The 230,924-nt window shown below is 41.8% G+C and overlaps 5 protein-coding genes across 17 annotated transcripts in view; 1 reads left to right on the top strand and 4 right to left on the bottom strand.

Moving 5' to 3' along the window:
* The first annotated feature begins 7,711 nt into the window (after positions 1–7,711).
* frem2b (FRAS1 related extracellular matrix 2b) lies at positions 7,712–105,580 on the top strand. Its single transcript, XM_086080436.1, has 24 exons — positions 7,712–12,870; positions 17,013–17,102; positions 48,425–48,571; positions 56,808–57,038; positions 62,366–62,491; positions 64,327–64,578; positions 80,184–80,333; positions 81,534–81,743; positions 81,837–82,034; positions 82,934–83,098; positions 83,269–83,451; positions 83,541–83,671; positions 84,769–84,924; positions 87,196–87,499; positions 88,912–89,043; positions 90,180–90,511; positions 97,730–97,922; positions 98,024–98,128; positions 98,401–98,528; positions 98,619–98,753; positions 99,551–99,677; positions 99,742–99,929; positions 100,937–101,083; positions 102,308–105,580. Exons 1-24 carry the CDS (start codon positions 7,833–7,835, stop codon positions 102,761–102,763), a joined length of 9,324 nt encoding a protein of 3,107 aa, XP_085936562.1. The 5' UTR covers positions 7,712–7,832; the 3' UTR covers positions 102,764–105,580.
* A 244-nt stretch (positions 105,581–105,824) lies between these two features.
* On the bottom strand, positions 105,825–130,870 carry LOC147171659 (tripartite motif-containing protein 3-like). Of its 3 annotated transcripts, none has more exons than XM_086080819.1 (13): positions 130,662–130,870; positions 119,747–119,909; positions 118,539–118,779; positions 117,517–117,668; positions 116,037–116,217; positions 113,319–114,048; positions 112,066–112,169; positions 111,689–111,856; positions 111,299–111,467; positions 110,388–110,447; positions 110,200–110,270; positions 109,993–110,133; positions 105,825–108,711 (listed from the first exon to the last, which is right to left on the bottom strand). In XM_086080819.1, the coding sequence occupies exons 2-13, from the start codon at positions 119,890–119,892 to the stop codon at positions 108,559–108,561; spliced, it is 2,316 nt and encodes a 771-aa protein (XP_085936945.1). In that variant the 5' UTR covers positions 119,893–119,909; positions 130,662–130,870; the 3' UTR covers positions 105,825–108,558. The 3 variants fall into 3 exon arrangements, with proteins under 3 accessions (XP_085936945.1, XP_085936946.1, XP_085936947.1); XM_086080820.1 differs by lacking the exon at positions 130,662–130,870 and adding an exon at positions 130,464–130,609; XM_086080821.1 differs by lacking the exon at positions 130,662–130,870 and adding an exon at positions 130,136–130,189.
* A 1,897-nt stretch (positions 130,871–132,767) lies between these two features.
* Positions 132,768–145,148, bottom strand: LOC147171658 (uncharacterized). The gene is given in 12 exon segments (XM_086080410.1): positions 132,768–137,264; positions 138,076–138,240; positions 138,323–138,440; positions 139,084–139,175; positions 139,178–139,342; positions 139,420–139,490; positions 139,588–139,688; positions 139,790–139,875; positions 140,896–140,998; positions 142,267–142,328; positions 143,732–144,258; positions 145,024–145,148. Coding segments are annotated over 11 exon segments (2,466 nt in total). The 5' UTR covers positions 144,080–144,258; positions 145,024–145,148; the 3' UTR covers positions 132,768–136,109.
* Positions 145,149–145,310: 162 nt separating this feature from the next.
* LOC147171657 (arfaptin-2-like) lies at positions 145,311–155,702 on the bottom strand. 9 transcript variants are annotated; one of them, XM_086080413.1, is made up of 11 exons: positions 155,272–155,702; positions 155,091–155,199; positions 154,591–154,717; positions 154,336–154,398; positions 153,056–153,148; positions 152,811–152,914; positions 151,124–151,345; positions 149,784–149,941; positions 149,526–149,700; positions 147,883–148,041; positions 145,311–145,328 (listed from the first exon to the last, which is right to left on the bottom strand). In XM_086080413.1, exons 2-10 carry the CDS (start codon positions 155,187–155,189, stop codon positions 147,886–147,888), a joined length of 1,197 nt encoding a protein of 398 aa, XP_085936539.1. In that variant the 5' UTR covers positions 155,190–155,199; positions 155,272–155,702; the 3' UTR covers positions 145,311–145,328; positions 147,883–147,885. The 9 variants fall into 9 exon arrangements, with proteins under 9 accessions (XP_085936539.1, XP_085936540.1, XP_085936538.1 ...); XM_086080414.1 differs by lacking the exon at positions 145,311–145,328 and adding an exon at positions 146,194–146,875; XM_086080412.1 differs by lacking the exon at positions 145,311–145,328 and having other exon boundaries at positions 147,596–148,041; positions 155,272–155,701.
* A 24,342-nt stretch (positions 155,703–180,044) lies between these two features.
* LOC147171656 (protocadherin-16-like) overlaps positions 180,045–230,924 on the bottom strand; it is a 123,094-nt gene continuing 72,214 nt past the window's right edge. For all 3 annotated transcript variants that reach the window (XM_086081269.1, XM_086081268.1, XM_086081270.1), the window contains 19 exons: positions 206,958–207,146; positions 205,551–205,782; positions 205,222–205,458; positions 203,636–204,664; positions 201,762–201,949; positions 201,573–201,669; positions 200,084–200,241; positions 197,422–198,268; positions 192,953–193,192; positions 190,647–190,772; positions 188,952–189,161; positions 187,229–188,095; positions 186,239–186,352; positions 185,940–186,151; positions 185,451–185,602; positions 185,200–185,330; positions 184,133–184,419; positions 183,911–184,052; positions 180,045–183,824 (listed from right to left, as the gene is read on the bottom strand). In XM_086081269.1, the coding sequence (XP_085937395.1) occupies positions 181,225–183,824; positions 183,911–184,052; positions 184,133–184,419; positions 185,200–185,330; positions 185,451–185,602; positions 185,940–186,151; positions 186,239–186,352; positions 187,229–188,095; positions 188,952–189,161; positions 190,647–190,772; positions 192,953–193,192; positions 197,422–198,268; positions 200,084–200,241; positions 201,573–201,669; positions 201,762–201,949; positions 203,636–204,664; positions 205,222–205,458; positions 205,551–205,782; positions 206,958–207,146 (8,058 nt within the window). In that variant the 3' untranslated portion in view covers positions 180,045–181,224. The remainder of the gene's footprint in view (positions 183,825–183,910; positions 184,053–184,132; positions 184,420–185,199; positions 185,331–185,450; positions 185,603–185,939; positions 186,152–186,238; positions 186,353–187,228; positions 188,096–188,951; positions 189,162–190,646; positions 190,773–192,952; positions 193,193–197,421; positions 198,269–200,083; positions 200,242–201,572; positions 201,670–201,761; positions 201,950–203,635; positions 204,665–205,221; positions 205,459–205,550; positions 205,783–206,957; positions 207,147–230,924) is intronic.

The raw sequence follows: 230,924 nt of genomic DNA, 5'->3' as shown, positions 1-230,924 counted from the left end.
TTTCGCGCTCGAAGCGGCGGAAAGGAATTGTACCTGACAGAAAGTTGATGAACTGAAATTGCCTCCGCGATGACGTCAGGCGGCGCCGTCGAGGGAATGACCACCGAGGACCTATCTGGCATTGCCAGCAAGAAGTGAGTAAGGAAAAGTCTCGGTCTGCTCTTTTTGTCCTGCCATTAACGTTGATGGGATTTTTGGGAAAACAAATGTTATTGTAAAATGTTATTCATGTTATTTTCACAACAGCCAGAATCCACGTTTGTACTCAGATTGTCGCTAAACTGGAACGGATTCTTCCTTGCACCATGCCACGCCCCTTTAAAACATGTTTTGCAAATGAGGATTTGATACAGTTGTACTCATAAGTTTCCATACCTTCGGGTATGGACATTTATGAGTGCACTATATGGTGACTTAATGGCCATGAAATCTGGAATAGTTTTTTTTCTTTTCTTTCTGAGAACTCAGTATTATTCATTCGGCAGCTTTCCCGAGTCAACATGTCATGTTTTTTTTTTTTGCGTGCGTGCAAATTTGTGCCCTTTAATTCATCTGAAACCTGTTTTAAAACCTAGACCCTTCACCTGAACCGGATACTTCAGAGTCCCGCCGGAGTCGTGAAGTTGTCAGGCGACCAGATGAAGGATCAAAGGAAAGCAAGATGAAACAAAGTGAAATCCAACAGCAACCACCCACAAAGTGACAAATCCAGAATCTTTCACCAATCCCAGACGCATCTAAAGTCCAACAGATTAGGGAGACTTCAAGAGACCAGAGGAAAGACTAAAGGAAGGAAGGCTGTGTGGCAAATGTTTTGATATTTAAGGTTGAAGTTAACATGTGCATTTTGGTGACGATTCATAACACTTTTGTGTCATTAAGCCACGTTTAGCACAACTTTAAGTTGAACAAAAAATGACAACCCACTTCCATGCCTCAACACTCGACAAAACTCGCTGGTGGAACCCAGAATTCGAAGTAAACATGGTGAAGCTGCATTCATCTGTTATGCTGCACACAAGTGGAATAAGCCACAAGTGTAAATGATTTTAAATCCAGGTTAAAAACTTTGCTTTTTTTCACATACCTTTGATTAAGCTCCTTTAAAAAAAATAAATAAATCATGTTTTAAAAGTTTGCTGTCTAATGTTTTAACATTGTCAATTGTATGTTGGTAAATTTTGTAACCTACTTTTGTTTTCTCCTCTTTGCTTGCGAATGTTGTGTTTGTTTATGTTTATAGTTATTGTCTTTCCTTGTGTATGAAATAAACTTGCCCTTTCTTGGACAACATGTTGAATCCTCCAACTGATCATCAAACCTTCGACGTTGCCCATCTGTCTTGGATATATTTTTTTTAAATAAATTGCCATTTCTGGTTATGGCGAGACATTTCCTGATATCTTCTATCCGCCACACACGTATCAGTAGAATGCAGAATCTGCACGTCTGCCTGCGTTTCGATCCGATCCACCAAGATCACCTTGCGCCACAACTTAGACCTAAGGTCCACTTTCTGTCACCAAATTGTCAAGTGCGCCAGGGACATGGAATCGAGAACTCCCTCGGCCCACTGATCGATCTTCCAAATTCCCAAAGACTAGACGGGAATGAAGACGCGCCCGTATTCTTTCAGGTAATTCCGAAGATGCTGACAGGGATGAAAGCGGCAATGATGGCGGGAAATTCCGCGGAATTCATTACAGCCATAAACAATTTGAAAAAAATCGAGTTACCCCACTCTCGATTGTGCCGGCGTCGTTCCTCCATCAGTGCACTTTTGTGACCGCGGACGCTCCCCGCAGAAGCACATCATTATCCCGGAGCGCCTTATGTCACAGGCATCTCTGTTAACACCCTCGTAATAACAGCGGCGCCACTGGCAGAAGACAACGGCGGCACGTTGGCGTGCGGCCGCCAGAAATTGCGAAGGAAACTGTGTCACCAAGAAAATAGGATGCTTGTCAATTATGCATGCATGTGTAAAAAAAAAAAAAAGGGCTTTGTTCTGAGTGTGCCAGTTTGCAACGCAGGTAGCAGCTTATCTGCTGCCACAGCAGACTAGATAGGTCTGCTTTCGTTTTGTCATTTGTTTGTAGTTGCCAAGTCTTGTGAAGTCAACGTCATCGTGTCCTCTCACTTTGGTACCTTTCAAAGTTCAAGTGCTATTGTTATCTTCAAATGATAAAACTACAGCTACCCGTTTAGGTAGCAATGCACTTGCGATTAAATAAACGGTGCTTTCTGCTGGTAACCGATTCGATTTTTTTTCCGATTCAATTCGATTCACTTAGTTCAATCCTATATCGGTTAATTATGGAATTTCAATTCTTATTAAATAACAAAGGCACGATTAAAACAAACTCCACAAACATAAAATTCCAAATTAAATTTGGCAGAGGCAGTAACTGGTTAAATTATTGATTTATTCATGAAAATAAAATGGTTTCATAATTCTATTAATTCAATAATCCTAAATATAAAAAAAGATTCTGAATTGTCATAAAGTGCAATATGTCAGGTTTTTCATAAATGTAAGAAAATACTTTTTTTTTTTTTTCTTTGGGACACATTATTACAACAGGTTTAATCACTTTTAAATGCATGTAAACATTAAATTTCAAGAAAACAGGAAGAAAAAAAAAGGCCTTTAAAATTCTTTGTTGTTGGAAAAAAAGAGATATTAAAATAATCGATTCATGGCTTTATGAATCGGTCACGCTTGAAAAGGAAAATCGATTCAAAATTGATTATTCGATTTTTTTTAAAACCCAGCCCTGCTCTTTTTAAAACGTCCCTCTAACTACTGTATCTCCAGCTGCCCGTTTAGGCAGCAATCTACCTGGGATCGGAATAACTGAGCCTTCTGTGGGTAAGAAGATGTTTTATGATAACTGTTTTTTTCTTCCTGTTTGAAGTTGGCCGTCGTACTGCCCATTTCGGCACCTCCTTTTTTTTTTTTTTTTAACGTTAATTGCGCCTTCTTGTGTTAGCTGATAATTATCATGAATTTTCAAAGAGGTTTTTGGTCAACTTCCCTCGCTTCTTGCTCAACTCTTGTTCCTGCTGCATTCCAAGCTGATCATGCCTTTTGCTATGGCGGCTGTGAGTATGGAAACATTCGCCACTTTCCCTTGAAAGTATGCTTTGTTGTTGTTGTTTTGCTTTTTTTTGTATTATGGATGTTTTGTATTTTTTGTATTATGGATGTTTTGTTGTCCTCAGTATGCACCCAAGGTAACATCTTATCTGGCTGTCGGCGCAGTCGTTGCAGAGGCAAAAACAAACCGGCGGCAGAGGATCGTGGCGCCCTGCAGCAAAAGGTTTGCCGTTTTGTTTTGTTGTTGGATTTCAAGCAGGAGGAAACTCGGCGCGAATGTGACTGCAGCGCAAGTGCGATTTTTAATACCCGCGCTTGTGAATCCGAGCCAATAAATCACGCGAGCGCTCTCTCCGGCACCTTTTGACAAGCTGACACAGTGACACGGTGCTCCGGATCGACAATTTACACTAAATTGGAATCTAAATCCGATATGAGGGGATATCATAAAACTGGGCTCGGCCTCAAACCCAAAGCTTGAAGGTTCGGGATATGATCCAATTCCCTCTCGGCGGAGGTTGCTGTCAGACGGTTTTATTCGACCGCTTTTTCGCTTCTATCTGGAAGCTGTCAAAGCCTGAGGGGCTTTCCCTCGCAATTTACTGGGCTATGCTTATAATTGGACTCTGTCAACAATGTCCAGTGCACATTTCACATGACAAACTTTGACATGCTTTTTCTCGGGGCAGTCCAGGGACATTTCTTCATAACAATCAATCTGCTTTCAATTGTTTGTGTTTATAAATTCGGGGTATCGATGGCAACCAATTTTGCCGTAATGAAATTCTTTTAGGCCTCCTTATTTAACTCATTCACTGCCAATGACGGCTATAGACGTCAAAAATTCATTTGAACTATTTCTATTAGTTTACATTTTTTTCCACTTTTGTTAACCAGAGTATGAAAACCTAGAAAAAAATGGTACATTTAGAACAGATATAAAATTTGTGATTAATCATGAGTTAACTAGTGAAGTCATGTGATTACTTACGAAAAAATGTAATCGCCTGATGCCAATAATTTTTAACAATCTTTTCTTCGTAAAAGTAATTTTAATTATTTTTTTTAAACATTTTTAATAATCTTTTCATTTTTTCTTTGAAAAAAAGAAAAGATTATTAAAAATTAGGGGCATCAGGCGATTAAAATCTTTAATCATAATTAATCGCAAGACTTCATTAGTTAACTCACAATTAATCACAAATTTTATATCTGTTCTAAATGTGCAATATTTTTTTTCTAGATTTTCATACTTTTGTTAACAAAAGCGGGGAAAAAAGTTAAACTAATAGAAATAGTTCAAATGAATTTTTGACGCCTATAGCCGTCAATGGCAGTGAATGAGTTAATCATGATCAATGATTAATTAATTCTAAAACGTGATTAATCTGATTAAAAGATTTAATCGTTTGACAGCTCTAATATATATATAGAATTCTGAGCTTTTTTTTAATTTTTTATATTGCCAACACCACCACAATATCGTGATAATTATTGTATCCTGAGGTTCATATCGTGATAGTATCGTATTGTGACATTTGGATATCGTTACATCCCTATTAAAAATTACAGTAACATAGTTGATTGAGTAGTCATGAAAAAAAGAGATTGTTTCCCCCCCTAAAAAGTACATTTGATTATTGAAAGCCACTGAAAGATAAAAAGCTATTGAACTTAAAGGTTAAATACAGCTGAAGCCAGTGTTTTTTTTTAACCTACCACTAGAGGGAGCCCTTTGAGACTCACTACTACTGTATATGACACTGCGACATTGACTTTTAGTTTGTCTCTTCGCCTGCATAACGAACCTAAAAGAGGCATTTTTCTATTTTTAAACGTCCCCCCCCTCATCCCGCTCAGTAACGCGGATGGTACTTCAAACCCGTTTTTCACTTTGACCTGCGCTGCTGCTCGGCGTGGGTGTCCTCTCGCTTGTTCGTCATCACTGCTGCGGACTGGCGGCGGATGCTCGTTGTGCGTCAGGAGAATGTTCAGCTGACGTCTTAAGGCCTCGCCTGATGAGAGCAAAAGTCACACTGCAAAAAAACTCACACCCAAACAACATGAACTCATTGGCTGCCATTGACGGCTATAGACGTCAAAAATTCATTTGAACTATTTCTATTAAATTAACATTTTTTTTCCACTTTTGTTAACAAGAGTATGAAACCTAGATTTTTTTTATTGTACATTTAGAACAGATATAAAATGTTTAATTAATCAAGAGTTAACTAGTGAAGTCATGCGATTAATTACAATTAAAAAATTTAATCGAAATTTTTTAAATCTTTTTTTTTTAATCGCGTCAGGCGGTTAAATTTTTTAATTGTAATTAATTGCATGACTTCAATAGTTAACTCACGATTAATCACAAATTTGATATCTGTTCTAAATTTGATATCTGCTCTAAACTAAAAGTTAAACTTCTAGAAATAGTTTAAATTAATTTTTGACGTCTATCGCCGTCAATGGCAGTGAATGAGTTAAATATGTCAAATCAAGTCAAAATGTGCTCGCCGTTTGTCTGCCAAGATATGTATATGCTTTTCGTGAATTTAAAATCTTCATAAGGTGCACAAACCTATTTGTGGGTTTTGAGTCAGTTAACTTACTTGCACTAGTTTTAAGAAATTGGTTCTGTGGGTTTTTGAGTTGTGCTCCGATTACATGTTTATACTCGACTGTATTTATAAATGCATCTCTTAAATTAAAAAAATCTTGGCAAGGCAGCCGTGACCATGATCAGGATAAGTGCTATTTAAAAAAAAAAGAAGAAAAAAAGAAGAAGAATGAATCAATAAGTCATGTACTGTATTCATCATTAGAAATGGCCGAGGATCAACTGTCTTGTTGCCATTTTGCGCACAGGAACTAATTAAAAATATAGAAAATCGCCATCAATTTCATGTTTTTTTAAGGAAAAAAATGCTATATTGGGGTATACGTTTCTTTTTAGTAAATTATTTCTTATTACAGTATTACCAGGGCTGGACCGGCCATCTGGCGTACAGGGCAGATGCCCGATGGGCCAGCCTCTTTTGGGGCCGATGCGGTGCTTTTTCATTATTATTTCCCTCAATTTTACCCCAAGAGACTCGCCCACAATTCAGAGGGACCAGTCTGTTAATCCAGTTCGATTATAAATAGCAACTGAAACATCAGTGGCAGAACTCCATGTTAGGCAGGATTCCGGCTGAGCCTAAGTTAAAATGCCAGGGCCGATTTTTTGGTGTGTGTGTGTGTGTGTGTGCGCCAGTCCAGCCGCACTCATACTGGTACCGGTCTGACAGGAAAGTGGTCTCAAGCGTCCCTATTCATCATTTGACCTGCAACATAACAAGCAAGTTACCAGGTTAGCTATATTTGCATATTTAGGGTCAAAGAAAAATAACTCTCTGTGTCATGCAGGGTGAACGACACCATAAACATATTGTTAAAATAATACTTCTCGGAGAGTGTTAATTTACATAAATGCAAATTAATTTTTTGTGTTCAATTGGCAGGTATAGTCTTCATTTCATTACGTTGTCTTGTATTTATTTTTTAAAAAATTGTTTTTATGTATTATGTTTATGTGCAGGGATGGACAAGTACCGAGGTGTTGCTTGTTCTGAAACCCGTACGTGAAAGCACTCGAGAGGGGGTACGTGAGATTTTAAAAAAAATATTTAAAATCTAAATGATCCCAAAATTTAAGAATAAATTGAATTTCTTAAATTGAACATTAGATTCAGCTTCATTGTCCTTAAAAAAAAAAAAAAAAACGCAGTCTCCCCAAAACAGAATGAATGAATGAAAACATGTGAATCATTTCAAAACTTTATTTAAAATTAAGTTTGCGATTTCTTTTTTGGCAACATATCTTTATCCAAAAAGAGGTGCACATTTTTGTGCGCACAAATCTTGACTTATTTCTTATTGTTAGTTATATCTTTTATTTCCAAATAGTTCAAGACAGACCACTAAACAAATGAAGTTTAGTAATAATCAGATTTATGTTTTTCAACCCAAAATTGCTTTTGCGCTAAATTGGGGCGGGGTGCTTCTAAAAATACTTCACACGGGGGAACATTATTGAAAAAGGTTGAGAACCCCTGTTCTAGTGAAGGGCATATGAAGTTAAGAGTACAGATCCTATATGGTCTATTAATCTACCCCCCCCCCCCCCCCTTATATGTCTGACTCGTTTTGCACAGTCCATTATAGGGCAAAGCAAATGTGCATTTATAAAGCGCAGTCGTGACCAACTCTCACCAAAAGAGGGCGACACAGCTTTCGATTTGCGCACCATTTATTTATTTATTTTTCTACACTCGTCTTTGCCTTGCATTGACAGCAAATGCATGTTTGGATGGGGAAATACATGAAGAGACAAAAAAAGGAAAATGTTGCCGGATGTTATCAAACTGACGCATCAGGCGAAGTGATGAGTTTTAATCTCCCCCCTCTCTGTGCAATCAGATTCCTTCCGTGACGGCGACCAATCGGCTGCCAGGGGGGCGTGGCCGCGCTTTACTCCCTTTCAAGAGCAGCGAGCATTAAAGTTTGGCTCGCCAGTGCACAAGACGCTGCGGGAGAAATGGTGCACCTTGGCGGCGGGGGGCTGCGCGACGCCGTGTGACTCTTCAACTTAGTGGTGTGCGTGCTCGTGTGTGCGTGCGTCCCCGCGTGTGTGTGTGTGTGTGTGCGCGCGCGCGTAAAGTTAAACCGCGTCTCCTCTGCGCAGCTCCAAATGGCCGGAATCTCTCCCCGGCGCGCGCACGCGTCTGCCGCCGCCGCCGCCGCCGCTTTTCTCACGCTGGCGCTCGTGCTCACTACGAGCGACGCGCAGTTTTGGGACCACCGCGGACTGTCCTACGCGCTGAGGTCCGAGCTGTCCGAGGACACAGTGCTGGTGGCCAACAACGGCATCCGCGTGCCTTTAGGGAGGTCAGCCTTTGTGGATCCTATCAACGACCTGGTGATTCAAGTTCAGCCCGGGGACAGGTGCAGCATCACCGTCCTGGACAATGACCCTTTGTCCCAGAGGCCTGGGACCCTAACCCCCAAAAAGTTCCCATGTGAATTTGGCCCCAACGATGTCAAGTATTCCCACTTTGGCTCCCGCAGTCCGGCCAGAGACCGGGTGAGACTGCAGCTCAGGTACGACACGCAGACCGACACCGTCGTGATCCCTTTCATGATGGAGGTGGAGGTGGTCTTCACGCAGCTGGAGGTGCTCACCAAAAACATGCCGCTCACCGTGGACAAGCTCCTGGGCACCAGCAACCCCATCGACGGGCGCGTTTTGGAATTTACATTCGACAGAAAGGCGCAGCGGTGCAGGATTACGCCGCTGTCCGGCGGCGGCGGCGGCGGCGGCGTCTTGCCCAGGTACGGCGTCCTGGCGGACGACAGCAGCCTGCCTGCGGGAACGACCGACTGTGACGAATTCATGAAGATGAACCTCCGCTACCGGCACACGTTTGCCTCGAAGTCGCCGAGCAGGGATTACGTGCCCATGGTGGCGGAGCTGCACGACAAGGAGGGCAACCTGCTCAAGCAGGAGTTCTTCCAAATTCTGGTCCGGATCAAAGAGGGCGAGGAGAACACGCCGCCCAAGCCCAGCTTCGTTGCCATGATGATGATGGAAGTGGACCAGTTTGTCATGACGGCCCTCACCGGCGACATGCTGGCCGCCGAGGACGCCGAGTCGGACCCCGATGAGTTAATTTTCAACATCACGTCGCCGCTGTCCTACGAGGAGGGCTACATCGTCAGCACGGACGACCGGAATCTGCCCATAACCTCCTTTTACCAGGGCGACCTCAAAGACTTCAAGATCGCATACAAGCCCCCCGCGGTCGACTCGGACAGCGAGCGGATCTTCCAGCTGGAGTTCGAGGTGGTGGACACGGAGGGCGCCGCGTCGGACCCTTTTGCGTTCATGATCGTCGTCAAGCCCATGAACACTTTGGCCCCCGTGGTGACCAAGAACACCGGCCAGTTGCTGTACGAGGGGCAGTCCAGGCCGCTCTCCAGCTCGCAGAATCTGGAGATCAGCGACGAAGACAACCTGGACAAGGTCAAAATCGCCGCGATCGGCGGCCTGAAACACGGCCGCTTGACCGTCCTGGGCGCCGGCGGGACGTTTTTCACGCCGGCCCACCTCAACGCCGGCCAAGTCATTTATCAGCACGACGGCAGCGACACCTACAGCGATAACATCGTTTTCCGGATGACGGACGGCTCGCACCGGGTGGAGTTCCTGTTCCCCATCGCCGTCGTGCCCACCGACGACGAGCCGCCGATCGTCAGCGCCAACACCGGTTTGGTTCTCTTCAAGAACCAAACGGCTCCCATTTCCTCGCTCATGCTCAGCGCGGCGGACATCGACTCGGAGGACTCCACCGTCAAGTTCGAGATCCGCCGCCCCTTCTCCGCCGTCGGGCGGGTCCTGCTGCGCCAGGCCGAGGCGCCGCGGGACCCGTCGACGTGGAAGTTCAACACCGGGGAGGAAATGTACGAGAAGCCGGTGAGCGAATTTCTGCAGCAGGACGTGACCGACGGCAAAGTGTTCTACAGGCACGTCGGGCCGCACAGCGCCAGCGCGCTGGTGGACCGGTTCAAGTTCCGCGTCCAAGACGACAACGACCCCCCCAACCGGTCGGAGGAGAGCTGGTTCACCATCAAGATCCTCCCCGTGGACGACCTCCCGCCCGAGTTGCACCCCGACGCCGCGCTGCAAATGACCGTGCGCGAGTACCAGCTCACGCCTTTGCGGAAGAAGTTCCTGCGCTACTCGGACCTCGACTCGGAGGATCGCGACCTCAGGTACGTCGTCGTCCAGCCGCCGACGGACACGGACGAGAACAGACCCGTGGCCCTGGGGGCTCTGGTTCTGACCGAAAGCCCCGAGGTCGGCGTGACCGCGTTCACCCAGGCCCAAATCAACCATCACAAAATCGCTTACAAGCCGCCCGACCTTGAGCTCGGAATCACCGCTCGCGTTTTGCAGTTCAGGTACGCGGTGGAGGACGCTTCGGGAAACAGCGCCGGCGGCGTTTTCACCGTCTTCCTCGAACCCGTGGACAACAAGCCGCCGCAGATCACCAACTCTGGATTCACGGTGCTGGAGCGAGGCGCGCACACGATTACCGGCGCGGAGCTTTACACCTCCGACTCCGACACGGACGGCAAACTGATCTCCTTCACGGTTTCTCGGCCCCCCCAGCACGGACACGTCCGGTTGGCGTTCGCAGACATGGCGAGGGGGGACGCTTTTAGCCTCGAGGACATCGACGACGGTCGAGTTTCTTACGTGCACAACGGGTACGAATCCACTTCGGACTCGGTACAAATAGACGTCAGCGACGGGGTCCACGTTGTCTCGATTAGCGTAAAGATCAACGTGAAGCCGATCGATGACGAGACGCCGTCCGTCGCGCTGCCGGAAGGTACGATCGGCTCCTCCATTGATGTCCCGGAGAACGGCGCCACGGAGATCACCGGCCGTGTTATTCAGGGGAGGGACGAGGACACGGACGACCTCCGTTTGACCTTCATAGTGGAGGACCCGCCATCGCTCGGGGAAATTCTGGTCCGAGGGGTCCCGTCGGCCGTGTTCACGCAGGCCGACGTCATCAACGGCCACGTGATGTACGCCCACACCGGCGGCGAATTGGGTTTCACCACCGGAGAGGACATTTTCAATTTAACCTTGACGGACATGTCCGATGAATGGACGGTGGGAGGCAACAAGATCACCGGCGTGAGAGTGCGCGTGACGATTCTGCCGCTGGACAGCCAGGCGCCGCGGGTCTTTGTGGGAGAACTCTTTTCCGTCCCGGAGGGTGCGAAGAACGCCATCCGGACTCACCACATCAGCGCGGAGGACGTGGACACGCTCGTGGACGACCTCCTGTGCACCATCGTCGTGCAGCCGACTTCGGGATACGTCGAAAACATCTCCCCGGCGCCCGGCTCGGAAAAATCCAGGTCCGGCGTGGCCGTCAGCGCTTTCACCATCAAGGACATTCAGCAGCGCCACATTTTCTACGTTCAAAGCATCCACGGCGGAACCGAGCCGGTGGAGGACCGGTTTACATTCAGGTGCTCCGACGGAATCAATTTCTCCCAAAGGCACTTCTTCCCCATTTCCATCATCCCGGCTAATGACGAAGAGCCCGAGATTTACATGAGGGAGTTCGTCGTCATGGAAGGCACGACCATCGTGATCGACACGCCCATCCTGAACGCCGCCGACGCCGACGTCCCCCCCGACCGGCTCACGTTCGTCATCACCAGACCCCCCGCGCACGGAGTTCTCCTCAATCAGCTCGCCGCCGCCGGCGCGGCGCCCGTGTCCAACTTCACCCTGGAGCAGATCAGCGAATCGTCCGGCGTCGTGTACGAGCACGACGGCTCGGAGACCACGCGGGACAGCTTCGACCTGCTCCTGACCGACGGGAAGTTCAGCGTGGCGAAAACGGTCGTCGTCATGATCATCCCCGTGGACGACGAGACGCCCAGGATGGCCATCAACGGCGGCCTCGACGTGGAAGCGGGCGAGGTCAGAGTCATCAACGGCGACGTCTTAAGCGCCACCGACCTGGACTCGGAGGACAGCGCGCTGACGTACGTCATCCGCCGCGCGCCCGGGCAGGGTTACCTGCAGAGAACGACGCCGGGCGGCGGGCGGCAAAACATCAGCGCCGGGATGAATCTCACCCAGGACGAGCTGGACCGCGGTTCGATCATTTATGCGCACAGCGGCCAAGAGGGCGTCCGCGACCTCGTCAAGTTCGACGTGACGGACGGCTTCAACCCGTTGATCGACAGATACTTTTACATCACGGTGGGCGGCATCGACGCCGTTTTCCCGTACGTGGTCAGCAAAGGCGTGACCCTGAAAGAGGGCGGCAGGGTCACGCTGACGACGGATCTGCTCAGCACCAGCGACCACAACAGCCCGGACGAGCACTTGATTTTCACGATCACCCGAGCGCCGGTGCGAGGCCACCTGGAGTGCACCGACGCGCCGGGGACGCCCGTCTCGTCCTTCGCGCAGCTTCAGCTGGCGGGCAACAAAATCTACTACATCCACACCGCCGACGACGAGGTGAAAATGGACAGCTTCGAGTTCGAGGTGACCGACGGCTACAACCCCGTGTTCCGCACCTTCCGCATATCCATCGCCGACGTGGACAACAAAAAGCCGGTGGTGACGGTGCACGGCCTGACGGTGACGGAGGGCGAGAACAAGCTCATCACGCCTTTCGAGCTGACGGCGGAGGACGGGGACACCGCCGACCGGCTCCTGAGGTTCACCGTCACGCAGGTCCCCGTTCACGGCCGCCTGCTCTTCAACGCCAGCCGGCCCGTCGGCGCCTTCACCAAGCAGGACCTGAACGACAACCGGATCAGCTACGGGCACGACGGGTCCGAGAGCGCGGAGGACAGCTTCTCCTTCACGGTCACGGACGGCACCCACACCGACTTCTACGTCTTCCCCGACACCGTCTTCGGCACCCGCGAGCCGCAGGTCATGAAGATTAGCATCCTGCCGCTGGACGACGGCGTGCCGCAGGTGGTGGTCAACAAGGGCGCCCCGACGCTGCGGGTCGTCGACGGCGGCCGCCCGGGCTTCGTCATCACCAGCAAGTTCCTGAAAGCGGAGGACCGAGACAGCGCGCAGGGTTCTGTGCTCTTTCGGATCACTGGCGCGCCGCAGCACGGCTACCTGATCGACGCCGGCAAAGGAAATTCCACCATCGGCACTTTCACGCAAGGTAAATTTAAATTTTAAACTCTTTACCGCTGTCTTTATAATGTCTTTGACATGCTTTTGTCAAAATGCTGCAACAATCAAGGATTTTAGCACACTTTACTGTATGTACCTTATTTGTAATTCCCTGGCCTTTGTTTATTAGCAAATGGTACTTGCACGCACGCACGCACGCACGCACGCACGCACGCACATACACATACTCACCCACACCCACACACACACACAAAAAAAAAAATATATATATATATATATATATATATATATATATTATATATATATATAAAAAAAAATAATAATAAAAAAAAAAGAGCAATGATGATGACATTTCCGAATGAACAATACTGAGCTCTTAGAAAAAAAAAAATAATAATAATAAAAAAAAATAATAATAAAAAAAAAAAACCAAATGGTACTTGGAGTACAAAAAAAAAGCTCACTTTTGATCTATTTGTCTTTTTTTTTTATTAGTGATAGACTGATGTGTTTGCACCCCCCCCCCCCCCCCCCCCCGGAGCCGATACCGATTATTTGTCGATGACCGATATTTGGAGCCTATATTCCTTAGCAGTTAAAGCGGAAATATTAGCGTCAAAATTAAACAAACTTAATTCTGTTGAAATGCCATTAACTCATTCATTGCCACTGACGACTATACACGTCAGAAATCCATTTGAACTGGACGCAGTGAATGAGTCAAATATGTTTGTTAAAACAACTTTTCACATTTTCAACATGTCAAAGTTTTTTCTTGTAAATTAAACATGCAGAAAATAGAGAGCCAAAAAAGTGACTAGCTCCCTAAAGGTTTTAAGTAGTAAGTAAGTTCTCCAAAATTTTAATATAACTCAAATGTTAAACTTTCACTTATTTTAGTTTTAATTTTGAAACAAAAAAAAAAGTTGGAAGCATCACTTATAAAGTTCAATAAATAAATAAATAAAAACCTCAATGAACATAGCAACTTTTGGGTTTTGATCAGGGTTTGTATAAAAGGTTGCAAAAATGCTTGCAAACAGTGAAATATTGTCTGAACATGTTCAAAGTTTCAAAGTAAAAACAGTCTGTGAACATCTTTGCAACCTTTTGCAACATTTTATGAAGCCTGACGAAAACACCAAAATTCACTAAGTTAGCAAAAATTCGGCGTTCAGCTTTATCGGACTTAAGGTTTGTAAAAAACAAACAAATAAAAAAAGGCAGTTGCCGATATTCACCAAATTTCAAATATCTGCACTGTTAATCGGCCTCAGCCGATTAATGGCCTATCCCTAATTTTTATTTATTTATTTTTGTTAATTATTTATGACAACGGCGCAAAGTTACAGCGGGCTTAATGATGGCATTCACTACACTTAACATTTGTTAATTAGTGCGTGTGGCTAGTCAGGATCGAAACCCAAACTTCTGGCTTGAAAATGGCAGATCTTTGTCCAGCCGAGCTGCCAAGTCACGTGTAGAAACTCAGCGTGAAAGCATTTACCTTCTTTTTGTTCACTAACTGCATTGCGATATCACAATTGGTCAAAATTCTGAAATATTTTCTGTGTTGTGAAATTTCCCACTTGATTGGCGGGCAGGAACTCCAGAGACCAATCTTGTAGACAACTAATTAACTCATTTTCTCCCCAAAACGTATAAAAAAAACATTCTATTTTAAATGCTTTGATGCAGCCTTTGACCTGAAGAGGTCGCTTAAAGCAATGGTATTTATTACAAAAGACGGCCATCGGGTGGCAGCAGAGTATAAGAGATCAACCAGGGCCATGTTGTCTTTTCCACAGTGTTTTCAACAGGTTTGTAAATAATGATGAAACTTAGATATATTCTAATGCTATTTGCTGTTTCCTGATGAAAGAAGAGACTCTAATCTTTCTTTTGGTAGGTTCCGTGTTTTTATAGCAATAGAACAGAATATTCTGTGGGCCTTGCGAAATCAGTCCAAATCCAGCAAAACAGCCGGGAGCAAAGGGGGTTGCTTCAGTGAAAATGGCTGCGAGTGAATGAGTGAGTTAAGGAGTATAATTTTTTTTGCCCAGTTAAAAAAATAAAATCAATCCGACAGTCCGCAGATTTAATTTCCACAAGTATTTCACTGTTTCTCATTTGGTGGCCCCAAAAATGCAAAATCAGTCCAAATCCAGCAAAACAGCCGGGAGCAAAGGGGGTTGCTTCAGTGAAAATGGCTGCGAGTGAATGAGTGAGTTAAGGAGTATAATTTTTTTTGCCCAGTTAAAAAAATAAAATCAATCCGACAGTCCGCAGATTTAATTTCCACAAGTATTTCACTGTTTCTCATCATCATATCAGGATTTTTATTTTTTTGTGTCTCGAGAGACTGACTAATATTAAGAGCGCTGAAATATGCCGGCGCCTCGGGCGGCCGTGGATCTCACCGGAGAATTCCAAAGAGAGCCTCTAATGGATGACACTTTAGGGAAAGTACTGAAAGGTGATTTGTACAGTGCCGGAGACATATTTTGTGCGAGCAGACAGGAGGATTGCCGGCGTGGCAATAAATAACCGGCAAAATACGTCAAAGGGAGAGCAGAGGTCACGGCGCAATCGGTGAATTTTTGCAAAGCGCAAGCAGCTTTTTTTACGCCAAGCCGGCCGCGTGCAGCCGCTCGCTGGCTTTTATTCACCGAGCCGCCGCCTTCCCCGAGAGGCCTGTTCAATATTTCACGAGTAAACAGACAGTAAATAAAGACGGCGTCTCCTGGGCTTTTTGAAATACGCAGAGAAGCTCTTCTACGCATCGATCTCTTTGAAGGGAAAACGCTTGGCCATCAAATATTGAAGATGGCGACGTCAACCGTTGACTGTCGAGCAAAAAAACGCAAGCCGAGGACGAGATGATCTATTTTTGATTTCAGTAAAAAAAAAATGCCATTACAGGCTCAAGTGCATGTATAGCACATTTCCTGTCACTCTTTGCAATGCAAGTGCTGAAAGGACACTTCAGTGGGCAAAATGGGGCGGAGCCAGGGCGTTGCGACGAGGTGAGCGGGCTCCCACTTGCGAATGCAGATAAAAAAAAAGGAAATTTTCACTCGTGGAGGCAGCACTTGATGCAGTTGTCAGTGTGGTGCCGTTTTTCCTAGACTTAATTTTAGCACATACACTGGACATAAAAAGTCTACACACCCCGGTTGAAATGCCCGTTTTTCAAGAGAAATCACGTAATAACTTATCCACCATTAATGTGACGTATGGGGGTGGGAATCTTGGAATGGCTCACGATTCGATTCAATTTCGATTTTTGGGTCTGCGATTCGATTCAAAATGATTTTCAATTCAAAATGATTTGATTGGCAATGATTTCTGCTACAATCTATGGATGTGCAAAGAATCGTCATGATCTACTTCACTCTGCTTTGCAAGACATAATGACAAATGTTAAAACAAAGATAAGGTCTTTTTAATTTTTTTAATTTTTTTACATTTATTAAGTATTGAATTGTAAGGAAAGTGCATTTTTCCACGAAAACAGCGTGTAGACCACAACTGCTACTCTATAAAGCTAACTATAATTGTTTTTTTTTTACAGCTTTTATAATAAAATAAAATAGAGTTTGGGACATTTTATATCGATTCTAAATCCGAGTAAATAAGAATCGCAATTCTTATGTGAATCGATTTTTTTTTTTTTTCTTTTGGGGCACATTTGTAGTGACCTATAATGTGTACACCATAAGACATGTTTGGGATATTTTGTTATAGTCCAATGAAGCTGAAGTTAATGTATTTGGCCATAATTCAAAAAGATATGTTTAGCTAGCTAGCATCAACGGCTAAAGCCAAACTGTGGCAGGGTTTCTACTCTCTGGACCCGGATTTGCCACCTCTGCGCACAAGTAAAAAAAAATTAAAACTAATACTAAAACTAAACTAAAACGAACAATTTTTTCAATAACTAAAACTAATAAAAAACTGACAGAACCACCCTGAAAACGAATTAAAACGGACTTAAATAAAAAAACAAGAAATGAATAAATGAAATATAAATTTCGGAAGTTGAACGTGTAACACTGACTTGCAAGTACGGTACTTTTCCTGTTACGTTTTCTCTTCCTGATGCTTTTCACTGAGCACGTTTCAAGGTCAAAAGCAAAATAACAAATATTCTCTGATTTCTTCATTTAGCGGACATCAATGACATGCGCATCTGCTATATCTTGAGGAAGGGCGACGACGCCACCAGCGACATCTTCCACTTCTCCATCGAAGACAGCGGTGAGTCGCCGTTTTCCCGATTCCGCTATAAGTCAACTCGTAGGTCAATATAATATTGACTGGATCAAACATTTGCGAGTGCAAGTATTTTGGGTTTCATTCATTAATTTATGGTTGGACATTTTCTTTTTATTTTCTTTTTATTTTATTTTTTCTCTACTTTTTTCTTTTATTTTTCTTTTATTTTTTCTTTTCTTTTTCTTTTCTTTTTTCTCTACTTTTTTCTTTTCTTTTTCTTTTCTTTTTCTTTTCTTTTTCTTTTCTATTTCTTTTCTTTTTCTTTTCTTTTTCTTTTCTTTTTCTTTTCTTTTTCTTTTCTTTTTCTTTTCTTTTTCTTTTCTTTTTCTTTTCTTTTTCTTTTCTTTTTCTTTTCTTTTTCTTTTCTTTTTCTTTTCTTTTTCTTTTCTTTTTCTTTTCTTTTTTCTTTTCTCTTTTCTTTTTTCTTTTCTTTTTTCTTTTCTTTTTTCTATTCTTTTTTCTTTTCTTTTTTCTTTTCTTTTTTCTTTTAGGTCGCTCTTAATATGAAAAGAAAAAGCACCAATGTCTTACAAATGGCATTATGCCATCTAGTGGCAGAAAAATGACCTCAACGCAAATCAATATCACACAATACAGTACACCAAATTTTCAACAACTCAAAGATGCAGCCATATTTCTATTGGTTAAGCAATTTTTCCCACTTTTATGTTAACAAGAGTATGAAAACGTTATTAATTTATGAAGTTATTATTAATGCATTAAAAACTTATCGTACGTTTTATTGTATATTAAAACAGATATAAAATTTGAGAGTCATGCGATTAATTGCGATTAAAAAAATGTAATGGCCTGACACCAATAATTTATATAAAACAATCAACAAAAGAATTGATTATGGCGGTGAGCGTTTCTGTTTGTGCTGCGTGACAATGAATTCATCCTTACAAAGCGTACCACTTGCAACCTCGAATTGTTGGTCCCGCGTACTTTCCTCTGCATCAAGGTTGAAACGCAGAATGTTCATTTCTACTGTGCAGGTGCAAAGCCGCGCTTCATCATGTTTTTTAATGAAGCGTAAACACTGGCTGCGCAGACGAGAGATTTACGTTGACTTCCTTCAGCTCAGTACGGCCGCGTGGGGAAATAAGTTCGCCGCGAATCCCGGAACATGCATTTTTAATAAGCTGGCTTTGCCGTCGAACCGTCCGCGCTCTGTACGTTGACGCCGCAGGACAATGAAGCAGAGGAAAGCGCGGCGCTGCTAGCGATTAGCGCCCGACGGCGCGTCCGCTGACCGCACAAAGGACGAGCTCTCGCGGGGCCCCCGGATTCCCACGCGCGCCCCCGGCGGGGCCCCCTCGCCCCCCCGTCCGTGACCGACAGCTCGACAAACGTGCCGAAATAGAAATGCAGTCACTTCAGATTGATTTCGCTTGTCACGTTTTCAGGTTTGCTCGGCGGCGTATCTTAATTATACGCCGCCGAGCAAACCTGAAATCGGATATTCGCTTTTTTACAAGTCATTTGTTTCCCTTTCGACACCGGAGAGCATTTTAAACTGTCACACAAGTGTAAAAATATTCAGGAGTATGTATATATATATATATATATTAGGGGTGTGAATTGCCTAGTACCTGGCGATTCGATTCGTATCACGATTCAATTCGATACCGATTAATCCGATTATTGCGATTTTCTTTTCTTTTTTACTCAAATTTAGAAAATACTAATCAGTAAACATGTAGACTAATATCTGTATGAAAATGTATTTATTGATCTGAAAATTCAGGCTTGTAACTGAGCCCGCTGCATTTAACAAACAATCTGTTGCAATCTGTTTCATGTCTGAACATCATTGAAATCAAATATTAAGGCTTAATGCTCCATTAATATAACATTCTTCAATGCTTAATGTGTGAATCCTAACCCTAAGTAAGACGTTTTGTTGAATATTCCCATCAAAAAAAATGTATGTTAAAAAATCGATTCGAGAACTGCGCGCTGTAATATCGCGATATATTGCCGAATCGATTTTTTCCTCACACCCCTAATATTAGGGGTCCAAAAAAGCTCAAGCAAAAGCTGAAAAAACAAAAAAGAGTTGGTGAGACTGCTGTTGTTTTTCCAGGCCTATTTGTCAAGGTCAAATTCTACATTTGCTGAGTTTGACTTTCAAGGTTTCTACTGTGTTACTTTTTTTTTTTTCTGGGCGTGTGAAAACACATTTTCTACGAGTGCTGGCGACAGAAAAGAAAAAATGGACAGCGGCTCTTGAAGCAGTGGCACGTTGAAGTTCTGCGACGTGACCCGCCCACTGACTCCACCGCAGCTTACGAAGCCGCGAAGGAACTTTTTTTTCTTCTTCCTTCCTAATAAGATTTACTTGTGCCGGGCGGCTGGTTGTCAATTTGAGCTGAGAGAAAGCACATATCACAGCGAAAGGACGTTTGACGTCACGCGTGTTCAGCATGACGGCTGTAACGAAGCGCGGCGGTGAGCAGCGCCGTCGGGGACGCTCGCCGTCAGACCGTAATTGCTTTGCATGCGCCGTTGGAGTTTAATTAATGCATGTTTTTGCTGTGACGCCATCAACGGGCAGCTTGCGTTTCTGATGACATCATGATGAAAAAAAAAGAGTAATTAATAAAAAAAAATTTTTTATATATATATATATATATTGGAGGTGTCAGGCAGTTCAATGTTTTTATCATAATTAATCAATGAGGAACTACAAATTAGAAATTAAAAGAAGAGAAATGTCATTTCATGCAATTTTATTGAATTTTTTTTTGATATTATTGGGATTTAAAGGTCTTTCTTAAAAAAATATCTGTCATTGTTTGTTTGTTTTCTTTTTTCATTTTTTTACGTTTCTAAAGTACTAGTGGTATCGGAGTGGTATCGAGCATCTAAACAATTTTGTACAAAAATAAATCACACATTTAAATTAATTTGTTAAAATGTATATTTACCAGAATTATTATTTTTATTTATTTTTATTTTTTTGCATTGACCATGTTAGTGGTGTCAGGCGGTAAAAATATTTGTAATCGTAATTAATCACATGACTAATAGTTAACTCACGATTATTATTTTTTTTTTTAATCTGTTATAAATGTACAATAAAATGTACAATGAAATATTTGTTTTAGTTTTCACATTCTTGCTAACATAAAAGTGGACAAAAATTTTAATATATATATATATATATATATATATTTTTTTTTGCTGCCGTCAGATATTTGAGCGAGTCGCCGCGGACAGGAATTACACGCGCTCTAATAACTTCCAGCGGGGAGCTTTTTTTTTTTTTCACCTGCGACTGTGCTGATCTTTTCTTGAATTCCTCCGGTTGGCGGGTGCGTGGGTGTGTTGGCGTGATGAAGGGGGAGGGGCCGGCGGGACGGAGGGGGAGGGGGTTGCACTGTTTTGAGTAAAAACATCGCAGCTGGATGCAGAAGTGATGAAAGGCTGCTTAGTGGCTTTAAACGTATCCAGATTAAGGGAAAAGGACTTGTGGTTTCTTGCTGCTTCTGTGCAACTCGTCAAGAGGTTGCGTAAGTGCAGAACGCCGTTATTTGGCTTTCGGGTGAGCTTACCTGAACACACACACACACACGCACACACACACATGACATCCTCATCTGCTCTCATGCCGTCAGTCAGCATCCAAGATTTGATTCCTGGCAGATGTGCTTTTTATTTAGCTTTCTTTAGTCTTTCCTCTGGTCTCTGGAGGTCTCCCTAATCTGTTTGTGTTGTGGTTTTGGAACTCTGTGGGTGGTGTCTGGTTAGCGCTGGATTTCACTTTTCACAAGGAATCGGCGGCAAAAAAAAATTGAGCAGCCCGAGTGAGTATGTCTGCCTCGCATTCAAAGTTCTGGGTTTGAATCTCTGCTCAGCTACGAATAATAGTAATAATAATATTTTTTTTACCGTGAATGTGAAAAAAGCTAAAATGGCTCGTGTAATGTATACAAATTATATTTATTTTACAAAAATATTTTGAAAAAAATAAAATAAAAAATAATAATATAGTTTGGCCATTTTTATATTTTATGTTTGAATGAACATTTTGTGTTTAATATTATTTGCATTATCCAAATAAGTGTTTGTTTTTCCCAAAAAGTATCTAAGAAAAGTCAAATTGGATCTTTTCTTTTTTTTCTATTATCAGCAATGATTTAAATATATTTTAAAGAAATAGCTTTCAAATGCAAAAAATAAAATAAAATGGAAAATAAAATGCATTATTTGAAGAAGGCAGAAAATCGAATATCTATTGTTTTATAGATAAATTTTTGTCCAAAAAAATTTAGATACTCGATACCACTCCGATACCACAAGTACTTTAGGTACATAAAAAAACACACACACAAAAAAACAAAAACAATGACAGATAATTTTTAAAGAAAGATCTTTATGTCCCAATATAAAAAAAATCAATAAAATTGCATGAAATGACATTTCTCTTCTTCTAATTTCTAATTTGTAGTTCCTGATCGTAACACGGCCACAAGACGTCGTGAGTACCGATACCTTCAAATCAGGCCCGGTGTGGTCCTGACAATGACGTCTGCTATCGGTACTCGCGCATCCCCAACTCAAAATAACTGAAAAAAATATCAAAGCATATCAAATTATGTTCTTTTCTACGATGTGACTTTTATGATTTCGATATTTGATAAAAGTCAAACAAATGGACACATTTGATTATTTTCTATATTTAGCTACAGAAGCTAATTATAACTGTGATATTATTATAGATTTTTCTTTTATCCTCAAAACGTCAGCTAAACATGCAGCGGGTGACATTTCTCTTTTTGTTGACCCAAAGAAATCAACTTGACGGTGTACCTAATGAAGTGTCCGCATTTGGGCTGCGTAAATGCTTGTGACACCTTGCGGCACACTTAAATCCCCCCTCCTCCTCCTCCTCCTGTCGACCCCCCCCCCCCCCCCCCAGCCCCCAGGTTAGAGGGGATTATCTGCCTCGCCTTAGCGTGCTGGAGCAAGGCAGCATTCTGGGTGGGCAGGAATTCACATGCGTTTCTGTAGACTTTGTGCGCGTGTTGTTGTCTCAGCATCGCATTGTCAGTCGGTGATGATTCTGCATTTTCTTTGTGCTTTTCTCCGCCGTTATTAATGAAATTGTCCTCCCTCGTTCTTATCTGGCAGCGTGTGGCATTCGTCCGTCCGTCCGTCCGTCCGTCCTTAGCAACAATGATAGGAATTATACGCGTGGAAAGAAAAAAACGACACGGCCGCTTGACCTTTTTCCGTGTTTTGCGTATAAAACATCTGGGGCATGATTACAGAGCTTTTCCTCGTGTGACAGCTGCTTTACTTTTTAGAGGAAGAAAGCATCACAAGCTCGTTAGTTTTGTAGGACAGACGACGCACTCCAGGCGCCGTGTTGCTAAATTGGACTTTTATACTTTGCTGACTTTTCTACGGTGTAGCGACCCTTTTTTTTTTTTAGGGTTATGCAATTTCAATTAATACACTCAACAATTACAAAAATTGGCACAATCGTTAACAGAAGTAAAACTAATTTTGAGTTGTTTATATTTATGTATTTGCAAATTTTCTATTTTAAATCTTTTTTGGTCCAAAAGGAACTTACATAATTGTAGTGCTTCAGCTAATTTAGTTTGTCTTAATATTTTTTAAATGTTTAAATATTTTCTTGTTTCGTAGCAAAATATAATTGATTGAATAATCGGGATTTCAATTGCTGCCGAAATAATCGTAATTATTATTTTTTTTATTGTTTTTTAAATTTTAAATTTTTATTTCAAATGATATTATTTTAGCAGCAGTTTTCAATCATTTAGGAAAGGAGCATAAGATCAAATAAATATGATCACGCGATAAAAGTAATGCTTCTGCTTAAGAATGAAAATGCAAGAGGCTTGAATTTCATTTATTTACAAGGTCATTTTGTACGTGACAAAAAGGAATAGTGTTCAAGAGTTTTAGTCGTTTGAAATGATTGAATCATTGTTTGAATAATCGTGATTTCGATCTCAATCAAAAATAATTGTGACGATTTTTTTCCCCCATAATCGTCCATCCCTAAAACCAAGAACACATTCTGTGCTTGTTGACATTGACTCCAGAGACCCCAACTATTTGTGAAGCAGCAATTAAAAAGTCAATTGTTCCAAATGTGTCCCTTTTAAATGACTTGTTTAAACAAATGAGGGCAGCAAAAGCATTTTGCAACCAAACGTCCTCCTCGTATTCAAACAGTCAAGTCAACATTTGCAAAATCAACATTGAGTAGCCTGTTGATTCTTGTTGAGAAAAAAGTGACAGCAGCAACATCCGCTGCTCGGCGAACTAATGAACACACTTGATCTTTAACTTATTCATTTAAACTATTTCTATTTGTTTAACTTTCTTTTTTTTTCATTTTTGTTAACAAGAGTATGAAAACCTAGTTTTTAATTTTTTTTAATTTTGAACAGATATAACATTTTTGATTAATCGTGAGTTAACTGGTGAAATCATGCGATTAATTACGATTACAAATTTTAATCGCCTGATGCCCCTAATTTTGAATATTTTTTTCTTTTAAACAAAAAAAAACTATTTATTTTAATAATCTTTTTCGTTTTAAAGAAAAGATTATTAAAAATTAGGGGCGCTAGGCGATTCAATTTTTTAATCGTAATTAATCGCATGACTTCACTCGTTAACTCACGATGAATCACAAATCTTATATCTGCTCTAAATGTACAATAAAAGAAATTCTAGATTTTCATACTCTTGTTAACAAAACTGGGGAAAAATGTTCAACTAATAGAAATAGTTAAATTATTGAATACATTTTTGACAATGGCAGTGAATGAGTTAAATACTAGAAATATAATTACAATCCTTTTTTTAAAAACTTTTATTGTTTGATTTTTAAGGCAGCCTGTTTACGCAGCTAACTCGTTGCTGCTCGTCTGCTGTTTTAAGCCATTGTAACATTATGCACAACATTTAATTCAGTAAATCTTTCACCTGCCACTAGAGGGAGCCTGAGTTCCACTTGTCGCACTTGGAGGTTTATTGCTCAATTATGAATTAAGTGTTATCGGACCGGCCGCGACATTGAATGAGCGCAATGATTCTGAGCCGTTCATTTAACGATACGTTTTGTTTTGTTTTTGTTTTGTAATATTATTGCAGCGGGGTTCAACTTCGCTGTATCACGCCGACAGGTGTTTTTCCCAAGTGGACTTCTACGCCGCTGCGAACGGAAAGCCACAATAATAAAAGTGACTTATTGTTTTGAAAAAAGCCATTTCTGTGTATACAACAGAAGCTATAAAAGTCGAACGCCCAAATTTGGTACTGAGCCAGTATTTTCCCGGACAATTATGCCTCTGAAGTTCAAAGTGCCGGCTTCACACGAGCTTCCATGCAGTCTCCATAATTAACACATTTTCCCAATGCTGTTGACTTTTCTTCCCCAAAGTGACTAGTGACAAATTTACCACTTTTTTTTTTTTTTTTTGACATCACATTTAAAAAAAAAAATTTTTTTTTTTTTTTTTTATTATTATTTTTTTTAAAGTTCAATTAAAATATCTAATATTTTTTTTCTTCAAAAAGAGCTCAGTATTGTTCATTCGGTAATGTCATCATCATTGCTCTTTTTTTCTTTTATTTATTATTATTATTTTTTTTGTATGTAGGTGAGTATGTATATGTGCGTGCGTGCGTGCGTGCGTGCGTGCGTGCGTGCGAGTGTACATCACATTTTATGTTATGCGATCATTATTCCTGTAAAGCAGTGCTTCTCAATTATTTCCTCTTACCCTCCACATCTTTTTTTGTACGGAGCCCATAAGGTGACATGGGAGGGGCAAAAAAATGATTTGCGTTCCCTAAATAAATAAATAAATAAATAAATGCGAGAAAACGCAAATTTATTTTATTTATTTATTTTTTTTTGCGCGTGGATGTACGTCCGGGCCAGTTTGGATCCTCTAGCCTCGAATGCGCGGGTAAGAGGCGGCGGCACCTTTTAGCGTAAATATCTAGCTTTTCAAAATAAAATTCGATGAAGCTTTCCCATCGCTGTAAACGCTCCATCCTTGTTGTTTTTGGTTCACACAGAAGTTGACCCGGAAGTACATCAACTGGTTTAAAAATAATAATAATTGCGTCCCCTCGTTAACTCGCAATTTTTGCGAGGGAACGCAAATGATTTTATTCCCCCCCCTACCGTGTCACCTGAGGGGCTCCGGAATTTTGTTTTGTTTGTGACGCAGAGAGAAATTATATATAAAAAAGAAAAGAAAAGAAAAAGTAAATAAATAAATAAATAAAAAAATCCGAGGTTGGCAGGCGTGTCGTAATTGTAGCTTGTTGTGTTCCGGTGTCGGTCCGATTGTGACTTTCTGCTACCAACTTGAGCCCGTGCGTAAAAGATTCTCCGAGCCTTTTGAAGCCAAATGCGCTCCGTTTCACCGGCGGGGGAAATCCGGCCGGCCTCCGTCTTGAACTTGCCAAAGTCAGTAAGTCGCGGCTTGAGTTCTCCAGGCCTGGGCTTGTTCCCTGGATGACGATGACGATGATGATGATGATGATGATGATGATGATGATGATGATGATGATGATGATGATGATGATGATGATGATGATGATGATGATGCGTGTCGTCATCCAGCCTTAGGATCCTTTTCTCGGTCTCTCCTTCGGTCTCTTGAGGCCTCCCTGATTTTATGTTTTTTGGATTTGTTGGGGTCTGGATGTTTCTTGGGTTGGGGAGGAGTTCTGGTGGGTGGCCCGGTGGGTGGTGTCTGGTCGGTGCTGGATTTCACCTTCCTTGGTTTTCTTTGGTCCTTCCCGGGTCTCCTGAAGGCGGTGTTCGGTTTAGGTGAACGGTATGAGATTTTTTCTAATAGGTTTTTTTGGTGAGCTAACAAATACACGCACGCACGCACATACACAAAAAAAAGAAAAAAGAAAGGAAAAAAAAAAAAAGAGCAATGATGATGACATTTCCGAATGAACAATACTGAGCTCTTAAAAAAAAAAAAAAAAAAAAATTCAGCCTTAGGATATCGCTCGAGCAGAACTGAGGTTCCTCAAGCGCCGATTTTGGAAGAAAATTCCTCTTCTTGGGAAAAAAAGCTCACAAGAAGGGGGAGGGAAGGGGCGGCGGTGGTGGGTGGGGGGGTTTCGCTCGGGGTGGGTTTTTTTTTTCTTCTTCAAGGACAGCCGGGAGTCTTCTTTCTTTTCGTCTGTCTGTCTTTCTCCCATGGCAACAGGATGCAACCACTTCAAACGTGTTCAGGCAAACCGGAATGTTACGAACAATGGAAGCATTATGCGAAGCCAAAGCGCGAGATTTGTCGTTTCGTGACATTTTCACAGATTTCGCAAGACTTTATTGGACGACGGCACAAAGGCCACGAAGGAGCTCGTTAAAGGTGCAAATGCAGGAATGGATTTTCATCCCCCTTCACGTTGCTCTTTTTCCAAAATGGCGTAACGGATGAGCTGGCTATTATTCGCTCGGGACTTTATGACGGAAATCGGCAAAACATTACACTGCAAAAGTGGGCGTCTTCGACTCGGACTTTATTTATTGTCATTCTGATAGACAAAGTATAAGGAATGAAATTTCGTTCCGTCATGCGGTTGCAAAGTTCGCTGAGGCAAACGTATCGGTGTGTAATCTACACACATGTGGAGGACCAAAACTGCCAAAATTCAAAATAAATAAAGTGACAATAAAAACGATTACAAACAATATAATTCAAAAATAAATACAAAAAAAGTTAATATAAAGGAAAATAAAAACAACAAAATATACTATATGTATATATATATATATATATATATATATATATATATATATATATATATATATACATATATATATATATATATATATATATAATTTATATATATATATATATATATATATATATATATATATATATCCATAATAAATACAAGTAAAAATAAAATACAAAAATAAATATAAAAATAAAATACAAAAATAAATATAAAAATAAATGTCGAAATAAATACAAAACTAAGTATATAAATAGAAGTAAATATCAATAAAATGTCACCATTGATTCGTGCACGTTCCTCCTCGTGAGACGCGGTCTTCTGCTCTATTTGTAGTTTTTAACGTTCCCGATTGTCAAACCAACCCCAAAAAAATCTTAAAAGGAACCCCGACTGTCATGACAAGTTTGCTCTGTATTATTTATTTGGTTACTACTTACATAACATCATTTCTAGATTAACACATTTTGTTGAAACTTTATTTGGACGTACGCCGCCATTGTTATTTGCCGGCTCTCTGCCGAGCAATGTGAAACGCCTTCCGAGAAAGCAAAGGTAAGCCTCGTAGCGTTCCTAAAGAAACAGCATGCGATCGAGAGAGTCATTCACCAGATGCCTTCAAGAATTTTGATCGTCCCTTTAGGAACGCTACGTCACAAATAACAACGGCGGCGTACGTCCAAATAAAGTTTCTACAAAATGAAAAAAAATGAATCTCATACTTGTGTTAGTAACAAACCAAATAAATAATATAGAGCAAACTTTGTCATGATAGTCAAGGTTTCCTTTTAACACCACATGATAACCATTTACAATAATTAAAAAAAAAAGAACCGTTTCTGACTTCTTGTGGATTTGGCCTGATTACTATCCGTGCGCGAGTACCCTCGCTTTGGATGCTGTGGGTGCAAATGGCTGCCCCGACGCCAATGGAAGCGTCCAAACCCAAACCCGAATCATAATGGCCGTCCTGTTGCTTCACATTTCCGCGCAGTTGCAGCTCGTCTGTAGAAATCGTTCCAGCTCTTTCTTGTCTTTGACAAAAAATTCACACCTCTTGCGGGAACATTAATTAGTGTCTTGAGAAATGAGATACTCCCCAGAAAAAAACAGCGGGGGGGGGGGAATCGGAGTGCGAGTTGATTCCAGCTGCCTTTGTTAAGACGCCTCTCTTGTCGTCATCTGTCTTTTTTGTTCCTTGCCTACTTGATGAAACTCTGACAACTGTGCTGACACGACCCCCCCCCCCCCAGCACCCCCCCCCCCCATCACCCCCCCCCCCCCCAAGGGAGATTTGATTGTTTGATCACATCTCGAAGATGTTGTCTTTGAAAGAAGCTAACTTACATGCTACATGCTACACTTCTCATTTCATAGCTGCACGGCGGGTTCGAGTTTACAGTTCTGAGATCGGATCTTCAGTTTTGGCCTCGGGCCTCCCCCCGTGTGGATTTTGCATGACGTATCCTGCGGTTGCTGTGATTTTCGTCAGGAATTTCGGCCTCCTCCCGCATTCCACAAATGCTTCGTAATATCGGGCTAATTGAAGACCCTAAATTGTCCCTATGGTATTGATTTGACCCGTATAGCACTTTTTCACCTGCGTGGGCAGTACTTCACATTGACTTCCCCCACTTACCTTGCTGATGGTTCAGCAGCAAGAGCAACGGGGGGGATTCGGTTTCTCGCTCAAGGACAATCTTGGGAAAATGGTCACAATGGCCAGGGTTCGAACCCACAACCTCGAGTTTGGGGGACACCCGCTCACGCTGCCTCACTAAGTGAGAATATGTGCCCTGCGACTGGCAACCAATTCTAGGGTAACTCCGCCTCTCACAAGACAACTAGGGTAGGCTCCATCTTGTGATCTCAATGACAATAAGCGGTAAACAAAATGGATGCATGGTATGTGGACCTCATGCGTTCTTCTTGTATCCCAAAAATTGGGGCGGCGGCGGCGGTGAGGCGGGGATTGTTGTTTGGTATAAACGACTGGCCTCGTTTACAAAAATGAAAATATTTGCACAAACCTCGAAAGAAATGTGTTTGTACGAGTTAGACTGAGACTTGACAAAATTAAAAAGCGCTAAAATTTTGGCCACACATGAATAGATAATAATAATAATAATTTTTTGGGATATCGCTGTCATCGGGCCGAAACCTTGTACCTCCAAAATAGCTACTTTTCAGGGGACCCAAAAAATGGCACGTTTGTTTAACTATTAACATTATATCTTTTAAAGAAAGTAAGACATTTTCAACACAAAAAAAAATTAAATAATAATAATAATAATAACCCCCACACGTGTGAAATAATAAATAAATACCGGATTTTTTTTTTTTTTTAAATTTAAAAAAAGAAAAAAGGAAAAAAATAAATAAATACCGGATATCGGCATGACGTCGCAACGGAGCATTTGGACCAGCGGTGTAAATCCAGTCTAAGGCAGCAGAGATCGTCTCCATCTTCCCTCTAACCCTGAACCCGACCCGGACAAGCCGTATGGAATATGAATACATGACGTGACATGAATAATACATTTGAAAACATGCAGTGTGTTGAGGCCAGCTGCCCTAATCCGTAAGCGGTGAGGATGCTCGCACCGCTCCCCCCCCCCCCCCCCCCCCCCCGCCGTCTCCCCGAACTCTAATTGAAAACGCCTCTGATTTCACGCCGCGCTCTCCTTTGATTAGAGACGCCATGACGTAAGGCAGAAAAAGGCACGCCATCGAAACGTGTGGGAGTTTCGGTAAGCCGAGAAAATGTAGTTCAGCAAAGGGGGGGGGGGGTGAGGGGGGGGGGGGCGCGGATGTTGCTCAGCGGGAAGCAAAGTGTTCGCACAGGGCCCGAAAGCGGTCGGAATCCGGAGCGCCCTCACGGTAGGGAGCTGCTCTTATCTCATAAAAAGGTGTTGATGAAAACCCTTTGAGGGATCCTGCGTGCGGACAACCCCCCCCCCCCCCCCTCCATCAGCGTAGCGGCGTAGGAAATAGTCTCCCTCGCCGAGACGTGGGAGGTGAAGGCAGTCAGAGGAGATGAAAGATAGACGCGCTCCGTTGCTCGTGGGTTTGGAGCCTCTTCCTGTCACCTGCCGGGGACGGCTTCAACGTGCTGATGGAGGATCAGGCGGGTCGCGGGGGGGGCCTGCGGGGATCCTCATGCTCATCCGGATGCGTTTGATGGCTCGCATGCATCGCTTTCATTACCTGTGCATGAGTAAAAAAAAAAAAAAAAAAAAAAAACGGCGGGCTTGTTCGTGCGTCCCACTTCTCGGCACGTCTAAAAATATGCGACAGCCTCAAAACCGCGCGGATATTCGAGGCGCCGAACAGAATCGTTAACGTGGGGCGAAGATAAAAAAAAAAAAAAAAACAGCTCTCGTCTGATGACGAGCAGTGCAAGTGAAAAGGGAGTCTTGTGTTGTGTTGAAATGCAGACGCGGTGCCGTGCAAATGGTATCTTGCTTTTTTTAAAGAACAGACGGCAGCAAAGGTCTCAATAAAATTCTCCCTTTTAACCTGCGTGGCGTGCTCGGCTTCCCAATTACCGAACGTTTGTGCGAGGCCATTGAACGCATCGCATCCACTCGGACGGCCTTGACAGTCCAAAGAGCTTTGAAACACATTACAGCAAAACTTCCGTCAGTAGAGTGCAGAATTCCAACAAGGTTGAACTGTTAACAGCAGTGGGGGGCGGGGGGCAAAAACATCTTACCTGGGGGGGGGGGGGGGGGGGGGGGGGGCAAAAACATCTTACCATACCTGAGGTTGTTTTGTGTCATCTTTTTGTTACTGTCAACAGAAGCATAAACATTTTTGACTGGCGAGTATCGCATTATCGCATTCATGAAAAATGTGAGCTAGCGAAGCTAGCTAGCAGGTTAGCTCGCCCGCACCACGAGCGGACACGTTTCGCCTCCCGTCACAAATCACCCACAGTTTTACGAGTTAAGCTGCTAAATTTGGAAGCGGGAATAAGAAAGATTGTTTTGGAATTTGGTATCGTCAACATGGCATCTTAACCGCGGGGGGGGGGGGGGGGGCGGAAAGGAAGGAGTGGTGTGCGTGTTTGTGTTGCGGGCGTTAGCGGGCTGCTAAAGTTGCCTTCAAGAGCTTCATTTGTCACTTGTTATAACGCACATTGTGTCATGTGAAGACGTTTTGGAAATGCTGTTTTCAAGTTAGGCAGTTGAAGTGGTTTTGGATTCACGTTTTGTTTAATGGAATGATTTATTTGTGTTCTTGTTGAAACCTCCTCAAGACCGCTTTGTCAACTTTTAGATGCAATTTCACTTTGTTATTCAAATCTCATTTAATGTTAGCTCACAGCCATATTTTTTAGTTGAACAATGTAAATCAGATTAAGGACAAGTCGGTGTTCCATGTTCGGGATATGAACGTTAAAATGAAAATCTGAATTCACTTCAAGCTTTCAGAACGATGTTAATAAAAAAACAAGTTGAAAGAGGTGAGAATGGAGAGTCCAGAGTCCATCCGGCCCCCCTTCCCACCCCCTCCCCCCAGAGAAGAATGTCTGGCAGCAGTGAAATCAACTCAACCATGTCTGGGCTTATCCAACTTCTCAGAGTGAAGAGTTAAAAATTAGCCCTCTAAAGTAAGGAAATGAGGAACATATTGCTTGATTTGATCAAAAAAAAATTCAAGGAAAATTTGACTCGACTCGCATATAAAAAATCCTCAATGTTGTCCTCAACAAATACACGCACGCACGCACATACACATACTCACCCATACACAAAAAAAAATAAAAATAAAAATAAAAAATAAAGAGCAATGATGATGACATTTCCGAATGAACAATACTGAGCTCTTAAAAAAAAAATAAAAAATCCTCAATGTTTTAAAACAAGTGTATTTCTACTCCCAACTGCAATAGAATTATAGGACTGTGTTTTATTTCGCAACGAGCTGATTTTCTCTGCTTTTTGGTCTGAAAGCGGTGTTTTTGGTGAAACCAACACAAATGATCCTGCTGATTACTAAAAGGCAGAAAAAAATGGAGCCCAACTCTTTTTTTCTTTTTTTCTTTTTGCTGGTGAATCTATTTGGTCTTTATATTCCTGTAGAAGGCTGGCAGTGAATGAGTAAATCTTGGCTGATTTGCAGTGCGGGAAGCAAACCAAAAAAAATAAAAAAAGGTGTGCAGCAGGGCAGGTCTGTGTCAACAAGGCACTTGCGTTTTGCCTCCTTAACTCTCCGAGTCGTCACCTGAAGCCGTTTTAATGAGAGCGTAATTGTTTGCGGCGTACTAACGAGGTTATCAGTGGCCAATGAGCCGCGGGCGAGAAGGTTCTGTCAGAGTTCCGCTCGCCCAAGTTACCCTCCAGGGGGGTTGGCGGGGGCGGGGGAGGGAGGGGCGCACATTTAATTTGCACTTATACCTTCAAAGAGGCGCAATTTGACAGATAACGCTGCAAAACGTCTGCACGCCTCTCACGTTGGGCCGCCGCTTTCCACGCCGCAGGACCGCCTTTCCGATGGATGTCAGCAAACGAGGTCAACGGGCTGTCCGTCCTGTTGCCAGCCAGGAAGGGGGGGGGGGGGGGGAAGCAAACATTAAATTTGGAAGGAGCTGTATCAATAATTGGGCTTTTATAAAGATAGGATGTCGGTTGGGTTAGGGATTTCCCAACCTGGAGTTTGTTTCCGCTGCACACTCTAATCTAGTCTCAATCACAGGGTTATCTTTAGGGTTAGATTTAGATTTATGGATTAAAGGCTCGACCTCGAAGAGGTTAGAGTAGGCACAGGCACCATTTTTAAGACATCTTTTCATATGCTGTATTGTTTTAATCATTGAAAGGACTTCCCGCTGTAAAAAAATATATATATATTTGGGGGGGGGAAAGGGAGGGGGGAAAAAGAGGAAACAAAAAAACAACCCCCCCCCCAAAAAAACCATACAATTTTGTTTTTCCTTTTCTTTTTTCAAAAAAGACAATTTGTTTTTTAAATCTTTTTTTCTTTGTTTGTTTATTTATTTATTTGCCCGTATTTATTTTCGTTTTAAGAATCCAAAATTCTGTTTAATCACTTGGCCACATCCTAACCACCAGTCTAGTTTAAATTGAATGTCTGTCAAAAAGTAAAAAAAAAAGAAAAGAAAAATATATATTTTTTTAATTTTAAAGCCCAAATTGCCCCCCTCTTTACAACCCGCCTTGTTTTAAAGTAAAGAAGAAAAAAAAACATATATGTAACTGAAAAAAATATATGTGGAAAGTGAGAATTAATATATGGTAAATTTCAGATTTTTAAATTAGGTTTACGACTATAATCTTGTACATGTAAAGAAAAATTGCAGTTTTGGGGGCAGAATTTAGGGTTAACGTTGGAGTTGGGGGTCATGTACTATTTTATCATAAAAGCAAACCACAGCATGTTGGGAATGGGAATCCCGGGTCACGGATCAGCAGTAGAACACATGCTGACCAAACTGGTTGGGGTTGGGATTAGGATTTGGGTCGGGTTAGAATTAGGGTTAGGAACTCTTATCATCTGAGCATAGGAAAGGGCAAAAGCTCTGGGTTGGGTTTCGGGTAGGTTTTTGGGTTAGGAACTAATCCGTCGACCAACCTGAAGTTTTCTATGCCGCACACGCTAATCTCCAATCACATATGACAACAAGCTGACAAAAACGGCCCCTAAATCCTTTGGAGATGTTCCGTCCCTCTCATTTTAATGAACGCCAGGCGGGCGAGCTTATCTTGGCCAGGCAGCTTTGTGTTCCAATCGAAGGCCTCCTTTCAGCGTCGGCAAACAAAGAAGCGAAGTGGGGGAGTCGTTAAACGCCGCTTTACCTTTTCGGGCAGCAATTGTCACCGGTTGGGCCACAATTTGTAAGTCGCGACGGCGAAATGTAAGCCGACGTTCAACATTGAAAGTCTGCATCGGAAAACCAACATCGCTCGCATTAGTTTGGAGCTCGGGAGGCGCTTTTAATATGCAGCGGCTTCACATCGGCGCTTTCAGCAAACAAGTCCGCCATTATTTGCTCTGACAAGAGAGCAAATACGGCGCGTTCGGGGGGGGTCAAGCAAAAGCCCCCAACCCCCCCCCCCCCCCCCCCCCACGAGCTGCCTACTCGTGCTGCTTTGTTTTCTCACACAACCTCTTGTACTTTCTTGTCATTGCTTTTCTATTCACTCACCAGCGCTATAGAGTGGAAGTCCATTCACACGTCGCAATGAAATCAGCATATTTTTTTTTTTTTATCTCCATGAGCTTTTTATGTGAGTCAGGAAGTGACTTCTTTTGTGTTTTTAGAATAAGAACAAAATTAATACTTCTGTGTTTTTATATTCCAGGGGATATTGATTTAGACCATAGCAAAAAATAGGGATTAATTCCCTCACCAGCTAGCCCCCCAATAGTCTCTATCAATACACACTATTATTATTATTATTAAAAAAATAAAAAATAAATTAAAAAAAAAATAAATAAATAAATAAAAATAAAAAAATACACACTATTATCCCAAAACAATTGAAAACGTATGCAGCAAGACTCTCCGTAACTTTTACGAACAATATGGCTAACCTTGGAGAAAGAACAAAAGAAATGTCTTCAAACAAATGAGTTGTATTAATTCAACGTCCTCTTTTGGCTCCAATTACTACTTTCCAAAAAGACTCTCCAGAACCGAAATTTAGCTTCTCCCCATCGTCGTCGTCTCTCTCAGTGAGTTCACATACATTCTTGAATCCAATGACTACTTTCCTTTTCGATATTAGTTTAGCACCATCTTGTGGCATTTTAGGGAATTTCAAATGCAAATTTGTCAGTTCAAACGGGGAAAGATTCAAGAGAAAGGAATGCAAATAAGCGCCATTAGTTACGTTGACTGAGCAAGTTTGCATGGCGCCATTTTTTTTTTTTTACAACCTCACAATCCAACCCTAACCCTTCGGCAGATCCGTTCGGGAAAGGTGGGACTTGCTGTACGATACTTAGAGCTGATTGGACGATGTGGCATCTTTGCACGTTTGTTTTGACCAATCAAGGCAACGGATGAAAATGTCGTCTTTGGTCTCGTCTTGGGGAGGTTGGGTTTGGCGGGGGGGGGGGGGGGGTGGGATGGGGGGGGGGGGGTGGGATGGGGGGGGATGGGGGGTCACGAACACCTTTACCAGATAAATGCACAAAGCACCTCTCGCTGTTAAAAATTCTCAAGGAAATGGTGAGTAAATATGCGAGAACAAAATTAATTGCAGCGTCCATTCGTCTGTTAGGTTTGTTTGTTTGTCCCCCCCCCCTTCCCCCCCCCCCCCCCCCCCACCGCCATCGGCGCTTCTTGGTCGCCTGATTGGTCCCACCTAAAAAAAAGGTCGGCCGCAAACGTACCAGCGGGAGCGAGCGGTCCAAAATGTTTTCTCCGGAGTTTGTGAACTCACAAATACTGCGAGAATTCCGTTTGCTGGCAAGGTCACGTTTTGATTCAGACGCTTGAATCGATGCCAGCATGACTCAACTGTGAAATTCATTTCTCCTTGAAATTTAATGCACTGCTTTTCGACAAAGTTGAATTGAGCTAGCTGGTGCTCGTAAAGCGGTGCGAGAGCCAGTTTGCTCCATTATTTGAGAAAGTTTAGTACTGGTCCATTTGAATTCTAAGATTGTGAGGAGGAAGTTTTATTACGTATTACATATTTTGTTGCGTACCTCATTTGTCTGCCGTTGGAATCCCTGCTTGCTGCGATCCTTTTTTGCGGATTTTTACAGTACACTTGCTTGCCGTAATGCCCTCACACGTGGGAAAGGAGAGCCATTTTGCAGCCATTTATTGAATGCCGGCAGAACAGTACAGCGCATAAACGCAATGAGCACACTCACTCTATATCGCACATTTTGACCATTAGTGAGTTGTTGTGGAACGTAACCCTGTTCATTGTATTACTGCCACCTACAGGACCGGAGTGGAACAATATGAGCAGGAATTTCTCTCTCTCTCTGTCTCTCCAAGATTGTACGTCTTGTTGAAGGTCCAATCGATTTTGTGTTATTGTTCTCTGACGCTCTTAAATGATATCTGTTCACCCGTCGCAATCTTGAACCTCCCCCCCCCCAAAAAACTTCCAAGCTGAAACTCAGCTAAGTGATCCATGCGTTCACTTTCCCAGCGACACAGGAGATAAGGACGCGTTTTAATTTCTCGCTTATTATCCCGCCCAAACACGAGTTCCTGCAGCCGAGACGCGGGGGGGGAATGCAAATGATTCAAACGCGCCGTAAGAAAGTCACGTTGATCTTTGCGCTCCGTGAACGGAGATTCGTCTGCTTCCGCGTCTTTCCGCTAACCTAAAAGCAGGATATTACTTTGGAATAAGTCCGCCCCGATCTGAACTTAATGGACGCTAATGATGTGCTTAGAGAGAGGAACACGTTGTGCTCCTCCTGGCTGCAAATCGGAAACCCACAAGACGAGGCGTCGCACTCATCCCAGAGGTGCCGTGAATTATTCCTCACAACAATCGCTCGCAGGCGGCGCCAGCGGGATCAAGCGTGAAAATGCCGGCACGCTTGCGTCAAGTCGCGAGTACAGAATACATCTGTGCGCTGTTTTCATTTCTGTCGCAACAGTTGGCTACCTGAACCGTTTCCTCAATGACTTGACACAAACCGCCTAAGAACTTTCCTGAGTTTTATTTTGCGCGGGTTCTTTGAGAAGACAAATGAGGCCATTCTTTTTTTTTTTTTTTTTTTTTTTTTTTTTTAAGAGCTCAGTATTGTTCATTCGGAAATGTCATCATCATTGCTCTTTATTTTTTAATTTTTTATTTTTTTTGTGTGTGTGGGTGAGTATGTGTATGTGCGTGCGTGCGTGCGTGCGTGCGTGCGTGCGTGTATTTGTTAGCTCACCAAAAACCTATTGGAAAAAATCTCATACCGTTCACCTAAACCGAACACCGCCGTCAGGAGACCCGAGGAAGGACCAAAGAAAACCAAGGAAGGTGAAATCCAGCACCGACCAGACACCACCCACCGGGCCACCCACCAGAACTCCTCCCCAACCCAAGAAACATCCAGACCCCAACAAATCCAAAAAACATAAAATCAAATGAGGCCATTTTTTTTCTTTTTTCTTTTCTTTTTTTAAGAGCTCAGCATTGTTCATTCGGAAATGTCATCATCATTGCTCTTTATTTTTTTATTTTTTTATTTTTTATTTTTTTTGTGTGTGCGGGTGAGTATGTGTATGTGCGTGCGTGCGTGTGTGTATTTGTTAGCTCACCAAAAACCTATTAGAAAAAATCCCATACCGTTCACCTAAACCGAACACCAGGAGACCCGAGGGGACCAAAGAAAACCAAGGAAGGTGAAATCCAGCACCGACCAGACACCCCCCCACCAGAACTCCTCCCCAACCCAAGAAACATCCAGACCCCAACGAATCCAAAAAACATCAAATCAAATGAGGCCATTCTGAGGCAGAGCCAGGACGGCTCGACCTTTTCCTTACAATCGCCCTCATACGCGATTTCCTTTGCCTTTAAAGTCTCCTGGGATGCGCATAAAAGGAGGCCCGTTTGAAATAAGAGCCTTGGGAATTTTCTCAAGACTGCTGTGCTCAGTCAAGGGCTTCGACTTTGTGGTCCTGAAAAAAAAGAAGAAGAAGAATTGGCACTACCAGAATTTTGTATTTATTTTTGTACGATGGCTACCATTGCAAAAATTAATATACAAATAATCTATAAATAAAAAAAACATTATTTAACTTAGCAGTGATTTCCCCCTTAGCGGATATGTTTCAAACCCACAACTCAAAAGAGCCACTTCATTTTGTTTTTTGCACGTGTCTGCAAAAATCTCCAAACTTAGTCTAGCCTGCCCCTGCGCAGATTTAGACCGCGCCTCGTGGCGGACCGGGCACCAAAATAGAGTCCCCCTTTTTTGTGCTCCTTATGATCCTTCTCATGTATGAAGGGGCCAAAGCACCTCCGCGTTCATCTCAAAGAACTTTCCCTGCTGAGAGCAAAGCCCGACTCGCTCTAAGCCTCGCACGCCTCCCTGACCCCGCCCTTTTTTTGTTGCGAGGCGCCTTTGGCCTTCCTCGCAAGGCACCTCCAGGGCCGCCTCGGAATGAGCAGACAGGTCGCGGCCCCCCGTTGCGCTCTCCCCGCAAGGGGGCTGCAATTTACGGCACGCCGCGCTGGATGCTGGAAAAGCGGGTTTTAGGGGTGTGTGTGTGTGAAATGATCGCGGTTGTAAATCTTTTCCACTCCCCTCTCATTAGCGCTGATACAAGGCTCAGGGTGATTAGACCATATAGCTCGCTCTCGCGCTTTCCTTCCTTCGACAGGATTATCTTATCCCCCCCTCCACCTTAATTGGACTGCTGAAAGGCACGCGCGCGCGCTCTGGTGCTTTATTGAATGAAAACATTCCATCAAAATATAGCCCGGGCCGGGATTAGCGGCGGTTAGTATGGATTTTATTTAAATGGGGATTTAGACTTACTATTATTACTTCATAAAGTCTCCTGACAGCCATACATGATTATTTAGTAGGGAATAAAAAATAATTTTTTAAAAAAGTACTGCACCTGTGTGAGCTCTGTGCACTTACTTGTCCTGCTGTGGTATTTTTTTTTTAATCACATTTATTAAGTCATAAAGCGAAGCAATCCTAATTAAAGCTGCCGGCAGCGATGAATGTCCCGAACCTCCTTTTAATGGTCGAGCCGCGCAATGATCATGAAACTTTGCTCCTCCCACATGAAATCATGAAATGAGACTTCACGATTTACAGTAAGATTTGGTCTCATTTCAATTAATTTGAGTTAAAGTTGGACACATTCTTTCGAAGTTTGGTGATCCACTCGCCCTGGAATTCAGCCCAGCTTTAAAACAAAATGGCCGACGTCCTGTTCAATTTCTGGGGTTAGGGTTAGGGTTAGCCCCAGCTAGCCTAGCTAACCCTATTTTCAATTTGTACGCCCTGTTATGATAGTCATGTCCAAAAAAAATTTGTGTGTGAATTGTAGAAACTGGTGGTGTGAGCTATTTTCTTAAATAGATAAATAAATAAATAAATAATTTCATCCAAATGATAAGCAAACTCTGACACATTATGAATGACGTTGGCTAAAATGCTTTGCAACTTTGCGTCGCCCATTTGTTGAGAATCGCTGCCTCCCATTCGGGCTTATTTGGAAGTCACGCAAAATGGCTGCTTGAAACCAATGTGGACTACTTCCTGTTTTGGTGCGTGCGGTTACGATAGACGTGGTGTCGATCGGTGAAATTGGTGGCGAGAGGTGATTTTTTTTTTTTTTTTACCAACTTTCCATGGGGTTGCCAGAGTCAAGTCAATTCTATCGTCTTTTTCCTCTTGATTTTTCTTTTCTTTCTTTGATTATTGTCACTTAGTCGCGTATTGAAAAAATGTTGAATATTTGAAATAATCAATCATTCAAAAAAAAGTATTTACAAAAATTGTACCGCTTACTTGCTGCGGACTGAAAATGACATCACAGTGTCCAAGGGTTTGGCTTGCGAAGGTCACATGACCAAACACAGAAAACAGGTGAGCTGTGACGGTCGTTACCTGAACCCGCCTGGCAAAAAATGGAAAATGCTGTTTTTCTGCTTAATTCATATTCCACAAATATAATATGGTCAGAATATTGTGGTTAGGCTCGTTGTACATACAACATATTATTATAAAGAAACATTTGTACTTGACTTCACTTTTACTTCCTGAAACTTGCGGAGAGGCTTGCCAATGATTCGAACCCAAAAGTACAAACATTTTTGCCAGTCTCTTGCAAAAATTAATGAGTTTTGGGACACGTTAAGGCCCGCCAAATATCAATTAATTTGTTGGATGAATAATGATAAACGAAACCTTTCCAAAAGGAAATTTTTGTAAGTTCAATTTTAATTAATAATTATATAATACAAGAATCAAAGAACAAAAGCAGGCCGGCAGAATAAGTTTGATCTCAAAAATGTAACTTCTCCTATAAGATATATATATATTTTTTTATACAGAACTTGCAGCATTTGAGGGTTCAAGGTTATAAAGCAGACAAAATTAAATAGTTTAATCAGCAGTAAGAATACTCAAGAAGTCATTATTTGATATTTTATGCCCTAGAAGTGATTTTCTTACTTTTATTTACCGTAATGTTGCGTCGCATAGCGAAAGACTTAAACTGAGGACAAAATTAGTTATGCGGGAACCGGCTGCCGTCAGAATTTGAATGAACTGATAAAGAGTCACGTGACTCCACTTCCATGGCAATCGCAACGCTGCCGGTTTTGGCATGGAGGCGGTCACAACACCAACATCCTTTTGTCAGCCGGCAATTACGACCCATTTGCTCGGGTCCGAACCTCCGCGTCGACTAAACATCCCCCCCCCTCCGCCGCCAGTATGTTTACACTCATCCATCAGCGCCGCGCTCGGCTATTTAGCGCCTGTCACGGGAAACTTTTAAGCATGCAAACGCCATTCGAACGTGACGTATTTTTAGTATTGCGTCTGTTTGGCCGGCGTCCCAATTTATCCGGGCCTAAACGGCGCGCCGCCGTGTCTGCCCGGCTCGACCCGCAAATGAAAGGTCCACTGGGGATGCTCGACGATGACCAAATAAGGACCGTCTACAAAGAGAGGGAAGGGACGGTACGAGGGGGGGGGGGGGGGGGGGGGGTCACCGAGCTGGCACGGCCCAGGACCCCGCATTCCTTGGCCCGCTCTCTAAAGGATTCTGTCGCTCGTCATACGCCCACCGTGTTAGTGCACCAAGTTCACACTCTGCATTTTTTGTACTGGGGGGGTTTTTAGCAACAAGGCAGATTAAGGTTAAGGTGCATGAGGCATTTGTTCTTTTGATCCTCCTGTGTTATGTTGCAGGTCAAATTGACCTTCTTTTTTTTTTTAATTAGTTTAAAGTAGTTATTTGGTAGGAAACTACGACGGCGTATTAGGGCCACGTATAAAAATATATATATTTTTTTTTTTGAGGGCGGGGGCAATATTCCAAATTTGCCACTCCATAAAGTCGCAAATTTGCCACTTTACAAAGTGAAAAATTTTGAAAAAAATTTGTGAGAAATACACGTAGCGTCCTGCTCGCCAATACTTTTCGGTCGGTTTATGAATAAGAAGATAGTAATGTCTTTGACCGCATTCGCTCTTTCGAAGCGTTGACAGCGACAACGATGCCTCACTTTGCGAAGGAGGTTCAAGCATTTAAGTTCATTTGGTAAAAGAAATATTGACTTGTACATTTATGTTTCCCGAATTATTATTAACACATTCATACATTTTGGCATTTTTTTCTTTGTGCAAAGTAGCTAAGTTGATGTGTAAAAATCTGCTGCTCTCCGTCATTCGCTTGCATTTGCCTAAAATATGCTAGCTTGTGATCGGTTAGCGTTCGCCGGCTCTCATTGCTATTTACATTGTAGATTCTCACTGAAGGCATCCAAACTAAGAATGAACGCGTGGAGTTATGTACTTAACAAAAAAAAAAAAAACATGTTTTAGATTCTAGTTTCTTCAAAATAGCCATGCTTTGACTTGATTATTGCTTTGCACACTCTTGGAACCGTTTCAGGTGACTTCTTTTGAAACTCATCGAGGGAATGCCAAAACTGTGCAAAAAATAATAATAATCATCAGAGCAAAGAGTGACTATTTTGAAAAAAAAATAGAATATAAAACAGCTTTTCAATTATTTCACCCTTTTTTTTTTTAAATACATAATTCCACATGTTTTCATTCATAGTTTTGATGCCTTCAGTGAGAATCTACAATTTAAATAGTCGTGAAAATAAAGAAAATGCATTGCATGAGAAGGTGTGTCCAAACTTTTGGCTTGTATTACGAGTAAAGTTAAAATTAAGAAAGAATTTGTCTCCATCCTGCCTTTTCATTTTATATATATATATATATATATATATATATATATATATATATATATATATATATATATATATATATATATATATATATATATATATATATATATATATATATAATGTAATAGTTTTTTTCTCGCAAATCTACCACTTCATAAACTCGCAAATTTGCGATTTTTTTTTTCCCTCCGAATATTGCCCCCACCCAAAAAATATATATTTACACGTGGCCCTAATACGCCGTCATAAACTGACTGTAATCAGCATCCATCAATTTTCCATTGCTGGAGTTTATTCCAGCGGAACTTTGGGTAAGAGGCGGAGTCCATCCTCGACCAGTCGCCAGCCAATCACAGGCCCATGATGAGAAACAAGCGTTAACGCTCTCATTCACGTGGATGGACCATCGAAAGTTTAAAATGCACGTTTTAAGGCCGCCATGTTTTTTTGGGCTGAGCGCACCGTTACGAAGAACCCCGTGACTCAAAATGGCGTCTTATCCAAATGAATGTGCCCGGCGTGAGATGTGAAAGATTTGCAACAACGGCAGGTTGGGGGGTCATGTGGGTTCTGCCGCAGCCGGCGCTGGAAATGCAAATATTGTTCACAAAGCGCCGGTGAAAGATTAACGCTCAGCGAGATGGGGCGGCCCCGTTTCAAGCGCACTCGACTGCTCGTCTAAAATGGAGAGAATTCCGGAGGAGTGAAGCGTTTCTGTGGAAACCGGAACCGTGTGCTCCCCACTCACCGACCAATAATTCACCATCCAAAGGCGGCCTCTGCAACCCAAACCCAAACTCAAAGTTAATGTTTGCTCATGTCAACTTTTAACATCAATTATTTGCTATAAGAAGCAAAAAAATAAATAAATGAACTGCTTGTGGATTAGATGGGAATTGAGTCATGTGTCATGTAGTACAATAGCTGTTGTTGTTGTTTTTTTACAGTGTAGTAACAGGAAGGCCGTGTGAATTTCTATTTTCAAATATTAGCAACTGGCGTTGCTGTCACTTTTTGTTTTAAAGTTCAGTGTGGGGCAAATAAAAGATGTTGAAGTGGATTTTACTTACAAGATTTGGCAAGAACCTTTAATAGAAAAAAAAAAGTGTCAAAAATGCGAAGACACGTCAAATAACAAATAACACTTCAATCTTTTCAGTAGAATATCACACCCTCCTTTTTTTTCGTATTAAAAATAACTAGTAATCAGTGATTTGAGTTGTGAGTGTTGTCATGGAATAGATTCAACTCAAAAGTCAAGGTTCTACATTTTCGGGGGGTTTACCCGAAAGCGACCTTGTAATTCATGGACTTTATTGGCTTAGCGAGCTGTTTGCGACGTGCTCACATTATTGTTAATGTGAGCTCTTATATTTGATCAAAGTGGCCTTAAAAAGGGTCGTAAAATGTCTTCCTCGACTTCTTTAAGCCGCCTGCACTCATCCTTGCGTGTGAAGTCCTGCAAAGTGTGTGAATTTGGACTTCTCAATTTTTTTTCCATTACCGCTGCTCGCTTCCTTTCACGACTCAGCGATCAAATCTGTCGCGTTTTACCGCCGGCCTGTGCAGCTAACGTTAATCCGCATGGGGGGGGAGGGGGGTGGTTGGGGGATATGGGGTGATCCTGTCATACTCGGGTCACCTGTTTTTCAGGGTTGCGGAACACACAGGGAGCCCCCGCAAGCCACCACTGAGTTGAAGCCTGCACGGCAAGGTTCGACTTTGTTCATGTCAAAAATTTTAATGGTAATTAATCGCATGACTTCAATAATTAACTCACAATTAATTGACTTTTTTTTTTAATCTGTTCTAAATGTACAATAAAATGTACGATATAATTTTTTCCTGAGTTTTCATACATTTGTTAGCATAAAAGTGAAAAAAAATTGTTACAATTAATAGAAATATGGCTGCATCATTGATACAGTAATTTCATAATAATTCATAAAATTGAGTTGAAATTAAAAAGATGTACTGTACTGTAAAAAAAAAACGAGTGTGATATTGATTTGTGTTGAGGTCATTTTTCTGCCACTAGATGGCATCAATGCATTTGTCAGACATTGGTGACAGCTCAGTGCATTTTTCTTTTCATATTAAGAGCTGTTGCAGGGGAGGGGGGGCATTAATTGTGCGTTAATTAGTGGCGTAAGAGGAACATTAAATTAACTCAAAATGAACACACTCATTTTGACACCCCTTAAAAAAAGGTGAGTGGAGCGTTTAAAAAAACAAGCATAGGCATGAATTTAGATGCATTGTTGTTGTTGTTGTTTTAAAGGAGAAGGTGATGGGCAGAATAGACAAATAGACCCTCGTGCGAGAGTCGAGGAGCGGAATCGGTGCGAGCGATTGGACGCCGATGAATTTGCACCCGATGAACCGGACTCTTCATAATGGCTGTCATTTGATGGCTGAGCGCACGTGGAAAATAGCTATTAAGACCCAGAATCAAGAAAAGGGGGAGCTCTTTACAATATAATTATTCTTCGATCGCTCCGTGACTCAAGTTTGAGTCCGTTCGCAGCTTTTGACGTGATAATTTGCTCATCACAAAAGATGATGTCAGGAACTTTCCCTGCTTAGAGAGAATCATGCCTTTCGCGGAAAAGTGAAACCGCGCAGAGATAATTCATCGTCTTTGGTTGACAGAAGAGATGATTGTAAATTGTTGAAAGGAAGAAAAAAATAATAATGCTTCATGGCCTCTGTAGCCTTTTTGGCCTAATTAGAGCTTCGTGTCTTCTTTATTTGCCCGATGAAGGCCATTAGCGCTTGCACGAAGGTGAGTAGGGGGGGGGGGGGGGGGTGGATTGTGTTCCTTGAGCATCCAACCGGGTCCTTTGCTTTCTTTTATATATCGGGGACAAGATATCCACTGATTAAGCAAGCGTTCATCGTGCCAGCGATTGCTACGTTTGCCCATTTGTCAAAAGATTCACAGTCGAACAAACCGTGCAACTCGCTTGGGACGCTTGCAATGATTTTTTATTTTTTTTTATTAGACCTTTTTTATTCTTCCAAAATAATAAGCTCTTAAGATCCGAGGTTGCGGGAAGTGAGAAAATATTGATGAGAAAATATCTCAAGTGAGAGAATATGATTCATGATTTTTGATTGGGCCCTTTAGGAATCACTGTGTTTATTTTTCTTTCAAAGAATGAATCATGTTTTTTTTTTTTTTTTTAGAAATCTCACCAAATTCTGGTGATTGTGTACGGATTTGAAATATGCCTTCTAATATGGTGGTACACGGTGACTAAGGATTTCCAGGATTGGCCCTAAAAAAAAGGGGATGTCAGGTTCCGTTCATTACTTCTTGCTACTTTAATTGTATTTGAATGCCATTCGATTTTTTGAGGCTCGGTGATTGCAGCTGCCCTCAAGGGAGGTGTTGAAACGATTTACAAACACGTCCGCAGTAGCTTTTGCCCTTTTTTTCTAATATTTTCTTGGACTGCCTGAGGAGGCACGCAGGTCAAAAGGAAAGAAATGGGAGAAGGCGCACACTCCTATAAACACGCTTGAGAAGCTAATAGAGCGCTCCATGTCAGCATCTTGAATGTGCGCACGCCGGGGAGGAAATGGAAACAGTTGCGAGGTGGCTGATTTACTGACCGGAACGTCCAGGTCGGGGTTGGGATGAGGCGAGAGAACCTCAGTCATGCTGAACACAAACAGCGGCAATCCAATGAACCTTGCAACACTTTTTTTGCCTTGGCGCTCTTTTCCAAGCTGCCAGATGTCTGACGGTGCACGCGTACCCGGGTCCTCATCTTTCCCTCAGCCGTCGCTGCCTTTTTTGCTGTGTGTGTGTGTCGACTTTAAGGAAGCAGTTATTTATTTAGGCTGCTTGCCGGAGCTTGACGCATCACTTCCAGTAAAGTAGAGTAAAAACCCTGCCCCAGTTTGGCTTTAGCCATTGATGCTAGCTAGCTAGCTAGCTCCCTAGCAGGTAAACGAGCACCATGGGAGCTAGCCAGGGAGTTAGCTAGCTAGCTCCCTAGCAGGTAAACGAGTACCATGGGAGCTAGCCAGGGAGTTAGCTAGCTAGCTCCCTGGCAGGTAAACGAGTACCATGGGAGCTAGCCAGGGAGTTAGCTAGCTAGCTCCCTAGCAGGTAAACGAGCACCATGGGAGCTAGCCAGGGAGTTAGCTAGCTAGCTCCCTAGCAGGTAAACGAGCACCATGGGAGCTAGCCAGGGAGTTAGCTAGCTAGCTCCCTAGCAGGTAAACGAGTACCATATGGGAGCTAGCCAGGGAGTTAGCTAGCTAGCTCCCTAGCAGGTAAACGAGTACCATGGGAGCTAGCCAGGGAGTTAGCTAGCTAGCTAGCTAGCTAGCACATGGGGTTATAGCCAAACTGTGACAGGGTTTTTACTTTATGGATCTGGATTTGCCACATATGCTTGTACGGACAGAAATTAGTTTAAAAAAAAAAAGCTTTTGTGTACTCGGCACTATTAGCCTCGAATCTTCTGCAAAATGACTTAAAGCTCAAAGAACTGGTGTCCTTTTTAAATCTAAATTGAAAGACATGGAAACAGCTTCCATACAGTGTCGATGTTTTTAGCTTGGCTGTTTGAACAATTTTATTGATCATTTAATCCAAAGTGTTGTACTTTTTTCTTTTTTTTTCTTTTTCACTCTGTATTGTATGTCTTGACCAGGTCTTTCTTGAAAAAGGGGTTTTTAATCTCAATGGGACCAACCTGGTTAAATAAATGTTAAATGAAAATAAAATGAATGAAAAAGTCAGTTGTCGTAACGCATTTTTTGAGTTTAACAACTTAAAAATGTGTCCTTTTGACAACAAGTAAGCAGTACTTGAAAATATTTTACTGAAGAGGAAAAGCTATTTCATCCAACGTAATATTGTTTGCTGGTTCAACACCATTCAAATAAATTGTCACAACTTAGAAAGAGTAATGGAACCTGTTGCGTTGATTTTTTTTGTTGTTGAGGCTAAATATAAAGTATAAAACATATTGGATGAAGATAAAAAATCTTCCTCACTATTTTTCTATCAACTTCTGCTCCATTGATGTAACATTTCACCTGGTTGGAGAACTGTAGGATGCGTCTTTGAAAGCCGCTTCAAAAGGCCAGGATGAAGGGAAGCAGTTCAGACGGGAAACCCACACCTTTTTTTTTTTATCTTAATTAGAAGTGAAGCAGTCGGATCCTCCGAACCTTGGCCGCCCTTCATCCCTCCCACAGGCACTCAAAGGCTCACAAAGTAGTGCTCTTCAAAAGCGCTTTATCGCGCGGGAGGTTTCCTCCGACCTCCCAAAAACGTGCATTCAATGGCGACTCGGAATTCTCCATGAGCGGGAATGCTTTGCGTGTCGATACGTGCCTTGTAATTGTCACCCGAAGCGCGCAAATGGCGTCAAACTGTGCATTGATAGTGTTTGTGTTGCGTTCTTTTGGCTTTGCAGGCGGCAACAAATTAAGGAACCAGCAGTTCCGTCTCAAAAGCTGTTACAGCTCGAAAGTGGGGGAACATTTTTCATTTCAGATCCTTCGTCCATGTGTGCAAGCTAATATAGAGCGTATGCTACAAACTGTTTTGCACAATATCCATTAAAAGTAATAATATGCTTGACAACATATTAAGTGGAGTTCCTCAGAGAAATGCTGTGGGTCCACTACTTTTCTCTGCAAGTTTGAACTCTCCCCGTCGTCGTGCTGGAATCGATCGCCGTGTGTCCCAATACTTTTGACAAGATTGTGTTTATCACCATCCAAGTTGATCAGTAATCATTCGGACACAACTTTGTGTGGATTTCCTCAGAGAAACGCTTTAGGTCAAATTATTTATTTTGTTTACTTTATTTTATTTATTTTTTAATTGTAATTAACTGCATGATTTCAATAGTTAACTCACAATTAATCACACATTTTATATCTGTTCTAAATGTACAATAAAAAGTTTTTTCTAAGTTTCATACTCTTGTTAACATAAAAGTGGGGAAAAAAGTCAAATTTATAGAAATATGGCTTTAGGTGAAATTATTTATTTTGTTTACTTTATTTTATTTATTTTTTAATTGTAATTAACTGCATGATTTCAATAGTTAACTCACAATTAATCGCACATTTTATATCTGTTCCAAATGTACAATAAAATGTTTTTTCTAAGTTTCATACTCTTGTTAACATAAAAGTGGGGAAAAAAGTAACATTTATAGAAATATGGCTGCATCATTTTGTCATCGATACAATATTTTCATAATTATTCATAAAATTGAGTTAAAATTAAAATGATGTACTGCACTGTAAAAAAAAAAGAGTGTGATATTTATCTGTGTTGAGGTCATATTTCTGCCACTAGATGGCCTAATTGCATTTGCAAGACATTAGTAGTCAGGTTTCCATCCAATTGTTTCAATTTTTTTATGCAAATTCACTGAAAATGCGCAAAACGGACATGCGACTTATGCCCGTTTCCGTCTTTGTTCTTCTTTTGCGAATATTGAGAGGGGACTCCGCCCCTGCAGGTGGCGCTATACACCATAAAGATGTGATCTACCGGTAATTTAAAAGAAGAAGACTAGGAAGCGCCGTGCGATGGCGTCAAAATGAATGCGCTAATTTTCACACCCCAATATTTTCATAATTATTCATAAAATTCTTTTGGCTTTGCAGGCGGCAACAAACTAAGGAACCAGCAGTTCCGTCTCAACTGGGCTTGGATCTCACTGGAGCGGAGCCGCTACGTGGTGGACGAGGAGCTCAAGTTCCTGGAGGTGGCGCTGAAGCGGCGAGGGTACCTGGGGGAGACCTCCTTCGTTAGTAAGTCACCAGCCAGATCGTTGGCGTTTCTCAAACTGTGATTGAGCCATGGCGCGTTTTAGACGTAAAAATCTCAAGGCACAAATCCGTTCTGCGCCGAAGCATTTTAAGCTATCAAGTATCAACAAAGCGGGCTTACTTAAAATAATGATGTTTACTAATTAGTGTCTAAAATAACTTACCTCTAAAACCTATGCCAAAAATCTGAAATTTAACAATATTGTAATGCCAAGAAATAATTGAGATATATATAGAAACATAATTCCGTTTATTATCATAAATCTTCAATATATGTTTTTTTTTTTCAAATCAACAAACAACCGTGTATATTTATTTACCTTCAACACTGAAGCGCATTTGTAATAACCTCGGGGAAATCGAGTGGTAATTATTCGTCGCCCATTCCGTTTACAAAGCCGTGGAAATTTTCAACATCCCTCATCGTCTGCAAACATTATTTCTTAGCCGCATGTCACCGTCGTCGTCTCCTGTCGCACCGCTTCGAATTCCTCCCGCGCCGTCGTCAATCGCGTCATTTATGTCGTAACTCCCGCCAATCCAGCTCGGCTGTAAATGCTCAAATAAAATTCCAGGACGCGCTCACGAGGCCCGCGTCGCCCTCTCGCGTTATATTCGGATGCATTTCATCAGCTAAGAGACCGAAGGAACGAAACAAAATGACGTATCAGCTCTCCCGGGCTCTAACGGTAAAAGCGCGGTCGTGACGTGGGAAAACCCACGGGGTCAAATTTGGCCCCTATAAATTCTGCTACTCAAATAACAAAGACCTATTTTTTTTTTTTTTTTTTTACAAATTTAACTTCAAAAGTCCAGAGTGCCACTTCTGACCCCTGCATGGGGTCATCTAGTGGATGAATATTGCACTTACATGAGCCAGAGTGGTGACAAGATGGCTGGCAACAAGATGGCGGCAACAAGATGGCGGCAACATGCCAATTTTGTTGAGCTGGAAATCAATCCAAACAAAAACATCTTCTCAGCAAACCATCACAGATGGTAAAATTGTGTTGTTTTTTTTTGTTAATCTATTTCATATCATGTTGCAGAATGCCTAGGAGTATGTTTTATATATATATATTTTGATAAATTAGCAACTCTGAGCTAGTTAAAAAAAAAGGGTCAAAATTGAAAAAAACATATATTTTGGTGTTCAGTGAACTTATAGCAGTCCATCCATCCATCCATCCATTTTCTGTACCGCTTGTCCTCACAAGGGTCGCGGGGGTTGCTGGAGCCTATCCCAGCTGGCTTCGGGCAGTAGGCGGGGTACACCCTGAACTGGTTGCCAGCCAATCGCAGGGCACACAGAGACGAACAACCATACTCACAATCGCACCTATGGACAATTTGGAGTGTCCAATTCACCTGCCATGCATGTTTTTGGAATGTGGGAGGAAACCGGAGTACCCGGAGAAAACCCACGCAGGCACAGGGAGAACATGCAAACTCCACCCAGGAAGGCCGAAGCCCGGACTTGATCTCACAACCTTTGCACTGGGAGGCGGACGCGCTAACCAGTCAGCCACCGTGCCGCCCTTATAGCAGTCATTTAATGAATAATTCATAATTTTCCAAAGAAGAAAAGGGTTCTTGGGTTCTCCAGGGTTATTAATGGGTTAATAAAAAAAAATAATAATTTTGGTGCCACAATGCACATTAGATTCTGCGCGAGTAATCTGCTTGCGCTTTCTATGAGCCCGCAAATATTGTCCCAACTCCAACACATACGCAACCTTTGACCCCTCTCTACGGGGCCACCATTTACTCCGCGGTTGCACAATAGCGCTCGGTGGACGTCCCTGCGAGAGGTCACCTGCGAGAGGTCACCTGCAATTGGCGGCATCGTTCTAAACCGCGCACCCACCGAGCAATTTAGCGGCTGGAACGGAAACAAACAAAAAGGCCAAAGACAATTTGGAGTCGCTTTCATTGACTCTGTTAACAAGCGGGTGTTTACCAGGCATTCACTGCTTGTTTTTTTTTTTTCCTTTTCGGCGTCACCATTAAGCGTCTATGAAGCGGCGCTATCGTTTAAATGACTTCATGTAAAAGGTCAGATCCCGTGGCGTCATTAGCAGCTTCCCTCAAGGCCTCGCGCCGATGCAACTCTGGAGGCGATAATGCAAATTTCTCATCCCCGCAATTCAGTCGCCGTTTGAAATGAAAAGCAACTTAAAAAAAAAAAAAGAAAAAAAAATTTAATTAAAAGCAACCGTCTCTGCGTGGATCATTAAAAAAAAAATGCGTCGGGAGATTGCGGCTGACAAGACAGTAAGGTGCGAATGCGGAGTGTGAAATTGAAAAAAAAGCTCATTTCTAATTACTTGTGAGGGAAAAAAATGGAAATGAATGTTTCAAGTGAAAAGACTGCGTGATGATCCCCCGCGTGTGAAAGGCTCACAAATGAAAGCTAAACAAGGATGTGCAAATAAAGAACGTGGGCGGAAAATCAAATTGTTATGATTATCTGGAGCACGGCTTTGCTGTTTTATTAATGCCTGCGTTATAAATGAAATAAAGTCCACTTTGAACTCGCCGCACATTCTGTATTCAAAACACAGTCAGGCTGCTGCACGCATTCAAATTTGCTAAATTGACTCAAATATTGAAACGTTCCTTCTAATCATCCAATTGATCAGTCAAGAGGTTGCACTAAACAACTTGAGTTGCCCTTGAATCGCAATTAATTCATCCTCTCCATTTATAGACAGTTTGGACCATTTTAATTTGGTCCGCGGGGGGGCACGCTTCGATGATTTTGGTGTGGAAGAACAAGCTCATCAAACACTTTTTTGAGATGTGAGAGACGATTACCTTGGACACACAACAACATCGTGTTGCGAGTTTTCCCGTTGGAGTAAAAGCTGTTACAGCTCGAAAGTGGGGGAACATTTTTTCATTTCAGATCCTTCGTCCGTGTGTACAAGCTAATATAGAGCGTATGCTACAAACTGTTTTGCACAATTTCCATTAAAAGTAATAATATTCTTGACAAAATATTAAGTGGAGTTCCTCAGAGAAATGCTGTGGGTCCACTACTTTTCTCTCCCCGTCGTCGTGCTGGAATCGATCGCCGTGTGTCCCAATACTTTTGACAAGATTTTGTTTATCACCATCCAAGTTGATCAGTAATCAGTCGGACACAACTTTGTGTGGATTTCCTCAGAGAAACGCTTTAGGTCAAATTATTTATTTTTATTTTATTTATTTTTTAATTGTAATTAACTGCATGATTTCAATAGTTAACTCACAATTAATCGCACATTTTATATCTGTTCCAAATGTACAATAATATGTTTTTTCTAAGTTTCATATTCTTGTTAACATAAAAGTGGGGAAAAAAGTTAAATTTATAGAAATATTTGTGCGTCATTTTGTCATAGATACAATATTTTCATAATTATTCATAAAATTGAGTTAAAATTAAAATGATGTACTGCACTGTAAAAAAAAAAAAACAAGTGTGATATTTATCTGTGTTGAGGTCATATTTCTGCCACTAGATGGCCTAATTGCATTTGCAAGACATTAGTAGTCAGGTTTCCATCCAATTGTTTCAAATTTTTTATGCAAATTCACTGAAAATGCGCAAAACGGACATGCGACTTATGCCCGTTTCCGTCTTTGTTCTTCTTTTGCGAATATTGAGAGGGGACTCCGCCCCTGCAGGTGGCGCTATACACCATAAAGATGTGATCTACCGGTAATTTAAAAGAAGAAGACTAGGAAGCGCCGTGCGATGGCGTCAAAATGAATGCGCACATTTTCACACCCTTATTTTCAACATGTAAACAAAATAAATAGTAAGAAAGAAAAGAAATACAAAAAATGTCATCCATGTGGCAAGAACATCAAAATTGGCTCTGGTCTTGCAACAGACTTCACAAATGACCCCAAATGGAAAGTTGTCCCAAAAAGCACGAAAGCTGTTATAGCGGCAAAAAGAGCCAAGCCTTTTTTTTTCGTCTTTCATTTTCACATCCCTGCCGGCGAACGGCGTCTTAATACTTTTCTTGTCCATATGGCATACGAGCCCTTTGCGGTCCCGCCGCCCTCGTCAGATCAATGAAGAGCGAACGAGAACAAGCGAGAACAATAAACCTGCCGTCCGGTGATGGAAAGATCACAAACGTTGAAATGGGATAAGTCGGAACAATTTTGTCCTTACAAGCCCCTCAACAGCCGTACAACCTTTTATGTTGCGCATCGCTCACTCGATTGAGCGCGGCCTTTGCATTACCCCAGAGTGTGATTCGCCGTAAAGAAAATAACACATATTTTTCAAACAAAAAGGTCAAAACATCTGCAGACCCGACGAAAATGATCAAACATTATTTTTTTGTAGTTTGAACTCGATTTTACCGCTTGTACAAACACGCAATAATTTACGCTCATCGTTCCATGTGAAGAACGACCGCCGACTCGGCTAATTAGCCGCCTCGCTGAAATGAAGTGTCGCCCCCGCGGTGTGATTTTTTTGAAACGGGTCCGGGTTGCCATTCGAGAGTCGCCGCTGCCAATGCAGCAAGTGTGCTGAAGTTTCATGTGAATCCGTTCCCCCCCCCACCCCCCCCCTCGAGGGGGGGGGATGCTAAGATGGACCGTCTTATCTCCGTTTGGCTGCGCGGGAGCCGCTTTCTTTCCTCTCTCTGCTTACATATCAAAGTCCTCGCTTTCATTTCAAAGAGCAGGTGAATAAATCAGTTATAGTCTCCCGAAAAGTCAAACAAAGTATGCATTTCCTGTGTACAGCCTGAGCATCTTTCTTCTACAAGTGGAATTATTTAACGTTTTCTTTTCTTTCGGCTGGAGCACGATTGGCAATTTTGATTTTTTTTTTTAAATATTATTAACATTGTTCTTAGGTCAATGAAATTGCCCTTTTGGGCCTTTGAACATGATCCAAATGGCACCAAATTTGGTCGGACGCAAACAGGCAGAATTTGGTCTTTCAAGTCTTTCAGGAGAATGACCCAATCGGTACCAGCTTCGAATTGGGTGATTGTACAATTTTTTCAGTTTTGGTCGATACATTTAAGCACAGTCAAGTTATGTCAACTCCTTGTCATTTGGATATGTTGGAAAAACGTTTACATGTGTAGTTCCTGAACATGACAAGCCCCCCCCCCCCCCCCCCCCCCGAAATTTGGGCACTGGTGCCACCCATGAGGAAAAAAATAAAATTAAATAAATAGCCATTTGAGTCCAGGGAAGGATAACCATGCTTTGAAACGTATGGAATTACACCATCGCTTTCACAAGCACAAAATTTGGTTGGAAACTGTTCGAACCATGTTTTCATCGGGAGAGGCAATTTCTTGAATCGACTTCTATGACAATGTTGTGTTAAGCACAAGATGACGCTTAATCGTAACATGTTTGAGTTTTTGTCAATAAATGTAAGTAGCGGAAGTTGTCTAATCTTTTTTTAAAGAATAAGAAGAAGAAGAAAAGATTATTTAAAAAATTTGGGCCGCCAGGCGATTAATTTTTTTTCGTAATTAATCACATGACTTCGCTAGTTAACTCACGATTAATCACAAATTTTATATCTGCTCTAATTGTACAATATTTTTTTTCTAGGTTTTCATACTCTTGTTAACAACAGTGGAAAACAATTTAAACTGATAGAAATAGTTTTTATTATTTTATTCGCATGACCTTATTCCAAAAGTCAAAAATTCCATCTTTTGTATCCTGCGAAAGTTTGCATCCACTCCCTTCCTAAATCACTCGGGTTTGATATCAATAGATGGATATGAGGCATTTCAGTTTGGTTGTTTGCCCGTAAAGGCTACATTTATGCTTGTGTGATCAACAGGTATGCCGGAGTTGTCAATGTGTTCAAACTTCTTTCGGGCAAACCAGTTTCTCCTCCAAAGGGCCGATACTGATTATTAGTAGTCAAGGACGCCGATAACCGATATTTGGAGCCGATATTTATTTTCACTAAAAGCCAAAATATTGGCATAAAAAAAATACAAACTCCAGCTCTTTCTTTTATTTTTGTTTATTAAGCAACTTTTAGGGTTTGTAAAATATTGGGAGTTAAAAAAAAAATCTTAGTCAATAGACGTCTTTGTTTTATAAAAACATACAAAAAGTTCCGGAATCCAGGGGCAGTAGCATGTTTTCAAAAGTTAAATAAAAACGTAAACAATTGTTTTCTACAGTAAATAACATATTCTAAAATTTCAATTCCATTTTTACTTATCTTTGTTTTAATTTCAAACAAGAACAGAAGGTGCAGAGTTCCCAGGGTCAGCAGCATCTCTGAAAATAAAAAAATATACATTTGAATTATTTCCCTTAAGTTAACACTTTAAAAAAAAAAATGGATCTGTCATCGGCCATATGATTCTTCAAAATGGCTGAATATCGGTGCCGATAATCGGTCCATCCCTACTCTCATTTATTTATATTGTATCTACATTCTTCTGTGGACGGGTGTTGTCCTTCATGCTAAAACAAATAAATGAATAATAAATAATAATAAAAAAAATAATGTGCACTGAAATTGGGTCACCAGCACCGCATCTGAATTTAGAAACGAACACGTTTTATCACATTGAGTAGACGACCACGTGCCCAAAAAGCAACAGCAAGTCGGCCAGTAAAGTTCAAGCTTTAGTTTATTCATTGGTTTGCTTGTTTTTGTGCATTTGTGGCAGCCGGAATAATTGCCCTGCGGTGAGCCGCCATGTTTACTGCCAAAGCCCCGCTACGTGTTGTGTGCTCACTCAGAAGAGACAACGAAATCGGCGTGTGACATTTTACTGGCCTCGGCGCTCCCGCCGCCGGCGTCACGGCGACAGTCAAACGGCCTCGCACGCTGAAGGTCAAACACGGGCTCCAGACTGAGAAGACGGATAATTGGCTTCAGCTCGACCATAACCATCTGAGACGCGCCGCCTGGGACTGAAGATGGGCAGATATCGGACCAACTTTTGACCAATGGAGGCGCCGGGACCTTCGCCCGGTCTTATTGATGACTTTGTTTTACGGCTCGGTCAGCTGTTGAGAAGCCGCTGGTGTTTTTATCTGACAAATGTTGTCGGGGTAATCAAGCACTTTACTTTCAGTTCTGACAGCAGTGCGGGGAACAACACAGACGGCGGGAGCTGTTATCAGAATCTTGTAGGGTTGTAACTAAGGGTGTGGCCCAAAAAAATCGATTCTCATTTAGTACGATTCAGAATCGATTTTCAATGTCCCGAAATCGATTTCATTTCAATTATTTTATACTGCCTTCCCTTTGTTTGTGTGTGCCTTTATTGGGAGCGCTGTTCATGTTGTACCCAAATTGGCCACTCGGGGGCAGTGTGGTTCCACGCGGTCTAATACACTGTTAAGTTGTAGCCACATTCGAGAGTAGAAGGAAAAAGTCACCATCAAGTTATTCCAATGTTTTTTTGCAGTGTGGAGCCGTTCCTTTGAATGATAAAAGTGCCGCGAGTAGCGCGCTAATTAGCATTAGCGAGTCAGACTGGAGTAGATCATTACAATTCCTTGCACATCTATAGATTGAAGCAAAAATCATTGTCAATAAAATCATTTTGAAGCAAAAATCGCTCTCAATCGAAAATTGATGTAGAATAAAATCATTTTGACCCAAAAATCGGAATTGAATCGTGAGACATTCAAAGATTCCCTAAAGTCACAGTTCGGAACATGCGCTGGTTTTAAGGCAGGGGTGTACAAACTTTCCCCTTTTTGAACACGGTTCGAGTCACTAAAATCTGACTTTAATGATATCAAAATAAAACATAAATGGAACTTAAATCTTAAATCCTCCAATAAATGGTGCTTTCTTAAATAATGACAAAGATTCTACAATAAATACGTTTTCAAATTCAAAAACATAGTGTTAGCCCAGGGGTGGGCAAACTCGGTCCTGGAGGGCCGCAGTCCTGCAGTTTTTGGATGTTTCCCTTCTCCAACACAGCTGATATATGATCAGCTCATCAGCAAGGTCTACATAAGCCTGATCACGATCCCGTTGATTGGAATCAGCTTGCGCTGGAAGAGGGAAATCTCCAAAAAGCTGCAGGACTCCGGCCCTCGAGGACCCCCTGCGTTAGCCAAATAGCATGAGTGCCAAAGTCATTCATCAAAAATCGACTTTACCCCCCCCCTCTTATCTGAAAATGATCAAATGCAATTTGATCAACTATTAGGCTAAGGTAACCGCTCTTTGTTTGCATCCTCTGCAAAGGCATCGGCACCAAGGACGGAACGGCGCACAAGGACAAAGATTTCCGCGGCAAAGCTCAGAAGCAGGTGCAGTTCAACCCGGGTCAGACCGCCGCCACCTGGAAGGTCCGCATCCTGCCAGATAGCGAGTACGAGGTGTCCGAGACCTTCCAGATTGTCCTCTCCGAGCCCGTGATGGCCGTCCTCGAATTCCCGGACGCCGCCAGCGTGGACATCGTGGACCCCGATGACGGTCGGTCGCTGGATTTTACCCTCTTATATACGCTGTGAACACTTGCGTAATATCTGTTGTATTGCTGTTGGAGTATTTACGAGTACCTTGGCGTTGGTGCGAATGGTGAGCACAATGAACTCGTTTTTAGAGTTGCGGACGAATAAGGCGCACTTACTTACTCATTTCCTTTTGATGATCTTCTACTTAAAGACCCAGTTTGTAGTCCTTAGCGCCATCTAGTGGTCAATGAATAGCATTAGAAGCGCGCAGGAGAGACCACATTTCGCAAGCCTACCACCAAATCATATTTATTTATTATTCTCGCCGAGCAATGGCAGCCGAAAGACCAAGTGAGCCGGAATTAGCCACAGCAGCTAACAAGAGCGGCTAGCGGGAGTTCGTCGGAGCCATAGGTTGGAGTGGCTAACAAGAGTGGCTAGCGGGAGGAGCTAGTTAGAAAAAATAGCTAGTAAAAGCTTTGCGAGAGCATCTCGGCCGGCGACGACTTGGCAGCCATTGTGAAGCCTGGCGAGCGACGCCGGAAGACCGTGCGAGCCGGAATTAGCCACAGCAGCTAACAAGAGCGGCTAGCGGGAGTTCGTCGGAGCCATAGGTTGGAGTGGCTAACAAGAGTGGCTAGCGGGAGTTTGTCGGAGCCATAGGCTGGAGTGGCTAACAAGAGTGGCTAGCGGGAGGAGCTAGTTAGAAAAAATAGCTAGTAAAAGCTTTGCGAGAGCATCTCGGCCGGCGACAGCGACTTGGCAGCCATTGTGAAGCCTGGCGAGCGACGCCAAAAGACCGTGCGAGCCGGAATTAGCCACAGCAGCTAACAAGAGCGGCTAGCGGGAGTTAGTCGGAGCCATAAGCTGGAGTGGCTAACAAGAGTGGCTAGCGGGAGGAGCTAGTAAGAAAAAAAAGCTACTAAAAGCTTTGCGAGGGCAAAGCAGAACTTGACAAAGGACGGGCCCGAATCACGGGAGTTCGTGACGACCACCTGCGGGCTCCAACTGCGGAAGGTAAGCTGCGGTTGACCAGAGGTGGCAAATCCAGGTCCAGAAAATAAAAACCCTGCTACAGTTTGGCTTTAGCCTCAGGTGCTAGCTAACTAGCTCCCATGATGCTCGTTTAGCTGCTAGGGAGCTAGCTAGCTAGCACCAGGGGCTAAAGCCAAACTGTAGCAGGGTTTTTACTTTCTGGACTTGGAATTTCCACCTCAGTCGACCCACTGGATGCAACATAATCTTTTGCATACTACTGACCTAAACAGTCGTTTTTTTTAAAAATGAATGAATTATTAGTTCACCACTAGATGGCGCTAGGGATCACTGAATGTCCCTTTAAAACCTAAGGTTGTTTTTCATACCATTATTTTCTCTGTTTATGTCTACTGCTACTTTTTAGCGCAGGCAAGAAACCGAAGACCTCTTGTAAGCAGATTGCGTCGCGGTAGCTAATGAAGTGGCAACATTTAGCAACGCAATCCACGATATTCATCCTGAAGTGGAGCCTGATTTTCAACCACTTACCGTTGAAGTGTATTCGGGTCAAATGCACGGTGCGCAGGTAGGATGACCTCGCCACTTGCAATCATAGCATATGCGCCGTCGTCTGTAGAACGCAGCGCGGCCATGAACAAACGACTTGGGAGCGAGTGGCAATTACACACTAGAGTGCGTGTGGCCTCTCGGGGGGAGGCGGCTTTGTGCGGCAAAATGACTAAAGCCAAAGAAATAACAAGAGGGTTTTATGAAAAGTATGGGATAGAGACGAAGTCGAAAGTTGCCAAAGTGGGCGACAACTTAAGGAGCAAGCTGACTTTGGCCCAAGGGCTTTCGCTTCAGTTTCCGAAAGAGTAGGATTAACTTGAGAACTCGTTCGTATAGCGAGCTGAGGTCATGTGACATCTCATTAACTCATTCACGGCCATTGACGGCTATAGACGTCAAAAATTAATTTGAACTATTTCTATTAGTTTCACATTTTTTTTCCCCACTTTTGTTAACAAGAGTATGAAAACCTAGTATTTTTTTTATTGTACATTAAGAACAAATATAAAATGTGTGATTACTCTTTTTTAAATTAATTACAATGAACAATTTTAATCGCCTGATGCCCCTAATTAAAAAAAAATATATATATATTATTTTAAAAATTAGCGGCGTCAAACAATAATTTTTTTTAATTGTAATTAATCGCATGACTTCAATAGTTAACTCACGATTAATCACAAATTTTATATCTGTTCTTAATGTACAATTTTTTTTCTAGGTTTTCATACTCTTGTTAACAAAAGTGGGAAAAAAATGTGAAACTAACAGCAATAGTTCAAATGAATTTTTGACGTCTATAGCCGTCAATGGCAGTTAATGAGTTAAAAGTATCCGAGTAGATCATTAAACGGGGTATTTGTCCAAATTTTAGCATGTTCCCTCTATTGCAAAAGATGATCAGATAATATTGTAAAATAAAGGCCACAATGCCTTTGAAAAAAATAATATATATATATATATATATAATATATATATATATATATATATATATATTAGGGAAGTGGATTGCCTAGTACCTGCCGATTCGATTTGTATCGCGATTCATAGGTCACGATTCGATTCGATACCGATTAATCCCGATACGAATCTATAAATTTACTATTGCGATTTATTTATTTTTTTAACTCAAATTTGGAAAATACTAATCAGTAAACTTGTACATGTACGATTTGTATGAAAATGTATTTATCTGAAAATTCAGATTGCAGTCTGTTTCATGTTTGAACAGCACTGAAATCAAATATTAAGGCTTAATGTTCCGTTAATAGAACATTCTTCCATGCTTAATGTGTGAATCCTAACCCTAAGTAAGACGTTTTGTTGAATATTCCCATGAAAAAATTATGTTTAAAAATCGATTTGGCCGCATATCGAATCGATTCGAGAATTGCGCGCTGTAATATCGGCATATATTGCCGAATCGATTTTTTCTAACACCCCTAATATATATATATATATATATAGTAAAAATGCAACCTGAAAAGAAACTTCCTCGGGCCATTCGGTGTATTTGTATTTGTGCCTCCTTCCATGATGGTTTACATTTATTTGTATGTCTCATTCTTATCGGAGTGCTCCTGCTGTGTCTTTTCTACCAAGGACTTGCCAGATGTTAAAAATCCCGACGTGTTTACCGCGCTCTAAACCGCGCAAACATCAAACCTCCGGGGAAGAACTCGCAATCTGGAGGATATAAATCTGGCGGCCACATTAGGGTCAAGCTTTCGTGCTGAAGGATATTCATCGGGGCCACGGCCGCGAGGGAAGCGCAGATAAGCGGCGGCGCTTTTTTTGCGTGTGGAACGGTCACGGAATAAATATGGGGGTGGGGGAGATGTGCAACAACAACAACAAGTGAACAAGGGCGTCTGTAAACCCTTTCCGCTGTCGCCGAACATACACGAGTGCTGAGATGAGGAACAGCGCAGCGTATAAATATGGAGATGCAAGTCTCAGGGGACTTTGCCGGCTGGGGGAAGGCGGGATTGGCTGTCAACTATTTATGCAAATGAGCATGTTTAGTTGCTCGTTTGTCCCGCGCAACATCGGGCCCCTGGTGGACAATCGTCATGCGACGTTTCAACAACATGGGTTCCTCGTCTTTTTTTTTTTTTTTCGATGCGTTTTTGGCAGCTCAGGGAATCGACAAAGAAAACACTTTGTTTGTTTTACTGCGCCGGGAGCTGTTGTGTGTTGTCAAGGTCCCGTTCGCGTGCATAACGACTGATGCCCACGCAAAAAGGGAAACAAAAGCTGCAATAGAGAAGTCTTGCGTTGTGATTGACAGGCCTAATGAAGAGAAATTATGCATTTTTTTTTTTTTTTTTTTTTTTAACAGGTTTCTAATTAACTTCTGTGACAAGCTTTTGTCAAACTACCCCTCGGATAAAGAAATGACAACACAACAGGGCACTTTTGCACATCATTATGCAAGACTTGCAGAACTCAGCCCCGTTTTGAAGGGGCGGTGCTGTCTCATGAAAACCGCTTTTGTTGCCACGGCGACCAAGGAGCGGCAGGAGGTGGTGCATGTGGCATTTACTTATGGGAGACCCCAAAAAATGTCAGCAGCTTTTTCAATCAGAAATGCAAGTAAAAAAATGTAAATGGATTTTTTTGCACTGATTTCGAATCCCTACATTTTTCTCAAGTGTTCATTAGGATGATAATGATATGAATTAAAGGCTCAGGAACAGATGGAATTATTTTCTGAAACGTCATAGCTATCAAATAAATTACAACGCATGGTAAAAATCCGCATTGCTTGGATAAGTCAAAAAAAAAAAAAAATTCTCTAAAACTTGATGGTCTACAAAAAAATAACAAAGAAATAAGGACACTTATTAAATCAACGTCAAAAATAAATTTAGGGACACATAAAGCCAATTCTAGTTAAAAACGGACTAATTTATTCATATAATAATGTATACAGTATACGTTTTCATCCTCTCACTCACTTTCAGGCCAGGTTTGTCGGAAATTAGTTTTGGTTGTCCACTGCCTGAAATAAACGAATGCATGAAATGAAATTAAAATATATAGCATTATTATAAATAATATATAAAATAATCAAACTTGTAAAATGCTGATGTAAAATTATTTTGGGGATTACATTTAATCAAAATTAACAAATTAAATGATATATGCCCTATAACTTTTATTTTATATAATTTTCATTTTGAAGAACTTTGCTCCGTCCACGTAATGCGAAAATCCAAGAATAATCGACACCCACTGATTGTATTGGAATAAACAATCCCCCAAAACTTTAATAACTGGGTATATACCACCAAAAAAGGGTTTTCCACAAAATGGCGTTTGCCTAAAAAACTATAAATAGCTTCTTCTTTTTTTTTTATCAAAATATAGAGAATTTATATATTTATATTATCATGTGATATTAAAATGTACATGTATAAAAAGTATTACAATACCACCTTAAAAAAAAAAAAAAAGTGTGTGAATCTTGTTGTGTGCTCTTTCGACATTTGATTGCCCGAGCAATGTGCTGCTACGTTCAAAAGTGAACGTTCATAACTACACCGAAATGGAATCAAAGTCGTGTATTTCCTCTCATGCTGGGAGTGCATATCGGAGTCAATGTTCTGTGGACAGAACATCCAACGGCGTGCGAAGTGCACGTTTTGCATTTAAACGATTTTTTGGCTCCCCCTCTAATAGCTCATTGCGCTTCTCGTTCACTTCATCACGCTCAGGCGAAAAATATATATCCAGGGACGCGAGGACCAGTTTTGAGTTTCCTAACGCTCGATTTTGCGCCCCCCCCCCGTTCAGAGTCGTCCGTGTTCATTCCGGCGGCGGCGTACAACATCGAGGAGGACGTCGGCGAGCTGATGGTGCCGGTGAGGCGCAGCGGTGACGTCAGCCAGGAGCTCATGGTGGTTTGCTTCACCCAGCAAGGTAAAACCAAATTGTCAGCTGGAGGTCGTTTCTCTCAAATGCAAATTACTTTTATTATTATTATTATTATTATTATCTTTTGTTACAAGGGCATTGAATGATTTTTTTTTTCTCTCTCTAACGTTCTCAAGTGAATTTTTAAGGGCTACAAAAAAAGATGATTAAAGTACGCCTCAGCGCAAAAGCTGATCATTTGTCCCGATTGTTCTGAAACAATGGACGTCGGCATATTGTCTCAAATCGACACCGGCACTCCAACTTCCAAGCGTAATCATGTCTTGCAAAAGTTTTAGCACATAAAACCGGCAAAGTCGGCCTGGTGACAACGTTATGGGACACACGAGGAACATGAAAAAAAACAAAAAGCCGTATAGAGGCAGACACACCAGAACATAAAATGAATAAAAACAGAAGAACAAGGTTGTTTAACACTCCTCTTATGCTCATTCCTCGGAAACACCACGGGTCAATTTGACCCATTATTAACGACACTACTTAGCATTTGATTTAAATATGTGAAATAATAAACCATAAGAAGATGAAATACAGTTGCGTCTCTAAGGTCTGTCTGTGAATTTAGCACTAACGTTCCTGGGTCAATTTGACCCGAGATGTGACTGATTATCTCTCTTGACCATGCCATGCAGAAGAAGTTCATACTTAAAATTTTAACATGGGTCAATTTGACCCGCAACACAAAAGCATAGTTAAACTTGAAAACTTGAAAAAAAGTAATTATTTTGGAGATGAAGAGAAATTCAATAAAACCTCCAAAGCCTAACTATGAATTTAGCATATTCCTGGGTCAATTTGACCCGAGATGTGTTTGATTATTGAGAAGTGCCAGAAACGAGGGGGGTAATTAATTGTGTATGTTGATCACGCCCAGCAGAAAAACGTCATACTTGAACTTCTACTTTTAATATGGGTCAATTTGACCCGCAACACAACAGCAGAGTTAAAGTTGAAAAATGGGAGAAGATGAAGACAAATTCAATGAAACCTCTCAAGCTTAGTAAAGTGAATATGAATAATGGGTCAATTTGACCCATTATTAACGACACTACTAAGCATTTGATTTAAATATGTGAAATAATAAACCATAAGAAGATGAAATACAGTTGCGTCTCTCAGGTCTGTCTGTGAATTGAGCACTAACGTTCCTGGGTCAATTTGACCCGAGATGTGACTGATTATCTCTCTTGACCATGCCATGCAGAAGAAGTTCATACTTAAAATTTTAACATGGGTCAATTTGACCCGCAACACAAAAGCAGAGTTAAACTTGAAAACTTGAAATGTAAATAGGCAAAAAAAGTAATTATTTTGGAGATGAAGAGAAATTCAATAAAACCTCCAAAGCCTAACTATGAATTTAGCATATTCCTGGGTCAATTTGACCCGAGATGTGTTTGATTATTGAGAAGTGCCAGAAACGAGGGGGGTGATTAATTGTGTATGTTGATCACGCCTAGCAGAAAAACGTCATACTTGAACTTCTACTTTTAATATGGGTCAATTTGACCCGCAACACAACAGCAGAGTTAAAGTTGAAAAATGGGAGAAGATGAAGACAAATTCAATGAAACCTCTAAAGCTTAGTAAAGTGAATATGAATAATGGGTCAATTTGACCTGAGGGCATGTTAAATAATCCAAAAGAACCAGACCAAAAAAAAAAAAAAAAAATCCAATTAAACCCAAGGCTTACCATTTCATTGCAAATATGTGAAATGATGCGTCCGGGCAAAACGAAAATGGAATCCATTGACTCCTTCCAAGTTGTAAGTGTGAACTCTGCCAATCATTCATTTCCATTTTTGTCAATGGCCCTAGCGTCAGCCGCTGGCACGGTGCCCACCACCGTGCTGTCCTACTCGGACTACATCTCGCGGCCGGAGGACCACCACAGCGTGTTGCGCTTCGACAAGGGCGAGGCGGAGAAGCCGTGCCGCGTGGTGGTCATCGACGACTCGCTCTACGAGACGGAGGAGAGCTTCAACCTCACCCTCAGCATGCCCATGGGGGGCCGCCTGGGCGCCCGCTTCCCCAGCGCCAGGATCACCATCGTGCCCGACATGGAAGACGGTAAGACCTCAAATAATAATAATAATAATAATAATGATAATGATAGGAAAGAGCAAGCGGCGTGTCTGTTTGATGGTGTCTTAGATTTGGATGTTAAAAGTCGTTGCGTCAGCATTGCCTTCTTCAGCCATATTAGCATTTGTCTTTGATGTGTTGCACTCTCATCGTTTATATTTACATAAACTAATGTCGTGCTTTTTTTCTTGTATTTTAATTTGGACTACAATGAAAGGGATAAAATTGTGGATTTGGTGGGGAGAAAATATTGTCCGTTATTTGCTGTTTATTCACTTATTTGCAGAAACCAAAGCTGTGTCTTATAAAAAAAATATTGTTATGGCGCCATCTGGTGGCATCTTGTTGCCGAGACCCTACGTCGAATTGAGGGGAGGAGCTTCTCCTTAGTCAGGCCATAGCTTTGTCTAATACAGAAAAGTGCTTTGCCGCCATGTGTAGGTGACAATTGGTGTGGACCTCTGCATTTTTTTGGTGCGAGATTTTTTACGGAAAAATCCAGGAAGTGAAGACAAAGATGAGGAAAACCGTACCTGTCCATTTTATTTTCATGGCAAAATACTAATTAAAGTAAGTTTGTAAGAATTTCAAAAGCCTCTTAATATCTGCTATATTTGTGGTTTAAATGATGAACGTCGACACTGGTAATGGTTTTTGGGGCGAACCTCGCTCGGGTTCGGTCGTGTTCTTCCATGAAGAGCGACGGTTGACTGTACTTGCAAGTTTTCCTAATTTGCATCAGGACTCGGTTCCGATCCCCCCCCCCGGGAACATTGATTTCACTTTACCACCTTTCAAATGTACATTTTCATGTTTGTCCAGCGGGTTGCTCAAATTTCTCCCGTTTCAAGCAATGCAGCAAAACACTCGCCGATGTTTTTTTTTTTTCTTTCGCTACTCTACGATGCTGCCTTGCTTCTGAAGCGATTGATGTTGGTTGATAGCGCGCATGTAAAAAGGAATGTGTAAATGAGAGAAGGAGACGCGTGGGTTTTTGATGTTGCAAATGCTAATAGTTTTGATGGTAAAACTGATTGCATCAGCGTTGCCTTTTTAGCCCATATTAGCATTTGGACTTGACATTTGGCGAGGTGTCGTCATTTTGGCGTCATTAGCCACCCGCAGCTACTGTGGCTGTTAGCGTAATACACCGAGCTCAGGGACATTTTGTACCATTTAATCCCACCCCCCCCCCCAAAGACATGAATGTACAGCAGGTCAAGTTTGCTAGGAGATATTCACTTTTCAAAAATATACTACCGTTCAAAAGTTTGGGTTCACCAAGAAATGTGCTGATGTTTGAAAGAAAAGCACTGTTTTTTCAGTGAAGATAACTTTAAACTCATCAGAAATACACTACGCGTTGTTAATGTTGTAAATGACAATTCGAGCTGCAAACGTGTTATTTTTTTGGCGCAATATCTACACAGTAAATTATGTAGCGTCAATTTGACTATTTAGAGTGGGACCAAATAGACTCAGTTTTAGAGTAATATTTACACTTGGAAGAGAGTAAAGTAAAGAAATGGGAAGAAAAAAAAAATACAAATAAAAGTCACTCAAGGGTTGAGGAAGGAACTCACGACCTTCAGCTTGGGAGACAGCCGATCTACTCCCCGAGCCACGCAGCTCCTGCTGTGTGTTAGTATATCGCTCATGTCAGCTGAAATCTCCTTAACTCCAAGAGGTAGTAGGAGGAGGAGGAGGAGGAGGAGGGGGAGGGGCATAGCTCAGATGGTCTCCCAAGCTGAAAGTCGTAAGTTCATTCCTCAAACCTTGCGTGATTTTTTTTTTTTCCGATTCTTTATTTTACTCTCTTCCAAATGTAAATATTAGCCTACCCTAAAACCGAGTCTATTTGGTCCCACTCTAAATAGAGTCAAATTTACTCTACAGAATTTACTGTGTCGAGGCCAATTTCCAAGAAGGCTAATGGATATTAGAAAGTAATAATGAAAGTGCAATCATGTTAGAACAGGAGAGAAAGAAATTGCCAAAAAACACAGAATTGTCTGGGTGACTCCAAACTTTCGACCGGTAGTGCATGTTCCGTAAATTAGCCTCAAATAGCAGAGCTACACGAGAACCGACAAGAAATAAAAAATGTCCTGAAATGATAACTGTTAAAATCTTTCTTTTTTTTTTTGTATTGATTATTCATTTAAAAATATTCCTATACTCTATAACATTTTTACAGTCATTTTTTTGGGAAACAACAACCCCCCCCCCCCACCCCAATATTGAACAACAATATGGCTGCCAATCATTGAGCAATCTCAGTGTGAGGGCGGTGCTGGCAATTTTGCTCGCTCGGGACACGCGTCCAATTTTTTGATTTCGACGTACATTTCAAAGAAAACACAAAAAAGTAGCAAAGTCGAGCTTGACAGTTTGTTCCCGTCGATTGCAATTCAACGGGTCCCGATTGCAATCAGATGCAAACGCCCTCGAACCGAAAGCCAGTTTTTTTAATGACGCAAAGTCAAAGCTGGCGCCGCATCGCCGCCGTCGAAGATGGCCAGAAAAGCTTTGCCGGATCGTGCTCACCTGCGGCACGCAGCCGTCGTCTCGCTACCTAGCGACGGCGTAAAACAGGTTCCCGTGGAAGTCCGGCTTCAAGTGGATTTGTCTGACCTACTTAAGTAGCGAGGAGGAGGGGAAGCTACGTGACGGGAATGCGGCGTCCGCTGCAACCTGAGCGGCGGCGAACACGGGGGCACGGCGGCCTCTCAGGACAGCTGTTGGAAAACTGCTGCGCGGCGCCGCTCAATTTGGACCCGATCTGACTTGACTGAGTGCGTCTCGAGAAAACGCGTCATCCATTTTCCTTGTCGTTATTTACTGTTTTGTTTGTTCCCTTCTATTTTTATGGCGTTTAAAAGAAGCGCAATCACTTAATGGAATTGAAAACTCTTATCTTGCTTGGCTACGAGGCCCGGTTATTACTTTTGGACTTTTTTACGCTAAAAGGTCTTCGGGCGTAGATCGTATTAAACGCGCCCGCATACATTTAGCAAGCGTCCAATCGTGTTGACATGCTGTCAGGGTTTTGCCAGCCTGTGATATATATTTGGAGCTGCAATCGTTTTTAATTTCTTTGGCACTGCAGCTTGGCAAGTGTCATTTTTGTCCTCTTTTGTCATTCTGCTTCTGAATGGAGCTTTGATGGCGCTGATTTGTGACGCTTTGGAGTAAACAACGGGAGCCTTCGCGACAGGATTGTTTGCGACCAATCCATTGAACTCATGAGTACACGCTCACACGCACGCACGCACATGCACATACAAAATAAAAATGAATTAAGAATTAAAAAAAAGAGAGCAATGATGATGACATGTCAAATCGGTAAAATTACCAAATGAACAATACTGAACTCTCAAGAAAAAATAAAATAAAGGATTGTTTTGCAAACGACACGTCACTTGCATGGCCAGCCAATTTAATTGGCTGAGAATCATACACGCACAACTTATGCATTACATAAGATAATGATAAAGACAACCCCAATAATTCGGCAAAAATTGGTCGATATTTTTTGCTGAATTTTTCTCTCTGCTGTCAAACAAATACAACAAACAACAGTTTTAATGTTTTTTCTTGTTGCAAGGATATCTTGAACATGCTTCAACAAAAATTGTCGGCGACCATCAAAACTCTTAGCGAACGTCTTTGTGACCTTGAACGAACCCTGACAAAAAAAAAAAACAATGCTCGTTACATTCACAACAATTCACAAACGTTCACTGCTCAGCAGGATACAACCTTTAGGGACCGAAAAAAGAAGTTCATGTCATATTTTTTTTAAATTAATCATGTGATTAATTAGAATTATTTAATTAACTCATCACTCCCAGCCATTTTCACTGAAGAAACCCCCTTCGCTCCCGGCTGGTTGACTGGATTTTGACTGATTTTGCAAGGCCCACAGAATATTGTGTTCTCTTGCTATTAAAAACATGGAACCTGCCAAAAGAAAGATTAGAGTCTCTTCTTTCATCAGGAAAAAAAAAAGTATATTTGTATCTGTATTTCCGTTTTGCAGCAATTAGCATTAGAATATAGCTAAGATTCATCATCATTCACAAACCTGTTGCAATGGGGGAAAGGACCTTGTTGCAACATGGCCCTGGTTGATCTCTTATACTCTGCAGCCACCTGCTGGCCGTTTTTTGTAATAACTACCATTGCTTTAAGCGACCTTTTCAGGTCAGAGGCTGCATCAAAGCCTTCTGTATACCCACATAAAAAACATAAAAATACGTTTCTAGCATAACAAATAAAAAATAAAAAAACGGATAAATACGGTTTTGGGACCATGACAATATTTAAAATAGAACGTTTTTATACGTTTTTGGGAGCAAATGAGTTACGTAATCACGTTATGCTCACTTAGCCCACTTGAAGCTACATAAGCAGCGAGTTAAGAGCTATTCGTGACGACATCAATACGTTCGGGCTCATGATTGACCTCAAAAGAGAAGACGGCTTCTGAGATAAAACATTTATTGTTGATATTTTACATGGCAGTTATTTGGTTTTGCAGTTTAGGAAATACAACATGGAGCCATGCAATGATAAGGTTTTTGCTTTTCAAATATTTGTATGACACTTCTCAGCTATGAATATAAAACAATAAAAATGAAACACAGGAAGTGTTGCGCTAAGTGAGCGCGCCTATTTTTCGACACGTCGCCACTCGTCGCTTCGCTGCCCTCGACTGCGGGGCCAATGCGGCTTTCGTTACCGTGACAACCAAGGCCCGAGCTAAGCGGTCGCAACGAGCTAAGCGGGTTGCTAGGCCAGAATCTCAAGAAGAAAAGGGGCGTCCATAACAAGTCAAATCATCCGTTTTATTTTCACTCATGTGGACGGCACTTCATCAGCGGGCTAATTACACTTTGTGTAACAAATCTCACACACAGATACATTTTCTGACATGCTCGCTGGCTTGCATAATTTCACGCTGGATGGGCGGGCAGGCACTCCAGGGACGTGTGAGCACGCATTTAGCTCCGCTCGCATTAGCCTTTTGTCGGAACTAAACGGTAGTTGCTAATTAAATGAAATTTGTACACTTAGTACAAAAAGGCTCCCTTATGCCACTTTTAAATGGTACGAGCTTATGTCGGTAACCACGAAAGTAAGAGTTTTCAGATTTTAGTAGAAAAAGGTCCTCGGTTTACGCCGGAACTGCCAAACGAGGTTACGAATGGCGTGTGTAATTCCAAACCTTTTGGTGTGGGCTTGAATTACGGTAGAACCACAGCAGGAGTTTCGAAACTGCCGTGCGTTATTTGACAGAAAACACTAACCAGGGTACTGGTTAATGCTAACTAAACAACAAACTGAAAAGATACAAAAATCAAAATGACAGACAGAACTCCGGGGGTGACCGTGACAAGCGGCAACGATCCCACGCCGACCGATCACCGCCCGGGAATTAAATACACTCACACTAATTGGGTAACGAGCCACACCTGGGGCCAGGCATAAATGGCTGAGGGCCCGGATTGGTCAACCCGGAAGGGCTGGAACCCACTCGGGACTAATCGGGACCCTCAACCAAAACCAGATCTTCCCAGACATGACAGGCAGGACCACCGCAACTCACTCGCCCTTTACTTTGTTTTACTGTGTGACGTCTTTATGTCCGTGCTGCTACAATAATAATTTCACGTGAGGCCATCTAACGCTTGTTCAAGTATTTTCTCGGCTGTCAGCGCCACGGCTTGAAAAGTTCAACACGCACCACCCGATTAACGGGCTTTTATACCTTATTGCTAAGCATGTTGATATTTGGAACGTGTTCCCTTCCAACGAAGAAGCGGCTCCCATTCATAGAAATAAAAATCCGCGTATGCGCTCCCTCGAGCGCCGAAAGACGGAGCGAATATATTTGCCTTCCGCTTATTAATGCGAGCGTTTGTGTGGAAGACGACTTTTTTTGTACCCGAACCGAATCAGCGGCACAGAATTTGCTTTCCGAGCGCCCTCGTTTCTTCCCGCTAACTAGCGTACCTTCGCCCGCCGCGAGGGTGTAATTAAAATCTGATTTGTTTGGCACCGGCGCCCGGGAACCGAGATTTGTGGCTTCCTGGGAAGTTTGCGCTGGCGCGTGAAAGATGGCACGTTTGTTGTTGTCTGCGGGAAAAAACAAACTGCCAAATGAACAAAAAAGGGGGCCCAGCGACGCCTCGAGTCTTGTCAGTCGGAATATAATTGTCATCAGGGCGGCGCGGCGGCTGATTTGCCGCGTCGCCTCCGCGACAAAACAAAAACGGGGGGGGGGGGGGGGGGGGATATTCACGCTCTGATTGTGAGGTGTCACAATCACGCCTCTTTTGTCTTAAAAACTTCAAACTCTTGCTCTCGCCTTCATTTGCATATCTTAAGGCCTCCGACTTTACTCTCGGCGCGGTTAATAGACTGCGCCGATTTGGCTGGCACGCGGATTAAAGGAGCCCCGCGGATCATTATGGCTCTCTCGGGGTAATCCGCACCATTCGATCCGAGGAGTCGCAAGGACACTGTGAAGTGTCGAGGCAAAAAAGAAAAAAAGTCCAAGTCAAAGGGGAAAAATTCTGCATTTTAAGAAGAAAACATGAAGAGGGAGTCATCCGCGTGTCTCCAAAGAGCAAGCAAGGGCACAAAAAGGACACGCGGAATATAAAAGAGGATCATGTAATTAGCGAGCAGCTGCGTGCGTGTGCGTGCGCTTGAGGGTCACGTGCAGTACGCGCGGCGCTCATTTTGTTCGGATCGAATGTATAAATAGACGACTGATATTTTTCCGATTCTTTTCAAACGTGTCAAGGAAACGGAATAACGTCAAATGCATCAGCGGAGTACTGAGTACCTCGAGCAAAGCCTCCCCCAAGGCAGTGAATCCAAAATTCTATCGCCCCTCACGTGTTTTAATGAAGCAAAAAAGGCAAAGACTCGTGAGAAAGTCAAAAGCAAGAGTCGGTGTTGCCCTCATGAGGAAAAAGATACGCAAGATAGTAAAGATGAAAGTCAAACGCCGTTACTTTGTGTTTACAAATTGACAAGCAAAGACCATAAAAAGCAAAAGTCAATCAGGCCTTACTTAGGATTCGTAAGATTCACGAGACGGTGTTGACTCGTCATTCAACCTGACTTTGTTTTAATAAATTATAAATTTAATAAATTATCATGCAGACTCACCAGACTGTGAACAGGATCAAACCAATAACCAAACATTCATAAGACAGTGAAGAAAAAAAGTGGATTGACATTTTCTTAGCAAAATAGACAAATCAAGTCAAATCTCCCTTACTTTGTTTTAATAAACCAATTGGCAAAGATAGCAAAGAAAAATGTGGATCAGACTGACGTTGGTTTAATAAAATGGTGAGCAAAGACTTGCAAGACGAGACGAAAGCCGATTGCCATCACTTTGTTTTAATGAACCAAAAAGCAAAAAAGATCACAAGATACTGAAAACAAAAGTCGATCACTCTAACTTTTTTTTTTTTTCTTCTTCTTCTTAAAGAGCTCAGTATTGTTCATTCGGAAATGTCATCATCATTGCTCTTTATTTTTTATTTTTATTTTTTATTTTTTTTTGTGTGTGCGTGCGTGCGTGCGTGTATTTGTTAGCTCACCAAAAACCTATTAGAAAAAATCTCATACCGTTCCCCTAAACCGAACACCGCCGTCAGGAGACCCGAGGAAGGACCAAAGAAAACCAAGGAAGGTGAAATCCAGCACCGACCCGACACCCCCCACCAGAACTCCTCCCCAGCCCAAGAAACATCCAGACCCCAACAAATCCAAAAAACATAAAATCAGGGAGGCCTCAAGAGACCGAAGGAGAGACCGAGAAAACTTTGTTTTAATAAACTGACTCAGTATGGCTGTAACACGTACTCATCCTGACGCTGGACACCTTGGCCTCAATTCACCTTTTGTTGCGTCTTACAAACCTGCTGCCGATATTGACAACCTTGAAAGCTTTAGCGTCAATGTCTCGGCAGCAAGTTTCACAAGAGGCCCGCTCGGATTGGACGGCCGTCCTCCAAATAAGGCTTACGTTCCCGGCCGCCGACGGGCCATCTGCACTCTTAGCGTCCTTCAAGCCGCTTCTCCGCAGACTTGCCCTTTCTTGCTGAGCTAATTGCTGCTTGATATCGCCTCCGCATCCGGAATGCGCGCTGAGCTGCTGTCAGAACGCTCGTAGGACAAGACGCCACTTGTGGAATTTATCGTTTTGCTCGGCAGTATATTCGGCTCCGGTGTCGGAAAGGTATGATTATGACTTGTTATGCAGACAGTGTGTTTGTGTGTTTGCAGGAGCTTCTGGATGGGAAAGAATTGCACACTGTTATTATTCTTCCCCTTCATTTTGTAAACAGATGTCCAAAGCACTTAAATGCGCTGACCCGTTTTCAACAAAAAAAAAAAAAAAAAAGTGAAGGCAAAATTGCTCTCATGACTGAAGACTCATGACTGATTACAAAAGTGCATTGCCCTTACTTTATTTTGATAGACTAAAAAGCAAAGACCCAGGGAGGTATGATAAACTGATAAGCAAATATATATGTAACAATATAACAGTGTGGACAAAAGTAAATCACCCTTACCTTGTTTTAATAAACCGACAAGCAGACTCACAAGACAGTCAAGTACGATTAACCCACAAACCAAGACTACCACACAAGGTTTATTAAAAAAAAACGTTCTGTCATGTGAGATTGAGCGTTAGGACCCAAAACAAAGACACGACTTTGTACAAAAATGCAAAGTAACAACAAAGGGCTGGATTCAGATGGCCTCCACAAAATGAAGTCAAAAGTACAAAGTAACAACAGCGAACAGGGTTAAATGCAGAACGCATGGAAGAACAGCTTGCATGGAAGAGGAGTGACTTGAAAAACCTCGGCTAAGGAATCTCGACGCACCGACAAAAGTGTCATTCGGGAACTCTCGCTGGGGCAATGCACAATTCTATACGATAGAACAAAGGCCTATATCGTTATCAATAAGAATGACTGGACAAACTAAGAGGCTCATACATCATCATCATGCGTTAATATTGCGAGGGACATAGTAACTGCATAAGCAACTGCCAATATCGTAACACAGCGTCATAACAATGTCAAGCAAAAATTGTGAAGACAAAAGTTTTGTCATCCTTTACTTTGTTTTAATATACCGACAGGCAGAGACTCAGATATGGTGACTTAACTTTTACTTTTGTTTTAATAAACTGTCGACTAAAGACAGTACAAACAAATGCTTGTTTTTCTTACTTTGTTTTGACAAAAGAACTGAACTTAATGTTTAGAGCAGATATTTGACAATAAAGTTATCATTGAATTTGACTGATCCACGTAAGGCAGCGCAAAGTGGCTACGTTAGCTATTAAAGTTTGAATCAACACGGCAAGTTCAATGAAATTCCAGCTTGCCACTTATTACAAGCAGAGAATCACCATCAGTATAAAGCGACGATTCAAATCGGAGACGGGGAAAAAATGAACAAATAGTTAACTCGATTAAGACACAGCGGCCCGCAGCTTGCTTTTCAAAACTCGAGTGCCTCATTGTCGTCAAGGGTTGACATTAGCAGAGCAATCTTAGAGTGTGCAGGGGAGCCGCTGCCAGGGTTCAATTGAATCTCACCACTCGAGAAGCCACTTAGCTCTGTGGGGCTGTCACGTAAAGTTCAAGTGGATTCATGCAGACAGTCGGCAAACCGCCCCCCCCCCCCCGCACCCCCAACTCGTCCAGGGATGAAAGTATGCCTGATTTCCTTATTTATTTATATTTATATTTTTTGTCCACACGTATGCGGCAGCAGAATTCTTTCCCGTGACAATGTTATTCAGGCACAATTGTAAAAGCAATTCAACAACAAACTTACCACAAAATTAATTGTAAACCTTTGTTAAGAAAGTTGGAATTTGCCAGTGCAGCCCAGTTCGTGACGTCGTTTGTGTTTAGATCGTGTTTAGTTACTTTAGTTAACGAAAACTAACAAAAAACGAAATAAAATAAAATCGAATGCTTTCGTTTTATTTAGTCTTCGGTAATTAATTTAATACACGAGCCTTTGGGGATGATTTTAAGTATATTTATTTCCATATTAACCGGAATAAAGATGTTCGAAAGTGTGTCACACAGAAGTGATGTCATCGAGCAGCAGCCAATAGAAAAGCACCTTTAGATGACGTCGCTCCGAGGCGACACTTTTACGTGCTTGACTTTTGGCTCCAATTGCACGCTTGCTTGCTTTTTCATTCAACTCAGTCAAAATGCAACACTCGGTAAGAAATGCGTTACTTTTTTTCATTTTACTGTGGTGTTTATTAAATATTGTGCACGAGTAAAAATTAAAAACAAAAAATAAACTAAAACTAAGCTTTTTTTTAAATCTAAAACTAACTAAATTAGAAAAACACACACGGCACGGTGGCTGACTGGTTAGCACGTCCGCCTCCCGGTGCAAAGGTTGTGAGATCAAGTCCGGGCTTCGGCCTTCCTGGGTGGAGTTTGCATGTTCTCCCCGTGCCTGCGTGGGTTTTCTCCGGGTACTCCGGTTTCCTCCCGCATTCCAAAAACATGCATGGCAGGTGAATTGGACACTCCAAATTGTCCATAGGTGCGATTGTGAGTGTGGTTGTTTGTCTCTGTGTGCCCTGCGATTGGCTGGCAACCAGTTCAGGGTGTACCCCGCCTACTGCCCGAAGCCAGCTGGGATAGGCTCCAGCAACCCCCGCGACCCTTGTGAGGACAAGCGGTACAGAAAATGGATGGATGGATAAATTAGAAAAACAAACTCAAAATGACATAAAAACGAACAAAAATAAAAATGACGAAACTATAATAACCCTGGTTTTGATTTGGTGAAGCAGCATGGGGTTCATTGCCCGAGACTCTGTTCTCATGCGCTGCCGTCCAAGTAGCAGTAAACAATTGCTGGTTGTTTGAGTTTATGCATGATTGACAGCGTCTGTTTTGGCAATCATGACGGTGCAGCATTCCGCGTCTGCTTTTGGACAATCTCGACGTTTGTCCGCAAGGAACAATAAGAACGGAATAGGAAAAAAAAAGGAAAAGAAAGAAAGAAAGAAAAAAAAAGAACAGAATAGGCCGCTTTCATGCGTGTCCCGCGACTGAAGAAAAATGAAGTTGTTTTTAGAATTAATTGAACACTTCTTGGATAATTTACATCCCCTCGCATGTGGTCCAAATGCGGATAATCCGCGTTTGCATTCAGGTAACCGGAGATGCTTCGCGGGGTTTACCTTTCACTTAATGAGTCGTAGCTCTTTGAAGCTCTCCGCCGCCGTTGCCCGCCGATAAGCCGCGCGGAGCTCCCTCCGGCTGCCGGCCCGGGTTTGCTACATGATCTGATTACTCCCGGATGCAGGCGGCCAAAACCATCTTTGTTTGGTTTCTCTGTGGGGGGGGGGGGAACAATCTGGCACCTGTCAGAACTCTTGATGCGGCGGCGGCGGCGGCGGCGGCGGCGGCGCTCGTCCTGCCAAGCTTGCAGGGACAGACGCGAGCGCAACTCGTTTTGTCCTTTTTGCCGGCACTTTTGGGACGGCGTCAGCCGGGGCAGATGGCGGTGGAACTTGGAAGTGGAAATGCCAAGGATTTACCTTGCATGTCTCTATATTACGTCTTGGAAGGAGAGAAGTTTTCATAAATGGACGGGAAGTTTTTTGTCAAGTAATTAGATGTCGTATTTCTTCAGTGTACACTAGGAACCACGTTTTCTTAAAATCTACAGTTAATTGCTTTTTTTTTTTCTCGTCTCTCTTTTATTTTGGATGTCATTTCAGACCACTGAATTGGCGCACAATTATGAGAAAAATGAGAACAGGAAACATCTCATTTTTTGTTGAAAATGATTATGTGTCCTCCTCTTCCATCCTGCTTTTTACCCCTACAGAAAGCAGCGGTTTGTTTTATAATGTGCATCATTGTGAGATGATAAATTAAATTTGCTAGATTGGAAAATTCATTTGTTCTGGTACTGTAAAGAAAATGGATCGGCACACTGTTAATGTTTGTACAATCATTTTGATATCCGTTGCTTTCTCAGTTATACGTGTTAATGTGTTGTTGTTGTTTTTTTAAGTGTGTTTAAAGTGTCGTAAATGCTATAAAAACATGCCTGAGGAGAACATAAACGGGGTTATCGTGTCTTTCCCTGATTGCGGGATGGCCTGAATTACAACCCGCGTGATGGAGAAATGATTACTGCACTTATGTATGAAAAAAAAAACCTCGTTGGCCATAAATATAAGGCGATCAAATGAAAAGCAATAAAAAAAACCTGGCATTCACTGCCTATCTTGTGAACCCGTTTTCGTACGCGCCGCCGTGCAAACTATTTCACCGCTCCGCCGTTCGGAACCTGGAAAGTATCGGCGGGGGCGGCGCTCGAACAAAGCGCGCCATCCTATATCTGCGACCGCTTCCTCCTGACAGTTATCGGCCATGTTTGGCAAAATTATTATCTCTTTATTTCCTCCCGTGCTTCGCTTCCCTCAGATAACCTAATCTTCACACAGCCACACAGTCGTATTTTATTCAACACTCTCTCCTCCCACAGCACTCCCCTCCCCTCCCCTCCCCTCCCCTCCCCTCCCCTCCCCTGCCCCCTCCCCTCCCCCCCTGGCCCCCTTCACTCAACGCCACTCGTTCGCTCGCTGCGCACACACACACACACACACACACACGCACACACACACACGCACACACACACGCATCGCCACCGGTGAAGTAGCCTCTCCAAGGTGCTCGCCGCCATTGTCATGGAAACAACAACTCTGCCCATGGCCATCGCCTTTCATTCCTTGGTGTTTTATTGCCGCCACGTCTTTCACGGCGCAGCCGACCGGCGGCCTCCTCCTCCTCCTCCCAATAATTTGTCATGGCGCGGCGATGATGCGTGTGCGCATTTGCTAACGAGAATGGAACACATGGGCTTTGTTCTCTTTTGTGGCGGCATATTAGAAAGCAGACGACGCCCCAGCAGGTTTGGGCCAATAGAAGCGTTTCAGGTGGACGCTCCGATGCCAGCGTTGGACCAACTTGTATGGGTCAGTTGAGGCCCGGCGCAATATGCTTTGGAAAGGAAAACGCACATCGGACTTGTTTGTCGTGTGTCCTCATATGAAATGAATTCAATAGTTTTGCATGTGGACTCGATCCATGAACGCAAAACATCTTCTTCTTTTTTTTTAATCTACAAAAGTAACCTTTCTTCACTCATCTTTAATCATCAGGTTGCTATGGCAACAGTCAGTACAGAACAACGGAAGTATATTGGTAGTGTATTTTTTTTTCCCTCTCAGGTCAAGTGCAAACTATTCCAGGACGCTGCTCGTTTGAATTTATTTCACTCCCAGCCACTTTCACTGAAGTAACCCCCTTCGCTCCAAGCTGTTTTACTGGATTTTAGGACGCTGCTTGTCCACAGATTTGTTTGCATTTACGGTGAGATGTTCCGACAGCAAAGGAAGTCAATTGGATTCGTTTGAATTTATTTCACTCCCAGCCACTTTCACTGAAGTAACCCCCTTCGCTCCAAGCTGTTTTACTGGATTTTAGGACGCTGCTTGTCCACAGATTTGTTTGCATTTACGGTGAGATCTTCCGACAGCAAAGGAAGTCAATTGGATTCGTTTGAATTTATTTCACTCCCAGCCACTTTCACTGAAGTAACCCCCTTCGCTCCAAGCTGGTTTACTGGATTTTAGGACGCTGCTTGTCCACAGATTTGTTTGCATTTACAGTGAGATGTTCCGACAGCAAAGGAAGTCAATTGGATTCATTTGAATTTATTTCACTCCCAGCCACTTTCACTGAAGTAACCCCCTTCGCTCCAAGCTGTTTTACTGGATTTTAGGACGCTGCTTGTCCACAGATTTGTTTGCATTTACGGTGAGATGTTCCGACAGCAAAGGAAGTCAATTGGATTCATTTGAATTTATTTCACTCCCAGCCACTTTCACTGAAGTAACCCCCTTCGCTCCAAGCTGTTTTACTGGATTTTGACTGATTTTGCAAGACCCTACAGAATATTGTGTTCTATTGCTATAAAAACATGGACGATTAGAGTCTTTTTCTTTCATCAGGAAAAAAAAGTATATTTCTATCTGTTTCCGTTTCGCAGCAATTCGCATTAGAATATTGCTAAGTTTCATCATTATTCACATTTCGTGTTGCAAACACTGTCATTATGCGCTCTTATACTCTGCTGCCACCTGCTGCCCGTTTTTAACTACCATCGCTTTAAGCCACCTCTTCATGTCAGAAGCTGCATTAAAGCCTTCCTGTATACTCTTGCATTTAAAAAAACGTATAAAAACGTTTTGGGAGTGACGGACAAAGTATTTAAAAAACGTATTTACACATTTTTGGGTTAGAATGAGTTAGTTACACTTGAATGGAATGTTTTAAAGGAGGGACCCTCATGTCCATTTTCTAGACCACTTGTCCTCATGAGGGTTGCAGGTGAACTGCAGTCTAATTGTATGATACCTGGTTTGAGTTACAAAACGTTTATAACATTTACAAGTCATTTTGTCCGTGTATATTCCATTCTTGATAATTATATTGGACCATTTTTGCTTGTGCCGCTGATGTTTTTAGCTACATAACAATCAACATTTCTTCAATAGAAGAAACTTACAAATGTACCTGAAAAGTTTGTTATGCGTTTATGTTTAGTTAAGTTTTAGGTGTTAACTTGCAACCCTCGATTTCTTCCACACACGTACATAGACACGGGAACAATTTTGGACCCAGAACCACCTCAGTATGATTTTTGTATATTTTGAGTCTCTTTAGGACGGGGATGTCCAAAAAGTCGAAGAATGCAAGGGCCACTTCAAAAAGAATCAACTTTAATGTATTAAATGCGGCAAAATCAGTCAAATAATTGTAAAAATAATAATAATATTATATTGTAAAACGAGATGAGATAGTTTATAATTTTTCAAAATATTAGGGTCCCTTTATCCTATTAGATTAGATTCACCCCTGTACTAAACAGCGCCCGAGTTCCATCTTTATATTCAGAACCAAAACAAGAGCAATCTGTAGTAATCTCACCATTTTTTAAATGATAAATGTCATAGATTCACAATTCGGAGAAACAATTTTTTGCTTCTAAAAACAAATGACCAATATAGAAATAGCTCAATTGTATCTTTTCATGTCTAGAAAAGTTTCCAGAATTTAAAATGAATTATATAGTAGTAGTGGAAATCTCCATCAACTGTACAAATATAGTTTTTATTTTATGCCGCGGGCCGCTGAAAAATGTTTGGAGGGGCCACAAATGGCCCCCGGGACAAGTTTGCTTGCGGATGGAAACCCCCCTCAAAATATATGTCCAGGAAGCAAGACAGTCATTTTCAAGTCCTAAAATTACAGCGTGAACTCAGTAGAACCATTTCCTTCATTTTCTCCTGTAATAAGCGTCCTTTTTACACGGCGTGCTTCTGTTTTTGCCCAATTTGAAAACTGTTATCAGGCAGCCAAGAGGAAATGACAGCGAGTCTGTCTTTTTCTTTTTCTTTTTCTTTTTCTTTTTCTTTTTTACAGCCCCCGTGTTCTACTTTGGCGAGACCAACTTCCACGTGGACGAGAGCGACGGCTTCGTGGAGGTGCAGGTGCGGAGGACGGGAAGCGACCTGTCCAAAGCCGGCACCGTCACGGTGCGCTCGCGAAAGACGGATCCGGTCTCGGCCGAGGGTACGTGCCCCGGCAGGTTTTACCGCTTTAGCGCTAAGAGGAAAGTCAACAAAAGTTGCTCAAGTTGTCACCTGTTGTTGTCCGAGGTGGTTCCGAGGTTGGCTATGCGGGGGTGACTGACCTGTGGAATGTCAACAAAAGCTCAAGGCTCCGTATTAGGCTCTTATCTTTTTTTAGGATATGCAGCCCTTTTGTGACAACAACTCAGTTTTGATGAAGGACGAAGCTTTTGGAATTCCTTCCGACGGTTGCTTTGCACACAGCTTTTCTATTATCTCATCCCTTCAGGCTCTTATCCCTCCCCCGTCGCCGCCGCCGCCGCCGCCGCCTTCTCCCGCTCAGACTCCCTCGGCTGCGTCTTAACCTGCCGAGTAACTAATCGTATGCAAATACGCTCACTGGCTCACTTTTTTGGGTCCTAAGTAGACAAGGAAAAAGCCCGTGGGCAGAAGGTCGGCCTCGTCTGAACCGGCTCTTCAAAGTGAGCGTGTGAATGAGCATATTTGCGGGCTGTCGCGCATACAGCCAAAGCAGCAGGTGGCGCTGTAACGCTGACCGGGGAAGATAGGATGACAGCAATGATGGAGCAAGAAAAGAGAATCTTTTTTATTTTTATTTTTATTTTTGGTGTGCGCGCGTGTGAGTTTGTGCTTTTTTTTTTTTTTTTTTTTTTTTTTTTTTTAAGAGCTCAGTATTGTTAATTCTGAAATGTCATCATCATTGCTCTTTTTTTTTTTTTTTTTTTTTTAAATATATATATATATATATATATTATTATTATTATTTTTTTTTTTTTTTTTTGTGTGTGTGGGTGAGTATGTGTATGTGCGTGCGTGCGTGCGTGCGTGTGTGTATTTGTTAGCTCACCAGAAAACCTATTAGAAAAAAATCTCATACCGTTCACCTAAACCGAACACCAGGAGACCCGAGGGGACCGAAGAAAACCAAGGAAGGTGAAATCCAGCACCGACCAGACACCCCCCACCAGAACTCCTCCCCAGCCCAAGAAACATCCAGAGTTTGTGCTCTTTAATGCGCATTATTGAGATGGTGTCATGTTGCGGATTTTCACCGACTGCATCACAGCCGGGTTCGGAATGTATTTGTGTCGACGAGCGGGGGTTTTAGTGTACATAAATCCCACGATGAGCACCCTGTCTTGTCAATCATGCCTCGGGCGCGTTTTTTGACGGCGGACAGCTGGAGCGGATTACGTGGGGATCAGCCGGAATCTGGACTTCGCGCCGGGCGTCACCACGCAGACGTTCCGCGTCACCATCCTGGACGACCTGGGCCAGCCGGTGCTGGAGGGCCCCGAGAGGTTTGAGCTGGCGCTGCAGATGCCCGTGAACGGAATCCTCGGCGAGCCCGGCAAGGCCGTCGTCCTCATCAACGACTCCGTGTCAGACCGTGAGAGAGGACCTTTAAACATGACTCGTGCCTCGATTATTATTTATTCATGCGCCGCGGGCTTGTTGTTTTTTTGTTTTTTTTGGTGTCCAGTGCCGAAGGTGCAGTTCCGCGACGCCGTTTACGTGGGCGCCGAGAAGTCGGGCCGGATATCGGCGACCGTGTACCGCAGCGGCGACATCGGCCACAAGTCCACGGTGCGATGCTACAGCAGGCAAGGCACGGCGCAGGTCATGATGGACTTCAACGAGAGGCCCAACACGGACGCTTCCGTCATCACCTTCCTACCAGGTGGCCTGAAACACAATCACAGACGTTAGCACTCAAAAACGTTAGCAACAGATCACAAAATGCGCAGGTTCGATTGAGTGTCGGAAAGGTCTTCATTTATACTCAGCTAAAAAATGGCGCCTACATATTATTATTATTATTATTATTATTATTATTATTATCATCATCATTATTATTATTATTATTATTATTATTATTATTATTATCATTATTATTATTAAAGATGTTCCTATACATTTTTGTTGATTAATTATTTAAGATTTAAGATTATAAAAAGTTTTTCATAATAGTTAAATGATTTTAAAAAAAAAACACACATAACACACATTTTTATAAAGGGTTAACCTTTCTAAAAACATTTAAACTCAGATAAATGTACTTACTTGCATTGTACGTATATATTACAAAACTTTTAATTTTTTCCTCAAATTTGTAATTATTTTTTTTATTATATTTTGAATATTTGTTCGTTAAATGCATGATTGTGCTGCCTTCTTTTGTGGTGTGTGGTCTCCATTTTAATTAGTCCTTGACTTTCACTACAGCATGAGGCTATGTTTCATTGTCTTGGTTTTAGTATTTTTTTGTTTTGTTTTTAAATTACCTTAAATTTCTTAGAAGAAAAGAAAAAAAATAATAATAATAATTACCTTAAATTTCAGCCTAGGAAAATGTATCTTTAACGTCTATAGTGGTCAATGGCTGTGAATAAATTTATTATTTTGATTTTTATATATGTTCAGTAATTTGTTTAAGCTGTGGTTGTTTCTAAAAAAAAAATAAAATAAATAAAAATGGAGTTAAGTTCTTGGTCCTCATCAGACTGTCCAGGTTAAAAAAAAAATTTTTTTGAAATCATGTAAAAATAATAATGATGAAGTGTGCGTGTGTTTCCTCAGGGGAGGTGGAGAAACCTTGTGTCCTGGAGCTGGTTGATGACACGGAGCACGAGGAAGAGGAGGAGCTGCGTCTCGTTCTCGGAAACCCAAAAAGCGATTCTCCCTTTGGCGCATCCATTGGACGGCAGAACGAAACACTCATCAGAATAAAAGATGACGCCGACAGTAAGTGCCATCATATTTTTTTTCCCTTATCCGACATTAAAAGTAGCACGTTTTTTAAATCTGCTACCAATTTCTCAAGATTTACTTACGTTTGTAAACGACTGTGACCCAGAAAACCTTCCTCGGTGTCATGGATTTGTCGCCTTTGCGCTTTGCTTTCCTTTCGTCAGAGTCAGTCATCAAATTTGGCGAGACCAAATTCAGTGTGAACGAACCCAAGGAACGAGGCCAACTGTCCGTGGTGAGAATCCCCGTGCTGCGCGCGGGCGACTCCTCCAAGGTGTCCGTCGTCCGAGTCCATACCAAAGACGGATCTGCGACCTCGGGGGAGGACTACCATCCCATATCTGAGGGTGAGCGGACGGCAGGATTGTGCCGGGATAGCAACCAATGAAAGAGTTTTTTTTTTTTTTTTTTTTTTTTTTTAATCCTCTCTCCACAGAGCTCGTGTTCGGAGAAGGTGACACGGTGCGCCATGTGGACGTGGAGGTTTTGTATGACGGCGTCAGAGAGATGAGGGAGGCCTTCACCGTGCACCTGAAGCCAGACGAGAACATGGTGGCAGAGACGCAGGTACGCCACATTTGTTAAAACGTATTTATATATGCTTTGTAATGTATTCCCTCGATGGAGCACCTACACTGTTTGTGCATTCATTTGCATGCATATTGGAAGGCACGGGAGTCGACAGGACGACTCTTAAGGGTGCATTTTTGTCATTTGTGATGACTTTCTAGCTGGTTATTATTATAATTGTATATCATTAAATACAAATTCCATATGGATGGTATGGAAATAATGAAAACAATTATTATTCTGCCTGTAATGTTCACGGGTCAATGTGACCCCGCCGTATATTTAATTTAAAAAAAATAGCCACAAATAATACAATGCAAATTACCTTAAAAAAAAAATATATATATATATATTTATTTAAAAAAGTATATCAGAATCAGATTATTGATTTTGAATTTGACCCACAACAAGTGTCAAGATTTTTTATCAAATTAAATCGATATGCTAAGTCATAAAAAAAAAATATATATATATATATATATATATATATAACACAATGCAAATTTAAAAAAAAAATCTTAAAAAAAAAGAATAGAATAAAATAACATGATAGTTATGTTTTCCTTTATGTTAAGTGTTGATGAACCAATGACACTCTTTTAATTGAATAATAGATAGATAGACAGAAAGCTTGCGTGCTAGCTAGCTAGCTAGCATGCTAGATATATATAGATAGATAGATAGATAGATAGATAGATAGATAGATAAGAAATCATTGTTTTAAAGAAAAGACAGAATTTTTTTATTATTTGATGAAATATTTTTTTTTCGAACTTTAAGCCAGTCAGTTGAACCCACAACACGACACAAGGGTTCCAGCATACGGTTGAAATTCATTTTTACAGAAAAATATCAACAAAAAAATGTCTTAAAAACTATTACAAAAGGCTGGAAGGAACGTGTCGAACCCCGATTCCCAAACATCAAGCAATGCGAGTGAGCAGAATGAGAGCAGCGGAGTATGAATAATACATACCAGTGCACAAACTGGGGGCAAACTGTACACGAGCAAATACTTTGTATGCAGAATGGAACGTGAACAGCGAGGAAAGATCCAACTCAGCTCTCAATGTGTTTTGTCCCTCGCTCGCCAGCTGACCAAAGCAGTCGTCTACATCGAGGAGAGCAACAGCATGGCAGATGTGACCTTCCCGTCGGTGCCCAGGGTGCTTTCGCTGCTTCATTACGACGACGTGGACAAGCACGGAGACTCTCCCGCCGCGGCCGGCTACCCCGTCGTTTGTGTCACCGTACGTCTCCGTCCGTAATCGTCCGGTAGACCTTTTCAGAATGTTTGGAAATCAAGGAAGCAACAGGCTACTTACTCGGGCGGTAAAAAAAAAAAAAGGTGTTAAACTGTAATCTCAAAAGGTTTCTGTTTTGTTTTTTCCTTCGTTTTGTCATTTCGGAAGATGTTAGTGGTGACTTCTAAACAACATCTTATAAATGCAATTATGCCATCTAGTGGCAGAAAAAATGACTTCAACATAAATCAATTTCACACTTGTTTTTTACAGTATAGTGCATCTTTTAAATTTTTGCAAATTTTTTTGAATTATTATGAAATTATAGTATCAATGGCTAAAAAAATGCATCCATATTTCTATTAGTTTAACATTTTTATGATAACAAGAGTATGAAAACTGTAAATTTTATTGTACATTTAGAATAGATATGACACACGATTAATACTGAGTTAACTATTGAAGTCAAGCGATTAATTAACGATTAAAAATTGTATTATTTTTTTTAACGCCCCTTTCTTGGAAAGCCTGCACTGTTGGAATTCCAGTCGCAACGTGGCAGACACGTCCACGTCAAAAGTTTTGCTGTAATCGATGCAATAATAATGCATGTATTTGTGGACACAAGTTGTATTTTACAATTTTTTTAAAATGTGCGAAATTTCACAATTTACTTCATGTTAAAGATTAGATCGCTCTTAATATGAAAAGAAAAAATGCACTGAGCTGTCACCAACATCTTATAAATGCAATTATGCCATCTAGTGGCAGAAAAAATGACTTCAACACAAATCAATTTCACACTCGTTTTTTACAGTATAGTGCATCTTTTTAATTTTTGCTCAATTTTTTGAATTATTATGAAATTATAGTATCAATGGCTAAAAAATGCATCCATATTTCTATTAGTTTAACATTTTTATGATAACAAGAGTATGAAAACTGTCAATTTTATTGTACATTTAGAATAGATATGACACACGATTAATACTGAGTTAACTATTGAAGTCAAGCGATTAATTAACGATTAAAAATTGTATTATTTTTTTTAACGCCCCTTTCTTGGAAAGCCTGCACTGTTGGAATTCCAGTCGCAACGTGGCAGACACGTCCACGTCAAAAGTTTTGCTGTAATCGATGCAATAATAATGCATATATTTGTGGACACAAGTTGTATTTTACAATTTTTTTAAAATGTGCGAAATTTCACAATTTACTTCATGTTAAAGATTAGATCGCTCTTAATATGAAAAGAAAAATGCACTGAGCTGTCACCAACATCTTATAAATGCAATTATGCCATCTAGTGGCAGAAAAAAGACTTCAACACAAATCAATTTCACACTCGTTTTTTACAGTATAGTGCATCTTTTTAATTTTTGCTCAATTTTTTGAATTACTATGAAATTATAGTATCAATGACTAAAAAATGCATCCATATTTCTATTAGTTTAACATTGTATGAAAACTGTAAATTTTATTGTACATTTAGAATAGATATGACACACGATTAATCCTGAGTTAACTATTGAAGTCAAGCGATTAATTACGATTAAACATTTTAATCGCCTGACACCCCTAATGTAAAATCAAATATATGATCAGGTTGTCATTGAGTAATTTAGTAAAAACATAATGAATAACCTGCTAGCTAACATTAGTTTTATAGCACGGTATCAATTTCAGCATCAGTGCACATCTGTGCCACCACGTCCATCCATCCGTCCATTTTCTTAACCGCTTATTAGCCTATAGTGACAATTTAGAGTATTCAATCAATCTGCTGTGTATGTTTCTGGAATGTGGGAAGAAACCAGAGTACCCGGCACAGGCACGGGGAGAACATGCAAACTCCACCCAGGAAGGCCGAAGCCCGGACTCGTCTATTCGGAACCAATTGACCTGTATGGGAGCGCCGATTATGAGGAGGAGCCAGATGCAGAATATGGTGCAGAGAAATGTAGTAGTTTGCGCTGAATAGCCGTGTCTGGAAGGAAAGTGTCCCGGTTGGGGAGGGACAGAGAGATGCGGGTGCAGGGTCGATGCAGGGGTGCAAGGAATGAAAGCAAGAGGCAGGCTAGGAAAGAGAAATGCAGATGCGGCGGAAATCAGTAGTCAGAATTCACACTCCAATTTTCAAGTGGATGTTTGCAGCAAACTCCATAACTTCAGAACGGGCAGCCGCTGGCTGACTCCAAAACACCGACGTCCAAATCTACAAATAAACGGCAGAGATGGCGCAAGTACATTTTCTTTCTTTTTGTCTCCCTGCCACAGGCGTGTAACCTGAAATATCCCGACTACGACCGAACGGGCTCCATCTGCGTGAGCGAGAACATCAACAACACCCTGACGCGCTACCGCTGGCTCGTCAGCGCCCCCAAGGGCCCGGACGGGGTCACCAGCCCCATGCGCGAGGCGGACTTCGACACCTTCTTCACCTCGTCCAAGCTCATCACGCTGGACTCGGTCTACTTCCAGGCGGGCTCCAGGGTGCAGTGCGCCGCCAGGGCCGTCAACTCGGACGGCGACGAGGGGCTGGAGCTCAGCAGCCCCGTGGTCACCATCAGCACGGACGAGGGTGAGGCTGGCAAATGCTTTTGTTTTCTTACCTCCACCAAGGAGGCTTTGTCTTTCTGTTACGGTTTCATTTGGAATCGGGTCTGGATTTTTAACAATGCCTCAGTGGTCTTTAAAGGAAGTTCCCAGTATTTTTGTGGGGCAGAGAAGCCACACATTGATGACATGAACAAACAAAAACAAAATATATATATATTTATTTATATATATATATATATATATATATATATATATATATATATATATATATATATATATATTTATATATATATTTATATATATATATATATATATATAAATATATATATATATATATATATATTTATATATATATATATATATATATTTATATATATATATATATATATATATATATAAAGAAATATTTTATATTTTTTATATTTTTATGCACATATTGATGGATCCAATTAAAAAATATACATTATTATTATTATTATTATTATTATTATTATTATTATTATTATTATTATTATTATTATTATTATTATTATTATTATTATAGCATGTAGATTACATTAAATGTTATAGATTTTTAGTTAGAATCCGTACATTAATAATGTCACACACTCTAAAAAACAGTTAGCCCAATTTGGATCCAAAAAGGACCCGGTCCACTACTCGGTTTGACCCAACTTTCTGCTTTGTACATTATGTAAAAGTTGGGTCAAATTGACCCAATGTCCCTTTTTAACTCAAAATTGGTTGTTTTCTAATCGCTATCTTGTTGCCATTCCATTTTGTCAAGATTCTACATTTGATGAGAAAAAGCTGAAAAGAAAATCAGTTTCATTACAAAATAGAGCATAAATTAACTTTTGGATAATAGTCCAAGTTTTCATGGCGTCATCAACAAATTCTATCAAACGAAATCTGTATTGTTTTTTTCGTAGACAAAACGTATTTATAACTTTGTTAGGAAATTAAATGTCGCCACATGTTTACATTATTTAAAAAATAGAATATATGAATCCCTATTGTTGAAGTTTTATCAGATATTTTTCCATGTTTTTTTTTTTTTAAATGTATATACAGTCCATATACTACAGATTCATATCTTTATTTCAAAGTCTCGCTTGTATCTGATCCTGAGTATTCGGCAGCCATTTTAAATGAAACCCCCACTGAACACGTTCAACATGCCAAATCGTTTCTTTTAATCTGTTGTGCTTATGAAGGATCTAATTACAATTGATGTCGCGAAGAACGCGGCTCCGGGTTTGATTGCTGTTTACTTTTTGACTTGACGGGTGATTCTGCTCTCTTGCGCTCTTGTTTGTTATGGAAATGCCAGCGTACGACGAGAGCTGAAAATCATTTCTCCGCGGCGGATATTTCTTTTTTTTTTTGCAAGCTAACCAAACTGTTTGATGTTTGTTTACGGCCGGTCGGCAGGCATGTGCCAGCCTCGCGTGGCCGGCACGGTGGGAGCCGAGCCCTTCTCCGCCAAGCTGCGCTACACGGGAGCTGACGACGCCGACCATCCCAATCTCATCAAACTGACTGTCACCATGCCTCACATTGATGGTAAGGTCACTAATGTGAAATTTATTTATTTTTTATATATATATATTTTGTCCTTCACTCCCAAAAACGTATTTATACGCTCTAAAAACAGTTGGGTCAAAAATAGGGCTGTCGATTCAAATTTCCTCAATCGATTCGATTTTGATTCACAAGAGTTCAGTTCGATTTCGATTTTCCCCGATTCAATTCGCTTCAGTCCAATCTGAAAATGGTTAATTATGGAACATCAATTGTTGTTAAATATCAAGGACATGATAAAATCAAAAAAAACAAAAAAAAGCTCCACAAACATTAAATTCCAAATAAAATTTTGCAGAAGCAGTAACTGGCTTATTCATTAATGAAAATAACGTGTTACAATCACTTACGTGTTACACAAACATTGACATCAGCATGGATGAGATGAAAATGTTTTCGTAATTCTAATTCAATAATTGTAAATGTAAATTAAAATATTCTGAATTGTCATAAAGTGTAATAAGTCGGGTCTTTCATAAATGTAAGAAAATGCTTTTAAATTCATGAGAATAGTAAATTTCAAGAAAACAGTGAGTTACAAAAAAAATCAGCCTTTAAAATTCCATTTTCTTGTTAATGTATGGGAAAAAGGAGATATTAAAATAATCGATTCATGCGTTATGAATCGATATCACGCTCGAAAAGGAAAATCTATTCGATTTTGATTAATTGATTTTTTTATGGGTCAAAAATGAACGGATCGGTCCATTTTTTTTTAAATCTATAATTTGATTATTTTTGACCCAACAGTTTTTAGAGTGTACAGTTTTTATGTTTGTTAGTTTTTTATGCAAGAGCATACAGAAGGCAGCTTGTGACAAGAAGAGGTGGCTTAAAGCAATGGTAGTTGTTACAAAAAACGGTCAGAATTATATAACAGATCAAACAGGGCCATGTTGCAACAAGCTCTTTTTGACAGTGTTTTCACCAGGAATGTGAATAACTATGAAACTTAGCTACATTTGAACGCTAATTGCTGCAAAACGGAAACAGATGTCTTTTTTTCCTGCTGAAAGAAGAGACGCTTCAGTGAAAATGGCTGCGAGTGAATGAGTTCATAAAAGACAGACAGACCCGACGTTTGGTATACAAAGGGTTGAAAAATTCCGTTTTTCCAGGTATGCTACCTGTGGTGTCCACCCGCGCCTTGTCCAACTTCGAGCTCACCCTCAGCCCGGACGGCACCCGCGTGGGCAACCACCGCTGCTCCAACCTGCTGGACTACTCGGAAGTCAAGACGCGCCACGGCTTCCTCACCGACGCCACCAAGAACCCGCAGGTGATGGGCGAGACGGCGCCCTACCAGTACAACGCCGCGCTGAGGGGCGCCGCCACGCTGCGCTTCTACCGCAACCTCAACCTGGAGGCGTGCTTGTGGGACTTCACCAGTTACTACGACATGTCCGAGCTGCTCAGCGAGTGCGGCGGAACCATCGGCACTGATGGACAGGTAAGCAAAACTCACCTTTGATCCCCTTTTGTCATCTCCAGACTTGACGACTGAGGGGATCAGGGAGCAGGAATGTTGACTCCACAGTGTTGTGTTTGAAAAATCATGTTTGGGCTTGCATTGTGTTCTTGTATTCTTGGTAGCTCGTTGTGCTTTAAAAATAATAATAATAATAATTGCCAAAAAAATGGCAATTTTCCAGCAGCGGTAACATCAGAAAAATACTGTGAAATCAAAGAAAATAAATTTTTCGTAAAAACACATTTTTATTTCCATTAATTAAAGTACCGTTTTGAACTGTCATTTTAACAAAATTAATCTGATCCGTAAATCCAATTCTTTGCTTTGCGTATTATTCACCCTCTCAAGCTTTCCCCTTTCCCTATATCTCATTAGATGTCCTTTCAAAAATAAATGTTGATACAATGTCAATGAATTTGACCATATAGGACATTACAGAAATTGTAGCTATTTTCACCTAAATTTAAAAAAAAGGTAAATTGACAAAGATATTATGGTAAAATTTAAAAAAAAATCTCAGTAAATGTAAATATTTATTTTTGTTTTATTTTATTTAACATTTTATTCCATTAAATAACAGACAAATATTTGTAAAATGTGTGAACGTATTTTGACAATCAATATATGTATTTCTAATGGATTTTTTTTGTAAAACAACAGAAATATTGGGTGTTTTTACAGTTACAGTGGTTTCATGTTATTTTACATTTGACATGTAAAATTAGACTTTATTTTTGTAACTTAAATGGATATTTTCAAAATAAGAAAAAAAACGAAAACAAAAAGTACAAATCTGTTATATTACTTTTTTTTTAGGCATTGCGAACCATGCAGTTAGGGCACCGACTCCCATCATCAATTCAACTCTATATTTATAGAGCATTTAAAAAAAAAAATCTTTTTTTCGTAAAATGGAACTCAGGGGCAGCAGATACAATGTAAACAGCAGAAGCCCCAGAATTGAACCCTGTGGAACACCATACGCTCCGTTATATACATGTGAATTTTACATTGCACATCTTTTTATGGCTCGACGTAGTAACGAAGGGATTTCAATAATCGCATAACGATCCAGTGATTCACACTAACAACCACCTTGCACCGTGGAAATAAACACAACAGCTTGAAATAAAGCAAAGTCAAACGGCCGAGCGTGAGTGCACCCTAAATCATTTACAAGTATATTAAATAGGGACGCATGCGGCGTGATTCTTCTTTTTAAGACCTGGAAGTAAACAGCCTGCACGGAACGCTCCCATCCCTAATCTTGTTTAACATCTGCACTGATGACAAAGCCCACACTCTGCGTCCATCATCACCCGCCAGGAGTGCTTATTTGTCTTGTCCGGCTTGGCAAGTTTGTAAGCTCGTAAAAAAAAAATAATAATAAAAAATTTAAACAGCGTCCTTTTTCATGAGCGCGACAGCAGCTGTGGTGTGCGCTAGCGCCACCCCCCCCCCCCTCCCCCCCCCGCCACCTGGACCACCTCGCCGGCTCGCTCCCAACAAAGACGGGAAGATGAACTCAGTAGGCAGGATTAACGGCCCATATCGATTTAGCTTTTATGATTCATGCACAATTTATCGTGATCATTTTTTACAGACTCCTCCAAAAGTAATGGAACGGCAAAGGGCAGTCTCTTTGTTTTTGTTGTCAACTGACGGCGTTTGGGTTCTGATCAGAAGATGAACAATAATATGATATGAAGATTGAGAATGACTGCTTTCATTTCATGGTCTTTACTAGTGATGGCAAAATGAAGCTTCATGAAGCACTTGTAATATTTTTTGACTCCTCTAGATGCCACTCTTGGTTGAAAGGTTTCCTTTGCACTAGCCTTTATATTTAAATCAAGAGCACCATCTAGGGGAGTCAAAAAATATTACAAGTGCTTCATGAAGCTTCATTTTGCCATCACTAGTCTTTACATCTTCATATGTTAAACAACTCAGGACTGGCTTTAGGTTCATTTAATCATGAATCGATTTTAAATGTCTCAAAATCGATTTTATTTCAATTATTTTATACTGTTTTGCCCTTGTTTGTGTGTGCGCTGATTATGTTGTACACGATTTGGCCACTTAGGGGGCAGTGTGGTTCCGCGCCGTCTCATACACTGTTAAGTTGTAGCCACATTAGAGAGTAGAAGGAAAAAGTCACGATCAAGTTATTCCAATAAAAGGTTGTTGTTTTTTTGCAGCGTAGGAAGAGCATATGCCGGTGAGTAATGTTAAGATGCTTGTCTGTATACATTCATGAAGCGTTTTGTATGAATAGCCGTTCTTTTGAGTGATAAAAGTGACGCGAGTAGCGCGCTAATTAGCATTAGCGAGTCAGACTGGAGTAGATCATAACGATTCTTTGCACATCTATAAATTGAAGCAGAAATCATTGCCAAGCAAATCATTTTTAGGAAAAAAAAATCGTTTCTGAATCGAAAATCGTTTCTGAATCGAATCGCAGACCCAAAAATCGGAATCAAAGATTCCCACCCCAAGTGGCTTCAAACAAAAGCTATTCTGTTTGGAGTTGTTAAACACATTTAGATGTAAACAATAGCATCAAATAAAAGCTGGAATCCTCAACTTTTGTCTCATATTCCTCTTTTGGCCTGAAACCCAAATGACCTTGCCGGTCCAAATACTACGAGAGGGGACTGAATCTGTCCAATACCGTCCTTTGAGATCTTGCTGGTGATGATACTTGGAACCTGATAATCATATGATGGGATTAGTTGTTGTTCTTGACCACCACACCGTCCGAGTTGCCGTTATAAATTCCGAACTTATGAAAAACGACTCTCATATTAGGTTTGCATTTTCGTATATCATACAATATCGAAAATTAATGCTGTGACATCTGATATTGTCTTTGATCAATACAAGCCGGTCTATGCGGGACACGACCGCATATAATGTACACGATCCGCTTTTCTGCTGCGATAACGGCCACATTACGAGTTGACATTGCTGGCAGCGGATTGCGTACTTGTTGAGAAGCTTTTTATCAATACCATAAATAAGATGTGCTGCTGCGCTACTTTAATTATTAATCTTTTGAGTAGAGCGCGGCTGAGGTCCAAATCTCTGGTGGACTACGATGTGCCAGAATGCAGAGGTGTGGGAGTAAGTCATCAGCGCGGAAGTCTCGATCGAGTCTTAACTTTCAACTTTCAAGCAAAAATCTCTTCTTGGGTTTAAGCGAGTCATAAATAAGTCAAGTTGCGCAATCTTGCTCAGTCAGCAACTTTGCACTCAGTCGATGCACTCGCGTTTGCTAGCTGTACTAACACATTCACAATCTCACTCCACATTGTCAAAAAAAAAAAAGGTAAATGGCCAGAATGATTATTTTAGCTTTCTTTTAAATGATCAAATATGTCAAAATGAACCATTTTAATTGTCTGTTAATAGTTTCAGTGTGAAAATCTATGATGACTATGTTTTAATGTTCCAAAAGCTTTCCGATAAACATTTAACATTTAATTGAAAATATGTCAAAGTGAACCATTTTAAATGAAATGTTTTGTAGCAACAACAAAAAACACTAATTTGTAGTTTTTAATGTTAAAACGGGTCAATTTGACCCAGGACCCAAAAATTTTAACATTCACAATAAACATTCTTATATAGCTTATTAGCAACTTTGCATTGCACACACCTTGAAATTAACCATTTCTTATAGTCTGTTGACGTGTATGTTGGGTCAGTTTGACCCGTTATATGCTCAATGTTCCTCACAAATATCTCAAAATGTTATTTTATTGTCTATTGGTGCCAAGTTTGATAGCACAAAGCAAGCGTTTGTTTTTTCACTTGAAAGTGGGTCATTTTGACCCGCAAACATAACAAGGAGGGCTAATTAACATGATTGTTGAGGGACGGGCTCATGAATGGACTTTTGTATAGCTCGAATTAGTGCCACAGAAGTGCTCTTTGGCACTGGAATGGAACGTGTACTGTAGCGCTAATGTTAGCTAGCAGCTTCATTTATTTCACAAATCCACTGATCCAATAGGAAGTCTAGCGATTTATTTTTAATTTTATTTGTCTATCCCCCTCACTCTGAATTGATTTGATTTCTTTGTTTTACCAAAAAAAAAAAAAAAAAAAAAAACATTTGGTGTATTTTTGCTGGCACAACCACAAAACGTTTTTTTGTAACCATTTTCAATTCAGGTCAGTAGTAGCCACTCGTGTTCTGCCACCTGGAAGAACCCTGGCACCGATTGTTGACAAACACTACAAGAGGTGGCAAAATCCAGGTCCAGAAAGTAAAAACCACGGTTTGGCTTTAGCCCCAGGAGCTAGCTCCCATAGTGTATGTTTACCTGCTAGGGAGCTAGCTTGCTAGCATCAGGGGCTAAAGTCAAACTGTGGCAGGGTTTTTACTTTCTGGACCTGGATTTGCCACCTCTGAACACTATGAAAAGATCTTTAGACCGACTTGTGGCATGCCTAGTGACTTGAGTCCCTCACCTCTGCCAGAATCCTGCACCCCTAAAGCAGAATCAAGTGGGAAAAGCAACACTGGCCTTTGATTTGCAAGCGCTGCCCTGAGAGGCCAGACGGGCTAATGGAGGGCTGGCCCGCTCCAAGTGTCATGTCACTGCTTAGCGGGGCCGCAGGAATCCATTAAGGCCCCAGCAGGTCGCGTCAGGAGGATGAATATGAACACGCGATGCGCAGTGCAGAGGGGGGGGGGGGGGGGGGGCGCCTGGAGGCTGGCCTGAGCGCACTCGCCCGACCGGCGCAGGCGAGCGAGCGAGCGAGCGGGCAGGCAGGCACATGCGCGCCGGGTCAGAGAGGCGCAGGTAGCTCGTTTTTAGAGCCTCGCGTGTCGGAACAAGTCGGGCGGAATTTGTGCATTTTCAACTTTTGCACACGTTTCCAACGTAAGACTGACTCTGTTGCAGCTCATTGCCAAGAATGTTTGCACTCAGTGTAGGTTAGTAAGTTCATGCATTTTCAAATGTGATCTTTTTTTTGGGAATGATAAACAATACTTATTGTGACCCTTTAAAAAAAACAATTGCACTAAACAAATAAGACCTTTTAAGAAAAACTTTTTTAAAAAACTGAAACTAAGCATTTTCCCCAAAACTAATAAAAATAAATAATAATAATAATAATAATAATAATAATAATAATAATAATAATAATAATAATAATAAATCCCTTCTAAAAACTAATTAAAACGAATTGAATTTGGACAAAAAAAAAATTCAAAACGAAATAAAAACTAAACTACTACACTTGATGAAAAAGTGTCCCGTGTCCACCAGAAAATAAAGCAATTATCAAATAAAACATGCGATAAATAGAAATAAAACTTGCTTTTGCATAATGACACCAAGGTCTGGAAAAAACACTGAAAAAATGTAATGCATTCATAAAATGCAATATGAAAACTATTTTTTAAAAAATGATGCAAATACAAAGAAAGGACTTTTGATGTCGGATAATACATCACAAACCACAATGATGGCCAGTTGCACCAAGAAATATCAGAACCGAATGCAATTCAATGCTGAATTACGTTACGTTAAACATACTGCAAATCACAGTGACAATTGTAATCCGCTGACACACTTTGTAATCATCCACATGTTTCAAAAGACAACTAAGCGATGAGGTCAATGGCACCGTTTCGGAAAAAAAGGCCCCAGTTGCAAAGTCTGTCTGTGTGAAAGCAGCCTGGCCAAGCAAGCAAAGCTCTCCAGTGCATCTTGGGTCGCCGTATGCTTTGCATCAGCCTCAAAAACGATGACCTTCTCTTTTCTTTTTTTTCTTTTTTTTTAAAACCATGCTGTTATGTTTGTTTCTTTGGAACACCAAGAATATTCCGTTTATTCATGAGTCGCTGTGACCCATTGCTGCATGTTTTAACCATTAGAAAAAAAATAGAAATTTCAGCCAGCCCCTTCAAATACTCTCTGATTTATTTATTTTTCATCAGGGCTCGGCCCCCATTCCCAAGAGAATTCATTAAACACACGGCAGTGTTTGATTGAACATTTTGGTGTTACTATGTGTACAGGAAACTTCAATTGGGAGTTACAAAATGAATGGCTTGGAGCAAACATGTTGGACCTCTTATCTGGAAAACGATCAATATGTCGTATTTTCTGTTTAATGGAATTTTTTTTTTTTTTTCAGAATTGTCCCCCATCCTTTTTTTAAAAAATATTTTTTTCATGTGTTTTGGAATATTTTTTTGCTATCATAAAAAAAATTCTATTCCAAAAAACCATGAAGAAATACTTTGAAAAACTGAAAAAAATACTTCAAAAATAACTTGCAGCAATAAATTTTGAAAATCAAACTTAAAAAATATTCAAAAAAAATATATCCAAAAAATATAAATATATTTTTTTTCATAATCACAAAAAATCAGAAAAACAGAAAATAGAGTCCATGAAACACAAAAATAATAAGAATTTGAAAAACGGGGAAAAAAAACATTAATTAAAAAAAATAAGATATTTCTTGGCAATATCAAGCGTCACGAATAAGTGTATATTTATGGCATAAATTACACTGAAGGCAAAACGAAAAAGTGTTGCATTAGCACAGCAAAACAAAGAGGCGCCACCATGTGGCGTGGTACCATATTACGGCCTGTTACACCGTGTATAAATGATCATTTGAAAATGTAAACAATGGTAGAATTTTATACAAATAAAGTGTTGCATATTTGTATTTATGTGAAAAATCCATACCATGGTCAGTGTCTTTATAAAAATAAATGTTGTTCATTATTAATGATAAGGAGGGCTGTCACTAATAAATCTTTTTCAAATTTCAGTGAAATCCATTAGTCGGGTAATTGCTCCGCTCCCGTTTTGAGGCAGATATTTTTGTCTCAAACATTTTTTGTGGTGGATTTTCTTTTCCAACCATAGTAATATATCAAACTGGTAGTCAAGAAGATTCAAAAAGGTTCGTGACCATTTTTAAAAAAAATATCTTTAGATGTGTTTTGATTCGTTTAAATGTGTTTAAAGCATGTGTGAGTGGTAAAAAATATATATATATTAAAACAATTAGATATGATCCTTCTGTATTGCTCATTTTTACTTCTTGCGTGTGGGCCTGGAAATGGAGATTCGCTGTCTTGTAATATTTATTTAGCTTTCACTACCACGCATGTAAAATAAAGACCCTTTGATAGAGTGTTTTTGCTTTTCACGGCAGGTGCTGAACCTGGTCCAGTCCTACGTGACGCTGCGGGTGCCGCTCCACGTGTCCTACGTGTTCCACTCACCGGCAGGGGCGGGCGGCTGGCAGCACTTTGACCTGCAGTCGGAGCTGAGGCTCACGTTCGTGTACGACACCGCCATCTTGTGGAGGGACGGCATCGGCAGCCCGCCGGAGGCGGAGCTCCAAGGTAAGTGCACGAATTGGGTTCAACTGTTGAGTGGAGCTAAACAACAACAACAACAGCAGCTGCGTGCGTGCGTGGTTCCGTCTGTCTGTCTGTCTGTGCAGGCGCACTCTACCCGACCAGCATGCGTATTAACGAGCAGGGACGTCTGGTGGTCAACTTCCGCACCGAAGCTCGCTTTCGAGGCTTGTTTGTCTTCAGGCATCCTGGTATGTTGCAAACTGCAGTCGACCATTTGTGGCCCGCTATATATATTTTTTTTTAATGGCCTACGGCAGATTGTTAGCCAGTTTAGTTGCAGTTTTGTCCGGGTTTTTTTTCATGATTTTTGAACGTTTCAGAAATTGCAAAAAAAAAAAAAATCAATATCTCTCACTTCTCACATATCACCTCTCACTTATTTGTAAAAGATGCGCCATATTAATCACAATTGTTAGTTTCCAAAATGCCTGCGAAATGAGGATTGTGCCTTTTTGGTCAGCCTCCGCCCTCACTTCCATGGTCATGTGCGCCGACCACCCCGTCCTGACCTTCAACCTCAGCCTGGTGCGCAGCGAGCCCACCTACAACCAGCCCATCCAGCAGTGGACCTTCGTCTCCGACTTCGCCGTGAGCAAATAATCTGCGCTTGCTTGCTTGTTAGTTAGTTTGTTTGTTGTTCTTCCCGGCATCTCAAGTTTGTGACCGTGTGACGTTCAGGTACGCGACTACTCGGGCACGTACACGGTGAAGCTCCTGCCGTGTACGTCGCCACCCAGCCTGGAGTTCACCATCCCGCCCGTGTGCAACCCCAGAGAGCCCGTCAGCTTTGACCTGGACATCCGATTTCAGCAGGTGCGCTGAGGCAACAAGGAAAATGTCTCAAATGATGAATATGTGAAGTGTCAGTCAAAAAGAGGATGTTACAGTACGTGAGGTTAATTGCTTCGATGGTGCCACTCGGAAGAACACCGGATGCCTGTTGTTTACAAACATCAATGTTGCATAACACAACTGAGGTGGCAAATCCAGGTCCAGAAAGTAAAAACCCTGCCACAGTTTGGCCTTAGCCCTGATGCTAGCTAGCTAGCTAGCTCCCTCGCAGGTAAACGAGCACCATGAGAGCTAGCTAGCTAGCGCCTGAAAGTAAAAACCCTGCCACAGTTTGGCCTTAGCCCTGATGCTAGCTAGCTAGCTAGCTCCCTCGCAGGTAAACGAGCTAGCTAGCTAGCGCCTGAAAGTAAAAACCCTGCCACAGTTTGGCCTTAGCCCTGATGCTAGCTAGCTCCCTCGCAGGTAAACGAGCTAGCTAGCTAGCGCCTGAAAGTAAAAACCCTGCCACAGTTTGGCCTTAGCCCTGATGCTAGCTAGCTAGCTAGCTCCCTCGCAGGTAAACGAGCACCATGACCTGAAAGTAAAAACCCTGCCACAGTTTGGCCTTAGCCCTGATGCTAGCTAGCTCCCTCGCAGGTAAACGAGCACCATGAGAGCTAGCTAGGGAGCTAGCTAGCTAGCACCTGAAAGTACAAATATATATATATATATATATATGGGGGGCATTGTTTTGCTTTGGCTTTTTTTGTGACTAACTAGTATTTAATGGATCAGACTATTAACCGGATTTACGTCATGTATTTTGCGTGTGGTGTCAGGTGAGCGATCCAGTGGCTGCGGAGTTCAGTCTGAACACGGAGATGCTGCTGCTGTCCAAAAAGACTCTGTGGCTCTCCGACGGGTCCGCGGGCTTCGGCCAGGCCAGCGACACGGCCTTCTCGCGAGGTGCCGTCCCGCCGACTAACTCAAACATCCGTCGAGGCTTTCGTGCTGACAAATTTGTGCGCAGGCGACACCATCTACGGCCGCGTCATGGTGGACCCCGTGCAGAACTTGGGCCACTCGTTCATCTGCAACATTGAGAAAGTGTTCCTGTGCACGGGCGCTGACGGCTACGTGCCCAAGTACAACCCCGATGGCTTCGAGTTTGGCTGCCTGGCCGACGCGCCGTCGCTTCTCTACAGATTCAAAATTATCGTAAGTGCACCAAATACGCCTCAATTTCGTTAAGGAAATAAAATAAAAAAAACAAAATGCTTTTTAACCGATTCAAACCCCAAAAGGTGCGAATATGTTTTTTAAATCATTTGTCCTTCACTCCCCAAAACGTATTTTTATGTTTTTTATGTGGGTTTACAGAAGGCTTTGATACAGCTTCTGACATGAAGAGGTCGCTTAAAGCAATGGTAGTTATTACAAAAAACGGCTAGCAGGTGGCAGCAGAGTATAAGAGATCAGCCAGTTACAACAAGCTCTTGACAGTGTCTTCAACAGGAAAATAATGAAATTTTGCTATATAAATAATTGCTGCAAAATGGAAACAGATACAAATACACTTTTTTTTCTGATGAATGAAGTGACTCTAAAGTTTCTTTTGGTAGGTTCCATGTTTTTATAGCAATAGAACATAATATTCTGTGGACCTTGCGAAATCTGTCAAAATTCAGTAAACCAGACGCTAACGACGGAGAGTGGACGAGTTAAAAAAAACAAAACTAATGGAAATTACTCAAACTAATTATAGCGAAAATGTCCTTCGTTTTAGTCTTTGCTAATTAATACACGAGCCTTTGGGGATGATTTTAAAGACGTTTGAAAGTGCGTCACGCAGAAGTGACATCATCGAGCAGCGGCCAATAGGAAAGCACCGTCAGATGACGTCACTCCTCGGCGACAATTTTGCCTGCTTGACTTTTGGCTCCAAAAGCTCGGCTCGCCTGCTTTTTCATTCAAATCAGCCAAAAGGCAACAATAGGTAAGAAACTTTTTACAATTTTTGCCAATTTTTAAAAAATTTTAAAAAGAAAACTTTTTTTTTTTTTAAGTAACTAAAAAATAAATAAACTCAAAATGAAATCAAAACTAGCTAAAATAAAAATTCCAAAACTATACTAACCCTGCTTTTAAGGGGAAGTTGCGTGGAAAAAGGTGCGTGTGGTTTTTGACCCGGTCTAATCTTCTTCTTGCTGCTGTCTTGTGACAAGGACAAAGCCCAGCCCGAGACGCAGGCCAGGTCGTTCGGAAGCCTGACCTTCAGCGCCCGCCTGGCCGCGGACGACCCGGCCGCTCTTCCTCTGGTCAGGCAGCCGGGATCCGACGGCTTCAGCTTGGATTCCTCCGCGCTCTTCCAGGTCACTTCAGAACTCGCACTCTGCATTTCAAAAAAATTCCGGAGGAAAAGTTCAATTGGAATATTATTCCGAGTTTGGTGGAATTATGAGGATACGGTTCTGGGAGGGGCGATCGTTAAAAACATTGAATGAATTTCGAATTTGATGAGAAAAAATACCATTATGAGATTAAACGTTTAATATTAAGAGAATAAAAATGACCAGAATAATACTGTAAATTTCAGCTGTTTTAGTAGGATTTTTCAGACATTCTTGTGGTCTCGTCATTCGTAGGCTTTGAAAGTGCTTCGGCCATGTAACCCTAACCTGGAACAAAATAGTAAAGTGAAGCGTAAGTGGAGTTGACAGGACTCGAACCCGGGTCATTTGGTGGTGAGATGAACGTCTATCTTACCGAGTTAGCAGGCCAGTAATTGGCCTGTTAGCTTAGTCGGACAGACACTCGTCTTCCGACCACACTACCCGGGTTCAAGTCCCAGTAATCATGGTTGTTACTATTTTTTCGCTATTTCGGGGTCCAGGGTTTTTCCTGGCTCCAATTGAGGCAGAGGCGCTTTCATTTTTTTGCAGGCAACATTATAATAATTCCATGTTCCAATAAGAATATGATTATTATCATGTTAAAGCATTCATTCATTATCAGTCACTTCGGCTGCAGGTGGTGAGCAATTAAGGTAGAGGTGGCCGCCTCTGCATTTTGTACACAGGAAAAACCCTGTGGGTCGCAAAACTACAATGTGGAACACTTGGTTGTAATGTGGCACATTTCAAAATGACGTATGTGGTCGTATAAATTGGAGGACTGTCTCATTTAGGACTTCAAAGTAGGATGTTAGACTAAGATTCGGGCTTCAAATGAGCCTGTAAGACGAGGATTAGGGTTTAATATTAGGGTTAGGGTTCCAAAGTAGGGTTTTAAACTAGAATTAGTGCTTCAAAGTAGGATGTTATACTAAGTTTCGGGCTTCAAATGAGCCTGTAAGACGAGGATTAGGGTTAGGGTTCCAAAGTAGGGATTAAACACGGTTTAGGGTTTAAAAGTAGTGTGTCTAAATAGGGTTAGGGTTCCAAAGTAGGGTTTTAAACTAGAATTAGTGCTTCAAAGTAGGGTTTTAAAATAAGGCTTCTGGTTTCACACGAGGGTTAGGGTTCCAAGCAAGGGTTTGGGTTCCAAGGCAGGGTTCGGATTTGAAAGTGACTCGGATGTCAACGTTGCGGCGGCAGGTGTCTGCCGGTCGAGAGTGGTTCATCCACACCATCTACACGGTGCGCTCCCGGCACAACGCCAACCGGGGCATCGGCAAGCGCAGCCTGGAGCATCACGCGCTCAGCCGGCACCGGAGGTCCTTCGACGCCGAGGGGATCGGCGCCGACAGCAACCGCGGCACCAACATCCTCCACATCGCTCTGGAACGCGATAGCCGGCGCCAGGTCGACGGCGGCGCCGCCGACCTGGCGAGGGAGGTCCTCGCCCCCGACGGGGTTTCCCCGCGCGATCCGGACGACGCGGAGGTCGACGACGACGGGCCGGTGCTGATGGTGGGCGTGGCGGTCGGGGCGCTGCTCGCCGTCCTGGTCGTGGTGGCGCTGGCGGCGCTGGTGCGGCGCCAGCGGGGCGCCAAGGACGCGCCCGCCCCGCCGGCGGTCGCGCAAGGACTCGGCGACAGCTCCGAGGTCTGAAGGAGCGTCTCGTCAAAGAAGGTCCGTTTGCGTCGAGGAGTATTGAGCTCGCATTGAAGAGAAAGAAAACAAACATTTCCAATCATTACGGAAGCCGTTGGGAAATAAACACTTTGGACTGTTTTGCTAAAACGTAAGCTAAATGCTAAAAACGTCCCCCCCCATTTTCCCGCATAATTCTATGAGACAATTGCACATTCATAAGTCAATACTGCAATTATTGGGAAAATGTTACATCTTTCATCCTACGTTTTATCAACAACATCGCCGTCGAAACGACTCCACATTGGCAGTTGCAAACTTTCATATCATATGAAGTGATTCGTAGTTTTGCAAAATTATTACTTCTATTATTTTCTCATCATATTCTAACTTGAGGGGGGACGCAACACATTTTAATTTTACAAAAACTTTTGTGGGGGGATAAAGACAAAAAGTCCAGTTTAATTTTGCGAGACACAATTTTACATGGAGAATAAATCCACATTTTACAAGAATGAAGTTGAAATTTTTAAAATTCCAAGAATATAAAATGTTATCTTTTTCTTGACATTCTGACAAAATGTGTATGTTTAAAGAAAACAACACAATTCTACAAGAAAATTTGTCATAAAAAACAAGTGGATAATTTTTCAAAATTCTGGTACTTTTACAAAAACAAAGTTGGAATTTTATGAGGAAAATAAAATATTACGTCGTCAAGACTTCAGAGTAATTTTACCACCAAAAAAAAAAAAAGACAAATTCTACCCAAAAATGAAGTTAGAAATTTCTGACTGGAAAACGATGATCTTAAAATATTCCTTAATTTGAATGCAATTTGTTGGCTGCCGCTCAACGAGTTCAATTTAGTCTTCTCACTTCAAAATTGGGATTGGATTTGCGTTGACGTTCAAATCTTGATTTGGAATTTTGTTTTCTTCTTGCCAGCGTGTCCTTCGTGCTCCCGTCGTTTTGCAAGTGCCTCACATTTGATGAACAAAACAAAAACAAAAAAAGAAGACATTTTGAGCGTGGGAGCTTTTTTGCTTGTTCTGAAATCTACTTGAAACGCGCTCACTGTCGGTCCCGAGACGAGACGAGACATCGCGTCCTCGTCTCGTCTTTGTTTGTCGGTTTGCTTTCGACCTCACACCGTCCCCAAAAACAACAAAAAGTGCTTGTGGCGTTTCCGAAGGTGCGACTGGACACCTTGCAGGCTCTTCCTTCCACTTCCAACTGTTGTGTTCCTGTTGTCGGACCTGCTGCATTATTTCTATGTTGTGCATGTCTTGATGTCTGTGTGTGTTTTTTTTTTTTTGTTTTTTTTTACACAAAAATGTCAAACTGCTGATTTCCTGAAGGCAAAAGTGTATCGACTGTGTTTTACATTACATTTCATTCGATCAAGATGCCGGGCCATTAAAAATGAACAGAGGTGGCAAATCCAGGTCCAGGGTTTGGCTTTAGCCCCCCGGGTGCTAGCTAGCCAGTTAGCTCCCATGATGCTTGTTTTTAGCTAGCGTCAAGGGGGCGGGGCTCGAGGTGGCGGAGTGGTTACCGTCACTTGCCTTCGGTGCGAGTTGGCTTCCTGCCAGCGAGACCGCAACGTGTTTTTGTGTGAGTGCGCACAAATAAAGATAAAGCTAAACTGTGGCAGGGTTTTTACTTTCAGGCGCTAGCTAGCTAGCTCTCATGGTGCTCGTTTACCTGCTAGGGAGCTAGCTAGCTAGCTAGCATCAGGGCTAAGGCCAAACTGTGGCAGGGTTTTTACTTTCTGGACCTGGATTTGCCACCTCTGACAAATGAAACCTTTGCATCGACTGGGTTAGGATTACATTTATAGGATTAGGTTTGCCCGTACGTGGATGACGGGATGTAAATTTAAACTGCCCCCATAATTCAAACTCGGTTCCAAACATTTGCCGATTTGGACTTTCAAAGTCAAGTTGAAGGTTTCCAAATGACAATTTCTGGATGTCCGACCGTGAGCTACTATTTTCGGGTACGAAGTCCCGACCCCCCCCCCTTGGTGAGGGCCTGGAAGTCCGGGGTCAGACTTGTGTTTACACAATACCTGACTTTTTTTGGGGGGGGCAGTTGAAATTTTTGGCCAGGTTCGAACTCTCACTTAGCAGAATGTCAGCATTGGGTTGATGTTAGTTGAAGTTTTAGGGTTTGGGTTAGTAAGGTTAGGTTCAGGTTGAATTTAGGGTTTCTTATATGGCCAGCGAAAAGGTTGAAGGTCCGGTTAAAGGTTTGGCAATTTTGCGGCGAACTGAATTTGGTTGTACATAATGACAAATGTTTGTCAGCACATCGGCCATCTTTGGTATGATTGCTTCATGTATTTATTGTTTCACGCTAATATTGCAGTACTGTTATATCGTCCAATAATCAGAATTGCCTTCAAACTTTGATTGATTTGTTCCCCATCAATCATCTCTGTTATTGTATACCGCTGGATTACCTCATTTTGAGTTGTTTTATGAAATCTTTTGGGGATTTGATTTTGAGGGAAAAGGACATCTATGCAATTTGTAATCTTTTACATTCTATCGTGTGGTTTTGTTTTTTGTTTTTGTTTTTTTTCAATGCACAAGCTGCTTGTTAATCGTCACAATCCACGCGTTGTATTGTGCTTCGTTTATGTCCTCGAATGCTTGGAGTGAGCGCTTTTATGCACATGTATGTACCAGTACATCCATATCGTACTTACGAATATACCATTTGGTTGGAAAGAAAGAAAAACAAATGCATACTGTATGTGCTGTAAGTATTTGTAACATAGACCACGAGCTGACAAGCGCTGGTCTGCAAATAAATAATTTTTCAAGATGTTCTTTTTCTGATGCTCTCTTCATTCCAGTGTTTTGCGTATGTCATAAAATACAACAAATAAAATAACAAATCAGTAATCATTTGAAACGCATTGAAGGCACGAAATGATGACATTGATCTTTTTTTTACGTCACTTTTGATTGATTTGTGATTGAATTTAGTCTCTCTCAGATGTCAAAATGTCAAAATGACAACAGTGAATGTAAAAAGAAAGACAAAAACAATACACGCACAAATCGTGTTCAGGTAACTATGTGCTTTTATTACCAGTGCATATTTCTTCAAAAATAATAATAATATATCGTCGTAGTGGTGTGTGTGTGTGTGTGTGTGTGTGTGTGACACATATATCACAATGATGAAATGTTTCATATTTAGATCACAGCTGCAAATAATGAGCATTTTTTAAAAGTAAATGAAACACAATAACCAGCAGAGGGAGCCAAAGCTAGGAGGCACAACGAAGATGGCACGTCCACTCAAGCTGGAGAAAAAAAAAATATTACTTTCAATTTACGCTTTTAAAAGTTCCTTCAGAATTATAACAATTAATTTGCCACTTGATGTCGATCTTGTGTTTCCTGAGATGTGTGTTCTTTTCTAACAAGCACCTCAATGAAAAATACTTTCCTTTTTTTTTCAAATTGAGAATTTATTGGTAGCCTGGCATTTATCCTGAACGGGAAAAAAATGATATTAAATTCAATTTCACATATTAACATATATGCTTGGATATTCCCTGCATGTGTGTGTTTAAATGTGTATTTTGGACTTTTCTTTTTAAATGAAGTCGATTAAATTATTTCTTTAAAAAGCACATTTTTATTGAAACAAATAAATAAAATGACATAAAATATCACTTGAAACGGTTGTGTTTGTGTTCATTAAGAATTTAAATACACCATTATTATCCCAGATCATATTTATTTCATTCATGGATCATCTTAGAAAAATTAAGTTATAGTAATGTACGTATTTCATTTAAATTGAAATATTTTTTACTGAGAGAATGAATGTAGTAATTTGTCAACGAATAAATCAATTAAATTGTCAAATGAATGTATTTGTTTGTTTGTTGTGTATTCATTAAATAAAGAACTAGATAAGTCACTTGCTGACCATTTTTCACATGATCACAAACTTATCAATAATATAAAAAACAATTCAATGTAAGAGGGGGGAAAAGCACATTCATTTAAAAAAAAAAAAAAAGTGTAAAAGCAGAGCTAGTGTATAAAATCAAATAAATTAGCTTTCCATTCCCGTTTGTCCACATTTTTTTAAAATTCTATAAAATGAAAAATTTTCAAACAAAGAAACATTATTGTGCTGCTTAAAATTGCAATAAATATTCTTCTGGTTGATCTACGTCAAGCAACTTTTGAAAAGAGCACGTTTGAAAACAGCTGCCTTCAGCGCCGCGTCCTTGTCGTCGTCACCGTCTAATATGCACAATAATATACATTGAGTCAGCTATATACATTAAGTACATACAGCAAATCGATGCGTGTGTCGCGTTTCCACGCTTGCTTTGTTACACGCGAAGCAGCGGGGAAAAAAAATGATGAGAAAAGCTACAAAGGATGATTTAGAGGCACACTGAAAAGAAAAAAACAATCGGAACAAGTTCAAGAATTTCAACAATGTCCAAATATTTTGACCATTATTTAGATTTGGAGCCAAATTTGGGCTTTTGTCAGCATAAAGTCGTAGTATTGAAAGCTAAATATAAAAGTCATCATTTCGCAATTACAAGAAAACATTTGACACTTAATATATTGTTTATGTTTTGAAGGGATACAACGCATAATTTTACAAAAGAAAATGGGCAGTAGGTTTACAAGAAAGAATTGGAATGTCACATTTTTATATTAAATTTATTTTTAATTTACTCTATAATAATAACAATTTGTTTTGTAATATTACAAAAAAATAAACTTATTTTCCAAGACAAAATTTAGGAATTCCAATCTTGTCATTGCACAATAAATTATTTGTAATTAAAAAAATAATAATAATAACCATTTGACAAATGTATTTTCAAGAAATGATTTGTAATTTTACTAGAAACAAAGTCATCATTTTACAAATTTATTTTCACACTATTATGAGTACTATTTTGTTCGGATTGTGATTTCAATCTATTGTCACATGAATTATGTGCATTTTTCACTTACAATTCAGTCTTCATTTGGGTAAAAACCTTTTCACATTTTTTACAGCGAGGAAAATTACACACAAAAAAAAGTTTTTTTTTTAAATTATATTTTTGTGACGTTTCAGTTTTTCCATTTAATATTACAATTTATTTTCAGAATATTAATTACACCCCCCCCCCCCCCTCCCCGCTTCCCCCTTTAGGCTAATCAAGACTATTTTCCCTATTATCACCTGGGTTTTTTTCCCTCATAATATGTTTATTCAAGTAAAATCCAAAATTTCATTATGGGAAACAAATGCAAAAAAAAAAAAAAACCTTTTTGTAACAATATTACAAATGAATTGACATTTCTTACTGATTTTTACTTCAGAATATCTTGTAAAATTGAACATGATCTTCATAGAATGACTCCACTTTCTTGCCACATTTTGACTTGTTTTCTTGTAACCGCATGACTTTTTCCTCATTATCTTGCTGACTATTTCATTTCTTTTGAGTGTGACCCCAATACTAGTTGGCATGTAACAGAACCAACGATGCACTGCGATGTTTGCTAATAGATGTAATCAAATTGCATGCATTTGGACAAAGATATGGCTCATTTAATACTTGAATCAAACTCTCTTGTGTCGTGTACACGCACACAAACTTTTGGACCTCTGCGTGCTCCTTTGCGGAAGCTACGTCTCCAAACTTGAGGGGAAAAAAAACAGAACCAAAAAAAACATTTGGGGGTACACACTGTGAGCGTCATAACTGATGTGTGAGAGCGAAGGTTTTATTGCACCCTGTGTGGACTTGTGGCGTTGGCGCGTTACTGCAGGTAGCGGTAGACCTTGAAGCAGTGGTTGCCCGAGTCGGCCACCGCCACGTGGCCGTCCGAGGTGAGGGCCAGGCCTTGCGGGCCGTACAGGGGGTCCGCCGTCGTGTTGATGTACGACAGGAAGGAGCCCGAGCTGTCGAACACCTGGGTTGGAGGACGACACGGTGTTCGAAAATCAATTCAATTAAGAAAGGCAAGCAGTGGTTGGTGTAAGAGGGGAAAGTTGTTGTTTTTTTTGCTTCCAGTAAAGTATTTTGTTAAGCACACTTACATTGTATTGAAATTATAAGTTCAATAAATTTGTATTACATTTTTCAGAGGTGGGTAAAAAAATAAATAAAATAAAAAATAATAATAATAAAATAAAAAATTAAAATTAAAATGAATTTTAAAAAATTATATATATATATATATATATATATATATATATATATATATATATGGGAAATTAATTAATTAATTTTCTTTCAGTACAGTTTTTCCCCCTATATTATAATTTTATATATTTCCCAAAATATAGCAATTCAATGGAATGTAAAAAAAAAATATTTAATACTACAATCCACTCCTGGTGTGACCATCTTGGCCACTGGGAGGCAGTATAATCCAGTCAAAAACAAAGAATGAAGATTAGTACTTCTTGTAGTAAGATGATGTAATATTAGCTATTTTGGGGTGAAAGAGAAAGAACAGTTTTATTCCCGGTAGTTAGTAATATACAGGTAGTCCTCAACTTACGAACGCAATGAGTTCCGAGAGGTTGTTTGTAAATCGAATCCCATTAAATTTTGTTTCAAAATTAAATTTGATCAAAAAAATTTTTTTTAAATAAAATAATAAAAATATGTTAAACATTTTTTAAAACGAAAACTAATTAAACAAAATACCTTATTTATACTTTCTATACAGTACATAAATTAAATAAAAAAACATAACATTAAATTACATCATCCATTATCCGAACCACTTTTCCTTACAGTACATTACATTTTTACACAGTACAATGCAATAAAAACCAAAATAAATATGCTTACTGTACACAGACGGTGGAGGAGAGTTGAGTTCATGTGAGGCTAAAGCGGAATGCATTACGTGTTGGATGTCGAAACTATGTTTTTCGATTGCCCCTGAAGCACACATGAACGTGATCGGCGCGTATGACGAGTCAAGATGGCGATCGCCGAGTCAGACTCAATCAGACTTCCAAGCTGAAGACAGCACCACATTACAATACTGTACCGTAATGTACGATGTAGCGCGCACTTCAATTTTAACTTCCACGCAAAACACAGCTTTTATAGATATCACTCAGCTTTTTTTTTTTTTGTATCTGCGAAAATTCGTAAATCGGAAGTTGTTAACTCCAGGACGAGCTCTGCTGTCTATCGGTGTTTTTTATATTTATGGATGTATTATTTGTTCAACCTGGATGCGACTGTTGCCCCAGTCGGCGACGATGATGTTCCCATTGGAGTCGACGGCCACGCCGGTGGGAGCGTTGAACTGACCGTTGCCTTCGCCGTGCGAGCCGAACTTGAACAGGAACTCGCCGTCCGCGTTGTACACCTGAAGAGGAGCAAACGGGGTGAGCAACGACGACGCACGCGCCGAACTAAAAATAAATGCATTTACCTTCACAGAATGGTTGTGAAAGTCCGTCACGACAATTTCATTCTTGTTATTGACCGCCACAAAATGAGGACCTGCGGCAAAACGCAACAAGGAAATAGGACAATGGATGAACTCTTATTGCCTTGATGACAAAAAGACAAAACAAAACAAAAGTTAAATAAATGAGGATGCGAAGTGAATGTACGTACTGAACACTGGGCCTGATTTACTCAATTTCTGTTCCAGTGCAACATTTGCACCACTTTTGTCTACAAGGAAAGAAAACATGATGCATGTTAGCAAAAATTCTTGACAGATAGCTAGCTTGCTAGCTAGCAAGATCGTTAGTTAGCGTGTGAGCTAGAAAAAGAGACAACTTTTGATGAGACAATCAATCTGTCGTCTTTCAGAGGTGGCAAATCCGGGTCCAGAAAGTAAATAAAAACCCTGCCACAGTTTGGCTTTAGACCCAGGTGCTAGCTAGCTCGCTAGCCTAGTTCCCTAGCAGGTAAATGAGCCCTAGGTGCTAGCTCGCTAGCCTAGTTCCCTAGCAGGTAAATGAGCCCTAGGTGCTAGCTCGCTAGCCTAGTTCCCTAGCAGGTAAATGAGCCCTAGGTGCTAGCTAGCTAGCCTAGTTCCCTAGCAGGTAAATGAGCCCTAGGTGCTAGCTAGCTAGGGACCTTGCTAGCTAGCACCTGGGGCTAAAGTCAAACTGTGGCATGGTTTTTACTTTTTGGACCTGGATTTGCCCCCTCTGAAATGAAACCTTGCCATCGACTCGGTTAGGATTAGGGTTAGATTTATAGGATTAGTTTTAGGGTTTAAGGTTAGCCCGGAGGGAAGGAATGTAAATTCCACTGCCCCCAGAAAGTAAAAACCCTGCCACAGTTTGGCTTTACCCATTGATGCTAGCAGGTAAACGAGCACAATGGGAGCTAGCTAGGGAGCTAGCTAGATAGAACCAGGGGCTAAAGCCAAACTCTGGCAGGGTTTTTACTTTCTGGACCTGGATTTGCATCTTGTAAAATTGCACCCCACCCCAAAAAACTTTACTCTGGTAACATGAAGACGTTTGTCTCAGTAATTTACACAACAATGCTAACAACAATGCTAGCACTACCTGCAAAATGTCTGTCAGACGTTCCCTTGGCTCCAAACTTGGTGACCAGCTTTCCGTTGGCCTGGAAAATGAAGACGCAGCAGGCCTTGTTGTCCACGGTGATGATGTGGCCGTTCTTGTCCACGGCCACACCTTTTGGACCCATCAGACGACCCGCTCCGATTTTGTTCTGACATGGAAACGTTTTGGTCATCACGTTACGATGATATATTCATAATAATAACATTGCGTGGGATAAAAAAAAAAAAAAAACATCTAAAAATTAAATTTTTGCTTTGGGGCCATCTTGTGGCATCTACAAGGAATTGCAAACTTTTTGGGAAGGGTTTCTATGTATTCCTTTGTGTATTTTTAGCTTTTCCATGTTATGGGTTGAGCGTCTCGGGTTACCTTGAACTTCCCGTCCGAGGAGAAGATGCTAATCCATCTGTTGTCGTAGTCGGCCACGATGATGTCGCCGTTCATGTCCACCGTCACCCCCGTGGGGCGCTGCAGCTGCCCCGGGGAGCGACCTCTGACCCCAAACCTCATCTTGAACTGGCCGTCGTTGGAGAACACCTGAATCAGGAACAACCGGGTCACAACTCGCATGTTTTCTTGACGTGTGACTTTGTGTTTTTGGAATTTGTGTTTGTGCCTGGTTGTGTGTATTTGTTGGTTTGTTTGCATGTCAAAAGTATTTGTCACCAATCATGTTGTTGTGCTTCTTTGAGTGCGTGCGTGCGTGCGTGCGTGCGTGCGTGCGTGCGTGCGTGCGTGCGCGAGACCTGTATGCACTGGTTGTTGCTGTCGGCCACCACAATGCGACCGTTGCTGGAGGTGGAGATGCCTTGAAGGTTTGTGAATTCTCCTTTGTCACGTCCTCTCGTTCCTGGTAAACGAAAAAAATATATATATCCATCAATTGGCACCAACGCGCATTATTGTTATTCATTATAATTGTTATGAAATTGACTACCAAAAAATTTTTTGACAAAAATGTAAGGGACGTGAGAATGGAAGCCCACAGCATCCCACTCAAACGAAGAAACATTCTTCTCTGCGCCATTCAGACAAATTTTGTTGACGGATCTCGCATAGTATACGTTGGCTTACTGTACTTACGGTAATTATTTTTAGAATATCCAAATTTTTGGTTTTTGACACAGTAATTTTATAGTAAGTAATTCATGAAGTTTTGTGCCACTAGTTGGCATTTGTGTTTCATGTTGGACGTTGGTGCAGGAACCGCACCTTTTTGTTTTCAAATTTAGAGCAATTGGTGCATGAAAAAAACTTGCGGACTCGAGGCCATTTTTTTCATTGTAAATGACATCTACTCACCAGTACCCACAAATGTATATATATATATATATATATACATATATATTTTAATCACATTTGTTATTGCTAAATTGTGTTATAGTATCGTCAAGGAGGCCGATATTTGAAGCTGATATTCATTTACAGTTAAAAATAAATAAAATTTAAAAAAAAAAGGGGGGGGTTATTGGCGTCAAAAATTTTATAAATAGAAATTACTTTGTTGTCATGTCTTAAAAGATGAATGCTTATTGAAAAAAATTCAGACTTTTAAAAATGTATGTTGTTTAAAAAAAAAATATTCTCTTTATTTTAAATTTCCCCCAAAAAAATGTTCAGGGTTATCAACAAAGTTATCAGTACGTCTTAAAAAGTTACATGGGAACTTAAAGAAGTAAATACCATAGGTCTTTTTATTCAAAATTTAAAAAATCCTATAATCTTAAAATTAAATTAATTTTTTTTAAATATTAAACAAAAACAAAAGGTTCAGAAGGTTCCCAGGGTCATCAGAATCTCTTAAGAAGTAAACAGAAAATTTAAATAAATTGTTCCCTAAGATGAAAATGGTTTTAGATATTTTTTTTTTATCGTCCGTCAGATTTGGAAAAAAGGCCAACAGCGATATACGTCAAAATGTCCAAATATCGGCACCGATAATCGGCGTCTACCCTAATTGATGTTCCCAATCATTGCTGACAATACTTGTCGGCCTCACCGACTCTGTAGATGAGCTCGTCCTCGATGGGGTTTTCCTTCTTCTTGGTGGTGCTGTACATACTGGAGGGCCTCCTGACGGCCTTCTGGCGCACGTGGCCGCCCCCGCCGCTGGGCGACTTGACCCGCCTCTTGACGTCGTCGGGCGACTGCAGCACGTCGGAGGGCTTGACGGCGCGCAGGCGGAAGGGGCTTCCTCGGACGGGCTGCTCGTACAGCAGCAGCGAGAAGGCGAACTCGCCCTCGGCCCGGACCGCGTAGCCCACCTCGTAGGTGCCGTTCTTGTTGTCGGCCACCTCGGCCTCGGCCGCGACCCCCTCCGCCGACACGATGCGCGCCGTCAGGGCGGCGTTGCCCGTCTTGACCAGCTCGCCGTCTTTGTCCTTGGTGGTGACGGTGACGGTGGTGTGCTGGCCCACCAGCGCGTGGCGCAGGCCCTCGCCGGTGGCCACGCTGGTGTGGCCCACGGCGCCCGTGGTGATGAGGACGCCCAAGTTCTGGATGGAGCGCCGCAGGCCGTCCGTCTCCACCTGGCACTCCAGGTGGCCGTTTTCGTGCGGGTACTCGGGGAAGGTGTGTCGGGCCAGGGCGCTGACCCGCTCGCCCATCTGCTTCTGGACCAGGAGGACTTCGGTGGCGCTGCCGTGGCTCAGGGCCTGCTCGGTGAAGTCGCAGCTGCTCTGGATGTTCTCTTTGCCCTGCAGCAACGACGTCAGCTGGGCTTGGAGCACCTGAACGCAAGACACGTGACGTCAGGGAGGGGGCGGGGGGGACAACTCAGGGGGTGGCAACCATCTTCCCTTGATCTCAACCCTATTGAGAACCTTAACTCATGAATTGCCAAGAATGATTTCCGTCTGTTAAAATCAAAACAATTAGTTACTTGGTTTTAAAAGTAACTTAATTTACAGATTGCTTGATTTTAAAACTAACTGAACTACTTTATTGATTACTTGGTTTTAAATGTAACTTAATTTACAGATTATTTCAAATTAACTGTTACTTTACTGATTGCTTGGTTTTAAAAGTAACTTAACTACTTTATAGAAGAGATTACTTAGTTTTAAAAGTAACTGTTAATCTACCAATTACTTAATTTTAAAAGTGACTCTTACTTTAATGATTACTTGATTTTAAAACTGGCTTAGTTACTTTATTGATTATCTGGTTTTAAAAGTAACTATTTAATTTACAGATTACTTGATTTTAAAAGTAACTTAGCTACTTTATTGATTACTTGGTTTTAAAAGTAACTTCATTTACAGATGACCTGATTTTAAAAGTAACTTAAATGACAGATTACTTGATTTTAAAACAAATTTATATAATGATTACTTTGTTTTAAAAGTAACTGTTAGTCTACTGATTACTTAATTTTAAAAGTGACTCTTACTTTAAATAAATTACTTGATTTTAAAACTGGCTTAGTTACTTTATTGATTATCTGGTTTTAAAAGTAACTATTTAATTTACAGATTACTTGATTTTAAAAGTAACTTAGCTACTTTATTGATTACTTGGTTTTAAAAGTAACTTAATTTACAGATGACCTGATTTTAAAAGTAATTTAAATTACAGATTACTTGATTTTAAAACTAATTTAATAATGATTACTTTGTTTTAAAAGTAACTGTTAGTCTACTGATTACTTAATTTTAAAAGTGACTCTTACTTTAAATAAATTACTTGATTTTAAAACTGGCTTAGTTACTTTATTGATTATCTGGTTTTAAAAGTAACTATTTAATTTACAGATTACTTGATTTTAAAAGTAACTATTTAATTTACAGATTACTTGATTTTAAAAGTAACTTAGCTACTTTATTGATTACTTGGTTTTAAAAGTAACTTCATTTACAGATGACCTGATTTTAAAAGTAACTTAAATGACAGGTTACTTGATTTTAAAACAAATTTATATAATGATTACTTTGTTTTAAAAGTAACTGTTAGTCTACTGATTACTTAATTTTAAAAGTGACTCTTACTTTAAATAAATTACTTGATTTTAAAACTGGCTTAGTTACTTTATTGATTATCAGGTTTTAAAAGTAACTATTTAATTTACAGATTACTTGATTTTAAAAGTAACTTAACTACTTTATAGAAGAGATTACTTAGTTTTAAAAGTAACTGTTATCTACCAATTACTTAATTTTAAAAGTGACTCTTACTTTAATGATTACTTGATTTTAAAACTGGCTTAGTTACTTTATTGATTATCTGGTTTTAAAAGTAACTATTTAATTTACAGATTACTTGATTTTAAAAGTAACTTAGCTACTTTATTGATTACTTGGTTTTAAAAGTAACTTAATTTATAGATGACCTGATTTTAAAAGTAACTTAAATTACAGATTACTTGATTTTAAAACTAATTTATATAATGATTACTTTGTTTTAAAAGTAACTGTTAGTCTACTGATTACTTAATTTTAAAAGTGACTCTTACTTTAAATAAATTACTTGATTTTAAAACTGTCTTAGTTACTTTATTGATTATCTGGTTTTAAAAGTAACTATTTAATTTACAGATTACTTGATTTTAAAAGTAACTTAGCTACTTTATTGATTACTTGGTTTTAAAAGTAACTTCATTTACAGATGACCTGATTTTAAAAGTAACTTAAATGACAGATTACTTGATTTTAAAACAAATTTATATAATGATTACTTTGTTTTAAAAGTAACTGTTAGTCTACTGATTACTTTGCGTGACCTTCTGCTTGGTGCTGCAGATGTTGTCCACCTCGGCGATGAGGGCGCTCTTGCGCTGGCGCAAGGCTTTCTCCAGCTCGTCGAAGGTGGCGTTGATCTCCGTCACGGCGCCCTGCTTGCGCTCCGTCAGCTGCTTGGAGATCTCGTTCACCAGCTCGATGGCCGCCGTCAGCTGAGGAAGTCTGCAGCGCAAACAAACCACATTCGCCATTGCTGTCGTACCGGAATGTCGGAAACGATAAAGATAACGCGATAACAAATAAGACATTACAATGATACAATAAATGCCTCTCTGTAACAGTGCCTGAGCTTCTCGATGCCTTTTCAAATAATTAGAAAAATGGAAAGAAGGAAAAAAAGCATGATATTATTATTAATAATCATAATAATATCTATTGTTATTTCATATTTGAAATGTCTGGTCTTTTCATTTGTAATGAATGATTTTAGGAATTTTATTTTGTAGTAATAAAATGACAAATATTGTCATTATTAGAATTACTAGCATTAAAAAAAGAATCCATTAAAAACAAATGACAAATCTAGAATGAATGCATGTATGTATAATGTATTTTATTTTCCATGATTCCATCATTATATTTCTTTCAAATATTGTTCAAAAATGTGTCTAAATCTATGTTAGGGAGCACTTCTCCTTTGCCGAAATACAGTGGTGGCAAATCCAGGTCCAGAAAGTTAAAACCCTGCCACGGTTTGGCTTTAGCACCTAAAGCTAGCTAGCAAGCATTAGGTGCTAAAGCCAAGCTAGCTAGCTCCCTAGCAGGTAAACGAGCACTAATGGAGCTAGCTAGCTAGCACCTGGGGCTAAAGCCAAACTGTGGCAGGGTTTCTACTTTAGACTTTAGCCCCTAATACTAGCTAACTAGCTAGCTCCCTAGCAGGTAAACAAGCACCAATGGAGCTAGCTCGCTAGCACCTGGGGCTAAAGCCAAACAGTGGCAGGGTTTCTACTTTAGGCTTTAGCCCCTAATACTAGCTAACTAGCTAGCTGCCTAGCAGGTAAACGAGCACCAATGGAGCTAGCTCGCTAGCAGCTGGACCTAGATTTGCCACCTCTGCCAAAATAATCCAGCCACCTCTCCGACATATCAACATGCTGACAGGATAGCCTAATTATTACACATCTTTGATTTTTGTATTATGTCTATTACTATTAGACTGACAGCAGTGCGAGTATTCACTCTTTGACTACTCACTGATCGCCAGTACACATATCGCTAATACTTTTGATATATAAAAATCACCTTTTACACAAAGACAAAACATTGTGAACAAAACCTTTCTTTGTGATGCAAATGATGAGTCGCTGACGTGTCAAACTGCCGCAGTATAGCGCCAACTACTGCCGAGGAGGACTTAATTTAAAATCAATGTAATTTTCCACGGAAACACAAATTGAAAAAAAATCCTGTCGAAGTCAAATCAATGTGAAAAGGCCAATTTGAAATGACATTGCTGACCTGTTGCGTACGGTGTCCAGCTGGTTCTTGAGCGCCGACTTGTGTTGTTCGAGAACGTCCCTCAGAGGCACCGTCACATGTTCCCTGTGCTCGCCTTCGGTGCACTCCAGGCACATGGCCGTCTCACACGACTCGCAGTAGAACTCCATCACCTGCCGGCGGTGCAATGGTTTTGGGGGAAAATTGTTAACTTTTAAACATTTACATATAATTTGTATTCAACTTTTCAACTAAATTATTACAGCTTTTGTATTTTCATGTCATGGACTGCAGAGAGTCCGTTATGTTTCCGCCATGTAGACTGTGAGCCTGTCCTGCACTGAATTTAACACTCTTGTTATGCTGTGGGTCAAAATGACCCACTTAACAAACAAAAAAAAATAAAGTTATAGAACAAATGTTAGCTTTTCGCTATCAACTCTTGGCACCATCAGACAATTTAAAAAAATGGTTCATTTCGACATGTTTGAACATTGCGCATATACCGGGTCAAATTGACCCAACAAATATCTTTTAGCAATGAAACTTCACATCAGTTGACTAAGAAATGGTTAAGTTTAACATATGTGCAATTTAAACGGTTACGACTGTTTGTCAGAATGCTTTTGGGACTTTAAACATAGCCCGGGTCAAACTGACCCATTTGAATGTTTAAGAACGACAAATTAGTAGTATTTCACAACTTTTCATCAACAGACAATTAAATTGGTTCATTTTGACATTTGCATTGAAAACTGCTAATAAAGTGCTAAAATTCATTATCAGGGTGCATTAAACAAAGTCTGAGTCAAAATGACCCATTTCAAACTACAAGTAGTAGCATTTCATGATGAAACTTGTTTAAAATGGTTCATTTCAAATACTGGCAATAAAAGCGGTTAATAAATTTTATTGGGATGTTTTTTTTTATATTATTGTTATTATTAAACACCTGGGTCAAATTGACCCGAGAAGATGATTGCAGGCATTTTTTTAAGGTGGTACTTTGTGTGAATTTGTATTTTTTTGCAGCGTGTGCTCACCTTGCCCTCGTGGTTGGGGCAGGAAAGCGGCTGGCAGGCGGTGGCGGCGCTGGCCGACTCGAGGACGTTGCAGGCCTCGGGTCGGCTGCACTCGGGGTCTCGCTGCAAAACCTCCATCAGGTTGGTAATGAAAAAGTTGTTCTGAAGGGCGGCCACGCCCTTCTCGGGCAGGATGGACGTCTGCCGGCACACCGGACACGACAGCGTCAGGGACTGCGGAGGGATGTAGTTCTGCAGGCATCTGCGGGGGGAACACGCAAAACAACTTTACTGATGCACAACCACCAGTAGATGGCACCAAAGCCACCATTTTGTGAGTCCACTGTTAAAAACAGCTACATTTTGTGCAACCTAATTTTATTTCTACTGATGATTCTAAAATAATTTCGACGGTGTATTAGGGCCATGTATAAATACAAGACAATCACTCTCCTGATTAAAAAACAATGAGTTTGAGTAAAAAATAGGCCATCCTGGCACGATTTTTGAAATACACATTTTAAGGTTAATAACTTTAATATTTCAATAGCCCCCCCCCCCACCCCGGCCCCAAAATGGCCAAAAATAAAACTTAAAAAAAGTATCGCAATACGTATCGGATCGCCACCAAGGTATCGGGATCCGGATTGGATCGTGACAGAAGTGGATCATCCCAGCACTAATAGCTACGCTACGTGCATTTGTCGTAAATTTCAGGATTTTTCTCGCGCAAATTTGCCACTTTATAAAGTGGCAAATTTGCAAGTTTTTTTCTTGGAATATTAACCCCCTCTGAATTTTTTTTTAATAATAATAAATAATAATACATTAAAATTATTATTTTTTTTTTTATAAAGATTAATTAATTAATTTATAATGCACTTTACATTTGTAAAGAAATCTCAAAGTGCTAAATATATTTATACGTGGCCCTAATAGGCCATCGTAAATAATGGATGAAGGCAGAATCAAACATTTTTTCTTGGTGAAGGAAGAGAGTCTTTTCCTTCATTTGGTAGATTTGATGCATCATTGGACGCAATATCCTGTTCTTGGAAAAATGCTCTAAAATGGTTGCCCAATGAACGAGTTTCACAATGAATGGAAACATACTTGAACGAATGCAAATTGTAAATCTTTTTTTTTGACAAAGCAACAAAAGCAAAAGTGACAAAATAATGAATGCGTCGCGTTGTCCACTCCCGGTCGACAGACTCGTGGGCGCGTACCTCTCACAGAAGGTGTGCAGGCAGGGCAGCACTTTGGGGTTGTGGTAGCGGTCCAGGCAGATGCTGCACACCAGGAACTGCTTGTCGATCTGCCTCACCACCGGGCTGGCGCCGCCGCTCTCGCGCTTGGCCATGGACACGGACATTCAGGCCAACGGGGAACCTGCGCGGACGGCAACGGCATGACAACGGTCAGCGAGGCCGGCGGGAGGAAGCGAGGCCGGCGGGAGGGCGTTGCCGGCTCACGCGGAGGAAATGAGTCACCGCGCTGGAAGCGTTTTTGAGAGCCTCGCTCAAGTATGAGCTGGCGAGAAGATGGGTCGCTTCTTCTTCGCCTTCTTCCGCCATTGTGTCGCCCGCGTAGCCGCGGGCTGTTTGGCTTCGTTAGTACAACATCTTTAAGAAGTTAGTGCTTTGCAAGTAATATGCACACTTGTGATGAGAGCCTGCAGGCAACGACTAAATCAGCTTTCATGGAAATGGAAATCCAGCTGTGTGGAAAAGAATAGTGGCAGTGTTGTCACGGTTACCTTGAAAAAGGAAGAAGTTAGTTTGTTGATTGCTTGTGGCTCATTTCAAGTGATTTCATTACCGATTACTTGATTGTAAAAGTAACTTCATTACTTTCCTAATTACTTGATTGTAAAAGTAACTTCATTACTTTCCTGATTCTTTGATTTTAAAAGTAACCTCATTACTTTACCGATGACTTGATTTTAAAATTAACCTCATTACTTGACCGATTACTTGATTTTAAAAGTAAATGACAATTTACTGATTTCTTGATTTTTTTAAGTAATTTCATTACTTTCCTGATTACTTGATTTTTAAAGTAATTTCATTACTTTACTGATTACTTGATTTTTAAAGTAATATCATTACTTTCCTTATTACTTGATTGTAAAAGTAACTTCATTACTTTCCTGATTCTTTGATTTTAAAAGTAACCTCATTACTTGACCGATTACTTGATTTTAAAAGTAACCTCATTACTTGACCGATTACTTGATTTTAAAAGTAACTTCACTACTTTGCAGATGACTTAATTTTAAAAGTAAATGACAATTTACTGATTTCTTAATTTTTTAAAGTAATTTCATTACTTTCCTTATTACTTGATTTTTAAAGTAATTTCATTACTTTACTGATTACTTGATTTTTAAAGTAATATCATTACTTTCCTTATTACTTGATTTTTAAAGTAATTTCATTACTTTACTGATTACTTGATTTTTAAAGTAATATCATTACTTTCCTTATTACTTGATTTTTAAAGTAATATCATTACTTTCCTTATTACTTGATTTTTAAAGTAATTTCATTACTTTCCTTATTACTTGATTTTTAAAGTAACTGTGACTTGATTAAAAAAACTATTTCATTACTTTACTGATAACTTGATTTTAAAAGTAACTGTTACTTCTCTCAATATTTGATTTTAAAAGTAACGCAGCTACTCTATTAATTGATTTTAAAAGTAACTACAATGGGCTTCCAAGTTCCTTCATGAGTTACAACAGTTGCATTTAAGAATAGTTCATGCAAGTTAAAATACTTTTTTTTTTATAAAATATATACACTATAAAAAAAAAAAAAAAAAGGAAAGACTGTCGACTTCACTTAACATAAGTATTTTTTTAAATGTAAAATAAAGACCTTTTTTTAACGTTTACAGTAAAGAATCATAAGCGCTCGTTTCCCAACCTTTGTTGAGCCAAAGCTAACGTTAAACAAAAGAAGAATGGCAAACCCGAACCTGACCTTTTTTTTTTGCTAGTCTAATTGAACGTTGGCGATAACGTTGTCGAACGTTTGCGACCACAGCGAGTCACTGATGCGTTTGCGGATGCCGTGTTGCGTGTCAGTGGGTCAAGTGGAGATTATGTACCGATGACGTGGCGCACATCTGTCGATAGTCATGAAAACAAAAGCTGACATGAAGACCGCACGCGCTGTCAGCAACGCAAATAAACAAAAAAAACAGCACACATTTTGAAAAGCAAACAAATCATCCGGAGCGTGTTGCTACTGTCATGCCTGACTCAAAATGGTGGCGCATATTCAACAATAATTCAAACTCAACTTCAAACCCTAATACTAACATTCAACCCATTGCTTAAAACATGACCCCTAATTTCAAAACCTAAATAAGGTTTGAAACCTTTACTTTCCGCTGACACCCTCACTCTTGCGTGAAAGCCAAATTTCAAGCTCCAACCTTGTCTTGACACCCTTTACACTTGTTTAGTGAGTTCAAATTCAAGCGCTAACCTAACGGCAGTCAATAAAAACCGGCGTGCGGACCTCGGACCCGCGTTCTGCACTCCTGACCGCAGCGGATTGTGAAAGTCCGTCCGTCTTTGAAATGCGGTTTTGACGATGCCCCTCCCACAATTCCTGCGAGAACTTCCTTCTCCTTGATGGCCAGCCGGCTGAGCTCAAGACAGCGCCACCTGCCTGTCCGTCCCTCCCTCCGTCCGTCCGTCCCTCCGTCCGTCTGTCTATCTGAGTTGCTGCATGCAGCTGGCCCCCCTCCGCAGAAACGAGCACAAACAACATTCCAGCTTGGCTCCAACAACTCCTCGTCTCCTTTCGTCTTTTGGTTCTTCTCTCCAACGCACTCGTCGAACCTCCTGCATATTTTTCCGCCTCGCTTCATTCTACACCTCCCCCTTCCCTCCCCCCACCACGTTCCATTCACATGAACTTTCATTTACAGCAGTGCCGTGACGTCATGAATCTCAGTACCCCCCCCCCCCCCCCCACACCCCCCCTCGTCTCAACAGCCGGCTCGACTCGATTCCTCCCGCTCGAGCGAAGCTTCCTTCAACAAATTCCCTCTCAGTTTTTTGCAGTCGTCATCTGCTGTGAATATTCTTTTGGATTCAGTCCGCTGCCTTTTAAAGGATGCCGTCGTTCAGGCATGAGATGCGACGTGAGCGTTAAAAAAAAATAATAATAAAAAGAAGAGCTCAACTGTGAGAGGTCGTCTGCGTGTTGAAGTGTTAAAAATAGCACACGGCGAGCTGCCATCCGTGCAGCAAAAGACACTTAAAGGGTCTTTAATGTTGTGAATTGCAGGTGTCAAACTCAAGGTCCGGGGACCCCGATTAGGACCGCCACCTCATATTTATGCAGTTCGCAAAGGCAAATCATGTCGACTTCATTGTTCTTGCTAAAATATGAAAATTGCAAATTGTCATTCCCTTTCGATAGCGTTGATATATTGAAAGCATTTTTTTTTTTTAATCATCCATCAAATTGTGTACACAGTATGTAGTAACGTGTGCTGATAATACATTTATTTGGGTTCACAGTCACAACGGCCCTCCACGGAAAAAATAATAATTACGATGTGACTCGCAACAAAAAAAAAAGAAGAGTTTTGTGGCTATCTTCATTAGGTGTACCTGAACAAGCTAATGCTAAGTCATAGGTTTTATATTTGGAGGTTCAAGCATGGGTTAGGGTTTTAATCAATTGGGATAGGCTTGCAAATTTGTGAATCAATTCTGGGTTATGAGGCCGAGGTTTGTGTATAAAGCCCAAGTTAGAGTTGAAAATTTGTGTTTGAACGAAGCTAAACTAAGATAAGCTTTCAAATGATGGTTTCAAAAAGGGCTACAATTTCAAATTAGGGTTTGAAGCCAAGGTTAGGGTTTCAAGAGGTTAAAAATGAGAAAAATGGGAAAAATCAGGAGAGCCAGCGTTTCAATTGAGGTTTTTGAGCTAACTAGCTCCCTAGCTAGCTCATATGGTGCTCGTTTACCTGCTAGGGAGTTAGATAGCTAGCTAGCTAGCTAGCTAGCAGCTAAAGCCAAACTGTGGCAGGGATTTTACACTTGAAGCCATGTTTTCAGTACTCAGTCAGGGTTTGTGATTGAACGAAGCTAAACTAAGATAAGCTTTCAAATGATGGTTTCAAGCCTTTGTTTTTGGTTTCAAAAAGGGCTACAATTTCAAATTAGGGTTTGAAGGCAAGGTTAGGGTTTCAAGAGGTTAAAAATGAGAAAAATGGGAAAAATCAGGAGAGCCAGCGTTTCAATTGAGGTTTTTGAGCTAACTAGCTCCCTAGCTAGCTCATATGGTGCTCGTTTACCTGCTAGGGAGTTAGATAGCTAGCTAGCTAGCTAGCTAGCAGCTAAAGCCAAACTGTGGCAGGGATTTTACACTTGAAGCCATGTTTTCAGTACTCAGTCAGGGTTTGTGTTTGAACGAAGCTAAACTAAGATAAGCTTTCAAATGATGGTTTCAAGCCTTTGTTTTTGGTTTCAAAAAGGGCTACAATTTCAAATTAGGGTTTGAAGGCAAGGTTAGGGTTTCAAGAGGTTAAAAATGAGAAAAATCAGGAGAGCCAGCGTTTCAATTGAGGTTTTTGAGCTAACTAGCTCCCTAGCTAGCTCATATGGTGCTCGTTTACCTGCTAGGGAGTTAGATAGCTAGCTAGCTAGCTAGCTAGCTAGCAGCTAAAGCCAAACTGTGGCAGGGATTTTACACTTGAAGCCATGTTTTCAGTACTCAGTTAGGGTTTGAAAATAATGTGAATTAAGCCAAGTTTGACTCCACCAATGTGCGAAACCGCCGCATTGCAGCGCCATCTACTGAACAGGAGGACTTACTATACTCGATGCCAAATTGTTTATTGGCCTGATACAAATTTTATTGGCTATCTTGATCATTTATTATTTCCATTTTTATTCCCGTTTGTGCACTAATGCATCAAGTGAGCTCATGCAGTTGACACTCTCACCTTATAGCGCTTAACCCTACGTGGGGGGGGGGGGGGGTCAAGGGGGGGTCACGTCCCCGTCTGCCATGTAGATTAAAACAACCCGCCGAGACGACGCCAACACGCGCTGCACCTCTAACCTGATCCGCCAGCATTACGAGAAGCGATTTACAAGTGACAGACGACCATCGGCGACCGCTCCCTCCGCACTCCAGCCTCTCCCATTCATCCTCTTCCCAATCGAGAAGGCTTTGATGAGCTAATCTCGTCGCCGAGGCTTCTTCTTAAGCGGACGTCTGCGAGCACGTCAAGGCCTTTATTAAGTGCCTCGTCGTACGACGCAAAACACTCAGCGGTGCGTTCGCGACACGCGCTCAAATGACGGCTAAACACTTCCGACAAGGGTAAGTCGTCCTACTTTGGATGGCAGCGACTGCACGGGTGGCGAGCTTGTCGTTGCCAAGGTTCGTGCCCGGGTCAGGGATTCAAATGAGTGTTTGAAGTCAAAGGTGAGGTTACAAATTTGAGGCTTTGGGCACCAGATGGTGGAGATAAAGCACGATATAAAAAGCGGTCAATTGACCATTTAGCAAATTAGGCTATAAAGTCTAGGTTCGGGTCACAAGTCTGGGTTAGAGGCCGAGATTAAAGGTATCAAGGTTGGAAGTTTAAAATTAACATTAGAAGCCTGGGTCAGTGTTTTTAGTTCAAATGAAGGTTCAATGACGACGTTTAGGTTTCAAATTAGAGTCTTAGTCTCAGTTAGCATTTGAAATGTGTGTTGGGGTTTCAAATCAGGGTTTGAAACCCAAAGTAAGCTTTGAAGCCGGTGTTAGCATTTTAAATTTCGGGTTTCAAGCCAGAGGTAGGTTTTCAAATGAAGGTTTTCAAGTCCAGGTTAGGTTTTCCAATGAAGGTTTTCAAGTCCAGGTTAGGTTTTCCAATGAAGGTTTTGAGGTCTGGGTCTGAAGTCTGAGTTCTGGTTTCAAGTTCTGGGTTTCAAATTCTGGTTTCAAGTTCTGGTTTCAAGTTCTGGTTTCAAGTTCTGGTTTCAAGTTCTGGTTTCAAGTTCGGGTTTCAAGTTCTGGTTTCATGTTCTGGTTTCAAGTTCTGGTTTCAAATTCTGGTTTCAAGTTCTGGTTTCAAGTTCTGGTTTCAAGTTCTGGTTTCAAATTCTGGTTTCAAGTTCTGGTTTCAAGTTCTGGTTTCAAGTTCTGGTTTCAAGTTCTGGTTTCAAGTTCTGGTTTCAAGTTTGTTTTTGGCTTTCAAGGCTGGAGGCCGGCGCTAAAGTTTCAAATGTGTGTTTGAAGTCAGGGCGAGGTTAGAGATCCAAATGAAGAGATTTGTCATTCTTGTTTTAAGCCAAAATTGAGGTTGAGGTTTCAAATGACAGCTTCAAACCAGGATTAGGGTTTCAAGTCAGGTGGGTCAGCATCAGTCGTTTTTCCACAATTGAAAGGGTCAGCCCAAGAATTTTGTTCTTCTTCTCGCTTTCCCTGCTGGGATAAGAAACAAGCTCGGCCGCTGGTTTCTTTCATCTGCAGCTGGTACAAAAAAATGTGACGCACCGTTTCACACGGATTACAACGTTTTTCAAGCCAACTTCAATTGGCGGGTATTATACTGAATATTCTTTTTAATGCAATAACGGTATATAATTACATTGCGCGAAGAATAACATTGTGATCGGCCCCAAAATGTGATATACAGTAAAAAAAAAAAAAAAAAAAAAAATTATTTGTTATTCCATTACTAGAACAAGTTTTCAATATATTTGATGATTGCAATTTTTGGGTGTTGAAACACATTTACAATGTAAATAAATAGTTATTGTGTATTTTTTCTATTTCTGGTGAGTTCTGTAACATAACAGTCACGTTATTACAGTTTCAGTATTCCTATTTCATCTTTATTTAAATAATTAGACCGCATATTGTAGCAAAAAAAAAATAGAGACTGTGACATTTGTACCACCACGAAAGCCTTTGCACCTTTGAAAAAAATAATTTCCGTCAAACTTGCAGTAATGAACCAGAAATGAGCAACAAGGCCGAACCACCAAACGAGCCTGAAACATGCCAAGAAAATCCATGTGTGTGTTTTTGGGGTCAACACACACACTTGATGTGGTCATCCAGCGATGACTCATCCCACAATGCTTTGCTCCTCCCAATAACAAGCTCCGGCTACACTTTGCCACATCACCTCCACATTTCCAACCAACTGAATTTCCACACCTCCAAGCAGTAGATGCTTAAAACTTGTTCTTCGCATATCAACAAGGATCCGTTTTCATTCTGAATTATAGGGAGTGGACAAAAAAAAAAAAAAAAAAGAATTTCGGACTATAATGCTAATGCTAATAAATACACCACATCTTATCAAAGCAATCCCCAGATAGCATCATGCTAACACGACCGCCTGAGCAGCGTGAAAGGTCACATCAGAGTCATCCGGCTGGATGCTGACTGCGGGGGCTTTCGAGGCAATGCCATGACATCATTTATTACTACTTTCCTAGCCTTGCTGAGCTTTGGCTGCATTTTAGGATTAGCACGACGCACTCACAACTCAAGTCAGTTTTCCTCATTTAACTGAATGGAAATGCCAGTAATCCGTTCCAGCGAGCCAAAAAAACACCAACAAAAATGGTTGTAAGGTGTTTATTTTTTTTTTTTTTTTAAGAGCACTCCAGCAGCACTCCACAGTATTGCACTTCATAAAAACATACAGTTTTATTTCAATTGAATGTCAAACTTGTAACAGTTATGCAAGTGTGTGCACCTTGGCCACCAGGGGGTAGTCTTGCACAGACAGATATAACTATACTTTAATTTGACGGGCCATTCTCCCGTCACGTGTGTATCTTACGTTAGCTCTCACAGCATATTGAAGTCGTTTAGCTTTTTCACTTCCCTTCTCAGAGATACTGAGGCAAATGTGCCGCGTCATGTTTAGGGTTAAAACAACACACAAGTGTTGACAGAATACACAATTGGTAGTACGATTGCTCTTCTGTCAAACTTAATTTCATCAAAATTTGACAAATCGGGATTGAGGACAAAGTCCGCCAACGTGACTCGCGTCGCAAAGTTGCCGACCAGAAGCGCGAGCGCCTCGTTTTCATCTCGCTTTGCACACGTTTGTCTAACCCTGACGAACACGTGACGAGTCAGCACTTTTATCACCGTCGCTGAGACAACAACAAAGAAAGGCGGCAGACGGCGTCAAATCACCCTGTCAAGCTCGCACGACGATTAGGAAGCGCGTTAAAACGTGTGGTTTGAAATGTGCTGCATCTTTCCACGTGTTTCGTTTTGACACTTGAGTAGGAATGTTAGTTCTGGCGGGGCATGTTTCAGAAGAGGAGCCAAAATCGTAGTAATCAATTTGAGGCAACCACAAGAATGACAAAAAAAAAAGGCACGATCGCAACCGCAGCAGATCCCAACAGGCATCCGTGAAACGCTAATAACGGCAGTTCCTCGTACCAGCTGACTTCAGGCGGCTGCTTGCCCGGCCAATCACGAGGGCATAAAGAGAAAAAATAATCATTCGCAATAACGATGGAGAATTTTTTTGGAGTGTTCTCAAATTCAGTTTCGAGAATGTGGGAGGAGTCCGTACTGTCTTCAGAAAAACCCCCGCAAGCAACCGGAGGGCTGCCTTGGATTCAAACAAAGAACCTCTCAACTTGTGTCCTGCTACTGATGCGGTATTTGTGTTGTTGTTTGACAGATCCGAACCGCCATTCATCCATTTGCCATACCGCTTGTCCCCACCAGGGTTGCGGGTGAGCCGGAGCATATCCCAGCTGGCTTTGAACGAGAGGCGGGGCACGCCCTGGATTGGTCGCCAATCAATTAATTACAGGACACAAACAAACAACCATGAATTCTCGCATTCACGTGTGGACAATTTAGATTCTTAAATAATGAACATAATGCATCTTCCAAATGAGCCACTTTCAAGTTAAAGAACACTGACAGAATATAACGATTCATTTGGACATATTATCAACAGACTATAAGAAATGGTTAATTCCGACCTATGTGTGATGAAAACAGTTCAAGATTCTGGGTCAAATTGACCCATTTCAAGAGTGAAAAAGTATATTATATATATATATGTGGGAATCTTTGAATGTCTCACGATTCGATTCAATTCCGATTTTTGGGTATGCGATTCGATTCAGAATAGATTTTTGATAAGGAGCGATTTTTGATTCAAAATGATTTGATTGACAATGATTTTTGCTTGAATTTATAGATGTTCAAGGAATCGGAATATTCTACTCCAGTCTGACTCGCTAATGCTAATTAGTAATCTACTCGCGGCACTTTTATCATTCAAAAGAACGGCTCCACACAGCAAAAAAAACAAACTTTTATTGGAATAACTTGATTGTGACTTTTTCCTCCTTCTCTCTAATGTGGCTACAACTTAACAGTGTATTAGACCGCGTGGAACCACACTGCCCCTTAGTGGCCAAATTGCGTGCAACATGAACAGCGCTCCAAATAAAAAGGCACACACAGACAAAGGCAAGACAGTATAAAATAATTTAAATAAAATCGATTTTGGGACATTTAATCGACTTTTTTGGCACACCCCTAATATATATATATCTATATATATATATAGCAATTAAACGTCTTATTGGCAGACAATTAAAATTGTTCACCATGTTCGACATTTTCAAATGTTAAATGTTTATTGTGATGCTTTTGAACATAGCCTGGGTCAAATTGACCCATGATTTTAACATTTAAAAACTACAAATTAGTTTTAAAAAAATTGCTACAAAACCTCTCAATTAAAATGGCCCATTTAAACACATTTTCAATTAAATTGAAAATGTTTATCGGAATGCTTTATTATAAATATACGCTGGGTCAACTTGACCCATTTTGAAATTTGTAGTTTTCGCAATGAAATTATTATTATTATTATTTTAAATCAACTGACAATTCAAATGTTTCACTTTGACATATTTGCATTGAAAACTGTTAATCATGAGCTATCATTAATTTTTTTTGGGGTGCTTTTAGGACATTTAAACATATAGCACAGGTCAAACTGACCCATTTGAAAGTTAAAGAACTACAAATAGTAGGTTTTCATGTTGTTGTTTTTTTAAAGAATGGTTTATTTGAAATATTTGCAACGAAAGTTGCTCATGTTTATTGGGATGTGTTCTTATCATTAAATATAGTTTGGGTCAAATTGACCCAGAAACATTCTTGCTGTTCCTGAGAAACCAACCTGACAGGAGGCTTAAATAAACCTTCAACCTAATACGTATGTTTTGGAAACAGGGAAGAACCCAGAACCTCACAACTGTGAGGCAGATGAGCAAACCACTAGCGCACCATGCAATCCCGATGAAATGTTGCTCTATTTTGGGGACACCAAAACCAAGATGAGACATTCACCAGTTAAACGGCTGACGCAGCTTGCAAAAAAACAAACAAAAAAAAAACGCTCTTCACACACTTCCATACATTCCATCGACTTTCATGAGTTATTGCACAAAAAGTGTCCTCGGCTCCCCCCCGGAAAGCGCCCTGACACGATTGCGACCGGCCCACATCTGCCTCGCGACAAGCCACCCTCGCCTCCGCAGCCCCCCCAAAAAGGATGGACTCAAGACAGCGAACCTCTTGCTGATGCTGCTGATGACGACGACGACGACGACGACGATCTGCCCTCAGGCGTCGTCGACAAGCAACCCCCCCCCCCCCCCCCCCCTCCCGTGACCGCCAATGACGCCCGAGGTCTTGCTCTTTACACAAAGACCTGCTGGTCGATAAGAAATCATCGGCAGGGAACATTATTACTGGCTGCTGCTGCTGCTGCAGCGCAATAGCGCGCACACGCGCACACGCGCACACACACGCACAGCAGTGACATAAGCAAACAAGCTGACTCACATGTACCCCACACACTGGACACACTGCAGCAAAAGAGAGGGGGGGGGGGGCACACCTGCTACACGAGATCCAGTCACCACGCTTGCAACCCTAAAAACCCCGGATGTTTCCCTCACGGAAAAAGAAGATCCGTCACATCCCCACAACGCATTCATTATTCATCCGCAGTTATCCGGGGTGGAAGTGCAGAACAACAAAAGGAGGCCACGCGTGTCGTGTGCATGTATGTTTGGGGGGGGGGGGGGGTACTCACATGAAATCCCAGCAGCAGGAGGAGGAGGAGGAGGAGGAGAAGCAGGAGGAGCAGGAAGGGACGAGGGCGACTGAGGCGTCAGCATCGCAAGCACGCTGAGAGAAAGTCGGCCATTGTGCGACTCCGCGGTCTCCTTCGATAGTCCCGAACGCGCACAGAGCAGCCTCAGAAAGCAAAGGAAAGGAAAGGGCAGGGTCTGTCTGGGAGGAGGGGGCGGGGGAGGGGGAGGGGGAGGGGGAGGGGGAGGGGTGGCGAGGAAGAGGCTAAAGGGAAAGGAGAGGAAGGAAGGAGGTGGTGATGGGAGTGGCGTCTGCGCTGCATTGGTCAGGCATGTCGTGGGCGGAGCTAAATGAGCCAATGCCATGTGGAAAGGGGAGGGGGAGGGGGGGAGGTGCGAGCGGGGGGGTGGGGGGTTCTGGAGGAGTCCAATCTCAGTAACAGACGGCAAGAGTGCATGTGATGCAACAACAACAAAAAAAAGGAGGGCGGGGGGGGGGGGAGGAAAGGGAGGTCGTTTCGCTTAAGATTCCACCCAGTCAGTCACCTTAAAAGGACAAAGGATGATGCGTATTACATTTTAGGATGTGGATTACCAGAGGAAGTGAAGAATCAAAAAAAAAAAAAAAAAAAAAGCGAGACTTCTAGATGCCTTCATCAATAATAAAGCACATTTCAAGCTGGCAAAGGGCACGGAAACGATGACGGGCTAAAAAAAATAAATAAAAAAAAAAGCATGTGGTTGTAAAACTAGCCATGTAACATATTTGGGGGGAATCAGACACATGAAGCACTTTTGATGTCGTGTGATGCTGTGCAATAAAGGCAGCTGGTTGTTTGTTGGGGGGTGGGGCGCCCTTTGGAGTCATCTCCCGCCTTATCGTTCTGCAACGCGGCGTTGCCATGGAGACTGCCTCCGCAACATGGCCGCCCGCCGCAAGTCTGGCACAGCTTCGAGAGCAATACAAATGAAGTGAAGGTGACATTTTACAATCTTACTTGCAAAGGCACTTTTTTTTTTTTATTAGGTACAATATTTATTATGGTGTAGAACTGTATTGCATCATGGGTAACTCTATAAAGAATTATCCATGATACACAAACGTGGCATTTATTGTGTATTATAGTATTATGTTACAATGTGAGCACCATTCAGTAACAGTGACCTACATTTACAAACTAATCTCAAATATTGTAATAATGTATTCCCGTCGTCTTATTCGCTTAATCATCGTTTCTGTCTCTCTTGGCTGCGTTGCTTTCACTGTTTTTTTTTTGTATCCAATCACATCGCGATTTCTATGTGTTGCCATGTCAGTGCTGGTCGATGGAACTTATACTACACTAGCAATAATGTTTGTTTGTTTTTTTAACACAAAAAAAAATCTGATTTCAAATTCACCTAAAAAAAAAAACGATAAAACATAATTTTTCCATCCCGATTGAGCAAAACACATCTGTAGCGATCGAAACACAAGAGCGTTCAATAATTAGCATGTCTAGAGAGTATGGTATATTTTTTTATGTATGTTATAAATATTGTTTCTGAATTGCCTTTAGCTCATGTACATGGCATAGTTTGTGTTTTTTTTTTTTTTAAATTATTTTTTCCTTTTTTTCTTTATAAAAAATAAATAAAAATAAAAATAAAGAGCAATGATGATGACATTTCCAAATGAACAATACTGAGCTCTTTATAAAGAAAAAAAGTTTGTGTTGTTTTGATTGGTTCTGCAATTGTGATAGTCGGGGGGGGTGAAGTCGAGAAAATCTCGAGTGAAGGACCAGATACCAAATGTTTGGAATGTTCACATTTCACCTCGCATGAAACCTGATTTGCTGTTGCATCATAGCATGTTATGGCTGCAATGGAATCGAACCACCAACTCTCCAGGGCGGCAGACGTCGTTAGACATCTAAAATCGTCTCGGCTCAAGTCAAGTTGAAATGTTCGCCGACCGTCAGGTGTTTGTTTGCTTGCTTGCTTGTTTGTTTGGTGGGCCGGCGACACGGCATCGCTCGCAACTCGCCTCAAATGACAGGCTGCCTTTGTAACACTGACCCATTTAAGACCCCCCCCCCCTAAAAAAAACAAAAACAAAGCCATGATTGTGTGAAAGCAACAATTCATCTGATGGCATCACTGGAGTACAATATGAAGATAGCAAGTGAAACTGATGAATTACAATAGTGTTAAGTGGACACTTAAAAAAAAAAAAAAAAACTTATAGTCTATAAATGTTTCCTCGGTTCCAACATGCATTCCAATAAAAAACATTGTCAAGTTATCAATGACTTTACAGTACAACTTTACGCATGAAATCGCATCGTCTTTGGTTTCTAAGCGCTGGAAATCATCATGAACGCAACTTCCCTTAATGACCGCAACATGCTGCCATCTACTGGTAGCAGTCACAAAGCGCTCAGTGCTGCAACACGAAGCAGAGCACTCAACTGCAGCAGAGATGGGCACAAGTCCAAGTCAAGTTTCAAGTCTTTGAGACCACAAGTCCAAGTCTTGAGGTTCCAAGGCCTAGTCAAGTCCGAGTCCCCGACCTTGAGTCCAACTTGTCTCAAGTCTTTGAGACCACAAGTCCAAGTCTCGAGGTTCCAAGTCCTAGTCAAGTCCGAGTCCCCGACCTTGAGTCCAACTTGTCTCAAGTCTTTGAGACCACAAGTCCAAGTCTTGAGGTTCCAAGTCCTAGTCAAGTCCGAGTCCCTGACCTTGAGTCCAACTTGTCTCAAGTCTTTGAGACCACAAGTCTAAGTCTTGAGGTTCCAAGTCCTAGTCAAGTCCGAGTCCCCGACCTTGAGTCCAACTTGTCTCAAGTCTTTGAGACCACAAGTCCAAGTCTTGAGGTTCCAAGTCCTAGTCAAGTCCGAGTCCCCGACCTTGAGTCCAACTTGTCTCAAGTCTTTGAGACCACAAGTCCAAGTCTTGAGGTTCCAAGTCCTAGTCAAGTCCGAGTCCCCGACCTTGAGTCCAACTTGTCTCAAGTCTTTGAGACCACAAGTCCAAGTCTTGAGGTTCCAAGTCCTAGTCAAGTCCGAGTCCCCGACCTTGAGTCCAACTTGTCTCAAGTCTTTGAGGCCACAAGTCCAAGTCTTGAGGTTCCAAGTCCTAGTCAAGTCCGAGTCCCCGACCTTGAGTCCAACTTGTCTCAAGTCTTTGAGACCACAAGTCCAAGTCTTGAGGTTCCAAGTCCTAGTCAAGTCCGAGTCCCTGACCTTGAGTCCAACTTGCTGGATAAAGTCTTAGAAAGCAAACACTAAACGGTAGCACTGCAGGGGCCAGTTGCGGGTTGAAAAACTTGGACTTGGACATCTTCATCTTACTCAGAGTTGGTTTGCGGCCACTTTGCCCAACTCTTCCAGGGGCAATCGCAAAGGGTTCCCAGGCCCCCCAAGTTAGTCCGGGTAACCCGGCACACCTTAAAGCAAATGCTCAAGCCACCGATCTGGCTCTGTGCCGTCTCACCGTCTCATCTCTACGCCTGGATGTGATTGCAGGTCCAAGTGCCCAAGTGTTCTTGACATGATCAACATCTCAAACGACACAAGGGTCTGTGTACTGCGCGCCATCGTTTTCTAACTACCTTCTGCATCCTCCTCTCCATTCCAACATGAACTGCCTGAATATTCATCTATCAACCTTCTTCCTCAAGTTCTCTTACTCGTCCTCATCATCCTTCCACTAATATACTCGCCATCTGTCTTCTGGATGTGTCCAACCCGTCTAATTCTGGTCTCTTTAACCCAGTGGTTCTTAACCTGGGTTCGATCGAACCCTAGGGGTTCGGTGAGTCGGTCTCAGGGGTTCGGTGGAGACTCCGCCGCAGAGGTCCACCCCTCAGTCTAGTCTGCAGTTAGTGGGCACAGTCATTGAAAGCGTCCTGCTCTGAGATTTCCTACCGGTCCGCTTTGAGGTCGCTGGTTTATGCAGCAGAGTGAGACCTCCCTATTAGACCGCTCAGAGAGGGTTAGTGACGCCGACCCCACGTCCACCTTGTTTGTTGTTTTGAGTTCATGCACTGTGTTGGCTTTGGTTATTTGAACAAGGTGATATGAATGCACAATTCATTTCGTGCACCAGTAAAAACAAATCATATTTTATTTTTTTACTAAAAAAGGGGTTCGGTGAATGAGCATATGAAACTGGTGGGGTTCGGTGCCTCCAACAAGGTTAAGAACCACTGCTTTAACCTTATCTCAAAAACAACAACACCTTGGCTGTCTCTGATCTTATTTCTAATCCCATCCAACTCATTCACGTCAAGAAACCTCAACGTCTTCATTTTAGCCACCACCAGCTCTGCGTGCGTCGTGTCTCCGGTGCCACCGTCGTTCTTCGCCGTCTCGTGAACCTTCATCCCAGCAAAGACTCTTCTATCACACGACGACACACCTAACACTTGACCCCCGCCCGTTCCCACCTGCTTGGATCTGTTTCTTCACCTTCTCACATCATTCGTTACTCTCTCTGGACTGGCGACCCTAAACATTTCAAGGCCTCGAACCCCTCTCCTTTCTCCCTGTAGCCTCACCCTTCACCCCTCAACCACTACTCCGTTCTTCTCCTTTCCAACACGGTGCCTCCACCTTTCTAAATGCTCCTCCACCCGCTCCGTGCTCCCCCACTGCGGATCGCGGCGTCGTATGCAAACGTCACGGTCCAAGTTGATTCCGGTCTAAGGTCATCATCTGCCAGCAAACAGGAAAGGGGCTCACTCGGAGTTGATCCCTGACGATCCTCACTCTGATCCACGGCTCTCATTCAGCGCCAGATCAGTTCAAATGGATTGATGACGTCGATATACGTCAATGGCACTGAAAGAGAGATTGCCTCTAATCCTCTCCGGGTATGTACCCCGTCATGGGATTTCTCTAAAACTACACCGGCACAATGCAGCCCCTTCTGGTCTTCTTCTTCTCTGTGCACCCCCATTTTAATTGTCTCTTGCTTTTGTTGCAGTTTAGATTTACAGCAGGTGTTTTTCTGTGATGTCCCGGGCTGACATTGACAGTTAACCTCGCCGCGACGGACATCCCAACTTCAGAGCAAAAAAAACCTCTGAATTCCATCCTACGAAGGAAAGCGTACTTCAGCCACGTTACTACTTTCCGGCATTCTCCGCAGTTTGGGACAACAGGCGAGGTTGGGAATGAAGACCGTCCAGTAAACACACGAGATGCCTAACAAGACTCCTCCCTCGTGAGCAAGACCCCAAGATCTTCAAACCCCGCCTGTTGCCATTCATACAACAGAACAATAGCTTAAAAAAACAGGAACCACATTTCCCACTGAGAAGCATATTTGTAAGTAAATTGAGACAAGATCATCATTATTTTTTACATGATATCCTTTTAGTAACATTTGTCTTTGGTGGTGTGCTGTGGATTTGTTTGTAAAAAAAATCTCCCTGGGCTCAGTTAAGGTTGGGAAACACGTCCCTACACACCAGTACCGAGACCTTGCTGGTCGGTGCCGGTTTCCTTGCTCGTCTGCAGTTTCCCAATATCGCCAATGCGCTTGAAAAAGCCATAAAACAGTCCAGAAGATTCTGTCTTGCTCCAAGAGCTCTTTGGTGGAACGCTTGCACCGTTGTCCTCGTGACTTTGCTCCTTGTCTTGGCAGAGGGTCGGTGCGAGGTTAAACCCCCTTTCGGTGAACTGGCAGTCTTGTTTTTGAGGTAGGTCAGGAAAGTCAAACTCCTGCTTGGACTTGCGTGCAGTCTCCTTGTCCGAGTCTCTGGTTCCAGGGATGGGAACCCACACGTCGTCGTCGTCCTCCTCAACTTCGTCCTTCTTAACTTTCACTGGTAGCGTGTGTCGGCGGGGAATGTTCCGCTTGGAAGAGGGCGGAGAGCTGAGCAAGAATCTGACCAGATCCTCGCTTGTCGGGTCTCCGGGGTACCGGTCGGTCTCCATGTCAAAAGTCCGCTGACGAATCGGGGTGGCGGTCTTCTTGGGCGATTTGAAGTTTTCGTCAGGCAACTCCGTGGAGGAGACGCTGCCCCGGCTGCTCTGGTAGAGCAAAACCTTCTTGGAAGCTTCACGCAATTTTTTGGCCTCTTCCTCGTTATTATCCTGGAGATCCTCCTCGTCGATGTCGGTGGCGGCGGAGAACGACCGACCAGAGGAGGAAATACTGGGAGTCCTGCTGCTCAGTTCTTCAACAGCACAAAGTACCACGTCCTCTCCCGCGTCCTTACCGGACGCGTCGTCCTTCTCGTTGTCCGAGCTACGTTCTTGTTGGCGGGGAGTTGCGGTGAGTTCCGCAGCCGAATTCCACTCTTTCTTCGTCACGCTCACCTTTAAAAAGCCGGCGTGTTTTGACTCGGGAAGATTCGCCTGTGAGTTGATCTCCAAAAGACTTCCCGTTTGCGGGCTTCCGCTCATGGGGCTGCCGTGAGTGGAAAAGGGTCGTCCTGACTTCCTCCTCTGGAGCCGGTTAGTCAGGAAGTTTTGCAGGATGGACTCTAAGGCGACCCCTTCCATTTCTTTGTCTCTGACGGAGCAGGTGGCCGTGGATCTGCGCTTGGCGGCACTCTGAAGACGGTTCTTGTGTCGTCGTTTCACCTCGGCCACCTCCCGAGCCATGTTTTCCTGCGAGAAGAATGCAAACCTTAACGAAAGTTGCATCCGGGGCAACTGGACGCCGACCCGTTATGCAAAAAGTTTTGTCGGTTTAAAATTGCTCGTGTGTCGTCCCACTTTTTGTGGTTCATTACATCATACATTGTGTAAAAATGACAACAGAAGAAATCTCTTGAAATACAAAATGCCTTCAACAACAACAACAACAACAAGCGGCTTCGTCTGTCCTTCCTTCCTTTTCTCGGTCTCTCCTTTGGTCTCTTGAGGCCTCCCTGATTTTATGTTTTTTGGATTTGTTGGGGTCTGGATGTTTCTTGGGCTGGGGAGGAGTTCTGGTGGGGGGTGTCTGGTCGGTGCTGGATTTCACCTTCCTTGGTTTTCTTCGGTCCCCTCGGGTCTCCTGGTGTTCGGTTTAGGTGAACGGTATGAGATTTTTTTCTAATAGGTTTTCTGGTGAGCTAACAAATACACACACGCACGCACGCACGCACGCACATACACATACTCACCCACACACACAAAAAAAAAAAAAAAAAAAAAATATATATATATATATATATGTATGTATATATATATATATATATATATATATAAAAAAAAAAAAAAAAAGCAATGATGATGACATTTCCAAATGAACAATACTGAGCTCTTAAAGAAAAAAAAACAAAAAAAAATAAAAAGAAAAAAATAAATAAAAAACAACAACAACAACAACAAACAGTCCATTTGCCTCAATCCAACTTTTGCAGATTAAAACGGATTGAGAATTTACACAGATTTAATGAGGAATCAGGATTTTTTTTTCCAACACGGGCTTAACCTGCACGGCTCGTAGAAACCTCTCGCAAAACGAGTCGAAGGTTGAGCAACACTCCTCCAGTCGGAACTTGCTGGGGTCCTCGCAGAAGTACTGCGCCACCGAGTCGCTGGTTGACTGAAGCTCCTGGAGATCCCGTTCCACCTCGTCCAAGCAGTCCTCGGCATCCTGATCCCGAGGACGGGAATTAGTCGCAGCCTAATAGCGCCTCCACTGTCAGCAACCGACAATTCCAACGGGCCTTCCTCACCTTCAGGAAATCCTCCATTTGAACCTTGAGGTCTTCCTGCTTCAAAGTATTCGCTTTGGCGTCATTTACTTTTTTGACTTGTCGATCAAACTCGACTTCAAGGTCTCTTTGAGTGATTCTGGAAACACAAGCAGGGGACATTTTCCAGTGGTGTTCATATTAAGAAGACAAAATCAATTAAGTGAAGGTTCTTTTTTTCTTTTTTTTAATAAACTACACAATGTTTGTAAGTTTTCATATCACACACGCACACAAATATATAAAGTCAAAATAAAAACAATAAAAAATAAATATAACAATAAACGTGGAATACAAAATCAATTGCTCTCATATTGATTTATTTCATGCTGCATTGTTTCATGTGCGTGAAATTTCTGCCCTTGCTGTCTGACAGACTGGCGAAATAGTTCAACCCAAAACACACTTCGGACCGTCCCCTTATTTGAATAACATTTCATGACGCATTTCATGCTGACAGCGCAGAGCATTTTGATATATTGATTGATATTTAATTATATTATTTTTTTCCAATTTTTTTTAAAAAAAATTAAATTATTTGAATCTTGTTATTTATTTATTTATTTTAAATATATAATACTATATTTTACTGTATATTTTTTTACATCATTTTTTATTAATTAATTTTAGGCCGTTTTGGTCCTTTCTACACATCAGCCATCCGTGGATGCCAACGTGGAAAATTGTTCACGAACCATGTGCAATATGGTGGCTTTTTGGAAAAGTAAAACACATGTTTTTACCTTGCGGCAGCTTTAATGTGTGCGAGTTGTTTGGGGAAGTTCAGTAGCTCCGCGTCAATGTTCTGAGCTTGCTGCAGAAAAAAAAAAAAAAAACATTTACAAAACACACAAACACAAAAAGCGCTTGATGAAAGCAACGCAGTCCACTTGCCATCACAACATAGTGCATGAGGTTCATCCCGGGTTTGTTTGCTTTGGTGTCCACCAACTTAAGCAGGGATGCCATCCGGAAGCCGACCGCGCTGCCGGCGTATCCGCCCTGTTGTCCAAACAAGCCGAGCTCACAAACGCAAACCAACGCCATCGACTGCCAATCATGTAGACGCGCTCACTCACAGCATTCATGTAATTCCCCGTCTTCAAAACCAGCCGAATGACTGAGTGCAGACTGTCACAATCCAAAAGCTCTGTAGGAAAACAAACACAAGGGAATGTTAGCAAGTTTGCACAAAGTATTAGTTTTTTTGGGGGGGGGGGGGGGAGAAAAAAAGAAAAGTAGAGCACCATTTCCAGCAGCTTTCAAAGTGCCAATAAAGTCTCTCATTTCAGCCATGAAGGGGAAAAACTCCTCTTTAAGGACCAAGATACTCAGACGCTCCTCATACCTGACACACAAACACAACGCGTCAATAGTCAACATTGATCCGCTCAATAGGAAACCTCCAAAACGAGGATGGAGGATATGGATACAGCGGGGGGCTCTCACCCGGGGATCTGGATCAGCATGAGCATGAATAGGTCAGCATCCGGGAGGGCCGTTTGGTCCCCGTTAAATTTAAGAAGCTCTTTTAACTGCAAAAATGAACGTTTTGCAACACAATTGGTTAGCCTTGCAGATCATAATGTACATAATAGTAGATTGTGTTGACAAACATCTAGTAATAAGCCGTTTATTACACTTTTCCAAGTGTATTCTCTCACAGCGGTACAGACAGTTACGACAATGTATTAGCCAGATTTGCTGTTTTTTAATCTACAGCGAACAAATGTAGTAATAACACATTTACAAACCATTTATAAAACCATTGCGCGAAAACAGTCTATAAATGTTTTGCAACATATTACGAAATTATTTTCTAACATATTACGCATCATTGAATTTCTTAGCTTACTTATAGCAGTGCATAGTCATAATCAAGTATCAACATAGTAGTTACCCAGTTATAAACTCTTCATAAGGGTAGTCTGAAAATTGGTGTGTAAGTATTCTGTGATACATGAGCATGAATAGGTCAGCATCCGGGAGGGCCGTTTGGTCCCCGTTAAATTTAAGAAGCTCTTTTAACTGCAAAAATGAATGTTTTGCAACATAATTGGTTAGCCTTGCAGATCACAATGTACATAATAGTAGATTGTGTTGACAAACATCTAGTAATAAGCCGTTTATTACACTTTTCCAAGTGTATTCTCTCACAGCGGTACAGACAGTTACGACAATGTATTAGCCAGATTTGCTGTTTTTTTAATCTACAGCAATTTAAAAAGTGCGAACAAATGTAGTAATAACACATTTATAAACCATTTATAAAACCATTGTGCGAAAATAGTCTATAAATGTTTTGCAACATATTACGAAATTATTTTCTAACATATTACGCATCATTGAATTTCTTAGTTTACTTATAGCAGTGCATAGTCATAATCAAGTATCAACATAGTAGTTACCCAGTTATAAACTCTTCATAAGGGTAGTCTGAAAATTGGTGTGTAAGTATTCTGTGATACAACAAACGCAGTCAACATTCAATGTGTTGACATGAACAGTATTTAAAAAAGAAAAAAGAAAAAAGAAAGAAAGGTGTTCCGGGTTACCTCGCCGTCATCTGGCAGCAGTTTACGCAGCTCCCGAAGTTTCCCGGGACCAAAACCGAGACCATTTCCCGCTTTGATGTCCTCAATCATGTCGGTGATGGGCCTGTGGATTGAAGAGGTGCGTTTCACCAGTCATGTTGTGTCGCAGCAATTATCCAGAAAAAAGTCTCTTTACTGAGGTTGGAGCCGTTTCACCGGCAAGCCTCGACAAGCAAACTTTGTGAAACAAAAATCTCGTTTCAAACCACACAAATTACAGATGTGTTTCAAACTCAAATCACAAATCAACTTTTCCCACTGAAATCAATGGAAACACCATTAATGAATGATTTATTTAATTTTTTTATCTTAATTTTTTTTTTAGTAGTAATTTATTTCCTAGGTTTTTTTGTAAAATAAAAATCTCCCTCTGTTCTGGTTTCAGAGAAATGGGGGGGGGGGTCTTTAAAAGACAAAACAGAAAAAAAGTATTAGTAATGTAGTAATTTTTCCCCCTGTTCTTTAAAAATAATTTCCCCCTTTGTTTTTCAGATTTATTTTTATGATTTATTTTTCTGTTTTTCTGAGTAATTTTTCCTCCTGTTATTCAGCAAAAACATTTTTTTTGGGGGGGGGGGGGTTTAATGACAGGAAAAAAAAAATCAGTAAAAGAAAAAAAATATTCAGAAAAACATAACATAAAAAAGCTCCCCCAAAAAATTTGTCAAAAAACAGGACTGTTTTTTTCTTCTTCAAGTGAATGCCATACGATTCCATAATCAATGAATCTGATTAAAAATCATGTTTTAATGTCCACGTCTTTATTATAAAAACATCACATTATTTTAAATTGACATCAATTAATTATGATTCTCCTAAAATAGGCAAAAACTTTGGTGGCCGGATGTTGTTAAATTTGCAAGTGGCAGAGTGTCTGATGTTCACTTCACTTTTGCTTGCAAAAATTGAACGAGTGTCGGCTCGTAACCTGAAAAACTTCTCACGCTTTCAAAAACATTCATAAGCATTGTTACGCTTCATACCGTTTAATGCCATTAACTTGTTGAATCATCACCCTCTTAAAATAATGGCCTATGTCGTTTTTTTTTAGGTTTTTTTTTCAGATAACTTGAAAAACTGAACCACATTTTGATTATACATATTAATAATTTAATATAACTAAGGATGTAGCAAAATTGGCTAAATATGACTTAGGCCATTATTTTAAGAGGCAGACTTAGAATGTGCAGTGCTCGTTCAACAGCCTTGAACACGCTTCTCCTCACGGCTGGATCAGGCCTGCCGGGACATGCGGATGTGACGCGGCGGCGTTGTTGTTGTGTTACGCCGAGTGCTGTTTGTTGGGTGAACTTAGCAACACGGGCCACTCACCGCCTGAACTGCTTGAGGAAAATACCGACGTTCATGCTCCTCTTGGCGCCGAGGATGGACACCTGAGGGGAGAAAAGGGTTCATTTTAAACGCAGCTGCCAAGAACAGGACCAACCCCTCAAAACAGGCTAATTTTCAGCGAGACGATTTGAAATGGTGTAAAAAAAAAATTTTTTTTTTAAATACAGATACATCTTTTTGTAATTTAACTCTACATGAGAGAAGGCAGTCTCTCATATTGACAGCATATCTGGGGCAACCTTCCTTCAGCAAACACGCACTGTGTGAAGAAGAGATAACATTCCCGAACATTACGCAATACCGTGTTTACCTTTATTCTAGAGTGCGGTGTTCACACTATCCTCCAACACTTTTTTGTAGCCTTGGAGCATTCATGGAGCGCTTGCGGGTGTGTTTGGATACATGGTCTGATTATTTCTCATATCTCATTTGGTGCGCTCCTAAGTGATTGCGGCAAAGTTGGTTCAGTTCAACTTTAATTCTATTCTATGTTTTCGTGCATTCATCCAATGGAGATCAATCGCTTCTCATTCTCAGCACATGCGTTCTTGGATTATGAAAGGATGACAAAAATACATTCAAGCACCTGTACGTTCACTAGTAACGATATACAAACATCATGATACTATAATTATCACGATATTGTGTGTGTGTGGGGGGGTGGGGAAGCTCATATCGCCCCTGTCTTCACATGGCATTGTCATGTCCTCCTATTGGCTCAGCTGCACAAAGTATCATGGTCTATTGTAGTTCACAATACTGTGTCCAGCTCAAGTATTGTTTTTTGACGGCGACATTAAAAAAATATTTGCTTGTTTGACTGATTTAGGTGAGTAACATCCATCGCAGTGGCCAAAACATGCCTAATTCACATTCAACGGCACTAATACCAACCACTAGAGGGTGCTAGAACTACACACATGGAATACAACTTTGCCTTTTTTAACAGACGTGCTGCTTTAAATATGGTGTCACATTATCGTGACAATTTTAATAATCGCCATATTGCAGTTATCGTTACATCCCTATGACAAGGTAACCACGTGAACTGAGAGTGGCCGGATGTTGTGGAGTTGTGAAGCTCACTAGTAAGTCGCACGAAGGCTTGCAACACAAAAAGATTCAAGTAAAAAAAGAACAAAAACTTAGTTATCCCACTTCGAAGAGAGAAGCCAATTTTTGGTTAAAATACCGCGAGAGGGGTATTTTTTTATTTTTGTTGCACACAAGGGATATAAACAGGGCTGGACTGGCCATCTGGCATACAGGACAGATGCCTGGTGGGCTGACAACTTTTGGGGCCAATATGCCAGTCCAGCCATGGATGTAAAGTAAAAAGTCATACAAATAAAAAATGACTCCATGATGTAGTGGGGATTTTGCTATAAACAAGTTGATACATTAAAAAAAAAAAAAGACTGTACTATTCTTTCTGTATACTCACCAGTTCCGCTACAGGGGCAGCAGCAGCCGGCGGGCTCCTCGTCCCGTTACGGCCCAGGGTGGCGAGCTGCTGCTGGTTGAGCTGCTGGGCCCGCTTGTGACTGAACAGCTCCTCCATGTGGTCCGTGTCCAGCTCGTAGTCGCCGTCCGTCCGATCCTCCGTCCAGATGTTGCGCTTGCCCATCACCGTGTGCTTGGGGATGGTCTCCCAGTTGAAGTTGCGCATCCTGGAGCGCCGACGCTCCAGTCTGGAGCTGTCCGGGCCGGGGGGCGGCGGCGGTGGTGGCGGCGGGGGAGGAGGGGGTGGCAGTAAAGGGGGTGGAGGAGGAGGTGGCGGCGGAGATTCCATCTCGATGGGGATTCAGCGACGTCGTGGCCAACTCGTGTTCTCAGCTGCGCATGATGGCTGAGAAGAAGCCCAGCAGCAGCAGCAGCAGCGGCAGCGGCAGCGGCGGCATGAGTTGGATCTTCATTGGACTCGGGTGCAACAGGAGTGTCCCGAATGGCAGCAAGAGTGACGCATTCATCCTGGGGAATAAAAAGGTGTGGAGATGTTACAACAGTGTTATTACACAACAAAGACACACCTTAGTGTTGTACATGTAGTTCACGTCAAGCATACCAGAGGAATTTGATAATTCATAATTTCAGTAGCTCTTTACAATTAACATCCATCAAATTAATCATTAATGTTAGAATTTTTTTTTTTTTTTTTTAAACATTTAACATTCAAAAAAAGCTCTAAGAGAAATAATAGATTGCGAATATTCATTCCCAAACTTAATTTAAAATGGCAAAACATGGAGTTAGCCCACTATTATTTTCAGTGGCTCAACATAGCAACACAGCAATATGTTAATTTCACATGTTAAAGCCTTTCCTGGCAGATTTTCTCTCTCGATTTTATTCTGATTTTTAATTGACAATTTTTGGGGTTTTTGTTGTGTGTGTGTGTGCATGCTTAAATTTTCCTTTTGTTACCTGCACTTTGAGCAAAAAGTCATAACTTTGTTGATATAACGTTTACTCTGCTTTTTATTTTTTTTGGTTGATTTATTTCCACGTATATCTGAACTCACACTTCATTGCAGGGTGTTCTCACTTTTTTGCCACCACTGTTTTTAGCGACAGCATGCGGCTGTTATGCAATAACATCTTTGGGAATAAAAGCTTAACATCACAGATAACATCAATAAAGTAACGCGGCGCAATCGCATAACTGAATCCAATCGCAGGCCGCGGAAGTGACTCAGCAAGCAATTTGATTAATCAAGTCATAAACAAGAAACTCACCTTTGCTTTTGCTCCTTGGAAATGCGTCCTGCGTCCTAGTTTTCCATTCCAAACTTGGCTCCTCTCGTGCTGGAACTTGAAAGAGTGTCGCAATTTCTCTTCCCTGGAAACGAGGAGGACACGCCCATGGAAAGGCGGCGGCGGCGTGCGTGCGTGCGTGCGTGCGTGCGTTGCTCACCTGTCCTGGGAAAAGGAGCGCCTCCACCTTCTAGGGGATCGCTCGTCGACCTCCTTGACTTGGTGCGAGTGGCTGGACTGTGAGCGCTGGGTTGGATTTATGGACTCGAGCAACGTGATCGGTAGCGCTTAAAAGATTGATGATGACATTGATTCGTTTTAAAGATGCAAACACACACTCTTTCAATCATTAGTGATAAGGAGGGGGTGGGGGGGGGGAACCCGGTTTTCTTATCTATTGATTGTTTAGGTAGGGAGATAGTGAAGATGGGATCTGAGTGTAATCATCCACTTCAATGCAAATGCTTGTTTACAATCCCTTCATGGGGGACAATGTCAAGATTTGCCGCTGATTTAAGATCTGCAGAAAGACCGTTTGTCTCAAACCAGTTGATGAAATTTGAACAATTGAATTGTGATATTAAAAAAAAAAGAAAAAACAAAGCACGTTTACTCCAGTCAAAACATGTAAATAGTGTCAACAGAAGTGTTTTATACTAAAAGCATGCGCTCCTAACTCAATGTGGCACCGCACCACAAGGTGGCGCCTCCTTGTTTTTGTTGTGCATACGCAGCACTTTTTCGTTTTGGCCATCAATGTTTTTGACGCAGTGTGTGTGTACACGCCTATCATGACGCGTCGGTAGCGGCCAAGAAGCCTTCTGGTTTTTGGTTTCCTTTGAATAAAGTAAGCATGTGGACTTCCACTTCCTTTGTTGCTCTCCAGTTTTTTGCTATTCAGCTGCGCCGCACGTTATAAATCAAGGACAATTGAAAAATGACCCTCAGAACAAATTCAAGCCCGAGTGGCTGTGATCATAAAAGACGACGTTTCAAGTGCCACATGTCTGCCCTGTGGGTCAAGTAGAAAAATACCCACAACAGTGTGAACAACTTGCACGTCAACTTCATATGAAGGCGACAAGAGACTCGCCAGTTTCGTTATTGCAGTATTTTTCAACATTTGCATCAAGTGCTCATTTGAATGGGAACGTCATCCAGCAGACTTTTATTTGCGAGTGCACCACAAGGACAAAGACTTGAAAACACAACGCTCTTACGCAGATTGAGAAATAGCGGAAAAGTTAAAAGTTTTTTTTTTTTTTTAAACCTCCAAATAACACCATTTAAACATAATTTGAGCATATCATTTTAAGAAGTGCACTTGGCACTAATCAATAACCAAAAAGTACCATCCACATCAAAAATATTGCAACACATTTGCTCAAAAATACTGACCAATGGCCACTGTTCATTTCGGTCGTACCATTTGATGAATTGTCAATTCAATACAGAGTCAAACGCCTGTAAAAAGTCCGGTTGTAAGAATGAGCTCAGCCGGGTACCCAAAGCAGGAGACGAAATTAACTATAGATCGTACACGAGCCAAGAAAAATGTACTCAATATACACACACAATATTTCATACATGACATGTTTCGTCCCATCATGTAAAATGACAATTATAGTAAATGAAAGCAGTTATTGCATTTCTGCCTGCGAATCTCTTCAGTCAGGACGCTTGCAACCTTGCAAAGTTGAGGCATTTGGAGTTCTTTGATGGTGAGCCATCAAACATGCTCTGCCCACACGCCAATGGTGAAAACGTGTACATCTCACAATTCTGTGTCGTCCGTCCGTCTGCTGGTTCAAATTCTGGAGCGGTCAAAGCAAATCTGGAAGATTGTTTTGGAAGAAAGTCTGAAAATGGCTGCAATGACCATAAAATGGCCGCTTTGTATGGAGGATCAAAACTGCCCAAATTAAAAAATAAATAAATAAAAGTGAAATTTTTTACTTATATTAAAAATATAATTCAAAATGTAATACAAAAAATAACTATAAATGGAAATAAAAACAACTAAATAATAGTATATAGATAATAATAAATAAAAAATGTCGAAATAAAGCATTTTTATTGATTGATTGATATTTATTTCGAATCTTTTGTTTTATTTATATTATATATTTAATTTTTTGTTTTGTTTTTTATTCATTTTTACTTATTTAATTTTGAAATATTTTTTATATCCATTTTTATTTTCACTTTTATTAAGTAATTAATTTATTCATTCATTTATTTTAAATGTTGGCAGTTTTGGTCTTCCATAGCTTTGACCCACATCGGCAATATATAAAGTTTTGCTGCCATCTAAGACACAATTCTGTCCAAAAGTTCAAATCTGGTAGCTATCAGACAAAAGTTTATCTTGAAAGAACCCCCGGAAAAGTCCCTCAAATGGCAGACTTCCTCTTGTTTCTTTGTTTCTTGAGGAAAAAATGAAAATCTTTGTGGCATCTTAACGACAAAAACGCGAAGCAATTTCAAGAGGAACATTGCGCTGCATTGCTCGGACCCGAATGATGTGTCATTTGGAACACAGAACAGAATAAAGTTCACTTACAAACTCTCATGTACTGTTCTAAAAAGATATCAAAAGACAACAAAAACAAGAATTAAATGCCCAACAGATCCGATGTCTACAAAAAAAAAAAGTCTATATTGATACTTTACATATTGTTTTATATATACATTGAAATGAACGGACCATCAAATAGTGTGTAGCTTAACAAATGAGATATAAGTGAAACCTACACCAAGTAAAGTAGAACAAGTGAAAATCGCAAAAAGAAAAGAAAAAGACTTTTATGTTATCTCATTTTTCCATCGTGCAATAAACACCTGTCACTGTTCCTCCAGCCAGGACGGCTTGTCGGCGCCGGGCGGCTTTAACTTGACGTTGAACTGCACCAGAGTTTGTTCCAGCTGCTGCTGGTTGCCGGCGAAGTAGGCCGAGATGGCGTTGTGGAAGAGCAGCAGCTGCTTGTGCATCACTTTCACCTGCGAAAAACGACAAACGGCATCCAAAGTAGGACTTAAGGGAGCTCATGACATTTTGCCACAAGATGGCAGCAACACATCTAACAACAGCCAGCATTGTGGGAAAGTAACACTCAATTGGGCGAGCTCATTTCAAGGTACCGAGTGCTCACGAACGCTGCTGATACCAGTCACCGGCACCCTCTTGTATCAAGTAAACAGCATGGATGGCTGGCAGAATGCTTTTCTAGGTGAACTGCATCCATGCCAATCCTCTCAAATGCTCCTACCCTTTGTAATGAAAACGTCCAATTTTTGGCTGTTTATTAATATTAATATCAAATATAAAGCATATGAAAAAAAAATCACAGAGTGACCTGAAATTGCACCCAATTGTCCAAAACATGTTGAAGTTCAAAATGGTACCGTCCAAAATTTCTAAATTATTACTGTGATTATTATATGGGGAAAACAATTTTTTATATTGCACATGAGTAAAAATGTCCAAATTTTGGCCCATTGACTCTCATTATAAATCATAATTTTTCATGTTTTTTGATGCACTGTACACCTAATATGTTATAGTGCATTTCCCGCGATTACCCACTTTATCCCTTCAACGTAGGACTTTTAATTATTTTTAACTTTAGAGTAATAAAAGCCATAATACACCAGATGGCGCTAGAGAGCTAATTATCATTTTTGGTTGAGCTGACTTATGTGCTTTCTATGGCCCCATTCTTATACCAAAACAAGAAAGCACGGTTGGGATCGAGAGCTCAGCCCTGAGCGTGTGCGGACGCAGTAACAGTGATGTGCACACGCTTATGAGTGCATGTGTGTGCGTGAATATTCCAATTTGAATGAGTTTTTTTTATATATATACACAGATGATAGTTATTTGTGCTCTTAGGACAATATTGCTTTTATTGTCATTAGAGGGCATCAAAAACAATAAATAAAAACTATACTGTATATGTAAGGATAGGTCTGATGCCACTGAACATTTTGAGTGGTCGCAAGTAAAAAAAAATACTCCAAAATGACTTCCAATAAAGAGTCAAATTTGGGCTCATTTGACTTATGTGTCATAAAAACAATTTTACCTGACGAGGGTTTTAAGACTTCTCCAAGTTTATTTATATATGTTTATGGTTGCTTTGAGTCCCACTGTCGTATTGTGTTCAGCAGGGTTCCATTTTGGGGCCCCTGCTGTTTTCATTGAATTTGCTGCCCCTGGGTTCCATTTTAAGAAAGCATGGTATTTCTTGTCACTGCTTTGCTGAGTATTTTATCTTTAATCCATTCAATATTTCTTCGTATTTTGAATAGGCTGTTATTAAATACTTACATTGGGATTAATTTTCCAATTTCTTAGTGTCATGCCCAACAGTTAGTAGTCGAACCTGTTGGTTAGCTCAAGCCAAAGCCATGTCTCCTACAAAATGTTTTGGCGCCATCTGGTGGCATATCGGTGCCGCACACCTTTGCTGAACAATCCAAACCTTGTTCTCCTCTAAGAACTTGAGCTTGATGCTGACGTCGCTGCGCAGCCGCTCGTATTTGTCCCTGTGCACTTGGTAGTCGTGCTGGGCCATTTCGATGCGGACCATGGCGGCGCTGTCCCTCGGGCCCAAACTCAACTCTTCCAAATCGGACCGGTAGGCGTCAAACTCCAGCCTGAGCGCGACAGGAAATGGCGGCCGTCACATGGCAGGGAAGCCCGCACGAGGACGTCCAGCCGGCGTTTGCGTTTGCGTTACCTTGCGTTTTCATAGTGCTTGATGGTCAACAGGGTGTCCTCCATGGTTTTGTTGACCAAAGTGTCGATGCTGGACACGAAGAAGCTGATGGCGCTCAGCAGGGACTCGCCGTTCTTGCACAATAGCTTTTGAGTTTCTGCGTTATAGCCGAACTCATCCTGAAGAGACGGTGGGAAAAAAAAAAACATGAAACGTAAAATGGCATCCTTCACTAAGTAGCCAATTTCACTAATAAACTGGTCCAAAAATTATTATTATTATTATTTATTTACTAGCAATTACGGCTCGACCCACGCTGATGCTGATTCCTATTTTTGGCAGAAAAAAATTACGATGACCGTACAAAGACATGCAAAAAAAACAAAAAAACATTAACTGATGAAGTTATCTGTCGATTGACGTATGCATGTATAATAATAATAAAAAATTTAAAAAATCATCTAAAAGAAGATGGCAAGGTCTTAACATTTTTTTAGATTTGGATTAAAAAAATAACACGGACGTGTTAGGGGTGTCAGGCAATTATTTTTTCTAATCGTAATTAATCGCATGACTTCACTAATTAACTCACAATTAATCGCAAATTTAAACGTAAAATATTTCTCCTGAGTGTTCATACTCTTAACATAAAAGTGAAAGAAAATGTTAAACTAATAGAAATATGGCTGCATCTTTTAGTAATTTCATAATAATTCATAAAATTGAGTTAAAATTAAAAAGATGTACTGTAAAAAACGAGTGTAATATTGATTTGTGTTGAGGTCATTTTTTTCTGCCACTAGATGGCATAATTGCATTTGTAAGACGCTGGTGACAGCTCAGTGCAATCTTTAACATGAAGTAATTTTTTTAAAATTGTGAAATACAAATTGACCCCAGTCTCCACAAATATATGCACTATTATTACTGCTAAATTTCGACGTGGACGTGTCTGCTGCATTGCGACTGGAATTCCCCCAGTACAGGTTTTCCAAGTAAGGCAAGGTCATTAATCGCGTATTAAATTTTTTTTGTAGCGTTGAAGGAACTTGAAATTAACTCAAAATTAAAGCACTCATTTTGGCACCCTAATCTTAAGACATTTGCAAAACACAATTTTCATTGCTGTGCTGCCATCTTTTTTTTTTATTTGATTCTTTATTTACTCTATTGTTGTCATTATCTTTGTCTTATGTTATGATGTGCTAATGTTGTAAAAAAAAAGAAAAAAAAAAGGGAAATAAAAATTCAAGCACGGCCTTTTTTTCCCCTCAAATATATTTCTGAGATGATCTCACATGCAGAGCAGAGCGTAAGCTGTGAACCCGAGACAGACACGAGAGGCGCGCGCTGAAGGCTACCTGCAGCTCCGGCGACTTCTGGCCGAGGTCGGCGAAGGTGTCCCCGAGGGCCTGCTGCGTCTGCACCATGCTCTGGAAGTGGCCGGTGAGCGCCGTGGCCAGCCGGAGGATGTTCTCGTACTTGCTCTTGGTGTCTCTCAGCAAGTCAATCTGGGCCTCCAGTTCCAGGTCGACCGTCCGCGAGCCTCGGCCGAAGCGCTCCGAGAACATCTGCTTGGTGCACTGAGGGAGACGGATCACACACAGTCAATTCTGTGGAGTAAATTGGACTCTGTTTAGAGTGGGACCAAATAGACTCCGTTTTAGAGTAATTAGTTCAGGCGATAATTTTTTTTAAAATCGGAATTAATCTCATGACTTCAATAGTTAACTCACAATTAATTGCAAATTTTATCTGTTCTAAATGTACAATCAAATGTACATTAAAATATTTAAAGTATTAAAAGTTTTCAACATAAAAATGGAAACATTTTAAACTAATAGAAATATGGCTGCATCTTTTGGTCATTTCATAATAATTCATAAAATTGAGTTAAAATTAAAAAGATGTCCTGTGCTGTAAAAAACGAGTGTGATGTGATTGGTAATTTTTCTGCCACTAGATGGCATAATTGCATTTGTAAGACGGTAACAGCTCAGTGCATTCTTCTTTTCATATTTCTAATCTTGAACATGAAGTAATTTGTGAAATTCTGCACATTTTTACAATTGCAAAATACAACTTGACCCCAGTTTTCACAAATACAAGTAATGTGTTTGGTTATTATAGTTTTGGAAATTTCATTATAGTTATTTTTTATTTTTTAAATTGAGTTGGTTTTGATTAGTTTTCAGGGTGGCTCTGTTAGTTTTTATTAGTTATAGTTATTTCCAAAATTCTTAGTTTAAGTAATAGTTTTGTTTAAAAAAAATAAAAGTGTAAGATTTAATAAATACCGTGGTAAAATGAAAAAAAGTAACAAACTTCTTACTTAGAGTTGCGTTTCGTCGGAATTAAATGAAAAAGTAGGCAAGGCGAGCCATTGGAGCCAAAAGTCAAACACGCAAAATTGTCAGCTCGGAGCGACGTCATCTGAAGGTGCTTTTCTATTGGCTGCTGCTCGATGACGTCACTTCCGCGCGACAAACTTTCAAGCGTACTTATTCTGGCTAATATCAAAATAAATATAGTTAAATCGCATTTCAAATCAACCCAAAAGGTTTGTGTATTAAAATTAATTACCAACGACAAAAACTAAGGACATTTTTGTTATAATTTATAGTTTTAGTTTTGTAAATGTAGTTTCAGTTGGTTTTAGTTTTTTTTGTAAAAGCATTTTTGTTTTCATTTTATTTTGTTAACCAAAAATGTTTTTTGAATTTTTGTTCTAGTTATTTCGTTACAGATAACTAAAATAACCTTGGTCTGGTCTCCTTGGAAATAAGCAAAACAAGAGGAGTGGCATGGTTCAGGTAGCAGTGTGGCAGTCTCCCAAGCGGAAGGTCGTGAGTTTGTTCCTCAACCCTTGAGTGAGTTGTATTTTTCTTCTTCACTTCTTTATTTTACTCTCTTCCAATTGTAAACACGGAGTCTATTTGGTCCCACTCTAAATAGAGTCAAATTCACTCTACAGAATTGAATGTGTACCCATTTTGAAAATTTTAAGTGTAAAATGTGGCCCATGCAGCAAAATGCATAGCTTATTACCTTATATGTGTTGATGCCCCATTTCTTCACACTGTCCAGCTTCTCCACAGCCACGCCACGGGACACTTCATCCACCGCGTTGCAGGCGTTATGGTTCGAGGAGCCTTCAAAAAAAAAAAAAAAAAAAAAAAAAAAAAAAGAGCAGCAAACATAAGCTAGCTGACTCATGTTAGTCAGTCGTGACGGACACAGGAGTCGTGGCAATGAGTGAATGAGGAGACGGTGACGGGCTTCGGCGATGATACCTGCTCGCGGCTCGCTGCCGTGCCGCGCCAGTCGGCTGGCGGCGGCGGGCTGGCCGGTGGGCAAGCTAGCGGTCCGAGATTTCATGCGGATGTCTGCGATGGGATTGATGGCGAGGATGCGGAACATGGGTGAGAAAAGCTTAACGGAAAGTGAAATGTGTCTTTTTGGCGTCAACGATTGAAGATGTGGCCGGCATGCGTTTTTTTTTTTCTCATGCACTCGGGAAACAAGGAAGAATGGAGTTAATGAGATGAAATGCAAACAGCAACAACAACAGCCAGTCTTACTAGTTTCAGACAATACAATATTACAAATAAATGCTCTTATTTGGTTAGTGTGTCCTTTAACCCTCCTGTTATGTTTGTGTCTTTGGTGCACCACAAAAGTATTTCGTTCATATTTCGTATAACCCTTGGCTGTCAACGCTAATGAGCTCTTTTATTTTTGGAGGTGACTTCTAAGCACGGCACAATATAATTGGTTGCTTGCAGAGTTCATTCAATGAGCCACCTCTTAGAAGTTAATTGCCTAAAATTTAATTCCCCCCGCCTCCTTCTTAACATAGTTACACGTGCTGTTGGTGGTGGTGGGGGTGGGGGGGGGGTTGAAAGAGACACTTAAACAAATGCCTTTTGATTAATGTGCATAGTCCTCAAAAAACAAAAAGACAAAACAAAACACAAGGTGCCAGCGTGTACTAGTTAGCCTCAATGACAACATAAGTAGCTCCCGGGTCTGTTCTAAAAATACTTACTAAGAATTAAAAGCAGAAAATTGTCAACATTTATTTTTTGCTTATTTATTTATTCAAACGTAATATGGTACACATTTGCAAATGTGTACTCTTACTGCATTCTATATTTTGATTTAAAAAAAATATATAGGTGGTGTCCAATGGGGGGGAAGGGTTTATTTACCCAAATATTTTAAAACATTGCTGTAATATCACGATATTTTAATAATATCGGCCCATGCGGGGCCATTCATTTGCAGCCTGGATGCAGAGTGTGTGTGAATATCACATGCGGCGCTTTTAGCAAAGGTTTGTCAAAAGTTTGTCAATTTTGTCACTTCTTCAGAAAGGTCGTATAGACTCACCATAAAACATAACATAAGGGTTAAGACTCCAATATTTCCACTCAACTCCAAATGTAGGCATGCGAGCAAGGGCAGCAGTCCTTTTGTCCAAGTAGGAGACTTTTTACAAGAAAGAAAGGGCCCAAAAGTCGAAGACTCAAAGGGTTCAAACTTGAGAAACATCAACAGAATGCACAGGCACCTGGTGCAGGCGCGGGGGCGGGTCTTCTGTCCAAATATTCGGGGTTGAAACGAATGGCAGGCCCTATGAGATACGGTAATGCAAAGCAGCGGCCTGGAGGTCAGCAGATGTACAATGACTGGAAATCAGAGTAATCAGAATGCCTCCATTTTGTTACGGCCGCCTCTTGCTGTGACTGACGGGTTTTTAAAAACTGCTCAGGGTTCATTTGTGGGAATAAATAGCCGATGCGATGGCGGGCGGGGCGGGCAGTACCTTTGATACTGCTGGTCGGAATGATGCCTCCTCCCGCTGGACCGCCGTAACCTCCCGAGACGATGCTGGTTTCGTTGAGGTTGGGCCCTGACACCATCACCTGCTGCAAATCCTGATCCACAAACAGCTGGATTTTTTTTTTTTTAATGCAACACACTTTTACTGCGGACTCAATGAAGTGACATATGGAATATGGCAACATATGGCACCAGTTTGTTTTTTCAATTTCTTTCATTGCCCCCCCCCCCCCCCCCCCCATCAAAAAAAGCAACATGCAGCGATCGTTTTATTAATTAAAACAACAACAACAACAAAATGTTGTTTTGGGGGGGTGTTGGTAAATCTGAAAGGCATTTCATTTCAATGGCTAAAAGTAATTTGATACAAGCTTAGTCAAGAACAAATTAATCAAGGTGCAGCCTTTGGCTGAATACTTGGTGATATTGTGCTGCAAAGTGATGTTATCAGCAATCCATCAAACAAGATAATAAGTAACTGACCTGCTCCAGACTATCATCCTCTGGCTGTGTCCCAGTGTCTCCATTGCTGTTGATGGGAATCTCCATTGTGGCTGCTTTGCTCATAATGCCCTCTGCCATGACGTGATATCTGAAAAGACAGTGCCAGACACAAACATTTTACAGTCTGAGTGCTACATGCAAGAGCACACAGTTCGCTTACATTGATGCTAGGCTGATTGCTAACTGCAGCTGATGTGGCTCCTGGCTATGTGACAGCTAGCTTAAAATTGTCTCTCAGCTTGCTCGTACTAAAAAAAAAACAATTCAAAAAACAATTTAAAAAACCAAGCAGCGCGGATTTGCAGAATAATCGACAACACAACTGTGGAGAAAAAGGGTCTAATTTCCAGTTAATCAAAACAGTGCAACGTTACACCCATGGCTGCTGTTTACATGAGCTGCCTCGTTCCATACAACTCATCCTGAAAATCCCTGCATCCAGCCAAGCAGCGGCTTTAGCGTCCCTTCGCGATAAATATGTTGGTATTTTAAATCTACGTTTACACGTCTTTTGAGCGATTTTAATTGAATTAATATTTCATTACTACACTTTATTCGGAAGAGCGTTCGTTTTATGGTGTTTTCAGTGGTTCTGGACGCGCATAGCGAGAACCCTAGCTCTTATTTTGAAAGAGTTTCAATCAACAAGCCTTTTCCGCCCTTCTGCTCGGTTGTCCACGTCGTGCGGTGCTGACGTCGTGATGTCCCCAAAGTGCAGTACCGCTTTGTTTGCTCAGGGGGTCAGTGTTTCCTCATTATAGGTGGCACCAACGCCTCACGGTGGGCTTGTTCTTTGTTTGCTTTTTTTAAATGTTTTTTTTTTTTTTTTTACAAAATAAAAATAGTCAAAGAATTCCTAAGTGTATAGTACAGTTTTATAATTAATCTATTGGTGAATTAATTAATTTGTCCGTGATGTCTTGACCTCGCTGAAAGTAGCACTTACTAAAACACCCAATCAGGTTGGTTGCTCCAAAATCATTACTATGCCGCTTACAGCGACTCGAAAGCACATAAGCAACATGTCTTGCTTGCTAGGGGTTCGAATCTGGGCTCCGGCCCTCCTGTTTTGGTTTGGTCCACAGCTGTTTGTCTATATGTGCCCTAAGACTGGCTCTTGTCCAAAGTCAGCTGGAATCGGCTCCAGCAACCCTTTGAGGATAAACAGTTACGAAAAATGGATGACGGATGATTAAATGGCCTATCTAGCCATCAACTGCTAAGGGGATTGCAATTTCTGATTATTATTCTTATTATTATTATTGCGTCCTGCCCCTCTCGTTGATTGCAGTCAGTCGTCTTTACAGATAGGCCGATAGAGCCAAATTGTACTAATGTGCCTCATTTGTTTCAATCAGGGATAGCAAGAGAAAGGGAACATGGCTTTCAAATGGAGTCAAAGTGTTTAGAATGAAGATTTCCTCCAAGGGACATTTTCCCAAACATCCCAGCGCTTGCTTTTATTACTCTACCCCACCACCGCTATTTTTGTTTTTGCTTCTGCATCAGCACTATTCTACTCTATTCCTTTGGGTCAAAATAACATTTTTTTTGTCTGGGTTTTGTTTTAAATAAAATGTAAAAATGCGTGTGAGTGGAACACCGTGCTTAAAGTGCGATCAGCGATCATTGCTGTTTGGATTTTTTATTTTTCCACTTGACTGCTTCTTGTTAGCTGTCAACCCCATACAGACTGTTTGTATAAAAATGACAATATGTAATGTACATTCTTTTTGCTTGAGAGCACCTCATGCTGCGAGCGACCGCTCAGAGGTGAGATGTAAGCGAGAAGGCAGATTTTGGCGGGGGAAAAGAATGTGAATGAATAGAACTTCTCAAATCAAAGAGTTATTATTAGGTGTGTGCCAAAAAATCGATTCTCATAAGAATCGCGATTCTCATTTAGTACGATTCAGAATGGATTTTAAATGTCCCAAAACCGATTTTATTTAAATTATTTTATACCGTCTCGCCCTGTTTGTGTGTTTCTTTATTGGCAGCGCTGATCATGTTGTACTCGATTTGGCCACTGAGGGGCAGTGTGGTTCCACGCGGTCTGATACACTGTTAAGTTGTAGCCACATTAGAGAGTAAAAGGAAAAAGTCACGATCAAGTTATTCCAATAAAAGTTTTTTTTTTTGCAGTGTGGAGACGTTCTTTTGCGTGATAAAAGTGCTGCGAGTAGCGCGCTAATTAGCATTAGCGAGTCAGACTGGTGTAGATCATTACGATTCTTTGCACATCTATAAATTGAAGCAAAAGTCATTGTCAATCAAATCATTTTGAATCAAAAATCATTCTTAACCGAAAATCGATCCGGAATCGAATCGCAGGCCCAAAAATCGGAAATCGAATCGAATCGTGAGACATTCAAAGATTCCCACCCCCAGTTATTATCCCCGCCTGAGCGATGACTACTACGCCTTGCCCTTGTGATAGCGCCTCCGACCCTCAAGGGTGCCTTGCGGAAGTGCCCGTATGAATAATAATAGTGAAGAAAAAAAAGGTACATTGAAAAAAAATCAGTGGTCGTGAGTCTCAATCTGGTTTCTGACATCGCACACACTGAGCCGTTGTATACATTTATAAGCCGTGTACGTTACAGTGAGCGGGCAGGAAGTCAAATCCCATAAAGGAAGAAGGTAAATAACGTTGCTGTTGAAACTCGCTCAAAGCCAAACATCTCGATGGCTGGCCACTTGCTATGGCTCCACTTTGAATAATTGAAAGGGTATGTTCTGACTTTGCGTCCTGGCGGAGGGGCTGCCTCGACATCCTTGAGCCTCCCCCAGCATACCTTTGACCTGCGCATTATTCACGGCCCACAAATTGTCCAGGTTTGACTCTTGCTTTGCTTTCCTTGGAAACGACTTGAAGTCGCGCAAAAGTCACTTACGAGCATCGGAGTCAACAATCCAGGATATAAAGGCAATCATATTTTATTCCTTGCGTGGCGTGATTGTGCTGATCAGATGCATTAAATGCAGTATACAAGATTAACACAACTGCTGTCTTGTTAATGGCTGAAGCAATTGCTAACTGGGAAATACCAAGAAATTAGACTGTATTCCTTGCAAGAAAGAGCAGAGATTGCATAAAATGCAGCATAAAACGCTGTCAGACTTACAGTTTACTAGTTTGTTTGTTACAAGAATGAAGACAAATTGTACATTTCTAGCGTATGGAAGCATATTGCCATCACTTTTTCTGAGTATTTGGGGGGGGGGGGGTGGCTTTGGGTTTTAAAAAATAAATAATTTTTAGTTTCTGTTTTATTAAAAACATTTTCAGTGTTTTTTACCGCTTGTTTTCCTGAATATATTTTTCTGCTTTTTGCAGTATTTTTTACAGAAAAAATTCAGTAAAACAGAAAAAAAAAATCTGAAAAACACAGAAAAAAAATCTGAAAAACACACACAAAAAAAAGCCCCCCCCCCAAAATTAGTAAAAAACCAGGAGTTTTTTTTTCTTTTTTAAATGAATGCAATATGCTTCCGTACTAAATGCCCTTCGAAACTAACGTCCAAGAGATTTTGACAATTTGCTTCCAAATTTGTATTTATATATACTTGGCAGTTGGTACTAAATTGTGAACAATTTGTTTTCGTTTGATGACTCGCCATCAAAAATACAAATAAAAACACACAAAAAACAAATCTCTCTGAAACACAAACGTTTTCAAAATCTGTCCCTGGCCCTGAAGAGATTTAGAGACTCCCCCTAGTGGCAGAAATATATAACTGTAATACCCACAACCTCAAAATGGTTGCGTGTGATTGAACATGAAAGAACGACAAACATTTACAGTATAATCCAGCTTCACGGAATATCGCTATGAGAAAACTACTCCAAAATGTATTAAATGAAATGTTTGGATAAGAGTCCGACGGAGAAAACAGCCTGCAGATACAGCTTAGTACAAACAATGCATCAAACCTGTCTGAGTGCCCTCCTCGGCTGCCAAGAGGATTTCTATTATTTACACAAGAGTCCTCAAACAACTGAGAGATATGCGCGCAGTGTCTTATTGCCACATGAAAAGCAAGCAAACAAGGCTTGACAACTATTTAGTAAATATGTCAGCTACAAGATTTTAGAAGCGCTGCAAAAGTGCGCCTGACTCACTTTAGCACGCAGTTTGATGCTCCTGCTGAAAACGATAATTCAGCCTTATGAAGATGAACTGAAACGTGTACACAAGTAACCACATAACGACCTCCCACTGGGCTCGAGGGCCTACCATTTCGAGGACAAAGCTATCGAAGACCGCCGCGTGCCACGTGCAGTCAGGCTTCGAGAGTGACATTTTCGAGTCCAGCCTTGTCCTTGACTTTGGCAGGGTTTTAGGGCACTGGCCAGGAATCAAACCTGCGCCACCTGCGTGAAAGTTAACATCGTGTACAACCGTACTATCGCAGAAATGACCTCATTCGCGCGTATCCATTTTCACTGAAGCAACCCCCTTCGCTCCCGTCTGTTTTACTGCTTTTTGACAGATTTTTTTAAGGCCCGCAGAATATTGTGTTCTATTGCTATAAAAATATGGAACCTCCCAAAAGAAAGATTAGAGTCTTTTCTTTCATCAGGAAAAAAAAAGTATATTTCTATCTGTTTCTGTTTTGCAACAATTAGCATTAGAATATAGCTAAGTTCCATCAATATTCACATTCCTGTTGAAAACACTGTCAAAAAGAACTTGTTGCAACATGGCTGGCCCTGGCTGATCTCTTATACTCTGCTGACCATTGCTTTAATTAAGCCATGTATTCCCAGTCAGTGCAGCAATTCCTAAGCCACAACATAAATGGGTGGGTTGTGTCAGCAAGGGTATCCGATGTAAAAACTTTGGTAAAAAAAATCACGTGGCAGCCATGACTGGGAAAATCATCTTAAGAAAAAAAAAAAAAAAATCACAAACATCTTTACCAGATAAAAATGCACGAAGCACCTCTCGCTATTTAACAAGGATACGGTGAGTAATTCTGCCAGAACAGAATTAATTGCAGCGTCCATTCGTCTATGTTAGGTTTGTTTGTTTTCCCCGGCGTCGGCACTTCCTGGTCCCGCCCTAAACAACGCCTGATTGGTCCCGACCTAAAAAAGATTGGTTGCGAACGGATCAGCGGAAGCAGTACAAGATGGATTATCGTAGTATTTTTAATTTTTTTATTTCTTGCTTCCAGGTTAAAGCTAATCATTTTCATTTAGGTTATTCAAAGTTACGGTAAAACAAATGAAGCAATAAAGACATTAATTTGGGAAAAAAATCAACATTTTATTTTCGCTTTCAAACACAATCAAAGCCGAAGTGAGTTCACAAAAAACATGTTTGAGTTCAAATGGTGTTGAGAGAGGTCCGAGTCCTCAGAGAGAACTAAATTATCCCTGAGACTTAGGAATGAAGACCACAATGGACACAACTCAAGTCCTGAATCACAAGACGCTTGGAGTAAAATGACTTAACTGGCCCACGTGGCAAAGAAAGATCTGGGATGGTAGGTAGACACACAATAAGCAGGAATGGGAAGGGTTACTTTTAAAATGTAATCCATTACAGTTACAAGTTACCTGCTAAAAAATGTAGTAGTAACGTAATCCAAGTACCATAATATTAAAGCAATGTAACTGGATTACTTTCGGATTACTCCAATATTGAGTATGCTCATGAAGACATAATAAAAATAAATATCACCATAATATATATTCTATACAATGTGCCCCTTTTATTTGCGGGTGATAGGAACCCGGGCCGCCCACAAATAGCAAAAATCCTTGTGTAATTAAAAAGCAATGTAGGCCACATACAAAAAAAATAAATAATAATAAATAAATAAAAAAATAAAAAAATAAATAAATAAAAAAAAATAAAAAAATAATAATAATAATAATAAAAAAATAAAAAATAAAAAAAACAAAAAAAAAACATAAAAAAAAATAAAAATAAAATAAAATAAAATAAAAATAAAAATAAAATAAATAAATAAAAGAGCAATGATGATGACATTACTGAATGAACAATACTGAGCTCTTTTTGAAAAAAGAAAAGAAAAAAAATAGCATTGTAGGCTATGATTGATTGATTGATTGAAGGCCATATGCTGCTTTTGAACTGTCACTCTCTCGCTCTCTCTCTCTCTCTCTCTCTCTCTCTCTCTCTCTCTCTCTCTCTCATAAAGGTAATTATGAATCATTTTCAGCCAAGTTACAACATTCATTGGAAGTTGAGATCGAGGGTGGAAATGTAATAAGTCCCATTGCAAGCATGAGGCCAGTGCTAATTCAAAGAAGATGAAAAAGCCCAGCGGCTGACCTTTTGCTGCGCTTGAGGCCAGAGAGGCTCGCCACAGAAGCCTATTCACCATCGCTGATGATGCCCACTAATTGGAAACCAGAACCACTTTGAAATAAACAGGAAATCAATGTTGATGCTACGGCGGGTTTGCAGTAACGAGAATGGTGGCGCCCGCTGTTACCATGGCAACATGGCCCGCAATACCGATCGACCAGCTTGGTCGAACAAGGTTGCAAAAATGTTGATTTATCAATACGTTCATCAATGTACGGCCTTTCGCCAGTTGTTTGTGATAACCACGACCCCGATAAAACGGCTAAAAATGAGTAAAGAGAGAGAGAGAGAAATTTCTATCATTTGACATGTTTAAATGCTTAATGTTCATTATAATGCACGTTGTACACTAATTACACTATGTATGTACACTAACGTAATATATTAGTGTGCTTTTATTGAACTTAATTATTATTGAGTTATTTTTCTTGCTTAAGGAAACATTGACTTGCGTGTATTTTACAGTTCACAACTTATTTAGTGTCTTGCTTTAACACTTAACATTTAACCTGTATAATTTTTCATTTCAATTTGTTTGCAACAAAGACTAAAACTTGGAGTAGTCATTTTTCCCCCCCTGCCATTTGGTTAATTTATTATAAATGAATCCTAGATTCGGGGTAAGTTGATTGAATTTGATTTTGTAATTTGAGTCTCTATTGCAGAGTGACTGTTTTGCTTTTTTTTTTTTTTCCATCCCAGAACTAAACAAAAGGGCTTTTTTTTTAACATGATCTGTCATTGATTTATTAGCGGAATGGTGGCTAACTGGTTAGCACGTCCGCCTGCCATTGCTGAGGATGCGAGATTGAGTCTGAGCTTTGGCCTTATGGGCGGAGTTTGCACGCTTCGCCCCGTGCTTCGTCAGTTCCCTCCCACATTCCCAAAAATCATTCATGGTCGGTTAATCGAAGTGACTAAATTGTGATTGAGAGTGTGTATGGTTGTTCGTATTTATTTCAACAGATTTAGTCCAAGTACTGAGATGTATTGAGTTAAGAGTTCAGTATAATTAATTAAATTTGATTAAAATTCATATTGGTAATCATTTCCTGTTTTTAAGATTGACTAAATAAGCAATGGCTATGACCTAATTACAATAACTGAACATGACTACATTACAGTAAGAAACTTTATTTTTACGTTTAGTAAGAGTTTCTTAATATTTTCCTACATTAATCAATCTTTGTTACTTAATTCTGTTCAGTGAGATATGCTTGATATTGCGCAGCAGAATTTACTCAATTGGAGTGAGTGCAAATACTGCGAGAATTTTTTTAAGTGTTTCTTGTTTTCAAGTTGTTGTTTTTCTGTGTACCCTGTAGAGGAGAAATAAACAGAATGCATAGAAATGCTCAACTAAAAAAAAAAAAAAAGTCACACAAGGACACGCACGCACGCGCAATGCACGTATCATATGATTGATTCTTGTTCATTGAATTATGATAATGTCATCAACGGAACCTTGAAGTCCAATCTCAGTTATAAGGAGACATTTTTTATTTTGGTCTGTAATTAGGAACAAGAGTAGATCATCATATGGAATCTTTCAAGCTGATGTTTTTTTTTTTTTTTTTTTTTTTTCAGATTCTGACATCTTCATGATAGTCAAAACCCCCAAAATGTACACGTAGGAATGCAAATTATTCTAGCGAGCCGTTTTAAATAACCGGCTTGCGTCTCACTTCCAGCGCTTTGCCAGAATCCTTGCGAGGAATGTGCGATTCCTGGGACCGACTTCAAAAACACACATGAGCTTTCTCCGCTTTGATCAAAGCCCGTCGATCAGATCGGCTCGTTCAAGTGCTGCACGCCGACAAACAGATTGACAAGCGCTCCAAGGGTTATCCGTCCCTTCAGACATTAAACATGGCCGCCAAGTCCGCGTTTGGGACACTCCTAAATCCTGACATGAGAAAAGGCTGCAGGTGACTTCGCAGGGGTACGGATTAGTGGACGCGCTACGAGAAAGTCTTGAACAAACTTTTACAAATGAGCCAGCGATTCTTTAACACTTTCTATGCATCATACAGGGATTAAGATCGTTGCTCACCTCGCTAACGACTCGCCCTCATTAAGTGTCAAGCTGCACCGCACATGTGCCAGCACGGCCTTCATGGCACCAACATTCGCCAGCCGTCCGCACATTTTCCCTTTTTTTTTATTTTTTTTATGAGGTACGGTAACATCCTGACTGTGTTCAAAGTCGTGCATAAATCTCGGACTCATTTAGCGCCGTGCTAACGCTAGTGAGGAACCAGTCAAAGAACCATGTGTTCATTAGCCACTTTGAATACAATACTTGTTTTCTAAAAGCTCCTTCATGACTAAAAGTATGCTTAGTTTTATATATATATATATTTATTTTTTATTTTTTTTGCTTTAATGTGTTACAAGACACAAATGTAGATTTTGTCTCACACAAAATGGTGGATGTAAGCGGGGGGAAGGCAGGGCAGAGAGAGAGAGAGAGTGAGAGAGAGAGAGAGAGAGAGAGAGAGAGAGAGAGAGAGAGAGACGTATACTAACAGTGTTGCATTTTGCTAAAAACGATGAAGCATTTTTTTTTCTATTCAAAATATTGTAATTCCATTTTCCGCTTTTAAATCATATTGACTGTGTTTTTTTTGTCTTTTGTTTTGTTTGCAGCACCCCCTGTCTACATTACTACGTACTCCTGCAAGAAACAAGAACAACAAAGGCAAAAGTGGGCACATGGCTCAAAAATATTTGGTCAAAAATTAAGTTATTCTTTGGGCTTTCAAGCAGGCACAAGCTTCAGCATTCTAACACATTTGGTGCACACCTTTTTCTTACTGCATGCACACCCCAAAAAAAAAGAAGTAAAAAGAGGTGTGAATCTTAACTCATTCACTGCCATTGACGGCTATAGACGTCAAATATTCATTTGAACTATTTCTATTAGTGTAACATTTTTTCCACTTTTATTAACAAGAGTGAGAAATCCTAGAAAAAAATATTGTACATTTAGAACAGATATAACATTAGTGATTAATAATGAGTTAACTATTGAAGTCGTGCGATTAATTACAATTAAGAATTTTCATCGCCTGACGCGATTTAAAAGAAGAGAAATTAAAACATTACTAAAAATTAAGGCCGTCAGGCAATTAAAAATTGTAATCGTAATTAATCGCATGACTTCACTGGTTAACTCACGATTAATCAAAAATGTTATGTCTGTTCTAAATGTACAATAAAAAAATGGATTCTCTTGTTAACAAAAGTGGGAAAAAATGTAAAACTAATAGCTCAAATACATTTTTGACGTCTATAACCGTCAATGGCAGTGAATGAGTTACAGATGTTTTGGGAACAATTGAATTATTCTTTAACTTTTAACCCCTTCGGACCCATAGAAGATTGCAGTGGACATGACATTGGCCCATTTGTGTGTCTAAACCAATAAAACGTATCATTTGGATGATGTCAACACTTCTGGTTCATGATTGGATCCGAGCTAACCAATCACAATCGCAAGTTGATTTGCATGATGTTTATGTTAAAAAATTTCCGTACAGACTTGGTAAGTCTGTCTAAATGTTACAGATGTATTATCCTGACGTCCACTTTAACAAATACAAATATGAGATAACCCCCCCCAAAATGTGTTTCCCATGTTGTTCTTATGTGAGAAAAGAGTCAAAATCAGCACAAAATCAAAAAACGAAAAAATTGCCCAGCAGAAAAAATGCGGGTCTGAAGGGGTTAAAGTCACACACCCCTCAAAAATCCACCATTTGGCACAGCCACTCCCATGCATGCACACCAAAACATAAAAGCGGATGTGTGGCTCAAAAACCTTTCAAGAAAGACTTAATGATAAACTTTTGAAATGAGATAACCCCTTTAACTTTTAAACTTAAACTTTAACCACTTAACTTAAAAAAAAAAACCATACAACTTCGAAACAATGTTCTTTACAGTCAATTCAGTAGCGAAAAGATTACGCACAGGCAATAATGCAAATGAGCAACATTGTTAATCTCTTGTGGGTTCTCACACACCACAGATTGAGACTTTCATTGGGATGAAAGTCCGTTTCGTCAGTCACTTCACAAAGAATCGACATTGGAGATACGATTTCAGGCCCGCGTTGAGACGTCAAGCGCACAAAAATGGCAAGAATAACACAAAAATGCACACAGGCGGCGAACATCAACGCAACGGACTTAGTGTAGCGAGCCGCAGCAGCGTGACCACTTGGGATGATCAACTGCGGTCGGTTGAAGGGGAAAAATGTCTTTCCGGGAAGATTCGGGACTTTTTTGTGCTACGCTGAGAATTGCGCTTTGAAGTCGCGAAGCAGACTGGCAAATGAGCGCACCGGCTCTCAGCCTCCAAAAAAAAAGTCGACACGGTTCTCTGATGGTGCTCCGCAATCGCGCACTCTTCTGCAGCGCCATCGATACTTGCTTGCATTAAATCCTGCTCAGATTACATGTGCGACCCCCCCCCGGGTAAGTGTAAACAATTGTGCGTTTGTGGTCACGGGGGCGGCACAATTGCAGCACAGGTTGGATAAAATTGTTCTTGTTTAGGGGTGTGCCCCAAAAAAAAAATCAACTCTCATAAGAAACGGCATTCTCATTTACTCCGATTCAGAATCGATTATTTTTTTACTGTCTTGCTCTTGTTTGGATGTGCCTGTTCATGTTGTACCCGATTTGGCCACTTAGGGGCAGCGTGGTTTCCGCGCGTTCTGATACATTATTAAGTTGTAGCCACATTAGAGAGTAGAAGAAAAAAGTCACGATCCAGAACCGTTATGCCAATAAAAGTTCTTTTTTTTTTTGGGAGAGTAGGAAGAGCAAATGGCGGTGAGTAATGTTAAGATGCTTCTCTGTGTGACGTAATTCCCACATTCCTGAAGAGTTTCGGTATGAATAGCCGTTCTTGTTGAGAGATAAAAGTGTCGCGCGTAGCGTGCTAATTAGCGTTAGCGAGTAAATAGCGCTTTCCATTGTGTGTTTGCCTTGAGCTAGCTACGGTTGGGAAAACAAGCTTGAAAAAAAAAAAAGTGTGTTTGCATTTTTAAGTGTGCACTGTGTGTAATTTGAGATTTGAATTAGTTTTGTGTGTTTAGACAGTAAACCTCAACTGGAGTGTACTAAACGGCTTGATACTGTAACAATAGCATCGCTTCTCTTTCTTGCATGGAATAAACAAAAAAGACAATTCTCGGTTCAGCAGCTGCCGTTTTCAGTCGGATGACCTTTATATTGTATTCCGTGCCTTTGCTTTGTACAATCACTCCCATCCAAACAACTGGATGTTTGTGCTCACAAGGCAGGTTTGATATTTTGTTTTAAGGACGACAGAAGAAGGCAAGGCACACGCCAGATGTCCAGACCAATGAGCAAAGCAATAACATCCTGCACGGCTAATTAGCTGTAGCAGCAATTAACATCTCGCAGCAACAGCTAAACCTGCCATCTAATCTGAAAAAAAAAAAAAAAAAAAAAAAAAAACAGGTCAAAGCGTACATGATTTATACCTTCAACCTATTGTTTGCAATGAACCGGCTTTGATGTCATTCTCGCGGCATCTGGGTCACGGTTGAAGCGCTAGCAGCTAGCGTAAGATTGCTTTCGAGTGGTGCCAGATAGATGTCAGGACGGTAAAACCCCCGACTTCGGTGCAGACCTCCCACGACCATTGCGCAATATTAAATCCAGCAGGTCAAGGAGGACATGGTACTATAGTTCCTCACCTAGTTGTCAGGGGGAGGTATTTATTAATTATTTACTCACTTTAGAGCGGCCGACCCGATTGCCTTCAATCTTACTGGCGTGATTTTTTTTTGTTTGTAGGTGAAACAATTTTTGGACTATTTAAACCTAAGTTGAATAGGATGCATATTTTTTTTTAAATATCCAGTTATGATCCAGAAATGTACTTTAATACAAACTAACAAAATGAACTTATCAAAAATAAATATCTCTCAAACAGAAACCTTTCCTGCTTAACTTAAAACGGTATACATGAATATAAAACAATAAGTAATAAGCAGAACATTCATCCTGTAACATATGTTCAGCTCAATTTCACATTAGGTGGAGACAATTTTTTTCCATAGATTTAATCATCGTCATACATTGTTCTAATCAGTCAGCTTTAATCACCTCTAAATTAGGGAAGAAAAAAACCCGTTTTGTTTTACTGTATATATTTAAGGTGTTGTACATCAACTGTCTAAATTAGGGGACTTTTTATTTTTTTAAATACTGTACATATTTATAGTGTTCAGTGTTTCCCACACCATGTTAATACTTGGGCGGGGCACCCAAGTAAACTGGCCATCACCCAAAATGTAATAAAAAAAAACAAAAAACATATATATATATATATATATATATATATATATATATATAAATAAATAAAAGTGTCGCAACTAGGTTTGCCATCACTCACTTGTGGATCATGAGATTAGAGGAGACGCAAGTAGCAGGACTAGGAACACCCCCCCCCCCCCCACACACACACACACATGGATTACTATTTATTTATTGTAACTCTAAAAACAAAGCTCTTATTTTACTTAGAAAATCGGAACTTTGACCCATTCGACATTTTAATGAATGGTATGGATTTATATAACAACATAGACGCATAAGCAGTAGTCATATTGTAACATACTGTCGCCGTAAAAATAACACAACACTTCATAAAGCTAAAAGACTTTAAGGAACGGAATCATGACAACTCCACAAGCAGACTTAGTAGTGCGCGCGCGCGCGCGTCTCAGGAAATGAGACGCAGTGGAGCGTTTTATGTTTTCGCGTTGTTTGCTTGCTACCATTAGCTGCGGCCTGGCCCCCCCTTCGCCGTAAAGGAAATCAAGCCCCAACATTGTATTTAATGGTCAAGCGTGCGTATAGTGCGCATTAAAGAGGACCGGTGAGTGGAAAAAGGCAGTCCGCATAAAACCGCTAGTAAAACGCTACTGACTCATGCGGCCGCCATTTTGAGGCCTTTGGTGACAATCTGCGAAATCTTCATTTTTATGACTGAGCTGAGATGAATACACGTACTGTGCTGCTGGCGCTTTGATTGATAGCACAGTGCGGAGTCTTGCGGATCACCGCCATCTTGGTATTTACAAGAAGGGTCAAACGTACAATCGTGTACACCGCGTGGAGCGTAATTTACCTTAGATAACGAGCCACATGCTGCTTCACAAGACATAATCATAATCATAATAATCATGTTGCGCAACAACGATGAGCATTCAGCTGAAAGCGAGAGGACTTCCACACTCACGTGCGCCGCTCACTTCTTGGTTGTCCACCGATCAACAGCCGCTCTCTCGTCACCGAGGCATGCGGACATTTGTTGCCTTCAGGCACATCGGGAATTAAGAAGAACAGAACAATATAATGAGCTGAATGAACATTCCATAAGCGATACAGTGACACCTGTTGTTGTGGTGCTGAAAATACCGTACATTTCCACATGAATGAAATGATTGCATTAATATCACAGTCCCGTAATAACTCACACTTCCTGGTCTTGATGTGGGCCACTTTTGGCGGTTTACTGCAACACGAATCAAACCACCTTCGGAATGCAGTTTACAGTACATAATAAGTGCGGTCTTTTATGTCTGACATTAACTCGGAGTCATTGTGTAGACGATTACCAACACAAAGCGGATTTCTAATGACGGTGCCTCAGAGGGACGACGACATCAATGACATTCTTCAAACTTAATCGTTTCCTATAAACGATAAAAAGCGTAAGCAATTGCGAGTCGTAAATTTTGACGAGACGATGAGTGGCTTGCTTGCGCACTCCCGAATCATAATGAGAGAAAGTCTCCATATTTTTGCAAGCCGTGTTTAACATTCAATCGTCCAAATGAAAGCATATGGAGCTTTAAGGATAAAGTATTTTCCATTGGAAGTAGGCCCCCCCCCCCCCCGGCCCCCCCCTCCAGGATCCTTGCTGGAAAAGTGAAGTTGGCAAAGCCCTCTCTCAGTGCACTATTGTTGGGTAGAAAGTAGATTTATGTGCCAGAAGTCCTCCTGGACTGAACTGCGAGCACTCAAGCTTTCACATGAATGTACTTTTCTTATATAATCTCATCTTGTGCAGAGCAACATTTAATTTATGTGTATGAAGGTTTTTTTTTACGTTGCGCCCTGTAATACAATGACACAGTACTGCATTTATATTGCATAACAAAAATTCATAATCACATTTTATACTCCACCCATCCGCCCCCCCCCCCCCCTCACCCAAGCAGTGACCTCTTTACTGTAAGGCTGAACACAATCTGTACGTGTGAAAATGTTGTACTGTAAACCAAAACAAAAAGCCTCAAACACGTTGCTTAATAAGCTTAAAAAGAAGTTAACTTACTTTCTGTTCAACATAAAAGCATCGTTTTTCTCTCTGACCTGACTTTAACAAGGTTGCTCCAACAACGCCTCACACAAAAAGCTAGCTTTGTCGCTATCGAGCTAGCTATCTAGCTATTTAGCTGTCTAGCTACTGTTAAGTTATTAACATTGTTTTTCAGTTTTAATTTATATTTTAGCCGTTTTGGATTTAGTTATAGCTGTGTAGCTCAATGAATAGAATTGTATTCTTATCTGTCTCTTTCGCCTGAGAAGAAAAGGGGCAACAAGTTCTTCCACTGCTATCTTGAAGGGAGTTTAGTCTAGTACCGGTCTCAGCCGGTCGGAAGAGGGGAGGCACAGGCTTTGTATTATTATTTTTCTCAAATCTGATTTATACCTATGGGAACTTGCTGAGGGAGGAGAAAGGGATTTTCTTGTATTCACTGAGTTGTAAACAAATGTACTGTGGGCTGATGGGAGGAGACTTTTCGTATTCACCCACTTTTCAATAAATAATGATGTGGCGGAGTAGAGAGGACACACAATCTGAACAGACCACTGTTTGAGAGAGTTCAATTGTTGTCATCAAAAGCTTTTGATACCTTTGCAAAGGGACTTCTTCACCAGAATCTCACCATTCAGTTAATTGAACACGCAAAGAGTAGAATATAAATATCATCTACTCTAACACTACCAGAGGAGGATGCGTATTGATTGCTACACAACACTTTGGTCAAATTCCTGCTTTAAGGGTTCCATTGTATTCATTATATTTTTGTTGTGCCCCCCCCCCCCCCCCCCCAGCTACATACAATGAGCTTCCATTGGAAAGCACTTGAGTTGTGATTTGATGTCCTTGGAGATGCACACGGACACAAAAATGGACTTGTGCTCTTTTGTTGGCCAGTGATTGTGAGGGAAGAGGGGGGGGGGGATGTCGTAGCCTCGAAAGCGGGTCCCGGTACCCAGCGACGCGCAGTCTGCACTTAGTAAGATGACACCGAGATGTTTAAGAGCAGAAATGGAAAAGTAATGCAAGAGGCAGCGGAGAAGAAATGCTTTGATTTGATTGCGCCAAGGCAACACACGGAAACACAGCCAACTCCGATGTATTGATTCAGCAATTGCGCAACGGGAGTCTTTTCAGTGGTTGAGCGTGCGTTGTGCAGTGGCGGGCAATTTATTTGCCGTTGCGTGGGCCTTCGGTGGAGACTTGCCCGATAAGCCACCTCTTAATACCACAAGGATCACGTCGTGATTATAGAGGCCGGGCCATTGTAAAAGTCACAAAACTGCAATTATCTGGTTCAGAATCAATATTTATCGAGAATGTTTGTATTCAATTTGATGCAGCTAATACAACAGGGGAATATTGTGGCAAATCCCCCAATTTATTACGTCTATCTTAGTACACAATACAAAGTTTGGGATGAATCATTTACACAATTATCAGATTGAAATCTGATGATTTGAACAGATGTTTAGATTTACGAGTCGTAAATCTTGTCCACTGTCCGCCTTGCCCTAAAAAAAAGGACACAAACTGTTCTCCCTTCCCACTTGAGCAAAAACAATAGAAAGAGATTGAAAAAGCTCACGCAGTTTGGAACGCCATGTCATATTTTCGAGTCCATCGTAAACTTCAATCGACACAGACCAAACATTCTGTTCAGTGCGATCAACGGTCGCGCATCGGCCTCATGATTAAAGCTGCTTTAATTTGCTCCTCAACGACGAATGACGATAGCGACAATCGCGTCTCATTGAGCTGAGACGCGGGCGGTCTCGCTTTTGATGTATCCACAAAACGAGCGATGAGCGCTTCGGTGGAAGAATGCTCAGTAATAACAGTGCACCTTCGAGGGGGGGGGGGGGGAGACACCACAATATAGTAGGGATCTCATTACACGACATTTGTTACTTCAACTACCACATTTTTGCTTTTTATTAATATTAATATCAAATATAAAGCATATGAAAAAAAATCACTGAGTGAACTAAAATTGCACCCAATTGTCCAAAACATGTTGAAGTTCAAAAAGGCACCGTCCAAAATTTCAAAATTATTATTGTTATTATTATATGTGGGAAAAACTGTTTTATAGTACACATGAGTAAAAATGTCCAAATTTGGGCCCATTGACTCCCATTATAAATCATAATGACCCAAGTTAACTAATCGTAGAAAAAAAAAAGACTTTAGAATAATAAAAGCCATAATAGACTAGATTAATTAATTATCATTTTTGGTTGAGCTGACTTTGATATCACACTTCCAATAGTGAGCCAAATTTTGGCTCATTTTACTTATGTGTTGTGTAAAAAAAATAAAAAAAATAAAAAAAATAAAAAATAAATAAAAACGTCACGAGGAGTAAGGGACAGAAAGTGCAACTGCATTGTGTTCCATTTCTGCATTTTTAACAAACACAGTGCAGCTCAGCTTCTGGCTCATGGACATCACGGCTAGCTGTATTTTTTGGGGGGCAGAATGTCTCACTAATTTGTTTGAAACGGCATCACATGAAGGCGAATATCAGCACACCATCAGGCATTAGAAGAGATTCTGGGACTGCTGATGTTTATTGGATCGACAGTGCTGGAATAATCCCTCCGGATTAAGGCTTTTACGGAACCCAATTACTGAAAACGCCACACAGAAAGGCAACAGGTCCTACCAAGGACCACCCAAATCAATTCGTTAGGCAGCACCTCACTTTTTAGACCCGAATTGATGTTGTTTTGAAATCGAATGTGTATTTGATCATTTCACAACATTGTGCTTTGCTTCGACAGCTCCATCTTGAACAAATGTTTCTCAGACGTTAGTTATACACAGAAACGAATACCAAGCATGTCTCGATTCTGAGAGGGATGCAAGAAATGGTCATTTACTTTTCAATTTGACTCAACATGTCATTACTCAAGCAAAACTACGTCATTCGCCTTCATTATACTGTATATAGGCATTACAAAGTGCTTTTTATATGGAGGAGGACCAAAAATTTAAAATAAATAAATGACTAAATAAATGACTAAAAGTGAAAATAAAAACGGATATTAAAAATATAATTAAAAAATGCAATTAAAAAAAATATATAAATGGAAATAAAAACAACAAAATGCATATATGTCCACAAATAAATACATAATTAAAAGTAAAAATAAAACTAAGGTTCAAAAAATTTAAATAAATGTTGAAATAAATGAAAAAAAATATATAAATAGAATTTATATATTTTATTTGAATAACATTTCGTCCTGGCAGAGCATCTGCAGCATGGAATGAATAAATGTGAGCGCAGAGCGTTTTTATTGATTGATTGATATTTAATTCTATATATATATTTATTTTTGTATTTATTTCTACACTTATTTTTATTTTTTTAATCTCGTTTTTTATTTTTGTATTTATTTTTACTTTTATTTATTTATTAATGGATATATATATATATATGGATTTCATTTTTTATTTATTTTTACTTGTATTTATTTATTCATGGTATATATATATATATATATATATATGGATTTCATTTTTGAATTATATTTTTTATTTCCGTATTTATTTTCACTTGAATTTTGGCCATTTTGGTCCTCCATGCTTTAGTCGGTCAGATGATTTCGCCCGTCATCTTTGAGAAAATCTGATTACAATTTATCAATCTGTGCCAGAAAACAACTCATCATTTCGTGAATGTGTAAAACAATAGGTAAGAAAAGCAGAGGATCGTGGACGGATCCCTGAGGTACGCCACAAGAGACTTTTTCACAAGCCATTGGTCAGATAATACATCAGTTGCTCAAAACAAAGTTTAACCAAACAACATAGTGGGAAGATGGACCAAAAAAAGTAGTTTTTGACGGACCCGTGGAGTTTTTAGAACATGATTTTATGCGGCTTGGGAGGTATTTTTCCATACGAAAATGAAAAGCTAATCCAGATAATACCTCATGGTTAATAACAGGCTTTCCACTGGCGATGGATGCCTTGGGTTTGCTGCAAATGTCTTTTAGACGCTTATATCCATCCTCGAGCTATTAGGATTTAGCAATAGAGACGTTTCAGTAGATAACAATGAGGCATGATGGCACGCTCGGATTGCCTTCGCTGACGTTTCATGACTTACGGGCCACGCGGTTTTGAGAAAGAACATGAAAAGCTCCTTTTTTTGGACACGTATCAGTTATTTTCCTTTTCTCTTGACCAGAAATGTTCGATCAATGATGGGAAAACTCTCCCTCATCCACGGAACATCGCATCGCGTCGCTGTGTGACTCATTAAACTTTGACCGCGGCCTCCGCTTTCGCCAAACTGGCATAATTACATACGCAGCTAAGTATAGCGGCCGAGAAGTCCAACATGAAAAGTGAAAATGACAAACCACTGCACGCAATTGCTGTGACCCCCACGCAACCGAGTCCTCCGAAAACAATGGCGTGTCACTAAAAGGATTTTCGACCAACAAAACGAATCAAAAAAAAAAAGAAGCGCAAAGTTGCAAGTGGGAGTGAGAAGAACAACAAAAACACAAACAAAAAAACCGTCGGCGCCGTAATGGGATCCAGACCGGACCGGGCCGGGTTGCTAAGTGACAACTTTTGAAAAGGCGAGGGCCTCCCGAAAAGATTTGGCTGTGGTTTCTGCAGGAAAAACACTTCTCCTCCCTCCCCACCTCGTCTGCCACCCTCCTCTTCCCCCCCCCCCCCCCCCCCCCCCGTACCACTGTGGTTCTTCTGACGCTGGCGAGGCCCGGGCCAAATGAGAAACAGACCCCCTTTCGCCCCGCTATTGCCTATTTCTCCCTGTGGCTTTTTTTTTTTTCAGAGCAGAAAAAAAAAACAACGCTCTCTCTCTCCAAAAATAGACGAGGACCTCGCGTGCCAACGAGTTTTGAAACCTTCCCCCCCTCCCGTCTTTCTAGTCACGCAAGACGGCCTGGCAAGAAGAACTTGCAAGAGACAGCAGTGGAGGTTCGGGAGGGGGATGGGTTTTTTTTTTCGGACTGTTTGGAGAAGGGATTGAGGGAAGCGTCACTGGAGCCTGACCTGCCGCTAAAGGCAACTTCCGTGCAAACCGTCGGTATGAAGGCTTACGGGTAATCCCTGCATGTAAAGATGAATGTCTTCCCCGCGCCGGGCCTCATTTTGACTGGACACTAGAAGAGTCTTTGCCAAAGCTCCCCCCAGACAAAGCAGCTCAGGTTTTCGGTGTATACGATCCACATTGCTAACATTGATCCTGAGGCGGCTAAACTGATTCTTTAGAGACGTAACAGTAGTTAAAATACTAAAACCCTCCTTTGAAATCTTACTGCGACACCCAGATTCCTTTAAAACCCAAAGTCACAAATTCAGACAGCTGATTTTTTTCAGCTGTATTTTATGACAGCTGTGAAAAGAAAAGAAAAACGGTGACCGTGCATGGAAGCCAAACCTTCCTTTGAAACCTTTTAAATCCGGACTCCTTTAAAAGCCAAAGTCAAAAATTCAGACAGCTGAATTTGTCATCCATCCATCCATTATTTGAACCACTTATCCTCTCGACTATAAAACATTGACCAGAGTCACACATTCTGACAGCTGAATTTTTCAACTTAATTTCACGACAACTGTAAACAATCGTGACAATGCATGGAAGCTAAACCCTCCTTTGAAAACTTACCCAAAAAAAATCCTTTAGAACCCAAAGTCACACATTCAGACAGCTCAATTTTTCAACTTAATTTCACGACAACTGTAAACAATCGTGACAATGCATGGAAGCTAAAGCCTCCTTTGAAAACTTACCCCAAAAAATCATTTAGAACCCAAAGTCACACATTCAGACAGCTCAATTTTTCTATGCAATCTTGTGGCAACTGTAGAAAATTAAAATAGTGACGCAGCATGGAAGCCAAACACTGACTACTTTCAATCCCAAAGTCACAATTTCTGACTGCTGAAAAATTCAGCTGTATTTTATGACAAATGTAAAAATAAAAATAAACTAATTGACCATACATGGAAGCCATACCCTTCTTTGAAACCCAAAGTCACACATTTAGACAGCTCAATTTTCTGCTTTATTTTATGAAAACCATATAAAAAAAAAAATCATCGTTGCATTGAAGGTCATCCTTCTTTAAAACTCTGACTCTTGACTAGGATATAAAAAAAAAAGTTTTATAAACGTAAAATGCAGTTCAGTTAGTTTTTGTTTTTTTAAAAGCATTATTGTTTTTAATTTTATTTCATTCACAAAAATGATTTCCCAATTTTAGTTTTTGTCATTTTGTAAGTTCATAATAGCATTGCCCTTAACGTCTTCTGCCCCGTTGTATCGAAAACAACAACACGTTGCGAGTGGCCACCTTGCAAGCAGATCAGTGACACAGGAAAAAACAACAAAAAAACTTTTGATAAACTGTGTGAAAATGCCCAGCCTGCTATCATGCTATGACATTGGCATGAATCACCGCCTTGATTGTAAAAAAAAAAGAACGAAAAAAAGAAGCCACATTTAACCACATTTGAAACGTCGCCTATTTCTTGAGAGAAATCGGCACAGAAAGTGCTTCAGAGAGAGGAGCGATGGCACAAAGCTCTTGTGCAGAGGCCATGTTAAAAACATTATGTCCCCCCCCGACAGTTCTTTTAGTCATTATGTCTTCAAGGCTGCAAAAAATAAAAAATAAAAAATAAAAAATAAAAAATCGAAACTGTGGACGACTTCTAAGGCGCACCAATTGTTAGTGAGAAACGCGGACGAAATGCTCAAGAATCTTTCAGGAAGCATCAGTTTTGATAGCAAACTCAGAATTGAGAAACGAGCCGACGCTGGCACAAACAATGCATGAAATATGCGCCCTCGTTAGCATATTCTTTGATCGGGGAGTGAACTCGATCAATATGCACGTACGACGTGTTTCAAAGCAAAAAAGTACATACAAATGACAATTCTAATAAGGGATATGATGACGTTCAACAACATCAAATATGGATACTATAAATTAAACTCACCTGGTTTTGAGTCCTTCTGGGGGAGTCCCACCTCTTTGAGTTTTTTTTTTTTTTTTTTTTTTTAAAGGTTTACAAGACCAAAGTCCTTTGACGTAGTCACAGTGACTTAAAAGAGTTGACGATTTACACTTTTTATGGTCACCAGGACATAAAAAAGTACATTTATAGAATCAATCAAGGATTTGGGTACTTATTTTGAATTTAGGCAATTCATTTTGCACACGAGAAACTGGAAGCCAACATGCTAAGCCAGGCTTTGTTCTATATCATTTTTAATGTATTTAGAAAAGGCTTGCAGTGTTGTCAATCAATTGCTACGTCTGTAGATTCGGTATCTTTTCCTTATAACTTATTTGCTCTCAAAGACGTATTTATACATTTTTTATGTTTTTAATGCTAAGAGCATACAGAAGGCTTTGAACTGAAGAGAATGCTTGAAGCAATGGTAGTTATTACAAAAACGGCCAGCAGGTGTCAGCAGAGTATAAGAGATCAGCCAGGGCCATGTTGCAAAAATCTCTTTCCTCCAGTGTTTTAAACAGATTTGAGAATAATGATGAAACGTAGCTATATTCTAATGCTAATTGCTGCAAAACGGAAACAGATAGAAATATTTTTTTTCCTGATGAAAGAAGTGACTCTAATCTTTCTTTTGGTAGGTTCCATGTTTTTATAGCAATAGAACACAATAATACTGTGGGCCTTGCAAAATCAGTCAAAATCCAGTAAAACAGCCGGGAGCGAAGGGGGTTGCTTCAGTCAAAATGGCTGGGAGTGAATGAGATAATTAGGAAATGCAAATTTTAAACAAAACTAGAGTTGTGAGCAACCCTAGCAACGCTGGTCATGTTGGGGTACTCAAAGTTTAGGTTTCGAGTTACACATGATGATACTGTTCAATTTTAGGATTTTGCGTCGAGGTGACAGTATTTTAGAGTAAGAGTTAAGGGCCAAAGGTTTATGCATGAGTGGTACATCGAGCATGTGCACTTTTTTAAAAAAATATATTTTCCGTTTGTCCAAAACAAACAAACAAACAAAAACAACAGCAACAGATTCTCAGAAAAGGGACAGGTTAGGGTTAGCGCTTAAGAGTTAGCGTTAAGGTCAAGGGTTCGAGTTTATGACATTTTCTGATCGCCTCGTCTTCTCACGGTCATTTGTAAACGATATCGTCAAGAACTTTCAGTAAGTTTTATCTGCAAACCTCATTCAAGGCGATGCCGCATACGACTGGGGCTCAAATGGGTCTGGAGGAGTGTTTTTTTTTTTTTTTTTACTTTGAAAAGCTGTTCAGAAAATGGGATGGATGGACGGATGAATGAAATGCAAATGCAAGCGTAAGAATGTAACCTAAAAAGGCTGAACATTAGTCATGAATTCCAAACCAACGTCCTTGACAAACCAAAAGCTACAAAACGAAGAAAGGAAGTCTTGAATTTTTAGATCAGAGCCCTCGGAAAGGCCTGCTCAACTCGGGTGCGCCTGAGAATTTATTTTAGCGCTCCGTTCACGTTTTTTCAAAAGAGAAGTCACCCCCTCCGCAAACGTCGACGGCCTTTGAAGCTCAAAATATCCTTGAACAAGAAAGTCCTCGTAAGGGCATATTACACGCCGTGCTAGTTAAGTTATTGCTCCTGTTAGCGATTCCGTATTTAAAGCTGCGAGGTCGCAGTTTTTTCAAAACAACAATCATATCAAACCACTCGATCGCTTTGTAATAGCGAGTCGAGTAAATTCAAATGGCAGAATCTCAAAGCGGCTTCTCTTGGACCGAATTGTCTCGACAAGAAGCAATGGACTCTTCCAATCGTGACAGTCCTGACATCTCAATAGAGACTCATGATGGAAAAAACATGGACGCGCCTCGCATGTAAAGGGAGCGGCTTCCTCCTGCGTATGCGCTCCGTGTTGACGGCCAAATGACAGATCTCTTTTGGTTTATGGCGAGTCTTTAATTTGAGCTTTGAGTAATGGGCCGACTCGCCCTTTTTTTTTTTTTTTTTTTGCTCGTATCTTCCTGTTGCTGTTGTGTAAATAGTGACCCCCTCCGATCGTTCTGGGGAACCGCGCTCGGTCCATTACCGGGACACCGAGGCAAAGCGCATCATCAGCGGATTGTCCCGTTCAGGCGGCTCCGCCCTTATTTCCAGTTGAGGAAGGATGGGGGGGGGAAACATCTCTGCATGTGTGTGTGTGGCTAAGAATGATCTAATCATAGGCAGACTTAAACACAAAAACACGATCTGGTCCCCTTTTGCTTTGTGAGATCGCAACGGCAGGTGGTCCTTCATAGTGTTATTTTATGTCTACTTTTACAGATGAATTAAGTGGCAAACGGCGTATCAAAATGTTGCTAATCGAGTCAAAACACGACATACAATATTGTTGTCAAAGAGGATCGTTTTGAATGCCTTTATGTGCGACGCATCTACTTTCGTGAAAACTTCGTATGCGGTTCATTTGAGCGGATGCCCGGAAGTGGTTATGGGAGCTAACGCTGTCCTAGCAACAGAAATATATTTCACATTTACATATTCAAGTAAACTAAACATTCACCTTAATTTCAATGTCATATAGCGGGCATCATTGTTCGTGAAATCATAAGTTCATAGCGCTAATATTCAATGAAAAGCATGGATATATCGAAAATAAGGATTTAACGATAACGGCAATATCGTGATATCGCAATATTCAAGCTGCCACAATATCCTCGTCGTCGTGTCACAATATTAAAAGCAGCACATTTGATAAAAAATGTCAGGCTGATTTTCATTTGTGCATTTCTAGTACCCTCTGGTGGCTTTTTTTTTTTTTTAATTTTCACAAGGCATGTTTTGGCCCTTCAATGTTTAAAATCCACGCTAATGGTCAGATGAAGGGGAATGTAATATGCTTGTGGAGAGAGTCAATATGTGGAGGAACTCAATGCAAGTAAGCGTCTCAATATTAAATGTTATTAGAGATTGTAGGTTGTTTATAGGCATTGCTGTTATGTACGAATGCACCATATTGTGTGTGTGTTTTTTTTATGAGCTTTTTTTTTTTTAATAAACCTTTTTTTGTATCACCAACCTCCCCACAATATTGTGATAGTTATCGTATTGTGACCATCACGTCATGATAATATCGTGATATTTGGATAACGTTGCATCCCCTAATCCAAAATGTGGCATTTTATTTCAATATCAAACTGAAAGCACAAGATTCGCACACGTTTCGATCAAAGTTCTTTAATCAGGCACTTGAGCTCAAAACATTTTTCCAGAAGTGACGCAGGTCCATACAAAAAAAGCCATAAGGTACCTTTAGTCGATTAGCCGATATATCTGGCTATGTTCACTTGCCACTATTCTCCATAATAATTTACACAAAGCCTCTGCAGCTGAGGTCTGCCAACACAATAAATAATAAAATACCACCGAATACCATGCGTGCTATTTGAAGTTTTTAAGAATCAGGGAAATGGGGATGTAAGTAAAATAATTTCAGGGATAGAGGAATTGATTTAGTTTGGACCTCGGCAAGGCTGACATTGTATTATTTCGATGGCTAACAGGCATTTGTCTGGTGAATTATGGCTAAGGGTAAAACATTCTCCGTTGTTGTTGGAACATTCAGTGATGTCATTTGCCGTCCTTCGAAAATCTAAATAAATATGGGGATAAAAGATACAGATTTATTTTCAATATTTTTTTTTAGCTTAGCAACACCTTGGAAGCTTACATTGGGTTACGTCGAAATAGATGTGTTTTTCGTTTGAACTCCCTTTCATGAAATCACCTTGTAATGGTGCACAACAGGAAGCAGTAAGGCAAACTACGATAAATTAAAGCGCCTGAAAGACAAATTCTGCAAGCGCTTCACATTCACGATTAACTTCCTTTGTGGCGGAACTGCAGTCTTTATACAAGCAGAGACGTCATGGACTAATTATATTTACAAAAATTTGCAACAACATCCAGAAGAACTTTAAAAAAAAAAAAAAACATCTTTGAGAGTTACAGTACAAACAAGGATACAGTACAAGTTACAAATATACAAATATAGAACCATGTTTTTTTTTCTTCAATAACCCTCTGAGACTTGAATGCCATGTTCTTGTGAGAAAACCATATGTAAGTATAAAAATATAAACAATGCTTTTTCTACAAAATATTGACATCGTATTTGAACCCCGCCCCCCCCTTGTTTCAATGTACAAATCAACACGGACCGAGAGGAGAATAAAGTTCGGGATAAGAAACAGTCCACTGCGGCCCCAACTCCATTTTGGCCCTTTCGGTATGTTTTCAACCAGTACTACCAAATGTGCCGGAATGTAGCAAAAGAACGTAACCGACCCAACGTGGTCGGTCATAAAGTGGAGGCCCGCGGTTTTAGATGGTCTGTCAAGTTCAAATCCTCAGTTCAGCCTCGTCAATGTGCTCTAGATTGTGTTCCGTCGCGCTGATGACGGACGCCGATGGGCCCTGCGAGACACTAAAGGGCGTTACGGCCGGAGAGCGCGCCGCCAGCGGCGACAGGGACGGCGAGAAGCTCGGGGACATGGCCACCGAGCAGATGGATCCCTCGCTGCTAAGGGGGGACCTCCGGAAAGTGGACAGGTGGGGGAACGTCCTCCCCACAGCGGGCTTTGGTGGTACAGTTTTTGCGCTAGGATGCGCCACTGAGGTGATCAGCGGAGGCGGGTCGATTCGAGACTCCGCTTTGCTTTTGCGGTGGAAGGAGCGGCGGGGGTGAGGGGGGGCCGTTTCATCTTTTAAACGCGCGATCTCGGTGAAAACGCTGGCTAAAGGTTGGAACTGGGGGCACCAGTTGAGCAGATAGTCCCAGTTGTAGCTGCCCCTCAGTTCCTCGTCGCTGGCTACGATGGCAGTCAAGGAGCCGTCCACGGTCGGCTTCCCGTCCTCGGGGAACGTGTAGTCCTTATGGTGGGAGACGCTGAGACCCCGACCCACGCCCACATACCCGCCGCCCCCCTCGTCTCTGTAGATTGGCACCTGCCCAGCGAGCAGGGTACCATTTAGGCTGCCCATTTTCTTCCCTTTGAACCAATCGATGGAGGGCTCACAAGACACATCTGACAACTGGTCTGCGTCCTGCTGGATCCCGGAGTCGGGACCCCGGGCGGACATGCGCTCCTGCATGGAGGAGGAAATGCTGGACACACGAGGGTATTCGTTTATCATCCTGATCTCGTCGTCCTCCGCCGCCTCCGCCTCCGCCGAGCCGCGGCCGCTGGAGTGGGAGGGGTCCAGGGATCCCCCGCGAGTGTACGGCCCCCCGCTGCTGCTGCCGCTGCTCTGGTCGGCAGCGTACCCGGGAAGGGCCTGGTGGTATATAATCTCATTTGCGGCTAGTTTTGTCTCCTCAAACTTGTGCAGCATGGTGGCCGACGCCTTGGTTCGCCTGTGTCTTTTTTGTTCTTTCCTTTGGCGCCTCAGTTTGACAAAGAAGAGCGCCACGGCGATTACGCACAGTATGACTATTGTTCCGAGAGAAACGGCGATGACACTGATGAGCAGCAAGTTCATGTCTGTGGCGAGGCCGAAGGAGGTGTGGCTCACGTCGACGGTCACTTTGACCTCCGCCGTGCGCGACATCTCCAGGGGGCTGTGGGCGGTCAGGCCGAGCGTCATGAGGCGCACTTCTCTTTTGGAGCGGCTCACGTGGTTGCCATGGCTGTCCATCGTTAGGGAGATGGCGCCGGTTGATTTGTTGACTTTGAAATAAGGCGACGTGCCCGACAGCGAGTAGAGGACAATACCGTCCAGGCCCCCATCTTCATCTCTGGCTTGCACTCTGCCGATGATCTGACCTTTCTTCGCATCCTCCGGCACTTTAAACGAGTACTCCGAGGAGGTGAAAACCGGATCGTACTCATCCTCCCCAGAGACATAAATCTGCACTGTGACGGTAGCAGAATAGTTGCCAGCATCCATGGCTGCAACCACGAAATTGAAGGCGTTCACTTTCTCAAAGTCAAACGTTGAGCGGGTTCGCACTTCTCCTGAAGTTTGATTGATGAAGAAGGCTTCCCTTCCGTCGTGAGAGTCCTCCAGCATGTAGTATCGCAATTTTCCAAAGATTCCTCTGTCATGGTCGATGGCATGCAGCGTGGTCACGAATGCGTTTCTGGGCTGATTCTCCCTGATGCTGGCGGTTACTCGACCGAGCGGAAAGAAGGGCCAATGGTCGTTGATGTCCTTCACATCAATGCTGACTGGGGCAAAGGCATAATGTCCCAAACCATCCGAAGCTTGGACAACAATCATGTGGGACGACTGGCTCTCACTGGCCAGAGGTCGCTGCAGCTTCAAGGCCCCGGTCCACTGGTCCACCTGGAAAAGGCCCGTCTTGTCCCCTGAGCTTATGGAGTACCGCACCTCCCCGTTGGGAGCAGAGTCCGGATCAGTGGCGGACAGATGCAGCACTTCGGTTCCGGCAGCGGCGCTCTCGCTCAGCACAACGCTGTACTCTCCTCGGCTGAAGGCCGGAGGGTTGTCGTTAACGTCCGTAACGCTGATTAAGATCGGCACGCAGGAGCTGCGCTGGGGGATCCCGCGATCTGATACCACCACAGTCAGGTTATAACTCGGCGCGGCTTCAAAATCCAGCTCTTCCACCAGGATCAGGCTTCCCACCGTCTGGAAGCCTCTGCCTTCCAAGAAGCGCACGCTGCTCTCAATCTGGAAGGCATTACCGGTGTTGCCGCTGGCGATGGCAAAATCGAAACCGCAGTTGTCACGCGAGAGGTCTCCGTCCGCCGCCTCTAAGGTCAGAACCGTGGAGCCGGGAAGCTCGTCCTCGGACACGGATGCTCTGTACTCAGACTGATGGAAGACAGGGGCGTTGTCGTTTATATCGGACACTTGGACTTGGACGGTGGCGACGGAAGAGAGGGATGGAGTGCCCTGGTCTCGAGCCTCCACAACCACAAGGATGGAAGGATTTTCAAAATCAAACTCTGTTTTTTGGTTGACAAACAGGGTGCCTGCATGGAAAGGAAAATAATTACATTTATTTACTTTCATAAGAGTTTCCTCAATACTGAGCTTTAATTGTGCAAAAGAAAACTACCATTGCTTGGGTCAATGGAAAAGACACCCCTGGTGGATGACATGACTCGGTAGGTAACCTTTCCGTTGACCCCAGAGTCCGAGTCGGTGGCTGTTACGGTGATGAGAGCACTGCCCTCTGGGAGGTGTTCTGATACCGTCACCTGCCGGATGCAAAGCAATACATTTATTAACACCAAGCAGTCATGTTGCCATTTTGAAAACCGTGCAGTTGGAGCCATGCCTGATATAAATCCTGGGTGAAGGCCGGCGCGTTGTCGTTGACGTCCTCCACCAGCACGGTCAGATTGGCTTCGCTTTGATGCTCAGAGTCCGACGATCGAACGGTCAGCGTGTACCATGTCCTCTCCTCATAGTCCAGTGCTTTCGTGAGAGACACACCGCCGCCATAGCAGTGGATTCCAAACATGCCTTTGCTGTCACCGACCAGGTGGAGCGTGTAGGAAAGGGCCGGTCCGGAATCCACGTCATTTCCTGTCACTTGACTGATAACCGTGCCTATCAAGGTATCTGGAAATGAGACAAGAAAAGAAGGTTGAGGATATTTCATGCGGGGCGGGGCAGGTTTTAAAACAGTTTGGGCTTATTTTTTGTTATCCTCGTCCCCGCACTCTCTGCCAGGCTCATAATTACATCTGAGTAAGCCTTTAAAGCAGTTGCAGCATGTTGCTAGCGCTAGTCATTCTTGCTTATTAGCCTCTGGACCACAGTCAGGGAGGAGCGTTTTCTGTTCCAAGGCAACAGTTCCATCCATTCATTTTCAATTCCACTTCTCCTGGTCAAGATTGAGAGGGGGGAGGTGAAGCCTATCCCAGCTGGCTTTGGGGGGGGGGGGGGGGGGGGGGACCACGCCCTGGACTTGTTGGCAGTCAAATGCAGGGAGATTGTGAATAGGGCACCGACCAAGAATCTAACCCACGGCAGCTGTGTGAACCACTACACTACCAATGGACCTGCTCCTCAACATAGATATTGCCCAATTAGACGTGAAGAAAGCAAGTAAAACACGGGACCTGGCTGCATTTCGGGGATCTCTGCTCCGATGTGCTCTAAACCGATTCTGGTCTCTGCACTCAACACACTCTTTATTGAGCTTGACATGCATGCGAAGCCAGCGCTTCCTTAAGAACAGTCTTCAGAGAATGGATTACAGTTCCTGTAATTATAGCCGCTACGTACAAAAATATTCTTGCTTTGCTAAATAAATAAGAAATGAAATTCTTTGGCGAATCTTAAACACTAACTCGTTGGCGCTCTGAAACTACCGAGCTGCCAAGTTGGCTTGCTTACCCTCGGGCACTCGGATCTCTCGGGGCAGCGGGATCATGGGACTGTTGTCATTGAGATCGATGATGATCACGGTGAGAGTGGCAGAGCCTGCCAGTCGCGGGCTGCCTCGGTCCGTTGCCGTGACGACAAGCCTAGATCCACAAAAATCGGAAACAAGACACTTTCTTCCAAGCTGTACTTTCACCATCTTGGCAGATCATTTATTTCTTAAAGCAAAAAAAGAGAAAAATGAAAATAAAACAAAGACCGACTTTGTTTGCGTCCAGATCTCTCTGTCCATGATGGCTGCGGTGCTGATGCTGCCAGTCAGCGGGTCGATCTTAAACAGGCCGCTCATGGATGACGACCTGATGGAGTATGTCACCTGGCCGTTTTGACCCTGGTCCAGGTCGTTTGCTGCAACCTGCAAGATTGAATGGAACTATAGAAATATGCGCAAAAAAAAAGCCACCTCAGCGTAACTCGACCCGGTGAGCAATATTGCCAATGGAGTCCAAATGGAACAAAATGGGCTCCATGGACCCGCTTCCAAGGCACAACTGATTGAATACATTCAGCGGGAGTTCTGAGAATACTGCCATTCATTACTGCGCCTGACTGAAACTATCCAGGCCGCTAAGGAGTGAAGAGTGTTTCTATTGTGCTCCATAACTTCACACTTAAACAACGGCCAACCACAATAAACTCAGGCAAGGTTGGGGGGGGGGGGGGGGGTTGAATGGGGGTACGTTGTACCGCACCTGGATAATGGGAAAATCGTGACCCTGCGCCTCTCGGATATAGGCGACGTAGTTCTGGAGCTGGAAGCGAGGCAAATTGTCATTGACGTCTTGCAGGATTAAGTTAACCGCCATGTAGGAGCTGGAGGACGCCGTCTCGGCTTTCACCACGAGACGGAGTTTGGGCGTCTCCTCGTAGTCGAGCCCTTCGGATTTTTGGACCCAAATTTCACCTGATTCAAGGGAGAGAAAAAGAACAATATAAGGGTACTTTTTTGGCAAATTCTTTTTTAGCGTATGCCACCATTTTGTCCACTTACCGGTAATGGTGTTGATTCCGAAAGATTGCAAGCGGTTTCCACTGAACAGACTGTAGCTGACCCCATTTTGAGAGCCATCTGGGTACTGGGCTTGGGTTTGGGTTACCACTGTGCCTACAACAGAAAATGCGTCCAATGTTTACTTAATGGTTTGGGTCTTGAATACATTCAGAAAATGCTAATTGAATATAAACCCAGTAAGGGCTCTGGGGCCTGCAGACTTGGGTCAATTACTGGATCCCAGGTTTCAAAGCAAACACGGTGAACCGGCCAACGGAAGTGATGCCAGCCCTAAGTATAAATGCTTTTAATATAAGGTAGTAATATCAGTTTCACTATATGGTCTGTTAGTTGATTTCTCTCCTTTGCTTATTAACTCATTCACTCCCAGCCATTTTCACTGAAGTAGCCCCCTTTGCTCCTGGCTGTTTTACTGGATTTTGACTGATTTTGCAAGGCCCACAGAATATTGTGTTCTAATGCTATAAAGACATGGAACCTACCAAAAGAAAGATTAGAGTCTCTTCTTTCATTAAGGAAAAAAAATATTTGTATATTTTTCAGTTTTGAAGCAATTAGCCTTAGAATATGGCTCAGTTTCATTATTATTCACAAACCTGTTGAAAACACTGGGGAAAAGAGCTTGTTGCAACATGGCCCTGGTTGATCTCTTATACTCTGCAGCCACCCACTGGCCGTTTTTTGTAATAACTACCATTGCTTTAAGCGACCTTTTCAGGTCAGAGGCTGCATCAAAGCCTTCTGTATGCTCTAGCATAAAAAAACGTAAAAAACGTATAAACACGTTTTTGGGACCATGACAATATTTAAAAATAGAACGTTTTTATGCGTTTTTGGGAGCAAATGAGTTAATGTCCTTGAATCTTTATATACAGGGTGACACAAAAAAAATGGGAACTTTTACCAATCCAATAAAACCAAAAGTGATGGAAGAAAAGTATTTGATTCATAGTCTATCATCTCGCCTACCTTTCGCAGCATTCTCCTGCAGACTGACGTCTCGCGCCGCACGAGAGAAGCGAATCCCCCTGTATGCCTGCTCCTTGATATAAACAATGACCACTCCCAAGGAGGACTGAGCCGGATTGCCCTGGTCCATGGCCTGCACTATCAACGTCCTCTGGCTTTGGGTCAGAGCCTGCAGCTTCTCAGTGGCTTGGATGGCTCCCGTCAGCGAGTTGATGGCGAAGCCCCTGACGGAGTTGGCGAAGCGATAAAAGACGGACCCGTTGGCCCCAAAGTCCTTGTCCTCGGCTCTCATGGTGGCCAGAACTCTTTGGCTCGACACACCGCTGGCAGAAATGTTCAAAATAAGAGGGTCCTGAATGAAGAAGGGGGCGTTGTCGTTGACGTCCTGAATGTGGACGGTGACGCGGGCGGTGGCGTTGCGAGGGTCGGAGGGCGACGAGTCAGCGGCGCACACCTCGAAGGTGTAAGAGGAGGTCCGCTCTCGATCGAGAAGCGCTGCTGTGATGATGCGGCCCGTGTTCTGATCTATGATGAACATGCTCTCGGAGCCCTGGCTCAGGAAGTACACGACCTGGCTGTTGGGACCCTCATCCAGGTCGGTGGCTTTCACATGCAGAACCAAAGCGCCGATGGGCACATCTTCGGACACGTCCGCCGTGTAGCTGTTGCTGGTAAACCGGGGGCTGTGATCGTTCATGTCCATGACGGTCACATCCACGGCGGCGGTGCTGCTGCGGGACGGGTGGCCCCGATCCTGGGCGGCCACCGTCAGGGTGTATCTGGCTCTCTTTTCCCGATCCAGGGGACCGGAGGTGGACAGTGCACCGGACTGTCTGTCCATGTGGAAATCTCCTGCAGTGTCTCCAGCTGCAAAGACGGCAAAGTAAGGAATTGCAACTGTGTGTCAATTCTGGCTGTCACAGCCACTAACAGGTTTTATGCCAAATGATATTATTCCAAAATTTCAAATTTTTGGGAGTACCAAAACTGCCAAGATTAAAATATATAAATAAATACAAAAACTGGTGACTTCAGTTGCTCGACAACAATTCGAGGTGACAGTGGACCAGTTCGCCGATCCCGCTCACTTGACCGTTGAAAGGCAAGGACGGAGTTGAACCCTAGACACGCTTAGGACCGCATGAAATAAATAAATGTGAGAGCAGAACGGTTTTTTTTATTGATTGATATTTAATTCTATTTATATATTTATTTTTGTACTTATTTTTATTTATACATATATAATGTATACATATATACTGTGTGTATATATATATATATAGTTTTTATTTCCATTTGTATGTATTTTTGGGTATTTAATTTTTTAATTATATTTTTATATACGTTTATATTTTCACTTTTATTGATTTATTTTTAATTTGATTTATTTTTTAATTTCATTTATTTTTAATTTCATTTATTTTTAATTTCATTTATTTTTAATTTCATTTATTTTTAATTTTGGCAGGTTTGGTCCTCCATAACATTTATCTTGAAAAGTGATTTTCGCGACTGTGGCTCCCCTTTCCCACATGTGAGGGCATTAAAGTAAGCAGGTATATACTGTAAAAGCCCATTTTGAAAAATCCGCAGATTTTTGCAATCAATTTGGGATTTCTGCTAAAAGATGGACAAGCAGATACGTCCCAGAAAATCCTCCACAACCTTGCGGGGCGACATTATGTGACTCACGATCTCGCAGGAGAACGTTGTAAAGGCGCACCTGTAATTCTGTAGTTTATCTTCCCGCCATCTCCCTCATCCTGGTCGGTGGCTCGCAGTGTGAAAAGGAGCCGAGACTCCAAGTTCTCCGGCACCTCGATGCTGTAGTACTGCCGTCCAAAGACGGGTGCGTTGTCGTTCTCGTCCAGCACTCGGACCCTCACGGTGGCTTTGGCATAGTTTGGGGGAAGCCCTCCGTCTTTTGCATAAACTGAGGCAAAAGCAAGAATAAAGTGAATTGATTGACAGAGAGAAGGTCGACGAGTCTCAGCGATTTGGAAGAGAAATGAGCCCACCAGCATCGAATGGCCCCAAAGTGTTTTTGCTACGTCTCCTGCAGTGCGATTGCGCTGCCTCTTTGATCACCACCTTAAAGGAGACGTATTGCGCTTTTTCCGACCACGATTGAAAACCGTTTCCAGGTGTCTTAATACCATGTCGGGGACATACAGCAAGTATCGTGAATTACAGTACACACTTTTCAAACACTTTTTGTTTAGCCTCACTGAAATCGGCCCACTCGGTGGGATCAACGCTCAGTCCGGATATTGTTGCCATGACAACGAGGAAGTAGGGGGTTGCGAAGAGGCGAGCGGCCATTACTGGCACAGAAGTTGAAGAAAAAAGGCAGTACTTCATCTTCAAGCATCTGAATTGCACTTGCCAATTAGTGGGCAGGCATCGTCAAATTTATTGCAGCAAATTTCTCAAAATGTTCTGGAAATGGTTTAAGGTGTGTTTAGTTAAGAATTTTTGATTTTGTGATTTTTTTTATTTTATGCTACCGATACTAGCCATGATACCTAAGCAGGGTTATTATAGTTTTGAAATTTACATTTTAGTTAATTTTTTATTTCGTTTTGAGCTTTGTTTTTTAAATTCAGTTTTAATTAGTTTTCCCCAAATTTTTTTGGGGTTATTTGAATTTGAATTTGAATTTTAGTTTAGTTTATTGGCTGCTGCTAGATGACGTCACTTCTGAGTGACTCACCTCCAACCGACCTTATTCCGGATAATATCAAAATAAAAATACTTAAAATCACATTTAAAATCATCCCCAAAGGCTCGTGTATTAAATTAATTACCAAAAACTAAAACGAAGGACATTTTTGCTATAATTGTAGTTAGTTTTGTAAAAATAAAATATATTGTTCGTTTTTATTTTATTTCATTAACGAAATTCTTTTTTGAATTTTTGTTTTTTCGTTAGTTTTCGTGAATTAAAATAACCTTGTACCTAAGGCAAAAAAAAAAACTAATTAATTAAATCAAGTCCTCCTTGACAGTAGTTGGCGCTATACTGTGGCAGTTTTTCACATCATCATTTGTGTCAGAAATAAAGTTTTTTTTTGTCATTGTGTAAAATGAAATTGAATATATCAAAAGTAGAGAAGTATCATGAGTACTTAAAAAGTGAATACTCGTACCGGTATCGGTCTGGGGGAGAAAAAAAAAGTAGTCTTGAAAATGAATATAAAATCCAAACATTACATCATGGTTTTCCAACCATCCATTTTCACAACAGAATTTACAGCAAAATTCATATTTATGGACAATTTCAAGACGCGGATGAAGCTAAAATGCGTCATTGGCCGCAGGTGACATTCAAATCCTCTGCGAGGCCAACGTGCTAACCACTCGCGCACCCCAACATTTTGTTTTGGCCCATGATGCCATTGAGCAAGCGCGTACGTACCTGTGACGGTGTAGTTCTCCCGCTGCTCCCTGTCGAGCGGCTGAGTGGTGGCGATGACGCCGGTCAGCGGGTTGATCGTAAAACCTTCCACCGAGACGCCACCATATGTCACCTTCCCGTTGGATCCTGACGGAGAAGCACACAAATTGACTTGGATTAAAAAAACACACGTGCAATCACTCATTCTCTTATTTCCCTCCCCCCCCGCCTTTTTTATTTGTTTGTTATTCGCCGTCTAAGCAACTTCGCAACGAAGCTTCTCCAGGTGTCCGCATGCCTCGTTGCGTGCTACAGCGCAATGAGCTCTGGTGGAAAAAAACTGGCCTTGTGTACTTCGCTAATTACTTTTGGATAGAACGTTTACAATAGCTTTGCTTTTATTTGCTTCTGAGTCACGCCACACGAAAAAAAAAAAAAAAAAAAAAAAACCCGCCTCCATTTAGAAAAACATAACGGCACAAGAGGAGAATGTTTGTTGGACTTTGACTATGCAATTGTGAGAGCGACATGGTTTTTTTTGAACATCTAACTTACTTGTCATTATAATTATAATTCATATCTTTCCATGCTTTGAGAAATGCGGCTGACAAATGGATCTTTCCCTACTGTTGGTTGTTGTACAATATATTTTGGGAAACTGGGCATTTTATTTTTAGGATAGTGCAACATAATAAATTGTATTCTTTTTAGAAAATAAGTCAACTGTAACAGTTTAAATGACTTGAACGATGATGCTACATTTAGCTCCATTACGTTAGCGCTATACTCAAGTTTTTGTTGTCGCTGTCTATTCTGCACTCCTAATTCGCATTTACAAATGAGTTAGCAAGTTGGACGTACCGTCAAAAGCATGTCGATCGAACGTTTTTGGGAGCAAATGAGTTAAAAGTATTCAATTTTTTTCTTTTTTTATAAAAATGTTAAATGTTTTGTAACTATTTTTTGTAGCCTTGCGTATGAAATAGGGCTGGGCAATAAATTGAATTCATTCGATTAATCGTCATTTTGAAAATCGAATAGTTGAAAATTGATTAAGTCGTGAAATCGAATTTTGTCTTCTGGATGATTAAAAGCTGTTGTTACATCTGTTACATGTTATTGTGAGTTGTAATTTTGCCAACTAGTATGAATGTTAAGTTTATGTTAACATTTTTGAATAAATGAAACCTTTGAATAAACGTTTATTGGAATTATTAGATTAAAATCGCAATCGTCCCGAATGACTGAAAACATCGAGATTTCAATTTTTGGGCCATATCGCCCAGCCCTAGTATGAAATTATTATTTTAAATATTTAAATAAAGCTGCCTTACCTTGCTTGCACATAAGTAACCCATGTGACCACTTATCCTCACGCTGCTCAGTTCATTGCGTGACACTGGAAACTGTATTTTCTATTATCCAGTGCTGCAATTTGAGCGACTTTCTCGCTAAATCTGGCAACTTTTTTTGGTCAAAATTAACTAGCCGATATCGATACCGATTATTAGTAGTCAAGAAGGCCGATAACCGATTCTCATTTTCTGTGAAAAAACGAAAAACAAAAATTGGCGTCAACATTTTTGCAAATGCCATTTCTAGACGTTACAATGTCTTAAAAGCATGTTTAGGGTATCGAACAATTGTTCAGACTTTTCAATTTTATTTTATTTTTACTTAGAAAACAGACAATCCTTTTAAATTTCTAACCAAATAATCCGGTAGGTAATCAGTACGTCTTGGAAAATTAAACAAGTAAATCCATCGCTCTCTATAGTTTAATACAGTAAATATTTGTTCCCAAAATTTTAAAATACCTGACATTTTAAACTTTCACATTACTTTGTTTTAATGTCGAACAAAAACAGAAGGTTCAGAGGGTTCCCAGGGTCAGCAGCGGCTCTTATAAAGTTAACTAAAAATGTAAATAGATAGTACCCTGAGATTAAAATGGTTTTAGATTGACCTTTTATCAGCTGTCAGATTTTTTAAAAAGGCCGATACCAGAGGTGGCAAATCCAGATCCAGAAAGTAAAAACTTTTCTGCCAGTTTGACTTCAGCCCCAGGTGGTCAAAATTAACTAGCGACAAATCTAGCGACTTTTTTTTTTTGCTGTTCTTTAAGGCTGTTTCCCCCCCCCCCCCCTCACTTTTGAGCTCTCCCACTACGTTATTCCTCTCTCCTACAGCGTCCATTACAATGACATGCAAATCGGCAATTATGCAAATTAGCCAATGACGTCACGTAGCGACTTCGAGCCGCTTTTAGGACAGCCAATAGCGACTTCCCTCACTGGGGGGTGTTTGTCAACACTACGCTTTATCACCTTGGTCCAGGTCGAAGGCCGACACCGTCACCACGGCGGTCCCTCGCGCTCGATTCTCAGAGACGCGCGCCTCATAGTGGCTCTCCTCAAACTGGGGCGCTTGGTCGTTGACGTCCACCACGTAGACGCGCAGCAGCTGGCCGGACGAGCGGCGGGGGATGCCGTGGTCCTCCGCCACGATGGTCAGGTTGAAGACTTCCTGCTCCTCGCGGTCCAGAGGTTTCAAGATAGACAAAGAGCCTGTGGGGAGAGAGACCAGTTGTGGGGGGCGATCGATTGGACTTGAAAGCATCTGAAACGCTAAACAGTTCTGAACACGGGCCTTGAAAAGTGTAAAAAGAAGGTCAAGTTAAGTTCACCTGCAGAGTTTTTAACTTTTGAGGTCAATTCTGAAATTTTCATCCTGAACTTTTTGTGAGTAGTGAATCTTTGCACAGGACAACCATGAAAACATGCTGAAATCATCAGAGGCAATAAAACATGCAAGCCCCCCCCCCCCCAAAAAAAAGTGTGAAAAGTAATCGTGTGAGGGCCGAATAACAGCACCCACCCCCCCACACACCCCCCCCCCACACACACACACACACACACACACAGCCCCACACCCCCCCCACCCCCCCCCCCCACACACACACACAGCCCCCCCCCACACACACACCCACACCCACAGCCCCACACCCCCCCCACACACACCCACACCCCCCCACTCACACACACACACACACACAGCCCCACACCCCCCCCCCCACACACACACACACACTCACACACACACACACACACCCCCCCCACACACACACACACACCCCCACACGCACACACACACGCACACACACACACACACACACACACACACCCCCCACACACACACACACAGCCCCACCCCCCCCCACACACAGCCACACACACACACACAGCCCCCCCCCCCACACGCACACACACACGCACACACACACACACACCCCCCCCACACACACAGCCCCACCCCCCCCACACACACAGCCACACACACACACACAGCCCCCCCCCCCCCCACACACACCCACACGCACACCCCCCCCACACACAGAGTTTTGCCTACCTGAACGCTCGCTACTTCTACCGACACGACACTCACAGCTCGTAAGGGGTCTGGCCGCAATTTACAAGATTTTCCACAGCACGGCGGCCATGAGGGAAGAAAAGCGTAAACACACGCCGCTCAAGACACGCAACATCAAGGCCTGCCGTGCTCCGTGGAAACGAGGGGGCGCTTAATTTTTCATCCTTTTAGATCATCAACTTGCATTGATTCCTTTTTCAATTTCATGCCTTCAATTGCAACGTGAAAGAAAGAGAAACGCCGACGCCGGTTTGTTTTGGATGCGCTCTCAGATAGTTTTGCCCTTCAGCTTTGAATCTGGTCCGAGTTACCGCTTTGAATTTTTTTTTCTCTTTTCCCGACTCACTCCGTGATCCAGCTCTATCCCCGATCACTCATAGCACATGTGAAAGGTAAAAACAAAAACAAAAAAGATGTGGGAAAGGGGAAATTTCATTTGGGGCGTTTCTAACATCTTAAGCTGACATGGATGCTTTGTGGCGCCACAACACAAAAAAAATTCATTACTATTGGATGTCAAGTCAATTCATGTTTATAAGCTGCCTTTTGTTTCTGTCGCGGGGCGTGTAAGTGGGATAGCGATAGCAACATATGCTACAAAAACTCTTGACAAAAATCCAGCAACCATATAATTTTTTTTTTTTTCAAATTTTAACTCCATTTTATGTTTACAAAACAAACTAAATCAAACTGTCTGTGAAAATGAAAATGTCCTTCGTTGTCGACTTTGGTAATTAATTTAACGCATGAGCCTTTGGGGATGATTTCAAATGTGATTTTAAGTAGATTTGTTCTGATATTAACCGGAATAAGGACATTTGAAAGTGTGTCACACAGAAGTGGCGTCATTTAGAAATGCTAGGTAAGAAATGCATGATTTTTTTCATTTTAGTGGTGTTTATTAAATATTGCGCACAAGTAATACATATTTTTTTTAAACAAAAACTAATACTGAAACTAAAACTAAAGTAAAATTAAGCATTTTAAAAATAACTAAAACTAATCAAAACTAACAGAATCGTCTTGAAAGCAAATTAAAACTAACTAAATTAAAAAAATAAAAATTAACTATAATGAAATTTCCCAAACTATAATAACCAAACACATTGTAATAATGCTTACATTTGTGGAGACTGGGGACAAGTTGTATTTTGCAATTTTAAAAATGCGCAGAAATTACTTCATGTTCCAGATTAGAAATATGAAAAGAAAAATTAACTTAGCTGTCACCGTCATACAAATGCAATTGTGCCATCTAGTGGCAGAAAAATGACCTCAACACAACTCAATATCACACTCGTTTTTTTTTTACAGTACAGGCCATCTTTTTAATTTTAACTCAATTTTAAAAATGAAAAATCCAAAACTATACTACCACCTTCCACCATCTTTGACCCCCAAACAGGAGCAAACCAGTGTGCATAAAAACTTTTGTGACGGGCCTGACAGGCCCCCAAACGTTTCGAGAACTTGAGGACGAGGAGGTGGGCGGAGCCAGACACGTGTCTCCGACGCCACAACAAAGCCCACAGGACCAAACAGGCCCAGGTCAGCGTTTTGACTAAGCGGCGCAGTCTCACGCGAGCGCACAGTCGCACACAAACACATGCGCACGCATAAACACGCGTAACCGATCCCCCTCTAATGGTTCCCAGAAGCCTGTGCAGGAGGTTCTTTGCTCTTTCACGGATGATGGCGTGTGTATGTGCGCCCTCGCTTGTGTGTGTGCGCGCGCGCGCGCGTGTTTAATATCTGTCCGACCTCCAACTGAGAGCAATAAGTCATAATGGGTAAAACAAGAGCTGCCATCATTTCAGAAGTTTTGCCGAGAACGGCAAGAGTTTGCGTGTTTACGGCGGCTGATCAAGGTTCGAGGGGGGGGGGGGGGCGGGGGGAGCTTCGGGGTCTTTTCGCTGTTCAAAGGTGAAGAGACATTCAGTGCCCGGAGAAATTTACAGGTGCTGCAAATTCTTCAAAAGGGCTGCCGTGAAATGAAATGAACAGGTGAACACGTGTGGGCCGTCTGCGGCGCTGGCGGAATGGAATTCGCAGCAGGTGGTGGAAATATCAAAAGTGAGCAAAGGGAGGGATGTTCCCGTGCGCATTTTAACATGCAGAGACCGCTGCAAAAAAAGAAGCTTGAGTTCGACTTTGAAATGAATCCCGCAGTCCAACTTGGACGACAGTAGTTGCCGCCTGTCAATCATTTCTACCGTCATCTGCTCGATAAGACTTCATTGGGGGAAAAAAATGAGCGCAGGCAGTTTGTATAATCCTCTCAGTTATGAATCATGTTTTGCAACCCAAATTGTAATACTTGTTCCATGAAATTTGGAACCCCCCCAAATCTTCAATACACCACAAAGAGTCACAAGATTTAGAAAAATAGATGCTACAAGGTAGAGACAGACCGATATGTTTTTTTCAGGGCCGATATCGATACCGATTATTAGTAGTCAAGAAGGCCGATAACCGATATTCATTTTCTGTAAAAAGAACGAAAAACAAAAATTGGCGTCAACATTTTTACAAATGCCATTTCTAGACTTTGCAATGTCTTAAAAGCATGTTTAGGGTATCGAACAATTGTTCAGACTTTTCAATTTTATTTTATTTTTACTTAGAAAACAGACAATCCTTTTAAATTTCTAACCAAATAATCCGGTAGGTAATCAGTACGTCTTGGAAAATTAAACAAGTAAATCCATCGCTCTCTATAGTTTAATACAGTAAATATTTGTTCCCAAAATTTTAAAATACCTGACATTTTAAACTGTCACATTACTTTGTTTTAATGTCGAACAAAAACAAAAGGTTCGGAGGGTTCCCAGGGTCAGCAGCGTCTCTTATAAAGTTAACTAAAAATGTAAATAGATAGTACCCTGAGATTAAAATGGTTTTAGATTGACCTTCTATCGGCTGTCAGATTTTTTAAAAAGGCCGATACCAGAGGTGGCAAATCCAGATCCAGAAAGTTAAACCAGATCCAGAAAGTCAAAAATTTTCTGCCAGTTTGACTTCAGCCCCAGGTGCTAGCTAGGTAGCTCCCTAGCAGGCTAGCTTCCTGCTAGGTAGCCCCCTAGCAGGCTAGCTTCCTGCTAGGTAGCCCCCTAGCAGGCTAGCTTACCTGCTAGGGAGCTACCGAGCTAGCAGCTGGAGCTGAAGTCAAACTGTGGCAGAAAAGGGTTTTGACTTTTTAAGACCTGGATTTGCCACCTCTGGCCGATACTGAAATTTGTCAAAATGCCCAATATCGGTCTATCACTACTACAGGGGTCGGAATTTTTTGGGGCAACACCGAGTAGCCTTCATCTCGACTGCCGGAAAATTGATGCACCGTCTCGCCCCTCCCTCTCGCAGGACTTACCGGTGTTTGGGTTGAGGTTGAAGGTTCCGCCTGCGTTGCCCGACTGGACTTTGTAGGTCACCCTGCCGTTCTCCCCTCGGTCCGCGTCCCTGGCCATGACGTAGAGCGCCACGAAGCCGACGGGCTGGTCCTCCATCACGCTCACCGCCGTCGGCGAGCTGAACACGGGCGGGTTGTCGTTTTCGTCGGTGACGTAAATCCTCGCCGTGACCGAGCTCCACATCCTCTGACCCGCGTCCAGTGCGGAGTCCGTTGCCTTTACCACCAAGATCAGGCTGGGGTTGACCTCATGGTCCAGCTCTTGGTTTAAGGTAAGAACCCCGGTGGCGGGGTCCAGGGTGAGCAGACCGGGTACGTCCGGAAACTGTTGGACGATGGAGTACCTCAGGTCACTATTGGGCCCACTGCCATCCTTGTCCGTGGCTTGGAACGTGAAGACAGAAGTACCCGGCTGGATGCTCTCCGAAATGACGACCGTGACCGGGTCCTCGGGGAACTGAGGGGCGTGGTCATTGCTGTCCTTTACGTTAATGTCCAGGTGGACCAGGGTGCTGACGGGCGGAGCCCGAGAGAAGTCGTCCACCTCGATCTTCAACGCGTAGTGCGCATCCTGCTCATAGTCGAGAGGCCGAGCCAGGTAGACGTCTCCGGTCAAGCGGTCCACCACAAAAGTCCCGTCCCTGTCCGTACCCCCCACCACCATGTAGGTAACCTCGCCCGCTGCCGGGCTTTCTCCATCGTGAAGGCGGACGGAACCCACGACCGAACCCGGCTCGGCTTCTTCCACAGAGTTGAAAGCTATAGAATGCGAGTTGGTCTTTGAAGAGGGTCCGGTCATGCTGAGAACCTGCAATAAAAAAAAACATGAGGTTTCTATGAGGAGCCGAGCGCATGACTCGAATGTTCCTCTGACAAAAACCTGGTGGCAAATTATAATTACATGAAGTACAAAACCCAAAATATGTTATGGATTTTTGGGCCAATCAGAAACAGATCTGATGCACTTGCTGGCATGCGTGCATGTGTTCTCATGGGGGAAATTAAAGCAGTTACAAGCATTTTTTATTTTTTTAGACTCGAGTCACAGGCCACTCACATTAAACCCATAATCTGATACCCGTGTCAGGCCCAGGAAAAAAAGGCAGTAAAAGTTTCACTAGCAACTTCAGCATTACGCGGCGAAACTCCCTGTCGTCAGTTGTATTATTAATCTCTCGCTTTCATGGCGATGCCTCAAAATGATGATTTTGACACCATGCTCCACTCATATTGGATATATATTAAAAAAAAAAGCTTCTTTCTGCTTCTGATAAACACTCATTTGGGTAAATTCCCTAGCGAGAGTTTGTCAGAGTACAAACAATGGAAGTCAGTCAAAATGGCTGCTTCAATCCAAAATGGATGACTTCACACGTTCATTTGCCGGACACTTTTTTTGTGCATCCTATTTTGATAGACATCTCCATCAAAAGTTGATGAACATGGTGTCGGAGATGGAAAAACGAAAAAATAAAAATAAAAGAATCAGCATTTCTGGGTGTCCTAAAAAAAGTTTTTTTAAATAAAATAATAATAATAATAATAAAAGAATCAACATTTCTGGGTGTCCTAAAAAAAAAAAAAAAAAAAAAAAGAATCAACATTTCTGGGTGTCCTAAAATAAAATTACTTAATTAATTAATTTATAATAATAATAATAATAATAATCAACATTTCTGGGCATCCTGAAGAAAATAAATAAAAATATAATAATAATAATAATATAAGAATCAACATTTCTGGGTGTCCTAAAATAAAAAATAAAAAAATAAAAATAAAATAAATACATTTTCAACAGCATACACGCAAACATGGTGAGTTATCAGAATAGATGTTGATTTGTTGGAATAATAACAAACAGCAATTCCAAAAAGGAGGGAAAAATGAAAATAAAATGTCATTCCATTTTTCCTACATTTGGACACACACATCATTGCATCATAGAGCAAGCGCAGCGTAGTAAGTAAACCTTGACGATATGTGACATGACAAGCTATAAATTGCTTCCACATTAGATGGAAAAAGTGAGCCGCTCCAGCTCTGAATGTTGACCGACTTAGAAAATAATCGGCAAAAGATGATTAAAGGACGTAAAATAAACGCATCGGCAGGCAAAAACAACATGGTCCTGTTTAATCCGATTATTAAATAATTATGTCTTTAAATCTTTGGAAAAAAGTTTGCTATAAATTTGTTTATCTGGCAACTCCATTTTCCTGGAACCGATATGTTCCTTCCTCAGTTGTCAGCTTTCTGCTCTGGGTTACAAATTAAAAGGACGACGCTGAAAATGGGGTATTTTGCACTGCCACTCAATGTGAAAAAGGGGGCTACTGTATTGAAAGTGTTGAAGTCGCCACGAGAAAAGCTCCGTCACAGCTGGCGCTCATCACACGAGCCAGCTGCCGGTGTTTGATTCACACCCACTTTTCCATTTAAAAAGAAAAATCCCTTTTGAAATGTCTTGGGGAGAAAAGGGGAATGAGCCTTGTCTGATAGGTCCGTGGGGGCCCCCGCAGACGTGGACCCTGGCGGCCCCCCACCACACACACACACACACACACACGCACGCACGTCTAAACACACGCTGTTTGGGCTGGCCGGCCTCCAGCTCGGTTCTGACCTGGATGGCGATGGAGCAGGAGGAGCTGCGAGGCGGCAGTCCTCGGTCGCTTGCCGTCACCGTCAACGTGTACTCGGGGCGCTCCGAGTGGCTGAAGGGCGACGACGAGTGCAGCTCGCCCGTGTTGGGGTTCAGGAAGAAGCGCTCGACCCTCGGACCTGGAAGACATCAAGCCCAAAAAGTTGCTTGTACAGTTCCGGAGACAATGATCAATTTCTGGAGGTGATCTTTTTAAAGGTACAGTATATGTTTAAGTAAAAAAAAAAATTTTTATACAGTAGTTACATAACTCCCAAATTCTCCAAAAACAAACGGAATTTGCATAAAATGAAATTTTCATCCGAAATACCGAAACACCCCGAGTTGCAAACCACTCTAACACCCAAGACAACATTGTGTATTACAGTAAACTGCAGCAAATACCAGGCCTGAGTTCGGCTGTGAATAGTGAAGATAAAAAATGCAAATCACTGCCACAATCAAAACATTGCCGCAAACTACGATCCAAAAACACTTCATGAAACTCATTACCTCAGACTCTTCGTAACAACCCAGGCTAAACTTAGCTCCGCCTCCGACATACAAACAGTCTGTCAGTTACGATGTATCACTTTATCTTACTTCCTAGACACCAATTAAAATGCCTCATCTTCCGAGCCAGAGCTATAAAATTAATACAGAAACTAATAAGTGAATTTTTCATTTTTTTCTCTCTCTTTTTTTTGCCGAATAGCTGAGGTGACATTTCCACAGAAAGATGAACCTCGACGAGGCAGGAGATGTTGTTGGCTTTAACTGAACGGATGATCTAATTCCTAGTTAGCGAGGTAGCTAGCTATAAACTTTACCAGATGGAAATCAGAACTATTTAAATTTGAACATTCTGCTTTTAACTGTACCAAAAAATGAAATAAATCACCAGCTGGTTGCTAGTTAAAGCTAGCAAGAAAAATACAGTAGCTTGAAACATACCGCAACAGAAATCTGCATCTGATCGAGTGAGAAAACAGGGACGGTTTTTTTAAATTATTTAAATTTTAAGTCACCATTCTTAAGTTATAAAAAGAAACCGAAGGAAAGGACAACTAGTCTAGTTTGAACACTTTTTTTTTCTTTCTTTAAACTTGGCTAGGAATAAGGAAAGTTTGGAACGTCAAGTCCGGTAGCTAGCTAGCCAGCTAGCTAGCCAGAATGAAACCAGGACGAGTGTAGTTTCAACATTTTTGTTTAGCATTTGATTCGGCCACGTAACAGGTAATGTTGTGTTTAGCTACAGTAAATTGCCATCTGGTAGCTAGCAAGAGATATTGGGCTAGCAAACGGGAAAATCACGTTTTTGGCTACATGAGCTCAGCAGCTGCTCGTTGGTCAGTTACGCTAAATCAGCAAGTTCTAATGGGTTTGTATTTTTAGCTACAATGTGTCACTGCATATTCAAGATTCAAGAGTTTCAACATTGAAAAGTCGCCACTGCATTCTGTTGCCGTACCTGACAAAGAGTAGAGTACGGTGCCGTTCTCTCCTTCGTCTGGGTCTTTGGCTTGTATTGTGCCCAGCAGAACCCCAGAAGACTGACCCTCTGACACCTGTTAACCAGGCAAATTATTATTATATCACCAAAGCTGTAAGGCCATTTCTTTTTTGTTCCTTTTTTTTCTCGACAGTCTTGTGGCGTCACCTGTAAGATGAGTTTTTTCCCAGGCGGGCTGTGGACAAATGTCGGGGCGTTGTCGTTGTCATCCAGCACACTTATGAAGACGGTACCAGTGGCGCTGCGTGAAGGCGAGCCGCCGTCCTGCACGACCACCGCCTGCTGGTAGCTGGACTGCTGCTCCCTGTCCAGAGTGGCCCGGGTGCTCATTTCACCTGGAAGCAGATGCGAGGCTTCATCGAGGGGGCTCGTGTACTGTTACAAGCGAGTGGAGGGCGGCCAGCAGACGTTGATCCGACGGACACGTGAGTACTACGATGTAGAACATCTGCGTGGAGGCAGATCCACATTGCGAGCTTGGCAGAAGCCGTTGAGACTCGGCTCCACACTTGCCAGAGAGCGATCACAAATCAAGAGTCCGCGTCTCCTCCCACGGACTAACAGAGTCAGCGGGCCAATTAGAGCGCAACGCGGCGCTGTCGCCACTGTCTGAATTATTCACTGCAGCCAGGGAAGATTCGAGCTTTAATTGATTTTATTTCTGAATAATTGAAATGTTCTGCGAGGGGGGAAATGTGTCATAAATGTGTCATACTAAAACATACTAAAACATTTGCATTCTTTGATTTGCAGCCTTCCGCCCAGAACCGAAGCAATTGGCCCAGTTGTGACCTGATGGTATGAATTAATGATATGATGGAAATATAAGCATCTGAGGGCATCACTGTGATGTACAGCACAGTGGTTAGTGCACCTGCCGCAGTCAGGAGTTTTGGGTTCGAAACTCTATTGTTTCTATTGCAACATTCCTCCCATTTCAAAAACATGCATCTCAGGGCAATTGAAGGCTCTAAATTTGATGCGAGTTGTCTTATTTGTTGCCTTCAATTGAAGTCCAGGGAGTTCACCGTCTCTCGCCAAAAGTTAGCTGGGTTAGGCTCCATTTCAGCACCAACCCAGGACAAGTGGGACAGAACATAGATGGACTGTCTATTTGTGATTGTAATTGAGTGGCGATTTTAGGTTCATTGATGAATGTCCAAAGGTCTAAATGTTTGTTTGCCTATATGTGCACTGTTAAATGATGGTTGGATGGATGCTAGTTAGCAAGCTTGCTGGTTTGGATGTATGGATGAATGCTAGTTAGCAAGCTAGCTGGTTTTGATGGATGGCTGGATGCTCGGTAGCATGCTAGCTGGTTTGGATGGATGGCTGGATGCTAGGTAGCATGCTAGCTGGCTTGGATAGATGGACGGATGCTAGTTAGCATGCTAGCTAGTTTGGATGAATGGATGGGTGGATGCTAGTTAGCATGCTAGCTGGCTTGGATGGATGGATGCTAGTTAGCATGCTAGCTGGTTTGGATGGATGGATGCTAGTTAGCATGCTAGCTGGCTTGGATGGATGGGTGCTAGTTAGCATGCTAGCTGGTTTGGATGGACGGATGCTAGTTAGCATGCTAGCTAGTTTGGATGAATGGATGGGTGGATGCTAGTTAGCATGCTAGCTGGCTTGGATGGATGGATGCTAGTTAGCATGCTAGCTGGTTTGGATGGATGGATGCTAGTTAGCATGCTAGCTGGTTTGGATGGATGGATGCTAGTTAGCATGCTAGCTGGCTTGGATGGATGGGTGCTAGTTAGCATGCTAGCTGGTTTGGATGGACGGATGCTAGTTAGCATGCTAGCTAGTTTGGATGAATGGATGGGTGGATGCTAGTTAGCATGCTAGCTGGCTTGGATGGATGGGTGCTAGTTAGCATGCTAGCTGGTTTGGATGGATAGATGCTAGTTAGCATGCTAGCTGGTTTGAGGTGGGTAGGTAGATCTTTATTGTCATCTGAGGGCAATTTGGTGCGCAGCAGTGCCCCCCCAATCAGTGCATCCCTATTTGCAACTGACCTGTGTGCGAGTTGATCTGGAAGTTGCGGTCAGGGTGCAGCAGACGATAGCTGAGGCGTCCGTTGGAGCCGCTGTCCCGATCGGTGGCCAACACATGACCAAAGCCTGTCCCCGCCGGCAGGTTTTCCCTCACAGTCATGAAGACTCTGGGCTGCGTGAGTCGAGGTGGGTTGTCATTCTCGTCCGTCACGGAGATCCTGACGGTGGCGCTGCCGGTCTTTTTCAGCTGACCGTGACCTGCGCTGGCCAGCACGGTCAGAAGATACATGTCCTTGACTTCTCGGTCCAGGGCGCTCTTCACAAAGAGCCAGCCGCTGTCCGAAGCGATGCCAAAGCCGGCGGCGTCGCCATCCGGTCGCAGGTGATACGAAAGAGGGCTGAAGTAACCGGAGCCCAACGTTTCTCTGTTAAGGGCTCGGACCCGCAGGAAGCGCGTATTAATCGGAGTGCCTTCTTTGAGCTCTACTCTGTAGCTGAGAGTATCAAACATGGGCCCCTGGTCATTTTCTGCTTGGACATGGACAACGAGCATAAAAGTAGCGCGAAGCTGAGGCACGCCGCCATCTTTGGCGATCACTTGGAGATCATAGCGGGGGACGCTCTCATAGTCGAGGACCCCTACGAGTCGTATCTCCCCGCTGCTGCGCTCTATGCTGAAAGCTCTCTGAATGCCGCTCGGAGATGACAGGTCAAAGGTCAGCTGGCCATTTGCTCCGGAGTCCCTGTCCTCAGCTTGCACGCGATACACCACAGTCCCCATTTCGGTTTGCTCTGGCAGCAGCAGGGACTCGGAGGACGAGGGAAGAAACACGGGCGGGTTGTCATTGACGTCCTCGATGGTGATGTGGACGCGGGTCTGACCGAAGGCCGGGGGGTTCCCGGCGCGCACCTGCAATTCCAAGTCAAGCGTGGGCTGGGCTTCGTGATCCAGCGAAAGGCTGGTTCGCAAGGCTCCGGTGTCTGCATCCACTGTGAAGTACCCCGTGGGGTCGCCGGAGCTGATGGTGTAGGCCATATCTCCGGGGACGCCTGGCAGGAGGGGACAACGAGACACAAACCAGAAGTTATCATCACCCAAGAGAGAGACTGCAGTGAAAGCATTTAAGAACACTCCAAAGATGCCATTTGTCATTTCCAGCGTGGACATAAAAGCCTGGGAATCTGAATGTATAAACACATTTGTGAAACGGAATTTCTGAATGATGTAAATTCTGGACTAAATGTGTATAGTTGGCACTTCTTAACTCATTCACTCCCAGCCATTTTCACGGAAGCAACCTCCTTCGCTCCCGGGCTGTTTTACTGGATTTTGACGGATTTTGCAAGGCCCACAGAATATTTCTGTTCTATTGCTATAAAAACATGGAAACTACCAAAGAAAGAATAGAGTCTCTTCTTTCATTAGGAAATAAATATATTTCTATCTATTTCCGTTTTGCAGCAATTAGCAATTGAATAGTTTCATCATTATTCACAAATCTGTTTAAAACACAGGGGAAAAGAGCTTTAAGTTAATAGAACGTTTTTATACGTTTTTGGGAGCAAGATGAGATGTATTATGTGCGTGACGTGAAAATGGACCATACCTGTCTTACTCTTGGCGTGGACGCTACCCACAACAGTCCCTTGCAAGACATCCTCGGAAACGGCGAAGTAATACCGTGCCTGTTCAAACACAGGGGGCGCCACTGCACCCGCCACCACGCTGATGTTGACCTTGGCGTTCACCAGGGCGGCCAAACCTCCGCCGTCCTGGGCCGAGATCACCATCGGTATGACCGAGTTGGCCTTGCCGTGGACGGATCGAGAAAGAGAGATGACGCCTGCACAAAGAGGATTTTCCCCTTTTTGAACGGAACCCTTGCGTGGCTTCAATAGTTAAAAATGAGGAAAATACACATTTCAATGCGCCAACCTGTGTCTTTGTTAAGGGTGAAGTACGGGGACGACCCCCCGGAAACCGTTTTGTACGTAATCCGGCCGTGCTCCCCTGAGTCCGGGTCGTAGGCGACGACTCGGACCACCGAGGTCCCGGGGGCGCTCTGCCAGCTGAGACTGACGGCGTAGCTCACCGGGTAAAAGGCGGGGCTGTTATCATTCACGTCCGCCAGATCCACCCTCACATGAGCGTGTGTGCTCAGTCCTCCCTGTCCAAGAATCAAAAAAAAAAAGCGCTCTTGTTATGTTATACCGCCATGTCGGATAAATCACCCGACACTCACGAGCGTATTACTGGTGTAGAAATAAAACCCCCGGGTGAAAATATTCTATGTATAGAATGACCTCGGAGGAAGAGTCCCAACAGGTCAGATTAATGGCCCCCCCCCTGGGAGAGGCCGACCCACCCAGCGCAAGAGGTCTTTTCTGCACTCTGTGTTTCATAAGGCTTTTCATTTGCGCGGAATACAATGCAGCCATTTCATTTGGACCAGGTGGCAAAAACAAAAGGAGACAGCCGTTCAACCTAATAAAATATTACTGCCTGACAGCTGAGGCATTTCTCTCCCCCCCAACCATCTAATCGTTTTAACATGGCCGTCATTTTCTTTCATTTCTCCGCTTGTATTTTCATAGCGAAATCTGACATAAATCGACGTCTTACGACTGGCCCGCCGCGTCTTTACCCCGTGACCTGCAGCGCTAACACGTTTGCTGTTGCTGGGTTTATGGAGACGCATTAGTATAAAAACTAGGGGTGTCGAAATTAGTGCGTCGATTTGAGTTCATTTAAAGTTTCTTTAACGTCAGTGATTTTTTTTTAGCGCGCGATTAACGATCACCCTTTACTTGGAAAAAGCCTGTACTGGGGGAATTCCACAATGTCCACGTCAAAATTTTGCAGTAATAAATTGAATAATAATGTATATATTTGTGGAGACTGGGGTCAAGTCGTATTTGACAAATATTAAAATGTGCAGAATTTCACAAGTTACTTCATGTTCACGATTAGATAGCTCTGAATATGAAAAGAAAAATGCACTGAGCGGTCACCGTCTTACAAATGCAATTATGCCATCTAGTGGCAGAAACATGACCTGAACACAAAACAAGATCACATTTGTTTTTACCGGTACATCATTTTAATTTTAACTTAATTTTAAGAATTATTATGACATTACCGTATCAATGTTTAAAAGATGCAGCTATATTTCTATTAGCTTCAAATTTTTTCCACTTTTATGCTAACAAGAGTATGAAAACGTATTATATCATATAATAGTACATTTTACTGTACATTTAAAAAAAAAAAGATATAAAATGTGCGATTAATAGTGAGCCACCCTTATCATAAACATTGTTTTCGTAAAGGCCACGGGCTCACCCCGTCCACCGCGGTAACCGTGAAGTCGTAGCTGTTCTGGCCTCGGTCCCGGTCCAGCGCAGTTCGAGTGCAGATGACTCCCGTCTCTTTGTCAATGGTGAACTGGGAGTTGATGGCGGTGTTCAGGCCCGGACTCAGGGAGTAGGTGATGGAGCCAAAGGACCCGCCGTCTGCATCTGTTGCCATCACCTAAAGAAGAAGAAGACAAAAACAAAAACACGGGTGGTTGAATAATGATCAACCCGATGTCGGAAGCAAAGCAGACCACATCGAAGGAAATATGATCGTCAAACGAGGATATCATAACAGGTGCTGTTTGGTTTGAAAGAATCTTTGGGACTCTTTCTATTTTTGTTTATCCGAGCCAAGCGGGCCCTCTTGGCAGGATGTGGGCTCTCAGGGAAAATGAAGGAGGATGACTTCTCCAGGAGGCGGGAAAGTTGCCAGTTTGGGGGGAAAACTGCCTGCTTCGGGAATGGCGTCTGTCTACAAAAGGACAGTGACAGCGGCGGCAACGGCGGCGGCGGCTGCGGAACAGCGGAACAGCGGCGCACCACACAGTTCGCTTCAGTGTGGCGCATTATACCCTGTAATGTCCCCGCTTTGTGGTGTGGTTTTAATAAGAGCGCGCTATCTACAGAGGGCTGGAACCCGCGCCAAAATCGTAAAAAGCAGCTCACGAGCCCGTCAGCCACCGAGTCGTTTACTGCAGGATCTCCAGAGATGCAAGATGGGGGCCTCTGGGGACCGGCAGTATATAATCATTTGCGAGTGTCGGCATGAGGAGGGAGGCCTACTGCAACTAAATTATTACAGTGAGATTAAACCAGGAAGGTTGCTTATGTTTTCATCAACATCTGAAGGCAACTTTGCCCTATACTGGCAATCACTTCATTTTTAGGTACTGTCAATTGAAATTCCATGAGAAATTAGACCGAGCACGTACCACAGGAAGCACTCTGGCTCCAAGGTAACAGTATTTACCAATTTACCAATTTTGAAAAAAATTGGTTTACAAGCAATTTTTTTCAAAATTCATGAAACAAATTTACTAATAACGCGCAAAACGGACATGCGACTTATGCCCGTTTCCATCTGTTCTTCTTTTGCGAATGTTGAGAGGGGACTCCGCCCCTGTAGGTGGCGGTATATACATCATAATCCAATTGAAAAGAAGTAGGAAAAAACAGGAAGCAACTGTGCTGCGCGATGACGTCGTATGAGTTTGCTTTTGTAATTCTTGATCAACCGCAAGCGTTTGTTTGCCGTTTTCCCTCTAAAATTGCGTTAATATTCACTTCGTTAATTAATTCCAAAAAGATTTCCGTTGCGTCATCCCCCCCCCAAACGTACCTTACTTGGTCGTCCGACATTGCTTTGGGACTACAAACGTGTGACGTAATATCCAATCAAAACGTGTATCCGGTCTCGCCAACGGTTATTTTTCTTTTTTCGATACGCTTCAAAATCCACCCCCTCTAATCGTAAAAATTTTGCAAATTTTGGGCCCTTTTTTGAGTTTCTGCCGTTTCCATTCAGTTTTCGCATTTCTTCAAAATTCGAATAAAAACGGGTGGATGGAAACCCAACTAATATAACAGTGTGACGTAAAGGATGAAGCCAAAAGCAAACGGACTGGACAATCAATTAGCAGAATTGGAACGCATCGCTACTTTTTTGGAACTACAAATCACACCATGCGCTCTTTCGGTTCTGTTCTAGCTGATGTCTCCGTGCTTTACGTTCCTTGTTTTCAGGTCATCTACCGTATATATTATTATCTCTAGCACTAAGGTTGTAGTGTCAGTCAGTTGCTAGTGTTTGGGCTAAAAAAAAAAAAAAAAAAGAAAGAATAGCTCAACTTTCCAAACTCTCATCCAGAATGTGATGAGTTTGAAAGACAAATACAAATGTTGCGCGATTGGAAATGCTTGTCTGTCGGCATTCTTCCAATAAAAGTAACAGAACCTGTTGCTATCATGTCCAAACACCTGAATTTTCATCAGGAGCACGGCCAAGGAAAATAAGGTTCAGATTTGTCCAACAGCAGACTCTTTATTTTAAAAAAAAAAAAAAGAAAAAAAAAAAAAAAAAGAAGAAGTGAGTGTGAGTCAAATCATTCATTTGTGGCGATGAAGGCTTGAGAGGAGGGGGGGGGGGGGGGGGCGGGGGGTTGTGTGCAGTCATTCAGGCTCCACTCAGATGCCGGAGCAGCAGATGGGAGGCATGCATTGTAACTCCTAACAGAGGACGAGTGGTGTGTAAGGAGTGAGCGCGCCGGCCAAAGAGAAGAATAATAAACCACACGAGGAAGAGGAAACCAAGAGCCATAGGAGGCAGCGACTCCATCTTTGACGCACACACACACACACACACAAGCGCTGCCCTGCGCTGTAATATTTTATCCGTTTCAGTTAAATAAGTGAGCCTGCAGGGTTTTATGTGCTTGTTTTCTCTGCGGCGGTTTGACAAGCATTGGCAACGTGGGAAGTCAAGGAAGAGTTTCTGCATGAATAATATGGACAAATTATTAAAAGCAGCTCGGTTAATGTCATTTAACTGAAAAAAAAACGCAAACATCTTTTGCATGGCAAATGAACCGGAAACGATCCAAGATTAGAAGGCGTAAAACCTAAAAAAAAAAAGCGTTGCCAACCTGTCTTAGAGGAACCACATCTTCGTGTTGTTGCAAAGTCGCCGCCCACTTTTATGGAAATTAAAGGACAATAAAGCATTTCTTGTTTTAGTCCAGTTTCAATCATGCATGTTAGTTTTTATCATAGTCAATCTCATCCCGTTTTTATTTAGTCCATTTGTAGTCGACTATAAATCAAGCAGTCTTTTAGTGCAAGAAAACATAATTTATTCCTCTAGTTTTAGTCAGGCCAATCTTTTAACCCCTGTATTATTTTTTTGTCAGCAGATTTCACATCAAATTTTCCTCTCATCTTTTTAACTATAATTTACTTCTTCTTTTTTTTTTAACCTTTAACCTTTCACCGTGAATCCCCCTCCTGTCTGTCCCGTGAGTTTGTGCATGTTGCACTCGCTAGCTGCAGATTTGAAAAGGGGGTGTGTCACCGTGTGTCACATGACAGTGTCACAGTGACAGATTAGCAGACAAGATTTTTACAAAATCGTATCATTTTCGTCTCGTTTTTGTTCATGAACAAAAATGGCCATCAATTTTTGTCCAATTTTTATTAAGTGAAGTCGACAAAAATGCATACTGATTTAGTCCCAGTTATTGTTTATTAATGAGGCTTTTAGTCTAGTCTAGTCTTAGTACTTTTGACAAAATTTTTCTTTAGTTTTCGTTGATAAAATTAACACTCGCCGCAGCTGTCCAATTTCCCCCCCCCCATCTCCATGGTTCACCCATATGCTGCACATAAAAACCCACACAATTTTCATGATGGCATGAAACGGAAAATGCCGAAGCAAATCGTAGAGGAGAATTTGGAAAGGGATTTTCTGCCGCTTCCCCTCAAAACTCATTTCACGCGAGTGTGTGGTTCCTGTGCGAGTTTGCAAAGCTTCAAACCTTCGCAAAAGTGTGCCGCAGACGCTCTCCCCCTATATCATTTGGAAACGTGGCGAGGATACACGAGCACAATATGTTCCATGTGTTCAGCGCGAGGCCCCGTCGGTGGGAATGAACTCACAGATAAAACCCCACCGCACATTTGCATAAGTCGCGACCACTTCTCGCCAAGTGCCCCGAAGCGATCATTTTCATTGGTAGCTTCGCCGGCGTCGTCTTCGCTTGCACTCCAGGAGATCGCCACTTCCCACACGAGACGACGTGAGGTCGTATGCAAATGAAAAACCGGCATCGGAAAATTAGCCAAGCCGCAAACCATAAACCCGAAGGGACAAGGAGAGCCCAATAAAAGACAGCCGTTGGCTTAAAAACAAGCCTCGTAGAAGTCTGAGAAGGAAAAAAACGCTCCCAGTTGAACTACAATGTCACGACAAGATGCTTTCCCTCAATGTTTGCACGTCTTGCTCTGCTCCCTGCCGCTTCCCTTTTGACGACTTGTAGTGCGTTTTGGCGAAAATATGCGAGAAATTGCAAATATCTTGCAAGAGAGGGGAAACATTTTACAGAGCAAACGCACAAGTTGAATATAGTTCCGAGTAAAGTGACAGCTGCTGTCCTGCTTAAGCTTAACATGGAGCCGCCGTGATGACAAACAATTGTTAGCTTGGATAGCTGTTCCGTCAAAGACATCACAATATTTTCACGTGTAAGCTGTCTGTTCTTGGCAATATCCCCCAAATCTTTGGTAAATAAAATGACCCATGAGACTTAAAAACATATCTGCATCAGTATGAAAATGGCCGCCAGCACATTTGGTACAACATGTCAAAGAGTCGCCTCTCCTTGCTTGACTAGCTGCTCGCAACCGGTGGCTAGGCGCCAAGCTAGCTTGCTCTACACTAGCTTCGAGCTACGGCTCGCTAACTAACCAATAAGATACACTTCTGACACGTTATTACTAAAGGATAATAACAATAAGCTTGCGATACACCAATATAGAAGAGTGAACAGGAGAAGACAATGATGTCATGCTAACTGCTAAGCTAACATGAAACGTAGATGATCAAAACATCAAAAATAAGGAGGTGGAAGCCTACGGTAAAATTTTCAACAAAAGTCTGGCTGTGATCGTGATAAAAAGGAGAGTCAACTATGAAAAAGTAAGTTAGCTGGTCAATTATTAAAGGGACTACGACCCGAGTGTCTCCGTCATGGCGCCTCAATGCAATAATGGCTGTAGCGACAAGAATATTAAATAATAACAAAATTATGTAGAGTGGTATGCAAGCAATCGGCTTCTTCATCTTTATGTGAAGTGGCTCACTTTCCGAGCAGTAGTTTCACGTGTTTTCATAGTTAATTGATTGCGTTTTGAAAGCGGTGGTTAACTTCCTTGACAACTAAAACAATGTTCAAATTGTACGTAAAACCTTTTCCAGTGTTAACTTATTAGTTTTTGTTTCACAAGGATGTCCTACGTAGCATATTAAGGTGTAAAACTGCAGGCCTCCCCGATTTTATGTTTTTTGGATTTGTTGGGGTCTGGATGTTTCTTGGGCTGGGGAGGAGTTCTGGTGGGGGGGGGGGGGTGTCTGGTCGGTGCTGGATTTCACCTTCCTTGGTTTTCTTTGGTCCCCTCGGGTCTCCTGGTGTTCGGTTTAGGTGAACGGTATGAGATTTTTTCTAATAGGTTTTCTGGTGAGCTAACAAATACACGCACGCACGCACATACACACCCACACACACACACACACAATACACACAAAAAATAATTTTTTTTTTAAAAAAAATTAAAAAAAATTAAAAAAAATAATAAAAGAGCAATGATGATGACATTTCCGAATGAACAATACTGAGCTCTTAGAAAAAAGAAAAAGAAAAAAAAAGTGTAAAACTGCAGAAAGGCATGAAAACCAGCCAATAAAGTGGGCATACAATGAAATGACCAACCCAGGGAAAAAAAAAACCCACCATACACCCCTCACGACTTGGTCATGTTGGCATAAGGGGGCCTCTTTCTGTATTTTCCCACTCCTATTAAACTCTTTCCACTTCAACGTGCTGCATAAAGGCATTACACAAGTCTTTATTTGGATTGGATTAGAAGTTCAAAAAGATTGGTACGCAAAATCTTGGATCAGCGGCAGCTCGAGGTTTTCTCCCCACACTCGGCGTACGCGAGTGAGGCACGATTGCGGAGCCGTCTTATCGGGCGCTGTTCGCTCCTCCAGCCGCTCGGTAAAACAAGCTGGGGGGGGGGGGGGAATCCAACGATAACTGGGCCAGACTGCGGTTGTCTCCCGTCAAGATGCCAGGAGACCGTCTGACGGTCCGCTGAAGAGAAGCAGATTTGCGCGCGCCGCACATGTTTATTTATCTTCAATATGCTGAAATTGATCGGAGAGCCTGACGCTCTGAAGAAGAAGAAGAAAAAAAAAGCTACTGGCCCACTTGGCTGACCTTGCTTTTGCGGTCGGAGAGAACGTCAGGCCTCGGAAGGTCATGATTATCATAATTGCTCTCAAAAGTCAAAAGATTTTTTACTGCCTTTTGCAGTTTGAACATCCGCACTTACGGGGATTTCATTTGATCCTTTTGTGTAATTTTGATCTTTTATTAATGTCTCGCTTGAGTCACCTTGAGCAACGAGACAAAGTGCAATTTTTGTAGAAATTGCGTGTGAATGCTGAAAGCTGAATGCTAATAGCTAAATGCTAAGCTAAATGCTTATGAAGGAAATTGAAAGATAATTCATGTGAAAATTACAACGTATTACTTGTAGTTGAATGACAAATGAATGAAAAGGCAACTTTAAGGTAGGATTGAATCATTTCAGAGAAATTATAATCAATTTCCTGATATGATATTCAGAACCATCGGATGTGCTAAAATTTGGTCCAAGCGGGGTTCTAATTCATGGCTAATGATGTATATAGATAAATGGAGAGGAAAAAAAGCAACCAGTCTAAGGCGGGATTCAAACCATCAAATGTACTAAAATGTGGTCCAAGCGGGGTTTGAACCCAGGTTCTCCGTGGTGGTAGGAAATTGCTCTAAGCACTGAGCTAAGGGAAGTCTTGTAGCTCAACGGCTATAAAAAGTTGAAAGCTATCAATGCTGATTTTGGGACAGCAGTGAAATTATAATGCATTTCCTGATTATGACAAGTCAGTCACTTAATCACTTTTATCGCTTAATAATTGCCAGGATATATTTGCAATGTACAGTCGGAGGTGGGATTCAAACCCGAGTCCTCCTGCTTACTGGACAATGCACTTTACCAAGTGCGCCACTGAGTGCAATCACATGACATATAACAGAAGAGGCATGATTTTTTTTTTAACTAAGTGTGAGTTATTGCACGGCAAAAAAAGTAAAATAAAACAGTATAAGAAAATTTTAAAACAACATTAGTGAGCCTCCAGCGTTCCCACAATTATTGGATAATACTTGTTTGACCAAAAGTGAGCCATAGTGTGTCTTCGTAGAGGCAGAACATTTGATGTCGCTCTTGTAACTGGATGCAATTAGACTGCACTTGCTTTGGCCTCGTTTTCCCGGGCTACTGTGTTCCTCTCACCGAAACCCCCGCTGTGGAAATGACAACTGCGAGTAAAAAAAAAAAGCGATGGAAGACTGAGCAACGCAGAATCCAACAAAGCGGGACGTGGCGGTAAAAAGATGGTTTTTTAATCACACTCCTTGCGTTTCACAAGCGAGCCCCGTCAAACAATCTGTCTCGCGTCGTTCCACCGCGAAGGCCGGCCAATCAGGAGCGCACCGCCGGCCTGCCAATCCAAATAGGCCGCAAAATGATGGGAGCGCGTATGTAAATGTTTGCCCGCCGGGAAATTATCGCACGCATCAATCACCTCTGCGTGCAAAAAAAATGTCCCTTTGGCGCACCTTAAACGCGCAATCAAAGTCCGAGACCCGCAAACATTGAGGGAGGGATGTCACGGCTCATCAGCTCGGTGCAAAAAAAAGCGGACGGCAAACTAAAATGGTGCAATAAACGGAATCTTCTGCACGGTCACGGCTCAACCCAGCGCAGATGAGAACCAAGAGCCGATTCCAAAAATAACCCATCTCGAAATCTCTTGAGGTTGAAATTTATGACGGTTTGCTTTTATCTTGCTTGGCTACCTGAACGCAGCATATACCTGACACGCACAGCCAGAATGTGGTTTCAATCGAAAAAAGCCAGAACTGTTGACGTGTCCGGGGATAAATAAATGCGGCTTTGCTGATATACGGTATATATGGATCCAAAAAAGGGACTTTGCCGATATGTCCACAAAACTGTAAGCTAATTGGCACGTGTAGTACACACTAAAAAACACACAAAAAAACCGTAATGAATGAATTCTTACGCTTTTACCGTGTTTATGAGGGCTCGCATGAGTTTCACAGAATCTTGCATCAACAAGAATCTACCCCTGAACTCGGCCTCTGGTCGTCATGGTAACAGAAAGCGGAATCTTGTTGGCACAGTAGAGTACCCACGGGGGGGGGGGGGGGGCGGGTGCTGCTCGTGTGCTCTGATTCTTTTTTTTTTTATTTTATTTTATTTTTTATTTTTTTTAAATGTTTTTAATTGTTTTTAATTTTTTTTTTTTTTTTTTAAACAAAACTGTAAGCTAATTGGCACGTGTAGTACACACTAAAAAACACACAAAAAAATGTAATGAATGAATGCTTACGCTTTTACCGTGTTTATGAGGGCTCGCATGAGTTTCACAGAATCTTGCATCAACAAGAATCTACCCCTGAACTCGGCCTCTGGTCGTCATGGTAACAGAAAGCGGAATCTTGTTGGCACAGTAGAGTACCCGCGGGGGGGGGGGGGGGGTGCTCGTGTGCTGTGTGCTCTGATTCTTTTTATTTATTTTTTTTATTTTTATTTTTTTTCATTATTTTTTTAATTTTTTAATTTTTTTTAATTTTAATTTTTTTTATTTTTTTATTTTTATTTTTTTAAAAACAAAACTGTAAGCTAATTGGCACGTGTAGTACACACTAAAAAACACACAAAAAAACGTAATGAATGAATGCTTATGCTTTTACCGTGTTTATGAGGGCTCGCATGAGTTTCACAGAATCTTGTATCAACAAGAATCTACCCCTGAACTCGGCCTCTGGTCGTCATGGTAACAGAAAGCGGAATCTTGTTGGCACAGTAGAGTACCCACGGGGGGGGGGGGGGTGCTCGTGTGCTGTGTGCTCTGATTCTTGATAGCCGGAGTGCTGAAATCATGTCACAAATCATATGAAGACAAAATGGGAGAGGCACGGCCATCATTGAATCTATCCTCACCAAATTCATCATCACCGCAGCTTGGCAAGAGATCTTGCCAAGCTGCGGCGGGTGATTGGTTACGCCGAGAAGGTGATCGGCTGCCTTCCCTCGTGTCCCTGCACGACTCCAGTGCACTGAGGAGGGCAAGGAAGATTATAGCAGACCCTTCCCATCCTGGCCATGGCCTCTTTACCCTGCTCCCCCTCTGGGATAATGCTCCGTCTGCTCAAGGCGGCGAAAGCCCGGCACAGACTGATGATCTTTTTCCCGTCAGCGGCCACGCTAATCAATGACTCATTCATCTTTCTCGGACTCCACACTAAACAGGCACTCTGTTTACAAAAGAACCTTTACGCACCGAATAACGGGACAGAGGGGGCAAATCCAGGTCTAGAAAGTTAAAGTCCTGCCACAGTTTGGCTTTAACCCCTGGTGCTAGCTAGCTAGCTAGCTAGTTAGCTAGCTAACTCCCTAGCGGGTAAACGAGCACCATGGGAGCTAGCTAGGGAGCTAGCTAACTAGCACCTGAGGCTAAAGCCAAACTGTGGCAGGGTTTTTACTTTCTGGACCTGGATTTGGCCACCTCTGTATCTGGAGACTTTTTCCAATGAAAACACCAAGCAGATACACATGAGTGCTGCTTAGTGGAAACAAGCTACACAAGGTTGGCCGCCATTAACGCCCGTCGATTTGGAGGTTTCACAGCCATGTTTAAGCCACATGCCAAATAACCACCAGTTGATAATTTCCTGTTACGAATCAAAACCCAAAAAGTCATCATCATCAAATATAATTTCGGCGACAGCTTCAAAGGCCAGTCGAGCTTTGACTGACTCAACTCCGACGTGAACAATTACAGGCGGCGAACGACGGACTTGATGGAGAACATGGTGATCATTAAAAGCCAGTAAAGGTAAAAAGAGGGAAGTGTGGGCTACAAAAGAAATGGGTCGAGTGGGCGGGCTGCAGGAATGCGGCCAGAAAACAGCTTTGGGATTCGCACAGCTGGCGTAAAGCCTGCGGCTGCTGCTGCCGGAGGCGGCGTTGATGTCCTGGCAGCACTTCTGAGGCGAGGGCAGAGACCCCCTGCTGGGTCGTGCTAAATCGCCGAAGAAGCTCGGACACGTGTCCAGCACCACGCCTCGACATCGATACCATTTTAATGAACGCTTGCCGCAGTTTTGAGCCGAGCGAAAAGTGTACGTTTTTTTTTTTTGTTTTGCAAAGGAGAGAAGCAGGAAAAAAAACGCTTTAAATGTTGATCTAGTCTCAGATGAAGGGATTTTCAGATGGCGGATATCGATGAAAGATTTGGTGCTATTGGTACCCGCTATTGAAGAGATACAGAGAGACAGGCTTTGTATTTTCGGGGAGGAGCTAAGTTGAACCTGAGGCCTTGGTAGCGCCACCCCATGTAAAGTTTGAAACGACAAAACCTGCAACACGAGTTTCTCTGATTGCCATGAAATTAGACAGACGTGTCTAATCATAACAGCATGTACAAAAAGACTCAAGAACGAACACACTAAATTGAACTCAAAAGTCAGCAACTTTGGTTCGGAGGAACTATTTGGGGGTGAATTCCAGGGAAATCACCCAAAAACATCTGAAATTGAAAGCAGCTATCTTCAACATGGCTGACACTACGTATATTGTGATTTCCTTTACCTGCGCCATCTAATTCAGGCCGAGTATGGCAAACAACGCTTGATGATCGTACGGAGGACTGCGAGGGTCCGTTCATATTATATTTGTAAAGACAGGAAGTCCAGAAGCAAATAAGGGGCAAAGAAGCCCCAAAGAAAATACAGGATTTTTATAGTTTTATAGTCTTTGAACTGCACATAACATCACTACTGTGAGGGAAAACTAAACTGTGGATTTTTGAGACATGTTATCATGGAAACCGCTTTCAGTCTATGAACTATCATCTGGCAATCGTTAATAACTGTAGCAAACATCACGTCAAAGGGGGACGGTACCATAGCTCTTGTTTATGGTTTTGATGGTCCTGACCAAAGTGCTCGGATGAATGATTGGACCCAAAGAAAAATAAAAAGCACCATATTCAAACCCAACCGAGCGTGGGGCGAAATGGAAGGTTTGGCCCGAGTCTTTAGCGTGTGGGTCACAAATGAACGCCGCCTTTGAACCCCCCCCCCCCCCCCCCGAATGAACAGTTTTACATCAGCTCCCAATTACCCATTTGCATAGCTTCTTTTGTACGCGCGCTTCGGTAACATTTCGCAGACACTGGAGAAAGTCACGCTTATTTACGCTCTTTATAATTGCAGAACAAAAACAGTCCATGTTCAAAATCCCCGCTCCTCTTCGATGTCCTTGCATGACACGAGTGGAACAATTAACTCCAGATTTGTGGCGCACGGTCTTTTGTCCAGATGTCCATTAAACGGCCACTGCGAGACTGACGGGACGTCACTGAGAAGTGGCATAAAAACGTCAAGGTCACTTCCGAATCGTAATCAAATCTCCCCCGCAAGTATACGATCAGATGACGTTAGGCCGAATCGTCTCATCGAGGGTGCGTTCCAACCATCCTGAACGGGGCGGATGTTTGCACGTAGTCAATAAAAAAAAAGACTTTTACTGTAAATCTGTTGGTTGGGTAGGCCTGAGGAATGCTGAACGAACCGTGATTGGCTTGACTTTGTTCTTCAAGGGGATAAAAGAGACTTCCTGACACGGGGAGACAACTGGGTTCCGGTTTCTTTTTTTTTTCTTTTCTTTTTTTTTAGAGCTCAGTATTGTTCATTCGGAAATGTCATCATCATTGCTCTTTTTTTTATTATTATTATTATTTTATTTAATATATATATATATATATATATATATATATATATATATATATATATATATATATTTATATTTATATTATTTATTTTTTTTATTTTTTTATTTTTTATTTTTTTGTTTTTGGGTTCCGGTTTCTAAGTCAACATTTGCTTCGATGTTTCATCTGCAGTGGAACAGAGCTGATAGAAAGTCCGTTTTTGGATTGATAGAGGCGACGTTTACTGGAGGATGGGAACTTTTCAAAACTATCGCTGTTCACACAGAACTTGCAAAACATTTTTCAAAAAATGTTAATGCCAGATGAGGGGATGCAGACCAAGTACTTGTTTTTACACATCTTAATCAGCACTTGGGTTGGGGGTCGGTTTGCAAGCTGGGGTGAAGTCAGTAGTTTCAAATTAATGTTAATATTAGTATTTGTACTTATACACTTTGCTAGAGAAGCTTCGTGAACCGCTGCTGTACTTTTATTTGGGATGTGATTGCACAGATGAAAATGTTCACAGATCACCAATTTTAGCGTTTAAACAGAAAATTGTACAGTTTTCAAGAAATTCCAACTTTCAAAACTGTGTAAAACACAAAAAGTCAATCAAGCAATTTTGATCCATTTGCAGCTTTTTTTAAAACGAAGACCATAAAGATTCATTCACGCATTCAACTCGAACCAAGTTCCTCTAAGTGTGGTCCCGAGGCCGCCAAGAACCCACCCAGGTCTCCACTTTCAACCCTATTTTCCCACAACATTTTCGGTTCGGTTGGACTGCCGAACAAACCAAGTTCCCACGGCCCGCTGTATCTTATTGGTGTAGAACGCAGGCCTATATTTTGTTGTTGTGGTCCACATTAGTCTGAATGGGTTAAGCGGTCCTCATTTAGAAAGACTTAAGAGCTAGAATGTCAATAAGGGGGCTCATGTTAGCAAAGATAAACCTTAATATTAAGATTCCTGTTGCCAATTATGACATATTCAGATTGAGCTGCAATCAAGTGATGGTTTGTAGAGCTGGAAAGGTTATAAATACATGACTGTTGACAAGAAATATCCATAAAAAAATGTTGGGGAAATAACAACACAGTGGAGGTCTTCAACATTCGAGTTGTTTCTCATAAATCTGGCCAGATGAATCTCATGTGTTACATCATTGGCTCTTTCTGCGGTATGTATTAAAATTGGTGAGTCGTCAGGATACAAAAGATATCCCCTTTGAATTTCGGGGTTCCAAACCCGTCCATTATTTGATCATTCTTTCATTTCAGCGTTAAGTTTTTGACAAATTTTGCGGGACGTAAGATGGCCAGTATTTATTTATTTTTTTTAAACATGATTAGACTTTCTCGTCAAAACGAACTGTCTGTCTTTCATCCTGCTCTTCCATCTGGAGGTGATTAAGCATTTAAGGAGAGTAGAGTTTCAGAAAAAAAAAAAAGAGCAGAGAAGAGAGATATTGCGCAACTCAAAAAAAACTGCAAAGGATAGTCAGGGAAACGACATCCAAGACTGCTCAGGCATGTCATTTGATATGTTGGCTTTTAAATGATCTGTACAGGAAAATTAAGCCTACAAATGTTCCAATAATGATGACAAAGCGTCTCCTCGGGGCAAAAAGAGTCATTTGCGCGCTCATATTAAGTCATTCTCGGGCAATATTCTGTGTGTATACTATTACAAACCGAATGTTGCATTCTAATTAGGAAACAACGGTTTGGCTGGCAACCAGTACAGGGTGTGCCCCGCCTACTGCCCGAAGCCAGCTCTCCGTCATTCACTTGCATTTACTTAAAGTATGCTCGCTTCTGATTGGTTAGCGTTAGTCAGCTGATCAGGAAGTGTTGTGTCTCCAGCTGCCGTGTATGACGAGTGAAGTTTAAATTAAGAATGAATCCATCTGCATCCTGCCTTTTCGTTTTATAAATTCTCACATTAGCTCTGCTACGTTTTTTTCTCGCAAATTTGCCACTTCGTAAAGTGGCAAATTTGCGAGTTTTTTCTTGGAATATTAACCCCGCCCTCTAAAAAAATTATTTTTTTTATATGAGACCCTAATACGGGGCAGCACGGTGGCTGACTGGTTAGCACGTCCGCCTCCCAGTGCAAAGGTTGTGAGATCAAGTCCGGGCTTCGGCCTTCCTGGGTGGAGTTTGCATGTTCTCCCCGTGCCTGCGTGGGTTTTCTCCGGGTACTCCGGTTTCCTCCCACATTCCAAAAACATGCATGGCAGGTGAATTGGACACTCCAAATTGTCCATAGGTGCGATTGTGAGTATGGTTGTTTGTCTCTGTGTGCCCTGCGATTGGCTGGCAACCAGTTCAGGGTGTGCCCCGCCTACTGCCCGAAGCCAGCTGGGATAGGCTCCAGCAACCCCCGCGACCCTTGTGAGGACAAGCGGTACAGAAAATGGATGGATGGATGGACGGTTTAAGAGTAACCGATAAAACAGACGCCACAACTGCACTTCTGTGCTAAGTTTAGCACTTCGTATGGACAATTACACAAAAAGCCTTACACACGGGGGAGAAAAAAATAAGCAACGGCAAAGCCCCACCGGGCGCTCCGTCATGTTTGCGAAGGCGTATTAACCCATCGGCCACCTGGAAGGATGCAGCGCAGCTCATCGTAAACTGCCAAAGAGACGCCTGCTTGAGACATTTGCCTGTTTATTTTTGCAAGGGTCAAAAAAAGGAGACGCCAACCTGTGGTTATTTTTCTTACGCCGGCTGATTGCCGTTTGGGGGCCAATGAAAAGAAAACAAAAGAAAGAAAATTGCCTGTTAAAATTAATTGTATGAAACAAGTCACTTTTTGAATAGTAATGAGTATTTAAAGCAACAACGTCGCCTGGTGGAGTTTGACTTTAATGGTGCATGTCCGGTGGCTACCGTTGGCAAGCTAAAAACCACATGGCTTCATTTCAGGGGACACATTGCGAGTAATGTAAAAAACATCATTTTGGCTAACGCGGCGCCGCGGGACATAAACTGGCCTTAGGGTCACACGCCTGCACCGAATGCATCGGCCTTTCAACTCAACCCCACAAGTGCCATTTGGAGATTTTGATGCAGTTTAAAGAGCAGCAAAAAAATCCAGGCAAAAGCTACACTGGACTGGATCTACTTTTCCGTCAAAACTGTAAACAACTGCCATTGCCACGAGGCCGTTCAGGTGATTAATGAGATTCTTTCATAAAAGCTGTGACATTCGTGAGCGTAATCCTGAAACCATAACCCCCTCCTAATCGTAATCCTTAACAGAGCCCTAAAACCACGAACCACTCCTGAACTGGAAACCCTAACCTCAACCCTAGTTCTGGACTAAAAGTCCTGACCTTAACCCAACGCTTACCATGAACCCAAGCGTGTTGGCATCATCCCAATTCACATTTTTTTCTTCCTTTTTTAATGTTAATATTCTTGTACACGACGATTCACCTGTCGCTCAGTTTCGTGTTGAACGGTTTATCTTAAAAGTGTAAGGGAGGGATATTTTAAGGCTTAAACTACGGGTGGGTCTGGAATGTAACTCTCACGATGTATAATGGCTCCGAGTGCTGCCCTCTTATATGGACATGGACAGTAGTCAGGTTCCGATCCAACTGTTTCGAAATTTTTAAGCAAATTTCATGAAAATGCGCAAAACGGACATGTGACTTCTGCCCGTTTCCATCTGTTCTTCTTTTGCGAATATTGAGAGGGTTGACTCCGCCCCTGTAGGTGGCAGTATACACCATAGAGATGTGATCCACCAGTAATTTAAAAGAAGAAGAAGAAGAACAGGAAGCGACTGTGCCCGTTTGCTTTTGTAATTCTTCATAAACCGTAGAGTTTCTTTGCCGTTTTCCATCTAAAATTGCATTAATATTCGCTTCCTTAATTAGTTCCAAAAATATTTCTGTTTCGTCGCCCCCCCCCCCCCCCAAACATATCTTACTTCATCGTCCGACATTGCTTTGGGACTACAAACGGGCGACGAGTATAACCATTGCCAAAATTCGCATTTTTTTTCCCCCCGATACGATTTGGAAATCCACCACCTCTAAAGCGTAAAAACTTTTTTGCGAATGTTGGGCCCTTTTTCAAATGTCAAGTGTTTGCATTCAGTTTTATTTTCACATTTCTTGAAAATTCCAATAAAAATGGGCGGATGGAAACCCAACTAGTTTTAATGGCTAAATGACAGTTTTTTTAGAAAAGTGTTCCTGAATTGATGCCAAGGCAGGCAGAGGCAGCTATTTCCAGGGTCTTGCTAGGTGAGGAGTGGGGGGGGGGGGGCTTGGGGGGGCTAATATGAACCCTTCCCAGCTTGCAGGTGTGCTGCACCACTGACGTGGTCTTGAATCAGCTTCCTCTTGCGTTTGGCGGGCGGGCGGGGGGGGGGGTTCAATGTTTGCCCACTCAGCATGGCACGCACCAACGGATGCGGTTGCACGTCCCGATCACATCCTTGTGAGCTTGTTTGATGAAGTCGACGCAGAATATTCATCACTCCGAGCAGGCCCTCACATCTTCGTGTGGGGGCCGTCATGCGACCAACGGCGCTGCTTTCATCGATACCTGCAGTCCCCACATCCCCCCCCCCCCCCGAAGCCTCTCGGGGGGGATAATAGCATCGCGCTGGTGTTCGTTTGTATTTTGCACAGTACGGCATTCAAAGCAAGCCACACTTGAATCCTATCATGTGGTGGTCTTTTTTTCAGTAAGAATGAAAAACACACTGCACAAATGCAACTTGAATGATCTTCCCGCAGTTATCACAAAAGCAGATCTTCCTACCTTCAAGCCAGAATTCATGAAAGGATCCCGCGGAGTCACTTGCCAGGGTGACACATGAGGGCATGCGGGCTCTGTTGCTAAATTTAAGGTCAGCGCTCGTGAAGGATGCTTTCGGTGGATTTTTTGACAGCGCCAAACATGTGGTGTGGCAAAAAGCAGGACTCCTCTTGAAGTTCCTCAACGCTTAATTTACAGCGACAGTCTGGTCCTAATAAAACGGCAAAACTTCATCGCTCATTCGCCTTCATTCTCCTGACAGCGGCAATTGGGAAGAGATTTACGCAGCGTCCAGAGGAGTCCGCTGGAGTTTGATGTTTATTGCCGTGCTCAAATTGCCGTTTCATTCTTGAATGTTGGAAGAAAAAAAAAAAAAAAAAAATCAAAATAGACAGCCTGGGAAGCAGAAGAAGGCGTATTGCATTATGAAGAACTGCAGACTAAACTTTGCCCGTCTCATAGGACGTTTCCCCGCAAATAAACTCCAAACGGGAAGATGTTCTTCTATATTTGCAGCAAGCGAAGCATGAGAATGTTTTACAATCTAACAAACGTCTATAAATTACGCATGAAATTGCATCATAAAAAAAAAAAAACAGCACAGCCAGCGTGTAGAATGTTACAGTGGAATGGAAGCGTATTGCGAGAGTGGTGACTGCGCCCACTTGGTCCTCGAGGGCCGGAGTCCTGCAGGTTTTGGATTTGGTTTCCCTTCTCCAACACAGCTGATATATGATCAGCTCATCAGTAAGCTCTGCATAAGCTCGGTAACAATCCTGTTGATTGGAATCAGCTGCGTTGCAGCAAGGAAACCTCCAAAACCTGCAGGACGCCGGCCCTCGAGGACCGAGTTTGCCCACCACTGGTCTAGAGCAGGGGTGGGAACACTTGGTCCTCGAGGGCCGGAGTCCCGCAGGTTTTGGATTTGGTTTCCCCTTCTCCAACACAGCTGATATATGATCAGCTCATCAGTAAGCTCTGCATAAGCTCGGTAACGATCCTGTTGATTGACCAGGGGTGGGAACACTTGGTCCTCGAGGGCCGGAGTCCCGCAGGTTTTGGATTTGGTTTCCCTTCTCCAACACAGCTGATATATGATCAGCTCATCAGTAAGCTCTGCATAAGCTCGGTAACGATCCTGTCGATTGAAATCAGCTGCGTTGCAGCAAGGAAACCTCCATAACCCTTGAGGACCCAGTTTGCCCACCACTGGTCTAGAGAGTCTGGGTTCGAAGCACGTGTAATTGAGAGGCTTGGCGATAAAGTGCTGCCTCCATGAGTGAAAACACAATCTGTGCTTTTTTTACTTCATTCTTCATGGGGTCTTTCTAGCAATCGGCCATTTCTAGTATTCGTACGCCTTGCAGTCGAGGAAGGCAACCTCGTTTCAAGCTAGGCCACACCTTTGGGTAATTTGACAAAAAAATAAAAAGTCGCTGACATGCAATCAAGACACCGGGTACTGGTTTGTCTCTCATCCTCAGATACATGCAGAGCATTTCTACACCTTCAACCCGCATTAGGTTTTTTCGCCTCACACCGCCTGCTCGCGGCTACAGCTGCTCCATTTAACGCTGGGGTTGACAGACATTGCTGCCACTGTGATGTAACTCGGGAGAAAATCGAACCGCCGAAGGCACAGCAAGCGGTTAACGTTCGCACCACAGAAGAATTCAGATGAGCTTCACGGGAAGACCACTCGGGGTCGAGTTTTTTTTTTATTTTAATCTTCATTCTTTGCACAGAAAAAGTCTACCAATGAACCCAACAAGGATTAACCTTTAGCTTTAGCATGCTAGCGTTTCTGTGGGGAAACAAGGCAAGGGAGTGCAACGGGAGGTGTGGGGGTAGAGTCCGGGCATCGGGGTCACTAAATCCCACTGGAAGCATACACATAAACAGACCCTGTCACTGACTTAGTAAACACTGGCAAATAAATGAAGACTGCTAAAGGACGGTTCTGGCATGCACTTCCTTCCTGTAAGGGTCTGTTTAACTGTAGGCTAAGGAGCAGTTTACACGACAACATTTGGAACTGAAAATGGATGGGAAAGCTGTCGTTTTGGCCGTGTGTTGACATGACAGGAGTGTTTTGGAACCGAGAAATGCAAACAATTGAAAACAGGTCTCAAAATGGAGTAAACGCTAAAAAGCAGTCTTCTGTCAAAACTGGACACTCCGTTTCATTTCACAGTTCACTATTCACCAGTGCTTGGACTCGTACTCCGAAATCCGCGGTCGCTGTTTGTTTACCATCTAACCACTGAATCCTGAATCGATTCTAATGGGTTGCTAATTGGACTTTTGCCCAAAAACGCCGCATAGTCCATCCATCCATCCATTTTCTGTACCGCTTGTCCTCACAAGGGTCGCGGGGTTGCTGGAGCCTATCCCAGCTGGCTTCGGGCAGTAGGCGGGGTACACCCTGAACTGGTTGCCAGCCAATCGCAGGGCACACGGAGACAAACAACCATACTCACAATCGCACCTATGGACAATTTGGAGTGTCCAATTCACCTGCCATGCATGTTTTTGGAATGTGGGAGGAAACCGGAGTACCCGGAGAAAACCCACGCAGGCACGGGGAGAACATGCAAACTCCACCCAGGAAGGCCGAAGCCCGGACTTGATCTCACAACCTTTGCACCGGGAGGCGGACGTGCTAACCAGTCAGCCACCGTGCCGCCCCGCATAGTCTTTTTTTTTTTTTCTTTTTTTTTTCGCATAGTCCCCAAAAATGAAAAATCCTATTTTATCGTAATGGTGAATGATAAATTAAATGCACTAATACTGTCCTATGCTCACTAATAAGCCTCATATTAACTTAATTATTATTTTTTTTTTTTATCGTATATCCTAGCTGATGTGCTAACAGCAATGCAGCATCAAACTTTAGTTTAAGATAACATAGTTTAAAGTCCAAGAGCCCAATCAACCAAAGCAACCATCCAACCGTCCATTTTCTGAACCGCTTATCCTTTTGGACCAATTTTTTAATCCAACCACCAGAGTATACTAGCTGCTAGCTAGCGCTAAGCTAACCTGACTATTTTAGTCTCCGCAAACTCCCTTGGTTTGCAGCTGTGACATCATGAGAGTGATAACAGGCATTGAGAGTTACTTTTAAAGTGTGTTTGAAAATGTCACGTTATACGGTCTTCAGGGAGGAAGTTGGCTAGATGACGATTCATACCGAGTCCCATTCTCCAGATCCTTGACCAATACCCCCCCCCCCCCCCCTCCCACTTCCACAAAGTTGGTTAAGTAATCATTGCATAATCGGTTAACCAACAAAAACATATCCATGAATAAGAAAACACCTTGTGTGTTTACAGATTATTTTACGGAAAGGACAGAGAATACTGAACTGTTTGTGTCGTATAAAAAACGAACTCATCCACTTCCTGTTTTTTGAGATGCTTTGAAATACAGTATTTGCATGTTCTCTTTTTTTTTTTTTTTCTTTAAGAGCTCAGTATTGTTCATTCGAAAATGTCATCATCATTGCTCTTTTATTATTATTATTATTATTTTTTTAATATATATATATATAATTTTTTTTTTTTTTTGGGTGTGTGTGTGTGGGTGAGTATGTGTATGTGCGTGCGTGCGTGTATTTGTTAGCTCACCAGAAAACGTATTAGAAAAAAAAAAGTATTTGCATGTTCTCTAACCTCACTGTGATTCATAAGATGATTTTCTTCTGAACCCTCAAAAGCCCCCCCCAAAAAATTATTGTATTTCCTTGCCGAATATTTATTTAGCTTTCGGCCAAATATTTAGGCGATAGGGTAATTATATTTTTTATCTTGTTTACATGTCGAGTTTTGCTCCAACTCGGCATGATTCATTTTAAACAATCCCCTCTCTGCGTATACATAAGGTAGTCGGCTTGTTTCTCGAGACGTGCGGCCGTAAACAGCATGTCGGGCCATGAGATGGAAGACGATGGTGGGACCCAACTTGATGATCCCGCCTCCTTTTGCGGATTCGGGCACAACTCGCATTCAATCCACGCGGCACAAAAAACAAAAAGTCATTTATCTGAGCGTGATTGCGTTAAATGAGGCTAGCGTGGGAAACAAGAGTTGCTTCTGAGTGCAACATGATGTTCAATGGTAACTTTTCATTTCCCACATCCTTAGAGTGGCTTTACACTCAAGTGGTACAATTTGGATTTCAGCCAAATATTGTTTTTTTAAAAGAATTTTGGAAAATTGGCTTTTTCATTGTTTGTCAAACAATATTTGGATCTCTTCCATCGAGAGTGAAACTAGACAGGGCTCGCGTTTTTTTTTGTCACTCAACTAGCAAGGCCCCGAGACTCTGCCCTGGTCATAAGGCAAGGCACCGGATCATGTTTATATAGTAGGGTTTCTATCCAATTGTTTCAAACTTTTTGAGCAAATTTACTGAAAATATGCAAAACGGACGTGCGACTTGACTTACGCCCGTTTTCATCTGTTCTTCTTTTGCAAATATTGAGGTGTCGGCGGTATACACAATAGAGATGCGATCCACCAGTAATTTAAAAGAAGAAGAAAAACAGGGAAGCGACTGTGCCGTGCGATGACGTCGAATGAGTTTGCTTTTGTAATTCTTGATAAACCGCAAGCGTTGCTTTGCCGTTTTCCATCAAAAATTGCATTAATATTCGCTTCTTTAATTAATTCCAAAAAGATTTCAGTTTCGTCCCCCAACGAAAAGATTCAAAATCCACCCCCTCCAAGCGCAAGAACTTTTTGTTTGCGAATTTTGGGCCCTTTTTCGAACTTCTAGCATTTCCATTCAGTTTTATTTTCACATTTCTTGAAAATTCTAATAAAAACGCGTGGATGGAAACCCCACTTATGAGACTGGATTTTAAGATTCTGATTACGCTGAAGCTTAAGCTAATGAGTGAAAAGTGCGCCGTAATTATTGATACGTGCGGCGTTTCTAACAAAAGCATGTCACCGATATGTTGACGCCGCCGATAACTGTTTTAAATTGTGAAATTTAAATGCTTAAAACATATCTGATGAGTTGAGATTTTCAAAAGGTCATTGTATGATTATAATGGTAGAAGTTGTCGTAAAAATTCCCGCTCTTTTGTTCTTAGATTCGTCAACTTGATAGGATGACTGTTTTTCATTACACTGGAATCCGATCGTCCAAAAACTCTGAAGATGCAATTAGATAATGCATTCCTTTTTTTTTTTTTTTTTTTTTTTCTCCTTTCTTCTTATTTGGGTGTAGGTAAGTGCGAGAGGGGCCTCGCGCAACAGCAGCACACTTCAACATGTTGTGTACTATTGCCGCCTTATCAGCGCTTGTTTTATTAGCTCCTCCAAAGAGTCTCCCCCAAGGCAAATTGGACCCAGGAGTGGGCCGGGACTAAAAAGGGAATGACCTCAGAGGGGCGGGATCCCTGAAGGCCGAGCGAGGGGGGGGGGGGGGGGGGGTTCCGGAGTTAATGCCGGTGGTCAGGTACGCCCCCCCCCCCCCCCCCCTTGTGATCCACGGTTGTTCTTGGCCCAAAGACGGCAGTAAATATTATTTCAAGAACGGTTCATCACTGAGTGCTGCGGTCGCATGCAACCTTCCTTTTCTCTTTGCTCGGCCTTTCACTTCGCAGGATGCACATGAGCTCATTGCAACATGCACTCTACATGACCCAGACAAAGCACACCGCCCAAATTTGACCTTTGAGATAACTCCCTCCCGTATAGCTGTGTTAAATTCCTGACCGTTGAAGAATTTCCTCTTGGAATTTTAAATAGGACACTTCCTACCCTCAACCTAAAGGATACTTCCAATGCATTTTTTTTTTTTAAATCCAGTTCGGAGACTTGAGGGAGCTGCATGAAGGTTAGCGACACTTTCAGCTAAAAGTGAGACGGACATATGGAAATCTGTTCAGGGCGTACCCAGCCCGGAGTATGGATGTGGAGAAGAAGAAAAAAACCTCAGCAAGCAGGAACCTACAGCCACGTGAATACACAACAAACTGCATATATATATATATATATAAATATATATATTGTTGTTTTTATTTATTTAATTTTCGAATTCTATTTTTTATATCCAGTTTTATTTTCACTTTTTAAAAACATCGGATTTGTCTCACTAGAATCATCCATCCAACCCGATCGCCTTTGTCCCCAAAGCACAATAGCCCTATTGATCATTTTTACAAGTCTCAAGCATATTTTTATGAGCTTTACAAAGCAAAGCTTGTCCCTAATCGGCTCTAATCGGGCAGAAAGTACCACCTCACTAACATGTGAGGTCCTGGGTCAGAGGCCTGTCAAACTACCAGCTGCCCCCCCCCCCCCCACCCCCCGGGACCTTCGGCTAAGTCCCCCGTCTCGTCTTCATTATCATTATCATTATCAAAAAAAAAAAAAAAAATATATATATATATATATAAAAAATAATAATAATAAAAGAGCAATGATGATGACATTTCCGAATGAACAATACTGAGCTCTTAAAAAAAAAAAAAAAAAAAAATCAACGTGGGAGCCCAAAGATGGAAATAAATGAAATCCCACGTAAGGTCGCACTAACGATTGAGCGAGCGCAATCCTCCGTGCTCTGTTTCGGCTTCGTAATCAACAGCCGCTCTGATGTTTTGCAGTATTTGCATTAAGAGTACGTCTCAAGGCAGGAAATTATTTGCAAATAAGCCACGAGGAGAAGCAGGAAACCGCTTGTCAATGGCGTAAACCAAACGAGAAGAAGACTGTCAAGTGATTTTTATAAGTCACACTGCAGTTATTCTGCCCGCACTTCCATTTATAGGCTTCATTGGCGCCGAGCCGAGTCCCTCGTCGTTTCGCTCCTTTTATTTCCACTTCAGGCGCGAAGCCAGAAGAAAAACATGACTTTTTTTGTTCAAAGCAAACGCGGTGTCAAGGTGTTGCGTTTCATCTCCAGTATTTTGGAAAAGCATCCCTCTCCTCTCCGGAGAAGCCCTCGTCATCGCAAAAAGCTGCACGTTCAGCTGCAATCCAAGATGGCTGATGTAAGGATGCGAGTTCATCACAAAGGCATTTCTTTCCACTTCAGCGTGTGTTTTGTTGCCGCATCTTCATTTATTCTATGAAATATTTATTTAACACATTCCCCTTTTTTTTTGGTGATGAATCCTTGAAACGATCATCAAACGTTGATGCCATTTTGACCACGGCCGCGTTTCAATGGCGTCGGCATAACAAACTTGGAAGTTTGGCGCCGCGTACCTTTCTTGTTTGAGAACATCAAAGCCCTGAAATTCACTCGAAATGTCGACTTCAGTTTGGTTGTTCGTCTCTGTGTGCCCTGCGATTGGCTGGCAACCAGTACAGGGTGTACCCCGCCTACTGCCCGAAGCCAGGTGGGATAGGCTCCAGCAACCCCCGCGACCCTTGTGAGGACAAGCGGTACAGAAAATGGATGGATGGATGGATGTCGACTTCAAACCGAGGTCAACAAAGTCGATGAAAACTTGAAGAAAAAAAAACGAAAATTGAAAAAATATGTGTTGGACGAAATGATTTTTGTTGTTGACGAAATGCAC

Source organism: Leptonotus elevatus, chromosome 7, assembly GCF_054856555.1.
Source record: "Leptonotus elevatus isolate MCC_2025b chromosome 7, RoL_Lele_1.0, whole genome shotgun sequence".
Lineage (NCBI taxonomy): Eukaryota > Metazoa > Chordata > Actinopteri > Syngnathiformes > Syngnathidae > Leptonotus > Leptonotus elevatus.
Note: the sequence above shows the minus strand (reverse complement) of the source record. Positions and strands in the feature narration are given on the sequence as shown.

What these genes read in the sequence shown, in the direction of transcription:
- frem2b (XM_086080436.1), top strand. Translation starts at nt 7,833, where the DNA reads ATGGCCGGAATCTCTCCCCGGCGCGCGCACGCGTCTGCCGCCGCCGCC. An exon ending in CATCGGCACTTTCACGCAAG is followed by an intron (nt 12,871 to 17,012) that starts GTAAATTTAAAT and finishes TTCTTCATTTAG; the next exon opens with CGGACATCAATGACATGCGC. An exon ending in CACCATCAGCACGGACGAGG is followed by an intron (nt 87,500 to 88,911) that starts GTGAGGCTGGCA and finishes GCCGGTCGGCAG; the next exon opens with GCATGTGCCAGCCTCGCGTG.
- LOC147171659 (XM_086080819.1), bottom strand. Translation starts at nt 119,892, where the DNA reads ATGTCCGTGTCCATGGCCAAGCGCGAGAGCGGCGGCGCCAGCCCGGTG. An exon ending in CTGGACACCGTACGCAACAG is followed by an intron (nt 116,218 to 117,516) that starts GTCAGCAATGTC and finishes TTTGCGCTGCAG; the next exon opens with ACTTCCTCAGCTGACGGCGG. An exon ending in GTCTGACAGACATTTTGCAG is followed by an intron (nt 110,448 to 111,298) that starts GTAGTGCTAGCA and finishes CTTTCCTTGTAG; the next exon opens with ACAAAAGTGGTGCAAATGTT.
- LOC147171657 (XM_086080413.1), bottom strand. Translation starts at nt 155,189, where the DNA reads ATGGCAGAGGGCATTATGAGCAAAGCAGCCACAATGGAGATTCCCATC. An exon ending in AGGATGATAGTCTGGAGCAG is followed by an intron (nt 154,718 to 155,090) that starts GTCAGTTACTTA and finishes AAAAAAATCCAG; the next exon opens with CTGTTTGTGGATCAGGATTT. An exon ending in CGCCCCCGCGCCTGCACCAG is followed by an intron (nt 153,149 to 154,335) that starts GTGCCTGTGCAT and finishes ATCCCATCGCAG; the next exon opens with ACATCCGCATGAAATCTCGG.